This window comes from Homo sapiens, chromosome 20 (genome assembly GCF_000001405.40).
Source record: "Homo sapiens chromosome 20, GRCh38.p14 Primary Assembly".
NCBI lineage: Eukaryota > Metazoa > Chordata > Mammalia > Primates > Hominidae > Homo > Homo sapiens.
This window is the reverse complement of record NC_000020.11, coordinates 45819940-46060431: the sequence shown is the minus strand read 5'-3', so window position 1 is coordinate 46060431 and position 240492 is coordinate 45819940. Positions and strand designations below refer to the sequence as shown.

Below are 240492 nucleotides of genomic sequence, written 5' to 3'. Positions count from 1 at the left end.
GGGGGTATCAGTGCAGCCTGACACCTACACTTAGAAAGTGCTCACTACCTCCTAGAAGATGCCAGTGCAGCCTGACACCTAGTAAGTGCCTGCCAGTCTCTTAGGAGATGATAGTGCTGCTCTCCAGGCCAGGGCCCTGGAGCTATCGGTGGATAAATTAGATCACCAGACCTGGGCCATTAGCCCATCTCTTCTGTCGGTGGTCAGTGTTTCTGATTTAAGAGTGTGGGGTCCTCCTGGAGGGCCCCCTGGAGTGTCCAAACAGCACATCTCAGGCCATGAAGGGTATAATAAAATTATTTTTATTGCATTTTGTGCAGACGGGAGTCTAAAAAAGTAACACAGTAAAAGCCATAAAGCATTAAATGGGAGCATTCAACAATAAAGGAAAGAACCAACCCTCTCCTTTTCATATTGGCACAAAGAACACAAGATCAATACTGAGGCAGGATGCGGCATACTGAACACTTACACTGAAAATTAAAGGCAGGCCTAATAATAATAGCAGTAATAGTAATAAATACTCTTGATTTGGTTTGCAACCTCTCCTATTTACAAGGGTTTTCAACTTCATTGCATTGCCCTGCACATAGATCATCTAAAACAAAAGCAACACTAGTTATCACTACAAGGCTATTGAAATATTGCACTCAGAATAAAAGTCACTTGAATGGACATGAAACATCTAACTACAGTGATTATAAAGATAACTTGATGAATGACTTGTGATAACATTCATAACAAATATTGCACATGTAGCACAGAAAACTTGGGTTTTTGTTGTGGGATGTCTGTTTCATCAACGGAAACTTTGCTCTTGCCAACCAGACAATCTGGGCCCAGATAGTGCAACTTTGGTTCCCTAATTGATGTTGATACAGCCCCCTTCTGCACAGCCCATCACATCAGCTCTGGAATATTCAGGCCCCCAGAAGGCAGGACCTGGCTGTGGTGTTCAGAGGGAGGTCTACTGAAGGATGCAGGGGGCTGGTGTCTAACACCTCCAGCTTCCTGATTGAGTACCTGAAAGAATCTATCCAGTCCCCTGATCGAATCTCAGAGGGGACTTGGTGTAACTGGCAGACCTCCAAACCTACCCCAGCCACACCTGACGCTGTCTGGGTGGCGCCAGCTCCAGCTCTGCCTTGGGCTCAAAGGAAAAGAGGTGGTGAGGTCCGGATTACTCAGTGGCGCCAGCTCTGGGAGGTGCGTGAGATGTCAAGCTAGGTGCGCAGGTCAGGGCCCTGGGGCTGGAGGTACTGTACCCAGTCCCAGATGGTGCTGGAACGAGCATGCAGTGCCTGACCCCCTTAGTAATGTGCCCTAGGGGAAGGGAACCCGGCCACCGCGCCTTCTCTAAGGACAGAGCACGCCTCAGACCAGGCTGGTGGAGCGGAAGGGCCAAGGATGAGCTGGGGAAGCCAAAGGCCCTGGGTCCTAGTTAGAGGAGAGCAGACAGGCGCTAAGGACAAAGCGCGTGCGACTCCAGCCCTCCCTCAGGCCCAGGTCCCCGGGAGACGGAGCTAGAGGCCGCTGCTAAGCAGCGAGGCCCGGCCCCAGAGCACGGAGAAGGCGGCTGGGTCCCTCAGGCGAGACAGGAGCTGCCAGATGGGGACGGGGGAGGAACATCACGGGCGGCTCTGGGGCCTCTCAGTGGGTCCGGCCCCTAAACCAGAATCGGCCCCCTCCTCCCTCACTTGTCCCAGGGAGGAAACTCCGGGGAGGGGGCGCCCTCCAGCTCCACAATTTCAGTCTTTGGCGAGGAGCCATGGGATACGGGGAGCAGGCGACAAGCCGACTGAGGAGAGACGCCTGCTCCCCAGCGAAGGCACCGGGGCGGGGCTTCCTCGGTGGGGCGCGGGCCTCTCGGTTTCTTCCTCTTGAGGAGCACCCCTCCCCTATCCTGGCCCCAACTTGCATAAGAGCCGATGAGAAGAGGTTGCTCGCGTCTCTGCAGCCGCAGTGGAAGCTCACGTCCGCTGGGAGGCGAATCCAGGAAAAGTTGGACCCTTGTCTCACCTCATCTCGGAAAAGGACTGGAGAGGAGGGTGGGAAGCCAAGGGCGCGCGGAAAGGGCGAAGAGGCGAGAGCAGGACGGAGGTGTCGAGGGAACGAGGCCACGACCCCCGCCTGGGCCTAAAGCACTTTCGCTCTCAAACTCTTGGACGTCAAGGAAAATTCAGCTTCCCGAGGCCTCGCCTCCCCGCAGTGCCCCCAGCGGGAGAGCTCGACTATGGCGAGAAGTCTGTTGCGCTTCTAGTCACATAAATATGGGGACGTTAAAAATACACGCGATGTCTCCTGTACACTATGTATAGGCTCGGCCGCCCGCGCCCCACGGCTCGGCGAGAAGGGGCGGCGGAGACGGCAAGCGCGGCCTTCCCACCCCGCGGGCCTCCGGGCCGCCGGGAGCCAGGGAGCAGCGCCGGAGGAGCGCAGAGCGAGGACCGCGGCGGGAGTGGGAAGGGGAGGAATGGGCCGCATGGACTACCTGGGGGTCCCCAAGGCCCCAGCTCCTCTCCTTTCCGCGCCTTCTCCCAACCTTTATTGCAGCGTCTCCTCCGGCGAGACGAGGCCGGGCTTAGAAAAAGGGCAGCGAAGACCCAGGGGCCAAACTGGCACTGAGGAGCTCTGGTCTCTGCGCGGCGGGGCGCCCTCTCCGAATCAGCCCCAACAGGCGTGGCCTCCGGGCTTCAGGCAGCGGGGTAAGGGGCCAGGACACGGGCACAGGGTCTGTATGTAAACGGTGACAGCGGCGGGGGGCGCGGCGAGGGCTCCGGAGCCGCGGGCCGGGCGCGCTCGGGCCCGGGTGGCAGGTCCTGGTTCTCAGGAGTAGATGGTGATGACCTCGCGGCCGCCGCCGCGGACCAGCATCACCCGGTCCAGGTGCTCTGTGAGGACCTCGAGAAACTCCATGTCTGAGAGCCGGTCAAGGAGAAAGACCCGGTCTCCTTCCCTCCCGACGAAATTGGGGTCGCGCTCGGCTGCCAGGGGACCTCTCGCGCCCGTGTCCCTGTCCGAGGTGCTGATCCGGAGGCAGGAACAGCTCAGCTCTTCCATCCCAGGGACAGGACCCAGATTCCCTGACGTCCACCTCCCTCTTTCCCCCAATTTTAATTCCAGGATACAGTTTTCATCACCATTGCGGTTGCGGGGAGGCCCAGGCATGTTGAGCAAAACAAGCTTGGCGTCCCGGGATTTCTTCACGATGACCTCGTTCAGCCGCACGGCCGTGTGCATGCGCCGCACGTTGGACTGGTTCCTGCGGCAGGAAGGAGGAGTGGAGACCGCGTGAGCCGGGGGGGTAGAGAAGATTGGAGCCAGTCGCCCTTCCAGCCCGAACTGGGCTGCTGGGGACTGGTTCTTGCAAGCCTAGGACCACCAATCCTAAACATCTCCAGGCTAGGCTATTCAGAGATCCCAGAGGTCGTGGCACCAATTAGGGGTTCACAACAGAGTGAGGAGGGTAGGGACCCTGGCCATCCTAGGAGAGAGAATGAAAAAATGCTGAAGCACTTACAAGTTCTCCCACTCCCTTCAGGAAACACAAGAGATGCAAAGAGAGAAAGAAAAAGAGCAGAGTCAGAAAAAGAGGAAGACACTGGGGGCTTGGGCCATGGTCATCTGCCCTGAGTCCTGCTCTGCCAGCCCCCACACCCTTCACCTTTCCGCTGCCTGCAACTGGGAATTCTGAGACTTAGCAATGGGGCCCAACCCCCTAAGTCCTCAGATGGAGAAACCAAGACAATGTCTGAGCTGGGTCTGCAGGCTGACAGACCAGGATGCCTTCTGCTCTCTTGCTCTGCCATGGGGAGCAAGACCCTTTAGCTCACCCCAGCCCCCAGCCCTTAGCCCCCAGGCCCGTACGGCTTCATGCTGAAGAAGTCCTTGATGCCCTCAGAGGAGACAGGACTGGGGCCCTTATTCTTCTCTGCCACCGACTTGTCCTTGGTCCAGGTGAGATGCACCTTCTCCGGATCTGTCTCCCCTTCCCCCTCAGGCTCCTCCCCTGGGGACGGGGAGCTGCTGGGGCAGCTGGGAGCACTCTGATCGTGGATCAGCTGCACCTGAGGGATGAATGAAGCGATGGCAGTTGAGTCCTTTGGAGGCCAAGGGCTCTGCTCCCACTGGTTGGGGCCAAACCACCCAAGCTGCACACCTCCTCCTCTGGCTTCTCTTCACTGTCACCAGCCGTCTCTTCTGGGACGTTCAGGCGGAGCCGCGTGTTGGCTGGATTCTTTCTCCGGATTGAGCCTCGTGACTCATCTGTGATACTCTGGATCTAGGGAGTGACATAGGTTGGTGCCAGCTCTGCTGGGAGTCACCACCCATGCCCTGCAAAGAGCTATCACCAGAGATGATGTTCAGCCAGGATGCACTTTCTGGAACTGTACCAGTTGTTAAAATATTGCTATGATTTGAGACCAAATAGCTACTGCACCACTGATCTGCCTGCCCCACCTCCTCTCCAGAACCCCAGACCTCATCTGGCAACAAAAGGGTTAACCTTGGCACAGCAAGGCTCTGCCTAGCACTATGGTCCAATGTCAGTCCTCAGTCCACTGGTCAGTGACCATGCCATGTTTTACCATTTTTACTACCTCCCTTGGATAACACTCCCAGCCTTGGAGGATCCATCCTTCCCATCTCAAAGTGGTACCCATCACTCATCCCCCTGAGAATCCATCAACCACATTCTGATAAATACATTACCCACCCCTGGGAGACTCAAAACCCATGGTTCTATTACCCTCATGTGTAGGATTGCCACCCATTCCCTGGGCAACTTATCACCCACCTCCAGGAGCCCTTCTGTCCCCAGCTGGGGTAACACCACTCATTTTCCCAAGGACTCCACTCCCTTGGGTGGGTCTTTCATCCATACTCTGGTGGTTCTACATCACCCACACCTAGAAGATCTTACACCCACACCCTATGGGGGGGCTTATCACCATTACCCCTGAGATCCCATCAATCACACCCTAGGGGATTTTCCCCTAACTCCCACACATCAGTTATATCTCTAAACACCCATCTGTTACCCACTCTCTAAGGGTTTCTACATGAGCCCTTATCCCTCACACTGGCAGCCCACACCCCTAAGGACTCATCATCCATACGTATTTAGCATCCACTCTTCTCTCTCAGGCTCCAGAAGTCACATACAGAGGAGAAGATCTGTCACCCATACCAAAGTCCCTCTGCCTCCTGGCTGGGAGGTTGGCAGTGAAGCTGCAGTGTATACTCCTGCTGTCTGGGAGATCAGTTTCAGGAGGTGTGGTTGGGGGAATCAGGGAGATGAGGGTGAAGTTGAAATGCCAGGAGTGTCAGCCCTGAGGCATCCTAAACCTGCCACCCAGAACTGGCAGCAGTTTGAGGCTCTCAGGGGCCAGCCAGGGCAACCTCACCTCCCGCTCCCGCTCATTCTTGGTTAAATGCATCTGTTTGAGGATCTGGGAACGCTGCTCCATCACCAACGTCTTCTCATAGGTGTAAGCTGAGATGTCGCTCTCATGCTGTGGGCAGACAGAGGTTGGGGTTGGGGGGTGGGGAGAGGAACACGGAGGAAAGCATGAGGTCTGAGCCCAGGTGAAAGGCCAAGGGAAGGAAGGAAGGCCCCCGTCCTTCTGGCAGCCTAGGGCTTCCCTACCCAATCATTAATTTTGTCAAGGGTTGTAGGAGGCAAGGACGTAGCAGAGAGGGCAATGCTCTTGCAAGGCAGGCAGCTCATTCCCTCCTCAGCCCAGCACAGGACCAGGCATATGAATGGATGAACTAATGAATGAGTGGATTAATTAATCACCTGGGTGAATGGAGAAGGGAAAGAAGAAAAAGAACAAAGCGATGAATGAATACATGCAAGAATGAATGGGAGAGTGAGTGAATGAATACTTCAATGAATACATGGGTAGATTAATGAAAACACAGAGGGATGGGTGGATGGACACATGAATTGAGAGGATGGTTGGACAAGATGCTCTACAGGATAATCACCAGGGGCACACGCTCTAGAGCCAGCCTGCCTGGGTTTGAATCCTGCCTCCACCAGGTACTCTGTGTTATTGGGCAAATTACAGTCATATGCCAAATAACACCATTGTATGTGCGTCAATGGCAGACTGCACATAAAATGGTGTTCCCTTAAGATTACTGTATTTTTGCTGTATTTTTTCTATGTTTAGATATGTTTAGACACACAAATACTTCCCACTGTGTTGCCATTGCCTACAGTACTCAGTAGAGTAACATGCTGTATAAGTCTGTAGCATAAGAGCAATAAGCCTTTGTGTGTAGTAGGCTGTACCAGCTAGGTGTGCATAAATACACTCTATGATGTTCACACAACAAAATCACCTCACAACACATTTCTCAGAACATATCCCTGTTGTTAAGCAATGAATACGTGACTGTACTTCTCTGCACTTCATATTCCTAATCTGTAACATGGAAATGCTGATAATTGTATCTATCTCATTGGTCGTTGTTGGAATTTATGTACATATAAAGTGCATAGAACAGTGCCTGGCATATAATAAGCACTAGACATGGCTACTTTTATAGAGAAGGGAGGGATGGCTGAATATGTGAGAGGCTAAGAGATGGATGAGGGGGAAAGGATCCAGCATCATAAGCTGATGGGTGTTAGAGTTGCCCTACTTGGTGCTGGGGCCAAGAGGAAAGAGGGCCAGGTGGAACCCCAGCGGTGTCTCCTGGGGACTCACCATCTCCACCACCTCGACCTCCGCAGTGATGCGTAAATGATACAGAAATGTGGTCAGATCCTTCTTCATCTGGATGCTATTGTCATCCATCTGGGCCACAGTGAAGATACGCATCTTGCACTTCCGCCAGACCTGCAGGCGATGAAGGGGATTCAGAAAGGTCCAGCCCAGATGTGATGAGGAGATCCAGGGCCAGGCCCTGTCCGCTCACCCTTCCCCTCTTCCCACCCACTCCTCACACATACATGCAGACCCCAAATCCTCTGTCTTTGGGGCCACTCTCTACAAAACCTTCCCTGCTTAGGTCTGAGGGTCCCCCATTAAAGAAAGCATCACTGGCTTGGGCTAAGCATTGCTCTCCTTACAGCAGTGCACCTGCAAGAGGAGAAACCATCAGTTCCTAACATCTCAGAATGAAGTAGGTCAGCAGATCCCTTTCCCAGGAGTTTACAGGGGAGGAAGGACACGGAAGCTGACCCTGGCCAGAGCCCCTGAGTCTGACCTGCAGTTGTGCACATATGCACACAAATGCATACATGCATACACACACTCACACGTGCATACACTCACGCACACAACTCACCTTGTGGTGCCGCAGCAGGAAGGGCAGCAGCATGAGCATGCCTCCATCGTGCACAATCCACCAAACGTCGATGCTGCCCTCAGAGAAGCGCTCAGGGTTCCCAGGAAACATGGAAACGTTCTTGGTGACCAGCAGGGCTAAGTGGCCAGCTGTGGTTTCCCGGACCAGCTCTGAGGGAGGCCAAGGAGAGGGCCAGAGGGGGAAACAGTGACTCTGGTTCTCCCAACACCCAGCAGCAGCCACAAGGGCTCCTGGCAGCCAGCACTCCACCCCACTCCAACTGGCCTTGGCCATGGGCTGAGTGGTCAGAAAACCAGCATCTACTTGGGCCCCATCATATATTTATTGTTTAGATCTAGGAACGTCTATCAACCTCTCTAGGCCTCAGTTTCCCCACCTGTCAAATGGCAATAACACCACCTGCCCTTTCTGATTACTAAGAGCCCATCATGTATGACCACACTGAATCCTCCCAACACCTTGTAACCATGATCTACCTATAAAGGAGACAGAATAGCTTGGAGCTAACAGTGTAGCCTCCGGGCTGGTTCAAAACCTGGCTCCCCACTTTGTGACTTGGAGCAAACTTCTTTTTCATTTACTCTGTAGTTTGCCAGGTTGCCCAGCTCAAACTCCTGAGCGCAAGCGATCCACCTGCCTTGGCTTCCCAAAGTGCTGGGATTACAGGCGTGAGCCACCGAACCCAGCTGGAGCAAACTTCTTAATCTCTCTGTGCCTCAGTTTCACATCAAAAAAGATGGAGATAACAATGCGTAGCCCTCCTAGGACTGATGAGAGAATCAGAGAAAGCCTTAACTTGCTGGCACACAGAACTCATTCTAGAAACGTTAGTTATTATATATACTATTACCTACGATTACCAAGAAATCTGATCTCAGAGGGAGTGAGTCACGTGTGCACAGTCACACAGCTAGGAAGGACCAGAGCTGAGATGTGGGCCTAGCCTCTGTGACTTCAGAGCTGTAGCTCTTCCCACTGCCCTGCACTGTGTTCCTCCCAGGGCCTGTGAGCGCTGCAGGAGCCAAGACTGTCTCGTTCACAGCGGAGTCCCCAGCGCCCAGCACAGTGGCTGGCACGTGGCCAGCCTTGACTGCTGTCACCTGCATATGCTGAATCCACACTTGGCACGCAGTGCTTGGGAAACCCCTCAGGCCCAAAGGAGCGGAAATCCAGTTCCACCCCTCTACAGCCCCCAGCCCCACCCCTCTTCTGTCCCCAGCCCCCAATAGCGTTACCAATGAAGTTCCTCCACGTCTGATGATCTTCCTTCTGGCGCCAGTTGCGGGGCCAGCCAACAAGCACAGTGTTGTGCTGCAGCCCCCCGAGGCCCCCGGACTGGATCAGATGGGACACGCCATCACGCAAGTTGGAGGAGATCACCACCTGGCAGAAGCCCTTCACCTTCTCTGCCTCCATCAGGCGCCTGATAGACTAGGGGAGGGGGAAAAGACAAGGACCAGCCTCAGGCCTCCCTGGCCCTGGCTGGGCCCATTGTAGCCTCCTTCCCTCCCATCTCTCCCCTCCTTTCATCCCAATCTTCCTGAAGCTCAGCTCTGATCACGTCAGTCTCTGGCTCCAGAATGGCACATGGCTCCCCATCATCTCTGTGCCCCATTCCTTCTTGATCAATCAAGGCTCTTCATGATCTGACCACACTTTCTGCCACCCTCCCACTGCTCATACAGCCCCCCTGCCCGACATGCTCTCCACCATCACCCTGACACAAGCCCCTGCCAAGTTGTACATGACACCCTGTCTGGCCCAGCTCAAATGTCGCCGTCTTCAGATACCACCCCCACCCAGACCAGAATTAAACTGGGCTTCTCTGCACAGCCAGACAATTTGTTTCAACAATCTTTCTAAGTAGCATAATAAGTATTTTAAGGGCTCCCATTTAAACTGTACTATGAGGGAAATAGTCTTATTACTCCCATTTTATAGATGGGGAAACTGAGGCTTGGAGAAAGGAAGACTTGTTTAAGGACACACAGCTAATGTTACTGTGAGGATTCAAGTCAGGGAAGTCTGACTCCAACCCCCACACTCTTAACCACCACCCCTAAGTCAAACAGATAGAAGTTCAACTCCTATCTCTGCCACCTCCTGGCTGTGTGACCTTGGGTGAGTCACCTAACCACCCAAGGGGTCAGGACAAGCTACCTTGTTTAGGAATAGGGAGAACCACATGTCATCATGCACATAGGGCTTAGTTAGTATCCTGCCTGAGGAATTGAAAACACTCAACACATTGTACGACCCTGATGTTATTAACTCTAACAGCATTTATCGACATCCGGTGGGTCTGAGAGCCTTCTGTGTATGCTCTGCCTTCCCCACCAGCCTGTGAGCACCTCGAGGGCTGGGACTTGGTCTTGAACATCTCCATCTCCCCTGTGCCTCGCCCAGTGCCTGGTGCACTGCACATTCTCAGCCACCGCGTGTTGAATGGAACTGACCAGTCAAGGCCTCCAGCTCTGGGCCCTGACAGATCAGTGTGAACAGCCCAGTGAGGCAGAAGCAGCGACTGTCGCAAGCCATCGGGGTGCCCCTCCCCATCTCACCTCTGCTCCTTCGGGCCTCTTTTTCTCTCTCCACTGCTAGCCACAGCCCTGATGGGAGAAAGGCCTGACCCTCAGACAGAACCTACTTCCTCTACTACCCTTGGGATCCAATCACCTCTTTGTGTGCTTAAGGCAGACACTGGCCACCACAGCCCACATTGGTTCTGTAGGCTGCCCTGTAAGCATGGACTAGTGGGTGGAACCAAGAGCAGGTGACACAGAGCAGGGGCCTGAGTTCAAATCCTGATGTTGCTTCCCACCAGCTTTCTGACTTTCAGCAAGCAGCTTTCCGACTTTCAGCAAGCAGCTTTCCCTCTCTGGGTCTCAGTTTCTTCCTGTATCAAATGTGGATACTCACCTTGTCAACCCCAGACTGTAGGGATCAAGAGTCCACAGCTGGGAAATCACCTTGAAAGATTTATACTTTGGCAGGAAGGAGTCTAGAGTAGGAGTTCAAGGAGTCCTAATTTGAATCTTCATTTTCTGTCCTTAGACATATGACCTGACTTGTCTAAGCCTCAGTTTCCTTATCCATAAAATGGGCCCTTCTGCCTCTGATGGTCTTTCATGCTGTGAGTTGAATTCTAAAGAACTCACTGTCTAGGCTCTTAGGCTCTTCCTCTAAGGAAAAGAAAAGAAATGCCTGCACTTCCTTTGATCCTGAAGGTGATGAGGAAGGAAAGTACAAAAGGATAGAGACTGTCTTCCTAAGTGTCCTGACCTTTTCCCAAGCCCAACCAGGGCCTCTGCTCACCTCTTCTGCCCGCTGGGCCTGTGGATGATTTTCCAGAAAGGTGCCCTCAAGGACAGAGCCCACGATGGTCAGGCCCTTCCCCGCCTTCAGCTGGGAGGTCAGTGAGAGCAGCTGGGGGTGCACCACATTCTGGTCTTGGTCCACACGCACCAGCACCAGCAGCTGTGGCCTGAAGAGTGTGCAGAGTCACATAATCCATATACCATGTAACCAACCATCCACACACCATACACCCACCACCAGGTCATCTAGCCATCTCTCCTCTATAACCATCTGTCCCATCCACCTATACCCCTCACCACCCATCCATTCATCTACCCATCAACCCATTTCTCCATTCACCTCACTCACCTATCTACCCATTCAACCACCCACCCACCTATTTTATCCTTCAGTCATCCACTCATATGCATATTTCTTTACTGATACATGCATTATTCATTCAATTATCCACACATCTACCTACCTATCATCCATTCCTACATCCATCGATTCATGCTTTTGCCCGCCCACGTGTACATAAACTTATCCATCTACCCATCTATTTATGCATCCCTTTCCTTAGTCATTTAGCCGTCTTAGTCCTCCAACCACCTATCAACTTCGTAGCATTCTCTAAGCACCTACTCTGGGCTAGACCATGTGCTGAGCATTTGGGAATTCACAGATAAATAATATAGAGCCCCAGGTTCTGGGAGCCCAGTTTAGTCAACTGGGCTCAGCCAAGACAAGTCAACAATGCCCTAACCTAAGTCAGGGTTTCAGGCTCTACTCTTGGCAAGGTGAAACACAGGGAGATGAGTGAGGGGTTGGGCATGCAGCACCCAGGGCTAAGAGGTGGGGTGTGAGGATTCCATCTCCAGGTCTGCCTTCTGTGACCTGTGAGATCCTCTCTGACCTCCAATTTCCCCCTTTTTTTTTTTGAGACAGGGTCTCACTCTGTCACCCAGGCTGGAGTGCAGTGGTACAATCTCGGCTCACTATAACCTCTGCCTCCTGGGTTCAAGCTATTCTGCCTCAGTATCCTGAGTAGCTGGGACTACAGGTGCACGCCACCATGCCTGGCTAATTTTTGTATTTTTAGCACAGATGGGGTCTCGCCATGTTGTCCAGGCTTGTCTCAAACCCCTGGCCTCAAGTGATCCACCTGCCTCAGCCTCCCAAACTGTTGGGTTACAGGCATGAGCCACCGCGCTCGGCATCCCTGATTTTCACGTGAATAAAATGGATGAATTGTCATTAATCTAGAGATGCCTAAGAGCCCCTATAACTCTCAAAGGGAACGATTCCACCTGTCTCAGAGCAAATGCTACATGATCTGATGTTTGTCTGTCCCCATGTGTGTCTTCTCCACAAAACTGTGAGCTTCCTACATCCCCAGAGACTAGAAGGGGACTTGCCATACATCAGGCATTCATGTTTTATGAAAAAATGATGGAAATGATGAAATGAATGAATGGATGACTGCTCAGGAGGCTAGCATGGTGGGGTATGTGGACATTTACATACCCACATAAATGTCTGGAACTCAGCTCAGCCTCAGTGTTTCAGGTGGGAAGGAATCAGACAAGGCTGGGCTTTTAGGGCACGACTCAGCAAAACAAAGCAAGCAGGATAAGTCAGGCCCTGCTCCCTTCCCCCTGTCTCCTGAGCCTTGCACTCATGCACACACACTCTTATGCACACCCGTGCCCTCACCACTAACCTCCAGTTCTTGGTGTGTGGGGGCCCTTCCTCCAGGCGTAAGAGGGCATAGCGAGCCGCACTGAGAGACAGACCTCGTATCCCATCGCCCCACTCCTTCTCTGCCCTGGGAGCCGGGAAGTGGATCACATGAGAGCAGAAAGCCAGGAGGGGGCAGGGAGAACCATCTACACTGCACCAGCTACCCCAGGGCAGAGCCATCTCTCAGGCTCAGAAAGGACATGTGTATCACTCCTGCCAACAGACTCAACCAAGCCTTGGCTAAGTTTCCTTGGAAAATCACTTCTAAATCCATTCTCTCACCATTCCTGTCCATTTCTCAAAGCCTCTGCTCCCACCCCCCATCTTCCAATGTCATCCCATATCACCCTCTCCCTCTACTCCAGCCCCATCCTCTCCCACTCCCTGCTTCATCTCACCCCCACCACCCCAATCCCTCATGACCCCTTCCCTCTCCTTCCCACCACCCTTCAGCCTTCCCCAGCCACCCCAACCTCCACTCCCCACACTCACCCACGGTACTCAATGTACTTGTAGATGAGTCCAGCAATGAGCATGGCTACCAGTGCATAATACCAGGAGCAGATGAACATGAGGGCCAGGCAGAGGCTCATGCCCAGGAAGGAGAGGGTCCTAGACAAGGTGGGGAGACCCAGCCTCTGAGCCCCAGCAGGGCTGTTGCTGAAGCTGGGACTTAGAAAGCAAGAGGGAGATGGGGCAGGGCATGGGCAAGACCTGGGAGGTGACAGCCCGGTCTAGGGGAACTCACACCATCATCCCCATGAGGACTACGGGGATATGGGATCTTCTGGGTGAAAGAGAAGCCACAGACAGGGCACTACCCAATGCCCTGCCCAACTCCTGACACCCCACACCACCCTGTCCCTGTTCCTCAGACCCTGCCAGACAGGCCTGGCCAGGTGCATTCTGAGGCCAGGGTCTCAGGGGAGTGGAAACGGGTCCTCCCAGGAGAAGGCCACCAGCAAAGCCGGAGCATCCAGACAGGAGTGGGCAGCCCTGGTTCTAGCCCAGTTGTGTCACAGTCTTGCTGGGGGACCTTGGGCCGGTCCCTTGCCCTCTTTGGGCCTCAGTTTCCTTTTGTAGGACAAGCATGATCATTTCTGCTCTGTCTGCCCCCGAGGGCCTATTGTGAGGATGAAGAGCCATAGAGGAAAATGATGAGAGAACTACAGCCTCTGTGCAATGAGCATCTGCCATGTACTGTAGTCCTCACAAGAACCCACAGGCAGGTGCAGCTATCATGCCCATTTCACAGCTGAGGAAACTGAGGTTCTGAGAAGCTACATCATCAGCCCAAGATCTCACAGCTAGGAAGTGCAGAGTCATGATTTGAACTCTGGCCAGCTGACTTCCAGCCTCCCTGCTACATTGTGAGCTATTGGGCATCACGGACAGGAGAGAGATTCCAGCTGAGACCGCTTATGATGCTGCTATGTTATTATTTATGATTGTTAGGAGACCCTCTCGGGGACCTTCCTCATGTGAGTTGGTCAACAAAAGCTGGAGAAAAAAGGATGTCCTCTTCAGGTTTGGGGTCCTTAGACCCAGAGGGGATGGACTGGAGTAAGATGAGGATTGGCGTGGAGGTGAGCAAGTGGCTCAGTGGAAGTGTGGGGACAGAGCACCCACCAGTGGTAATATCGAAAGCGTGGCCTCCAGTTGGGTGTCCTCAGCAGCGTCTGCACTGCACAGGCCAGATTCACAAACATGTAGCACATCAGGAAGAACCTGGAACACAGGAAGGCCCCAGGGGAGACAGAGATGCAAAGGGAGGCAGAAACAGAAACAACAGCATGGGCAGAGAAAGGGGGAAAGGGGACAGGAAGTCAGGAGGTGGCCAGATCATGCTGTGGTGCTTAGGAAGGGGTTTCAAGCCAAATACCCTCACAACACACCCTAATAACACGTGTGGATGAATCTCTCTATAACAAACGATGGGCTTCTATGACCAATGGGGAACTTCCTGGGGTTGCTAAAGTGTCTGGGTGGGTTGTCACAGGTAACGGCTGCAGGATTCAGATAGAGAAACACCCTGAACCAGGGGGGAGGGCAAGAAGTCAGGCACGCACATAGAGAGGATGGGGGCCACCTCGTCGAGGGATGCAATGAGGATGCCAATCTCGCAGATGCAGGCAGTCAGGAGCAGGGCCCAGGTCGGCTCTCCATTGGCCTTGCCATGGCCAAAGACCTGGGGAAAGAGCAATCATCATGGGACTGAGACCTCAAGGATTTCTCAGCCCTCTCCCCTAGCCTCGGGAACCAGTGGAGTAGAGGCAGGAATCCTATCACCAAAGAGGAGGAAGGGAGAGGATGCATTTCTCTTCCTCCAGGAGAATGCAAATGGATAACAGGCTTTCGCTGCATCTTGCCCACCCTGAGATCGGCACCCCAGTGCCATGAAGTTCAAATGATCCCTAGAGGGGGAAAGCAGCTGCAGAGGACCAGATGGGAGAGGAGCTGTCAGGAAGCCAGCAAGCCACCACGACCCTGTGCTCCATCCGTCTTTTTTTTTTAGCACCATGGTAAAAGCTACCCTTTTCTTGCCCTTTGACTGCCTCCCCAGGTCTCCGACCAACCACAGTGCCAAAACAGGGCCATTTATTTTTTCCCCAAGAGCAGACAGTGCTCCAAGGGATGCACTGACCATGGGCCAAATCCCAAGTAAGACACACTTATCCTTCCATCTGGGTGAAGGAGAAGCCACAGACAGGGCACCACCCAATGCCCTGCCCAACTCCTGACACCCCACACCACCCTGTCCCTGTGCCTCAGACCCTGCCAGATAGGCCTGGCCAGTGCAGTACAGAGCAGAAGTGGCCCAGGAGGTAGTCTAAGGCTGGTTATGGCCCTGGGTCACTGTGTGGTCTCTCTGGGCAGGGGCCTGGCTGGTCTACTGAGGGTGGGCTGTTCTTCTCCCACACTGACCTGCAGGAAGGGCACAATGCCATCCCTCGAGATGGCCTGCAGCAGGCGTGGGGCCCCCGTGAGGCTCTGCAGCCCAGCCCCACAGGTGGAGAAGAAGGATCCGATGACAATTACCCATGGAGATGGCCAGGCCAGAGTGCCCACCACGAGGTTGCCATTCACAGCTTCGCCAAACCTGGAATGATGTGGACAGGAGATGCCAGGTGAGCAGTGCTGCCTGGATTTCCAGGGCAGGTCTCCATACCAACTACAGAACCAACTGTGTGCCTGCCACAGGACTAAGTTCTGTAAGGGTGACAGGGGAGGCAGAGCCCCAAATGTTCCATTGTTTTTTCCTTGATAAAATAATTCTCTAATTTCCTGATACTGAAAACCAGGCCTCTAGGCCTGTCTCCAGCATAGGTCCCAGCCCCACGTCCCCCACTGCATTCCCTTACAGAAGCCTGGTGGTACCAGTGGAAAGTGATTCTGAGAGGACCTCCTACACCACCCGGCCAGTTGTGTGTGCTCATGCCCTTCAGACATGAGTGCTCCAGGACAGTGAGCACTCACAGCTGCAGGCATGCGCACACATTTCTCCCCTCCACCCTGGCTCCCCATTGCCTGGAATGCCCTTCCTCCAAGCTGCCTAATCTCTGCTCAGCCTTAAAAGCAGGAAGGATAAGTGAGATAAAGTGTATAAGACACTTCTAGCCTCCCCTCCTCTGAGAAGACTTCCCTGGGAAGATCCCTAAGGACTGGACTGAAGCCCCTGGGCTTTCCTGTATGGCCACCCCTACCGACTGCACTTAAAGTCTGTTGGCCAGTATAGACCCACCAAGAAGAGCTCCTTCAGTACAAAAACCATGTGTTATTTATCTGTGCTGCCTCCAGAATCTCGGAGGGAACACAGATAAATACCACTCCTGTCTGTGTGACCAACACATGGACATTCAGTAAATGTTAGACACACTATTGAATTAATCCATTTTAAAGAAAAGGAAAGTATCATTATCCTAAAGGAAATGAGACACCATCCAAGCTTCTCAAACTGGAGTGACAGAAGGAAGATGAAATATAAGAAGATGACTTTGCAAGCAATCCCCGTGGCCTCCCTCCCACAGGCCCCTCACACAGGTCCCAGCACCTCCTGATGGGTCTGTTTCCCAGAACTCAGCCTTCTATACCCACCCCTCCCCCAGAATAGGATCAACCCCAATTATCTTACTTGTCCCGCAGGACGACCCCCTCAATGCAGGCCCCAAACAGAACAACGGAGCTGATGTCTGCAGCAGAGGATAAAGGAGAATCCCCACGGTTCAGTCCTCCCCCTCCCCACCCTTCCTGCACCAGCAGGTAAGGCAGCAAGTTCAGCTGCCCTCCCTCTTGCCCTCCCCCGAGGGTGGTCCCAGCACAGCTGTGCAGGATACAGACAGCAGAGGTGGTGGCGATGGCCAGGATGGTGCCAGTGGGGATTGACTTCTGGGCATCCCTCAGGTCCCCAGAGCGGTTAGAACCAGCCATGATCCCTGCAAAACAGAAGTGCAGCTAGGACTCAAGCCAGGGCCACAGGAGACCAGACAGATGAGAAAAAAGGGCACCACCCTCAGGGTCAGTGAGTCTGGGATCTAGTCCTAACATACTGGCTTGTGTGAGACCTTGGACATGTTACTTAGCTTCTCCTGGCCTTAATTCCCTCATCTCTCCAATGGGAAGTGAAATGTTACGGTTGCTTTCATGATGGGGTTTTTGGACTAAGAAATTCCCAACATCATCATCGACTCTCTCTTCCCCATCCACTCACAGGCAGAGTCTTCCCTCTCTGAGCTCCCCTTCACCTGTGACTGAGGGGAAGTAGATGCCAACCAGCAGGGTGAAGTAGGAGGTCATATCACTGAAGACATAAGGGTGGTCCATGTCGATAGGAGTGCCATCGGCCAGGCCCACCGAGGTCATCCCACTCCTCTCCACAATCACGCCCTTGGTCAGGTAGGAGCTCCAGAGGTTCTCTGTGGGGAGACAGAATGCTCAGGGGGAGGCCAGCCATAAGGGGACCAGAGCTCTGGGACCAGGAGGTGGGAGGGGGCAAAAAGTCAGGGTCAAGATCAACCCCATCTCACTCTCCCCGGCCTTATCTCTATTTCATTTCCACTGACATTTCCTAAGCTCCTGATTTGGGCCAGGCTATGTACAGACCTTTCACAGACTAATCAGACCCAGTCACTACCATCAAACAGTCCAATCTAGTGGAGTAAATGAGCAAATAAAGACCCATCTCAGATTGAGTCGATGTGTCCCAAATTGATCTCACCCTCCACCCACCCCAAACCAGCTCCTTTCCTGCATCCCATATTTCAGTAAATGGCACCATCATCAATTCTGACACCCTGCCCTACACTGCTCCCTCTCCCCTTCCCCAACTTCAATACCACCTCCAACTTCTGTCCTTTAACCCCTCCTTAATATTTCTTAAATATGCCCCTTCTCTCCATTCCAAGGTCTCTCCACTGTGGCACTAGTGACACTCCCGGCCAGATAATTCTTTGCTGTGGAGGACTGTCCTATAGCATTGTAGGATGTTTAGCAGCATCGTGGCCTCTACCTACTAGATGCCAGGTACACCCCTCCAGTTTTGACAACCAAAAACGTCTGCAGACACAGCCAAATGTTTACTGGGTGGCAAAACAGCCCTGGTTGAGAAGCACTGCAGTAATTCCCACAGACATCATTCCATCACTCTCACTCAGAAAACCACCATCTCTCTCTCCTGGACTCATAGCCTCAGCCCCTTCCTGGGCCCCCTGCCTCTCTCCTCTCACCCCTTTAACCCATCCACATTAGCAGCCAGAATGAACCTTCAAAAAATGGAGATCTGACCACGTCCCTCCCTTTCCCAAAACCCCTTGGTGGCTCCTCATTGCCTTCAGAATGTGGTCCCAACTCTCCAAAATGGCTTCCAAGGCCTGCCATGATCTGGCTCATGCCAGCCTCTCCTACATCGCTTCTTTCTCCACCTTATTTTGCTCTTTATGCCCCAGTCATACCAAATTACTTGTGATTGGAAAGACACAATAAACTCTTCTGCCTCTGCCTGCTTTTAGGCAAGCTGTTCTTCTGGTTGCAATTTCCTTACTCCTCTCATAGAATTGAAGATCTTTCATTTGTCCTTCAAAACCCTCCTCAGTTGAGTCCAGGAAGCCTATTGCCATCTTATACACATGAACTCTCCCCCCCCGGGCATTCTCTGTGCATTGAATGCACATCTACATATGGCATAATGTATTTGCTATTACATCTATTTCTGCCATTAGTCTCCTTGAGGCCAGGAACTGTGGCTTATTTATTTTGTGTTCCTAGCACTCAGCACAATGCTGGGCACTCTGTAGGTGCTCAGTGACCACCTGTTACGTTGATGACTTCTTTTCCTACTAGCGGTGAGATACTTGTCTCCTTTTCACCTTACTCCTCCCTGATGCCAAGGACAGAATGTAACTCAGAGTAGGTGCTCAATTAAAGCTGATTGAATTTAGCTGAATCCCAAGGAGGGCCCCTTAATCCTGACCGCTTAACCTACAATCCCTGCAGCGTTCCCTGGATGCCAGCCCTTGTCCCTCCGCAGACCTTTGATGAGGCCACTGGCAGCACCAGGGATGCCCTGGATCTCTGTGACATTGTTTCGGGTGAAGTATTCATCACAGGTGGCGTTGAGGAAGCGAGAGGAGCAGAAAAGGCCCCATAGCCGTGTGGTCACCGTCTCATTTCCTTCCCAAGCCAGCTTGGCACAGACATCAAAGCCATGGCGAGACAGCGTGCGGTTACCCAGGAGGCAGATCCTAGGGAGAGAAACAAGGGAGGAAGGTGGGGAGCCACATAACCTTGCCCTCGCTGCACAATACAGCCACCGGGAGACCTTTTAAACACACGGACGCCAGGTCCCCATATCCAGAGTTCCTCGTTTAATTTAAATGAAGCCTGGCCATTGGCTTTTTTTTTTTTTTCTTAAGCTCCCCAAGTGATTCTAATAAGCAGCCAAGGTGGAGAAGCACCGCATTAGTGCAATGCTGTGTTTCAGCACCGTGGACAGCGGTCTCGGGGGCCGCCCTCCACCTCTGAGCAGTGGATGGAGTGGACTTGGATCTGAGTCCCTGGACCCTGTAGACTTCTGTGTCTTTTCCCATCCTGGAGGAGTTGTCCAACACTAGGAGATTGTCCCATTCCAGGAGGTTGTCCCCACCCAGGAAAGGTTTCCCTACCACAGACAGCATTCATTGCTTTGGAACTCATTCCCACTTAATTCTTCCTAAGTCCACCCTACCAGCAAGAAGTTGACTCTTACAAGGTAAATTGTTCCCTCCTCCAGAAAAGTTACCTCACTCTGAAGAGATTGCCCCCAAACTAAGAGAGATTTTCCCTCCCAAGGGAAGCTACTCCCAACCCACACCACTCTGAGATTCTGAGGGGCAGGGAGGGGGAGTTTGGCAGAGACTCTGAAACAGGGCCAGGGAGGTAGGAGGACGATTCCTTGGGCTCAGAGCAGCAGCACTCACGGGAAGTTGGGTGGGTCGAAGGCAGACTTGATGACCCCAGCATAGATGGCCAGGATGGAGAGGATGACACAACCCAGGAAGACAAGGGCAAACTTGTTGACATACTTGACACCCACAAACACCACAGTGGCCATGCAGGTGAGCACACAGGTGCCGTAAACACGCATGTTGTTCAGCATGGCTGCTGCCTCCCCACTGGCATCTTCTGCCTTGAAGATGGCCATGGCTGGGAAGAGGTAAGCCTGTGGGAAAGGGGCAGGAAGAACAGATACCTAAGTCAGCAGCCCTTTGCACTACATGCAGCGCTTTAGGAAAAAAGATGCTCATCACAGCACAGTCACAGTGGTACCAGACTGGAAAAGACATCCAGTAATAGGAGAATCGCTAAAGAAGGCATGGCCTGTCCTGCAAGGACTATGATGCAGCCATTTAAAAATGACATTATAAGGCCAGGCATGGTGGCTCACACCTGTGATCCCAGTGTTTTGAGAGGCCAAGGTGGGAGGATCACTTGAAGCCAGGATTTCAATACCAGCCTAGGCAACATAATGTGACCCCATCTCAAAAACAAATAAAAATACATTTTTTAAAAAATGACATTGCAAGGATGCTGGAAGCAATTACTTCTGTTATTTTTGTTAATTATAATTCTTAATAATTATTTATCATTTTAATAATTTCTAATAGAAAGGTGGAAATAAATGTTCATCACTCGAGGTTGGGTGAATAAATCATGATATCCCCACAGACTATGGAGCTATTAAAAAAGATGATGTAGTTGGTTTTTTATTGTTGTTGTTGGTTTTTTATTGTGGTGGTGGTTTTTTTGTTTTTTTTTTGAAATAAAGTTTTGTTCTTGTTGCCCAGGCTGGAGTGCAGTGGCACGATCTTGGCTCACTGCAACCTCCACCTCCTGGGTTCAAGTGATTCTCCTGCCTCAGCCTCCCGAGTAGCTGGGATTAGAGGTGCCCACCACCACCCCTGGCTAATTTTTGTATTTTTAGTAGAGACGGGGTTTCACCGTATCAGTCAGGCTGGTCTCGAACTCCTGACCTCAGGTGATCCAACTGCCTCGGCCTCCCAAAGTTCTGGGATTACAGGCATGAGCCACTGTGCCCGGCCAGATGACATAGATTTATATGGACTGACTTTAAAAGCTATCCATGGTACATTAGGTGAACACAATCAGGTTTTTGAAAAAGAATATGTCTCATTATCTCATTTTTATAAATGTGTATGTGAAGATATATACGTATATTAGTATACGTCTGTATGTGTTTTCATAAGTACATCAAAATGTTGTCAGTAGTTTTCCCTGAATCGTAAAAAATGTGGATAATCTATTCTTTATGCACATCTGTATTTTCTAAAATTCCCATGCTAAATATTAACGTTTACATTCTTCCAAGAGTTATTTTCACTGCAAATAATATATACAAAGAGAATATGAGTTGCTTAGGTATAGGGTTATATTTTACATAGACAGAATACAATACCACATAGAAAAACAAAAACTAGAAGGCAATACACCAAAATGTTAATGGTTATTTTCTTTGGGTGACTTATTTCCTTCTTTACATTTTTTCATGACTTGGATATTCCCCCAATTTTCTGCAATGGGCAGAATTGCATTTACAACAATTTTCAAATATTTTAATTTTTAGAAGTCATGGAGGTCTATTCTCCCTCATCATTTGCCTCCTCAGGCCTTTCATGCCCCATCCATCCTCCCTGTCCTACCCTCTTCCATCCTGCCGTGACACTAATTGCTGTGACACCTTCTAGTTCTAGGTTTCCAAGGCAGTGTGGTATAGAGGACACGTAAATGTATCAAGAAGTAGGCGTTTGGTGAATATTTGATTTTTTAGAGAGAATGGGAAGAATTCAGTTACAATGCTGTTTGTGACATGTAATCTCATTTTTTGTGAGTCTGGACCTACCATATGTTAACTATTGTAAGATTATAGGTGAATTTTATTTTCTTCTCTACCCTTATCATTTTCATCAATGAAGCTGCATCACTTGTGTAAGGCTCTGGAAGTCAGAAAGACCAAGGTTCATATTCCTTCCATTCGTTCCTTAAACTCTGAGCCTTGCTTTCCTCATCTGTAAAATGGCCACCTTTTAGCCAGGTGCAGTGGCTCACGCCTGTCATCCCAACACTTTGGGAGGCTGAGGTGGGAGGATCATTTTAAACTCAGGAGTTTGAGACCAGCCTGAGCAACATAGTGAGACCCCTATCTACAAAAAAATACAAAAATTAGCTGGGCATGGTGGTGCTTACCAGCTACTTGGGAGGCTGAACTGGTGGGGGGGATCATTTGAACCTGGGAAGTCGAGGCTGTCAGTGACTGCACCACTGCCCTCCAGCCTGGGCAACAGAGTGAGACTCTGTCTCAAAAGAAATAAAAAATAAAATAAAATAAAATGGCCACCTTTAACTCATGAGAGAGTCATGACGATAAAATAAAATGATATACTTCAAGCCTTGGGGCCTGCACAGAGTAGGGGCTTGGGACATGTCAGCTCTACTTCCTATCCACCAGGGACACCTCTTCAGCACCCATGCCCTACAGGAAGGGGATGAAGGATGGAGACCTAAGTCACCAGTCCTGACTTCAAGCACTGCCCAGCAACCTGGTTTCTCTCCATCAGTCACTATTCCCAACAGATGTCTTTATACGGATCCCTCCCCTGGTTCTTCTCTTTTGCAATCCAATAGCCACCAGCCATCTACCATTAACATCATAGAGTACCTAGCACAGTCCATGCCCCTTGGGAGGCAATCACACAATGGTAGCTGCTGCATAACATTACTGTTTTTATTTCTACCATATTTTAACTCATCAACCCACCTCTGCCGCCTATCTGAGAGCTGAGTGACCTTGAGGAAGTTATCTCACCTCTCTGAGCTTCTCATTTGTAAAATGGGCATCATAATACTTAAACCTCGTAAGGATACAAGAGAATGGCTGGAAAGCACTTGGAAGGATGCTGAGAGCTCAGTGGGGGCCTGATAAACGACAGCTGTGTATGTTACATAATTATTGTATCTTGTCTCCCCAACTAGACTGTGAACTCTTTAGAAACAGAACCACATCTGACTTTGGCCTTACTGAACCACATTTTTGGCCTCACTGAATGGCCTGGCCTATAGGAGGTGTCCAGGGAGCACTGATTAACTGACTGACAACCTGGGGTTCCACACCTCCTCCTCAGCCTCTCTTACCAGCAGGATTTCGATGGTGCCCAGGATGTACATGGCTCCTGCAAAGGTAGTGCCCAGGTAGAAGCAGAGGCCCACGGCACCCCCAAACTCTGGGCCCAGAGACCTGGAAATCATGTAGTAGGAGCCACCAGCTGCAGGGAGAATCTGGTATCAGCGAGAGGGTCGGGGGCACTGGGCTGCCGTAAGGGGTGAGGGGTGTTCAGTGACAGAGGCAGAAGGGGGTTGCTCCAGGCCTCACAGGCTTATGGGCTGCAGCCCTAGAAAGGGGACTGGTGAGAGACCCAAGCAACCACTCTGCATGGATTTTGCAGCACTAATTACCATGTTGCTAATTACCCCTTTAAGGAGGTCATGGCTCAGAAAATTGGATGGTGGAGAGGAGGGTCTCAGGATGAGTTGGGGGAGGGCTGCCCTATTCAACACCGAGAGCTGCCTCCTCCTCTGCCCCCAATAGGGCTGAAAACAGATACAGCCCAGCCCCCTAGTCTAGAATATTATCTCTCTTGGGCCTTGATGTCCCCCAAAGCCCAGGGCACTATCCCTCCTTCCACCCAGCCATCCTCCCTCCCCACAAAGCCCCAGTCACCTACCAGGCACAACACCATTCGTTGCAATTGCACTCATGGAGATGGCCGTGAGCATCGTCTGTGAGGAAAGAGATCATCAGAGCGGTGGCTGGGGTAGGGGCCGCAGTGGCCTGGGTGGGGGCCAAGCCTTATACCCCATAAACACCAGCCAAACCCACAGGTTCTCTTCTGCTGAGCTGCTCCCTGGACCTGTTCCAACTTCTACTCCTGCCAAGTCCTTCTTCTCAAGAAAACCTTATTCACCATGCGAACGGAAGGAGCCCAAGCAAGCCACAGCATCAGAGAGCTCTGGAAATCCCAGCCTGGTCTCAGACCAGCTGCCTGACCTGAGACAACTCACTTCACTTCTCCAAGCCTCAGTTTCTCCATCTATAGAATAGGAGTAACAGCTCCGACACTGCGTACCTCACATGCAGAGCTGTCTCAAGGTTATGTACGAGGACATGTAAATATATCAAGAAGTAGGTGTTTGGCGAATATTTGATTTTTTTAGAGAGAATGGGAAGAATTTGGTTACAATGCTGTTTGTGACATGTAATCTCATTTTTGTGAGTCTGGACCTGCCAAAATGTTAACTATTGTAAGATTATAGGTGAATTTTATTTTCTTCCCTACCCTTATCATTTCCATCAATGAGCTGCATCACTTGTGTAATTACACACAGAGAGATCCAGGTGAAACCTGGTTAACAGCCATCAAGGACAAGCCTGTGAGATGCAGGAAGGACCAGTCAGGCCTAATTTACTCTCAAAGATCATAAGCAGTGGTTCCTATAAAAAGCTCAGGTCTCATGCTTCCATCCTCCCACCTCCCACCCCCAGGCCTCTGCCAAGCCCCAGCTGTCAGGGGGTGGTGAGGGGAGGGGTGTCACTCACACAGGAGCAGCAGATGAACACCATGCAGAAGGACTCCATGATGCCTGCAATGCCCACCACCCAGGTGAGCCGCAGGAAGAGGATGACGCCAAAGATGTTCTGCAGGCACGGCAGGTACACGCCCATGAAGGTGCCCATGCGTGGGGCCTGCCAGGGAGGCCAGCATCAGTCTCTGCAGTCCTCATCATTACGAACACCCCAGGTGTGCTCCTCCTCCATGTTTCTCTGCCCCCACCTTCCTCTTCTCTCTATTCTCAACCCTTCATCCCTCTTCTTTCTGATTTGTATCCCCTTTCCCTCCCTCCATTCAAATCCATTTTCCTCCCCCATCCTCCCCCACCCCCCATCCGTCCCTTTTCTTCCATTTCTCATCCCCCGAGGTCCTCACCTGCACCGGCTTCTTTTTTCCACCCTCATTGTTTTCTGCCTCTTCATGCTCCCTACTTCCCTGGGGCAGGTTGGTGTAGTTGGCCAGGCCACTGAGCAAGGAGGACACCATAGGGCTGGTGTCCATCTCCTCCTATGGAGGGAGGGTGTCAGTGCTAGGAGGCTGGGGGAGCAAGTGGAGTGAGCTGGGTGGCGAAGGGCAGAGGAAGAGATGGGGACAAGGAGCACGAAACTATTCAGGTTGGGATGAGATGGGAAAGGAGGAGGAACAGGTGAGGAGAACAGGGGTAAGAATGGTAGGATGAGGAGAGGGCAGGGAGCAGAGGGAGTAAATCCCAGGAGGGAGAAGGAGGGATGGGGAGGCTCAAGGAAGAAGGTAGACTCAAGGGAGGGGTGGAGACGAGGGTATTGCTCCCTAGGGAGGGAGGGAGAGAGCAGCTGATGAATCAGGATAATGAATTGTAGGTGGGGGCCCAACAGCCCTAGCAGCCCACCTCAAACAAGGCCATGTTCTTGCCATCATACTCCTTTCCCTTCTCTGTGTCGGTGCTGTTGATGAAGGGACTGCTTTCCTTGGGGTTGCCATCACCTGAGAAGGGAGAGGGGTCAGGGATCTGGAACCAATCAGTTGTTGTCCAACCACCTGGGCATACAGTGGTGTAGCCACAGTAGCCCTCTGAATCTCAGTTCGCGCATTGGGAAAATGGGGCTAATACCACCTTCCTTGCAGGGTTGCAGTTGACAGCATGTATACAGAGCCTAATGCACTAGCTGGTATGCACTGCGTATTAACAGATGTGTGAGTGCTTCCTTGCTCTTGGGGGTCCTATTCCATTTACCAGGACACCCCAAGACTCTCCAGAGTTTCCTTCTTAACTATAGCTGGGCTCATACCGGTGTTTGGGGTGGAGGCATGTTCTTTCCCAGTGGAGAAGGTCTGCCTTCCAGGAGCACTACAGATCAAGGCCCCAAGGATGTGCCACTTCTTGAAGAAGTGACCCCCTCTGACATCTCCTATGCCCTTTATTCATCTTCATTCACAATGTGTTTACCAAGTGTCTACCGTGTGCCAATACAGGCATGGGGGAAGCAGGGTAAGACACAGAAGACATCATCCTTGTTCTCAGGAAAGCAACCCAAGTGCAGGGAGACAAACCAGTAGCCAGGAATTTCCAATCTGGCATGGTCAATTCTAGGATAGAAGATCAAGGGACTGGGACACAGGAGAGGCATCCAGCCCAGATTGGGAGGTCATGGGAGTCTTCCCAGAGGAAGTGACGTGTCCGCTGAGAGCTGAAGAATGAGTAAGAGCTAGCCTGGGAGGGAGGAAGGGAGGGTGTTCCAGGCAGACAGAATAGCAGAACAGCATGTTCAATGGCCCAGAGGTGACAGTGAATAGAGTGGGTTAGAGGAATGAAGTATGATCTGGCTGGAGTCTGTGGAAGGGGCAGTGAAAAGTGAAAAGGTGAGCCTGGGAAGGGAAGCGCAGGCTGGTCCCTTAAATGATTAGCAGGTCGTGTTCAAGAATGTGGACCTCATCCAGAGGGCAATGGGGAGTCATTGAAGAGTTTCAGGCAAAAAAAAAATACCATGAATAAACCCATGTTTTAGAGCCATCACTCTGGCTTTTAGGTGAAGAAAACAGAGTACCGTAGTTAGAGACTTTCAGTAACCCAGGTAAGGGCTGATGATGTGCCTGACCAGAGCAATGTAGAGCAACAGACAGAATTATTGGCATATTTCCATGCCAGATGTTTGGGGAGGGGGAGAGGAAGAACCTAGGATAATGTCTGCGGTTTCTAGCATGGGTGAATGGTTGGATGATGGTGCTATTTGATAAATGGGAAGACTAGAAGAGAAGGAGTTTGGAGGTGGGGAAGATGCTGAATTTAGCTGAGGGTGAGGCACTGTAGGGCACTCAAGTGGATACATGCAGAAGCCACCTGGATATACGAATCAGGATACATGCAGCAAAGAGGCTAGGCAGGAGAAAGAGATGGGGGTAAGCTATGTAAACATGTGTAGTATGCGTGTGAAGCCATGTGCCTAGATGAGATCACTCGAGGAGAAAGTATCTTGGGCACCAGGGGGGAAGGTCCCTTCAGAAAGATATAAGAGGCCCCATAGGTACATTTCCTTGGCTTCAGCCATGACCCTTCCTCAATTCCGGGGCTGAATTCCAGCAGTTGACATCTCTCTGGACACTGGAGAAACTCCCCGCTGATCAAATTCCAAGTGAAATTGAGGCCCTAGGCACCTAGATTCTCCTGTCCCCTCGATGGCTGACATCCCTTTCTCCCCATCTCCATCCGTCTGCGTCTTCCCCATCCTCCTCTCTACCTCCGGGAAACCTTCCTCAGTCACCCAGCCAGAGCATGGCCTGTCTCTGTTATAAAACCAATCTCTTCCTGACTAAAAATTGGGCCAGGAGGAGTGATGCCTCGCCTGCTCCAAAGAAACCCACCACCCAGTCTTCTGCCACCACCTCCACCTCATCCATCAAGGCAGAAACTCCCGGTTGTCAAATAGGGTGCAATCGTCAGCTCTTTCTTCTCACATATGTGAGTTCCTGGGAATAAGAGACCCACCTCCCAGCACATAATAGGTGCTCAGGAAAAGTCTTTGGAGCTAAGTTCTCCAGGGCTCCCTTCTGGACCCCAGGGTCTCAGAAGAGCTCTCTGGGGCCAGAGAACAGGAGAAACAAGGAAGAGGTCCTTTTAAAATGCTGATAGTATGCCTCCTGTTCTCAGCACATCATGGTGTGGACTAGAGACTGAGGGGACCTGAGGTGAAAGGATGTTTCCTAACGGTTAAAAAAGGGGGCTGGAGTTATGGAAACTGACATTCCAGTCCCAGCTTCACTGGCTGTGTCGTCACTTTCAGCAAGTCACAAATTCTCTACGCCTCAGTTTCCTCCTTTGCAAAGGGATACTAACCAAGCTTAACTCATAGGGCTGTTGCTAGGATTAAATTAAATCATGCATATTAGGTGTGCCCGCCACGAGTGTGGCTATTGCTATCATTACAATTGCGATTATTATTAACATACTTGGTGCCCACCCAGCCGGGGCTCCCCATCCCACATCTCCAGCCGCATATCCAGCCGCAAGATTTTGGGGTCCTGTCTCCTATGGAGCTGGGTCCATTTCCCCGCAGCATCCCCTCTTAGGGCCAGGACAACCAGACAGGAGAACCCCTCCCCTCTGCCTTTCACACCCCCTCCCAAGCGCCTCCTCCTTCGCGGGGGCGGGTGGCGCTCAGGGGACAGGAATAGGGGCTTCCTGGCCCGAGACCCTGCAACTAGGTGGCCCCGCGCCGGTCTCCATGGCGACCGCGCAGGCCGAGAGCGCAGCGCCGAGCCTAGCCGGCCGCGCGCCCGCAGCCGCTTATGTAACGCGGCGCGCAGCGCGGAGCCAGACTCCAGGCCGGATCCGGGCCAGGAGATGAGGGCAGGGGAGAGGGCGGCTAGGTAGGCTAGTTCTGGGTCCCGCCTTTCCAGTAGCTGCCTGGGCGGGACGCCAGGCTCCCGGGACTTGTCAGCCAGGGCTGATTTCGTCCCCTCCCTGAACGCCAGGCGCACTGGTTGAGGGGGATGGGGAATGAGCTTCCGAGTTCTCAAAGGACCAGAACAGCTAAGGGGAAACTCGCCCTGATTCCCCGGAGCCAAGGAGTAAGGGTGATGGCGGGAGCGCCGAGCGGCGCGCGCGCGAGAGGCAGGGCCAGACTGAGGCTGAGCCCTCCCCGCCCCCGCCCCCTGGGAGCTCTCAACCCGAATCGGCTTTCAATTAAGCTGCGGCGGCCAGAGCTCCCGGGGAGGAAACAGGCGAGCGGCGCAGGCTAAGAAGCCTCCCCGGGGCCTGGGGCTGGGCCTGGGGGAATCCCTAGGCCAGGTCCGAGAGGGAGACGGGGCGTCAGACCCCAAGGAGAAAGAAGACCGGGACACATCCCTGGGCTCTTCTTTAGTCCAGAAGTGCCCTCTTGCTCGGGTCATCCCCACCTGCCCGAGGTCAGCAACCAGTTCCTTCCCGTACATCCCCAAGAATCTAGAATCAGAGATGTCAGGGGCTCTTGGCCTGATGGTCCTCTCTCAAGCCCAGAAGGTCCTTAGCACCTCCTACTACCATCTCCAAGCACCGCTTGGAGGAGGGGGGACTTCTCTCTCTGGGACCCACAGCACATGACCCAGGTTCTGGCCATTTGAGTTCCAGGTCCTGGACCCTATGTATAGAAAGAAGGTCTCCAGATGGGTCCGCTGCACTCAGTGTCTAGAAACTAACGGAGAGGGGATAGAACTGAAGCGAGTTCCTAGTTCAACTCTTGCCTCACACACACTGATGCCTCTTTTCTAGGCCTCCTGAGCCCCTGTGGAAACCCCAAGGCCTGGTGAAACCTTGGCAGAGAAAGCGGGTGCTGGGAAATGGGACCATACCTGGTGTCTGAGGGAACAGAGAGATGCTCTCCATCTGAGTCCCCCTCTCAGAGTGGAGGCATCTGAAGGGGATCCCGGATGGAAAGATCCGCGTCGGGATGCCTGGCGCTGCCGCAGACTCAACTTTGCCAAACCCCCTCCCCCTCCGGCCAGAAGCCCGCGGGGGAGGGGGCGGATGCTGGATGAGGTGATCCCAGGGTCACTGGGGAGGTGGATGAGAGGGCCAGCTAGGAGTTCTGGCACCTGTATACCACTCAGCCCCCAGGAGGAATGAGGAGTTGCGGGAAGCGGCGGGGGGTGGGGGGGAGTCAGACAAAGGATCAGGGACCCTGGTGTCCCCAGCCTTTCCAAGCGGCCACTTGGCCCTGAGATCCAGGATCCGGAGGACCTCAGAGTCAAGGTTGCCAATCCCTAGAAGACCCTGCTCTTTCAGCCCTAGGCGCCATCCGCCAGAGGGATCTGCGGGAGTCTAGGCTCATAGGGTCAAGCAGTGCCCAGGGGAACGTTTGAAGGCGCTGAGCGCAGACAGCAGGCGCGGGAGGCGCGCTAGTGCGCAGGGGACGCAGCGCCGCTGGAGAGTGGGGGGTGGGGGTGGCTGACAGCCGTGATGGATGGCTGAGACCGCTCGGGGGCGGCGGGGGGCCTGGGAGCCTGAGGGGGTGGCTGGCCCCAAGACCTCGGAGCAAGGAAGCCGCGGAGGAGGGCGGGGGAGAGCGGGAGCAGCGAAAGGACTTGTCCCAAGCCCCTCGGCTCCTTGCGAGTCTCCGCACCCACCGCAGCGCGTCCGCAGTGTCCGCGTCGCGGCGCTGAGGAATCAGCCACTGGGACCCCATTTCTGAGGCCTCACTGGGGAAGCTAGCAGAGCTAACTAAAAAGACTCCCCCCCGCCCCGCCCTGGACCGCCCCAGGGAACTGAGAGGAGGGGGAAAGAGGGAAGAAAGGAGGGTGATCTTGCTTCCCGTCCTGAATAGGAACCCACGGGAAAGCGAGAGAGAGATTCTGCAAAGTAGAGCTGAAAATCTATGGAGGAAGTACGCTTCAGTCTGAGGTCGGACCTTGGGAAGCCTTGGGGGAGGGGTCCCAGATTGCACCAAGGGGACAATCTGGGTGTCTTAAGGAGACACCACAGCCCGGACGGGGGGCTGTCATATGGCTCCAAACCCCCTACACACACACACACACACACACACGCACACACACACATACGCACGCGCGCGCACACACACACACACACACACACACACACACAGCCACCTCTTCCCCCATCTTCCAGATGGAAGTCTTAGAACGAGGGACTGCAGCAGACTGCGCCCCCCGGCTCCACGGGTGCCTGCTCTGCGCCAGGACGCCGGGGTCCCCTGTCGGGGAAAGGAGCCCTCCTCCCGCCGTCGAGCTCCACATCAGCCCATTCTAGGTCTTCTATCCCCTTCCCACCGCCTCCTCGGTTTAGCTAACCCAAGTCAGCCCGAAGCCGTGGGCAGCGATAATCCCCCGGCCCGCAGCTCTGCCCCCGGGCGCGGCGCATTCCAGCACCTTGGACAGCGCCCGGAGCATTCCAATGGAGCTGAGCTCCAGGCTGCAACTGGCGCCCACCGCCCGGGTCAGTCCCAGCCTCCTCTCTGAAGGAGGTGGCCCCCGCTCCGCCTCTAACCCCAGAGCTGCCTCCTCTCCTCGCTGCCCCCTCCCCCGCCGCCCCCGGACCACAGCTTACCCGGGTTGGCTCCCCCATCGCCGTCCTCGCAGTCCGTCAGGTTGTTTAGCATGGTGGCGGCGCGGCCCCTGGTCCGGGGATGGCTGCGCCGCCTCGCCCGCGCCCCTCTACCCGCCTTCGCCGCTCTCTCGTTCGCTGTAGCTCTGTCTCGCTCTCCGCTCCACGGAGGAAGAAGCTGCAGTGCCCGCCCGCCCGGCGCACACACACTCGCACACGGACACACGCTCACACCCGCGCGCGCCCCCTCTCAGCAGCGGCGCTGCTCACCTCATCCCGTATGCAGGAGGCGTGAGCCACTGGCGGGGTTTTGGGGGGAGAGCGGGAGGGAGAGAGAAGAGAAGATGAGGGGCGGGCAGAGCCCGACTAGTGGCCCCCTTGCACAAAAACTGGGGGATTGCGTGGGTGGGATGAAGGGGGTGCTTCGGGGGACAGGGCCTCGCCTCCCTTGAGCAGACGCAGCTCCCCCCACCCACTCTCCGGGCGGGGCCCGGCACGTGGGCAGGTGCCATCCCGCGCCCTAAAAATAACGGCAGGGAACTAGGTCGCGGCCGCGGGGAGGCGGCCCCGCAGCGGCTGCTTGACTGGGGGTCTGGGGTAACCCCCAGGGGGAAGATAAAGGGCACTGAAGTGGCCGTGGAGGTGCGCCATGGAACATGGGGCCCTTGGGAAGCCTCTCTGCAAGACTGGAGAGGCCAGCCCTGAAGTGGGGGAGGAGAACCAGACCCTCTTTCATACCACTGCTCAAGAGATTGGAGCTGGAGGCATGTAGAGCCCAGGGCCCATAATTAAGCAATGTGCTACCCCCAGGGGCGTTCAGGTCACTGGGCTGACTGACCCAATCTGTCTTAAAATGGGTGGGGTAGCGCCTGAGAAGTTCCAAGGAACTCTCTCATTGTGCTTAGACTGACAAGAGTCCCAGCGTCCCACCCCCAAGACAAGTCCCTGGAGCCCACAGCCAGGGACCTTCTGACTGCGGACTGATCTAGAGATAAGACCTGGTGAGGAGGAGCAGAAGAGGCAGCAGTGAGTTTCCAGGGAGCACTGACTTTCCATCAGGGATGGTGCAGCCTCTAGGGAGGACAGGCCGGTCCTGAGGCTGGCCAGGGACAGAGTGGGGGAGGGCGGAATGAGGCCGCCTGTCGGTTTGAGACCAGATTTTCTCCTGGGGCAGAAGTGTCTAATCCCCTAATCCAGGATTGCTTTCTGAGGCTTCCAGAGCCGACATGCTCTCTGTCCTCCTCCCCTCTTCCCTTAGGCCAATCCCCCAGAAGCTTGATCATCCTGGGACCCCTCAGAGCCCCTAGAGTCCAGGTTTGAGCCAGTGGTGCAGACATCTCAGGAAGTGGCATCAGAGGTTTGAAAGCTTTGAGTCTCTAGAAGATCTAAACATCTGAGGGTGGGAGCAGATCGGGGTAAACAATCTTCACACTGGTACTAGCTCTCTCCCTGGCTCTCTAAGTTCCAGAAAAGTTCTTCGGTTGGGAAAAGATCAGTCATTGTATCTTACACACAGCTTTCATTTCACAGATGAAAAAACTAAGGCCCATAGAGGGAAAATGACTGCCTGTGGACATAATGCCAGTGGATGGCAGAATTTGGTCTAGCATCCAGTTTGCTTTACTCCAGTTTAGGACTCTCTTCATTGATAGAACTTATAAAAGTCGTCTTGCCTCCATAGAAGAGACAAGGATGCAGTCATATCCATGCCCCTCAGCAGCCTCTGATTATTAGCTCCTGAAAAACAAACAAACAAACAAACAAACAAACAGGCACTACATCTGAGATGTGCTTTATTCCTTTTCTTGTGCTCAGGCTTCAGAGGTGCAGGGCTAGAATGGACTCTTGGCTTGCAACTGAAGGGGAAGCCTCCAGAAAACCTGCAAAAATCCTAAAGAGCCATTCATATCCCTGGAGACCGGGGTATAGGACAGGACTTTTTTCAGGACCATGGACAGGATCCAGGGCTCAGCTTTACTTGTATTAATACAATTTGTCAGTGGCTTCAGATTGGGTCAACCGTGGAGTTTTCAGCAGCTGACTCAAAAGTGCCTCTGAGGGACCTACCAATCAAGTATCGCTGCCACTTGGTTTTTTGGATACCCAAAGGACCTTTCAGGGTGGAGAGTTAGCTATTCAGACAAGTTGTGGGCACTGGTATTCTTGGCTCTCCCAGAGAAAAAAACCACCAAAAGGGTGAGATGAGTTTGAATTGGTGACAGAGGTTAAAAGAAGCCAGTGTTCAAAAATTTTTAAGCATGCCACTCCACTCTACACACACACAGCACTAGCAGCAGCAGCAGCACTGTGTTCTACTACTCTGCAGAGATGCATAACAGTAAAACACGTGTAGCATGTTTGTCAGAGAAGTGCTGTAGAATGAAGGAGATGCTAAGGTTTTTCAGTAATCCTAGGTCTGGCATGTTCCCCTGGGGTTATTTTCCTTCATTTGTGGTCCAGCTTTGGCCACTCAGAGACTAAGCCCATGCATGGGGAAACCTAGATTCTAGGGAGTACGGGTGAAGGCAGGAGTGATTCCTCTTTCCCTGGGGAACCCATCTGTCCACCTTCACTAGAGTTCCCATCTCAAGAGCCATCTGAGATTCAGGAGATAGTGGTTCTGTCATATCCTCTGCCCCCAAATTCTCTGTGTATCTCTGGGCAAAATCAGGTTCCTCTCTGTGGGCCTCAGTATCCCGTCTGTAAAAATGAGTTAGGTCGTATAATCCATGGCACTTCTTCCTGCTCTGAAAACTCTTAGTGCTCTATTAATCTCAGACCAAAGCCACATATCCCTTCCTAAGGAGCCCCGACCAAGTGAGCAGACAGTCCCAAGGGGGGACCCCAGCCCCTCCACTGACACCCCTCACCTCTCAGGAAGACTGTGCCCTATTCTGGCCTCCAGCCAACTCTCTGTGGTGAGGTTCAGAGAAAACACATGGCAGGCACCCACCACACTGCCAGCCTGGCACTGGCCAGTAAAAAGTGACCCACAGCTCAGAGCCCCAGGAACCTGGCTGCCAGTACAGCATCCCCTCCCCACCAAGAACCCTGGGGAGATCTGGGGCCAGAGAAACCCTCTCACTAAAGCAGCACAAGATGCAGGGCTAGGGAGGGTCCTATTTCTAAACTCTGAGTCTCTCAAACTCATACCCCCTCCCACCATATGTCTCAGAGAGAAAAAAGCTCAGAGAAGCTGCCTCCTGAGTGTCAGGATTTGGGAACTGGAAGAGATATTATAAATTATTTTCCACTCTCCACTTATTGTGAAATTGGAGTCTGAAAATGGAAAGGTTCATATTTTCTTCATGGGGTGAACTTGTAACAGACTAGGGACTAGAACCCAGCCCCTTGACCTCCTGTCCGGGACTCCATCCACTGAACCAGGACAAGGGGCTGGTTGGAGGAAGCTAGAGCCACCGGACTGGGTCCTCTTTTCACAGGAGGCAGGCATAGCATTCCTCCTTATGGCTCAATCCCTCTCCCTCCGCATCTCCACTGCATTACCCCCACAACCTAACCCACCCACCGCTGGCTGTGGCCTTATGGGCCCAGGGTCCTGAATGCCCTCCTTCACTCTTCTTCTTCCCCACCCGCATGCCCCATCCTCGGACCCAAAACTGTAGCAGTGAATTGATGAGTCCAGCGCAAAGCACGCCCCACACACACAGGGCTCACTGCGGAGCACGTCAACCACCACTGTCTCCGTGGCAACCGGGGGTTTAATTAACAGGCTGCAGCCCCATCACCATAGCAACAGCACCCCAACAGCCCCTCATTCCTCTGCAGACTCAGTCCATCTTCCCTCTTTCCCAATCCGGACCCCTTTCTCACTGCACTCACCCCCCGATCCCCACCCCACCTGGAGAACTGAGGCCTAAAGATCGCTCTGGTTCATTGAGAAAAGGGGAGGGGAGAGGAGGGGGATGAGAGAGAAAGAGAGAGCAGCCTGTCACCATGGCAACTGCAGCCCCGTTCATAACCAGTTTGTTGCCATGGAGATTCCTAGGGCTCACCTTGGGCTGAGGTACCGGGCAGTGAGGTTCTGAGTTCTGGCTTGGGGATGAGATGACTGGAGATCTCCTTAGACAGACTGGAAATCTCCAGATCCAACATATATACCAATAACAGCATTATTCTTCCCAATTTACAGATGGAGAGACTGAAACATGAGGTTTGTGTCTAGAGAAGGCAGACAGCTTCATCCTTCCAAATCATCACAAAATCTTAGCATTTTTATGGTTAGAAGGACCCTTAGATAGCTTCCTGTTCAACTCCTTTATACTACAGATGGGTATATTAAGGCCCAGAGAGGGGAAGAAGTGTGCCCAAGGTCACACCACAGAGCCTGAGCTAGAACACAGATGGGCTACATTGTGGTCTTGCTCCATCCTCCCAGCATAAGTTAGCTCCCTCTCCCTCCATGGGGACACATCCCAACTCCTGTTAGTCCTACCAGGCCCAGGGCTCTTTTCAGGGCCCTGACTCCCCCCTGAGAAATGGAGGCATAGTAGAGGATCAGATAAAGGAATAGGGGAGCATCTCAGAGTTGTAACAACTGTCACCAGGTCTACTTCTGTTCATCCAAGTCACCATCAATCTCCCATGACACAGGTGAAGCAAGTGAGGTGTGTGGCCCGCAATCCAGGGTTAGTGGCAGATTTGAGGCTTGGCCTTGCCTTGCTTCTTTAACTCCCTGTAAGTCATGTTCTCACCTATGGCTCATCCTCTGGCAGCAGAAAGCCCCCCAAGTGGCAAACCCCACTCATTTGGCCCAGAGTAAAAGATAATACACACCCACACCATCTCCCCCAACCTTTCCCAGTCTTAGACATGCTGCTATCCCTCCCTTTGGGTGAAGACAAGAGGTGGAAAGAGAATCTATCAGGGGCTAGAGGGCTGACACAAGAACAGCTATGGGAAAGATACCAGCAGATGCTGGGTTCCCCTAAGTAGCCCTTGTCTACTTCCCCATACAGTGATCTGCCAGAGAGGAGGTGCTTGAGACTGCTTCAGGCTTAAAAGGTTAAAAGTCACCCAAATCATTGTCCAGATGGAACTTCCAATACACTCCTGCACACAGGTACCCACCCCTCAGATAGACACAGAAATGTACACATCAGCACACCCTTCAACGTGCTGGCAATATAGTGACACACAGAAGCACTGAGTGAGTCACTGACCACCCCACAGGTCATCAAAACTAATGGGGGATGCTCCTCCCACAAGACACACACACACACACACACACACACACAGCCTCTGCCACAGCACACAGCATTCCAGGCTCATACACACCTGCACACCCAAAGCTTGGGGGCTGTGTTTCACTTCGACCCCAGCGAAGTAGTGTGAGTACCGGCATCTGAGAGTGTGAATGGGAAAACAGCAATCACCTTGGGACATGAGAGAGGGCCGTCTTATTCCTAAGCCAGGGGATGAGGAGCGAGAGAAGAGAAGGCAAGGGTAGAGAAGCAGGATCCCACAGCCACCCTCCTCTCATCTTATGAGCATTACACACCTACTAAGTGCCAGGCTCTGGGTCTGGAACTCAGAACACAAAGATAAAGGAGATGGTCCCTGTCCTTGAGATGTTCCAATGGAGGATACCCATAAGTAAAGAAAACGACTGCCATCCACCGGGACATGTGCACTAAGGGTGCAGTGGGTGGGCCGAAGAGGAAACTGAAAAGGTTTTTGGAAAAGGTTAAATGAGCTATAACTTACAGAACGAATAGGAGTTTTCCTGGCTGATGGAGGTGGGAGAATGAATGTGGACAAGAACACCAGAAGCAAATGAGGAAAGAGAATGACAGACTTAAGGCTTTGGCCTTTATTTTGCAAGTGATGGGGGGCTTCTGTGGAGGAGGGCTAGGGAAGGACTGGAGGCAGGGAGGCCAGTGGAGAGGATGTGGTCGTGGCCATGTGAGGCTTGGAGCAGGGCGATGATGACAGAGGGGGGACCGATGCTGCCAGATTCAGGATAAGTTTCAGAGGTGAATGGCCAAGACGTGGGGATCAGTTGGATTTGCTGGAAAGAAAAAAGGAAGGGTTGAGAATGGCTCCAGAATTTCTTACTTTCAAATCTGGGAGGCTGGTAAGGTCATTCATGAAAATGAGAAAAGAGATTATGAGAAAGATGAAGAGTGGAAGGAGCCCAAGAAATCCAAGTGGCCACAACCAGGAGGCGTTCGGTTCCCGGGACTGGGGCCATTCGGAATTCCAGGCCTCAATTTGGTCATCTGTACAATGAGGAGGTCCGCCAGATAACCCCCTAAGGGTTACTCTAGGGGTTTCGGCGCTTGGGTTTGCTTCGGGGCGAGCTCACCTGCGGCTCGGCAGCGACCCCTGGCGGTCTGGGGAGGCTTCTCCTCCTCCTTCTCCTCCTCCTCCTCTTCCTCCTCCTCTTCCTCCTCCTCCTCTTCCTCCTCCTCCTCCTCCTCCTCCTCCTCCTCCCCTCGCTGGGGCCACTACAAGCCGATTCGCCTTGTTCCTTCCAGACCCGAGGGCCTCAGAGCCAGGGAGAGGACCCCTGATGAGTGCCCCCTGAGGGGAGACTGTGCACGCGCCCAGGATGCTACTTCTCCACCGAAGGCCAGAAGGATCTTTCCCCTCCCCTATACTCTGTGCCCTGCGTGTAACTTCCATTACAAGACCCTGCACAGGGCCCGCGAGGAAGACGCCCCCAACCCCGCCTGAGCTGGCTCCTCCCAACCCTTACGGAGCTCGAGCAGACAAGGAGCTAAGTGGGTCCCCAAGAGTCGGGATCAGCGACCCTACGGCATCCTCCCTGAATCTCGCTGCCCAGGATCCATACTAACTTCCCTGCCTCCCGTCTCCTTCCCGGGATCCCCAGTCGCTGTCCGCTAAGCCTCCAGGGAGCTAGAGGATTGGAGGATCCGCCAGGCACCGAGGACCCGCTGACCTGGCACCTGCCTCGGCAACCCTGACTCAGTTTTCCTCCCGCCCTCGACCCCACCCCCCTCCCAGGCCCCACTCCCATCCTCCTGGCCCAACTCATTCCCTACTAGTCCCGCCCTTTCCTGACCCCAAACCAACCTAGTCCCGCCGCCTCCCCTTTAGGGGCTCCTGACCATCCCCCTTCAACACACAGCCCCCTTTTTCCCTAGTTCCACCTCCTCACTCTGGTCCCGCTCCCTACTCGAGATGTCCCCGCCCCTTTAGTGCCCTACGGCCTACTCTCCACCTTGACCCCGGCCTTTCCATCACCAGACCCGCCCCCTTCGCCTCCGTCCAAACCCCTTCCCTGGCCCCACCCCTTTCCCTCGTGGCCACGCCCACCTCGCGTTTGGCCCCTCCCCCTCCACACTTTGCGTTCCGCGGCCCCGGCCCCTTGGTTTCCTAGTCCTGGCTCCATTCCCCTCTCAGGCCTAGGGCTGGGACCCCTCCCCGCCCCCGGTCTTGGCCCTGCCCCCTTCAACAGACGGTCCGCCCCGGCCCCTCCCCCTCGTCCCGCCCGGCCCTGGCAGGCCCCGCCCCCTGCGGCCTCTACCTTTGACGTCTTCCCCCGGGAGGTGGCGGGGGTCTGCGACCGAATGCCGGCGGGACTCTGGGTCAGGGCTTCTGGCGGGCCCTGCGGGGGGCAGCGAGGTGACCGTGAACCTGCGGCTCATGGCGCGGAAAGGAGCCAGGCGGCCGCGGCAAGGTCCGGGATCGCACAAGTGGCTGCAACCAGGCTCTAGGAGGGAGAAAGAGCGGATCCCCCAACCCCCTCCGCCCGCCCGCCCCCCGCGAGACGCGGCGCCGCGCAGGGTCCTAGTGCCCGCTGTGCGAAGGGTTCCTGAATCTGGCCACTTCGCTGGGAGGCCCTGGGCTCCCCAGTGCCACCCGAAGGGCCTGAGGAGGCCATCTGCAGGTGAGAGTCGTCCCTACAACGGGGGCACCTCTGTTAGGGTCTCCTAAACACCTGGGGCTCATTCATTCATTCATTCATTCATTCGGCACATGTCGATAGCGCTCCTGTGTTTCGGTCAATGGTGCGAGGGATACGTCGGTGGATGAGATCCACTGGCTTCTTGCCCTCAAGTGGCTTAAATTCTAATAAGGAGAAAAAGATTATAAGTGAGCAAATGCATAGATGAGATCATTTGAGATTGGATGTATGTTTAAAACTAGGGCCATGGGATAATGGGTAAGAGGGAGGACTACTTTAGGGGTGGCCTGAGAAGGCCTCCTAGAAGATGTGGTATTTGAGCTGAGACCTCACTGATGAGAAGGGCCAGCTATGCAAAGATCTAGGGGGAAGAGTTCTCTAGAAGAAGAAACAGCAAATGCAGAGCCTTGGAGTGAGAAGGAGTCCCGACTGTCCAAGAAACAGCAAGGCCATTGTGTCTGGAAGAGAGTGAGTGGAGAAGAGAGTGACTGGAGATGAGGGAGGAGAGAAGGGCAGATCATGTGGTCTTCTGAAGGCTTTGGGGAGGATCCTGGATTTTTTGAGCAGGGGAATGATGTGATCCAATTTATAATTTAACAGGATCATTCTGGCTGCTGGGCGAAGGTTCAACTAAAGAATGGCAAGAGTAGAAGCTGGAAATCTAATTAGGAGGCTCCTGCAGACCCCAAGCTGGGGGGTGATGACAGCCAGACTAGAGTGGTGGCAGTTGTCTGATTCCAGTTAGGTTTTGAAAGTGAAACCATCAGGACCCACTGATGGATCGGATGTGACACGTGACCATAAGAGTGAAGTCAAGGAGAAATCCTGGCAATTCACACACTGCTGGTGGGAGTGTAGTTAGGCAAAAACTACTTTGGGAAACTATTTGGAAACATCTACTGAAGGTGAACGTACACATATCCTTCAACCCAGCAGTTTTTCTCCTAGGTATATACCCGAAAGAAATGACTACTTGTGATCACCAAAAGACATTTACCATGAATGTTCATAGGGGCATTGTTCATAATAGCCCCAAATTGGAATCTACCAAATGCTTGTCAACAGTAAAATAGAGAAATAAGTCGTAGTACCTTCACACAATGGAATACCATCTACAATTCTCAGAACAATATGGATGAATCTCACAAATAGAACCTTGATAAAAAAGAGTCCAGACACAAAAGAATACATACCCTATAACACTATTTAAATACAGTAAAAAATAGTCAAAGTCTATCTAAGCTGTTAGAAGTAATGATAGTGGCACTGGGCGCGGTGGCTCACACCTGTAATCCCAGCACTTTGGGAGGCCAAGGCTGGTGGATCATGAGGTCACGAGTTCAAGACCAGCCTGGCCAAGATGGTGAAACCCCATCTCTACTAAAAATACAAAAATTAACCATGTGTAGTGGTGGGTGCCTGTAATCCTAGGTATTTGGGAGACTGAGGCAGAGAATTGCTTGAACCTGGGAGGCGGAGGTTGCAGTGAGCAGAGATCATGCGACTGCACTCCAGCCTGGGTGACAGAAAAAAAAAAAAGTAATGATAGTGGTACCCCTTGGGGAGAAGAGGTAGTGATTGCAAGCAGGCTTCTAGGGTGCTGATAATGTTTTGTTTCTTTCTTTTTTTTTTTTTTTTTTTTTGTCTCTTGAGACAGAATCTCACTCTGTCGCCCAGGCCAGAGTACAGTGTCATGATCTTGGCTCACTGCAACCTCCACCTCCCAGTTCAAGAAATTCTCCTACCTCAGCCTCCCAAGTAGCTGGGATTACAAGGTACCCACGACCGTGCCCAGCTAATTTTTGTATTTTTAGTGGAGAGAGTTATTCACCATGTTGGCCAGGCTGGTTTTGAACTCCTGATCTCAGATGATCCACCTGCCTTGGCCTTCCAAAGTGCTGGGATTATAGGCATGAGCCACCATGCCCAGCCTCTTGTTTCTTGACCTGGTGCTGGTTACACACTTGTGTTCCATTTGTGAAAATGTCTTCAAATGTACACTTATGATAGATACATTTGTATATTTATTATATTATGGCAATGGTTCTCAACTGGGAGCAATGTTGACCACCAGGGAATGTTTGGCAATATTCAGAGACATTTTTGGTTATCACAACTGGAGCAGGGGCTAGTACCAGCATCTAGGGGCTAAAGGCCTCTTGGGCCCTCTAGGTTTGTACCAGGGCTGCCTGGCCATGAGTCACAGTTCAACATTACCCTGCTGCACCCCATCCCCACACTGGGGCCTTCCTTAGCAGAGAGGGCTGACCCTGAATGGGCCTGGCATCTGGCCGTGGATCCTGTCACCTCCTAGAGGAAGACACCAAACATGCTAGAAGGTACAGTGTAGATGTACAGTGTAAGACAATCCCCCACAACAAAGTATCCAGCCCAAAATGTCAATAGTGTAGAGGCTGAGAAACCCAGTACTAGAAAAGAAGTTTAAATAACTGATTCCTAGATTTTAGGACTGATTAGGTGTTCAGTTTGATTGAGGGTGGATGATGCTGTCTCTTATTAAAGTGGTAACAACAGAGGAGCACGTTTGGAAGGTGAAACCCAGGAGTCAGTTTGGACCCGTTAGGTTGAGAGGTCTGTTTGCCAGCTAAGGAGCCATGTAGAGTAGGCAGTTGAACATGAGTCTGGAGCTCGGGGCAGGGGAGAGGAGGTTATGGTAGGAAACATAAATTTCACGGTCTTTAGCAGAGAGATGCTATTTAAGGCTGTGGGCTACCAGACATCACAGGGAATGAGTATACACAGAGCAGAGGATTCCCACGATTGAGCACAAGGGTGCCTCTGTCACCAGAAGAGGAAAATCCACCCAGTGAGGTAGGAGGAGACCCAGAAGTAAGGTTCCAGAGGCCGAGAGTTTCAGGAAGAAGGGCAGGATCCACTGTGTCAATGTGGGGAGAGTTGGTGTGGGATGAGCAGAGAGGAGCTCCTGTCACATCTGGCTACAAGAAGGTCATAAATGGCTTTGAAGAGGGTGACTTTGGTGGTGTAGTGGGGTGGGAGCCAGGCTGGAAATGGCTGAGGAGAGAATGGGAATTGAGGAAGTGGAGACAGTGAGTAGAGACCATGCTTTTGGGAAGTTTTATTGTGAATAGGGATAGGAAGGTAGAGAAATAGACTAGTATCTAGTGGGAGGCAGGGGTTAAGACAGATTGTAAACAAGCCATGGCGGGGAATGTTTGTACGCCAAGTGGGAGTGGGTCATTTGAGCAAGAAACAGATGAAAGAGGAAGCTCAGGAGGGCAGTTTTCTGGACTCCTACTTAAATTCCCACGTGGGCCCTGATCAAACCCATCATCTCCACTCACGGGCCCCAATCTTTCAGTCAAGTCCCTTTGCTAACCTGTAAGGTCAAATTCATATTCAGCTTGGCATTCAGGACTTCTCTCATCTAGCCCAAACTAGCACTGCTATCTTAACCATTCTGGAATCCTCTCCATTCCCTCTTAGCCACCTGCTACTACCCCATGCTGGAGTTCTGAGCCATTTGAAGTTCTCCAGACACCCACTGCTTTTTCTCTTCTTTTTCTCTTCGTGCACTTGCACCAAGAACCCACATTCAAATCCCACTCTTATCACTCACTAGCTATGAGACTTTGGGTGAGTTGTATAACTCTCTGTGCCTTAGTTTCCTTATCTGTAAAACAAGGGATTGGTGATGGCAGTAATAATAGTACATACAAAGTAATAGGAGTACCTATCTCCTCTGGTTGTTTTGTCACACAAAATGCACATAGAACAGTGCCTGGCACATAGTGCTGTACCGTGGATAGCTACTAACGTCAGGTATATGATCCATATTTTATTTATCCACTGACTTACTCCTGGGCAGCTAGGTTATTGCCAGTTTTTCACTAACAAACAATGCTGCAATCAACATCCTTCTATGTGTTGTCTTGTGCACACATGTGAGGGTCAGAAAGTAGTTACATTTTTAGGTTTAGTGGTTCTTGGTAAATTACCCTGTAAGAAGATTGTCCCTTGCACAGGAAGAAGCTCGTTCATCCTTTCTGATTCAGTTCCGGTTCAGATGTCATCTTGACTGAGAAACGTTCCTGGACCTCAACCACAACACAGACACACACACATGTGCACACACACACACCATTATTGTAGAATAAAAGATCATGCACTGCACACTCCCCAAGTGTGATCCCACCGCCACCAGCCATAGAATCACCCTTGTAAATAGGTCAGACTCTCTGGAGGTGGAGCCTGGAGTTGCATTTTAAGCAAGTTCCAAGGGGAATCTTATGCATTCTAAAGTCTAACTCATTTCTCTATCCCCATTGCCCAGTACAGGGCCTGGCTCCATGTAGGGGCTCAATAAATGTTTGATGAATGAATAAACAGGTTGATCATTTCCTTGACTGTAAAATAGAAATAATCACATCATACTTTCCTAACAGGAATGATTGAATATGTTAACATTTACAAAGTGCCTAGAACACTATTTTTTTTTTTTTTGAGACGGAGTCTTGCTCAGTCACCCAGGCTGGAGTGCAGTGGCGTGATCTCGGCTCACTGCAAGCTCCACCTCCCAGGCTGGAGTGCAGTGGCGTGATCTCGGCTCACTGCAAGCTCCACCTCCCAGGTTCAAGCCATTCTCCTGCCTCAGCCTCCCAAGTAGCTGGGACTACAGGCGCCCGCCACCACGCCCGGCTAATTTTTTCTATTTTTTTTTTAGTAGAGACAGGGTTTCATCGTGTTAGCCAGGGTGGTCTCAATCTCCTGACCTCGTGATCCGCCTGCCTCGGCCTCCCAAAGTGCTAGGAGTGAGCTACCGTGCCCGGCCTAGAACACTTTCTGGCACGTAGAAAGCACTCTATCAGTTATTTGTTTTTCCTTTTTTTTTTTTTTTTTGCACTCTATCAGTTAAATACATACATGCATACATACGTGCATACATATATAAATAAAGTCTGCTTCTAAAGGTTAGAGAATCCAAGTTTATTAGAAACACTCCAACAAAAAACAAAGGTGAGAAGAGAGGGCCCAGCCCACCTCCACTCCTCCCTTTCCTCCAGAACAGAATACCAGTTTGTATCCGGCAAACTGGCTCCTTCCCCAGGGTTGGTCCCAGTGGGGATTTACATGGCACTGCCAAAGCAGGACGGGAGCCCTAGTCCTCAGGGCACTGCAGGATGTCATAGGTCACGTAGCCCACTTGGTCCACCTGGTTCAACTCACTCCGGGAACTCACGCGCCAGTAGAAGCGGTCCTGGCAGAAATAGGCTTTCTCTGCAGGAGACAGGCAGGCATAAGAGGAGTGATTCTAATTCTCCCACATATACAGAAATAGGAACAAGATCTTGACAACCATCTCTTCTGCCATTTCTAGAACTTTCTAAGGTTTTCACATATCACCTCCATCCCCCCAACCTGTGAGATGCTGTGAGGTTCTGTGAGATGCTGGAGGGCACAGACCTCAGTGCCCAAAGCACTGCCACAGAGCCTAGCACACAGTAGGTACACCATACACATTTTGTGAATGAATTAACAAATGAATAGACCAACTATCTTAATGCTCAGAACAATTCATTCAACGCTCATTCATTGAACAAATCTGTTCATTCATCATTTACTGAGCATCTACTATGTGCTTTGTTCAAGATACTGGGGATAAGCAGAAAAAATGCAGGCATGATCTCAATTATCTTGGTGCTTACACTCTAGTGAGGCAAGAGACAATTAAGCAAACACATAAATAAATGAGATTGGTTTTGAAAATATAGAAAGCGGCTGGGTGCGGTGGCTCATGCCTGTAATCCCAGCACTTTGGGAGGCTGAGGCGGGTGGATCACGAGGTCAGGAGTTCAAGACCAGCCTGGCCAAGATGGTGAAACCCCGTCTCTACTAAAAAATACAAAAAATTAGCCAAGCGTGGTGGCAGGCACCTGTAATCCCAGCTACTTGGGAGGCTGAGGCAGGAGAATCGCTTGAACCCGGGAGGCGGAGGTTGCAGTGAGCTGAGATCGTGCCACTGCACTCCAGCCTGGGCGACAGAGCAAGACTCCATCTCAAAAAAAAAAAAAAAGAAAAAAGAAAAAAAAAGAAAATATAGAAAGCTATGGAGAAAATAAAAACAAGTAAATAGATAATAAGCATCAAAGAAGGCCTCATTGAAGCAATGGCCTTAGCACTGAAACCTGAAGGAAGACAGTGGGATGGCCCAGTGACAATCTGGAGGGGAAGCTTTCCAGACAGAGGGAACAACTGGCACAAAGGCTGTAAGCTAGGAATGACCTTGATCTGTTCAAAGAGCAGCCAGTGTGGGTGGAGCAGAGTAAATAACAGGAGGAGTGGGAAGAGATGAGAACACGGGGGTGGAGTGTCAGATCCTCTTAATTTCTTTGACCTTGGAATTCATCTGGGGTCACTCCCAAGACCATTGCCCTTCACTCCTACCCCCTCTCTAATCTCATGGAATTTGTTAAAGGTCCTGGACAGCCAGTATGGTTTGGGCTGGGGTGTTTATAAAGAAGATGGCAAAAAAAATGACAGACTCGAAAAAGATTTTGGTGGCAGGAAATCTTGTTCACCTTGTCAACTGTTTGGATGTGACTGGTAAGAAAGGGAAGTCAAGTGTAATTCCAGCTATAGTCCCCATATTACAGATGGGGAAACTGAGGCTCGAAGAGTAGAGAAGCAGTGACTTGCCCAAAGTCACAGAGCTGTGAATTGTCTTATCTCTCCCTGTAGCACAGTGCCTGGCACATTATCGGCACTTGATGACTGTTGTCTAATAACTGAGCTTCCATACAAACCACCTGCCGTCCTGTACTGAAGGAGAAAGAGCTTCCAGCCGGGGAGGCAGGAAATCTGGGTCCTGGTCTTGGTTGCATCCCTGACTTCCTAAATGACCTGGAGAAGGCCTCTGCCTCTGCTGGGATCTTGTCTGTGCTGGGGCATTTGTTTCCATTTCCAAGGGCTTTTTCTTCCTCGCTCAGAATTTGACCACTCACTAAGAGGAGCTTAGTGTGGTGTCTCACGAAGGGATCCTCCTCAGCCCTCACCTCGGTACTGGAAGACGTCGTGCGTGTCCAAAGGCACCCCGGGGAACATCCGGTCCACCTCGCTGGCGCTCCGGGGATCCACCATCTGCGCCTTCACGTCGAACCTGCGGGCAGGCGCGGAGGAGACAGGTGCTGAGCCGGCTAGCGGACGGACCGACGGCGCCCGGGCTCCCCCTGCCGGCGGCCGCGGCGGCGCTCACCTCCAGAGGCGCCGCCCGCTGAACAGCAGCATCTTCCCCCTGCCACTCCGGAGGGCCCCGGTCACCTGGGCCACGTCGGCTCCCAGGCCCAGCTTGTCCAGACGCCTCGGGCCCAGCACCGACGCGCCTGTGTACACCCACACCTGGCGCCCTGCAGGGGAGGAGGGTCACGTCGGTTTGGGGGCGCAGAGGGAGCACGTACTCCTAGAACGCGAGGAGGGAGATTCCGGCGAGGCCTTTCCTAGCCCGCGTGCCCGCAGTCCCTGCAACCCAGGGGCAGAGGCGCTGGGTAGAGCGACGCGAGGGCGTGGAGAGGAGGGGGCAGAAACTCAGCCGCCCCTACGTTTGCTAAACTGCGTCCGCCAGGGGGCGTATTTTTCTAAAACGCACAAGACGTTTCGTGGGTTATCGATGGTCTCTTGAGCCTCCTTGACTGATGGGGATTGACCGGGCGGGGGAGGGAAAGTAGGTAACTAACCAGAGAAGAAGAAAAGCTTCTTGGAGAGCCGCTCCTCAAAGACCGAGTCCAGCTTGCGGGGCAGCGCGGGCCACTTGTCGGCGATAAGGAAGGGGCCCTGCGGCCGGCTCCCCCTGCCCTCAGAGAATCGCCAGTACTTCCTGAGAAAGCGAGGAGGGAAAGGACGGGCTCTAAGCCTTGGACACAGGGCCAGTGGGCGGGAAGGGACGGGCAGCCCCTCCGCAAAGCCCCCTCCCGCATCCACACAACCCCGCCTCCTCACCCATCCTTGAACAAATACAGCTGGTTCCCAATCTCCGCGATGGCGTCGAAGATGTTCACGTTGCAGGCATCGTCCACCGGACTCAAAGGCACAGTAGTGGCCGTAGAAGGGCCAGCAGTGGGGGGACCTGTGGGGCCAGCTGAGGGGGGACCTGTGGGGCCAGCTGTGGGGCGCTCTGAGGGGTGGACAGTGGGGGGTCCGGTGGGGCAGACCGTCGGGGGAGCCGTGGGCTGCGGTGTGGTGGTGGTTGGAGGCCGTGGCTCAGGTTCAGGGCGAGGACCTAAAAAGAGACACGGGGTGAGACTCTTCCTATTCCTGCATACCTCTGTACCCCTAGAACATCTGCTCCCCTAAGCTTCTCAGTGAAGCCTCCTCTGGCACACAGGCCCCTCCTCACTCAGCCTCCCTTCCCAAACCACAGGACTTTCTTCTTCTTCTTTTTCGTTTTAAGCGACATCCTCTATGGCCCAGGATGGAATGCAGTGGTGCAATCATAGCTCACTACAGCCTCGAACTCCTGGGCTCAAGAGATCCTCCCACCTCAGCCTCCAGAGTAGCTAGGACTACAGACATGTGCCTTCACGCCTTGCTCATTTATTTTTTGTAGAGATGGGAGTCTGGCTATGTTGCCGAGGCTGGTCTGGAACTCCTGGGCTTAAGCAATCCTCCCGCCTTGGGTCTCCCAAAGCCCTGGGATTAGAGGCGTGAGCCACCATGCCCAGAGTAGACTGGCTTTTGAAGTCACACCTATCTCTCTCTAGAGTCTCTTTATCACCACCTCTAAGCACTGACATGGCAGCGACTGGGCCCAGGCTCTGCTTCCAGACAGACGTTGAGGTCCCACCTCTCCTGCACGCCCCGTTCCTCCCCCGATCCCCAACCCCCAATTCTTTGGTACTGTGGCACAGCCACGCCCTTTCCCCTCCTCCTCCCATCCCTGCCCCTGCCTCACCATAGAGGTGCCGGATGCCATTCACGTCGTCCTTATGCAAGGGGGGCCCCTCAGTGAAGCGGTACATAGGGTACATGAGCGCCTCCGGCACTGAGGAATGATCTAAGCCCAGCGCGTGGCCGAACTCATGCGCCGCCACGAGGAACAAACTGTATCCTGGAGGGAGAGGGAGCCTGAGACGTGAGCGCCGGGCCGAGCCCCCAGCCCTGGCCACCCCACCACCACCACTGCCGGGAACCCCAGCCCCGGAGCCGCGGGACCACGCCTACCTTGGTCCGGGCAGAAGCCCCACTTCTTGTCGCTGTCAAAGTTCGAGGTGGTAGCGCACCAGAGGCGCCCATCTCCGCGGCCCTCGCTGGTACAGGTCGAGTACTCCTTACCCAGGAAAGTGAAGGGGAAGACGCACAGCTCCCCCGCCGAGTTGCCCCCCATCACCGTCGAGTCAGCTGGAGAGACCCAAGGCCTTGGATGAGCCAGATGGATGAGTCCAATAAGGAGTCAGGGGCCGACCCGACAGGGAGCTAAACAATCTTGGTGGCCTAGGGGGCGCTGTAGAGCACTCCTGAGAAGAGGCTAGACCCGTGGGCGGTGCCTGGGACACCAGACCAAGGAAGAGGCGGCCAGCTGGGCAGAAAAGGCCGAACCTTAGTGGCTGGGGCGGGGCCATTGGAAGTCAGGGATAGTGGTGGAAATGTGGTGTAGGTGGGCGGAGTCACGGTCGTCCTGAGGACCAATGAGAGTGGAAAGACAAACTGATGGGAGGGAAGAGCCGCGTTTTGGGGGCCAATACATGATGAGAGGGCGGGGCTGAACCTGGTAGACAGGGTGGAGGTACCTCGGGTCGGGCAGAAGCCGAAGAGCTTGTCCCGGTCGTAGTTGGCGGTGGTGGCGCACCAGCGGTAGCCGTCGGAGCGACCGTCCGTGGTGCAGGCGGAGTAGGATTGGCCTTGGAAGATGAATGGAAACTGGCAGGGTTTCCCATCAGCATTGCCGTCCTGGGTGTAGAGTCCTGGGGCGAGGAGGATGTGGGAAAGGGGGAGAAGGCGGAGACAGCACATTATAACCCCCAAGTGTGTCCTGTTCTTTGACCCATGGATGGTCTGCAGTTCATCCCATCTCTCATCATTTCTCAGATGAGAAAATTGGGCCCAGAGTGCGGGAGGGTGAATTGCAGGCCACACAGCACTAGTGGCAGAGCTGGAATTAGAACCCAGGACCATCAAGGGTGGTGGGCGCCCCCAGCCCTCGGCGAGCCCCCTCACTCACTCTCGCTGGGGCAGAAGCCAAACCGGTCGTCGGTGTCGTAGTTGGCCGTGGTACTGCACCAGGGCAAGCCGTCGGAGCGACCGTCGGTGGTGCAGGCAGAGTAGGAGCGGCCCTCGAAGATGAAGGGGAAGTGGCAGGCCGCGCCATCTGCGTTTCCAAACCGAGTTGGAACCACTGCAGGAGGAGGGGGGACCGGAGTTAGGGCGGCGGGTGATGAGTGGGAGAGAATGAAGGGAATCAGGGGCCAGGAGGACTCAGAATCTCACCGACGCCCTTGCCCAGGGACCACAACTCGTCATCGTCGAAATGGGCGTCTCCCTGAATGCCGGGGCCAGGAGGAAAGGCGTGTGCCAGGAGCCCGTCCTTCCCGTCGAAGGGATACCCGTCTCCGTGCTCTGAAGAAACAGGTCGAGAGGAAGAGGGTTAGCCGAGTACTGCTGCGCAGATTGTGCGCTGCCCAAGGCAAGGGCTCCGAAATAAGTGCGGGCTGAAATCCCGCCTGCGCGAAGCTCTCCCAGCCTGGCGCCCTGGCCCTGTGCACTGTCTGGCAGGAGGGGCCGTATAAGCCAGGGCAGCGCGGGCAGGCAAGAGGAAGCCGGGGCCACTGCTGCCTCCACGCTCTCCGTGGTCCTCCCTTCCCTGACCCCGCCCAGGTCTCTTGGATTTTCCCTCCTCACGTTCTCACCCGCGACACCAAACTGGATGACGATGTCTGCGTCCCGGCTGTACACGCGAGTGAAGGTGAGCGGCGTCACCGCGCTCCACAGTGCGAAGGCGCGGGCAAAGGCGTCGTCAATCACCGCCCGCGGCAAGTCTTCCGAGTAGTTTTGGATCCTGTAGCGTAAGAGCCAGAGGAAGGAGGTCAGAAGTGAAAGGCTGGAGCGGGGCAGCAGGGACACCCCATATCGCAGAGACTTCAACATACACAATGCTCTCTGCCGTCCACGCTCTCATCTATAAATTGCTTCCAGACTGTTTTTTTTTTTTTTTTTTTTGTCTACTTAGACCCTCACAATGGCCCTGGCAGGAGGACTTGGATTGCAAGAGCCATTTCCCTGAAGGAGAAACAGAGGCTCAGAGGTGGGGACACTCCCCAGGGGCCACACATTAAATAGTGAAACCCAGGGACGCGTCCAAGACAGGACATGTTCACCGCTGGCCCAAGAGCCAGACCTGGCCTCCCCGCCCCACCCCGCTGCCCCCACGGCCCCGGCTCACCAATAGGTGATGTTGTGGTGGTGCCACTTGAGGTCGCCCTCAAAGGTTTGGAATCTGCCCAGGTCTGGGACCCCGCACCGTGGGGTTCGCATGGCCTTCAGCGTGGCGCTATCCAGCTCACCGGTCTCGGGCAGGGACAGTTGCTTCTGGAGAAGCAGCAGCGCAGGCCCCAGAGATTTCGACTCTCCACGCATCTCTGCCACCCGAGTGTAACCATAGCGGTACAGGTATTCCTGTGGATGAAGGGACACACACATGCCAGATCTCTGACCCCTTTCTCTGCCCAGCTGGGGCCAAAGGACTCCCTCCAGACACTCATGGAGGGAGTCTTTTTTCTTTTTCTTTTTCGGAGAGACGGTATCAGCCCACTGCAGCCTGGACCTCCTGGACTCAAGCGATCCTCCCATCTCAGCCTTCTGCATAGCTGGAACTACAGGTGCACATCACTGTGCCTGGCTATTTCTTTAATTTTTTTGTAGAGACAGGATCTTACTATGTTGCCTAGGCTGGGCTCAAACTCCTGAGCTTCAGCGATCCTACCACCTCAGCCTCCCAAAGTGCTGGGATTACAAGTGTGAGCCGTCATGCCCAGCAGGGACTAACATTTAATAAAGCATTAAATGCTTTCCAGACACCAGTGCTTTCTGACCACCCAGGGATCTCCCCTCCTTAGACATCCTCAGCTCCTTCTCACCCCTGGATGCCTCTAGCCCATTTCTACCCCACAGCTGCATAAGGTTTGCCCCTGTTCACTCCCAGCCTATGCTTACCCCAGAACCCTCCAATGCCTCCCCCACCCCAAACCATTTCCCATTTCCCACCTAGGAAAGCCCCATTGCCCATTTCTGGCCATCACTGCTCAAAGCCTCCACAAGACCCCCCACTGCCTAACCCTGGACACCTCTGTTCTTCAGATACGCCCATCACCACCAACACACCCCTAAAGCATCTCCTCTGAGGCCCTGCATCCTCTCTGGGACACTCAACACCCTCACGGACAGCCCTCCCCAACTCTAGACTAGGTGTTTGCCCACCTCTGCCAGCTGCCTGTCGGTGAGATTGGTTCTCAGGTCTCCAGGGAAGAGCACAAGGGTGGACTGGCGCTGTCTGGGGGCAGCAAAGCAGCAGCCCAGCACCAGGAGCACCAGGACCAGGGGCTGCCAGAGGCTCATGGTGAGGGCAGAGGTGTCTGACTGCAGCTGCTGTTGTGGGGGCTTTAAGGAGGCGCTCCTGTGACCCCACCCCTCCTTGACAGGCAAGTGCTGACTCAGGGGTCAGGGTGTGTGTGTGTGTGTGTGTGTGTGTGTGTGTGTGTGTGTGTGTGTGGCAGCACCAGCATGAGAAAGGGCTTACACCACCTCCTCCTCTCTCCACTGCCCGCAGTCTCCACTGCCAAGTCAGGCAAGACCCCAGACCCGCAGGAAACCGCAGGCCCTCAGGGGAGGGGTAGGGTTTTGCAAACTGCAGAGCTTGTGGGAACTGTATGAAAGGGAGGGAGGGGGATGAAGCTGGAGGGATCCCCCATCCCTTGGTCTGAAAGCCTCCAGTGGTCAGCCAAGGGAAAGTGATGGAAGACTCCCTGAGACTTCTTTCTGAAACTAATGATCCCCCTGGCCCATCCTTGGCCTTTTGCAACACCCCCTCCCAGGTCAGATATCCTCCCCAAACCCCTCCCCACACTCCAGGCTCTGTCCTCTTTTTCCCTCCCTGACAGCCTTCTTTGACTCAGCTTCCTCTCCCTGCTTCATCTGGGGGCGGAAGGAATGGGCTCTGCTAGGCAAGGCTGGGGAATTCCACTGGGGCAACCCCCTGTCTTCCGCAGGCTGAATCTTCAGGGCAGTAAAGGGGACAGTAGCAGCCTCTAGAAAACAGCAGACATGGCTTTACTCTCTTCCTTCAGGACCTCGGGCAAATGTCTTACCACTTTGAAGTGTTTCCTCAGCTGTAAAAAAAAAAACGGGGGGTGGGGGGCTCTTTGTCCCTAAATTGATGTGAGGATTAAATGAGATCAAACATATAAAATGTTTAGAACACTGTAGGTTGTAAGTCCGCAACGGATGGTGGTGATTGGTTTTAATTACTAAGGCCAAGACCCAAGATTCAGGGCCAGGTATGGTGGCTCATTCCTGTAATCTTAGCACTTTGGGAGGCCGAGGTGGGAGGATTGCTTGAGCCCAGAAAGAAGGTCAAGGATACAGTGAGCCATGATTATGTCACTGCACTCCAGCCTGGGCAACAGAGCGAGACCCTGCCAAAAGACCATGATTCTAACTTGGAATCACCAAACCAGGTTATTGGGCTCTAAGCTGCAGTGTAACCTGGAGTAAATGCCTTCCCCTTTGTCAGCTTAGGATTCTTCAACTGCAAATTGGGGCAGGATATGGGGGAAAATAATCTATAGGAGCCCTTTCAGTTCTCCAGCCCTGCTCCATGCAGCCAAATCTCCAGCCCCAATTATCACACTTATGCCAAGCCTCCCTCCCAAGCCTCCCACACCAGCAGCCTCCCTCACTCCTTTCTTCCTAGCCAGCCGGCATCGGGCAGGGTCTATATTCACCTTCTTCAAAGCCCTATTTGGGAAAAACCTGCTAACAACTCAAAAAGTTGTATTTATTTATTTTATTTTATTTTTGGGGGGTGTAGTATCACTCTGTCACCCAGGCTGGAGTGCAGTGGCGTGATCTCGGCTCACTGCAACATCTGCCTCCCGGGTTCAAGCAATTCTCCTGCCTCAGCCTCCCGAGTAGCTGGTATTATAGGCGTGCGCCACCACGCCTGGCTAAATTTTTTGTATTTTTAGTAGAGATGGGGTTTCACTACGTTGACCAGGCTGGTTTCGAACTTCTGACTCAAGTGATCTGCCCACCTGGCCTCCCAAAGTGCTAGGATTACGGGCATGAGCCATGGCGCCCGGCCCAATAAGCTGTATTTAAAGGGCCTACTATGTGCCAGGCATTTTATATGCTTATCTAATAAATGAGACTGTGAGATGGAGATAATTAACTTCCTTTACAGAAAAGTTGAAGTTCTAAAGTTCACTAACCAATGAACATCTGCTTTGCAGTCACGAAGTCCTGGATTTCCATCCCGGCTCTGCCATTTTCCAGCTATGTGACCTTGGGCAAGTCACTTTACCTCTGAACCATAATAATAATAATGCATTTTTTGAGATTTACTGTGTCAAGCACCGTAATAAGTTCTCTATAAGCCTCTCGTTTCATCCTCACCACCTGTAAGGTAAGTTTAATGAGTATCCCTCCTGTTTTCAGAGGGGGAAACTAAGGCTCAGAGAGTTAAGGAATTTGCCTGTGATCACAGAGCGAGTTAATCCACAGAACTAGTGTTCAAGCCCAGAACTGCCTGGCTCTGAAGCTTTTCATCTTTATTACCATTTACAGGGAACTGTGATGACCCAGGTATAGAAGTGGGTAGGTGGATGCGGTGACAGGGGCAGCACATAAAACCTGGATGCTTCTCCTCTGGTCCCCTGCTACCCACTGAAGGTAAGAGAGGAGGCCCAGGCATTTAGGGAATCAGAGGCTAGGACAGGGGACCCAGGAGGAACTAGATTCTAGACTCGGGAATGTGAGGTCATAGAGTAATATGAGTTTAGAGGAACAGATCTTCCAATCTGGAGGATCTTCATCTGGGTGGCAGACACGGGCTTTTAGGAAAATCCGTTAACTACCCCCCACTTGCCATCAATGGTACCAAACATGACATACAATACATATCTATGTATGTATGTCACATAGCTCAAACTTAGCACTATTGGCACTTGGGGCTGTCGTGTGCATTGTAGGATGTTTAGCAGCGTCCCTGACCCCTACCCACTGGATGCCAGTAGCACCTCCCCCTGCCAGTTGTGACAACCAGAAATGTTACCAAACATTGCCAAATGTACCCTGGGTGAGTGGGAGGGGCAGACTCACCCCCAGCTACTGGTATATGTTGATTTTTCTATGTAAAGGGTCTAAAACTTTTATCAGATACTCAAACCATTGTTGATGATCTTCAGACCTTTTAAAGACCATTTACTCAACACATTCTAGTTGAGTTTTTCTAGGCCAATCATTATGCTAAGAATTGGGAATACAAGTAGTGACCAAGATAGCCTTTGTCTCATTGTTCATGGATCTGAGAGTTCAGCATGGGGAGAAATTGAATGAATAATTAATTACCAGAGAATCAGGCATCAAGAAAGGAAAGTGGATTTATGTATTCCAATTACCCTCATCATGCAATGAGGAAACTGAGGCTCAGAGTGGTCACAGAGCAAGAGCCTGCACTCTGGAGCCAGGCTGCCTAAGTTCAAATCTCAGCTCTGCCACTGACTTGCTGTGTGACAAGGGCAACTGACACAACATTTCAGTGCCTCAGTTTCCCCATCTGTAAAATTGGAGTAATAATAGTGCTTCCTTCATGGGGTGGTTGTAAGGCTCAAAGTGTTAGCAAATATAAAGTGCCTGGCACATGATAATAAGTGTTCACTGCTATGCTAATTAGGACCACCTTCAGGACAGCCGCTGTTTTTTACCAAATGGGAGCAGGGAGAGAGCAGCCAGGAAACCCAGATCTTGATTCCTGGAGTCAATCCAAATAAGAATCCTCCTTTTTTTAACATCCCCCCCAACTCCCATCAACTTCCTCCTTTACCTCCTGGCTCCCCAACCCCCATCAAGGGGAACTTGGACAGAGCTTGGCTTTCAACACTGCAGTGGCAGGAAGTGGTTCTGGTTACCACATCCCCTTCCCCACTTCCCCCAGCCTCTCTTTTTAATACCACAATAGAGTTTAGCCAAGACCCTGGGAGTGCAGGCAGAGAACAGCATATACCCTCACGTAGAGTCATAGCTTAGACTCTAAGCCCCTCACTGAGGTAGCTCCATCAGGATGGGGAGGGTGCTGACCCTGGAGTCCTGAATCACTAGCTGGATGACACAGCCCTGCAGGCCATTATTAATAACAGGCCCCCAGATCAGGGTCAGCCTCACGAGATGAGGAATCTGTCCCGCTATCTAGGATGGGGGAACTCCAAGCCTCTTTCTCCCAAACCTGCCAGAGAGGGGAGGGGCAGCCAGGCCAGAGAGGCTCTGGCAGGATGTGGAGGAGACACTGAAATCTGAGATGAAGTAGAAAGGTGTGTATCCTGCAAGACATTGCCTCAGGGGAGAGCATCACTCAAGTACCCCACCCCCAACCCACAAACACACCTGCCATCCCTAGCTTCAGGGGAATGGCAATTCCCACACTGACTCTTAGAGTCCCTATTAACACCAAGTCACACCTCCCACTTATCTGTACTGAGCACCGTCAGTAAGGAAGCCATAGGGCATAAATTTTGGAATCAGACCTCCTGGGTTCATATTCTACTACCTATCATTTATGGGCTGTGGGACTTTAGGCAAATCACTTTACCTCTCTGTGCCTCCCTTTTCTCATTTGTAAAGTGGGGAAAGAAGCAGACCTCATTTGGAGGTGTTGTAGTGGGGATTAAATGTGATTATACATGGCAAATTCTCAGCACAGTGCCTGGCTCTTAGCAGGTACACACACACACACACACACAGTTTAGCTATTATGATTCTATTACTCTAATGCTCTCATCTCAACTTTGCAAATTAACGTTCATACCCATGGCTCAGAGAAGTGCTTTAAGTTGCTCACGGTCACACAGCTGGTGAGTGACCAGCTGCCTAGGCCTTCTGACTCCCAATCCCGTGCTAAGATCAGGTCACTGGCTCTCGCAAAAAGGAAGTCCATGGGGGCAGCAGTCTAGGGGCAGGGAGGGGTGATTGCCCAGAAGCCAGGCTGGAGGAGTTATGTTTAGGAACCAACAGAGGGAACAGATGTGAGTTATTTGGCTGAAATCTGTAGGAAAGAAAAGTTGGAGATAAAAAAGGAAAATAAGAGTGAGGTAGCTGGTAGGGCAGAGAACAGTCAAGTGGAGGTTTTTTTGTTTTTTGGGGTTTTTTTTTTGAGTCAGGGTCTCACTCTGTCACCCAGGCTGGAGTGCAATGATGTGATCTAGGCTCACTGCAGCCTCCGCCTCTGGGTTCAAGCCATCCTTCGACCTCAGCCTTCTGAGTATCTGGGACTACAGGTGTGCTCCATCAAGCTCAGCTAATTTTTGTTTTTTTGTAGAGACAGGGTTTCGCCACGTTGCCCAGGCTAGTCTTAAACTCCTGGCCTCAAGCAGTCCACCCGCCTCGGCCTCCCGAAGTGCTGAGATTACATGCGTAAGCCACCGTGCCCAGCCTCAAGTGGAGTTTTATTTAAGGTGAGAAGTTCTTGTCTACAAGAAGGGATGGTGCTGTGCAGGGAGAGATGTGAAAATGGAGGTGAAAGAGAATGGGCCTGGGACCGGTTCCTTTGACACTGGGTTGCCCACTGGCAGGTAAGAATATGCTTGGGGTCCCAGCAAAGCAGGCGCAGTCCCAAAATACACATTTAAAATATTGATTTTGACCGGGTGCGGTGGCTCACACCTGTAATCCCAGCACTTTAGGAGGCAGAGGCAGTTGGATCACCTATGATCGGGAGTTGAAGACCAGCCTGGCCAACATGGTGAAACCCCGTCTCTACTAAAAACACAAAAATAAGCTGGGCATGGTGGTGCATGCCTGTAATCCCAGCTACTCAGGAGACTGAGGCAGGAGAATCACTTGAACCCAGGAGGCAGAGGTTGCGGTGAGCTGAGATCGCGCTACTGCACTCCAACCTGGGCGACAGAGCGAGACTCCGGAGACTGTGTCTCAAAATAAATAAATAAAATAAAATATTGTTTTTGATATTTGGAAAAAATCCTCAAAGTAGCCAGCTTGGGAAAAAAAAATCAGTTCTCTATTGTTCTTTTTATGAAGTCATTTCAGGGTTTAGTGTTGTTTTACTTTGGACAACAGATGGGAGGGGCACCGTATTTTCAGTAATCACAGCCACTAAAGGTGTAAATCTGGTCCTGCTCACAATGGGGAAGAGGTGGGAAGAGGACTTAATCTTTGAGAAATCCAAGGTTAAGCATTCAGCGGGGGCTCAGTCCCTGCTGGACAAATGGATGGAGAGAGCCCTGGGGAATGGCTCAGGAGGGAGAAGTCCATGTGGCGCACAGGGAAACCGGCACATATTTTGACCCTTTTCCAAGCCTGGGTTGAGCCTCTACTCTCGGCCCAGCCCACTTTCTCATACATCTTCCAGTTCAATGGTTCTCAAACTGTAGTCCCAGGACCAGAAGCCCCTGCAGCACCTGAGAACTTAGAAACACAAATCCTCCCCGCCCCAGAATGATTGAATCAGCAACTCCGGGGTGGGGCCCAGAAATCTTTGACCTAACAAGCCAAAGTTTTTGTTTGTTTGTTTGTTTGTTTTTGACACAGAGTCTCACTCTGTCTCCCAGGCTGGAGTGCAGTGGCACGATCTCGACTCACTGCAACCTCCACCTCCCGGGTTCAAGCGATTCTTCTGCCTCAGCCTCTTGAGTAGCTGGGACTACAGGGGCCCGCCACCATGCCCGGCTAATTTTTGTATTTTTTAGTAGAGACGGGGTTTCACCATATTGGCCAGGCTGGTCTTGAACTCCTGACCTCGTGATCTGCCCGCCTCAGCCTCCCAAAGTGTTGGGATTACAGGCGTGAGCCACCACACCTGGCCCTTTTTTTTTTTTTTTTTTTTTTGAGACAGAGTCTTGTTCTGTCACCCGGGCTGGAGGGCAGTGGCATGATCTCAGCTCACTGCAACCTCCACCTCCCAGGTTCAAGCAATTCTCCTGCTTCAGCCTTTTGAGCAACTGGGACTACAGGTGCTTGTGGCCATGTCTGGCTAATTTTTGTATTTTCAGTAGAGACAGGGTCTCACTATGTTGGCCAGTCTGGTCTCGAACTCCTGACCTCAGGTGATACACTGGCCTTGGCCTCCCAAAGTGCTGGAATTACAAGCATGAGCTACTGTGCCCAGCCCAGCCAAGTGATTCTGATGCATGCTCAGTTTGCCACCTCTGCTGTAGTGCAGCTTCATCCCTACGCTGATAGGGAGGGCATTTGACCCCATTTCCAGATGAGGAAACTGACCTTCAGAGAGATGAAGCCACTTGTCCAAAAGCCACACAACTCATACCAAAATCAAGTGGGAATCTAGGCCTTTCTGACTATATAAAGTGGGTGCTTCTCACTACAACATTATAGCGGGGGGTGATGTTCAAGTATTTAACAACCAGGTCCTCAGGAGCCCTAACTAATCAGAACTGATTATGTCCAGGGTCTGGGGAGATGGGGAGGGTGATGCTTTGAACTTAGAAAGTTCAAAGCAGCCCCAGTTACAAGTGGATGGGGAAATATGTCAGTATTTTATTTTTGAGACAGGGTCTTGCTCTGTTGCCCAAGCTGGAGTGCAGTGGCACAATCACGGCTCACTGCAACCTGTGCCTCCCAGGCTCAGGCGATCCTCCCAAGTAGTTGGGACCACAGGCACGCTCCACCACGCCTGGCTAGTTTTTGCAATTTTTATAGAGATGGGTTTACCATGTTGCCCAGGCTGGTCTCAAAATCTTGAGCTCAAGGGATCCATCTGCCTCGGCTTCCCAAAGTACTGGGATTACAGGCATGAGCCACCGCACCCAGCCATATTTCAGTATTTTTACAACCAATGCTGCTATACCAGTGCATACTGGCTGCACACCAATCCTCCAGTCCCCTTCCTAGAAGGAGGGTCTCCTGAAGCTGGCACCGGGTGGTGGGCCTGCAGCTAACAATAGCCCCAAAGCAAGCACAGGTATAACAAGTGTCTCGTGGGAATCCTGTTCAGCAATGCTTCTCAAATTTGATTGCACATTGGAATCACTCAGGATTTTCTCTTGAATACTGATGCCTGACTTTCACCTCCCCTCCTGTAGATTCTGACTTAATTGGTCTAGGGTACAGCCTGAGCGTTGGGAAATTTTTTAAGCCTCGGTGATTCTAATATGCAGGAAGGGTTAATAACATTGCTATACCGGGCCCCGGAACCTGTAAGAGTCTCCAGATTAAGAACGCCTGGTTAGTGTCAGTATTTCCTAAAGCCAGGGACTTTTAAAAAACAAAGGTTCTCAAGAGATTCTGGTTTAGTAATCAGTGTGATCTGGAAGTAGATGTTAGCAAGCTCCTTCGGTTTAGAAATCACTGATAGGGACAGCCGCTGCTGGCTGTGTTCACTGAGAGGTTCAGAGATTCTACCCCCTCTCTCCCACCCACCCCCAACATAGTTGAAGCAATTGAGAACACTTTGCCAGGAAGTATCCAGAACCAATTTCCGCAGCTCTTCCTTCCCCTGTGCTGCGGAGACATTGCTTCAAAGAACACGCTCTGTAAAAGAGCCCAAGACACCCTCCCCGGAGAGTCATTTCTGACTGTGCTGCTGCAGAGCCCCAGGGCTGCAGGCTGGGCTGGGCCTGCTCTGATTGCCTGTTCTTCCCATTAAACCTGGGACACCCTCATTTAGATGCGATCTGCATACATTTGCATATTAAATTCCAGTGCCCCCTCCCATTCCTCCCACCCCTGTGGCATGTTAGGGGAAAACAAAAACTAATGTATTCACAAAGCCTGCTGAGATGTGTTCAAACCTGAACTTCACGCAGCGCTGGGACTTTGATACACCTGAAGCCGGGGGTGCTGGGATGCAGGGAAGATGGCACAGTCTCTGCATGGATGCAAGGAAGGCCAGCGGAAGGGAAGCACTCGAAGCTTCCCAGGGTCTGGAAGTAGCAGTTCCAGCCCAGCTCCTGATGAGAGGCGATGCGGGATTTCTCCAATGGGAAAACACGGGGAGCACATGGAGAGGGGGCGGGTGAGATTCATGGGGGGCCTGGTTTGGAGACCATCCATAAGGCTCTCTCAGCTCCAACCATGGGCTCCATAAAGAGGCCAACTAGGTGACAGCTGGTACAGTGGAAGGGGCTGGATGCTGGAATCTGGCATACCTGGATTTGAATTTGCACTGTGTGACCTTGGGTAAATGACTTTCCCTCCCTGAACCTCAGTTTCTTCATCTTTGTAATGGGAGTTAAAATTAAGCTGATTATATGGTCATGGGAGTCATGTCTTTAACCAATCATGGAATTATCTTTCCCAAGTCCCTTCTGAGATTGGGAAGGAATCTGCTAATGAGTGAGTCTTGGAGGGTGGAGGGGCTCCAGAAATCTACACCTGCATGACAAACGGCCTCGAAATTTAAAGGCTCTGAAACAATTTATTGTGACTGTATCTCACTATTCTGTGGGTCAGAAATTTGGACAGAACACAGCAGGGCTGCTCCTTCTGCTCTATGATGCCTGAGGCCTCAGCTGAGGGAGTCAGCTGGTGGCTCAGTGTGGACTGGAAAGTCCAAGGTGTTTTACTCCCATTCCTGGATGGATTCATCATGTTTTTATTTTTTATTTTTTGAGTCAGAGTCTCACTTTTTCTCCCAGGCTGGAGTGCAGTGGCACGAACATAGCTCATGGCAGCCCCTAACTCCTGGGCTTAAGTGATCCTCCCGCCCCAGCCTCCTGAGTAGCTGCTACTACAGGCATGCGCCACCACACCCAGCAAATTTTTTGTTTGTTTTTGGCAGAGATGGAGTCTCACTGTGTTGCTCAGGTTTGTGTCAAACTCCTGGGCTCAAGTGATACTCCTGCCTCAGCCTCCAAAAGTGCTGGGATTGCAGGTGTGAGCCACCACGCCTGGCCTATTAATCGTGTTTTTTCTTTTCTGTATTTTATGATGCTTTGACATCCAGGGGCCTTATGGACCCGAAAAGGGACTGCCCCTCCTAGGGATAGCTAATTCCTAGAGATGGCAATCTTGCCTGGGAGCACCTCTTAATGTGCAAACCAACCAATCTTGATTCCATAACCCCCATCCACCTCCTACCTCCTTTTATCAGCTCCTGCAGTTCAGGATGCTATCCCCCATTCTAGATCATCCTGCTTAGGTACTAGACAACTAGGGACCACCCCTATAGCCCAGAACCCAAGGGAATTGTTCAAGCTAGCCAGTCCTAAACCCATCCAGCTTGTCTACCCTGCCTTGCCTATTCCTTCCCACCAAAATCACAATGAAGACTCTGGCCCACACTTCCCCCTTCCTCCTTCTGCCTCCTGACTGATGCTGGTACTTCCCCATGTGGCCCTGTGTGACATGGCATGCCCCCTCCTCTTGAGAACTGTGGTTAACCAACTGTCTTTCAATGACAATCATCTCCTGATCTGTTGGCCTCGCCATACCTGAATAAAAACAAAATCCCAGGTACAATTTAAAACATGGGGGTCAGCCGGTGCGGTGACTCATGCCTGTGATCCCAGCACTTTGGGAGGGCGAGGTGGGAGGATTGTTTGAGCCCAGGAGTTTGAGACCAGCCTGGGCAACATAGCAAGACCACCATCTCTAAAATAAAAAAGAAAAATATGTATATAAAACACTGGGGTCTTGGCAGAGCTAGCTGGAAGGCTGGGCTGTAGTGTGCCCTTCTCCCTTCCCCACGTAATCTCCATGTGGTCTCTCCAGTCAGTCTTCTTACGGAGTGAGTGACTCAGGGCTCCCAGAGACCAAGGCAGAAGCTGCCACTTCCCTTAAAGTCTGGGCCTGAAGCTGGCATAGTGTCACATCCACTGTATTCTATTGGCCAAAGCAGTCACAGGCCAGGAGAGGAAGATAGAGCCCAATTCTCTATCTCCTGTGATATGAAAGGAGTATCACAGAGCATGCAGCCATCTTTAATCTTCCAGGGATGGAGAGGTATCCTCCCACTGGAAACCTCCCCCGGGCATCAGGGATGCAGACATGTGACTGGGTTTGGGCCATAGGATGCTCCCCCCAGATCTCTGAATCTTAGGAGACTGCTGGATTGATGTATGAGCAGAGCCCAGCAGTCCTGAGGGTCCTCCAGGGTCAGTCCAGGCTGACCCTGCTACGCGTTCCTGATCGTGCCCACTGTGGGCCAGTCTCCCTCGACACCAGCTCACCTTCCAAGCTTGGCCTTGAGCCTTCACATCGCTGCTGTGAGCCTCCAGAAATCTGTTTAGTACATTCCTTTTTGCTTAAGTTAGCCTGAGCCAGTTTTGCTTATTTAAAACCCAGGGCCCCCACTAATACAGGACCATTCTCTTCCTTCTCCTCACTCCCTGAGTGCCTGGCTTTAACGGAAAGCACCACTGGCCTCATTTCCTAAAGCCCCCTGGGTAGCACCTGCCGAGGTCCCAGTGGCACCTCCAATGTAACCTGGTCCAAATCCAGTCCTCCCCAGCCCTGCTCCTCCCTCTGGGCCCCTCCTCCAGCTTCCTATTCATTCCCAGGCCTTCCCAATTTCCAAATCACCTGTATGGCATCCGATAGCCCCCCACAATGACATTCAAGTAACTGACAACCTGGACAGTCCTCTTTAATCCAGCCCCTCTGTATTTATTTGCTTGCATGGGCTGCCATAACAAAGTCCCATAGATGGGTGGCTTAAACAACAGAAATGTATTTTCTCATAGTTCTGGAGGCAGAAGTCCTAGATCAAGGTGCTGGCAGGGCTGGTTTCTTCTGAGCCCCCCTTCCTGGGTCTGTAGATGGCCGTCTACTTTCCTTGTCTTCGCATGGTCTCCCCTCTGTGCATGTCTGTGTCCTAATTTCCTCTTCTTAAGGACGCCAGTCATATTGGATTAAGGCCCATTCCCATGACCTCATTTTAACTTAATTACCTCTTTAAATACCCTATCTCCAAATACAGTCACCTTCTGAAGTGCTAGGGGTTAAGGTTTCAACACTGAATTTTTTGAGGGGAACACAGTTCAGCCCAGGACACCACCATCCTCTGCATTCCCACTGCCTCTGCCTGAGCTTCAGCCTTGCCACCTCTCTCTCCTGTTTTTGCAATAGCTCAGCCCCTCTAGCACCCAGCATCCAGCTCCTTATTGCCTCCAGAATAAATGCTGAACTCCTTAGCCTGGCATCCAAGGCCCTGCTGAGCCTGACTCCAACCTGCTTTTAAAGTCGTCATTGCAGTGAGGGCCAGGAAAGATGTGAATGTTGTCTAACGGCTTGCTACTCAAAGTGTAATCCACGGACCGGCAGCATTGGCATCACCTGGGAGCCAGTCAGAAATGCAGAATCTCGGGCCAGACCACAGACATACTGAATCAGAATCTGCCTCACCTGCATAAGATCCCCAGGTGACCTGATACAAGGCAAAGTTTGAAAGTTTACAGATGACCAGGCATGATGGCTCATGCCTGTAATCCCAGCACTTTGGGAGGCCAAGGTGAGAGGCCTGCTTGAGTCCAGGAGTTTAAGACTAGCCTGGGCAAGATAATGAGACTCCCCTCTCCCTCCTCCTTTCTCCACAACAGTAAAAAAAATTAGCCACATGTGGTGGCATGCACCTGTGGTCCTAGCTACTCAGGAGGCTGAGGTGGGAGGATAACTTGAGCCTAGGAGGTCGAGGCTGCAGCGAACCGTGATCACACGACTGCACTCCAGCCTGGGCGACAGAGCGAGCCCTTGTCTCAAAAAAAAAAGAAAGTTTGGCCAGGTGCGGTGGCTCATGCCTGTAATCCTAGCACTTTGGGAGGCCGAGGCAGGCTGACCATCTGAGGTCGAGACCAGCCTGGCCAACATGGTGAAACCCCATCTCTACTAAAAATACACACACACACACAAATTAGCTGGGCGTGGTGGCGGGCGCTTGTAATACCAGCTACTGGGGAGGCTGAGGCAGGAGAATCACTTGAACCTGGGAGGCAGAGGTTGCAGTGAGCCTAGATGGCGCCACTGCTCTCCAGCCTGGGCGACAGAGCAAGACTTCATCTCAAAAAAAAAAAAAAAAAAAAAAAAAATTGCTGGGCGCGGTGGCTCACACCTGTAATCCCAGCACTTTGGGAGGCCGAGGTGGGTGGATCACCTGAGGTCAAGAGTTCAAAACCAGCCTGGCCAACATGGTGAAACCCCGTCTCTAATAAAAACACAAAAATTAGGCAGGCATGGTAGTGTGCACCTGTAATCCCAACTACTCGGGAGGCTGAGACAGGAGAATCGCTTGAACCCAGGAGGTGGAGGTTGCAGTGAGCCAAGATCGCGCCATTGCACTCCAGTCTGGGTGACAGAGTGAGACTGTCTCAAAAAGAAAGAAAGAAAGAAAGGAAGGAAGGAAGGAGGGAAGGAAGGAAGGAAGGAAGGAAGGAAGGAAGGAAGGAAGGAAGGAAAGAAAGAAAGAAAGAAAGTTTACAGATGGTAAGAAAGAAAGTTTACAGAATGGCATCCAGAGAGGGACTCAAAGGATCAGGTTTCACCTTGTTGGGCCAGAAACTTGACTTTGCCCGGACAGAACCACCTCATTCAGAGGAGTCTGAGACGCACAGCAGATGACAATTCTGAACAAACAAATAAACTTGGCTATTAAGAATAGCCCAAGGCTAACAAGAATTCCAAATTCACAGGTTAAGCAAATGAAAAGGTTGCCCAAGATGGCTCCCTGATGGGTTCTCAAATTTCTCATTTCCATTCAGCAAACATTTATTGAATCCCTGCTGAGTGCTGAGCTGGGTGCTGGGCGCAGGGAATTCAAGGAGATGTGAGCTTTGTCCTGCAGGAGCTCACACACTAGGAAGGAAGACAGATCACAAAGAGACACAGTGAATAACTGGTGTATATGCCAAGGGCACCCACCCACCCACGCTCCGGGATCCACGCTCCATCCTGAGCTTCGGTTCTTGAAATACATCAAGAACTCTGGCTTCTGAGCCTTTGCACTATCCATCCCTCCTGCCTCAAACCCTTCCCACGCTTCCCCTCTCTGCCCTCCCTCTTTGCCTGGCTAAATCTTATTCATCTTTTATATTTCAGCTGAGTTGTCATTTATTCCAGGAAAATGCTGCTGACCACCCCAACCTGGGAAGGGGGCTTTTTCTGTGCTCCCATGACTCCCCTCAGCCCACCACTTCCCTTACTGAGACATTTTTCATCATTCAGAGTGAATTTCCTGTTTATTTGTCTATCTGTCCACACAGGCTGAGAACATATCATGGGTGCAGGAAACTTATGTGCTGTGTTCACTATATTCTCAGGTATTTCTTCTCTTTCTTTGACAGACAGGATCCTGCTCTATTGCCCAGGCTGGAGTGCAGTGGCACGATCATGTCTCATTGTAACCTTAAACTCCTAGGCTGAAGCAATCCTCCTGCCTCAGCCTCTGGAGTAGCTGAGACTTCAGGCATGAGCCACCACGCTCAGCCTTAGGTATTTCTTAAATACAAACATAAGAGTGGCCGGACGCAGTGGCTTACACCTGTAATCCCAATATTTTGGGAGGCCAAGGTGAGAGGATCACTTGAGGCCAGGAATTCAAGACCAGCCTGGCCAACATGGTGAAACCCCCATCTCTACTAAAAATACAAAATACCCCATCTCAGCTGGGCGCGGTGGCTCACGCCTGTAATCCTAGCACTTTGGGAGGCCGAGGCGGGCGGATCACCTGAGGTCAGGAGTCCGAGACCAGCCTGACCAACATGGAGAAACCCCATCTCTACTAAAAATACAAAATTAGCCGGGCGTGGAGGCACATGCCTGTAATCCCAGTTACTCGGGAGGCTGAGGCAGGAGAATCGCTTGAACTCAGGAGGCGGAGGTTGCGGTGAGCCAAGATTGCGCCATTGCACTCCAGCCTGGGTGAAAAGAGCGAAAACTCCATCTAAAAAAAAAAAAAAAAATACCCCGTCTCTACTAAAAATACAAAAAAAAAAAACCTAAAAAAAAAAAAAATTAGTGGGGTGTGGTGGCACTCGCCTGTAATCCTAGTTACCCAGGAGGCTGAGGCACGAGAACTGCTTGAACCTGGGACGCAGAGGTTACAGTGAGCCAAGATCAAGCCACTGTACTCCAGCCTGGGCAACAGAGCAAGACTCTGTCTAAATAATAATAATAATAAGAGTAATACTAGTCAGCTCTTTTTGAGCTCATATTGTGTGCCAAGCACTGTCCTAAGTATTTATGTATAATAACTCATTTAACCCCCACAACTACCCAGTGAAATGGGTGCTATAATTTTTCCCATTCCGCAGATGTAGAAGTACAGAGAAGTTAAGTAACTTGACCAAGATTACACAGCTAGTAAGTGGCAGAGAAGGGATTCACACCCAGGCAGTCTGGCTCCAGAGTGCATATTGGAAGACAACATTATTCACTCCATGGGGGAGGGGTCAGAGGTCAGGAAAGGGTTCAGCAGGAGCACTACCTGGGCCGGGTTTTGGAGTGTGAATAGGAGTCTGCCATGTGGAAATGGAGGAGTAGGGCTTTGCAGATTTGACAACCTCCAATCTGGGCCCCGCCTGTCAGTGCAAAAGCATTTCCCTGAAGGGCAAATGTAAAGCAATTGACAGCACTCCAGACACTAACCAACTAGGCTTAGACAGGGTGAATGCTGGGTCTGGTTTCAGCCTGAGTCACCCACTGGCAGGGCAGGTTACACACACCCTGCAATGGCTGAGAAGTACATTGTCCTTCCCTCTTGCCCCAAGGTTCAGGCTCACGCCAGAACCACCACACCTCCCTTGCAGGGATTGCCTCACTCGCTCAGCAAGGAACACCCCAGCGGGCATGCCTTCGGGCAGATGTGGGCTCAGAGCAGACCTGGAGCCTGCGAAGAGAGCAGGCGAGGTTCCTCTCTTCCCTGCAAAGCACCCCAAAACCCCACTCAGGCTGACCTTAGAGACTAGAGTAGCTTCCCCTGACTCAGGGGTCCTCTAATTTCCTCCTCTCCTCTCCCCTCCCCTCCCCTCCCCTCGCCTCTCCTCTCCTCCCCTCTCCTCTCCTCTCCTCTCCTTTCTTTTTCCTTCCTTCCTTCCTTCTTCCTTTTTTTTTTAAATAGAAAGACAGGAGGTCTCACTTTGTTGCCCAGGCTGTACTCGAACGTCTCCGTTCAAGTGATCCTCCCACCTCAGCCTCCCAATTATCTGGGATTATAGGCACGAGCCACCGTGCCCAGCTAGTCCTCCAACTTCTAAAGCCCCAGAACCTATTTAAGAAACTGGATCTCAGCCAGGAGCGGTGGCTCACACCTGTAATCCCAACACTTTGGGAGGCCGAGGCAGGCAGATCACCTGAGGTCAGGAGTTCAAGACCAGCTGACCAACACAGCGAAACTCTGTCTCTACTAGAAATACAAAAATGAGCCGGGCATGGTGGCGTGTGCCTGTAGTCTCAGCTACTCGAGAGGTTGAAGGAGGAGAATCATTTGAACCTGGGAGGTGGAGGTTGCAGTGAGCCAAGATGACACCACTGCACTCCAGCCTGGGCAACAGGGTGAGACTGTCAAATAAATAAATAAATAAATCAGTCAAATAATGACCACAAGAAAGAGAACATGAACACTAAAAGTAATGTGAATTTCTTGATTGGACCCTGGGTTTTTAATGTTTTAAATTGCCCACATTAAGGGATGTCTGTGGGACAACTGGAGACATTTGTGGGGTTTTTTTATTTTTTGGTTTGTTCGTTTGTTTTTTGAGACAGAGTCTCACTCTGTTGCCCAGGCTGGAATGCAGTGGCGCGATCTTGGCAACCTCCACCTCCCAGATTCAAGCAGTCTCCTGCCTCAGCATCCTAAGTAGCTGGGACTACAAGCATGCACCACCACGCTCCGCTAATTTTTGTATTTTTAGTAGAGATGGGGTTTCACCACGTTGACCAGGCTGATCTCAACCTCCTGACCTCAGGTGATCCGCCTACCTCCGCCTCCCAAAGTGCTGGGGTCACAGGCGTCAGCCACCATGCCCGGCTGAGAAATTTGAATGTAGATTATATGTTGGATAATTGTACTGTGGTTATGTAAGAAACTGCCCTTATTCTTTGGAGGTTTAAGGGTGAAATGTGAAGATGTGTGCAACTAACTCCCTTGTGGTTCAGAAAAAAAAAGTATTACATGTATAAATATAAATAAATAGAGAGAGAGAAGAGGAAGTATTATAAATATAGAAATATATTAACAACTGGTGAGTCTAGATGAAGGTTATGAGTGAAGGTCATTGTACTACTCCTGCAACTTCTGTGAAGGTTTGAGAATTTTTCAAAATAAAAAGTTGGGCCAGGTGCAGTGGCCCATACCTGTAATCCCAGCACTTTGGGAAGCCACAGCGGGAAGATTGTTTGAGTCCAGGGGTTCAAGACCAGCCTGGGTGACATAATGAGACCTCGTCTCCACAGTCAAAAAATTCACTGGGCTTGGTCGTGTGTGTCTGTGTAGTCTCAGCTACTCAGGAGACTGAGATGGGAGGATCACTTGAGCCCAGCTTGAGGTTACAGTGAACTGTGATTGCACCACTGCACTCCAGACTGGGCTAGGCTGAGTCCCTGCCTCAAAAAAAAAAAAAAAAAAAAAAAAAAACAGAAGAAGAAGAAAATTAAGATAAGATAGTGGTCACTCCACTGCCAGGCAAAGTATGGAGGAGTCTTCTGGCATTGTATGATATCCTATTTATTTTCCTTTCTTTTCTTTTTTTTTTTTTTTTTTGAGACAGGGTCTCACTGTCTCCCAGGTTGGAGTGTAATGGCTTGATCAGAGCTCCCTGCAACCTCATACTCCTGGGTTCAAGCGATCCTCCTGCCTCAGCCTCCCAAAGTGCTGGGATTACAGACATGAGCCACCGCGCCTGGCCCATCCTACTTCTTGATATGGGATTGTTGGTGGCATGGGTGATGTCATGGGTTGAATTGTGCTCCCCATCAGTAATAAGATATATTAGCCTAGAACCCCTGAATGTGACCTTATTTGGAAAAAAGGGTCTTTGCAGATGGAATTAAAGATCTTGAGATGAGATCATTCTGGATTAGTGTGGGCCATAAATCCAATGACTGGCTGTCCTTATAAGATAAAAGCTGGCCAGGCAAGATGGCTCGTGCCTGTAATCCCAGCACTTTGGAAGGCCAAGGCAGGTGGACCACCTGAGGTCAGGAGTTCGAGACCAGCCTGGCCAGCATGGTGAAACCCCGTTTCTACCAAAAATACAAAAATTAGCCGGGTGTGGTGGTGCAGGCCTGTAATCGCAGCTACTCGGGAAGCTGAGGCAAGAGAATCGCTTAAACCCAGGAGGCAGAGGTTGCAGTGAGTGGAGATCGTGCCACTGCACTCCAGCCTTGGCAACAGAGCAAGACTCAGTCTCAACAACAAAAAAAAAAAAAAAAAAAAAAGAGAGAGAGAGAGAGAAAGGCTGAAGGAGATTTGAAACAGAGATGAAGAGAAGAAGGCCATGGAGGCAGAGAGGCTGGTGTGATGCTGCCACAAGCCAAGGAACTCCTGGAGCTACTAGAAGCTGGAAGAGTCAAGGAAGGATTCTCCTCTAGAGCTGCCAACACCTTGATTTTGGACTTTTGGCCTCCAAACTGTAGGATAATACATTTCTGCTCTTTTAAGCCACGAGGTTTGTGTTAATCTATGATAGCAGCCGTATGATACTAATACAGGTGTGTACAATTAGTGAGAATTCATCAAGCTGTACACTTACAGTTTGTGCACATTTCTCTATGTTCTCTATGTTATACTCCTTTAAAAATGTACTTAGAAGGCCGGGTGCAGTGGCTCACGCCTACAAGACTCACCTATTTTAAGTATACAATTCTATCACGACTGTAATCCCAGCATTTTAGGAGACAGAGGCAGGCAGATCACCTGAGGTCAGGAGTTCGAGACCAGCCTGACCAACATGGAGAAACCCTGTCTCTACTAAAAATACAAAATGAGCTGTGTGTGGTGGCATGTGCATGTAATCCCAGCTATTCGGGAGGCTGAGGCAGGAGAATCACTTGAATCCGGGAGGCGGAGGTTGCGGTGAGCTGAGATCATGCCATTGCACTCCAGACTGGGCAACAAGAGCAAAACTCTGTCTCAAAAAAAAAAAAAAAAAAAGTACTTGGAAATAAATAAGCCAGAATGACCATCTACTAATCTACTATCAATGTTAATTTATTTAAAAATCTTAAAATCAAAAGTATAGTAAGTACATAATCACAAAATAAAAGAAGGACCCTCAGAAAGAAATTTAAGTTTGTGATACTCTTTTTTCCTTCATTGCTAAGAATCCACAAAAATATCTCATCATAGATAAGCACCATCTGCAGACTGGCTGCATCAGAATCACCTGGGGAGCTTCAAAAAAATATAGAATCCCAGACAGAGCCATCACCAGGACAGGATAGGGAGTCCAGAAATAGACCCAAATACATGTGGGAATTGAGTATATGCTAAAGGTGGCATTTCAAATCAGTAGGGGGAAGATAGATTATTCAATATGGTGTTGGTTCAACTGGCTAGCCACTTGGAAAAAAAGCTGTATCTCTACCTCATTCTCATCACTAAAATAAACCCCAGATGGATAAAAAACATAATTTAAAAAAACACACCCTAAAAGGACTAGAAGAGAATATGAGATGTTTTCCTTTTATAATCTGGAGGTAGAAACTGCCTTTAACCACCATTTACTGCATACTTACTCACTATCCAACTTTGTTCTGGGGGCTATAGATGGGGACAAATGGGAGGTCCCTACACTTCCAGGAACTCCTATTCTAGGGAGGGTGATCTACAACAGTGGTTCCCAGGTTTTAAAATTTCACTGACCATTAATAATAATTTGCAAATCCATTGCTTTTTTTTGAGACAGAGTCTCACTCTGTTGCCCAGGCTGGAGTGCAGTGGCATGATCTCAGCTCACTGCAAACTCCGTCTCCTGGGATCAAATGATTCTCCTGCTTCAGCCTCTCGAGTAACTGGGATAACAGGCGTGTGCCACCATGCCTGGCTATTTTGTATTTTTAGTAGAGATGAGATTTCACCATGTGGTCAGGCTGGTCTCGAACTCCTGACCTCAAGTGATCCACCCACTTCAGCCTCCCAAAGTGCTGAGATTACAGGCATGAGCCACCATGCCTGGCCTCCTTTGCCTTTTAATAATCAAGTGAGAAAAGCATTCCCATGCACGGCACAAAATCTTCGGGCCATTATGAAAAAGATCAATAAACTGGTTGTGGTGGTGTGCACCTGTAGTCCTAGCTACTCAGGAGGCTGAGGCAGGAGGATAGCATGAGCCCAGGAGTTCGAGGCTGCAGTGAGCTATGATCACAACACTGCACTCCAGCCTGAGTGACAGAGCAAGATCTCTGTCTCAAAAAAAAAAAAAAAATCAATAAATTTAGCTCCATAAAAACAAATGGTTGGCCGGGCACGGTGGCTCACGTCTGTAATCCCAGAACTTTGGGAGGCTGAGGCAGGCAGATCACCTGAGGTCAGGAGATCAAGATCAGCCTGGCAAACATCATGAAACCCTGTCTGTACTCAAAATACAAAAATTTGCCAGGTTTGATGGTGGGTGCCTATAATCCCAGCTACTCGGGAGGCTGAGGTGAGAGAAGCGCTTAAATCTGGGAGGTGTAGGTTGCAGTGAGCTGAGATGGCATCATGGCATTCCAGCCTAGGTGACAGAGTGAGACACCATCTCAAAAAAAAAAAAAAAGGCCAACAAAACAAAATAAATGACCCTGGTGTGAGGGGAAATAAAGATAGATTGCTTAATTGATACAAGGTTTTCTTTTGTGGTGATCAAAATGTTTTCAAAGTAGTGGTAATCAAAATTAGTTGTGTGTATTCCTAAAACATTTCTAGGCCAGGTGTGGTGGCTCACCCCTGTAATCCCAGCACTTTGGGAGGCTGAGAAGGGTGGTTCATTTGAGGCTAGGATTTTGAGACCAGCTTGGGCAACACAGTGAAACCCCATCACTTCTAAAAAATACAAAAATTAACCGGGCGTGGTGGCACATGCCTGTAATCCCAGCTACTAGGGAGGCTGAGGCACGAGAATCCCTCGAACCCAGGAGGCAGAGGCTGCAGTGAGCCGAGACTGCACCACTGCACTCCAGCCTGGGTGACAGAATAAGACTCTGTCTCAAAAAACAAACAAAAAACATTTCTGGAGGGTACACAAGGAACAGATAATCATGTTAGCCAGGCTGGTCTCGAACTCCTGACCTCAAGTGATCTGCCCTCCTCGGCCTCCCAAAGTGCTGGGATTACAGTCGTGAGCCACGTGTGCCCAGCCCATATACATATATATATATGTATTTTTTTGTTTTTGAGGCATTGTCTCATTTTGTCACCTGGCTGGATCGTGCAATGGCACGATCACAGCTCACTGCAGCCTCGACCTCCTAGGCTCAAGCAATCCTCCCACCTCAGCCTCCGGAGTAGTTGGGACTACAGGCACGCGTCACCATACTCGGCAATTTTTTTTAACTTTTTTTTAGAGACGGGGGGGGGGGGGTCTCCCTGTGTTGCCCAGGCTGGTCTCGAACTCCTGGCCTCCCAAAGTGTTGGGATTAGAGGCCTGAGCCATGGCGCCTGGCCACCCAGAAGGTTCTGCTGGGAGGAGGGGCCAGATGAGGCTGAAGCATCTGCATCTTTTGGAAGGTCTGTTTGAGGCAGCTCCGCAGCCCGCTTGGGGAGATAAACCTCTCTTGGCATGCCCCTGGCTTTGCACGGGCTAACACCGCCACTCTCTGCAGCCCCTGCGCGTGGTCCCCAAGGTCCGCCTGGATGGGCCACTGGACAGGTCTCCAGCCCGGCCTCCTGGTTCAGGTCTGGGAGACCTGGTGGAGGCAGCGGGTGCCCCCTGCTGGCAGCAAACGGGAGCTGAACAGAGTGGTCCCTCCATCCTTTCACCCCACCCTCCTCGCCCAGCCTTTAGGGCTCCTTGAAGGCATTCTCCACTTACATCTCTTCTGGTTCCAAAACACGTTCATACATAACGTAGACGTCCTAATTGCACCATTTGTGAAGACTTCATTAGGGATGAATAAATAACAGAGTCTGCCAGAGCTCAAATCCTGGTCTGGGACCTGACTGCTGTGTGACCTCTGGCAAGTCATTGGACATCAGAATAACTCAGCTCCTCATGGATAAAATGGGGACAGTCATATTACCTAGCTCATAGGACTGCTTTGAGGATTACAGTCAAAGCGTAAAGTGTCCAAAGTGGTGCCCATCAAGCAGCAAGCATTAGTTACTATTAGGTGCTAGACCCAGGGCTCATGATTTCAGTGACAGAGAGCTCACCTGTGCCAGACGCCATTCTGCGTTCTTCCTGGTGAGGAGATCATTTAATATCACATCTCCATGAAGTAAGTGTGCTTATCTTCACCCTCCACTTTCCAGGGGAGGAAACCAAGGTACAGAAAAACCTAGCAATTCCTAGACAGGAAGGGGCTTAAAAAAAAAGAACTGCCGGGATTGATGGCTCACACCTATAATCCCAGCACTTTGAGAGGCCGAGGTGGGAGGATCAATTGAGGTCAGGAGTTCGAGACCAGCCCGGCCAACATGGCGAAAACCCATCTCTACAAAAAAAAAAAAAATACAAAAAATCAGCTGAGCGCAGTGGCGAGAGCCTGTAATCCCAGCTACATGGGAGGCTGAGGCAGGAGAATCACCTTTGAACCCAGGAGGTGGAGGTTGCAATGAGCTGAAATTGCGCCACTGCACTCCTGCCTGGGAGACAGAGGGAGACTCTGTCTGAAAAAAAGAAAGAAAGAGAGAGAGGGGAAAGAAAGAAAGAGAGAAGGAGGGAGGGAGGAAGGAAGGAAGGAAGAAGGAAGGAAGGAAGGAAAGAAAGAAAGAAAGAAAGAAAGAAAAGAAAGAAAAAGAAAAGAAGAAAGAAAGAAAGAAAGAAAGAAAGAAAGAAAGAAAGAAAGAAAGAAAGAAAGAAAGAGAAAGAAAGAAAAGAACCAAGCAACTTAAGGTGGTGGAACATGATTTGAACCCAGGGAAACCTACTCCAGAGCCCATACTTTAATCACTACATCTTCACAGCAAACTGGTGTGACAGGAGCTGTGCCCATTTGCTAGGTAGGGAGACTGAGGCTTAGAGAGGTGAAGTGACTTGCCTCAGATCATAGATTAATTGGTAATTGAGTCCTCACCTGGACTTGACCCAGTTCTGTCTCCTTGCATTGTCTCATGTCATCCCTTGGCAACTCAGCATGTGTGGTGACTCTGTGTGACAAGTGAGGACGCCCAACTGAGATGATTGAGTGACTTGCTAAGGTCACAGAGCAAGTAAGTAGGGAGCTTGTTCTGTTGGGTTCGGGGCTCAAGGACATTCTGTTCGGGGCCCAGCACCTCCTCAGCGCCCTGCTGAAGCCCCTGGCTATCTCTTGTCTTGACAATCACAGCTCGTCTTCCCCAGCCACTTGCTTTCAGGCCAACCTCGGCACAGCTGTCAAAGTCATGGTCTCAAGCTGTCATTCTGCCTGAGCCTGGCCTCAGCATTGGCTCTCATGGCTTCCCGTATGGCTTGAGGCTCAGCTTCCATTCCCCTGCCTCCTCCTGCCTTCCATTCCCCTACCTCCTCCTTCCTCTGGGAGGCAGCTTGGGTACAGTGAAAAGAACAGGGAGGACCAGGCATAGTGGTTCATATCTGCAATCCTAGCACTTTGGGAGGCCTAGGCAGGTGGACCACTTGAGGTCAGGAGTTCGAGACCAGCCTGGCTAAAGCGGTGTCTCTACTAAAAATACAAAAATAAGCTGGATGTGCTTGCTTGAACCCAGGAGGTGGAGGTTACAGTGAGCCAAGATCTTGCCACTGTACAGCCAAGATCTTGCCTGGGAGACAGAGCGAGACTCTGTCTCAAAAGAAAAAAAAAAGAAAGAAAAAAGAACAGGGGGTTGAGTCAGACAGTCTGGAGTTCAAATCCAACTGTGCTCCTTCATTTCTGTATGACCTTCGGTGAGTGTCTTCACCCCTGGAACTCACATTTCATCACCTCTGAAGTGGGCATAACAATCTGTGCTTTGCAGGCTGCTGTAAGGATGAAATGCAATAAAGTGTGTACAGCACTTGGCACACAGTAGATGCTCAATAAGTGTTAGATTCCTTTGCTAGTCCTTTGCTCTAGACCCTTGTCTGCTTCCATGCATGCCCCCTCCTCCCAGGCTCCAAAGTCCCCACCTTTAATCCCAGGGTGGTCCCTTGACCTGTTGGAGAGGCCTCAGTGCCAGGGTTGGGCTGGTGGTGTAGGCCGAATATCCTCTGTGGTGCCTGGGACAGAGGGGAAGGTCACAGAACTAGACACTGGACTCACAGGCAGACTGATGTTATCAAATGAAACTCAGCCATTGTTCTATGGCCCAGAAAAGATTGATTGAAGCCAGGGGTGGTGGCACACATATGTAATCCCAGCACTTGGGGGGATTGAGGCAGGCAGATCGCTTGAGTCCATAAGTTAGGGACCAGCCTAGGCAACATGGTGAGACCTCGTCACTACAAAATAAAAATTAAAAAAAGGCCAGGCGCGGTGGCTCACGCCTGTAATCCCAGCACTTTGGGAGGCCGAGGCGGGCGGATCACGAGGTCAGGAGATCGAGACCATCCTGGCTAACACGGTGAAACCCCGTCTCTACTAAAAATACAAAAAATTAGCCGGGCGTGGTGGCGGGCGCCTGTAGTCCCAGCTACTCGGGAGGCTGAGGCAGGTGAATGGCGTGAACCCGGGAGGCAGAGCTTGCAGTGAGCCGAGATCGCGCCACTGCACTCCAGCCTGGGCGACAGAGCGAGACTCCGTCTCAAAAAAAAAAAAAAATTAAAAAAAAAAATTCGTGTGGTGCAGGCCTGTGGTCTCAGCTACTTGGGAGCAGGGGAGGCTGAGGTGGGAGGATCGCTTGAGCTCAGGACGTCAAGGCTACACTGAGCCATGTTTGTACCACTGTACCCTAGCCAGGGTGACAGACCAAGACCCTGTCCTAAAAAACAACCCCAAAGATTGACTAAGCACCTACTACGTTTCAGTGACTATGCTTGGTAATGGGGCTACAGTGGTCAACAAGAAAGACAAGATCCTGGCCAGGTGCGGTGGCTCACACCTGTAATCCCAACACATTGAGAGGCCAAGGCTGGAGGACTGCTTGAGGCCAGGAGTTCAAGACCAGCTTGGGTAACATAGTGAAACCCCCATCTCTATTTTTTTTTAATTAAAAATTAAAGGCCGGGCACGGTGGCTCACGCCTGTATTCGCACCATTGCACTCCAACCTGGGTGACAAGAGCAAGACTCCATCTCAAAAAAAGAAAGAAAGAAAGAAAGTTCCCTGTTTGATATATATCCTCTTACCTATGCAACGTTCAGGCATGTGACTAGGCACCACACATAATAATACTAGGTACATTTATTAAGCACTTGCACTGTTTTCCACACAGTTTAATTTAATCCTCACAGATACCATATGAAATATTAATATCATCCCTAGTTTATAAGAGAGAAACAGAGGAGTAGAAAGTTAAGTAACTCCAAGCGGAGCTGGGGGTTGACTGCAGATGTTCTGATTCCAGAGCCTATGAGCTTAACTGCACTGCCACGCATTCTCTCTTTTACTCCTCAAAGTTCCCGTTTTACAGATGAGGAGACTGAGACTTGTGGACCCTCAGTTTGGTCTGACTCTAGAGTTCCTTGCCCCATGTTATCCTTCCAACAGCTGACTCATTCAACAATCATTTTCTGCTCAGCAGAGAAACAAACCAGACTCAGGACTGGCTTTGGGAGGCTCCGTCCATCGAGGAGCCTGGCAGGTAACTGGCAGCATCTCACGGTGGTGTGTGTTCTGTGACAGAGGTAGGCAGAGCATGCTAGGGGAACGCGCTGAAGGGAAATACCAGCTCTGCTGGGAAGAAGGCTTCCTGGAAGAGGTGATACTTAAGGCAGACATAGAAAGATAAAGAGACTAAAAAGGTCACATGGACTTGGGGGAGGGGCACTGCCTGACAATGCATACACAATGCAATCCTTCCTAGGTATGGGATAATTTGGGCCAGGTAATTTTTCTGTTTGTCTCAAATCCATTCTCTGCCCTTCTGCTCTGCTCCGTGCAGCAGAGGCTAATCCCTGCAAACCATGTTTCCTGGACTCCCTTGCCAACTGGCTTTTGGCTAGGATTGGCCAATGGGAAGTCCTGGTGAGAGACTGGAGAGAAAGAAGGGAGAAGCCAGGGTCTTTCTCCTCCATTTCTCTCGTCTTCGGGAAGGATGGGGTGGGGGGATCTTTAGCAGTTGCAATGACTCCTTCATGGTTCAGCTCCTGCTAGACAGACCTGCTGTGATTCCAGCTTCTCTCAGGGTGGCCCCAGTTGCTGGTCTCCAGTAATGCTACCTCCTCCCTTGATATGAATACTTCCAGCCCTGGGTGAGGTAGCAGCTTCATGAAGTTGCTAATCTCAGGTTTGCCTCAACTTCCCCTGGTTGCTATTTCTACCCATAAAACAACTTTGTAGCTAATTCTCCACATTAAGTTCCCTCTGTGTGTTGTGTTGTGTCTTGTGTGTATGTGTTTAGAGGCAGAGACAGGGTCTTGCTCTGTTGCTCAGGCTGGAGTGCAATGGCGCAGTCATAGCTCACTGCAGACTCAAACTCCTGGGCTCAAGCTATCCTCCCACCACAACCTCCCCAATAGCTAGGACTACAGGCACATGCCACCATGCCCAGCTAATTAAAAAAAAAACAATGTTTTTGTACAGACAAGGGTCTCACTATGTTGCCTAGGCTGGTCTCAAACCCCTGACCTCAAGTGATCCTCTCACCCTGGTCTCCCAAAGCGCTGAGATTACAGGCGTGAACCACTTCATCTGGCCTAAATTCCCTCTTTGGAATCATCTAGTAGTGGTAGAAGTCTTGTTTTCCTGGCTAGACCCCTGATATTCTGGGTCTTTGTTTCCTTGTCTATAAAATGAGGGTTCATTGGTTCATTCATAGAACAAATAGCTATCTAGTATCTACCTGTATCTCCAAAATGTGCTCAATGGTGAGGATACCACAGGAAACAAGACAGATTAAAGGAGACAAAAATCCAGGCCCTGCCTACCCTTTATGTCTTTGTAATGATCAGATGAGATGTTTCCATACATGTCGCCTGCTGCCTGGTGTCAGGAATTACCATCACATACAAACAGTCAAATACTATTTGGACTTCAGCCTATTTTCTTTTTCTTTTATTTTATTTATTTATTTATTTTGAGACAGAGTCTTGCTCTGTGGCCCAGGCTGGAGTGCAGTGGCACAATCTTGGCTCACTGCAACCTCTGTCTCCCCAGTTCAAGCAATTCTCCTGCCTCAGCCTCCCGAGTAGCTGGGATTACAGGCGTCCGCCATTATGCCCAGCTAATTTTTGTATTTTTAGTAGAGACGAGGTTTCGCCAGGTTGGCCAGGCTGGTCTTAAACTCTGACCTCAGGTGATCCACCCACCTTGGCCTCCCAAAGTGCTGGGGTTACAGGCATGAGCCACCGCACCCAGCCCATTCAGCCTATTTTCTAAATCCAAGTGTTGTGGCCCTAGGGCATTTCCCCACTACCCCATCCCCCTCCAATACTGAAAGAGAAAGATTTAGGACAAATAGAAGGAAATCTTAATTTACACCGTGGGAAGTCAACTTAAGGGACTCATTATCCCAAGTGGTGGTACAGTCTTAAGCTATAAATAGGTTTTTAAAAACAGGGTTAGCTAAACCCATAGACAGCAGTGACATGAAGAAAGCAGGTAGAGATGAACCCTCGGACCCACCTGCTGGCTGCCTACTCTCAACCCCGCTGCCCTTCCGGGGCATCTGGTGCAACATGAGGAGCACTGGACTGGGAGTCAGTAAGCCAGGGTTTGAATCCTACCTCTGCTGACGATCAAGCACATGACCTCAGACAGTCACTGCTCTGGGGCCTCAGGTTCCTCATCCGTAACATGGGAATGCAGAGAGCATCTAATATCTCTGGCTGTTGTGACTGTAGTTTAAAAATGCACATAGGGCCGGGCAAGGTAGCTCACATCTGTAATCCCAGCACTTTGGGAGGCTGAGGTGGGTGGATCACCTGAGGTCAGGAGACTAGCATGGCCAACACCGCAAAATCCCGTCTCTACTAAAAATACAAATTAGCCGGGCATGGTGGTGCGTGCCTGTAATCCCAGCTACTCGAAGGCTGAGGCAGGAGAATCGCCTGAGCCTGAGAGGCGGAGGCTGCAGTGAGCCGAGACTGCACCACTGCACTCCAGCCTGGGCGACAGAACGAGACTCCATCTTAAAAAAGAAAAAGACCAGCCTGGGCAACATGGTGAAACCCCACCTCTACCAAAAAAATATACAAAACTTTGCCAGGTGTGGTGGTGTGCACCTGTAGTCCCAGCTGCTCAGGAGGCTGAAGTAGGAGGATCACTTGAGCTTGGGAGGACTGGTTGCAGTGAGCCAGGGTCTGCCACTGCACCCCAGCCTGGGCAACAGAGCCAGATCCTGTCTCAAAATAAAAATAAAAATGCATACAAAACACTGAATGCATCCCCTGATACTTGGTAAGTACCCAGTAAACATTCACCCAGCCGGGGTAATATGGGGAAAACCCATCTCTACAAAAAATACAAAACAATTTAGCTGGGTGTAATGGCGCGTACCTGTAGTCCCAGCTGCCTGGGAGGCTGTGGTGGGAGGACTGTTTAAGCCTGGTAGGCAGTGGTTGCAGCGACCCATGTTTGCACCACTGCATTCCAGCCTGGGTAACAGAGTGAGACCCTGTCTCAAAGAAAAAACAAAAAAGCCAAAAACAAACAAACAAACAAACAAACAATCTGCTAGTGGCCGGGCGCAGTGGCTCGCTCCTGTAATCCTAGCACTTTGGGAGGCCGAGGTGGGCGGATCACGAGGTCAGGAGTTCGAGACCAGCCTGACCAACATGGTGAAACCCCGTCTCTACTAAAAATTCAAAAAAATTAGCTGGGCGTGGTGGCGCGTGCCTGTAATCCCAGCTACTTGGGAGGCTGAGGCAGGAGAATCACTTAAACCCGGGAGGCGGAGGTTGCAGTGAGCCGAGTTTACGCCACTGCACTCCAACCTGGGCGACAGAGCGATGCTCTGTCTCAAAAAAATAAATAAATTAATTAAAAACTGCTAGTGTGATTATTATCTACTGCAGGAGATCTGGCCTGGGCTCACAGCCCCTTCCATTACACCAGAAAATTTCTGTGATCTTGAGCAAGTCAAATCCCCTCTCTGGGCTTCAATTTCCTCATCTGTAAAATGGGAAAATAGTAACCACCAGGCCTGACTCAGGAGAAGACAAAATATCACCTAAGAGTCAAGCATTATGATGAGAAATGGTACAGCAATCTAAAAGTATGGAGTCTAGAGCCAGATTGCTTAGTTTTCTTTTTTTTAAATAAATGAAAAAATTTTTATTGAGTATTACTTTATACATGTAAATTAAAAGTGAATCTATATTAAGTTGACTATTCTACAATAAAAACCTATGCAATGGGAATAATCAAAGCTGTCTACACAATACTAATGTGGTCAATAAATTACCCAGATGTTTTTCCACAAATATTTGGATTACCTGAATTAGCTGATTTTTCCACAAAAGTTAAATTTGAGCTTTAATATGGTAGCAGCAGGATGCTGCTTAAGTTTAGAAGAAAAACATAAGAATAAAAACCCTGAATAGCATAACCAAATCTTCCAAGAAATAAGTTCACCAAAAAAGTAGCATACACCTATTTGGTATCCAGAGGAGGAAACAAAACAAAACACAGGCACTTAATCAACATCCACCAAGTGATCATCACTAACATTCTATTATTACCAGAGCAACTGTCAATACGTGAACCGTAGATTAGGACAGACTTACATATCTAAAAACAAACCAGTAATCAATAATATATACAGAAATACTAACTTGCAGTCACATTTAAATACCATCAACAGTTTGGTGTATCTGATATAGACTGAATTCATTTCATCACTGCTATAAATTCCTTAAAAGTGTTCTTTTCCTAATGTAACATTATCTTTAAAAAATGGTAAGATATTTCCCAATATGCATCAGTTCTTTCACTCACCCATTCAATAAATGTTGCAGCAAATTAAATAGAACCTATTAACTAGATCTAAAAACAATGGCTGAATAATTAACACAAAGAAGTACTTTTGAGTAAACTATTCAGATTAGACAGGCTAATGCTAACTAAGACTGCATTTTGTGCTACTGACATGCACTATATAGATCGTACACTACTAGATGGAAGGTTGGTCCACGTCCATTTATTTAAAGATTCTGTAACACCTATAATAGTATTTAATACAGCTCCCACACATAATATTCCTCTCACATAGACATAGTTATTTTTAGTGGGGATAAGGTATGACTTTAACATGCTATGAGATTCTAGCTAAGTAAAATAAAAACAATATGGGCTCAGGTTTTCTTAGGTAATATTAGTTCAAGTTTTTAAACTGGGAAACAACCAACTTCCATATATCCAGGAGAAACTTAGCATGGGGGGAGGTGCCTTAGTTGATGTGCCTGATAAGCAAACTGTTAGTCGTCTATTAGTATTATGTTTTCAGCTTAATGTAACAACAAAAGAAAGGTGTCACACTACTTCTCAGATAATATGGGAATTACAATTACAGATAATATGGGATTACAATTACAATCCCATGGGATATCCTTTATTTATGAAAGCATAGTTCCAATGCAAAAGTCAAGCTTTATGGTTACATATTAGGATAGGTTCAGACCCAATATGACCATGTTTAGCACTAACTTTAACATGTTAAAGTTCTGATTCCTGAATGTTTTTCTCACTTAATATATTATCTCCAATGACAAGCTGGTGTGTCTGGCTTCTTATGCTGAAAATATATGCCTGAATCCTGTAACAAGTTATTAACAAAATCATGAATAGTTATTAAATAAGTGCCAGCACTACATGGAACTTACTGGTCACCAACTCAGAACGATAAAACTACACACATATGCACACAAAAAAACCCCAAAGAAACATACCTATCACTGTACATATGAATACTGTCCAGGATATCAGATCAATTATCAAATCCAAGGTCTCTGCTGTTTTGTCTTACAGTGTTGAATATATGAATGCTTCTCTATTACACTGACTTGTATTATTTTCAAGAAATTATTAAGTGGATTCAAAATCTTACATTTTTATTTCTAATTATAAAATCCAGATTAATCCAGAAAACACAAACCACATGTAACTGAGGTAGGTTTTTCACCTTAAGGATACATTGCTTCTACCACAATTTAAAATTTTTAAAATTGAAGAAAAAAAAAAGACTACATTGCTCCCTATACCTGCCTCTGATACTTAATTTTCTACGTTTGAAACTACTTGAACAAGTGTGACAGTGCTCTACTATATTTAGTAAATCCCTTAGTACCTACAAATACACACCCAAAATCCCTTCCCCCCTTCTCTAATGGTCACTGTTGTATAAAAAAATTGCCAACAACTCTAGAAAGATGAAATAAAGATTACTATAGCAATCTTCAGTTAATTCATTTCAGAAATCAAGGAAGCAAGTTACGTTCATTTTAAAGATGACAAACTTACTATTTTGAAAATGAGCTCATAAACACATTAGAACTTTGAATGTGCTTTAGTATGCCACAAATTCCCAGGAGATTTAAGAAATAGTATTTCTGAACAGAAATAATAATTTCACAAATACTTTATTGACAATAGACAAGTCTTTTAGGGTAGTGCACCTGTATTAAAAACTGCCTTCTAACAATCTCAACACTTTTTATAAATTTTCAGGGGAAACTGTAGCAGATCCTACTTTATTTTTCAATAGTTAGTGTAAAAGTCTGTATGTAAAATAAATACATATTTTAAGGAGATAGAAGAAGGACTGCACATGAAATGCTTTGACTAAGTTGTAAGGCTCCTGTCTTTACACTATCATTATGTTAAAAAGGCCAAAAAAAGTCACTGCTAGAAACATTCCCCCAAAAATTCTTAAACAGCTCAGTCTTTAAAAGTATTAATAATTTTTTTTTTGAGACAGAGTTTCATTCTTGTTGCCCAGGCTGGGGTGCAATGGTGCGATCTCAGCTTACCGCAACCTCCGCCTCCTGGGTTTTCAAGCAATTCTCCTGCCTCAGCCTCCCGAGTAGCCAGGACTATAGGCATGCGCCACCACGCCTGGCTAATTTTGTATTTTTAGCAGAGACGGGGTTTCTCCATGTTGGTCAAGCTGGTCTCCAACTCCCGACCTCTGGTGATCCACCTGCCTCGGTCTCGCAAAGTGCTGGGATTACAGGCATGAGCCACAGCACCCAGCCTAACAGATTGCTTAGTTTTCAATCCTAGCTCCATCCTTTACTTAGGTAGATTCTTTTATTGTTCTGTGCCTCAGTTTCCTCATATGTAAAATGGAGATAATAATGACAACCACTTCGTAGGTTCATAGGGTGGTTGTGAGGATAAATAAATGAATGTAAATAAACCACTTAGAATGGTGACCGGCACAGAGTAATTTAAGGTATTTCTTTTTTTGCTTTTGTTTTTGTTTTTGTATTTTTGAGATGGAGTCTCTATCGCCCAGGCGAGAGTGCAGTGGCACTATCTCAACTCCCTGCAACCTCCACCTCCCAGGTTAAAGCGATTCTCCTGCCTCAGCCTCCCAAGTAGTTGGGATTACAGGCAATGTGCCACCATGCCTGGCTAATTTTTGTATTTTGTGGTAGACACCAGGTTGGTCAGACTGGTCTTGAACTCCTGACCTCAAGTGATCCTCCCGCCTTGGCCTCCCAAAGTGTTGGGATTACAGACGTGAGCTACCGCACCCGGCCTAAGTGTATGATTACTATGGAATGAGGCAGACCTGGTTCCATATACCAGCTCCATCCTCCTGGCTGCATGACCTTGGAAAAGTCTCTTCCCCTCTCTGAGCCTCAGCCGCCTCCTCTCTACAGTGGAAGATGATTTAACAACTCCTGTTTCCTTAAGATACCATGACTCCTCAGCAGAGTCACATTGGGCAGTCCCACGGATCTGTGTCTTGCTTCAACAGTGTTTGGACGGAAGAGATCCTGGGACTTCCTCTCTTCCAGCCTCTCACCATCAATCTCCTCTCCACTTGCAACCTCAGGGACCATCTTTTTAGCCACCTTCTGCTTCTGGGTCCAGCCAACACCATTGTTTGTGGTTAGCTCCTTCTTACCAGCCCATGAGCTCCCAGATTCGTCAGAATTATTCCACTGAGGTGGAGGCAGCCGTGAACCACCTGCTCAATTTGCACCTGCAGGCCTCCTCATCTGCCTCTCTCTGGGCTTCTACTTACACTGTGACGATGTGGCTTGGGAGGGCGTGGGTCACTTCTTCCACGAATTGGCCGAGGAGAAGCGCAAGGGTGCCTTAAAGATGCAAAACCAGTATGGCGGCTGCATTCTCTTCCAGGACATCCAGAAACTGGCCCAAATTGAGTTAGATAAGACCCTGGACACGGCTGGACGTGGTGGCTCATGCTTGTAATCCCAGCACTTTGGGAAGCCAAGGCAGGTGGGTCAGTTGAGGTCAGGAGTTCAAGACCAGTCTGGCCAACGTGGTGAAATTGTATCTCTACTAAAAATACAAAAAAAATTAGCCAGGTGTGGTGGCACACGCCTGTAGTCCCAGCTACTAAGGAGGCTGAGGTGGATCGCTTGAACCTGGGAGGCAGATGTTGCAGTGAGCTGAGATCACACCACTGCACTCCAGCCTGGGTGACAAAAAAAAAATAATAATAAATAAATAAATTTTAAAAACCCTGAATGCCACGGAAGCCGCCATGGCCCTGGAGAAAAATCTGAACCAGGCCGCTTTTGGATCTTCAAGCCCTGAGTCCTGCCCGCACAGACCTCCATCTCTGTGACTTCCTAGAGAGTCACTTCTTAGATGAGGAAGTGAAACTCATCAAGATGGGCGACCACTTGACCAACCTTCCCAGGGTGGCTGGCCCCCAGGCTGGCCTGGGTGGGGTTCTCTTGGAAAGGCTCACCCACCCTCAAGCACGACTGGGAGCCTTAAGGGCCCCTCCCAAAGTATCAGGGCTTCTGCCTAAGCCTCTCCCTCCAGCCACTAGGCAGCTTTTTAATTACCCTGGAGCCTTCTTCCAAGCCTTGATCCAAATGGAAATAAAGCTCTGTGGAAGCAAATTAAAAAAAAAAACAAAACATGACTCAGAAAGCACACACACTGCCTGGCATCTTCCCTCCTCTTTCCCTCTTGGCTCTTCTACATTTTTCTCAATGGTCCACTTTAATGTCCTCTGACCCAGAGCCCCTTCACTGCTTCCATAAGTCTCTCTAAGCTGGGGCCATGGAGTTCGAGACCAGCCTGGGCAAAATAGCTAGTCCCCATCTTTATAAACAATTTTTTAAAAGATAAAACAAATTTTAAAGAGAAAACAAAAAAATAAAGCTGAGACCAGAACTAGACTGCACTCTCTGGAGGAACAAACCCTGGATTCACAGGCAGAATACAAGGATTTGCCTGCTTGTCTTTGTGATGGAAGGGTTCTGGTATGTTGTTTCCAAGGAGCCGAGACCTTGGGCTGTTAGCTTTCCCCCTCTGGGCCTTGGGCTCCTCTTCGGTTTCATGATGAGTCTGTTTCATCTGTACCATGACATTCTGCAATCTTGTGATGCTGTGGCAAAGGCCAGGATTAAGGTTGAGTCTTTTTTTTTTCTTTTTAATAGACAGGGTCTCACTCTCTCACCAAAGCCAGAGTGCAGTGGCGCACTCATAGTTCACTGCAGACTCTACCTCCTAGGAGGCTTCAGTCTTAGTGGGGAAGGGAATGAGGGTACTGTGGGGCTACTTCGGAGTACCCCAAACTTGGGAGAGGTGACTTGGTCAGATGTAGGATGCACCCTACTACCCTACTGGCATGAGGGGGCAGATGCTTCTGTAGGGCTGAGGAATGGGGTCCACACGGGAAAACTGCCTGGAGATAGTAAAACCAACATGTCATCATGCCAGTGCTGACCTAGCTCTTCAGAGCTGCTCTGGGGCCTGGTCCTGCTGGTTGCAAGGGATAGGGGATGAGGGTCCTAACCTATCCAGAGGCCTCCTGTTCCATTCCCTCAACCCAAAAGGGAAACCTAGGAAAGAAAACTTTACCTAAGAAAAGGACCAGATGAATCCCCTCATACACAAGTGCACACAAATAACAGCTCAAAGCACCCTTTGTCCTTTTTATTTTTATTTATTTATTTATTTTTTGAAGCGGAGTTTCTCTCTTGTCGCAATGGCACAATCTCGGCAACCTCCGCCTCTGGGCTTCAAGCGATTCTCCTGCCTCAGCCTCTCGAGTAGCTGGGACTACAGGCGCGCGCCACCACACCCAGTGAAATTTTGTATTTTTAGTAGAGACAGTTTCACCATGTTGGCCAGGCTGGTCTCGAACTCCTGACCTCAAGTGATCCACCGGCCTCAGCCTCCCAAAGTGCTGGTTATTACAGGTGTGACCCACCGAGCCCGGACCTTTTCTCCTTATTAATAGGTCTTCTCCTTAGGACTTTTTGTTTGTTTGTTTGAGACAAGAGTTTCCGCTGTTGTTCCCCAGGCTGGAAGGCAATGGCGTGATCTCGGCTCACCGCAACCTCTGCCTCCCGGGTTCAAGCTATTGTCCTGGCTCAGCCTCCTGAATAGCTGGGATTACGGCATGCGCCACCACGCCCAGCTGCTTTTGTATTTTTCGTACAGATGGGGTTTCTCCATGTTGATCAGGCTGGTCTCAAACTCCCAACCTCAGGTGATCCGCCCGACTCAGCTTCCCAAAGTGCTGAGATTACAGGCGTGAGCCACCGCGCCCAGCCTGCTTAGGAGTTTTTTTGAGATTTTTTTCCCCCAAAATTTGTATCTTTCAATTAAGGAAAATAGCCTATGGAACTACAGAGACTTAGGGACAAAAACCAGAGCGCCTTACTCCCTCTTGTGCTCTTCCACTGCAAACTGCTAAAAGTCTTAAAACAGAAGGTGACATTTCCGGAGGAAGGACATACCTTAAGGGCAGCTGACTTTTAATTAAAATTTTTTTTCTTTCTCCACTTTTAAAGGATAGGTAGTTGACTTGTATTTATTTATTTTTTGAAAGAGGGTCTCGCTCTGTCGCCCAGGCTGAAGTGCAGTGGTGTGATCACGGTTCGCTGCAGCCTCAACCTCCCAGACTCAAGCGATCCTCCCACCTCAGCCTCCCGAGCAACTGGGATTATAGGCACGCGCCACCATGCCTGGCTAATTTTTCTTTTTTTTCTTTTTTTTGTAGAGATGGGGTCTCGCTCTTTTGCCCAGGCTGGTTTGGAACTCCTGGGATCAAGCGATTCTCCTGCCTTGGCGTCCCAAAGTGTTGGAATTACAGGCGTGACTCACAGCGCCCGGCCTCAGCTCTATTAATGTTAACAAATATGTATACAAACCTAAGGGACAAGCATTAACTTCTTTCCATTTCCCCGACTCCTGCCATCCGTACTTAGCTCCTGAGTCCCTTTATTGGATGTGATTTTGGACCAGCCCTTCCCATACCCAGACCTCAGTTTCCCTATCTGTACAATAATTATACATTCCCTTCCCAACAAAACACATCAAACCTAACGGGCAGAGCTCGATTGGGTTGCAGCAGCGCGCTAAGTAATAAGTAATGAGTCAGGTAAAATGACTGACAACATGAATTCCTCTTTGGCCAAGCCAAAGTCGCCCGCGGCCACACGCTCTTCCGGGCTGTTGTAGGAGGGGCGCGGCCAAGCCACCGGGAGCCACGCCCCCCACTGGGAGCCACGCCCCAAGAGAGCGGGGCGCGCATTCGCCGCGCCCAACCCTGCGGCCTAGGGAAGGGACCAGAATGACGTCACAACCACTTCCTACGTAACACTCCGCCGAGATAAAGTAGTCCCCAAACCATAGTGGGCTCAGTGCCAAACACCGGGCGACGTATAAAGTCCCAGAGTCTGTTGAGACCCGATTATGGTTTTGAGGCCTCGGAGCGACCTTCCGGAACACTGAAAATGTGTCTTTCCCGGGGCCAGCGGGGGAAGTAGTTCCGGCCTACAATAGGCCGATGGGTTCCTCCGCAGCGGAGGAAAGAGGATGGCGACCTCGTCGATGCCGGAGTCAGAGAGGAACGTGGCTACGAAAGCCTCGGGTGAGCTTCGGGTAGAGTTAGGCGGCCCCACCGTACCCTGCCGTGGAGTGAGGTCACACTGCGGGGATACCCGGAGGCGAGGTCCCAGGCCGGCGGGGCTGTCCGAACAGGGCCCCGGGGTCCCAGGCCCTTTAGTCGCTCTCGCACTTGCCTGAGCGGAAACCCGGCGCCACCACAAGATGGCGTCGGGCCTGGAGCACAGGCAGCGCCGGGGACAGCCCCAAATCGCCAGGCCCCGAGACCGTCGCTGTCAGCCGCCTCCGCAGGGGAACCGGGGGGGAGCGAACCACTGACCCAGGGGGCCAGCGGGCTGTACCACCGGCCCTGCAACCCGGGGGGACGCGGGGGCCGAAGGGCTGAACCACTGGGCCCGGATGGGGCTCACAGAGCGGAACGCTCCACGAGAATCGTGGGGGCGAGGGAAAGGGTCAAGATTACCAGCCATTGACCACCCTCCCGGGAAGGGCCTTAGCCTGGGAAGCACAGCTTCTCCGTCAAGTTTTTCCCGAGCTCCCCTCGCAATACACCAGGAAGCTCCGCCCCGTCGGAGACTCAATCTTCGCATCTGCAAAATGGGCGCAGGGGTGCAAATGGGTGGCCGTGGTTGCCGGGGCTGGGGAGATGGCCCACTTGTTCCAGCCACGGTCACCTCTCTTCTCAGAGTGAAGTTCCCAGACCCTACGCCCCGCTGTCAGGCAGCCCGCCGATCAGATGGAGGAGAACGAGGTGGAGAGCAGCAGCGACGCGGCCCCTGGGCCTGGCCGGCCCGAGGAGCCCTCTGAGAGCGGCCTGGGTGTGGGCACCTCAGAAGCCGTGTCCGCCGACAGCAGCGACGCCGCGGCCGCCCCGGGGCAGGCAGAGGCCGATGACTCTGGCGTGGGGCAAAGCTCGGACCGCGGCAGCCGTTCTCAGGTATGGACCCGGCTGGACGGCGTGGGTGGAGGCAAGGACCGCGAGCAGCAGTGCCTGACAGCCAAGAGGAAACAAGGCTTGTTTGTAGCTAATACTTGGTGTTTCTGGTTTACTGTGAGCCAGGCACCAAGCCAAACCCCTAAAATGGATTTTCTCATTTGAGCTTCATACCTTCTAAGACACATACCATTTTTTCCCACATCTTATAGAAAAGGATGCCGAGGTACAGAGTGCAGACAGAGCCAGGATTCAAATCTAGGCTGTGGTCTTAGCTACTATACTACCCACAGTCCTCACACTTTGAGAGGCAGATGTCTAGGCCAGGAGTGGTAGCTCATCGCCTGTAATCCCAGCACTTTGGAAGGCTGAGGTGGGAGGATCACTTGAGCCCAGGAGTTGGAGACCAGCTTGGGCAAATAGCGAGACCTCATCTCTACAAAAAAAAAAAAAAAAACGCAAGTGCCCTGGGTTAAGACTGGGTCCTGCCTCCAGTTTACTGGGAGACCTCTTTGAGCCTCAGTATCCCGGCTAAAGTAAAGCAGAAATACTTGCTTTCAAGGGTGCTTGATTGTGAGCTCCCACCAGACATCCTCTTGCAAACATTTTGTAAACCATCTCCTCCTGGCTGTGCCACTTCCTAGCCGTGTGATCTTGAGCAAGCTACCCAACATCTAGCTCTGTTTCCTCGTCTGTAAAGTGGGAATGGTAAATATACCTGCCTCATAGAGTTTTTGTGAGGATGAAATGAATTAACATATGCAAAGCTAATAATTAAAACAGTGCTCAGCACATTGTAAGCACTCAGTAAGTATTAGCCATTCTTATATGCAAGATAATGGTCATATTCAGTATATCACGTGATAGAAGTACACAGCAGTGGTCATCACTTTGGGGTCCTGGGGTTTCATTAGTTCAGCAGAGATGGGGGCCTACCATGTGCTCAGCGTGTGCTGGGCCCTGGAAATACAGCAGAGGAAAAGACAAGTTTGGTCCAGGCCCTTGTGGAGGGCACAGTCTGGCATGGAGGCTGTTAAAAGGCACAATGAACCCCACAGTGGTGTGGTGCTGGGGACACAGGCAGCTGCAGCACTGAGGATGAAGAAGTCCTGACTTGGCCTCAAAGCCAGCATTGACTTCCTAGAAGAGGTACCAGCTAAATGGTGGTGAGAAGGCTGGGTAAGATTTAGCCATAGGGTGATGCTGGGAAGAGTTTCAGGCAGAGGGAACGATTTATGCAAAAGCCCAAAGAAAATAGCTCCCCCTGGCTGTGGCTTAGGAGTCCCTTCTCTTATTTTTGTGTATTCCCTGATGAGATCCAGGGACCCTGTGACTTTTTCCTGGGGGACTCTGTGACTGGAGGGCCTCTCTCACTGGTCCTCCGTGGGGCTGAGGGCATGAGTGGCTCCACTGACCATGTCCTTGGGCCTGAGAGCTCTGTCTAGCAAGTGGGAGCTGGCAGGCTGCCCTGCCCCATACCCAGCTGCTAAACTTTTTCCCTCCCTGTTTCATGCCCCTCAGGAGGAGGTATCTGAGAGCAGCTCGAGCGCAGACCCCCTGCCTAATAGCTACCTCCCTGATTCATCGTCTGTGTCTCATGGGCCAGTGGCAGGGGTGACAGGCGGTCCCCCAGCACTTGTGCACTCTAGTGCACTCCCAGACCCCAACATGCTGGTGTCCGACTGCACAGCTTCCTCCTCGGACCTGGGCTCGGCCATCGACAAGATCATCGAGTCCACCATCGGGCCCGACCTCATCCAGAGTGAGTCAGGCAGAGGAGCCCCACAGGGGTTTTCCTGCAGTGTCCGGCAGCCAGCTGTGCCCACCCTAGCTGTGTGAACTCAGGCAGATTACTTTCCCATGTGGAATGTGCAGAGTGGGAACAGTCACCCCTGTCTCATGGTGGTAAATGAGGATTTAATGAGACAACACTGTAAAGTTCTCAGCCTAGCGCCTGGCATGACAGACTCTCAATAAATAATATAAACTGTTATTGCTTACCTTGTGCCCAGGACTGTTCTAAACTTTACATACAGTAGCTCATTTAATCCTCCCAATAACCCCAAAAGGTAGAGGATGTTAATGTTCACAGTCCAGATGAAAAATATGAGGCACCAAGGACATACATAACTTACCCACTGTCACCAGCAAGCAGTGTGGGGTGTCGGGCCATGAGCTCAGACAGTCTGACTCCAGAGCTGTGTCACCCAGGCTGGAGTGCAGTGGTGCAATCATAGTGCACTGTAACCTCAGACTCTTGGGCTCAAGGGATTCTCTGCCTCAGCCTCCAGGGTAGCTGGGATTACAGGTGCACACCACCTTTTTGCTGGGTTGACCAGGCTATTCTTGAACTCATGAGTTCAAGCAGTTCTCCTGCCTCATCCTCCCAAAGTATTGGGATTACAGGCATGAGCCGTGACACATGGTGCTGTACCCACTTTTTGTTAATGATATTTATAGAGGCTATAGCACCTCAAAAAGCCCTGGGATAGTCTGGGAAGCCAACCCTAAGAAAGTGGTGCAGGAGCTGGTCCTTTACTTTGAGAAGTTTGGAGAGGAAGGAGGACTTCCCAGGTTTGGTGGTCAAAGCCTGGGCAGCTGGTGTAGCTGTGGCATCTTGTGTAAGTGTGGGCCGGCTGCTGAGTCAGCATGTCACACTAGACCTCCAGACAGCCCTGCCAGGGGAGTCAACTGAGGCTCAGGGGTGACACAGCTGGTTTGCAGTCGCACATGGGAGCCAGAATGAGTGTGGACCAGCCCTGCTCACAGGCCAAAGTGGGGCCCATGGGGGTGGGCCTGTTGCTGGGACCCCCTCCCCAGGAGGTGTGACCCTTCCCCATCTCTGCCCAGACTGCATCACTGTGACCAGTGCTGAGGATGGCGGGGCCGAGACCACACGGTACCTGATCCTACAGGGCCCAGATGATGGTAAGACCCCAGGTGCCAGAATCGGGGAGGCCTGCAGTGGGCAGGGGGATAGGTGAGGACAGGTTCTGCCGCGGATTCCGTCTGTGGCCCTGGCTGGGTATCCACTGCTCTGGGTCTCAGTTTTCCTACTGACGGGTTGGCCTCTGGTGGGGAATTTGGTTCTGCACTCCCTGGGCCTGCCTGGGAGGGGTAGCTATAGCTCATGGCCAGTGCTGCCCTCCATTTAACCACCCTCCAATTGCCTCACCCATCCCCAGGAGCCCCCATGACATCACCAATGTCCAGTTCCACCTTGGCCCACAGCCTAGCAGCCATTGAGGCCCTGGCAGATGGCCCCACATCCACATCCACATGCCTGGAGGCACAGGGTGGGCCCAGCTCCCCGGTGCAGCTGCCCCCAGCCTCCGGTGCCGAAGAGCCGGACCTGCAGAGCCTGGAGGCCATGATGGAGGTGGTGGTGGTGCAGCAGTTCAAATGCAAGATGTGCCAGTACCGGAGCAGCACCAAGGCCACACTGCTGCGCCACATGCGGGAACGCCACTTCCGTCCAGGTGCGTCAGTAGCAGCCTACCTGCTTGGACTGCATGGGTAGGGGTGGGGTGCTGGGAGCCAGACATGGCAAGCTTGTCTTACCCTCCCTCCACTTCCAGTAGCAGCAGCCGCAGCAGCAGCTGGTAAAAAAGGACGTCTACGGAAGTGGAGCACCTCCACCAAGAGCCAAGAGGAAGAGGGACCAGAGGAGGAGGACGATGATGACATTGTAGACGCTGGAGCCATTGATGACCTGGAGGGTAGGCCACCATGGTTTCTAGGCCTGCCATCCCTATGCCCATCTAGACATACTCACTGAGCTTTCACTTGGAGGGCCAGTAAAGAGGAATTGGCACAGACACATCCACAGGTCCCTCCAGTATAAGACAGAGGAGGTTGTGCTCTGGGACCAGGACTTCTGTGTGCAGTTGTGCAGGGTGCACACTGGAAAAGAGCACAGGGGGCCCTGTTCACATTTGCCCCACAGAAATAGAATACAAGTAAAGGTGCGAGAGGAGGTCCTCGCCCTGTTGCTCAGACTGGAGTGTAGCATCATGATCGTTGCTCACTGTTACCTTGAATTCCTGAGTTCAAGCCATCTTCCCATCTCAGCCTCCCGAGTAGCTAGGGCTACAGGTGCCTGCCAGCATGCCTGGCTAATTTTTTAATTTTTGTAGAAACGGGTTCTCCCAGCCTGGACAACATGGCAAAACCCCATCTCTATGAAAAATACAAAAATTAGCCTGTTGTGGTATGTGTCTGTAATCTCAACTACTTGGGAGGATCACTTGAGCCCAGAAGGTCAAGGCTGCAGTGAACTGTAATTGTGCCACTGCACTCCAGCCTGGGCAACAGAGCGAGACCCTGTCTCAAAAAAAAGAAAAAAAAAAAAAAAGAGAAATGCCGGGCATGGTGGCTCACTCCTGTAATCCCAGCACTTTGGGAGGCTGAGGCGGGCAGATTACTTGAGGTCAGGAGGTTGAGACCAGCCTAGCCAACATGGTGAAACCCCGTCTCTACTAAAAATACAAAAAATTAGCTGGGTGTGGTGGCGGGCACCTGCAATCCCAGCTACTTGGGAAGCCGAGGCAGGAGAATTCGCTTGAACCCGGGAGGTAGAGGTTGCAGTGAGTTGAGATCATGCCACTGTACTCCAGCCTGGGCGACAGAGCAAGACTCTGTCTCAGAAAAAAAAAAAAAAAGAAAGAAAAAGAAACAGAGTCTTGCTGAGTTGCCCAGGCTGGTCTCAAACTCCTGTCCTCAAACAATCCTCCCACCTCAGCCTTCCAAAGCACTGGGATTACAGGTGTGAGCGGCTGTGCCTGGCCCTAAAATATTTCAGTATGCAGTCATCATAACAATTACTGGTGAGTTTTGGCCGGGCACAGTGGCTCACGCCTGTAATCTCAGCACTTTGGGAGGCTGAGGCAGATGGATCACAAGGTCAGGAGATCGAGACCATCCTGGCTAACACGGTGAAATCCTGTCTCTACTAAAATACCAAAAAAAAAAAAAATTATTGGTGAGTTTTTTAATACCAATTTTTTGAAATTCATTATTTTACACTTAATTATATCTCAGTTTGGACTAGGCATATTTCAAGGGCTCAATAGCTACATATGGCTGGTGGCAGCTGTTTTGGATAGGGCAGCCGTAGAGTTTGTGGACTTCAATGTTTATTTAAACTTTTTTCTAACTGGCTGTACAGTGTCTGGAGGAAGGGTTGCCTTTTCCCTATTCACATGAAGGTGCTTTATGAGCTAGTGGTAGGTGCCAGGAAGGGTAGAGAAAGAACTTCAGGGGCTCAGGGCAGGAACGCCAAGTCAGCCAGAGGAGATCAGGAGGGCTTTCTGGAGGAGGCATCGCTGTGGGCTTGGAGGAGGAGTATGCAGGGGTAGGGAAGTGAGCTGGGCAAGGGGTCAGGGCTGAAAGGGCAGGTCCCGCCACTCACTGTTCACCAACTTTACTGTCCCCCACAGAGGATAGCGACTATAATCCAGCTGAGGATGAGCCCCGAGGCCGGCAGCTTCGGCTCCAGCGCCCCACCCCCAGTACCCCAAGGCCCCGAAGGAGACCTGGCCGGCCCCGGAAGCTGCCCCGCCTGGAGATCTCAGACCTCCCAGATGGTGAGGCTTGGTCTTGGGAGGGGCTCGTGTGGGTGGGTCAGGAGTGGCCTCTCTCCCTGCTTGTCTCTGTGGAGTTCTGGGGACTGAGTGTGCCCTGCAGGGCAGCTGTCTCAAACCGGGTCACCTGCAGGCCTCCAGGGAAAGGGGAAAGCCCTCAAAGACTCAAGCTCAAGAAACCCTGACTCAGGAAACTCTCTCAGCTTTATGGAAATGCCTTTCACCACAATTTGTCATAGCAAAAGAGAAATTTGGGACTTTATCACTGAATGCGTAAGATAAGTTTTAAATATTACTGAAATGAGAAGAGAGGAATAAGTCTGAGGCCTGGGACTATCAGAGGAGCCCTGGTTCGGAGCATTACTGGCTGGGGACAGAAAGGACCCAGCCGTGGTGTGAGCACCAGCTCTGCCGCCTGCAGTCTGTGTGACTTGGAGCTTAAATCTCCAGTCCCTTTATTTATGCATGGAGGTTATAGCAGCATGCCTTTTAGGATTGCTTAAGGGTTAAATACACACAAAAGAGTACAGTGGCAGCTGTTTATGGTTGGAGAGTTGTTGTATTATTATTATTATTATTATTATTATTATTATTATTATTTTGAGACAGAGTTTCACTCTTGCCCGGGCTGGAGTGCAGCGTCATGATCTCGGCTCACTGCAACCCCTGTCTCCCAGGTTCGAGCAATTCTCGTGCCTCAGCCTTCTGAGTAACTGGGATCACAGGCGCCCACCACCACACCGACTTAATTTTTTTAGTAGAGACAGGGTTTCACCATATTGGCCAGGCTGGTCTCAAACTCCTGACCTCAGGTGATCTGCCCACCTCAGCCTCCCAAAGTGCTGGGATTACAGGCGTGAGCCACCGCACTTGGCCTATTGTATTCTTTAGTCTCTATTTCAAAAAGGCCTTTTTACCGAGGCACATATGTATGGAAAGTTACACATATTCTGCCCAGGTCAATGAGTTTTCACAAGGTGCACACACCTGTGTAACCAAGCACCTGTATAACCCAGTCAAGAAGCAGAACATTACCTGCATTGTCTGTATTGTTAATTTGTCTAGTACATATTTAATATTTAAATACTGTCAATGTTTTTGAAGAGGTAACAGATTTAGATTGTCCAAATGGTTTGCAAGCATGGAAGTCACATCTCCCTCCTTCCCTCCCATCAGCCCTCCAGCTGCCTGACCTCCCTGGGGAATGCCAGTGTTAAAGCACTCCTATTGCTTCCCGAGCCTTAGATTGTTCTGTGAAGTCACCAAAGCCGCCATTCTGGCCTCCCTTGGATAAATGGGGCAAATGAGACTCCGGGAGAGGAATGGCTTTGTCTGTAGGTGCACAGCATGTCAGTGACAGAGCCGTGCCTGGAACCCAGGTCTCCTGACTGGGAGGTCCCAGCTCTCGCCGTTGCTCTAATCCAGGCCAGGTCCTACTGTGCTGACAGAATGTCGGCTGTTGGGCGGTAGTATCCATGCTGCCCTCTAACCACAGGCTGTCTGTGTCATGTGACTCAATGCACCCATCAGTGGTCTGTGATGAGTGGGTGGGAGGATATTTTGGCTGGCCTCTGGCCCACTTGTCCACGTCTGTCCTGGTGTGTCAGTGGCTGGCTTGTGACCTGGCATGTCCGTGGCAGGTGTGGAAGGAGAGCCTCTAGTGAGTTCCCAGAGTGGACAGAGCCCTCCAGAGCCACAGGATCCCGAGGCTCCCAGCTCCTCAGGCCCAGGACACCTGGTGGCCATGGGCAAGGTGAGCAGGACCCCTGTGGAAGCTGGTGTGAGCCAGTCAGATGCAGAGAACGCAGCCCCCTCCTGCCCGGATGAGCATGACACTCTGCCCCGGCGCCGAGGTCGACCTTCCAGGCGCTTCCTAGGCAAGAAATACCGCAAGTATGTGGAGCAGAGGTGAGGGTGGGGCATGCATGTGGTTAAGCCACCAACCCCACCAGACCTTTCCGCCACACTCTCATCCTGCAGGTACTATTACAAGTCGCCCAAACCACTTTTGAGGCCCTTCCTGTGCCGCATCTGTGGTTCTCGCTTTCTGTCCCACGAGGACCTGCGCTTCCACGTCAACTCCCATGAGGCTGGCGATCCCCAGCTCTTCAAGTGCCTGCAGTGCAGCTATCGTTCCCGCCGCTGGTCCTCGCTCAAGGTGCGGGAGCCAAAGAGGCTTGGGGCTCATGGGAGGGTGAAGAAGGCAAGCAGAGGCCAGCTGGTGCCACTGAGGGAGAATGGAGTCACAGAGCATTCTGGGTCACGCTCTCCTGCTGCTCTTCAGAACGCGTGTCTGGCTCACTGGCGTACCGAAGAACGCTCAGCTCCTCAGAGCTTGCGGGAATGTGGGGAGGGGCTGGGAAGGGCTGCCACAGGCGGTTTTGCAGGCGGCACAGTGCACAGTGGCAGCATATCTTCACCACCACAGACGCCATAAAACTGTTTTCATCTGATTCCATGTGTTAGAAAGATTTCCAGCAGATGGCAGTCATGTGTCTCAAGAAAAGGGTTCCTTTTAGGCCAGGTGCAGTGGCTTGCTCCTGTAATCCCAGCACTTTGCGAGGCTGAGGCAGGTGGATCACCTGAGGTCAGGAGTTTGAGACCAGCTTGGCCAACATGGAGAAACCCCATCTCTACTAAAAATACAAAATTAGCTGGGCATGGTGGTGCATGCCTGTAATCCCAACTACTTGGGATGCTGAGGCAGGAGAATCGCTTGAACCCGGGAGGCAGAGGTTGCAGTGAGCCAAGATCACACCATTGCACTCCAGCCTGGGCAACAAGAGCGAAACTCTGTCTCAAAAAAACAAACAAACAAAAAAAAAAAAACGGTTCCTTTTTCTCCTTAACACAAGCTACCATGTGGCCTGCAGCAGCCCTGAGCCTTTTATGCAGTAACTGGATAATTAAATCCTTATTGCAGCCCAATGAGGTCGTAGGTGTCCATAGTCCCATTCTACTGACCCCCAGGAAACTGTGGCTCGGCCTGGCCAATGTGCAAGTTGGCAGCTGTGGGAGAGGGTACTTCCGGGCACGGTGGTCAGAGCGAGCCCCTGTGCTCTGTGCACGCTGTGCTGTGGGCTGTTATGTGGGTTCTGCAGAGAAGATGTCTCGTGACGCAGTGGGAGAGGTGGAGGCTGCGGCGCCATGCTGCCTGGCTTCAGCTCCAAGCTCTGCCATCGCAAGGTCCCTCCACCCTGAGACTCAGGTTCCTTCTTTGTCAAGTTGTGAGCCAGCACAGAGCCTGGCACAGAGTGGGTGCTCTCGCTGGGGACAGTCCCCGGGCCTTCCTAGGTTTTGACCCTTGCGTCGGGGTGTGTTGTCCACATGCCTGTGTTCTGTGAGCTGCTCCCGCAGCAACCCTAAGACTGTGGCCACAGGCATGGTGGGGACGGGGATGGGAGAGGAGGCCAAGCCCCAGCCCACCATCCTTTTGTCTGTCTCCCAGGAGCACATGTTCAACCACGTGGGCAGCAAGCCCTACAAGTGTGACGAGTGCAGCTACACCAGTGTCTACCGGAAGGACGTCATTCGGCACGCCGCTGTGCACAGCCGGGACCGGTCAGTGTGGGGGTGGGAGGGACCTGGGCAAGAGAGGCCAGGTTGGGTGGGGAAGTGGAGGCCCGGGATAACCATGGTTCCCACTTACCGTGCTCCTGCTCTGAGCCAGCCCCATTTGCTGCACACTACAGGCATGAGCAGAAAGGCAGTTCACCCCAGTTCATTTGGCTTAGAACAGGACAGTACCAGGCCTTGAGGTCCCCAGCTCAGCCTCTTACCTCTTGTGAGCTTTAGTTTCTCATCAAACGGGGACAGTTGTTGAAGGGATTGAAGGAAATTGTGTACCTAAAGGAGTTCAGTAAATGATCCAAGATCTTCTGGACTCCAGATCCTACTCATCTCTCACAGGGCTGAGAGTGCACCTGAGACAGAGAAACACAAGTTCTTATGCACCTAATGATTGCTCACAGGATTATAATTCGATCCCGAGCTTCAGGAAGGAGTTCGCTTCATGAGAGGTGGTGTGTGAGCAGAGGTTGGAGACAGATCCCCTGGGACAGTAGCTCCAGCTGTGTGTGTGGAAAAGCCAGCCCAAGATACTTTAAGGTTTCTTTTTTTTAAATGAAAAAAAAAAAAAAAAAAGGTTCTGTGGCTAAGTAAGATTAGTGTAGGTTCACCAGCTTGCAGAGCTGTTCAACACCTCTTTCCTGCAGGATTTCTTAGAGCTTTTATTGACTGATTGACAGGGTCTCACTCTGTCACCCAGTCTGGAATAGAGTGGCACAATTACAGCTCACTGCAGCCTCAACCTCCCAGGCTTAAGCGATCTTTCTGCTTCAGCCTTCCGAGTAGCTGGGACTACAGGTGCTAACCAGCACACCCGGCTAACTTTTTATTATTTACTAATTTTTTTTTGTAGAGACGATGTCTTGTTATGTTGCCCAGGCTGGTCTCAAACTCCGGGCCTTAACTGATCCTTAGAGCTTTTAATATGCAAGTAACATTTTGTGATTGACAGACAGAAAGAATGTACCATTTCACAAATATATTTGAGTGCAGAATATGTTATTTACAGCGTGCCCCTTAGCGTTTTCCCCAGTGAACTCCAGCTGGGGAAGCACTATTCTAAGAGAAAGGGGCCTTGGCAGGGAGTAGGCTCATAGCTGAGGCTGGGTCTGTTCAGTGTGAGAGGGTCTAGAGTGGGCTTGGGGAAGCTCTGGTCTAATTCCTCGGCCTTTTCCCCACAGGAAGAAGAGGCCAGATCCGGTGAGTCTGGCGTGCTGGCCTGGGAAGGGAACCTGCCCGGGGGTTGTTTATGGGGGTGAGGACAAGAGGGGAGGTTTTATCCTCCCTCCTCCACTTCTTTCTCCATCTGGCCCCTTCTTATGCCTTCCTAGACTCCAAAGCTGAGCTCTTTCCCCTGCCCTGTGTGTGGCCGTGTGTACCCCATGCAGAAAAGACTCACGCAGCACATGAAGACGCACAGCACTGAGAAGCCCCACATGTGTGACAAGGTGGGTGGGAGCCAGGGCTGGGGCTGAGAGGAGGGCCTCCCCTGGGTGATGGAGGGTGATCGCCATCTCACTGCTCTCCACCCCTCACAGTGTGGAAAGTCCTTTAAGAAGCGCTACACCTTCAAAATGCACCTGCTCACGCACATCCAGGCTGTTGCCAACCGCAGGTACATCCCCTTGGAGGCCCCTGGGGACGGGAGCAGTCCCCAGCTCATTACTGAGCTTCCCTCCCTCTAACCGCCTCCAGGTTCAAGTGTGAGTTCTGTGAGTTTGTTTGTGAAGACAAGAAGGCACTGCTGAACCACCAGTTGTCCCACGTCAGTGACAAGCCCTTCAAATGCAGCTTTTGTCCCTACCGCACCTTCCGAGAGGACTTCTTGCTGTCCCATGTGGCTGTCAAGCACACAGGTCAGGCTGGACACACCCCAGCCCCACTCACCAGCCCTCAGTGCCCTGTACCCCTGATCAGAGGCTTAGCTCCCATCCTCTTCCTTCCCCCTCGGTAGCCCCAGCCACAGAACAGCCCAAGTCCTTCAAGTGTAAAGAGAATTTCCCATAGGCGTATTCACCCTAACCTGAGCCTGGGTTCCTGCTTGGCTGGTTGTTCTCTGGATGGCTCTGGGCCGGTCGCTTGCCCTCTCCGAGCCTTCCATATTTATGAAATGGGGGAATCAGAGTGCCTGCCATATGGCTATGATGAAAGTAAGTTCCATTTGTTCCTTGAGCCTTGTGTGTGCTGGCACTGGGGCTGGAGAGGAGGCTCTTCCAGACCCTGCCTTGGCAGATGAAGCTGCAGAAGCAACGCCATTGGCTTGGCCCACAGAAGCTGCACTGCAAACATTGTTTCTTTGGTGCCTAGCTCCCTGGTCAGCACACTAGGGGCGATTACAGAAAAGGAGCCAGGGGTTCCCTTAGCCAGAGTCCTGTGATGACCCACAGGAGCTTGTAGTCACATGACTTTGCAAATAGGTAGGCACAGGAAGGCTCTTGAGTGCAGAGGGCGGCCCTGATTCATTTCTGTCCTGGGCCACCAGAATGGACAGTGGCATGTGTTTGCCTACATACGGGAATGAATCGCTGGAAGTCAGTCAGTTGGAGAGATCCTTAGGGTCAAGAAAGGATTCCTGGAGGGGGTAGGCTAGGGACGGGCAGACTTAAGCATGCCCCAACATGTGCCTCCAGGGGCCAAGCCCTTCGCCTGTGAGTACTGCCACTTCAGCACACGGCACAAGAAGAACCTGCGCCTGCACGTACGGTGCCGACACGCAAGCAGCTTCGAGGAATGGGGGAGGCGCCACCCTGAGGAGCCCCCCTCCCGCCGTCGCCCCTTCTTCTCTCTGCAGCAGATTGAGGAGCTGAAGCAGCAGCACAGTGCGGCCCCTGGACCACCTCCCAGTTCCCCAGGACCTCCTGAGGTAAGGTCGGGGCATGGGTCAGGATGACAGAGTGAGGCCGCTTCTCCCAGCCCCAGCATCATTTGCACATTGAGATGCAACAAAATAATCCCTGCCTCTTGAGACTGTGGTAAAAACTCACTGAGTCACACATATGCCAGCCCTAAGCTTAGAGTAAGGGTGGCTTTCTAGTGCTGGTAATAGAGAATGGAAACACCAGTAACTTAACTGTGATCATAGTTTTTATTCTCTCTTATACAAGAATTCCACAGGTCGGCAGTCTAGGGCTGGTGCGGTGATTATACAGTCGTAAGGGAATAAGTTCTCAGTATCTTTGCCCAGTCATCCCAGGCATATGACTTTCATCTTTGTAGTTGCCTCATGGTCCAGTATAGCTGCAGGAGCACCAGCCTTCCCAGCCACATCCCAGGCAGGAAGCAGGAGGAAGGGATGGGGGAGAGGCAAAAAGGATACCTACCATCTATCCATCATTCCTCATGAACTTCACCTGAAGATCGTTGCTTAGTCATGTGGCCACACTTTACCTAGCTGCAAGGGAGGCTGAGAAATGTCTTGGAGCTGGGTACATTGCCACCCTGGTGAAAATCAGAGTTCTGTTAGCAAGAGGGAAGAGGAGGATGGCCTCAGGATAGGTAGCTAGCAGTCTCTGCCACGTGAGCTGACACACTATCCCTGGAAAGATGGACCACATGACTTGCTGGTAGATCACAGGCCCTGGAATCACACAGTCATGGGTTCAAGCCCTCACCCTACTATGTATTAGGAGTGGGATTCTTGGCCAGCCACTTCACCTCTCTGAGCCTTAGTGGGTTCATCTGTAGCACTGAGCTCGTATATTTTGAAAACTGGTTATGGGCTGGGCATGGTGGCCCATGCCTGTAATCCCAGCACTTTGGGAGGCCGAGGTGGGTGGATCACTTGAAGTCAGGAGTTTGAAACCAGCCGACCAACATGGAGAAACCCCATCTCTACTAAAAATATAAAAATTAGCTGGGTGTGGTGGCGGCCACTTGTAATCCCAGCTATTCAGGAGGCTGAGACACAAGAATCACTTGAACCCAGGGGCAGAGGTTGTAGTGAGCCTAGATTGAGCCATTGTACTCCAGCCTGCATGACAGAGAGACTCCATCTCAAAAAAAAAAAAAGAAAAGTGGTTATGAAGATGAAACAAGCCAACAGATGTAAAACATCTGGCAGATCAGAGGTGCTTGGCAAATGGCACTTGAATCTGGGCTGGCCCCTCTCAGGCGTGGCCATATCTCCACCCCATAGATACCCCCAGAGGCGACAACTTTCCAGTCATCTGAGGCTCCCTCATTGCTCTGTTCTGACACCCTGGGCGGCGCCACCATCATCTACCAGCAAGGTGAGCTCTGTAGGAGGATAGGAGCTCATGGAGGGTAGGACCTCTGAGTTGGGCAGGGGCAGGTCGTGCTGGTGGGGGCTGGAAGATGGGGAGGGGGTGGTATTGGGTGCCAGTTTTCTAGCACTTTGTCAGGCTTAGGTCCCACCCCACCCAGGAGCTGAGGAGTCGACAGCGATGGCCACGCAGACAGCCTTGGATCTTCTGCTGAACATGAGTGCTCAGCGGGAACTGGGGGGCACAGCCCTGCAGGTGAGCTGCCTGGGAACCTGCTCCCCTTCCCAGCTACCGCAGGTACCCAGCCCTGCACTGGACACTGGGACTAGAGGAAAACAGTGTATCAGAGCTTCTCCGCCCTTGGGAGCTCCCAGGCAGTGGAGGAGACAGATCTGCTGAAGTCTGGTGGGCAAACAGAGAGGAACAGGCTTTGCCACGGAGGCCGCAGGGTATCCCGTCCATTCTCCAGAATCACTGGTGACCTCTGCCAGGTGGAGCAGTACACACTGCCCCTGCGGCATCTGGGGCCCTGTTCTTGTTTTGTCTTCCTCCCACCTCTGCAACCACCATGTGCCTGTGGGTGCCCCCACAGCTTGAACTAGCTTTTCCATCCACAAGAGCGCCCTCATTCCGGGACACCTCCTACAGCCTGCAGACCCCAGGGCTTCCTCTAGATCAGACCACTCTCTCGCGTTCCAGGGGTCTTGGTTCATGCACCTCCCCAAAGTTCAACACCTTTGCCCCTCCCTGCCCTCCCCGTTCACATCTGGCCTGGTCTCCAAGGCAGAGGGAAGTTTATTAGCCCCTCCTGTTTCCCAGCCTCATGAGAAGATGGAGAGTGTGTTTTTAAGATGATGAATTCCAGAAATCATAATAATTTAGTTCATGGCAGTTAGGGGTGTATAGAAGTTTTACATTTTTAGATAGGAAAATTTATCAGTCTTTTATAGTTTTCCCTTTGGTATCATCCCTAGAAAGACTCCCCCAACTTGTATCCCAAGGTTATAAAACATTCATTTATATTTTTTTCTTAGGGTTTTATTTTTTACACTTAAATCTTACTCCACCTGGAATTTATTTCTGGTGTATGCAGAAAGGTAGGGATCGATTTTTTTTTTTCCAGAAGTCATCCGACGTGGTATCTTCACCTGTGGTTTGAAGTGTCCTCCTCATATACTAGATTCCCAAATATGTAGGAGTCTGTTTCTAGACTTGAGTTCTGTTCTATTGATTTGTCTCCTGTTCCCATGCCAATCTCATGTGGTAGAGTTTTTCTGCTTACAAAAGCACATGCTTGTAAAAGAAACAAAATGGGCCTGGCGTGGTGGCTTATGCCTGTAATCCCAGCACTTTGGGACGCCAAGGTGGCTGGATCACCTGAGGTCAGGAGTTCGAGACCAGCCTGACCAACATGGAGAAACCCCATTGCTACTAAAAATACAAAATTAGCTGGGCGTGGTGGCACACGTCTGTAATCCCAGCCACTCGGGAGGCCGAGGCAGGAGAATCGCTTGAACCCAGGAGGCGGAGGTTACGGTGAGCCGAGATTGCGCCATTGCACTCCAGCCTGGCCAACGAGCAAAACTCCATCTAAAAAAAAAAAAAGAAAAAAAGAAAAAAATGAACATTAGGAAATGTTTCAGTAGAAGGTGAAAGTCCTTGGCATTTCTCCCCTCCCATCAGATACCCAGTAAATGGGTTCAGAAGAATTTCTTCAGGGATTTGTTCATGTTCATACCAACACCTAGACCTTTGTTCCTTAAAAAATGGGATCACATTATTGGCTGCTCCTCAGCGTCATCTTTTACCTAACAGCATGTGATGCACGGCCTGGCCAGCACCTGCAGTTACCCTTATTCTCCTAAGATCTCCATCTTGCATCTCTGTATCATTTGATCACATGGATGTTCTCAGCTATAGTTAGGCAGTCCTTTATTGGCTGGGTTCTTTCGTTTTATATTAATTCAAGCAGTGCTTCACTGTACATATATTTTCAGTGCTCATAAATTTTTTTTTTTTTTGAGATGGAGTCTCATTTTGTCACCCAGGCTGGAGTGCAGTGGCGTGATGTTGGCTCCCTGCAACCTCCGCCTCCTGGGTTCAAATGATTGTCCTACCTCGGCCTCCTGAGTTGCTGGGATTACAGGTGCACGTCACCACACCTGGCTACTTTTTTGTATTTTTAGTAGGGATAGGGTTTCACCATATTGGCCAGGCTAGTTTCGAACTCCTGACCTCAAGTGATCTGCCTGCCTTGGCCTCCCAAAGTGCCAGGATTACAGGTGTGAGCCACCGTACCCAGCCAACATCTTTGTAGTGTTTTTAAAAAGCCTCCTACAAGAAGAATTAGTGGGTCAGAGGGTATGGTGAGAAGCCTTGTAAAAAGATACGCCAGTATACGTGGCCACCAGTAGGGTATATTTCCCTGCATTCATGCCAATACACTGGGTATTATCAGTCTTTATAAATCTTTTTTTTTTTTTTTTTTTTGAGACAGAGTCTTGCTCTGTTGCCCAAGCTGGAGTGCAGTGGTGCGATCTCGGCTCACTGCAACCTCCGCCTCCCGGGTTCACACCATTCTGCCTCAGCCTCCCAAGTAGCTGGGACTACAGACACCCACCACCACGACTGGCTTCTTTTATTTTTTTATTTTTAGTAGAGATGGGGTTTCACCATGTTAAGCAGGATGGTCTCGATTTCCTGACCTCATGATCTGCCCGCCTCGGCCTTCCAGAGTGCTGGAATTACAGGCGTGAGCCACCACGCCCGGCCTCAGTCGTTATAAATCTTTACCAATCTCACACTTGTAATCCCAGCACTTTGGGAGGCCAAGGCAGGAGAATTGCTTGAGTCCAGGAGTTTGAGACCAGCCTGGACAACATGGTGAAACCCTGTCTCTTAAAAAATTAGCCGGGTGTGGCAATGCATGCCTGTAGTACCAGCTACTTGAGAGGCTGAGGTGGGAGGATCGCTTGAGCCCAGGAGGTTGAGGCTGCAGTGAGCTGTAATCGTACCACTGCACTCCAGCCTGAGCAATACCCAGTCTCAAAAAAAAAAAAAAAAAAAAAAAGTAATTGTATGACCGTAAATGAGGTTGAACTCCTCTCTGTATGTTCAGAGACCATTTTATTCCTTTCTAAAGTACCTGTTTGTGTCCTGTATTTGTTTTTCTATTGTTAGCTTTTAGTTATTGCTTTGCAGGAGCTCCATATATGAGGGAAGTCCACTTTTTATGAGTTGTGAAATATCCCCCAACCCCAATTTCTTTGTTTTTTGGCTTCATTTTATGGTTAATTTTGCTCTAGGTTTTATCTTTCTCTGTCATGATTAGAAAAATCTCCCTGTCCCAATTCTAAAATACTTACCTACGTTTTATTTTAATATATTTAGAGTTTTATTACATTTTAATCTTTAAACCATTTGAAGCCAACTGGAATAAGATGTACACTGGAGCTTTTTTCTAAGTGATTTGTCAGTTGTCCCCAGTATTTCTTGTCTGCAGCGCTGTTAGCATGTTGAGGCAGATACTATTGTGTGGTGGGGCGGTCCTGTGCATTATGGGGTGTTCAGCGGCATCCCTGGCCTCTCCCGACTATATGCCAGTACCATCCCCCTCCTGCTGTGATAAGAAATGTCTCCAGACGTTGCCAAATCTTTGTGGGGGGCACAACTGCTCTGCCCTATTCCTGTTGGTCTATTTCCAGTTGCTGAGTGGGATTTGGAAAGCCAGAGTATATTTTAGAAAGAACTTGGGCTATTCAAATGAGTGGTGGCAGCACTGGTCTGACTAGAGTGTGTGGGTGCATCTGGGACACTGAGATGGGGGAGGCGTCTTGCATACCCGCTCCTCTGCCACCAGTGCCTCCCATCCCGCCCCCTGGTGCCGTTGCAGGTGGCTGTGGTGAAGTCGGAAGATGTGGAAGCAGGGTTAGCATCCCCTGGTGGGCAGCCCTCCCCTGAAGGTGCCACTCCACAGGTGGTCACCCTCCACGTGGCAGAGCCAGGGGGCGGTGCAGCAGCCGAGAGCCAGCTAGGCCCTCCTGACCTACCGCAGATCACCCTGGCACCTGGTCCATTTGGTGGGACTGGCTACAGTGTCATCACAGCACCCCCTATGGAGGAGGGAACATCAGCTCCTGGCACACCTTACAGGTGAGACCTGCTGCCTGCAAGGCCCCTTTCAGCTTTTTGTAGGTGTGGTCGGTCGGTCCGATTTGGGCCCCACCCAAGCCTAGTTGGCAGGAGGCAAAAATCCCAATACACATCAAGTGATTAGTGGTGGAGTCTACCCTTCTCAGGAGGTCAAGAGCTACCATTTTTTAGCCACTTAGATATTCCAAGCACTTGGCACTCATGATGGGACCTAAGCCATTCCCATGAGACCCAGATTTCCCTTGTTTTACAAATGAGGAAATGGGCCAGGGAGGTTAAGTGACCAGCCTGAAACCACACATGCAGTAGGTGAGATTTGAACCCTGGTCCCTTTGGTTCCCATGCCCAAGTGCTCTTCTTGGGTGATCCCAGGTGTTCTTCAGTTCTGACACTCCGAGCAAGCTCAGGCCTCTTTACCAGCATTGAGGCCTGGCACCTGTACTTGGCTTCCCTACAGTGAATGAGCTTGGGCAGGCATGTTTATGTTCACCAAACTCTTAGGCCATCTGAGGAAGCCCTGAATCCAAGTGCCAAATTGTTGAGCTGAGCAGGGAGTCAGGATCCCCAGGCCCATGCCCTTGGCCAGCACCTGGGCGGCCAGTCTCAGCATTTGCTGTCTGCTCTTAGGCAGCAGGTCCTCGTTAGCCCTGCCTCCTCCACTAGCTCCTGGTGGTGGATTCACCGTTTGCTACTGGTTGGGTTAGACCCCTCTGCCTCACTGTGTGCCCCCCACCTCGCCATGTTTGCCGAGGACAAGAATTACCAGCTTTTGAGAAGGACCCATGCTTGAGTTGTAATCATTTACAAGAGACATGGTAGAGGGTCATTTGGTAACAGGGCAGAGCCACAGTTGAACCCTGGGCCCTTCTGACTTGAGTCCATCTGTGGTGACAGTCACTCCTCAGTTGATGCCTGTTGCTTGGGGAAGGGGGCTCCTGTGGCCCTCCATCTTCTCCTAGAACCTTCTCCATGCCCACAGCGAGGAGCCCGCAGGAGAGGCAGCCCAGGCTGTGGTTGTGAGTGACACCCTAAAAGAAGCTGGCACCCACTACATCATGGCTACTGATGGTACCCAGTTGCACCACATTGAGGTGAGGCTTGGGGATGCCAACCACTCCCCCACCTCCCTCCCCTTCTCAGTACCTCATGCTCCCTGTCTCTCTACAGCTCACCGCAGATGGCTCCATCTCCTTCCCAAGTCCAGATGCTCTGGCCTCTGGTGCCAAATGGCCCCTGCTGCAGTGTGGGGGACTGCCCAGAGACGGCCCTGAGCCCCCATCTCCAGCCAAGACCCACTGCGTAGGGGACTCCCAGAGCTCTGCCTCCTCACCTCCTGCAACCAGCAAAGCCCTGGGCCTGGCAGTGCCCCCGTCACCGCCATCTGCAGCCACTGCTGCATCAAAGAAGTTTTCCTGCAAGATCTGTGCCGAGGCCTTCCCTGGCCGAGCTGAGATGGAGAGTCACAAGCGGGCCCACGCTGGGCCTGGTGCCTTCAAGTGCCCCGACTGCCCCTTCAGTGCCCGCCAGTGGCCCGAGGTCCGGGTAGGTGCTGGTTGCTCCTGTGTCTCTGCTGTCATTCATTGGGCTACTCGTTTGTATAACAAACCTTTAATGAGTGCCCTTTCAAGCCAGATCCTCTGCTCTCCTCTGAGTGGATGAGATGGGTCAGAGATGACTCCGCAAGGTCCCAGCTCTCAGGGAGTTGGTCTGGTGGGGAGGCAAACCACACACAACGTGACTAATGCCAGACACAGTGTCCCGAGTGTGAACCAAGGGTGCAGGACACAGAGCAGGTCATTTGAACTTGTGTGTGCTGGGGAAAATGCCACAGAAGGGATGGCCAAGCTGGGCCTCTAGGAGCAAAGGCACAGAAGTGTGTGACAGAGGCATGGCTAGGGAGACTCGAACGTCTAGAACAGGGGTGCCCAACCCCTGGGCCATAGACTGGTAGTCATCCATGGCCTGTTAGGAACCAGGCCACACAGCAGGTGAGCGGCAGGTGGGCAAGCACTACTGCCTGAGCTCCACTTCCTGTCACAGCAGCTGCATTAGTCTCAGGAGCACAGCCCCATTGTGAACTGTGCATACGAGTAATCTAGGTCACACACTCCTTCTAAGAATCTAACTAATATCTGATGAACTGAGGTGCAACAACTTCATCCCAAAACTATCACCCTGCACATGCCGTGAAACAGTTATCTCCCATAAAACCAGTCCCTGGTGCCAAAAAGGGTGGGGACCACTGGTCTAGAATACTGAGGGCACAGAGGTTCGAGGTGGTTGGGGAGCCACCATGGAGAAGGTGAGTGGGCCAGTTCTGGGGCAGGTTCACAGCCCAGCTTGGGGCCTCCCTGTTTGCCTGAGGATTTTGTTTTCAGATCCAGTCATGCACTGCATCCTCTCCAGAGGTTGGAGAGGGAAGCAGGGCCTAGAGCCCCACCCTACAGTGCAGAGGTGAACGCCCTATCAGGCCTCAGCCCTAGAAAATCAGGGCCAGGGCCGGGCACGGTGGCTCACACCTCTTATCCCAGCACTTTGGGAGGCCGAGGCAGGCGGATCACCTGAGGTCGGGAGTTTGAGACCAGCCTGACCAACATGGAGAAAACCCATCTCTACTAAAAATACAAAATTAGCCAGGTGTGGTGGCGCATGCCAGTAATCCCTGCAACTTGGGAGGCTGAGGCGGGAGAATCGCTTGAACCCAGGAGGTGGAGGTTGCAGTGAGCCGAGATCACGCCATTGCACTCCAGCCTCTGGGCAACAAGAGCAAAACTGTCTCAAAAAAAAAAAATTCAGGGCCCGATGGGACCTGCACAGGTCCCCTCATCTAACACCTGTGTTACATATGGGTAAAGTGAGATTTTCCAATTTACCTAATAATGATGGAATCTATGGCCTTTCATTCTTAGGACACAGCAGCACCAGATACGGATCCGGCTTGGCCTTTCTACCCAGCTTCTTGTTAGTGCACAGGATTTTGGTTTTCCCAGGTCCACTTTGTCTGGTTCCCTGACCAGCTGTCAGCAGGGATCCGGGGATTTGTTGCCATCTGTCCTGACCCAGCCAATGCCCCCAACTCTGCCCTCTCTGCAGGCGCACATGGCACAGCACTCAAGCCTACGGCCCCACCAGTGTAGCCAGTGCAGCTTTGCCTCCAAGAACAAGAAGGACCTGCGTCGGCACATGCTGACTCACACAAAGGAGAAGCCTTTTGCATGCCACCTCTGCGGGCAGCGGTGAGGCCAGATACTGGTGGGTGGGGACTGCTGGGCATGTATGGTGGAGCTAACCTGAGCCACCTTTCATCCCCCTCAGTTTCAACCGTAACGGGCACCTCAAGTTCCACATCCAGCGGCTGCACAGTCCTGATGGGAGGAAGTCAGGAACCCCTACAGCCCGGGCCCCTACCCAGACCCCAACCCAGACCATCATCCTGAACAGTGATGACGAAACACTGGCCACCCTGCACAGTGAGCTGCCCCTGGGGCCACAGGGTGGGCAACAGGGTAGATCCAGAGACTTGGGCCACTGCCCCAAAAGGCACCACTGGGTACAGTAGCAGCTGGGGCATTGCAGGTTTTCCTGGACCCCAGGTGAGCATCCTCTCCTCTCTGCCCAGCTGCACTCCAGTCCAGTCACGGGGTCCTGGGCCCAGAGCGGCTACAGCAGGCACTGAGCCAGGAACACATCATCGTTGCCCAGGAACAGACAGTGACCAATCAGGTAAGAGTCAGGACTGGGGGCCCTCTGGCCAGCGACAGGCAGGGGTTGGGGTAGAGAAATGAGGCTAGAGCTGTCTTGGTCCTGGCAGGAGGAAGCCGCCTACATCCAAGAGATCACCACGGCAGATGGCCAGACCGTACAGCACCTGGTGACCTCCGACAACCAGGTGAGCTACTAGCTACTGTTAATCCCCTCAGCTGTGACCTCCTACCCTCCCAAAGACCTACCTTGGGGAGGAATGATACTTTCCAAACCACCCCTCCTGGGGTCCATGCTTGCCAACAACTGCATTGTTGCTGGTGGCTGTTCCTAGTCTTCCACTCTGCCTTCTTAGCTAAGCTCCTGGCGAGTGGGGCCTCAGCACCTGCCTCGCCATGCCCGCCCCCCCCACCAACAGGTGCAGTATATCATCTCCCAGGATGGTGTCCAGCACCTGCTCCCCCAGGAATATGTTGTGGTCCCTGAAGGCCATCACATCCAGGTAGGCCAGACCTGGGATGAGGGTGCTGTGTGGTGAAGGGCTGCATGACCTCTCCCTAGGATCACAGCTTGGCTTCCTCTCTGCAGGTACAGGAGGGCCAGATCACACACATCCAGTATGAACAAGGAGCCCCGTTCCTTCAGGAGTCCCAGGTAGGGCCGTGGGGGGACAGGGAGACCTGGGGCACAGGCAGGTTTCTCCAGGCCAGCATCTTATCAGCTTCTCCCCTCCAGATCCAGTATGTGCCTGTGTCCCCAGGCCAGCAGCTTGTCACACAGGCTCAACTTGAGGCTGCAGCACACTCAGCTGTCACAGGTATGGAGCTGGATCCTGAGGAGCATGGGGCTGGGTATGGACCCAGCTCTTGAGCCTCCAGCTCACCATACTTTCCCCTCCCCTGGCAGCAGTGGCTGATGCTGCCATGGCCCAAGCCCAGGGCCTGTTTGGTACAGACGAGACAGTGCCCGAACACATTCAACAGCTGCAGCACCAGGGCATCGAGTACGACGTCATCACCCTGGCCGATGACTGAGCCCCGAGGGCCCAACACAGATCATGGATTTGCGGCCAGCTCTCCTGGGGGTAGGGGGCCACCAGGACTCACCTCCCTCTTCATTTAGGATCTCCAGATACTGGATAGCCAGCATCCTCTCATTCCCAGGGAGCCAGACCTGTGCTGTTGGGGTTAGGGGCAGCCATGGGCCCCAGCCAGGACATGCTGGGTGCCCCAGCCTGCAGGCAGGCTTTGGGAGAGAAATTTATTTTTGTTTGGGTGGACCCACTGGCCTGTCAGTCTCAATAAAGGGACCGGAGTCCAGTCCTGAACAGCTTACTTTGTCTGCTTGCTGCTGTAGCCTGTACCAGGCCAGGTCTTGTGAGGTGGAGGCTGCCTGGCTCCACAGCGTGCCCTGTCCTGCCCTGCCCCTGTTAAGTCCGGTGATCCACCAGCAGGGCAGACCCTTGCTGCAGAGGCCTGGCAATGAGAGAGGTGGCTGGTTCAGAGACGGCTGAACCAGCGAGAGCCCCAGCAAGCACCTTCAGACCTGCTTCCTCCCTGGGCCCTAGGGAGCACACGCTCTGTGCCTACAGATCCTCTGAAGCTGCTCTCCTGAGCCTTGACTGTGAGGCACACCCAGCTCTTCGCTCACTGTGGGGATCCAGGGCCAGCAAGAGTCTGGCTTTTGGGTTGGGGACAGGCACAGCTCCCAGTCCTCTGATCCCCAGGGGTATCCATACAGGCCCTGCTGGGGGAGTTTGGAGATAGGGGATGCAGGGCCTTGGACTCTTCGGACCTCCTGAGCCCAGGCAGAGGCCACCAGGGACCCAGCTGTGTGGGACCCCAGATGGGAGAGTGAAGGCCCAGGGGCCATGAGAAGGAGCTGCTGGAGGGAGGGAGGGGAGTGTGGTCCCAGAAGTAGCTCCAGCTGCCTCAGCCTTCTCTGCCCTCAAGACCCTCACACATTCTTGGGGGGGTTTCTGTATTTCCTTTTACAAATGAAACAAGGTGGCAACAGGGTGAGGGGCGGGGTTGGGAAGGCATCAGGACCTATATACATGGGACTTGGAGGGAGTTTGAGGTGAGGACTTGGGGACAGGCAGGGAGGGGAGCCCTGGCAGAACCATAATCTTCATATGTCAGTGGCAGCCGGGGTCCCTCTGAGGCCCCAGGGGCCCGAGTCCCAGCAGTCCAGACTAGCACCCCTGGGGCTCCTCCTCCCCGCAGGATATGTTAAGTGGGGTGAGGCTCGCGGCTAGGACCCTGCTCACGGCCCGAGTCCCGGTCCTTGGCCTCCGAGGAGGACGATGAGGAAGAACCAGAGCTGTGGCTGCGGCCTGACTGCCGGTAGGCAGCACTCAGCTCCTGCAGCCGTTCAGGCGTCGGCGCCCACTTGGCAAAGCCAGGGTCGTTCTGTAGGAAGAGCACAGCCGTGTTGTGGACGGCCTTGTAGTGCATTTCCTCCCTGCGGGCAAAGGCAATGGCTCAGGGTGGGGCTGGGCCTGGCCTGGCCAGCCCAGCCTCCTTCCCCTGCCCTCCCTGGCACCCACTTCTTGCAGATGTGCTGGGAGCCACTGCGGTACTCATGCTCAAAGGCAGGCAGGATCAACTGGTGGCGTTTGAAGCGGCTCTGCTCCATGCGGGTGAGCGCTGGTGTTGGGGGTTCCCGCCACTCAGGGATGAACACGATGAAGGACAGGGGCTCCGGTGAGCTCTCAAGCAGTCTCTGTGGAAGGGGACACAGGGTGGATGTCAGGGACTACCTCCCAGGTGGCTGGCAATCCTGCCTGTTGCCCACCTCTCACCCTGGCAGTGCACCCACCTCAAAGTGAGAGACCATGGCATCCATGAGCTCCTCGCAGAAGGGAGGGTTGGCCTCAAATGAACCACTCAGTGGAGCAAAGTCTAGGCAGGGCCTGGGGACAGGAGTGAGCATTCTAAGTCCCATCAGGACCCAGTCCCTCAACCAGAAACAGGTGCCACCCCCCAACCCTAGGCAGCCACACTGAAGAGATGGCCTGTCCAGAAGCCAGCATTCACCCTAATTCATTGGGGCACAAGGCATGACCGTCTCCACTGAATGAATGAGGACAGTGAGTGAGGCTCAGGCTGGGATGCCCATGTTCACCAAGCTGGAATTCAAATCCAGTTCTGAGCCCACCACCACCACAGCAGAAGCTACACCCAGGATCCCCAGCTGCTGAGCTCTGGACCTCTGGAGGTCCTGACCATTCTTCCTTCTGGAGACAGCATTACCTTCTCTCATCTGTGGTCACCTCAACCCCTAGTTTGTAAGGCCTCTGAGGTCTGTGGCCCCACTTCTCACTCCTCTCAGGGCCTGGGACCACGTGTTCCTATTCCACCCTGAACTGACTCACTGAGAAACCCACAGGCCAGCTTAGGGGTGTCACGTGCCTGCCCACAGAACCAGAAAAGCTCAGGCTCCCAGAAGTTAAGCAACATGTCCAAGGTCACATAGCCGGTAAGAGGTGGAGGCAGGGACTCCACCCAAGCCTGCCTGACACTACAGCCAGCAGAGGCGGGCCCTGTGCTCTGGAGGACCTCTTCCCTGGCCTGGGTAGAGGGGCAGCCCTTGGCCCTCACCCGCGGGAGCCAAAGTAGCCGTCTGTGTCGGGGAAGGCAGAACAGTACTGGCGGAAGTAGCAGTTGAGGGGTGAGGCGAAGCACTCGAAGCTGACGCCAAAGAGTCGGTGGAGGGCCTCAAAGACATGCACAGGCAGCGATCCCTGCAGGCCAGTCCCCTCGTAGAGGCCCACGCCGAACATCATCTGCGGAGTGGCCACCGTCAGCACCTGGGGCTCACCCTCCCTGTTCCCTCCTGGGGAGCCCTCCCTGCTGCCCCAGGCCTGTACCTGGTACCGTCGGAGAAGACACCAGACCCGGGGCAGGAACCTCTCAAAGGCAGAGTCATCAATGCAGCTGTAGCGGTAAAGGAGCCACTGTGGAGCGGGACAGAGAGGAGGAGCCTTCAGCAGTGCTCCCTCATGTCCTCATCACTGGCCTCCTGCTGGGGACTCTGCTCAGGAAAGATCCTAGGCCCTGACTCATGCCATCAGCTAGGGCCTTCCTCCCCGCAGCTCTTACCAGCTTGCTGAAGTAGTTGCGGCTGACCTTGACCATCTCTCCCTTATACCGGATGCAGACCACGTTGTTCTCCATGTGCATCTCCACGCTGGGCATGGGCGGTGCAGACACAGCCAGCCGGACTGGGTAGCAGTACACTAGGCGGGGCTCCACCTCAGGGGCCTCCACCTCCTCTGTGGGCAGGGAGAGCAGTGAGGGACCACACTCCTCATTCTCACGCTGCAGCCACTGTGGGCCACATGCTTTGTACCGAGAGAGGGAAGTCCCATTCCACAGATCAGTATACTCTGGCCCAGTTCAGTAGAAAGGGAATGAAAAGCCATAAAAAGAAACCAGCCAGGCAACTGGCCGGGGCAGAAACTGGTGGCCTGTGTCAACACACTCAGTACCGAAGCAGGGCCCCGTATGCCGTGCCTTGGGCTGTCAGGCAAGAAGGCTCAGGCCCGTGGGTTGTGCTGCCAGGCAGAAGAACGAGAACTGCATCGCCGTCATCGTAATAGCGACGATCCTTTATTTGGGGATCTTTTGGGGCCACATGGTTTACTTGAGTTACCTATGAGTACTCACACAATCCTACCACCAGGTGCTACACTTCAGTCTGGGGAAAGTAAGGCTTGCAGAGAATGGATGTAAATTCAGGTACACCTAACTACGACTCCCAGCTTATCTTCACCACCACCATCTGGCTCTCCCTTTATCACTTCTCCGTTTCCCAGAGAAGTACAGCCAAAGGACACAGGCAGGTTCTGCCCCAAACCAGTCCCTGGCCTTGAGGCTCAGTCTCACTTGTCCCTTCCATCAGGGTATAGAGCTGACGGCATCACAGCTGGCTCCTCCTTCACCTTTCCCCTACCTGAGATGTTGTTTTCCTTGAGGATGGCAAGGTGCTTCTCTCGGATCCGTTTGACGTACTCCAGGGAGATGTGGTAGATCTTACTGCAGATGCCTTCCACGGAGTCCTTGGCTGCGGCCGAGACGTGGGGGCCACACTGCCTCCGCAGATGCTCCAGGCGATCCTAGAGGACACATTCTGGATCAGGGCGCTAGTGGAGGCCAGAGGGGCTCAGCTGGGCTGGCAGGTAACCGCAGGGCTGTTGGAGTCCAGCAGTCCTTGTTTTGAAACCAGCTCTGCTGCTGACTAGCTGTGTCACTTGGACAAATCCCCTGGCTTCTCTCAATCTTATTCCTCAAGTGTCAAGGGGACACGAGATACCTAACAGGGCAGTTTGAATATTAAATGTGATCATTTCCCTTAAGGGCTTGCCAAATGCCTGGCATACAGTAAGTGTACAATAAATGCCAGTAGCTTTTGTTGGGGTTACACTGCTAGATCCCATGATAATTACCGGAGAAACAGACAAACCAGCACAGTCCCAGCTTATGGTGTTTGCAGTCTATTGGGGAAAGACACAATTACAAAACAGGGTGCTTGGTTGCTGCAGACTTGAGATTTGAGCTTTTAGCTACTTGCAAAGATGACTGTCGGGATTTGTAATTTTGCTGAATCACACGTGTAAAACTGAAGAGTGAGAATGAGTCACTCTGGCTAGTGAGTACACCTACCTTTGTCACTCTCTACGTGTCAAGTACACAGTTACTATCGTGAAGTGCGAAACCTTGTCTCTTGTGAAATATGGTCCTGAAAAGAAAGCCCATTGCTAGTGCTGGTGGAGAGGTTTAAGAAGTGATAGGTTTTGGCCAGAAAACAGAACTGTTTTGGACACATTAAGAGTAGGGAATTGAATCTGATGGTAGCTCTTAACCATGATATGAACACACACACCCAAAAAAAGCAGGCTGTCAATCTGTTTCCAAAAATCTACAAGGGAGATGCTGAACATTCATTAGGCTGAAAGGCAGCTATCTGTGGTGTGTGGCCAAGCATAAGACTCCATTAAGATTGTTAATGGAAATGTTCTGTGGGAGAAAGCCAGGAGCCCAGAGAAACATCTCCACAGTCATGAGTTTGGGGACTGACGAATGTCGAACGTCTGCCATACTGCACAAGAATAGGCCGCTGGGGGAGGCCTTGCCCAGCCTGGACAGGCAGAGTAGGCTTCCTGGAGGAAGTGGCCACAGAGCCCTAAAACTGGCCTTCTCACCCGGGGACCCACTCACCATGTAGTCCTCCTTGGAGGCTGAGTGGTCCTTCCGAAGCCAGCTAAAGGTGTCTTCCACATTCCATTTGACCACCTTCCTACTGTCAGGGGATGCACTCCTGCCAGTCAAGGGGAGGGCAGAAGAAAGGAATGGCTTGGCTCCACCCTCCTCATCCCAATTCCATGGGCTCGCTGGGTATCAACCCCTAGCTTCCATCACAGCCCTTGTTCTGCCTTTGGGAGCTGGCCCCACTTCTGCCACCGAGAGCAATGACAGCCCTGCATGAGACTGGGCAAGATGGCCTATGACCTGCCACTTTAATCACAGACCCATCTCGCCTGGGGCAGAAGACAGGCAAACCTGGACTCGATGAGCCGCCTGGCGGCCTCCGCATATTTAAAGAGCAGGCGCTTGGCTTCCTCCCGGAACTTGATTCGGGATAACCTGCGTTTCAGAGTGGGCAGAGTTAGAGGCCTTCTATACATGACTGGGCACAGAAACCAAATGGCCCAGGGTCATCCCCAGCTGTGGAGCTGTACCTGATAGGAATGTCGTTCATGATTTCACGAAACATGGAAGGTGACACGACTGGTTCACAGTTGCTGGGCAACAGGGGGTCAGATCCTTTGTCTACCACCTTGCGCTCCAGCATCCAGCGGTTGAAAGACTCCCGTGGAGGCTCAATGCCTGCAGGACAGGAGAGCTGCTGAAGGCCTGGATTTAATCAAGCAGTCCCACTTGGAGCTTGGCACGTATAGGAAGCATCGCATTCAGCAGTAAGCAAGACACAGTCCCACTTCAGAAGCTTCTAGGCTGCATTTCCCAAAATATATTCTAAGAATCACTAGTTTTATAGTGTTGATAAGTATCTAGCCAGGCGTAGTGGCTCACATCTGTAATCTCAGCACTTTGGAAGGCTAAGGTGGAAGGACAGCTTGAGCCCATGAGTTCAAGACCGGCCTGGGCAACACAGTAACAGCCTGTCTCTACAAAAAAAAAAAAAAAAAAAAAAAAAAAGAAATTAGCTGGGTGTCCCAGCTCCTCGGGAGGCTGAGGCGGGAGGATCGCTTGAACCCGGGTGGCTGAAGCTGCTGTGAGCTGTGGTCGTGCCACTGCACCCCAACCTGGGTGACAGAGCGAGACCTTGTTTCAAAAGAAAAGAATAAAAAGGCTGGGCGCAGTGGCTCACGCCTGTAATCCCAGCACTTCAGGAGGCCGAGATGGGTGGATCACCTGAGGTCAGGAGTTAGAGACCAGCCTTGCCAACATGGAAAAAACCCATCTCTACTAAAAATACAAAAATTAGCTGGGTGTGGTGGCATGTGCCCATATTCCCAGCTACTAAGGAGGCTGAGGCAGGAGAATCGCTTGAACCTGGGAGGCAGAGGTTGCAGTGAGCCGAGACCGTGCCATTGCACTCCAGCCAGGGCAACAAGAACAAAACTCCATCTTAGAAAAAGAAAAAAAAAAAAAAGTATTACATAATGTAAAAAAAAAAAAAAAAAGGGTGGGCCGGGTGCGGTAGCTCACGCCTGTAATCCCAGCACTTTGGGAGGCCAAGGCGGGTGGATCACAAGGTCAAGAGATCGAGACCATCCTGGCCAACATGGTGAAACCCCATCTCTATTAAAAGTATAAAAATTAGCTGGGCGTGGTGGCAGGCACCTGTAGTCCCAGCTACTCAGGAGGCTGAGGCAGAAGAATCGCTTGAACCCGGGAGGTGGAGGTTGCAGTGAGCCGAGATCACGCCATTGCACTCCAGCCTGGGCGACAGAGCGAGACGCCGTCTCAAGAAAAAAAAAAATTAAAAAAAAAAAAAAAAAGGTGAAAGGCCAGAGGATTCTATATTTGAGCAAGGTTAAATAGGTTTATTACTAATCATAAAAATTAAAAACTAGGCCAGGCATGGTGGCTCACATCTGTAATCCCAGCACTGTGGGAGGCCAAGGCAAGCAGAAGGCTTGAGCCCAGGAGTACAAGACCAGCCTGGGCAACATAGCCAGATCCTGTCTCTTAAAAAAAAATTAGCCAGGTGTGGTGGCTCATGCCTGTAATCCCAGCACTGTGGGAGGCTGAGGCGGGCGCATCACAAGGTCAGGAGTTCAGGACCAGCCTGGCCAACATCGTGACACCCCCATCTCTATTAAAAATACAAAAATGAGCTGGGCATGGTGGTGTACACCTGTAATCCCGCTACTCGGGAGGCTGAGGCAGGAGAATTGCCTGAACCGGGACCCAGGAGGAGGATGATGCAGTGAGCGGAGATGGTGCCACTGCACTCCAGCAGGGGCTACAGAACAAGACTCCATCTCAAAAAAAATAAATAAATAAAATTAAAAACTACAGTTCATTTAATACTTATTCATTTTACTTAATGGTTATCATAGAATCCTAAGGTATAGATACTCTTGTTTTTTTGAAAGAGGGTCTTGCTCTGTCACTCAGGCTGGAGTGCACTGGTGTGATCATGGCTCACCACTGGGCCCCACTCCGCCATCCCCAAACTGGCCTGGCCAAACCTGGCTCATGCTAAAGGTGGGTGGAAATAAAGGAGGCTGCAGCCCAGAGGCAGGTACCCTCTCGCTGCTGGCACAGCTCCCGATAGTGCTGCCGAAGCTTCAGGATGAGCTGAGAGCGGAGCAGTTCCACTTCGGGATGCGGGGGCAGCACCTCTGAAGGCCCCCGGTGCTTGATGACAGCATTGGTCTGGATGTCCAGGTCCCAGTAGACCCTTGGGGCACAGAGAGGAGTGATGAGGATGTCCTGCCCACCCACACCACCCCACAGTCCCAGACAGGCTGACATTAGCAATGGGTGCCCCCAAGCCAATCAGCAGGGACTCACTCAGTGGGTCGTAGGAGAGCTGCCTGCTGTTTATCTTCAGGGGACGTACCCCACATCTTCAGCGTTGGGGTTCCTGGGATACTGGGGGAGCTGGGCACCGACTGGCCTGTGGGTGTCACTGGGATTTCAATCTGTAGTGAAAGTCACAAAGGTGTCAAGTCAGGAGATTCACCAGAGAGGCTCCATCCAATACAGTGCACACCTGGTGAACTGTGTCCCAGGCCCCCCTCCTGGCTGGCCTGCCAATGCCCAGCCCCTGCAGGGAGCCTGCAGGCGGCCCGTCTGAGCCGGCCGCTCGGCAGCCGGCTCCTGGCCACAGACACTCACCTTGGGCTTCTTCACACCATTGCCGCTTGGCTGCTCTTCCGAGAGCTGCCGCTTTCTGGGCTTGTTCTCAGCCGGGGGAGTTTCCACCAAGCTTGAGTCTTGGGGCAGTGGGGTCGCATTCAGCCCCAAAGGGTCCGACTGGTGGAGGGAGACCAGCAGAGTTGCAACCAGGGCCAGCGGCTTAGGAGCCACAGGACTTTGAATCCTCACGCCCTCCCACCCCTGCTCCTACTCCTTAGGGAAGAGCAGAGGAGCTGGGATACAGGCAGAGAACACTGGGCTCCAGTCCTGCCTGCAACTTGCAACTGTGCGACAGGGTGTGTTACTTCCCTTCCAGTTCTCTCACCTTCAGAATGGCCATGCTAATCCCTACATCACCACTGAGATTATTAAATGAGTCAGTGAATATGACCTGCTTAACATGGCATCTGGCATGAGATCAGTACTCATTACACATTATTTTCCTCAAGAACAGAATGAATGTGAGGAATAAATGAAAAGCTCAAAAACTGCTTATTGTTGTAAAAAGCAAGGCCCTGCAGATGGGACTCTTGGTAACACTGAGAGAATGCATGGTGGTGAGTAGTGTGGCCCTGAACTCACATCAGGTGTGCGTCCTGCTCTGCCTATTACTGTGAGGTCTCGTGCCAGTCGTTCCCCATCTTTGAACCTCAGTGTCTTCACATGCAAAATGAAGATGCCAACTGTCTCAACTGTGCCCAGTAAAGAAATGCTGCCCCAGCTGAGAAGGACCCAAAAGCCCATGTTCCCACCAGACAGCCCATGCCTGTACTTCCCGTCGTACTGACATGTCAGATCCTAGAATGTTCTTTTCCTCCCCACACTCACTCACTCTCTCACCTTAAACACTCATTCTCAGAGCTTTTCCCATCTCCTTGCCTTCCCCAGAGTATGTCAGGATCTAGATGTATTCTAACACTATTCCTCATACACGGACCACAAGTGTAATCCTGCTGTCACCTGGCAGCCCATGGGTGCTCTGCGACCGTAGGGAGCAAGTCTGCCTTGTTCATTCCTGCCTCGCGGCACAGCACCCACCGTGCAGCAGCCATGCAATCATCTGTTTACTTGTCAGTCTACCCCATTTGAGTGTAGGTTCCATGAGGGCAGGGGCTGTGTCTGTCTTGCTTGTCATTGTATCTGCAGGTGCCAGCACAGGGCTGGGCACTGAACGGCTGCTCAGGGTACATTTGGGGAAGGCCCAGGTGCCAGAGGCCACTCTGAGACCCCCCCACCCTAGGCTGGCACTCACAATCACATCGTGCTGCCCCAGCACGGGCATCTCCCACAGGGACTGGTTGGTGAATCGGTTGAAGTAGTAGGGACGATTCTCCCTCCGGCTCCAGCACTTCTCCCAGCCTGCATGCACCAGCTCCTCTGCAAACAGGCACGGAGCCCAGCCAGGGTCAGGACTGCTCCCAGGGTGCCCTTCCTACCCCACCACCCCACTACTGCTCCCCCTCAGTACCTGGGAGGTCCTGAACCAGGCGGATTGGCTTTGGAGAACAGGGCTGGCTCTGATTGGAGGTACCTGGGGAGTGACTCAGCAGGGACGCTTCCTCCCGGGGGCTGCCGTGATTCTCATTGGCCATCTCCACACCCACACAGGACCTGCCACACAGAGGACCAAAGAGTGTCAGCTCCACCCCCTCACCCGCCAATTACAATCCACCCAGGGCCCCAGTGACCACCCACCGATGTGGAGAAATCCAATCAGGTCCTATCCTGGAGGGCCAGCATGGTGCCACACAGCAGCCCTGGGATCTAAGCTGCAATTCCAGCTGTTCAATGGGTGCACTCCTGCTGCTTCCTCTGCCTGAAATGCCCCTCCCCCTCTTCTCTGCCTGGCTTGCTACTGGGTTCACATCCTCCAGGAAGCCTTCCTTGACTCTCCCCTCCCCAGGCCAGGTGGTCAGAGCTCCTCCTCAGGGCCGTGAACACCTCTGTCGTAGCACTCAGATGGTCTCATCTATCAGCTGGGTTTGTCTCCCCACTAAACTGTCAGAACTTCCAGAAATAGGAACTGCGTCCAATTCAGCTCTCTCCTGTGCTCAGGCCTAGGACCTGGACCCAACAGGAGCACTACTGATTCTGCAAATATTTACAAAGCACCAAGAGCAGCAAAAAAGACAGAACAGGGTCTGCCCTTGAGAAGCGATTCCTACAAGAAGGAATAGTAACAACTCCCAGAAGGAGATGGGATTTTACTGCTCTCATCCAGTAAAATCTAAAAGGAACAAAGCACACTAGGGAAGGGCATGGAATCTAATTGGTCACCTTATTTTACACTACATGGCAGGAAGCAGCTATTGCTAAAATAACCAATGCAACCAAGAAGGACTATCTAATTGACTCCTTCATAATCCCCAGGTGAATATTTACTGTAAGTACCAGCAAGGAGGCCAGTTCCTTCAGATCTGTATTCCCTACTCCCCCACCCAAAGCACACCCAGCAACAGCCTCAGGAGCCAAAGTGCTTCTGGCCTGGGGCTGTCAGACAACTGGGAGCTAACTGAGATAGAACTGGTGATGCTAAAGTTGTTTTCAGTAGGTCACACCACCCAAAAGAAATCAAACTTTTGCCCACAACAAGACCACAAAGGCAGGCTTAAACATCAGTTATCTTTTCATGCTGAAATTTTATCAACTCATTGTGGTCACACTGATTATCTCATGCTGATCAGAAGCTCTGATTGGTTGTTGATGACATCATACGAATCATTGGGACACTGATTTTATTGTACACTCCATCATAGACGTCTTCCTTAATTTAGGAAGGGAAAAGTCAATGGTTACTCCATCAGTACAGTTTGGCAGATAAAAATGCAGGGGGCAACAGGACATATGTACAACAAAAAGTGCCTTGATAACAAAAAGGTTGAGAACCACTGACCAAGGTACGAAAAAAATGAAGCTGCCTTGATTCTCTGGGCAGGAAGAATTCCTGATGCCTTGGGGGCTGAGCACACAGGTTTCAAGACTGAATGAAGTCCCCCTTTCTCTCACCCTCTGGGGTCTGCAACGTTAGCATGAGAGGCTTTTCTTCTCCAGCCGGATGGACCCCCACAGGGTCCCACAGAGGCAAGGAAAGGCCTGCAGGAAGACTCAGCACAGGCGAATGGGCTGGTCAGCAGTGGAGTGGACGGGAGCCCAGGGGATTCCTTGCATCAGCAGCTGGAAAGCAAATAGGAAAACAGTCACAGACCTGTGGGATGCTGCAGGGCAGGGACAAGAGGGACAAAAACAAAGAGCAAGTTGGGGGCCTCCAGGGCAGGACACACCGGGAGAGGGGATGAGGGAATACAGGGGATGAAAATGATACCTCTTAAGCTTTCTCACCAATAGGTTTGCTTTCATGGGCATGTGACCTGCACGGCTGCACAGGGATCCACATTCAGGAAAGCCCTGAGCTTGGTGTAAGGCTCTGCCGTCACTGTCTTAAAATTTTTAATAACTTTTTAACAAGGAGCTCACATTTACATTTTGCACACTGGGCCCCACAAACTCTGTAGCCAGTCCTGCCAACTGAAGTACCCTTAGGCTGGGCACGTGGCTTTGGCAACTTGGGAGCTGGGCTAGGAGTTCAAAACCAGCCTCGGCAACATAGTGAGCCCCCAGCTCTACAACAAATAAAGCTTTTTGTTTGGTTGGTTTTGGTTTCCTTTGAGACGGAGTGAGACTCCATCACCCAGGCTGGAGTGCATTGCACGATCTCGACTCACTGCAACCTCCAACTCCTGGGTTCAAGCGATTCTCCTGTGTCAGCCTCTCAGTAGCTGGGATTACAGGCATGAGTCACAGCTGGCTAATTTTCTGTACTTTTAGTAGAGACGGGATTTCACCATGTTGGCCAGGCTGGTCTCGAACTTCTGACCTCAAGAGATCCACCCACCTGGGCCTCCTAAAGTGCTGGGATTACAGGTGTGAGCCACTGCGCCGGGCCCAAATAAAAAAAAATTGCACCTGCAGTCCCAGCTACTCAGGAGGCTGAGGTGGAAGGGTCACTTGAGCCCAGGAGTTCGAGGCTGCAGTGAAGTATGATCATGCCACTGTGCTCCAGCCTGGGTGACAGGGCAAGACCTCATCTCTTAAAAAATAAAAGAGGCCGGGCGCGGTGGCTCACGCCTGTAATCCCAGCACTTTGGGAGGCCCAGATGGGCGGATCACGAGGTCAGGAGATCGGGACCATCCTAGCTAACACAGTGAAACCCCGTCTCTACTAAAAATACAAAAAAAAAAAAAAAAAAAAATTAGCCCGGCGTGGTGGCGGGAGCCTGTAGTCCCAGCTACTCGGGAGGCTGAGGCAGAAGAATGGCATGAACCCAGGGGGCGGAGGTTGCAGTGAGCTGAGATCGCGCCACTGCACTCCAGCCCAGGCGACAGAGCAAGACTCCGTCTCAAAATAAATAAATAAAAATAAAAAATAAAATAAAGTACCCTTAGACCAGAGAAAAATCAACAAACATACCTATCACTGATCTGTGGGGGCACAATCCCAAGCCTCCCACAGCAAGTCAAAGACACGCTCTGAATAATGTCTTGCAAAAACAAAAACATGCAAACACATTATGTGACACATCTTGTTCGCCTTTATTGAAAAATATTTTCCCCAAGAAACATCCTGTGATATTGATGCACCGGGTAGATGAACTTTGCAGAATACGCACAAGCGGCACAGCTTAGTGTGAGGCTAAATGGGGACACTGCAGTATTTCCAAAGCCAGCTGTGCATCAGAATCATCTTGGAGTTTGTAAAAAAAAAAAAAAAATCAGACTCCTGTGCCTCACTGCGCATCTCAGAAGCCAGAAATAAATACGGAGGTGAGGCACACAAGAATTTGTATTTTTAAAACGCACCGTAAGAGTGACTGGGAGACAGGATGACTCATTTTTTCACACTATTTGAAAAAATGTACCCATTTTTTGCAATTAAAACCATTTTTAATTTCCTATGTGACTTGAGCGCAGCAGGTCTGTGGCCGAAGTACCAGCCCCTGGGTTGGACAGACCCGGATTCCGGGCCCTTCTGCTTTCCGGCTTATAAACCGGAATCACTCGACCGTTATATGTAGAGTCCAGCATTGTACGCTCCCAGTAAGACATAACTGCTCTTAAGTTAACGTCTTTATTTATCCTGTGGCTTCCCGACCCCCACGCATACCGCAGTTTGAGAATTACCGCTGCTCAAGGATAAACAACTCTATCTGCGCAACCAGAAAAACCCACCAGAAGCCAGAGTCCGAGTCCGGGATTGGAGGCACGTGGGGCGGGACCATCTCCGCAATGTACCAATCAGAATTCTCCGGCCCAGTAGGGAGGAGTCAAAGGGCGAACAAAGTACGCAGGCGCGACGGCGCACGAAGGCGAGAGGCGAGCTCCAGCGCGCGCGCGCGCGCGCACCTTCCCCTCCCCCTACCCCAGCGAGGGTGGGCTGTTTGGCGCGCGCGCGCGCGCCGGCCCATCTCTCGGGCTCCGCCCCCCGCCCCGCCGCGCGCTCCCGCCCCCGGGCTGAGGCGACTCAGAGTCGGAGCCCGACACAAAGGCGGTGGCGGCGGCAGCAGCGGAGGGGCCCTAGAGCCCGCTCCGCTGGGGCTCTCCGGGCCCACCTCCCTCACTTCGGCCACCGGCGCGGCCGCCCACCCGCGGGTCTAAGATGGCGGCGGCAACAGAGACAGGGCAAGCGGCAGTCCCGAGCAGAAAGCGCCGGAGGGGCCGCCGCCCCCCAGCTTCGGATCCCCAGACCCTGGCGCGGCTCGCTGCGGGACCATGGCTTCCTGGGACTCTTACCTGCCCGGAGCGGACTGGAGGGGACGCGGCTACACGTTCTGCTCGACCGCCCGTTTTGCCGCCTCCGCCTCGCCCTCCCCAGCGCCGCTGCCGCCATCTTGTGTCCCGGGCCGGGACTCCGCGCTGCGCATGCGCTGGTACCGCCTCTGAGGGACCTCGCCGCGGCCGCGCCGCCATCTTGAGTGTGGCAGGGTCGGCTGGCTCCTCGCACCCAGCTTGCTTTCGGCCCCCTCCCCTTCTTCCCATCCGTCCCTGCTGTTCCTTGTGGCGCTGAGGAAGGGGAGACAGCTTTGTAGGCCTGCGGGTGGACTGAGGAAGGAATGAATTCACTGGCACGTCCCCGCCTCAGTTTCCCCCTCGAGCACACACGCAGGAGCCGGATGTTCGCGGTGGGCGGTGCGCGGCGGGGTTGGACTGAGCGTGCGCACTGGGGGGCGTGGGGGCTGTCTTAGAACCTGCGGGGGTCTCGGGTTCTGCCGCCGGCCCAGGGGAGGCATCGTGGTGACGTAGGCTCCGGACGTAGCAAGGACCTGGGTCCTGGCACCCGCGCGGCTCTGCCTCTTCCAGCCAGTCTCTTTCCCTCTCTGGGCCTTTGTGCTGCGTGGTGTCCAAATGTTAAGAAGCCCTGCCCCATGCCCGGGCTACATATACATCGAACCCAAGCTGTAAATGCTCTTGAGTAGAAGCAACTTAAACTAGCCTTCGGGGGCAAGTAATAGAGATGGCTTTCGGCAGAGTTGGGAAATCAACTAAATGCATTGTAGGGCCTTTCCAACATTGACATCTGTGGCCATTAGTTGCAGTTCAAAGCCTCACTGAGCCCTCAAACCAGCTACAGCGGGTAGCCTGGCAGGGAACTGGCAGCTGTGAGGTGCTCCTCATCCGGCTCCCTGCAGGATTCTTTTTGGTAGGAGCCTGCAGGCGTCCGAGTGGTAGCTCCACCCATCTCCGGTCTCCCCAGCAAGCATCCCTTCCAGTGCTAGCTTGAGAAGAGGAAAAGCTTGCCACCTGCTGTCAGACCGGCGCTTGTGTGGAGCCAGGGGCTGTAGGTACCCCGGCTGAGTAGCCTCTCAGATGTCCATGGTCCTGGCTGCACGCCAGCGTGGGGGCAGGCAGGCGGACGCTCAAGAAAAACGGAGGCACCGATATGAGTAGTAATTGAGAACGAGGGTTCATGATCCTCATCTGATTTCAATCCCTGCTCCTCCACCCAAAATGTGTGGCCTTGAAGGAGTTAACCAATTTAAATTTTAGTTTCCTCAGTGGAAGATAATAAATCCGCCTACCTCATAAAGGTTTGGTGAGAATTAACTCAGGTGATGCATGTGAAGTCCTCAGCGCAATACCTGGCGCTTCCTAAGTGCTGAATCGGTTAGCCGTGATCATCTCACAGTGGCATGAGCATTGCTCCAAGTAGATTTGAGCCCTCCAGAAATAAGCCAGCTCTATATAGGCACAGCAGTTCTGCCCTCGCAGAGCTTCTCGTTCAGATAAGAGGCCTGATGGGAAACCAGACTCCTGGGTCCTGTCTCAGTTCTGGAAGGGTGGGGGGCCAGCTTTGATTTATGCCTGCTGCCCTGGCATAATTACTAATATTGCCTCCTTTTTCAGAAGTGCCCTGCTTTGGGCCGGGCGTGGTGGCTCACCCCGGTAATCCCAGCACTTTGGGAGGCCGACGCAGGTGGACCACCTGAGGTCAGGAATTCAAGACCAGCCTGGCCAACACGGCGAAACCCCGTCTCTACTAAAATTACAAACATGAGCCAGGCCTGGTGGCGCGCGCCTGTAATCCCAGCTACTCGGGAGGCTGAGGCAGGAGAATCACATGATCCCGGGAGGCAGAGGTTGCAGTGAGTCGAGATCGCGCCACTGCACTCCAGCCTGGGCGACAGAGTGAGACTCCTGTCTCAAAAAAAAGTACTGCTTTGGGCAGTAAACTACGTGGTCGCTCTTGACCTACGGGATAACCAGTTTTCCATGCTCATGCCCCCCAGCTAGCCCGCGCTTTCACTAAAGTTTAAAAACCATGTAGTGATTATTACCCTTTTTTTTTTTTGAGACGAAATCTCGCACTGTCGCCCGGGCTGGATTGCAGTGGCGCGATCTCGGCTCACTACAACCTCTGCCTCCCGGGTTCAAGCAATTCTCCTGCCTCAGCCTCCCAAGTAGCTGGGATTATAGGCACCCGCCACCACTCCCACCTAATTTTATTTGTATTTTTAGTAGAGACGGTGTTTCACGATGTTGGCCAGGCTGGTCTCAAACTCCTGACCTCATGATCCGCCCGCCTCGGCCCCCCAAAGTGCTGGGATTACAGGCGTGAGCCACCGCGCCCGGCCTTTTATCTATTCTTTTATGTTTTCAAAGTATTTTCTCATTCATTGTTCAGATTCTCTTAATTGATAACCAAGATACCAAACATCCCAAGTGCCTAGTCTTCTGTTTTATCATGGAATTCTGTGAATTATTACCTAAATCTGCACATGAGCAAACAGGTTGGAGCGAGGGGCAGGGGCGAAGTCATTGTCCAGGTTCACACAGCCATCAACAAGTAACAAAACTGGGATTTTAAGCCCGGAGTTCTCAACACCAAAATGCAGGGCTGGTTCCATTAAACCACTCTGGCCTCCCTGTTTTGTGAAGAAGGGATCTAGATTCAGGCGATGTGACTGGTCTGAGTGGACACAGTGGCCCTGGATAGTTCAATCTTTTTTTTTTTTTTTTTTTTTGAGACGGAGTTTCGCTCTTGTTGCCCAGGCTGGAGTGCAGTGGTGCAATATCGGCTCACTGCAACCTCCGCCTCTAGGGTTCAGGCGATTCTCCTGCCTCAGCCTCCTGAGTAGCTGGTGTTACAGGCATGCGCCACCACGCCCGGCTAATTTTGTATTTTTAGTAGAGACGGGGTTTCTCCCTGTTGGTCAGGCTGGTCTCGAACTTCCCACCTCAGGTGATCCGCCCACCTCGGCTTCCCAAAGTGCTGGGATTACAGACGTGAGCCACCGCCTCCGGCCTGGATAGTTAAGTATCTTAAAGGTTTCTCTATCTCACAGTGTTCAGCACTGCTTTTCACCTGATACATGCCTCATCTTCTCCGTTTGCTCACTTTCCGCATGTCAAAACCAGCCTCTTCTCAGCTGGGTGCGGTGGCTCACGCCTGTAATCCCAGCACTTTGGGAGGCCAAAGCGGGTGGATCACCTGAGGTCAGCAGTTTGAGACCAGCCTGGCCAACAGGGTGAAAGCCCATCTGTACTAAAAATACAAAAATTAGCTGGGCATGGTGGCAAGCGCCTGTAATTCCAGCTACTCAGGAGGCTGAGGCAGGAGAATCGCTTGAACCCGGGAGGAAGAGGTTGCAATGAGCCGAAATCACACCATTGCACTCTAGCCTAGGTGACAGGAGCAAAACTCCGTCTCAAACAAAACAAAACCCAACCTCTTCTCACCATTCTAATGACTACCTTAAGAGCTGGCGTTTCCCACCCCTACCCCCCTTTTTTTTAGAAGCAGAGTCTCAGTCTATCTCCCAGACTGATGTGCACTCATAGCTCATTGTAACCTTGAACTCCTTGCCTTAAGCAATCCTCCTGCTTCAGCCTTCCAAAGTGCTGGGATTACAGGCATGAGCCACCACACACAGCCCAATTTTGTTTTGTTTTTTGAAAAGGAGTCTTGCTCTGTCGCCCAGGCTAGCGTGCAGTGGCGCGATCTCGGTTCACTGCAACCTCTGCCTCCCAGGTTCAAGTGATTCTTCTGCCTCAGCCTCCCGAGTAGCTGAGATTACAGGTGCCCGCCACCATGCCCGACTAGTTTTTTTTTTTTTTTTTTTTTTTTTTTTTGTATTTTTAGTATAGACGGGATTTCACCACGTTGGCCAGGCTGGTCTCGAACTCCTGACCTCAGGTGATCCACCCACCTCAGCCTCCCAAAGACAAATTTTTAAAACCTTTTTATTGTTAAGAATAGCATATGGGGCTGGGTGTGGTGGCTCACACCTGTAATCCCAGCACTTTATCCCAGGAGGCCTAAGCGGGCAGATCATGAGGTCAGGAGATCGAGTCCATCCTGACCAACATGGTGAAACCCCATCTCTACTAAAATACAAAAAATTAGCCGGGCACGGTGGCACGCGCCTGTAGTTCCAGCTACTCCGGAGGCTGAGGCAGGGACACCACTTGAACCTGGGAGGCAGAAGCTGCAGTGAGCCAAGATCGCACCACTGCACTCTAGCCTGGTGACAGAGCAAGACTCCGTCTCAAAAAAAAAAAAAAAATAGTGTATGATAGACTGGCACAGTAGCTCATGCCTGTAATCACCAACACTTTGGGAGGCCAAAGTGGGAGGATACCTTGAGGTCAGGAGTTAAGAGACCAGCCTGGGCAATGTAGCAAGACCCTGTCTCTGAAAAATGTTTTAAATAAAATTAGCCGGGCATGGTGGCATGGGCCTGTAATTCCAGCCACTTGGGAGTCTGAGGTGGGAGGATCACTTGAGCCCTGGACGTCGAAGCTGCAGTTAGCTGCACTCCAGCCTGGGCGACAGAGACCGTGTCTTAAACATAGCTGGGCGCAGTGGCTCATGCCTGTAATTCTAGCACTTTGGGAGGTGGAGGTGGGTGGATTGCTTGAGTCCAGGAGTTTAAGACCAGCCTGGGCAACATGGTGAAACCTGCGTCTCTACAAAAAACACAAAAATTAGCCAGGTGCGGAAGCACACACCTGTAGTCCCAGCTACTTAGGGGGCTGAGGTGGGAGGATCACTTGAGCCCAGGCGGTCAAAACTGCAGAGAGCTATGATCATGCCACTGCACTCCAGCCTGGGCAACAGAGCAAGACCCTGTCTCAAAAAAATGTATACAAAATAGACTGGGCATGGTGGCTCACGCCCGTAATCCCAGTACTTTGGGAGGCCGAGGCGGGTAGATCACAAGGTCAGGAGTTTGAGACCAGCCTGGCCAACATAGTGAAACATCGTCTCTACTAAAAATACAAAAAAATTAGCTGGGTGTGGTGGTGCATGCCTATAGTCCCAGCTACTCAGAAGGCTGAGGCAGGAGAATCGCTTGAACCTGGGAGGCAGAGGTTCGATGAGCCGAGATCAGACCACTGCACTCCAGCCTGGGCAACAGAGCGAGACTCCGTCTCAAGAAAAAAAAAAAAAAAAAGAATAGCACACATGGAAAAGTGCACAAAACATAAATGTAAAACCTAATGATTTATCAAAAAGTGAGCCTGGGTTAGCATCACCCATGCCATGGTACTGAACAGTCAAGCAGAAGACCTCTGCAGGGTAATTGGTGTTCCAACTACTTTTGTGATAATCGCTTCCTTGCTTTTGGAGTTGTACCACCTGAGAATGTGTCCCTAAACACTGTAGTTTCGTTTTGTCTGTTCCTTGAACTTTATGTAAATTGAATTATACAGTATTATTTTGTGTCTGCCTTCTTTTGCACAAGAATACACTTGCAAAACTCCTTTATGTTGTTTCATATAGCTGTGGTGAGTTCATTTTCATTGCTGTTTTTTTGTTTTCCACTGTATGTTTATCTACTCTATTGTTAAGGGATATAAGTGAAGCCTCCCACCTGCCATACCTCTCAATTTCTTTTCTAAAAATTATTTTTATTTTTATTTATTTTTTTAGACAGAGTCTCGCTCTGTCGCCCAGGCTGGAGTGCAGTAGCGCGATCTCAGCTTGCTGCAACCTCTGCCTCCTGGGTTCAAGTGATTCTTCTGCCTCAGCCTCCCAAGTAGCTGGGATTACAGGCACCCGCCACAACACCTGGCTAATTTTTGTATTTTCAGTAGAGACAGGGTTTCTGCATGTTGGCCAGGCTGGTCTCGAACTCCTGACCTCAAGTGATCTGCCCGCCTCGGCCTCCCAAAGTGCTGGGATTACAGGCATCAGCCACCGTGCCTGGCTTTATTTATTTGTTTATTGAGTCTGGCTCTGTCACATGGGCTGGAGTGCCATGGCACAATATCAGCTCACTGCAGCCTCCGCCTCCCAAGTTCCAGCAATTCTCCTGCCTCAGCCTCCCAGGTAGCTGGGATTACAGGCACACGCCACCACGCCTGGCTAATTTTTGTATTTTTAGTAGAGACAGGGTTTCACCGTGTTGGCCAGGATGATCTTGAACTCCTGACCTCAGGCGATCCACCTGCCTCTGCCTCCCAAAGTGCTAAGATTATAGGTGTGAGCCACCATGCCCAGTCTCTCTCTCTCTCTCTTTTTTTTTTTAACTAGAGATGGGGTCAGTATGTTGCCAAGACTATCTCTAACTTCTGGGCTGAAGCAATTCTCCCACCTCAGCTTCCTAAAGTGCTAGGATTACAGGTGTGAGCCACTGTGCTTGGCCATACCTGTTAATTTTCAAAGTGGCCTTCTGATCCTCCAGCCTTGCTTCTCTTCTAGTTCATAATCCACCAAGGAGCCACGGGGATCTGGCCATATAGCAAATCTCATCAAGTCACTCTGGGCTTAAAGCTCTTGAATGTCTCCCCATTGACTACGGGACAAAATCCCAAACCCTTAATTTGGCCTACAAAACCAGAATTATAATGAGCTACCATGGCAGAATATTTACTATGCACAACGTCAAGCACTTTACACACATTCATTTTATTCATGATCTGGACCTTCAAACCATCTCTTCTTGATCCAGTCCCAGCTACCATGAACTACTTCATAATTTCCCTAAATGTGCCAGGTTCTTTCATGACCCTGATCCTTTGTGTTTTTGTTTATTTCTTTCTTTGTTTTGTTCGTTTTTGAGCCAGAGTCTCCATTTGTATCCAGGCTCACTGTAGCCTTGACCTCCTAGGCTCAAGTGATCCTCTTACCTCAGCCCCCTAAGTAGCTGGGACTGCAGGAGCACACCACCACCACACCTGGCTCATTAAATTTTTTTTTTTTTTGTAGAGACAAGATCTCACTATGTTGCCCAGGCTGGTCTCAAACTCCTAGCCTCAAGGAATATTCCTGCTTCAGCCTCCCAAAGTGTTGGGATTTCAGGCATGAGCCACCGTGTCCAGCTCCTGAGTCTCTGCATATGCTGTTTGCCCTTACTCTTCTTCCCCTCTTGACCTAATTCAGCCTTCGAGTCTTAGCCTAGATGTCGCCTCCACCAGGCAGCCTTCCCTGAACTTCCTTCTACCCCGGCTAGGACAGGTTCCCTCTCTTGTACTACCACAATGGTCTAAGCTCATAATGTTTGTCAATTTTCCTCATCCACTAGGCTGTGCGCTGCTTAAGGGTGGGGCCTGGGGCTTATTCACCCTTGTAACCCCATGCTCAGTACTGTGCCTGACCCTCTGTAAATATTTGATGACCATGAACAGACCACTCTGGGTTGAAGTCTAGGTGGCTTTTTCAGGTAGCCCGTTTATTTATTTATTTTTTGAGACAGGATCTCCCTCTGTCGCACAGGCTGGAATGCAGTGGTGTGATCTTGGCTCACTGTAACCTCTGCCTCCAGGATTCAAGCGATTCTCCTGCCTCAGCCTCCGGAGTAGCTGTGACTAAAGGCACACATCACCAGGCCCAGCTAATTTTTGTGTTTTTAGTAGAGATGGGGGTTTCACCGTGTTGACCAGGCTGGCCTCGAACTCCTGACCTCAAGCAATCTGCCTGCCTCGGCCTCCCAAAGTGGTGGGATTACAGGCGTGAGGCACTGTGCCTGGCCAGGTATCCCCGTTTCTATTCCAGGCTCTGGTTTCTGTGGTGGGAACACCAAGGCAGCACCCTGTGGGCTGCCTGCTGTGGCCGAGTCTCTGTCAGTAGCCTGGAGTCTTTTATTCCCAATATAGGGATGAGCAGTTGAGCAAAGATCCTAAGGCTTTCCATTTCTCCAGCTACTTTTCTGAACTAAGAAGCCTGGGTAGACAATAGGTCTGGGCTGAGAGAGGTGGTTGGAATAAGCTGGGCTCCTCTCCCTGGCACCAGGGCCGGCTGCATAGATTTAGAAAGGCCCATGCTTACTGGGTGTGGAGGCTCATGCCTGTAATCCCAGCACTTTGGGATGCCAAAGTGGGAGGATTGCTTGTGGCCAAAAGTTCAAGACCAGCATGTGCAACATAGAACCCCATCTCTACATAAAATAATAATAGTAATAATTAGCTGGGCATAGTAGGTGCTCCTGCAGTCCTAGCTACTTGGGAGGCTGACGCAGGGGGTGATTGCTTGAGTCCAGGAGTTCGAGGCTGTAGTGAGCCATGATTGCACCACTGCACTCTAGACCCTGTCTCAAAAAATAAAAACAAGATGAAAATAAAAATAATAATAAAAAAGAAAAGTCTGTGTTTGGTTTAATGTTCTACTGTCACCATCTTAAAAATCTTAATAATTTTGGAACAAAAGTCCCACGTTTTCATTTTGCCCTGAGCCCTGAATATTGTTTTTTGAGACAGCGTCTTGCTCTGTCACCCAGGCTGGAGTGCAGTGGTGCAATCTCGGCTCGCTGCAACCTCCCCCTCCCAGGTTCAAGCAATTCTCTTGCCTCAGCCTCCCCAGTAGCTGGGACTACAGGCACGTGCCACTGGGTCCAGGTAATTTTTAGATTTTTAGTAGAGATGGGGTTTCACCATGTTGGCAAGTCTGGTCTCACACTCCCAACCTCAGGTGATCCACCCACCTTGGCACCCCAAAGTGATGGGATTACAGGCGTGACCCATCATGTCCGGCCCTAGCCCTGAAAATTATGTCACCACTCCTGGCTGGTCACTAGCTGCCAGGGCCTCTGAGGACCCCTGCCTCAACTCCGGACAAAGCCAAGCCTCCACACTAAAGCAGAAACATAAACAACCAGCTCAGGTTGCCACATAGCTTAACCCCCTTGTTCTCTGCCACTGCAGCAAGAAGCTGCTGAGAGGGAACTTTCATCCCCTGAGGTCCTGGCAGCTGGGGAAGGGAGACTCTAGCTGGATCCCACTCCAGGTTGCCCCCGCCTAGGCTGGGCTTGAGCTGGCCATGGACCCTACACTGCAGTTTAAATTATGCAAAGGGAGTTTCCAAGGCAAGTGGGTCTGGCCCCCGGAAAGCTGTGGAAAGGAGGCTTCCACCCCAAACTGTGGTTCCCACAGGGAGTGGCTCTTGGGCCATTCTGGGACCAGATGAGAGAAGCCATTTAGGCCAAGAATAGATGAGAGGAATGGGGGCGTCTCCCTTGGTCTTCCTGGCCTTGGAAGCGTCTGATGTGGTGTACTATTCCCTCCATTTCTTCCCTTGGCCTGTCCTAGAGTCTTGAGAATAAGCGATAAGTAAGACGGACAGACGGTTTGTCTTAGGGAGCCCACAGAGCAGTGTGGGAGGCAGACATATACATGAACCCTCTGCCACAGGGAGATGAGGGCTCTGGAGGGATGGCAGGGGCTGGGGGTGGTGGGCACACAAAGGAGAAAGCTTCAGAGGAGATGACAATGAACAGATTCTTATTGGAAAAATAGATTTTCCAGGTAGGCAAGGAAAAGGGGAGGGCACAGCGTGTGCCAAGGCCTGGAGGTATAGAAAGGGAGGGTGTGTTTGGAGAGCTGGTCAACCTGAGCACAGCCAGGGAGCAAGGGAGGTGCAGGTCCTACCAGGACCCTGGAGTCCAAATTCAGTCCTTGCTCTGGGTTAGTGCTCAGCATCCCAGGCGGCGTTTGGTCATATCAAGATAGGGGTGGGCCACCTGTGGTGGTCCCCTCCACTCTCCCACCCATTCCCTGTGATGCGCTTTTTTTTTTTAAGACAGTCTTGCTCTATCGCCAGGCTGGAGTTCAGTGGCGCGATCTCGGCTCACTACAACCTCCAACTCCCTGGTTCAAGCGATTCTCCTACCTCAGCCTCCTGAGTAGCTGGAATTACAGGCACATGCCACCATGCCCAGCTAATTTTTGTATGTTTAGTAGAGATGGGGTTTCATCATGTTGGCAAGGACAGTATCAATGTCCAGACATCATGATCCGCCTGCCTCGGCCTTCTAAAGTGCTGAGATTACAGGCGTGAGCCACCGTGCCCGGCCGTGATGCTCATTTTTGCACTTCAGTCAGAGTGGCCAAGAGCCAGGATGTTTACTCCCATATGAGCTGAGTCTGCAGAATTCCAGACTTCTTCAAAAAAGAAACAAGAGCGACAGCTGGTAGCTTCCTGAAAGTCTGAGATCACAGAAAACTGACTTAGAAAGGAGAGAAAGGAGGACACCCCACCCAGCCTGGGTCCCAGCTGGGTTCCCAGGACACATCTAACCCAGAGATCTCAACCCGAGCTAGGAAAATGTTTTTAACAGCTTTATTAGGGTATAATTTACAGACTACAAGACTCACTTGTTTTCAGTATACAATTCTATCACGCCTGTGATCCCAGCACTTTGGGAAGCCACGGCAGGCGGATCGCCTGAGGTCAGGAGTTCAAGACCAGCCTGACCAACATGGCGAAATGCCATCTCTACTAAAAATACAAAATTAGCCAGGCTCAGTGGTGTATGCCTGTAATCCCAGCTACTTGGGAGGCTGAGGCAGGAGAATCCCTTGAACCTGAGAGGCGGAGGTTGCAGTGAGCTGAGGTCACGCATTGCACTCTAGCCTGGGCAACAACGGCAAAACTCAGTCTCAAAAAAAAAAAAATACAAAAATTAGCTCGGCGTGGTGGTGGGCGCCTGTAATCCCAGATACTTGGGAGGCTGAGGCAGGAGAATCGTTGAACCAGGGAGGTGGAGGTTGCAGTGAGCTGAGATCATGCCACTGCACTCCAACCTGGGAGAGATTCCGTCTCAAAAATAAATAAATAAATAAATACATATACAATTCTGGCCGGGCACAGTGGCTTACACCTATAATCTCAGCACTTTGGGAGGCTGAGGCAGGAGGACTGCTTGAGCCCAGGAGCTAGAGACCAACCCAGACAAGACCTTGTCTCTACTAAAAATAATAATAATAAGTAAATGAATAGGCCGGGCACGGTAGCTCACGCCTGTAATCCCAGCACTTTGGGAGGCTGAGGAGGGTGGAGGTGAGGAGTTCGAGACCAGCCTGGCCAACGTGGTGAAACCCTGTCTCTACTAAAAATACAAAAATTAGCCAGGTGTGGTGGTAGGCACCTGTAATCCCAGCTACTGGGGAGGCTGAGACAGGAGAATCGCTTGAACTCAGGAGGCGGAGGTTGCAGTGAGCCGAGATTGCACCATTGCACTTCAGCCTGGGGGAAGGAGAGAGACTCTGTCTCAAAAATGAATGAATAAATAAATAAATAAATAAAATTTGTTTTAAGTAAATGTATAGAGTTATACAATTGTCAACACAGTTCTGTTTTAGAACATTTCCATTACCCTAAAAGATTTCTTGGGCTTGTTTGCAGTCAGTTCCTGTTCCCACCATCAGCCCCCAGCAACCACTGGCCTGCTTTCTGTCCCTATAGAGCTGCCTTTTCTGAACATTTCATATAAATAGAATCACACAGATGTAGTCTTTTGCAGCTTGCATCTTTCACTTTGCATTATGTTTTTGAGCTTCATCCATTTTGAAGCATATATCAGTAGTTGATTCTTTTTTTATTGCTGAATAGTGTTGCATTATACAGATATACCATATTTTATTTGTTTACCAATTGATAGTTGAATTGTTTCCACCTTTTGGCTATTACGAATAACACTACTATCAACATTCATGTACAAATGCATTCATTTTCCTTTTCTGTGGGTAGACCCTTAGGAGCGAAATTGCTGTATGGTAAATTTGTGTTCAACTTTTTTTTTTTTTTGAGATGGAGTCCTGCTCTGTCGCCCAGGCTGGAGTGCAGTGGTGCGATCTTGGCTCACTGCAACCTCTGTCTCCTGGGTTCAAGCAATTCTCCTGCCTCAGCCTCCTGAGTAGCTGGAATTACAGGTGCCCACGACCATACCCAGCTAATGTTTTTATTTTTGGTAGAGTTGGGGTTTCACCATGTTGGCCAGGCTAGTCTCGAACTCCTCCTGACCTCAGGTGATTCGCCCACCATGGCCTCCCAAAGTGTTGGGATTACAGGCGTGAGCCTGCTGGAAGGTGAGGTAGAAGGGGCCTGGGGGTGGGTTAGGTCAAGGAGTCCCGATTTCTGCTCAGCCCACTGAGATCCTGTGGGGGCACCTCCCATGACCTTAGGCGTCTCTCAGGCCTCTGGGGAGATTAGGAAAGTATGACATTCTTGGCTGCAGACCAGCTCCAGATAACCCCGGCTAAATGCAAGGAAATGGGTGGTACCAGCAGAAAGCATAGAGCTTAGAGGCTCAGCCGGGGATTAGATCAGGGCTACAGAGTGCACCATAAAAGCTGCTCCTTCTGAAGGGTCTAGGGATGATAATAACACCCCATCTTGAATTCAACAAACATCTTTTTTTTTTTTTTCCTGAGATGGAGTTTCGCTCTCTTGCCCAGGCGGGAGTGCAGTGGTGTGATCTCAGCTCACTGCAACCTCTGCCTCCCAGGTTCAAGTGATTCTTCTGCCTCAGCCTTCCAAGTAGCTGGGACTACAGGTGTGTGCCACCACGCCCGGCTAATTTTTGTATTTTTAGTAGAGACGGAGTTTCACCATTTTGGCCAGGCTGGTCTCGAACTCCTGACCTCGTGATCTGTCTGCCTCGACCTCCCAAAGTGCTGAGATTACAGGCATGAGCCACCGTGCCCGGCCATCTTGAATTCAACAAACATCTATTGAGCATTTTCTGTGTGCCAGACCCTGTGCTGGGCACTGGACATATGGCCATGAATAAGAGTGGCAGGCTCCTGTCCCCGCCCTGGGGAGCTTGCAGTCTACTGGAAGAAACAGGCAATAAAGAATTAAACAAACAGAATGACAGGTAATGACACAGAGGGGGCCTCTTCTGTGGGGGTGACATTTGAGTAGGGATCTGAGTAACTCTGCATGGGTATGTGTGTGGGATGATGTGTCTGGTGGAGAAAAGAATTAAGGAAAGTCTGAGGCTGAAGGCACTTGGTGTGTTCCCAACAGTGGTAGAAGATGGGCTTGGAGAGGAAGGTAGGCAGGAGCTAGTTCACCTGCAGTGTTTCCAGAGGTCGTGGCCAGAGTCTGGGTTTTATTTTGTGTGTGATGGGGAGGATGTTGAGCAGGATAGAAAAATTCTATGATTCCCATTTTTAAAAATATCACTTAGATTGATGTAGAGAGGCTAGACCTACAGGAGAAATGGTGAGACAGGGAGATAAGGCAGGTTGTCCCGGTAACCAATGAAAATGGCTTGAAGTGGTGTTGGTGCTGATAGAGAGAATTGTATAGATGTGGGGCATCTTTTTTTTTTTTCGAGGCAGAGTCTCGCTCTGTTGCCCAGGCGGGAATGCAGTGGCGCAATCACAGCTCACTGCAGCCTTGACCTCCTGGACTCAAGCGATCTTCCCACCTCAGCCTCCCAAGTAGTTGGGACTATTGGCGCATGCTACCACACCTGGCTAATTATTTTTTGTAGAGACAAAGTCTCACTATGTTGCTCAGGCTGGTCTTGAACCCCTGGGCTCAAGTGATCCTCCCACCTCAGCCTCCCAAAGTGCTTTGATTACAGGCATAAGGTGAGGCGTCTTTTGGAGTTAGAGACACCGGGATTTGCTGATGTGGGGTATAACAAAAAAAGGAAGTCAAGGATGACTCCTATATTTTTGACTTGAGCACTGCATAAAGCTGGTGCCATGACCTGTGATGGGGAAGCTTGGAAAAGGAGCAGGATTTGGTACTTGCTAGGGTTGGGGGGGAGCTAAAATATGGATCTAGCTGGGTGGAAGAGAGGAAGAAGGCCAGAGGGCGGTGACATCCTCATGATTCCTGGCTAGGGGTTGGCAATCTTGTTAGACCAAAGCCTGGGTTATGCGGGGGACTCCTGCAGTATTAGGACACCTGGAAAAATTCGAGTTGCATTATGTTGACCACTTCTTGCAACATTTCAGCAAGCCCTGCAGAAAAGGGACAAGCTTAGGCTGAAGATGGTGGCCTATCCTTATTATCAAAGGAAAAAATCCCTTCCTTTGGGGCCCCCTCCCTTCACTTACTTTGAAATGTTGTGACTGGCTTATGAAATCCAAACATCTAGACAGAGCTGCTATGGATCCTCCACCTCTTCCTCAAAACAAGTAGAGGCTGGAAAGCCCACGTGGAGTATAAGGAAAGCACAGACGGTTAGGAGGCTTAGAGGACCACAGAAAGAGGTCCCCATGAGTCAGAGTCAGCTAGCAGACTGACAGAGGCATAGAAACTGGGAAGAAGGGTGGGATATGAAGAAGAAAAGAAAAGGGAAGTCAGAGAGAGAGTGAGCTGCCCAAGGCTGACATCCGAGCCCTGATGGAGAGGCACCAGGTGTGGGGATACAATGCCCTAGGACCGAGGACCCAGGGAAAGCAACACCTCATAAGGAACCTTAGAATCCTTGAGTTTCTAATCTGGAGGTGACTTCAGACACCAAGTGGCCTGTTCTTCACACAGAAAATGGACTGGCCTTCAAGGAGGAAATGGGAAAGAAAGAAGAAAACAACAGATCTCCCAGCTTTAGAAATCACGGAAAGTCAGTCCACAGCTTTGGCCTGGCTGAACTCAGCAAGCCCCAGCCCTTTTAGATTCCTTTTACCCATTTGGTAAATGTCCAGCCCTCACGCGGACTGTTTTGTCCAGTTGCATTCTGGAAACAGATGATCATTTCGCCTGTCTGGAGAGATGTAATCGGGGTCTTCCTGGCCTGAGATTTGTCCTCCTCAGATAATCCTCCTCTCATTCCAGCTGGGTCCCCTGTCACATGTCCCCAGGTGCACCCATGCTGACCAACACAGGCGCATGAGCTGCAGTGCTCATATGCTCAGGCAGAGTGAGGAGAAGGGGGTCACTCCCTGAGGGGTAGCTGGGGTGGGCGTTGGGGGTGGGGACTGGGCAGGAGAGGAGATGGGCTGACGCAGCTTCTCCAAGCCATGCAGAGATCCAAAGAAAACACAGCTGGAGGCACAGCGAGGGAGGAGGGGGCCAGAGCAGTGCATGTTGACATGTTGGGCAGCAATCCAGCTTGGCCTCCTGTGGTCAGTGGAGCCCGTGTTTACTTCCTTGGACCAGTTATTTCCTCGTACTGAACCTCAGTTTCCAAATCTGCAAAACAGGGCCAATAATAGCTATCTCAAGGCACTGCTGTGAGAGTTACATGGGATAATGAAAAAGAGAGAGACAGAGAGAGAAACCTAGTTACAAGCATAGGCTCTGGGGCCAGACTGACTTGAGCTTATAACTGCTGGGCCTCAGTTTCCTTATCTGTAAACTGGGGGTGAGGATACCTATCTTGTAGGATGTTATGAAGTGTAAGTGAGTTAATATGTGGAAGCACTTTCTGGCCAAGTGTGGTGGTTCACGCGTGTAATCCCAACACTTAGGGAGGCCGAGGCAGGCAGATCGCTTGAGGCCAGGAGTTTGAGATCAGCTTGGTCTACACAGTGAGATTCTATCTCTACAAAAAAATTTTAAAAGTTAGCTGAGCATGGTGGTACATGCCTATAGTTCCAGCTACTCGGGAGGCTGAGATGGGAGGATTACCTGAGCCCAGGGAGGATGAGGCTGCAGTGAGCCATGATCGTGCCACTGCCTTCCAGCCTGGGTAACAGAGTGAGACCCTGTCTCAAAAAAGCACTTTCTGTTTGTTAAGCAACTATGACAACTATTAATACTAATAATCAGGCCAGGCACAGTGACTCATGCCTGTAATCCCAGAACTTTGAAAGGCCAAGGCGAGAGGATCGCTCGAGCCCAGGAATTCTAGACCAGCCTGGGCAACAAAGTGAGAGCGCCCCACCCCGCCACCAAGTACTAGGTTCCACACTTTGTATACTTTATCACTTTAAATCCTCACTGCCACCCAGGGAGGTAGGTAAGTACTAGATCATCCCATTTTACAGATGTGGAAACTGAGGTTCAAAAAGTGTTTTTTTTTTTTAGAGACAGGATCTTGCTGTGTCACCCAGACTGGAGTTCAGTGGCACAATCATAGCTCACTACAGCCTCGAGCTCCTGGGCTTAAGCAATCCTCCTGCCTCAGCCTCCCAAAGTACTGAGATTATAGGCATGAGCCACCATGCCTAGCCCAGAAAGAGATTTTTCATTTCCTCTGGAACAGGGGTTGGTAAACTATGGCCTGTGTGCTAACTCCAGCTCCCAGCCTGTTCGTTAGATATTGTTTATGGCTGCTTTCATGCTAAAGTGTAGGGCTGAGCAGCTGCGATAGAGACCACAGGGTGTGGAAAGCCTAAAATATGTACACTTTGGCCTTTTCAGGAACAGCTTGCTGACATTTGTTCTAGAAAAAGGCAGAAGCAGGACTTTGCTATCCTGATTCCTTTACAGGAACAGCTTGCTGACATCTGTTCTAGAAAAAGGCAGAAGCAGGACTTTGCTATCTTGATTTCTTACCAGTATTGCTGTGCTGGGTACACAACTGAGGCTGGAAAGGCACTTCCTTCCTGTCCCTCTGAGTGCTGGGAAGCCTCTCCTTCTCTCTTCAAAGCCAGGGATGAGGCCGGGCGCAGTGGCTCATGCCTGTAATCCCAGCACTTTCAGAGGCCGAGGTGGGAGGATTCCTTGAGGCCAGGAGATGGAGACCAGCCTGAGTAACACAGTGAGACCTCATCTCTACAAAAAAAAAAAATTACAAACATTAATCAGCCGTGGTGGTGCATGCCTATAGTCCCAGCTACTCAGGAGGCTGAGGTGGGAGGATTGCTTGAGCCCAGGAGGTCAAGACTGCAGTGAGCCAAGATTGTGCCTCCGCACTCCAGCTTAATAGGCAGAGCCAGACTCTGCCTCAAAAGACAAACAACAACAAAACCAGGAGTGAAAGTGGGAAGGGATTTGGGGATTTGGCTCTCTCCATGTCTCAAGCCCGGTGATGAGCACTCGAGGAGGCTGCCAGAGCCCATCCCACGCTGCACATCTGCTGACATCACTCTTAACGTTTGAGGGTTGTGTGCACCATATGTTTTAGAGGAAAAGGGAAATCAATGTATTAAAGAGGGACAGGCTGAGTGGGGAAGGCCCTGGATTCAGGGCCAGTGACTGCACCTTCTCCTCCACCAGCCCAGGTCAAGGCTGTATTTATTTATTTATTTAGAGACAGAGTTTCACTCTTGTTGCCCAGGCTGGAGTGCAATGGTGCGATCTCAGCTCACTGCAACCTCCACCTCCTGGGTTCAAGCGATTCTCCTGCCTCAGCCTCCCAAGTAGCTGGGATTATAGGCACCTGCTTCCACACCCGGCTAATTTTGTAATTTTAGTAGAGATGGGGTTTCACTGTTTTGGTCAAGCTGGTCTGGAACTCCTGAACTCAGGTGATCCACCTGCCTCAGCCTCCCAAAGTGCTGGGATTACAGGCATGAACCACTGTACCCGGCCGGTCAGAGCTGTGTTTAGGGTCAATTGAACTGAGGCTAACATGGTACAGGAGGAGATAAAGGATCTGGGTTGGCATAGGGATCGCCTGCTGCCCAGGGACATTCAAGGACTCCAAACCAGTTCAATCACTCAGTAAATATTTAGTCAGTACCTACTGTGTGCCAGGCATGGTTCTAGGCACTAAGGACACAGTGTTGAACAAAATTCCAGCTCTCACGGGGACAGACAACAAACAAGAAAGAAAATATTCAATAGTAATAAAATCTATAAAGAAAATAAACCAGGCTGATATGATTGAGAGCGATTAATAGATAGGCAGGCAGGGAAGGCCTCTCTGAAAAAACGCCATTTAAACTGAGACAAAATGCTGGGCGTGGTGGCTCGAGCCTGTAATCCCAGCACTTTGGGAGGCTGAGGCGGACAGATCACTTGAGGTCAGGAGTTCGAGACCAGCCTGGCCAACATGTGAAACCCCATCACTACTAAAAATACAAAATTAGCTGGGCGTGGTGGTGCACGCCTGTAATCCCAGCTACTCAGAAGACTGAAGTAGGAGAATTGCTTGTACTCTGGAGGTAGAGTTTACAGTGAGCCGAGATCATACCACTGCACTCCAGCCTGGGTGACAGAGCGAAGCTCCGTCTCAAAAAATAAATAAATAAAATAAGCTGAGACAAAATGACAAGGAAGATCAGGTGGAAAAGCATTCCAGGTAGAGGGAACAGCAAATGCAAAGGCTCTGAGCAAGAAGAACTTGCACATTCAAGGAACAGAAAAACCAGTTTGGCTGGAGCCGAATGCAAAGGGCAAGAGAGGTGAGAGGTGAGACAGAGAGAGTAGGCCCTATCACATGCCAGGGAATCAGGGTACTGAGGCAGGAGTCTATTCCAGTATGGTGAAAAGCCACTGATGGCTGATCATGCTAATGATTGTAGGTAACATTTTTTGAGCCCTTAGGAAATGCCAAGTACTTATTAAACCCTTTCAATGCATTAACTCATTTAATCCTCACAAGCAATCCTAAGAGGGAGGTACCTGGATCATCCTCATCTTACAGATGAGGAAACTGAGATCCAGAGGGGTTAGGCCACTGGCCAGTGAATTGCATGGGACAAGACCATTTAAGAGATAAAAATGATACAAAGATGAAGCCTGGATTCATCTGGGTACACAACTGAGGCTAGAAAAGCATTTCTTTCCCATCCCTTTGATTGCTGGGAAGCCTCTCCTTCAGTCTTCAAAGCCAGGAAGAGTGAGGCCAGGCACAGTGGCTTACGCCTGTAATACCAGTATTTTGGGAAGCCAAGATCGGAGGATCTTTTGAGGCCAAGAGATTGAGACCAGCAAGGGCAATATAGCGAGAAATATTTCACCTAAGAAAATGAGAGCAAGGCTGGGCACACTGGCTCACGCCTGTAATCCCAGCACTTTGGTAGCTCAGGAGTTCGAGACCAGCCTGGCCAACGTGGTGAAACCCCATCTCTACTAAAAATACAAAATTAGTCAGCTGTGGTGGTGTGTGCCTGTAATCCTAGCTACTCTGGAGGCTGAGGCGGGAGAATCGCTTAGAACCCGGGAGGTGGAGGTTGCAGTGAGCCGAGACAGCACCACTGCACTCCAGCCTGGGTGACAGAGTAAGACTCTGTCTCAAAAAAAAAAAAAAAAAAGAAAAAAAGAAAAAGAAAACGAGAGGAAAGGCCAGATGTGGTGTAACACCAGCACTTCGGGAGGCTGAGGTGGGTAGATCTCTTGAGCTCAGGAGTTCAAGACCAGCCTGGGCAACATGGTGAAACCTCATCTCTGTGAAAAATACAAAAATTAGCTGGGTATGGTGGCACATACCTGTAGTCTCAGCTACTCAGGAGGCTGAGGTGGGAGGATCACCTGAGCCTGGGGAGGTTGAGGCTGCAGTGAGCCGTAACTGCACCACTGCACAGCAGTCTGGGCAACAGAATGAGACCCTCTCTCAAAAAAGAGGGAAAAAAAGAAAGAAAAGAAGAGAAAACAGCCAGGTATGGTGGTGCACACCTGTAGTCCCAGCTACTTGGGGGGCTGAGGTGGGAGGATTGCTTGAGCCCGAGAGTTGGAGATCAGCCTGAGCACATGGTGAGACCCTATCTTAAATAAATAAAATGTATTTTGTTGTTGTTGTTAAAAAAAAATAAAAAAGGGCCAGGTGCACTGGCTCATGCCTGTAATCCCAGCACTTCGGGAGGCCAAGGCGGGCGGATCACCTGAGGTCAGAAGTTCGAGACCAACCTGGCCAACACGGTGAAACCCTGTCTCTAAAAATACAAAAATTAGCTGGGCATGGTGGCAGGCGCCTCTAGTCCCAGCTACTCGGGAGGCTGAGGCAAGAGAATCACTTGAACCTGGGAGGTGGAGGTTGCAGTGAGCCGAGATCGTGCCACTGCACTCCAGCCTGGGTGACAGAGCGAGACTCCACCCCACAAAAAAAAAAAAAGAAAAGAAAGGAAATAAGAGGAAAGAAAACTAACATCCACCAGGTTTTCTGCTTGAGCCAGGCTCTAGGAAGGTTACTAGAGTTCAAAGGAACACAGATACTTCCTCCTCTGGATACTCTTAACACTTTCTCTGTTCTCCCTCTACACCTTTTCTGCTTTGTTTGCTCGTGGTATGTGCCCCTAATTAAGATAGCTAGCATTTATTTGGCACTAATGATGTGTCATGTACCAGGCCCATTTATTCTTGCAATAACCTTAAATTATTGTTTCCATTTTAGGATGAGGAAATTGAAGATCTGAGTGCTTAAGCAAGGGATCAATGTCATACACCTAAGAACTGACAACCTGGGGTGTAAACTCTTGTCTGTCAGACACAAGAGTCTAAGTACATAACTACCGGGCTATAAAGCCCACCTTCCACTCTTCCATGAACAGTCTACGGATTCCCTAATAGCAGCCACAGAATTGCTTCAACCTCTACTTCCTGTTAAAGAGGGTTCATAATAGTGCCAGTCTGACAGGTTGTTAAGGTTAAATAAATTACCTAGAATTCGGATGACCAGTTGTAAGGTTTCCCAGGGACTGAGTGGGTTCCCAGGAATGGTTTCAAAATGGGGATGGCTGGATGTGTGGCTCACGCCTGTAATCCCAGCACTTTGGGAGCCCAAGGCAAGAGGATCACTTGGGTCCAGGAGTTCAAGATCAGCCTGGGCAACATGGTGAGACCTGTCTCTACAAAAAATACAAAACTTAGCTGGACATGACATGGTACCACCTGCCTGTAGTCCTAGCTACTCAGGAGGCTGAGGTGGGAAGATCGCTTGAGCCCAAGAGGTGGAGGCTTCAGTGAGCCGTGATTGTACCACTGCACTCCAGCCTGGGCAACAGAGCAAGACCCTGTCTCTAAAAATATAAATAGGCGGCCGGGCGCGGTGGCTCACGCCTGTAATCCCAGCACTTTGGGAGGCCAAGGCAGGTGGATTGCCTGAGGTCAGGCGTTCGAAACCAGCCTGGCCAACATAGCGAAACCATATCTCTACTAAAAATACAAAAAATTAGCTGAGCGTAGTGGTGGGTGCCTGTAATCCCAGCTACTTGGGAGGCTGAGGTAGGAGAATTGCTTGAACCTGGTAGGCGGAGGTTGCAGTGAGCCGAGATTGCGCCATTGCACTCCAGCCTGGGCAACAAGAGAGAAACTCCATCTTAAATAAATAAATAAAAATAAATAAATAGGCTGGGCATGGTGGGTCACACCTGTAATCCCAGCACTTTGGGAGGCTAAGGCAGGCGGATCACTTGAGGGCAGGAGTTCAAGACCAGCCTGGCCAAAATGGCAAAACCCTGTCTCCACTAAAAATACAAAAATTAGCCAGGTGTGGTGGCACATGGCTGTAGTCCCAGCTACTTGGGAGGCTGAGGCAGGAGAATCACTTGAACCCAGGAGGCAGAGGTTGCAGTGAGCCAAGATCACACCACCGCACTGCAGCCTGGTGACAGAGCACGACTGTGTCTCAAAAAAATTAATTAATTAATTAAATAAAAAAGGAAATGGAACTATTTTTGTGAATCTGTGGATTATATCAGAAAAAAAAGACACAATGGGGAAAGTCCTAGGCAAATCAGGATGAGTTAGTCATCCTTCCTAGATGAGTGTTTGGTGCTAAATACATGCTCAGCAGACATGATTATTGCTTCCCCTTTCTTTCGTCCATTTGGCAACAAAAAGGTGGCAAGCACCCACTCTGTGCCCTGTCCTAGGGTCCGGGAACCCTGTAAGCAGTAGATGGAGGTGGGGGTGGGGGTGGGGGCGGGGATGCTGTTCAGAGCACCTTGCTCCAAGGGTTCATTAAAAAATCCACCAGTGGACCGGGCGCGGTGGCTCATGCCTTTAATCCCAGCACTTTGGGAGGCCGAGGCGGGCGGATCACAAGGTCAGGAGATCGAGACCATCCTGGCTAACACGGTGAAACCCCGTCTCTACTAAAAATACAAAAAAAATTAGCCGGGCGTGGCAGCGTGCGCCTGTAGCCCCAGCTGCTGGGGAGGCTGAGGCAGGAGAATGGCGTGAACCCGGGAGGCGGGGCTTGCAGGGAGCCGAGATCGCGCCACTGCACTCCAGCCTGGGGGACAGAGCGAGACTCCGTCTCAAAAAATAAAAATAAAAAAAATAGAAAAAACAATCCACCAGCCACGATAAATGGCAGACCTCCTTCTGATTTCAGCCGGTGTGGTATGTTCCTGGGCTGACAGCACTTGTCTAGTCTTGCTTTCCCAAGTGGGAAAGGTCTCTGGGACCTTAAGGTCCCCAGGTGGTGACACAGAGACAGGTAGGGGGGCCCATAGCAAAGCCAGGCAAGGAGGTCCCGAGATGATTGTGGGTGGCAGGGAAAGAAAAAATATTCCTTGACTTTGTGCCTGGACCTGGTTGTAATAAAGGCCCAAGAGGTAGTTCCTATCATCGTGCACATTTCGCTGAAGGAAGAAACTGAGGGTCAGTGACCCAAGTGAAGTGACTTGCCCAAGATCATGCAGGAAGACATGGATAATTGTAATTTGAACCAAGGTCCCAGCAAAGTGGGATTGTTGGGGCTGAGTGGGCCGGCTCCTGCATTTCCTTCCCTCTCCCTGGGCTTGGGTCTCCCACTTGTCCAGACAGCGGCCGGGCTTGTCACGGGGCTCTGTGCAGCCTTTTCCACTCTCCCGGCTGCCAGCGTCCCGCCCCGTCCCCTCCCAGCCCCCAAGGGAGGAGGGGAGAGCTGCAGAGAGGAGGAGGGGTCGGGGAGGCCGGCTTTATAAAGGCGGCTGGAACAACCCTGCCCGCCAGACCCCGTCGCCCGGATCCCCTGAGCTGCCCGCCATCCCACGTGACCGCGCCGCCCCCCAGCTCCACCGCTGAGTGAGTTGGGGCGCGTCCCTATCCCGTTCCCAGTCCCTCGCCGAGCCGCGTGGTGCACTGAAGCCGGCGTGGGGAGGAGAGCCGATGAAGGAGAACGCTAACATGGGGGCTCCAGGCAGAATCTCTAATGGGAGAGATTTAGGACCTGAGGGAGCCGGGAGACCCGGGAGCCCACGGTCTGGTCGGCCACCTCCTCTCCTCCCCGGGCGCGAGGCCTAGGAGACCGCAAGCCACCCTCCAAGAATGCGCGTGCAGTCGTTGCCGTGGCAACGTGCAAGCCTGCATGGGCCCACCGCTAAAGGAAAGGGGAGGTTGTTGGGGGTGTGGGGGCTGGTCCCCTGGAGGTCCAAACTCATCACGCGGCGGTAGCACGAGGGAACTGGGAACGTCCCCTCCCCCGTGTCCCAAATCCTCTGGGAGCCAGAACGCAAGTCGCATCGCCTCTCTGAGCCTCAGTTTCCACATCTGCCATATGGAGGCAAGATTATTGGTTCCAAGTTCCCCGAAGAGTTATCTGGAGGGTAACGATCCAGGCTAGTTCCCACTTATGGTTGGACGTCCAAGGAATGGGTTTAAGCGGCTCAGATAACTCCTGCGACCCCACCCCACCCCCAGGCCCGCTCGCCATGGCCCTCTTCGGGGCCCTCTTCCTAGCGCTGCTGGCAGGCGCACATGCAGAGTTCCCAGGCTGCAAGATCCGCGTCACCTCCAAGGCGCTGGAGCTGGGTAAGGCGCAGGGGCAGACAGGGACGGACGGGAGCGGACGGGGTTGGGGTCGCCCCAACAGTGGGCACGGGAGCTAAGTAAGGGTTTCTCTGCTGCTTCAGTGAAGCAGGAGGGGCTGCGCTTTCTGGAGCAAGAGCTGGAGACTATCACCATTCCGGACCTGCGGGGCAAAGAAGGCCACTTCTACTACAACATCTCTGAGTAAGTGGGGGGCGGGGCCTCGCGATCCGGGGCGGGGCCTCGGCGGTGGAGGCGGGGCCCGAGAAATCTCAGGGTCTCGGGAGACTGGAGGCTGAGTGGGATGGGGCGTGGCCAAATCGATGAGGCAAGACTTAAGAAACCGGATGGGGCCGAAAAGATAAAGGCCAAGCCAGTCATCATAGGCGGGACCAGGCAGATGGGCGTGGCCTTGAAAATGTAGAGGGGGCCAAGAAGGAAGCAGGACCAGTGGATGTGAGGCGTGGTCGAAGAACAACAGAAAGGTGGAGTCAAGGAACTTCCCAATAGATGAGAGTGGAGTCTCGGGCACGGGGTGGAGTTAATCGGAGGGGTGGAGAAACTGAAGGCTCTAAGTATGGTTTAGGATGAGGGAGGGGGAATAAGGAATTGAGATGTGAGACGGAGCTTAGGTGATGGAGGCAAAGTGAACGGACTCTATTAAAAGACCGGGTGTAGCAACCCCAGGGTGTGGGAGGGGAGGGGGTGCAAGCAAACAAGACTTTTTTTTTTTTTTTTTCTGAGAGGGAGTCTTGTTCTGTTGCCCAGGCTAGAGTGCAGTGGCGCGATCTTGGCTCACTGCAACCTCCGCATCCCGAGTTCAAGCGATTTTCCTGCCTCAGCCTCCCGAGTAGCTAGGACTACAGGCGCGTGCCACCACGGTCTGCTAAGTTTTGTATTTTTGGTAGAGACGGGTTTCACTATGTTGGCCAGACTGGTCTCGAACTCCTGACCTCAAGTGATCCGCCCTCCTCGGCCTCCTAAAGTGCTGGGATTACAGGCATGAGCCACCACCGCACCTGGCAAACAAACAAACAAGACTTTTAAGCGATGGGGTGAAGCTCATTTTTAACACCTGGATCAGGAAGACCTCCTCTCTCAGCCACCCAAGTTCAACTTTGAGCCACCCAAGTCTAAGTTGGGCACTTGAGGGACAATGGAAGAATTCATTCCACCCACTCCCGCTTCCCCAGGCCTGGACTTGAAAGGGGAGCAGACAAATTTCCTGTCGTTGGGGGAAGTTCCCTCTTCTTGGCCCTGGATCTGACCCTGAGGCCTCCTGTAGGGTGAAGGTCACAGAGCTGCAACTGACATCTTCCGAGCTCGATTTCCAGCCACAGCAGGAGCTGATGCTTCAAATCACCAATGCCTCCTTGGGGCTGCGCTTCCGGAGACAGCTGCTCTACTGGTTCTTGTAAGGACCCAGCACCCTCAGGGGAGTGGAGAGTGGGTCAGGAGGGCTGGAGGTGCTGTGGGGCTGTGGGCAGCCCCCTTAGCCTTCCTGAGTTTCCGTTTCTTCATCTGTGTAACAGAAACAGGCATATGCATTTCATACGAGTTGATAGGAAGGTTTGGTAGGATGTGTGGAAAGAGGTGAAACCTTATTAAGAGGTATGGTGATGCATGGGGGCACTGAAGACTCAATTGAGCTCCTACCTGGAGTGAATATTAACCCCCCTGGCAGCTATGATGGGGGCTACATCAACGCCTCAGCTGAGGGTGTGTCCATCCGCACTGGTCTGGAGCTCTCCCGGGATCCCGCTGGACGGATGAAAGTGTCCAATGTCTCCTGCCAGGCCTCTGTCTCCAGAATGCACGCGGCCTTCGGGGGAACCTTCAAGTAAGCCCCAGCCCCAACCCCAGCTCACCCTTTTCGAGCCCCACAGCTCATCTGCCTAGCGCAATGCAAAGTGCATAGGCCTGGGAATCAGACCAACTGGGTCCAAAGCTCAGCTCTGTCACTTCCTGGCTGTGTGAACGTGGCCAAGTCACTGAAGCTTGGTGCCTCAATATCCTCATTTTATAAGATCCTATTTTATAAGATCGTTGTCAGGATTATTTGTGTTGGTATATGTAAAAAATATTTAGAACAAGGCTGGCTGTGGTGGCTCATGCCTGAAATCCCAGCAATTTGGGAGGTCTGGGCGGGCGGATCACAAGGTTAACAGATCGAGATCATCCTGGCCAACATGGTGAAACCCCATCTCTACTAAAAATACAAAAATTAGCTGGGCGTGGTGGCACGTGCCTGTAGTCCCAGCTACGTGGGAGGCTGAGGCAGGAGAATCGCTTGAACCCGGGAGGCGGAGGTTGCAGTGAGCTGAGATCGTGCCACTGCACTCCAGCCTGGTGACAGAGCAAGATTCCATCTCAAAAAAAAAAAAAAAAAAAAATTTAGAACAGCACCTGGCATATGATAAATGTATATTTAAGTGCTGGCCACTTAGATAAGAGTAACTGTGAGGACTATCTGATATGCACATTTGGCCATGTACTGGATTCTCAATAATTGGTATCTCTAAATAATAATAACAAAAATAATAATTTTTTTTTTGAGAGGGAGTCTCACTGTGTCACCCAGCCTGGAGTGCAGTGGCGCCATCTCGGTTTACTGCAACCTCCACCTCCTGGGTTCAAACGATTCTCCTGCCTCAGCCTCCCAAGTAGCTGGGACTACAGGCATGCACCACCATGCCCAACTACTTTTTTTGTATTTTTAGTAGAGACAGGGTTTCGCCATATTGGCCACGCTGGTCTCAAACTCCTGATCTCAGGTGGTCTGTCCGCCTCGGCCTACCAAAGTGCTGGGATTACAGGCCTGAGCAACTGTGCCCGGCCTATTTTTTTATTTTTGCTGCTGAGAAGGGGATATTGTTCTTGTTCTGGAAGAGGATGGGGGAGAGAAGATGATGGATTATAACCTGGTGTTGGTACACTGTCAGTATTATTTATTCATCAAACAAAGTGTATGCCAGTCCCTGAGGATGCAGGAAGGAGCTCAGAGCCTATCTGGAGCAAAAAACATTTGATATCAGGGCCTGGAGAGAAGGACTAAGAAAATGCTTTGGGGATTCAGAGGAGGGGAATCTGGGAAGACTGCCTGGAAGAGGAAGCATCTGAGCTCAGATGGGAAAATACAGAGTAGGAATGCAGAGGGCGGAAGGGAGGGCATCAGTAAGCCGATGGATGTGGGGATGCTCAGAGTGGGTTTGAGGCAATGTGGGTGGATTCATTTGACTGATGGGACCAGAGAGTAGGTCAGGAGGTCTTGAGAATTAGACTGGAGAGGGAATTTGGGCCTGGTTCTTGGAAAACCTACGTGGAGGAGCTGTTATTCAGGCTGAAGCTGAGGACTCCTACTGCCACTATTTCCCTAGTCACTGATTTCTCCTGGACCTGGACTGGGGTGGAGGCAGGTTCTGGGCTCATCCGGCCTCTCCTCTCCTCACAGGAAGGTGTATGATTTTCTCTCCACGTTCATCACCTCAGGGATGCGCTTCCTCCTCAACCAGCAGGTGTGGGCAGCGACAGGTCGCAGGGTGGCAAGGGTGGGCATGCTCTCACTTTGAGAAGGCCCTGACTCTGGCTCCCACCTCGCAGATCTGCCCTGTCCTCTACCACGCAGGGACGGTCCTGCTCAACTCCCTCCTGGACACCGTGCCTGGTGAGTTGGTGGCGGGTGAGTCTGGGTGTGCAGCTGTCATGCAGCACCTCAGAGCAGGCCCCTTCCGAGCCCTGCTGTTGAACAGTCCTGGGTTCAAATGTGGCCCCTGGAGCTGACTTGTTGTGCGATTTTGGGTGAAGTGCTCATTTCTGTCTGGGCAAAGTGCTTGTTTCCTCACTTGGCTGGCAGTGCCTCCTCCTGGGGTTGCTGTGAGGATTATCTGAGAGAATAGTTGTCAAGGTCCTCAATATGTGCATGCTGATCACTGGCATCCCATTTGTCTTCATCACCTAGCATCTAATAGGTGCTCAATTAACATGAATTCCCTTTTTCTTTTTCTTTCTTTTTTTTTTTTTTTTGCACGGAGTCTTACAGTCTCACTCTGTTGCCAGGCTGGAGTCCAGTGGCGCGATCTCAGCTCACTGCAATCTCCACCTCCCGGGTTCAAGCAATTCTCCTGCCTCAGCATCTCGAGTAGCTGGGACTACAGGCGTGCACCACCATGCCCAACTAGTTTTTTGTGTTTTAGTAGAGACGGGGTTTCACCATGTTGGCCGGGATGGTCTCGATCTCCTGACCTCCTGATCTGCCCACCTTGGCCTCCCAAAGTGCTGGGATTATAGGCATGAGCCACTGTGCCTGGCCATGAATTCCCTTTTTCTAAGCCATGACCTCTGTCTACTGTGGGGCAAAGGTATTTTCCCATCACACCTAACACACAGGCATGGGAAGCGAAGGAGGAGGTAGGAGAAACCAAGGGAAAGGAACCTCATGCCATCTTTTTTTTTTTTTTTTTTTTTTGAGATGGAGTCTCGCTCTGTCACCCAGGCTGGAGTGCAGTGGTGCAATCCTGGCTCCCTGCAACCTCCACCTCCCAGGATCAAGCGATTCTCCTGCCTCAGCCTCCTGAGTAGCTGGGATTACAGGCGCCCACCACCATGCCCAACTAATTTTTGTATTTTTAGTAGAGACGGGGTTTCACCGTGGTGGACCAGGCTGGTCTCGAACACCTGACCTCAGGTGATCCGCCCGCCTTGACCTCCCTAAGTGCTGGGATTACAGGTGTGAGCCACCATGCGCGGCCCCCCCATGCCATCTTGTTTAGTTATTTTTTTGAAACCTCTATAGTGGTAGTAATAATAATAACTAACATTAATGAGCACCTAACTACACACCAGGCCCTAAGTGCTTTCCACATAAAACTAATTTGACCCTCATGACAACCCTGTGAAGGATGTATCCTCATTTTATGGGTGGGCCTCTGAGCCTGGAGAGGTTAAGCACCTTATCCCACATCACACAGCCGTGAGTGACTTGAGCCCCTTCCTGCAGTGCGCAGTTCTGTGGACGAGCTTGTTGGCATTGACTATTCCCTCATGAAGGATCCTGTGGCTTCCACCAGCAACCTGGACATGGACTTCCGGGTGAGCTGCTTGGGCTGGTGTATGACCTCTGACTTCCTAACAAGACCTCTTTCTCTGCTAAGTTGCAAGATTTTACTTCTTAAAGCACAGCTCTGATGAGGCCACTCCCATTACTGAGAATGCTATGGCTCCCTGTTACTACAGAATTAGGTTCAGCCTCCTGGGTCTGGCATTTGAGCCCCTGTTAATCTTACCTGGCCCCACCTTTTATATCTCATCCTGTTTCTTTGCAGCTGCTCTTTCCCAAATTGGACCCTGGCTTCCCACCTCAGGGCCTTTGCTCATGCACGGCCTTTCCCCAACTCCCCCGAAGGAGCTGGACATAAATTTCTATACAAATAATCTCATTTCATTCTCTCACAACCCTGTGAGTCAGGTACTAACATCATCCTAATTTTAGGAATGTGGAGACTTACTCATAGAGGTGACGTCACTTGCCCAAGGCCACATAGCCAGTGTGTAGCCACTACCTTTGGTCTCCCAGAGGAGTATAGCAGTTTCAGAGTGCAGACTCGGGAGCTAGAATCAGTCGGGTGCAGTGGCTCATGCCTGTAATCCCAATACTTTGGGAGGCCCAGGCGAGAGGATCGCTTGAGCCCAGGAGTTTGAGACCAGCTTGGGCATCATAGTGAGACCTCCTTCTCTACAAAGAGAAAAAGAATGCCTGAAGTTCAAATCCTAGCTCTGCCACTGACTAGCTGCACGGCCCTAAGCATAAGTTTTCAGTTGGCCAGTTTCCTAACATGTAAATGGAAATAATCTAGTAAGAAAACACACGTTGTTATGCAGATTAAAGAAGTCGATCTATGTGAAGAGCTTAGAGTACTTGGCAAAGAAGCATGAGTATGCACAATATATGTAAACAGTAGCTGTTGTTACTGCCTCTAGCTTTCAAGGCCCACTCAGATGTCACCTCTTCCCTGAAACCTTTCCTGACCCTCCCTCCTCCAGTCTGACGGGCTCGCCCCCTGGTAGCAGGTGTCCTCCTTCCAATGCCTTTTAAGAGATGTGCTTGTGAATCCTCCAAGAACAGCAGCTGGGTTCCCACCATCCCCCCACAGTGCCTAGCACGGGGCTGGGAGACACCTGCTGTCAGTCCAGGTGCCAGGCCAGTCTGCCTTGACCCTGACTGTGAATGCCCCACCCCAGGGGGCCTTCTTCCCCCTGACTGAGAGGAACTGGAGCCTCCCCAACCGGGCAGTGGAGCCCCAGCTGCAGGAGGAAGAGCGGATGGTGTATGTGGCCTTCTCTGAGTTCTTCTTCGACTCTGCCATGGAGAGCTACTTCCGGGCGGGGGCCCTGCAGCTGTTGCTGGTGGGGGACAAGGTATGTCATGGCCTGTTTGTGGGATGGGCAAGAGAAGGTCTGTGACAGAGCTCACTCCCTCACTCCTGATTCCCCTGTTCAGGTGCCCCACGACCTGGACATGCTGCTGAGGGCCACCTACTTTGGGAGCATTGTCCTGCTGGTGAGTGCTGGCGGGGGCAGGGATAGGGCCACCTGCACACCAGTGAGACCAAGGAGGGGTGCAGGTGGGGCCCCCAGTGGCAGCCACGCAGACAGGGCCCTGGCCTCTTGTCTGTGGCCAATCCCCCTCGCCTTGTCATGGCTGTTCCTGTCTGTGAAGCGGTCTGCTCCTTCCTGCTCCTTCCTGCCCCATCTCCTTCGCAGAGCTGCTGTGAGGATTAGTGAGAACCCAAGCTTTGCAAGTGTGAGGGCTTTAATAATAATTCACATATACTTTTGTTTATTTGTGTATTGGGGAGGAGAGTAAGAGTTACACATTTTATTTATTTTTTTTTTTGAGACAAGAGTCTCACTTTGTCACCCAAGTTGGAATGCAGTGGCACAATCTAGGCTCACTGCAACCTCTGCCTCCCAGGGCTCAAGCCATCCTCCTGCTTCAGCCTCTTGAGTAGCTGGAATTACAGGCTTGTGCCACCACACCCCGCTAATTTTTATATTTTGTTGAGACAGAGTTTCATTATGTTGCTCAGGCTGTCCTTGAACTCCTGGGCTCAAGTGATCACCCATTTTTGGCCTCCCAAAGTGCTAGGATTACAGGTGTGAGCCACCGCACCTAGCAGAATTACAAATTTTAAAAGAAATAATTCAGTCATTATCATCATCCAATTTATGGCAGGGCAGGGTCTCTATTGTCAGACTGCCTGGGCTTCAAGCCTAGTTCTGAAACTGAGTAACTACATAACCTCTACAAGTTACTTAACCTATCTGTGCCTCAATTTCCCCATCTCAAAAATGGGGATATGGCTGGGCATGATGGCTCACGCCTATACTCTGAGAACTTTGAGAGGTCAAGGTAGGAAAATTGCTTGAGCCCAGGAGTTTGAGACCAGCCTGGGCAACACAGTGAGACACTGTCTCTATTGAAAAATAAATTTTTAGTCAGATCTTTTTTTTTCGGTGGGGGGACAAAGTCTCACTCTGTCACCCAGGCTGGAGTGCAGTGGCGCAATCTTGGCTCACTGCAATTGAACCTCCCGGGTTCAAGCAATTCTCTGCCATGACGACTCAGCCTGAAAAATAAATTTGTAAAAAATAACAACAACAAAATTGGCAGTAATAATATCGGCCTCACATGGTTATTATGAGGTTTAAAGGAACCAACACATATACAGTGTTTAGAATCATGTTTGGTGAAGATTAGGCAGTTGCATCTTATAGTATTCCTTCACTGCCTATAGAAGAAGGCATAGCAGTTTAGAGAAAGAAGATATGGCCAGGCACGGTGGCTCACGCCTGTAATCCCAACACTGTGGGAGGCTGAAGCCGGCAGATCACTTGAGCCCAGGAGTTTGAGACCAGCATGGGCAACATGGCCAAACCCCGTCTCTACGAAAACACAAAAGCAAAAACCAAAACAAAAAACAAATACAAAAATAAGCCAGGCGTGATGGCATGAACCTGTGGTCTCAGCTGTTCAGGAGGCTGATGTGGCAGGATAATTTGAGCTGAGGAGGTTGAGGCTGCAGTGAGCCGTGATCATGCCACTGCACTCCAGCCTGGGCAACAGAGACCCTGTCTCAAAAAAAAAGGAGAGAGAGAGCAAAAAGATATGGCAAGGGGTTTGGGTGTGGTGGCTCATGCCTGTAATCCCAGCACTTTGGGAGGCCGAGGTGGGCGAATCACTAGCCTGGCCAATATGGCGAAACCCCGTTTCTATTAAAAATACAAAACTTAGCCGGGCATGGCGGCAGGTGCCTGTAATCTCAGCTACTTGGGAGGCTGAGGCGGGAGAATCGCCTGAACCTGGGAGACAGAGTTGCAGTGAGCCGAGATTGTGCCACTGCACTCCAGCCTGGGCAACAAAGTGAGACTCCATATCAAAAACAGAAGACATGGCAAGGGCTGAGATACTAATGCAAAAAGGACATCCACAAAGAGTCTGGATTGGAGATAGACCTGAATATTGAGATGTATTTAGGAAGCAGAAAGAGAAGAACACATTCCTGTTTCTTTGTGTGGCAAAGGCATGAAGGCTAGATGCAGATGTGAGAGTTTTGGAAGCCAGAGCTCCCTCTGTATTTGCAATATGAGAGTCCCCAGAGGACAGAAGCTGCACCTGCCTTCCTTCCCCTTCTTCCCTGGGGGCTCCAAAGGAAATGGCAGGGACTTGACCCGCCCCTGCTGCTCATCCCCCAGAGCCCAGCAGTGATTGACTCCCCATTGAAGCTGGAGCTGCGGGTCCTGGCCCCACCGCGCTGCACCATCAAGCCCTCTGGCACCACCATCTCTGTCACTGCTAGCGTCACCATTGCCCTGGTCCCACCAGACCAGCCTGAGGTCCAGCTGTCCAGCATGACTATGGTACGGGTCCCAGAGTGGGGGCTGCTGGCTGGGGGTCAGGGAAAAATGGGCTGTGGGTTACTGACCTTCTGGGTCAGTAACATCCTCCTCCCCATGTTCCTGCAGGACGCCCGTCTCAGCGCCAAGATGGCTCTCCGGGGGAAGGCCCTGCGCACGCAGCTGGACCTGCGCAGGTAGGCAGGCGCACTTCCCTGCACCTCAGTGATTGGAGGACAATCACACCTGTCCACAGGGATGTTGCGCTTAAAGTACAGTGATACCTGTAAGCCACTGAGAGCTGGGGTCTGTCTTTGTTAATGCATGCCAAAGTGCTTTGGTAAAGTCTGACTCCTCTGCATTCTCACATGTCCCAGAGGCAGGCAGGGCAGGTATTATGAGAGATGAACAAATGGGTCCAGCAATGTTAAATAACATGCCCACAGTCACACAGCAAAGATCAGAACATGGGTTTTGACAAAAACCTCAGCACAACACAGCTTTGTGACCTTGAGGCCATTTTATCTTTTTTAAAAATGTTATTATTCTTTTTTTTTTTTTTTTGAGAAGGAGTTTCGCTCTTGTTGCCCAGGCTGGAGTGCAATAGCGTGGTCTTGACTCACTGCCACCTCTGCCTCCCGGGTTTAGGCAATTCTGCCTCAGCTTCCTGAGTAGCTGGGATTACAGGTGTGCGCCACCACGCCCGGCTAATTTTTGCATTTTTAGTAGAGACAGGGTTTCACCATATTGGTCAGGCTGGTCTCAAACTCCTGACCTCAGGTGATTCACCTGCCCCGGCCTCCCAAAGTGCTGGGATTATAGGTATGAGCCACTGTGCTTGGCCTTATTTTATTGTATTTATTTATTTTTGAGACAGAGTCTCACTCTGTTGCCCAAGCTGGAGTGCAGTGGTGCAATCATAGCTCACTGCAGCCTTGACCTCCTGGGCTCAAGTGATCGTCCAGCCTCAGCCTCCCGAGTAACTGGGACTGCATGCATGCACTACCATGCCTGACTATTTTATTTTTTGTAGAGATGGGGTCTCACTTTGTTGTCCAGGCTGGTCTCCAATTCTCGGGCTCAAGTGATCGTCCCACCTTAGCCTCCCAAAGTGCTAGGATTACAGGCGTGAGCCACCGCACCCAGCCCATTTTGTCTTTCTAGGCCTCATTTTCTCCATGTGTTTAATACAGGCAAAAGTAGCATCTGCCTTCTAGGGCTGTGCTATCCAATATGGTAGATACTAGCCACATGTGACTATTTACATTTAAATTAATTATAATTAAATAGTTTTTCAGTTGCACTAAGCCACATTTCATTAGCCACATGTGGCTAGTGACTACCATAGTAGACGGTGCAGATACAAAACGTTTCACAGAAAATCTGACTGGACAGTGCTGTTCTAAGGTTAAAGGAGATAATGTAGGTTAGGACCCTAGGTTCTAGAGGCAGCTTCTGACACTTTCCAGCTGTGTGACTTCAGGCAAATTACTTAACCTTGCAGGGCCTCATTTTCCTCATCTATAAATTAGTGCAAATCCTAATAGTGCCCACTCCTTGGGCTTGTTTTGAGGACTAAACCAGTTGGTACTGTATTTTAAAACAGTTTACTAATATTAACTTTTTAAACACGTTGGCTGGGTGCAGTGGCTCACACCTGTAATCTCAACACTTTGGGAGACCAAGGCGGGTAGATCGCTTGAGGCCAGGAGTTCGATACCAGCCTGAGCTACAAAGTGAGATCCTGTCTCTACAAAAAAATTTAAAAGTTAGTTGGTCATAGTGATGCACGCCTGTGGTCCCAGCTACTTGGAAGCCTGAGGTGGGAGGCTGACTTGAGCCCTGGAGGTCAAAGCCACAGTGAGTAAAATTACACCACTGCCCTCCAGCCTGGGCAACACAGTGAGACGCTGTCTCAAAAATAAATAAAAATAAAAAAAGAAAATAAATATGCTTAGTGTCTGACAGGAACTAAGCAATGTGAAGTTTTGTTACATAAAATAAATAACACCTGCAAAGCTACCAGCAGAAGTCTGGCACATTAGAAGTGCTCAATAAAGGCCGGGCGTGGTGGCTCACGCCTGTAATCCCAGCACTTTGGGAGGCCGAGACGGGCGGATCACAAGGTCAGGAAATCCGAGACCATCCTGGCTAACACGGTGAAACCCCGTCTCTACTAAAAACACAAAAAATTAGCTGGGCTTGGTGGCGGGCACCTATAGTCCCAGTTACTCGGGAGGCTGAGCCAGGAGAATGGCGTGAACCCGGGAGACGGAGCAGTGAGCCGAGATCGCGCCACTGCACTCCAGCGTGGGCGACACAGCGAGACTCTGTCTCAAAAAAAAAAAAAAAAAAAAAAAAAAAAGAGGTGCTCAATAAATAAAAAGTAGCAGTCTTGGAGAAAAGGAGACCCAAGTGGCAGCAATGACTGCCCCGAGGATACCTGGAAAGTTGTAGCACTTGGAAAGGTGCCTAGGTGGGCATCTGAGCCTGCAACTCAGACACCTCTGGCAGGTAGGCCTGGGTGGCCTGAGGAAGGGGAGCTTCCAGGCTTCCTGCCCACAGGGCTCCTTTCTTTCCCGCAGGTTCCGAATCTATTCCAACCATTCTGCACTGGAGTCGCTGGCTGTGAGTGGGGAAGGGTGGGTGGGCTGGGCTGGGTTCGTGAGATCCTGACCCTCACCATCCCCCCCTCCTCATATAACTGCTCACCTGCGGGCAGCTAAAGGCAAACCCAACCCTGACTCACTGCCCTGTTTCCGCCCTCGCCCCTCCCAGCTGATCCCATTACAGGCCCCTCTGAAGACCATGCTGCAGATTGGGGTGATGCCCATGCTCAATGGTAAGGCTGGGGTGTGAGGATGGAGGAAGAAAGGAGGGGTGAACTGGGCGGGCCCAGACTGAGCGGGGTGCTCCCACCCACAGAGCGGACCTGGCGTGGGGTGCAGATCCCACTACCTGAGGGCATCAACTTTGTGCATGAGGTGGTGACGAACCATGCGGTGAGTGGGGGCAGGATGGGGAAGGAGGGAGGGCCTTCCCCTCTCTCTATAGCTCCCCAGTGCCCTCCATTACCTGACCCCAGCTCCCCCATTACCAGTCGCCCCTCCCATTTTAATCTTAGACTCCTAAAAGCCGTTGCACACACTGTGACTTCTTGGAGCACTCTTCTCCCATCCCAATACCTACTAATTGTTCAGGTCTTAGCTCAGAGGTCACCTCCTCCAAGAAGCCCTCCTTGACACCCATAGTCTACACTCCTACAGCCTCATTTTAACACCTTGACATGGAATTATCCATTAGATTGAGTTCCTGAAAGACAAACACTCTGTCTCTTGATCTCTAAACTCTGGCCTCAATAACTGAATGAATAAATGAGGCTCCCCTCTCCCCAACACAGGGATTCCTCACCATCGGGGCTGATCTCCACTTTGCCAAAGGGCTGCGAGAGGTGATTGAGAAGAACCGGCCTGCTGATGTCAGGGCGTCCACTGCCCCCACACCGTCCACAGCAGCTGTCTGAGCCCTCAATCCCCAAGCTGGCAGCTGTCATTCAGGACCCCAACCCCTCTCAGCCCCTCTTTTCCCACATTCATAGCCTGTAGTGCCCCCTCTAACCCCCAGTGCCACAGAGAAGACGGGATTTGAAGCTGTACCCAATTTAATTCCATAATCAATCTATCAATTACAGTCCGTCCACCACCTCCCTGTGGGCTGTCCTGAGCTCTGTTGGGTTCCTGGGATGGAATCAGTGCATCATAAAGGGCATTCTTTAAGCAGAGAAGGGGCCAGGCCACCCCATTCAGGAACTGCTGCGGGAATAAAGTGCTAACTTGCCCCCAGGCTGTCTATGGGAGACCCTGGGCCCAGTCTGGGATGTACAGGGCTCTGGGAAGGGGGCAGTCCTGGCGGCAGAACCCGGCCTGCAGGGGCACTTTGCTTAGAAGAGGACTCTCCTAGCGGGAGAGGCTGGGAGGGGCTGCATCAGGCCGTGGAGCTGGTTGCTGTGGTCATCAGTATGGCTGCTTGTTCAGGAAGCGGGAGAACATGGTGAAGGCAGCGAGGGGCTTGTCGGTGGGAACCATGTGGCCGGCGCCCTGAGGAGCAATGTTCGTGAGCTCCTGACCCCACCATTCCCTCCTCCCCATATAACTGCTCACTCGGGGGCAATTCCTTCATCCCAAACCCTTTATTCTTCCCAGAACCCTCCCCACCCCTCTCCAAAAAAACTTGCCCATACAGGGGCCAGATGGTGACCCATGACCCAGCCTAAAAGGCAGCCAGAGGGAAAGGACGGGTGGGTCCTGCTCCTTTGCCTCCGGCCCAGTTATCTCTCAGCAGGCCCAGTCCCTACCTTGATCGTGAGAAAGGCGATGTGGGAGAACTCCTTCACGAAGCCGGCAATCTGCTCCCCGCTGTCCCCGTACTTCACTAACCAGGGCCGGCGCTGCACCTCCATCTGCCCCACCAGGAAAGACATCAGCCTACAGCAGCTGCATCCTTGCTCACAGCTACCAGCAAGACCTTAGGGCTGGGAATTCCTCCACACTTGCCCTCTGTGGGCCAGAGCCAGGCAGCCAGCTGGCCACTCCCAGGCATACCCGCTCCCAATCCTCCACAGCAGCCCCTATCCCAGGGCCAGGAATCTCTACCTTACCTTCTGGTTGAGGGAATCCACAAACCACTCATCCCCCATGAAATTGCAGGCCATGTCTACATCTCCATTATATAATAGGATCTGGTATTTCTAAAGCAGGATGGGGTAAAAATGAGGGGTGTGGAACAAGCCCAGTCCCCAGCCCTTCCCTAGTTCAAGGCCTACCCCTCAGGAAATTCAAGGGGCCAAGCTAGATAACACGAACCAGGGAATTTTCATGTTTTCTAACGACTTACTGCATGTCCAGTATTCTACTAAATGTTTTATCTGTGAAGGTAGATATCATTATTATCCCCATTTTACAGATGGAGAACCTGAGGCTCATATTTAAGAAATTTGCCCAAGATTATGTGGCTAGTACAGGGACTTGCACCCAGGCCATGTGACTCCAGAGCCCATGCTATTAACCACTGTGCTGGACAGAACCTAGTCCTAACTTGGCCCTGCCAGTGCTTCCTATATCACCTTGTGCAAGGTCTCCTCCCACCCTGGACCTCTGCTGGCCCATTTTTGGCATGAATGAAGCTCTTCTCACCCTTAAGACTCCGTGGCTGATGCAGACCCCTAGGCCTCCTATAGCAGGACAGCATGGGTGGGGACAAACCCAGGTTCAAATTCTGACCCCACCAATCACAGGACCCTGGGCTTCGCCTTTCGGAGTTTCAGCTTCCCTTGTCCTGACAGGAAGTCTCAAGGGCCCCCAGCTTGCTGTGCTACTCTGGGGTCCTAAGGCTGCTGGTGATCCAGCTGTGCTCTCCCCACTCACCTGTGAGCTAAGCAGCTTCAGATACTGGGAGTTCATGCTTCGGTAGAGACGGCGGTACTGTAAGTTTACCAGAAAGCTGCCGGGAACATACGAGCAGGCCCCAGGAAGACCAGGTCGGGGCGAAAAGTAGTCAACAGATCAGACCTTCTCTCCTATCTCCAAGCTCCAACCCAGAAGGCAGACAGCTGGGTTCCACTCCCCTTTTTGGGGGGGGGCCACCTCTCTAGGACTGACTTGGATGTTGGGCTGGATGGGCTGGGATTCAGACAGCCTCAACTCACCACCATTTAGAAAGGTACAGGGATGCTGGGCGTGGTGGCTCACGCCTGTAATCCTAGCACTTTGGGAGACCGAGGTGAGTGGATCACGAGGTCAGGAGTTCGAGACCAGCCTGACCAACATGGTGAAACCCCGTCTCTACTAAAAAAAAAAATACAAAAATTAGCCAGGCGTGGTGGTGCGTGCCTGTAGTCCCAGCTACTCAGAAGGCTGAGGCAGGAGAATCACTTGAACCCGGGAGGCGGAGGTTGCAGTGAGCCAAGATCGCAGCACTGCACTCCAGCCTGAGTGACAGCAAGACTCCATCTCAAAAAAAAAAAGAAAAAGAAATGTACAAGGGACGCATTTTGGTTGTTACGAGGACTGGGATGCATCTGGCATTTAGTGTCTAGGGGCCAGCAGGTGTGGGAGTCACAACATACAACAGGGTAGAGTGTGAGCACTGACCAATCAAAATGGACCTGAGCAGCCCTGCTGGGCCCAGTGTTACCCTTTTACTTGGGGTTGTGGGGGGGGGTGGCCACAGGAGACTGGACATGGAAGTTAACAGTTTGTTATTGTTGTTTGAGATGGAGTTTCACTTTTGTTGCCCAGGCTGGAGTGCAGTAGCATGATCTCAGCTCACTGCAACCTCTGCCTCCTGGGTTCAAGCGATTCTCCTCCCTCAGCCTCCTGAATAGCTGGGATTACAGGTGCCCAACAGCACACCTGGCTAATTGTTGTATTTTTAGTAGAGATGGGGTTTCTTCATGTTGGCCAGGCTGGTCTCGAACTCCTGACCTCAGGTGATTCCCCCACCTCAGCCTCCAAAAGTGCTAGGATTACAGGCGTGAACCACTGCGCCCAGTCGGAAGTAATAGTTATTAACCAATGTGATGGCCGGGTGTGGGGACCCTCGCCTGTAATCCCAGCACTTTGGGAGGCCAAGGAGGGAGGATTGCTTGAGACCAAGAGTTTGAGACCAACCTGGACAACATAGTGAGACCCTGTCTCTACAAAAAAATTTTTTAAAAATTAGCCAGGAATGGTGGCATGTGCCTGTAGACCCAGCTACTCAGTAGACTAAGGTGGGAGGATCGCTTGAGCCTAGGAGGTTGAGGCTGTAGTGAACTGTGAAACAACAACCAATGTGGCTACGTAATGAAATGGGGCTGGGCGGGGTGGCTCATGCCTGTAATCCCAGTACTTTGGGAGGCTGAAATGGGCAGATCACTTGAGCCCCAGAGTTCAAAACCAGCCTGAGCAATGTGGTAAAACACCATCTGTACAAAAAATACAAAAACTTGTTGGGGGTGGTGGTGCGTCTGTAGTCCCAGCTACTGGGGAGGTGGGAGGATTGCTTGAGCCCATGAGTTTGAGGCTGCAGTGAGCTATGATCACACCACTGCACTCCAGCCTAGGTGACAGAGTGAGACCTTGTCTCAAACAAAAAAATTTTAAATTTAAAAAAGATAAAAGAATGAATTGGCTGACTCTCAATCCACTGAGGGGTCAGGGATGGATGTTAAACATCCTCTACAGCTCATCTCATTGAGAAACTCTACACAGAAGATCCCTGAGAAACCTGCCGATGCCCACAAGCCCCAGCAACCCACCACCCCAAGTCACAGGTGGCCACGGAACCTCACTTGCACATGTCCCATTGTGGCAGCTGCTCCGGGATGTTGAGGGCCTTCCGCACGTACGGGTTGTTGAGGTAGGTGGAAGCAGCTGTTGTGTTGGTGCAGGGGGGGTCCATGCGCACTTTATCCCCTGAGCGCAGCAGTGCCTGGAAGGCACAGACAGTGGGTCAGGGCCTCTGCTTCCCTGCCCCTCCCCCTGCCCCCACCTCACCAGGAGGAAGCCCACGCCCTCGCACACCTGATGCCACATCCGCTTGAGTGGCAGGCGAGTGAAGATGTTGCCCAAATCCTGGACCACAACAGTGTCCTTCTCATACCTGCAATGTGAGGTGGGGGAATGGGTGTGGAGCCTCCAGATGGGGCTGGGGTTGGCTCCAGGGGCACCCAGCAGCACCTACCTAAAATGGCTGGGCACCCCTCCAGCACACGGGGCATAGAGATTGTAGATGTTGAGGCCAGAGTTGCCCACGATGCGGGCCACTTCCTGAAGCTGCAATGATACACCAAGCCACCATGCTTTACAGATCCCCAGCCTCTCCACGACCCCACCAAGTTGTCCCAAGATTTACTGCTCTTGGATTTCACCTCTTCACCCACTTTTTTTCACAGGTAGGGAAACTGAGGCTCAGTGGCAGGAATCTTCCCAGACCTGGGTCCAAATCCTAGCATCACTGCCTCCCAACACTGTGACTTCAGACAGTGATTTCAAAATTCATAGCCCTCAGTTTCCTTATCTGGAAAATGTGGGTAGTATGATCTCATTTGAGGGGGAATCTTGAAGCTTAAATAATCTACATAGACACAGTTCAGCACAGTGCCTGCCACGTTGCAGGTGTTTGATAAATGTGAAGAAGTCCTTTCTCCTCACGGAGGTTATGGGATTTGCCACCATAGGAGGTGGTGGTGGGAATACACACTTAGACACATGTCCCAGAGAACACTAAATTGCTTAAAGGTGCAAGAAAGCAATGAGGGACGGAGAACAAGGAGTCCCCAAGGAGGGAATGTGGTCCTGTTCTCAGGATTAGGGATGGGAGAGCTCATGCAAAGTGATGGCAGAACCTCACATTGGTCACGCATTCCAGGTCTTTGTTGTCATAGAAGTTACACTTGTTTTGAGAGCAGCAGTGGGTCTGGAGAGAAGACCAAAGCCTGTAGGAGATGAGAGTGAAAAGCGCATCAGCTGCTGGTGGGAAGAGGAAGGCAGAGGAGGCGAGCATACCCCCCACCTCCCACCAACCTCCCTGACCCTAGGAGACTGGGAAAGATATCACAGGGTGTGGTCTGTATGTCATCTAAGCTAGCTCCCAAAGAGGTGCCCCAGGGTCATACAGACAGGCCTCCTTAGTTCCTTTAAAATCTGATTTCTGGCTGGGCGCTGTAGCTCATGCCTGTAATCCCAGCACTTTGGGAAGATCATTTGAGGCCAGGAGTTCAAGTCCAGCCTGGCCAACACAGCAAAACCCCATCTCTACTAAAAATACAAAAAATTAGGCAGGTGTGGTGGTACGCGCCTGTAGTCCCAGCTGCCTGGGAGTCTGAGGCATGAGAATTGCTTGAACCTGGGAGGTGGAGGTTGCAGTGAGCTAAGATCGTGCCACTGCACTCCAGCCTGGGTGACAAAGTAAGAATCTGTCTCAAAAAAAAAAAAAAGAAAGAAAGAAAAACTGATCTCTATTCTTTGGCCTTTCAGCACTAGGTTCTTTCTGCAACCCACCTGCTGCTCATAAACCTGGGCTGGGCCTGTCATATCATGTGCCTGGAGGACAGACCTGAGATCATGTGACCTGCCTCACCCCAGAGATTGCCCAACTGCCCTATCCCATACCTGTTCCCCAGAAGGCCATGGTAGTAGGCAAAGTAGACCAGGGAGTTGTCATTCTGCTCATAGGAGGAGAGTCCATTGCCCACAGCCAGCCCCTGTGAAACACCCAGGGTGCTCAGCTCATGTGGAGGGCAAAAAGGAAGAGCCTCCCTCACCCTACCACCCAGACCTTCAGCAATCCGGAAGCTGAAACCCAGGGTGGTTTATGTAGGCCGGTGGGTATGAGAGGCCACTCAATGCAAAACACAGAGCTGGCAGCCTGACAGGTGAGTTTCCTGTGTGGGAGGCACACAGACAGACCTAGGGCAGCCGGTGGTGGGGAGGTTATGCAGGAAGCTGGGTTGGATGGGGACATTGACCAGTCAGTCTGACCTTGCTAACTGTAAGGCCACAGCCTCAAGCTACCTCCCTTCCCTCCTGCAGCTACCCTGCACCTGAAGGTTCATGCTGGGATCCTGCATGACCAGCACGGCCAGGGTGGGGATGTAGATGCCAGCATAGCTCTCCCCGGTCAGGAAAAGTTTGTTGTTCTTGTACTCCGGAAAGAGGCGGAAGAAATCTTGAAGGGCCTCAAAATTGCTCTGGGCGACCTGGGGATGGCAGAGCAAGACAGAGGGAATCAGGAAGCTTTGGTATTTGAACTGGAAAGAACTTCAGAGATAATGACATTAACCCACCCTATTTGTGCAAGAGGAAGTGACTGGCCACCATACCACAATAGCATATGACAGAGCGAAAAGTAGACTCCAAGGCCATGCTCTCTCTCCCAGCATCATGCCATGGATGGAGGACCGGGGAGCCTGGGGCAGATGGGCAGGCACCAGACTCACCTCAGTGTCATTAGTTGCATAAAACTTGTCATCGGAGTAGGAGAAGCCCACCCCAGCTGGGGACTCCAGGTATAACACATTGGCAATCTAGAGGGGAGGGAAAAATTAGCTAAATGCCACCCCATCCAAGTGCCCAGACACACCCACAGCTCCAGCTATACCAGATTCCAAGAATAGGGGTTGTACTCCAGGGTGACACCATCTGGCTGGACCTGAGGAGGAAAGAGATGGCTGAGTAAGTCCCAAGGGCCAGCTGGGTGGAGGGAAAGGGCCACCATGAGAGGCACTTTACATGTGGGTAAAACCTCTGAGAGGTACAGGCAGCAAAGCCAATGGCATAGAGGAAAATCCCGAGGCTTAGAAGGAAGGAAACTTTTTGGAAAATCACAAAGCCCCTCTCTCGCTTTCCCCAGCCTTTTACTTTGGGAACTGTGCTTTCCCCCTGCTGTCCACTCACCAGGAAGGGGCCATGCTCTGTGAGGAGCCCATCTAGTGAGCTGCAGCCGGGACCCCCATTGAGCCAAAGCACCACAGGGCTGTTCTCGGGATCCTTCTGGGACTCCACAAACCTGGGAGGGGGGTCAGGGCAGGGTTGGCGCAGTTGGAGGGGCCCTTTCCAGCCCTCCCGGCTCCCAGGCATCCTCAGGGGTCTGCAGAACTACCCCCCATCCCTCATCCGTCATCTCTTCTCCCAATCCCGCCCAGAAGGCAGGGCGGCAGACCAGTAGTGGAGGTGCTTGGAGCCGGAGCCTTTGAGGTAGCCGGAGTACTGGCGGAAAGACGGCTGCTTGGCCAGCCCGGGGAGGCGCTGGATCTCGTCCTGGTCGGGGGCTGCCTCGCCTCGGGACGCCCAGGACACTAGCAGCAGCAGCAGCAGCAGCAGCAGGAACAGCGGCGGCGGCGCGGCTCGGATCATCTACGGGAGGCAGCAGAGGGGCTGTTGACTCGCTCCTCAGCGCTTCCGTGCAGCAGCCCCCGGGGAGTTGCTGGCGGCGCCTCCGCGAGGGAAGCCCCGGCCCCAGCGCCAGCTCCCACCCGCGAGCCTCCTCTGCCGCGCACCGATCCCGGGCTCGGGGATCCCCTCCAGCCTCCGGTGCCAGCTCACCTCTGCTCCCCCGCGTCCTTGCTCTCCAGGAGGCGCCCGGGGACTGGAAGTCATGTGTACGAGTCACGTGAACTCCGGCGCCACGTGACAGTCTTCCTCCCGCCCCTTCTTTGGTCCCTACGGACCTGGGGGGCGGTGGCGGTCAATGCCGGGTCAAGGTCCGCGGGCCTCGCAGATCGTAGCCCGGGCGCACGCGATCAGATGATCCTGTTGTGGACGGCTAAGTTGTAGGCGGGATGGCTGAGAAAGCGGCGCTAGGACCCCCGGGCAGAGGCTCGGGGAAGGGAGTCAGGGGGGAAATGCCTTACAAGGTCGCCTTGCGGTCACCATCATTGCCCGCCGCCCAAAATAGCCCCCGGCGCCAGCTGGCCTGCCCTATGGCCGAGAGATGGCTGCTGCCTCCGAGCCCGTGGATTCGGGTGCACTCTGGGGACTCGAGCGCCCGGAGCCCCCTCCCACCCGCTTCCATCGGGTGCACGGTGCCAACATCCGCGTGGACCCCTCTGGGACGCGGGCCACACGCGTGGAGAGCTTCGCCCACGGCGTGTGCTTCAGCCGCGAGCCGCTGGCCCCGGGCCAGGTCTTCCTGGTCGAGATCGAGGAGAAAGAGCTGGGCTGGTGCGGACATCTGCGTCTCGGTCTGACCGCGCTGGACCCCGCCAGTCTGGCCCCCGTTCCCGAGTTTTCTCTGCCCGATCTGGTCAACCTGGGCCACACCTGGGTCTTCGCCATCACGCGCCACCACAACCGCGTGCCCCGGGAGGGCCGCCCGGAGGCGGAGGCAGCGGCCCCCAGCCGACCTCCAACCCTCCTCGTGGAACCATATCTGCGCATTGAGCAGTTTCGCATTCCCCGGGACCGCCTGGTGGGCCGCAGCCGGCCAGGGCTCTACAGCCATCTCTTGGACCAGCTCTATGAGCTGAACGTGCTGCCTCCGACCGCGCGCCGTAGCCGCCTGGGTGTCCTCTTTTGCCCGCGCCCCGATGGCACGGCCGACATGCACATCATCATCAACGGCGAGGACATGGGCCCGAGCGCCCGGGGACTGCCAGCTGCGCAGCCCCTCTACGCGGTGGTGGACGTGTTTGCTTCCACAAAGAGCGTGCGCCTTGTCCAGCTCGAGTATGGCTGTAGGTATCCCTGGGCAGCGACCCCTCCTGGCTCAGTGTGGGGACTGGAATCTACTAGGGCTCCGTAGCCCATGTGCTAGGCCTTCGTCTGTCCGGCACTAGTTTAAGAGTGGGAGAATCTAGCTTCAAATTGCACCTCTGCTTGTGATCTTGCACAAGCCTCTACATGGTTTTGGGCCTTGGTACCTATCTTGGTTGATTGATTAAGATGCCCTACAAGTTCCCTTTTAGTTTTGATAGTGTTTCCTGTATTCACCTAGGGCAGGGATTCTAAACCAATTTTAGATATTAGGGGCCTCTTTGAGAATTGTTTGCCCTTTTCTTAGAAACATGCTTGGCCGGGCACAGTGGCTCACACCTGTAATCCCAGCACTTTGGGAGGGGGAGGCAGGCAGATCACTTGAGGCCAGGAGTTCGAGACCAGCCTGGCCAACATGGTGAAAGCCTGTCTCTACTAAAAATACAAAAAGTAGCTGGGTGTGGTGGCATGTGCCAATAATCCCAGCTATTCAGAAGGCTGAGGCAGGAGAGTCACTTGAACCCGAGAGGTGGAGGTTGCAATGAGCCGAGATCTCACCAGTGCACTCCAGCCTAGGCAACAGAGCAAGACTCTGAAAAAAAAAAGAAAGAGAGAGAGAGAGGAAGAGAGAGAAAGCAAGCAAGCAAGCAAGCTAGCTAGCTCAAGCCTGGGCAACAAAGTGAGACCCCATCTGTACAAAAAATTAAATAATTATCTGGGCATGGTGGTGCATGCCTGTAGTCCCAGCTATTTGGGAGGCTAAGGCAGGAGGATCGCTTGAGCCCAAGAATTGAAGGCTGCAGTTCACTGAGCACTGCACTTCAGCCTGGGTGACAGAGCAAGACCCTCTCTCTTTAAATAAAAAAAAAAAAAGAAAGAAAAGAAAGAAACATGCTCATAGACTTGGGCATATTGGCTATTGGCTTCGAGGCATAACAAACCCCAGACTGAGAGCTTCTTAATGCTGAGTATGATTCATTATAGCCCTGGTAAGCATTGCAGTTATACCTCTCATCACATTTCATGAACTCAATGCACCAGAACCCTCTTTGTGCCAGGCCTGTGCTGGAGGCTTCAGTTGCACAGGCAAATCAGACACTACCCCTGCCCCCAGAAGCTGCTAAGTGAATGGGGAAGGGATTGTGCTAAGTGTTATGATATAAACAGGGCTGCAGCTTTGTGGCAGCTCTCAGGAAGAGGTGCTTCTCTCAGCCCCATGAAGCAGGCTGGGCCCAGAGAGCAGTAAGGACTTGCCCACATTTAATGACAAAGTGGGGACCATGACCTAGACCTTCTGGATCTTGGCCTCAGACCCACCCTCCAGTTCAGTTTGCCTTTCACAGTCTTCTTCCCACAGTGCCATCCCTGCAGACTCTGTGCCGCCTAGTGATACAAAGGAGCATGGTGCACCGGCTGGCCATTGATGGGCTCCACCTGCCCAAAGAACTTAAGGATTTCTGCAAGTATGAGTGAAGACCCACAGTGCACCAGAGCACAGCTGCATCCTGGAGCCCCAGACCTGTGGCTGGCTGGTCCGAAGTTGGCCACATTGCTGCCAGCCAAGACCAGAAATAAACAGCCGATGCTGACATCTTGATCACTGGAAGGTCTCCTTGCCCCTACAGCCTATGAGAGTCACTTCGTTTAGAATCACTGCAGGTCAGCAGGTCGGAGCAAAAGAGCAGGGGTCCCTAGGCTGGCTGCTTGTTAGAGTCATCTTAGGATATGTAAAGAGTGCTGGTGTCCCACATCCCATCCCTAGGGATTCGTATTTGATTTGTTGGGAAATTAGGCCTAGACATTGTGTTTTGTAAAAGCTTCTCAAGAGATTCTCATGTACAGCCAGGGTTGAGAAGTATGTCCCTAGAAAAAAGGTTCCAACTTTGTCATATATTATAATCACTTGAGGAATTTTGAAAAATACCAATACCTGGCCTGTAATCCCAGCACTTTGGGAGGCCGAGGTGGGCAGATCACTTGAGGTCAGGAGTTTGAGACCAGCCTGGCCAACATGGTGAAACCCTGTCTCTACTAAAAATACAAAAGTTAGCCAGGTGTGGTGGCAGGTTCCTGTAGTCCCAGCTACTCGGGAGGCTGAGGCAGGAGAATTGCATGAACCCAGGAGGCAGAGGTTGCAGTGAGCTGAGGTCTTGCTCCTGCACTCCAGCCTTCCAGTCATGGCGACAAAGTGAGACTCTGTCTCAAAAAAAGAAAAAGAAAAATACCAATACTGGGTCTGACCCGAAGTCTTACTCTACAAGGCACGAAGCACTTGGCTCCTGTGTTTCCATCTCTGGTCATCTGCTTCCATACAAATGATCTCATTTCATCCTCAAAACTCCTAATGAGGTAGTGGGCAGTCATCAGACACACTTTACAGATAAGGATATCAAGGAACAAAACTATCTGGGTGACTCGTTCAAGGTTAGGGCAAGAACCTAGAACACCCAGCTCCTGGTCTGGTGCTCTTTTAACCTCATCCTATTGTCATGTCCAGGTTCTAGAATGAATAGGTCAACGCTGTAAAGTGGATTCCAAGTGTGAAGGGGAGGGTCTATGAGGTGACATTCTAGAAGGGTGAAGAAGGGAGGACAGGCGGCAGATCACTATTCCCTCACAAACCGGGGCTTTGGGGAAGCCATGTCCTACTTCAGGACTCCACAAACTCATCCAGGTCCTCTGCCTTCCGGCCAAGGTGAGCGGGGGGCACCTGCAATTGGAGGGAGTGCGGCAGCTTCCCCTGAGAAGTTGCTTTCTGGCTCTGGGGAGGTGGCGGTTCTGCTGGGCATTTGGGGGCTGGCCCTAGAATCAATTCTTTTAGAAGAAAAGCCATTCCAAACATCCTTGCCAATCAATAACTACCCGCTTGCTCACTATTCATTAATTCAACAAACGCTTCTCCATCACCTACTCCGTGTTGGGGACTGGGAGTGTGGATATGAGTAACACCTAGTTCCCAACCTCTAGACAGTCCGCTGGGGCTGGTCTTAGTTACGCCCCCAAGCTCTGCTCCCATGCCCTGCCCCTCAGGGCCCCCTCCTCAAAGAACTGAGAATAACGTTCCATTTCATTCCTGTCTCTGCAGGTGGGGCTGCTTCTCCAGGCTTGTCCCTTGGCCTCTGTAGTCCTGTAGAGCCAGTGGTGGTGGCCTCTGGTGGAACAGGCCCACTGAGCCAGAAAGCTGAGCAGGTGGCACCTGCTGCCCAGGCCTGGGGCCCAGCCCTGGCAATGCCACAAGCCAGGGGCTGCCCTGGGGGGACTAGCTGGGAGACACTACGGAAGGAATACAGCCGAAACTGCCACAAATTCCCGCATGTGAGGCAGCTGGAGAGCTTGGGCTGGGACAATGGCTACTCCAGAAGCAGAGCCCCTGACCTGGGTGGCCCCAGCAGGCCTAGGCCCCTGATGCTGTGTGGGCTGTCACCACGGGTTCTACCGGTACCCTCTGAGGCAGTGGGGAAGGAGGCCAGCTCCCAGCCTGATATCTGCATCCTCACCCTCGCCATGATGATCGCTGGCATCCCCACCGTGCCCGTCCCAGGAGTTCGGGAAGAGGACCTGATCTGGGCCGCTCAAGCTTTCATGATGGCCCATCCGGAGCCAGAGGGTGCTGTGGAGGGGGCGCGGTGGGAGCAGGCACATGCCCACACAGCCTCTGGGAAGATGCCCCTAGTGAGATCTAAAAGGGGCCAGCCTCCTGGCTCCTGCTTGTAGATGGATGAAATAGCACCAGATATGTAGGGTGGTTTCTCCGTATGGTTCTTGGGCAGACAGGGTTGGGAGGAGGGCCTATGGCAGGGATGGGGATAGAGCTGGTGGTTGAGCCATTCTGACAAATTCCAGTCCTTCATCAGGGACTTCCAGACCCTAAAGTTTCTCCAGATACCACTAAGACAGGAGATAGGTTTTGTCAGGTAGATACAATGGAAATTATCTGAGGTAGGGGCCCCTGCTTGGAGAGTTAAGGCTGCTTTTATGTTGTTTTGAAGACTTGATCAGAATTTTTTTTTTTTTTGAGATAGGGTCTCACTGTGTCACCAATGCTGGAGTGCAGTGGCACAATCACAGCTCACTGCAGCCTCAACCTCCTGGGCTCAAGTGATCTTCCTACCTCAGCCTTCCTGAGTAGCTGGGACTACAGGCACGTGCTACATCCAGCTAATTTTTGTATTTTTTGTACAGAAGGGGTTTTGCCATGTTGCCCAGGCTGCTCCAATCTGCCTGTTTTGGCCTCCCAAGGTGTTGGGATTAGAGGCGTGAGACGCCGTACCTGGCCTACCCAGAATTTTTTTTTTTTAATTTTTATCTTTTAGACAGAGTCTTGCTCTGTCACCTAGGCTGGAGTGCAATGGCATGATCTTGGCTCACTGCAACCTCCGTCTCCCAGGTTCAAGTGATTCTCCTGCCTCAGCTTCCCGAATAGCTGGGATTACAGGTGCCTGCCACTACGCCCGGCTAATTTTTGTATTTTTAGTAGAGACACGGTTTCACCATGTTGGTCAGGCTGGTCTCAAACTCCCGACCTCAGGTGATCCGCCTGCCTCGGCCTCCCAAAGTGCTGGGATTACAGGTGTGAGCCACCATGCCTGGCCAGAATTTCTTATATTAAGTCCTAGGTATTTGAATTCTCCTCTTGCCTTAAATTTCCCAGCATGTTGAAGGCAGGTCATAGGACCATAGGCAAGGAAGGAAAATTAATACTTAATTGAGCACCCACTAGGTATGCCTGCTCTGTGAACATACCCTGTGGAGATCCCCATTTTTACAGATAATCAGGTTGAGGTTTAGAGGGGTAACTTATCCTAATAAGTCTCATAGCTAGTAAAAGGCAGAACCAGGCACAAAAATCAAGCAGGGAAGGAACCAACCAGGATTCACATGTTGTATAACACTCTAAAGTCTATTCTCTCCATGATATACCCTAAACTGCCTTCTATGGAACAAAAAAAAAACTAGACAAGTGCTAGAATATGCAACATTCAGTTTTATTGACCCCAGGATGGGACAAGGAAAAAAGTTCAGGGAGCCTGGCTGAGTCAGCTCCCCAGAGGGGCCTCTTCCCCTGTAGGAAGCCTCCCAGCCCAGCTCACTTAAAGGAGACGGGTTAAGTGAGTCATCTCATGACTGGGGCAACTGCTACCAAGCCCCAAACCTCAACCTCACCACCTGATGTTTTATCTCTTATCTTAGACCAGGGGTTGCCATTTATTTTATTTTTTTTAGATGGAGTCTCACCCTCCCAGGCTGGAGTGCAGTGGCAGCAGGATCTTGGCCTACTGCAACCTCTGCCTCCCAGGTTCAAGCGATTCTCCTGCCTCAGCCTCCCGAGTAGCTGGGATTACAGGGCCCCCGCCACCACACCTGGCTAATTTGTGTATTTTTAGTAGAGACAGGGTTTCACTATGTTGGCCAGGCTGGTCTTGAACTCCTGACCTCAAGTCATCTGTCCACCTCAGCCTCCCAAAATGCTGGGATTACAGGCGTGAGCCACCATGCCCAGCTGGATTGCCTGCTTTTTTAAAGACCTTTGAGCTAAGAAAGGTTTTTACCTTATGAAAATGTTAAAACAGGCCGGGTGCGATGGCTCACGCCTGTAATCCCAGCACTTTGGGAGGCCGAGGCGGGCAGATCACGAAGTCAGGAGATCGAGACCATCCTGGCTAACACGGTGAAACCCCGTCTCTACTAAAAATACAAAAAATTAGCCCGGCATTGTGGCGGGCGCCTGTAGTCCCAGATACTCGGGAGGCTGAGGCAGGAGAATGGTGTGAACCCAGGAGGTGGAGCTTGCAGTGAGCAGAGATTGCGCCACTGCACTCCAGCCTGGGTGACGGAGACAGACTCCTTCTCAAAAAAAAAAAAAAAAAAAAAAAGAAAAAAAATATTAAAACAAAACCAAGAATATACAACAGAGACTGTATGTGGCCACCTGAGTAAACTAAACAGATTAAGATTTGCTGACTCCTGTCTCATTGAGCTAGACACATGCTAGGTAGCAGGCCATGGTAGATGAGAAGACCCTTCAACCTTGTCCTTGTTGTCCTTGTTCTGGAAGGAGGGCCCACGGAAGTACAACAGTGTAAGGGAGTGTGTGTGTGTGTGTGTGTGTGTGTGTGTGTGTGTGTATGGGTGGATGTGAGTGTGCACAGGTGCATGAGCATCTCTGGGCATCGAGAATAATCAGAGTTGGACCTGCTCATAAGGCCCAATCCAGCTGTCGGCCAGTTCCCGCAGGGTGCTATACCTCCGCTCAAACTCCTCCTTGGTGCAGTGCTGCAACAGCTGACCCACCTCCTCGGTGAGGTGAGTCACTGCCAGGTGCTTATCCAGGGTCTCACTCCACTTGCTGCCCAGGATGCTGTCTAGACTGGTAGCACAGCCTGCCGTCCACTGAGCCGGCAGCATGTCGGGCTGGAGCACCTGGCGGCGGGCACTGAGCATGGCTAGGATGTGGCGGCAGGGCAGGTGGAAGGCCTGGTTAAAGTAGCAGCTGCAGCTGGCAGGGGGCTGGGGCTGCACCTTATGGGTATCTTCCAGGATCTGTATGTTCATCTTTTCTGAGCCAGAGCCAATGAGGTGTGTGGATTTCTGGACCACAGCAAGCTCGCCCAGGCACAGTTGGGCTGCTGGCCCTGTGCAGATGGCATTGAGGGAGTGCTGGATGTGGGATTCTACCAGCTGCTCCAGTTTGGGGCTTTCGGGGATGGTGTCTGAGGGAGCATGATTGTTCTGGGCACACAGGCCCTGGTTGAAGTTTGCCTTGTCTGCAGAGTTCTGCTGCATGTAACGGAACAGAGAAGCCATACCTTGTTTCTCAGATGGGGTGGTACCAAAGAACTGGCTGAGGATGTGGGTGGTGACCTCGAGGCTCTGGAAGTAGTGGCTGCTCTCAGCTCGGCTTCTCCAGCGGTGAGCCAGCCAGATGCGGTCGTTGAGCAGCCAGTGTGAGTGAAGCTCGGGCAGCTTGGCTGGAGGGATGCAGTTGCTCAGGAGTGTATACAACTTTCTCAGGTTGCCTGCTGTGGCTGAGCACATTGTGCTCTGCAGGGAGGTCAGGAGCAGCCTTTCCACGGGCCGTTCAAGGGACAGCTGATAGAACTTGGCCTGGAGGAACTTACAAATGTGGAAGGCTGAGAGAAGGACCTCAGCTGTGGGGAACTCCATAGCTAGGATAGGCAGTGGAAGGAAATGAGGATCCACCAGGATGGTACAGACTCTCTCCCATGCTGGATTAAACTTCTTGAATACTTGGAACATCTGGGCCAGGCCTTCAGTGTCCTCCTTGGCAGGGATGGCAAAGTAGACTGCTCGGGCAAGATGACCCTCCAGCTGCACCCGAGGTCCATCCACCAGGAAGGTATATAAGACCTTACCCCTTGGGTTATAGGTCCGGTGGATAAATAAGATCTCAGGGAAATGGTCAAAGACACTTTGCATAAAGCAGCTCTGGTAGTTGAAGGTATCTAACTGGGCAGTCTTGTTAACCTGGTGCAGCAGCATAGGTGGGCTTGAGTCCTTAATCAGGAGCCCATTCAGCATTGTCAGGGCCATGGGAGAGATGGGAGCTGTCCAAATGCCAAGGTCAAAATACTTTCTTTGCAGGGCAGCTGACCACGGGGCTTTGAGTCTCTCAAGCATCAAGTAAGTTGAGGCTGGAGGCTAGACAATCATTCCCAGATCTTTTTTCCAAAGATGGGCCTATGGAGAGTAACAGAGGTTTAAGGAGACAGCAGGGACCTGGCTCTTCAATTATTCATCCACACAATATTTGTTGAACACTTACTATATGTCAGCACTGTTCTAGGGGAAGATACACAATAAACATGTAAACAAATAAGCAAATATATATCCAATAATGAAGCTTACAAAGACCATAAACCTGAGTAACATGTCAGAGAGTAAGCTGGGGAAGGGAGGGATACTTTAGTTAAAGTGGTAATGGAAGGCCTCTCAGGGGAGAAGGATGACATTGGAGCTGAAATCTAAATGATAAGAAGTTAGCTATGGAAAGATATGGTTCCAGGGGATTTAAATAGGTATGGCCAGAGCTGCATATGGCCTTTTAAAAAAATAGCATTCTAGCCAGGTGCAGTGGCTCACACCTGTAATCCCAGTACTTTGGGAGGCCAAGGTGGGCAGATAACTTGAGGTTGGGAGTTCGAGACCAGCCTGGCCAACATGGTGAAAACCCGTCTCTACTAAAAATACAAAAAGAATTAGCCGGGTATGGTGGCCCATGCCTGTAGTCTCAGCTACTCGGGAGGCTGAGGCAGGAGACCTGCTTGAACCCAGGAGGCTGAGGTTGCAGTGAGCCGAGATTGCGCCACTGCACTCCAGCTCTGGGTGACAGAGTGAAACTCTGTCTCAAAAAATAAAATAAAATAAAAATACGATTTTATATTTATAAATGACTGATTGGCATCCATTCTTTCCTTTGGTCCTGGTATGTATAAGAGAACTGCAATTGCTCCAAACTTGCTGTGTTATCTTGGGCAAGTCAATGACCCTCTCTGAGCCTCAATCCCTTCCACCATAAAATATGGCTAACAAATGTGCATAGCTTCTCCTGCCTCTACTATATCCCTCTTTTAGCAGCAATACTCTATTCCATTGTTTCCTCTATTTGGCCCCAGACCGAGTTACTGTCCTCATTTTACAGATGATAAACTAAGGCTCAAAGAAGCTAAGTGACTTGCCCACCATTACTCTGTAAGTAGCTGAAAGTTGAGTCTTTGGTTCGGGATCCTGACTGCTGTCCACAGTACCTGGGGTCCAAAAACCAACAGAGGGAATACGGCCTTTGACCTCTCACCTCTAACCTGGGTGGGAGATGTGGATGTCTGACATTCCCAGAGTCCAGCTGGAGCCGGATGAGAAGAAAACCTCCCTCCCATCCCTTTGGGAGCTGTGTGACGGCTAACTGCGGTGATCCGCTGTCTCACACTTTCACCCCTTCAGGAAGCACTCACCCACAGCCAGGCTCCGTCGCCATTTCTCCCTATTTGACCCTGCCTCCGACTCTGACTGACATCCAAACTCACCAACCACAGCGTCAGCATCGCAGTGACTCGGACCAATGTCTGAGGAATTCGCTTTCAGGCTTTAGCACCACGGACCAATCGTAGCGTGACGATTCGCGGGCGGGCCGTGTTGCCAGGGTTACAAGGAGCTGGCTGGAGGTAAAGATACTTGCATCTGGGAGAGCTGAGCCTTGAAGCTGGAGCTCCGGGGCTTCCCTTCAGGCTAGGCGACTGGAAGGACACGTTACTATGGAAACTCCCTCAAAAGCAGAAAATGAAAAGGAAAATAAATAGCAGTTATATATATATTTTTTCTTTTTCTTTTTTTGAGATGGAGTCTCGCACTGTCGCCTGGGATGGAGTGCAGTGGCAAGATCTCGACTCACAGCAACCTCCGCCTCCCAGGTTCAAGCGATGATTCTCCTGCCTCAGCCTCCTGAGTAGCTGGGATTACAGGCACCCGCCACCACGCCCAGTTAATTTTTTGTATTTTTAGTAGAGACGGGGTTTCACCCTGTTGGCCAGGCTGGTCTCGAACTCCTGGCCTCGTGATTCGCCCACCTCAGCCTCCCAAAGTGCTGGGATTACAGGCGTGAGCCACCGCGGGTTTTGTTTTGTTGTGTGTGTGTGTGTGAAACTCTAAAGCCCCTGGAATTTAGGAAACAGTGCATATATAGTCATAACGCATATTCTACCTTATGGGGAAACTGAGTTCCAGGTCTCAAATTCTACTCCTCCTTCGGGGATCAGGAGCCCAACTTTTAGAGCTGAGGAAATCCAGATCCCCTTAAACAAGCCAAAACTTGGCATTCTCTAGCCCAACCCCCTCCAGTATTCTACAGAATGATGCCATGACTTATTTAGGGTCCTACTACAGTAGTGCAAGGGCCTACTAACTGGTCTCTTGTCCTCAGTTCCCTTGAAGATGGCAGACTTAGAAAACTGGGTGTTTACCAGGCCTTGGAGGATTAAGATTACCAACTAGCAACATCAAATCAGTGTTGGTACTTACGCATCGAAAATGTTATTGGGCTGGGTGCAGTAGGTCATCCCTTTAATCCCAGCACTTTGAGAGGCTGAGGCAGGTGGATTGCCTGAGATCGGGAGTTCAAGACCAGCCCGACCAACATGGTGAAACCCCATCTCTAAATACAAAAAATTAGGCAGGCGTGGTGGCACATGCTTATAATCCCAGCTACTCAAGAGGCTGAGGCAGAATCGCTTGAACCCAGTAGGCAGAGGTTGCAGTGAGCCGAGATTCTGCCATTGCACTCTAGCCTGGGCAACAAGCAACAAGAGCGAAACTCCATCTCAAAACAAAAAACAAAAAGGTGCTTATGTAAACCTAGAGGGGAAATCTGGGATTAGAACAGGCCAACATGCTAATTTTTACAGAGGAAACTGAGGTCAAAGAAATTGCCCACAGTTCCCCAGCAAGTTGCTGGCAGTCAAGTCTAAGATTCAGGTTTTTCCCCCACACCCTCCAGTCTATTTGGCCTCTTCCCGCTAGAATATAAGGAAACCTGAAATCAACCTTGAAGGCTTAGTTGTAGGAAGGAGGCAAATTAAGACGCAGATTGCCAAATCCTTGAATGTGAGGCATCAGGTTCTATTTGGCTCCACAACCCCATTAGGTTGCTAATACTTAATTTTCTTTTCTTTTTTTTTTGTTGTTGTTTTTTGCTTGAGATAGAGTCTCACTCTGTCACCCAGGCTGGAGTGCGGTGGCACGATCTAGGCTCACTGCAACCTCCGCCTCCTGGGTTCAAGCGATTCTCCTGCCTCAGCCTCCCAAGAAGCTGGGATTACAGGTGCGCCACCACGCCTGGCTAATGTTTGTATTTTTAGTAGAACAGGGTTTCGCCATGTTGGCCAGGCTGGTCTCGAACTCCTGACCTCAGATGATCCATCCACCCGCCTCGACATCCCAAAGTGCTGGGATTATGAGTGTGAGCCACTGCGCCTGGCCTCAATTTTCTTTAAAATTAATAAATCCACCTAGAGCAGCCACTTCCTAACTGTAAAGTCGAGTCCTATTGCTATGCAATTCCTCTTCCTTCCCTGATCAAGCAGAACACATTTCCCTTGTTTAATTTTATTAAAAACAACTTTAATATGAATAAAAAGTTACAAATAAGATTCTTCATAAAGAGCAGCAACAGCCAAAGATCATCCTCATTCCCTTTGTCCCTGAAAACAGGCCCTTTTACCAGACCGATTTTGTCTCACCCTAACCTGAGGCAGGGATTCATCTTTGCAGAGCAAATAAGATCTGATCTCAGGGGCTGGGGGAGGAAGAGGGTGACCTTGCAGCACGGAGATAACTTTGGCCTTGAACAACAACTGAGGCTCCCAAGGAATGCCAAAAGTAGGGCTGAAAAGGGGCAGATTGAAAGGACTGTCACACAGTGGAGTTCCCTTCCTCTCTACTGTAACAATATTCCTAGCCCCACCTAGGAAGACATTGGCTAAAATGCTAAACCCTAGTATGTCCTGCCCACTTTAAACTCTCACACTTCCAAGGAGAAGTGTTTGTGGTCCAATGCTTCAGCTAAAGTGCTTCAATAATGCATCACAGCTGTAGCAGGAGGGAATCCCTCCCCTTCTTCTTGCTTTCCCCAGAGGAAAGGGAGGCGGCCCACGTCCTTAAAGTCTCCTGGCTGCTGAAAGAGCTCAGATGGCTGGGAGGGGCCAGCCCAGATATCCACAATCTTGCGCAGGGTGGAGTAGCGTTCCTCCAGCTCTGGCCCCTCGGTCTGCATGAGCAGGTTTGCTAACTCCCTGCTTAGGTCCTGAATCATGTCGTTCCGTCCTTGCTTCTCAGGCTGGCCTGTGTTTGGGACCATACCACGATCCTGGAGCTCCCCATTGGGCCCAAGGAGGTACTGGTACTTCTTCTGCCACCGGCGGCACACCATGGCTTCACCAACCGGCTGCTGGCTGGTGTGCAGCAGAGCCAAAATGTGTCGGCATGGCAGGTGGTACCATTGTTGAAAGGAACAGCTGCAGCTACAGCCATCTTTGCTAACCTGGTGAGAGTCCTCTAGCAGCTGAACGTCCACTGAAGAGCCAGCCATGTCCACCAGGTGGGTGGAGTTCTGTACCACCTCCCACTCATTGTGGCACAGCTTGTAGGCTAGTTCAGAGCCACTCTGGTGCAAGGTGTCCAGCATGCCAACCTGCGAGGGCGGCACTTGTGACTGCTGCTGTACCTGTACCTGCTGTGCGTCTGGCTTGGTCTCTTCTGCAGGGAGGCTGGTAAGGCTCTCTCCACAGATTCCAAAAGCCTTCTTGGACTTCAGTGGCATGCTTGCCGGCCGAGCTCTCTTTAATTTGGGAGGAGGTGTGGGCAAGTTCTTCAAGCCTTTGGTATTAAAGAAGTCTATGTAATCCACAAAGCAGAGGATGCAGTCCAGCAGCGACTGCTGTTCCCGAAAGAGGCTTGACACCTTGCTGGTGACAATGTCTAGGCTGTCCATGTAGGTGTTACACGCAAGCAGGCCCTTCCTAACATGCATGTACCACAGCAGTTCACAGGTGAACCAGTGGGCCTGCAGGAAGTTGAAGAGATCCTCATCCAGTACGGCCTGGGACATCTGGCAGAGATTTTTCAGGCTGGCTTCAGAAGTGACAAACACGGCCTCCCGCAGGGCTTCCTTCATGAGCCTTTTAAAGGATGGATTTGCTGAACTACGATGCAACTTCTTCTCCAAGAGTCGGGTTGTGTGGTAGATGGAAAGGAGGATGCGGGCAGCAGGAAAGATCTCCTGCAGGATAGCCCGGTAATGGAATGAAGGGTCCACAAAGACCACCTTGACCTTGGGCCAATCGGAGTTGAACTCTGTGAAGATGCTCAGCATCTTGGCCACAGAGGTGACTGTCTCCGCCTTGAGCACAGCAAAGTGCACCACTCGACTTTCTCGTTCCTTGTTCTCCACCAAGAAAGCATAGAGGATGTGGCCCTGGGTGTTCTCCACCCGGTGTAGCAAGAGATTCTCTGGGAAGCGGATGAACAGGTCGGTCATCTTACTGCTCTGGAAGCTGAGCCGGTCCAGGTGCTGGCTGTCACCCACACTGAAGGAAGCCATGGAACCCTCATCTACCTTAAGAAAGTTCTTCATCACTTTTGCTATCTTGGCCAGGTCAGAAGGAGTGATGCCTTCCTGCTCTGGCTTTGAGGACACTTGTACCTTATCTAGGCAAAACGATGGCTCAACCAGGGACTTCTCGGCAGTGTCAAGGTCTTTTTTGGTTGTGGGCTGCACAGGCTGGAGTCTCTGCAGGCACATTGTCTTTTGAGATTTGCCAGTGGTGTCTCCTCCAGGACTAGCCACTTTAGAGTCACCATGTATGTGCTGTGTGTTTAGTTCACTGATAAATAGTCTATCTAGTCTCTCGTTGTACCTTAGGAGCAAGTACGCTGGGCACATGTCTGCCTCCCGCGTTCTCTTCCTGTTTGATTGGGTCCGAATGCAGACAAATTTCACCTGCACATACCTAGGGAAGGTAGAGGTAACAATGAGAAAGGTGCTGACCACCCCCCACCCCTTATAAAGATAAGACCCTGAAGGGGGCTGGGTACAGTGGCTCATGCCTATAACCCCAGCACTTTGGGAGGCTGAGGTGGGAGGATCACTTGAGCCCAGGAGTCTGAGACCAGCCTGGGCAACATGGAGAGACCCTGGCTCTACAAAAAATTTAAAAATCAGCCAGGTGTGGTGGTGTATTCCTGTGGTCCCAGCTATTCAGGAGGCAGAGAAGGGAGGATCGCTTGAGCCTGGGAAGTTAAGGCTGCAGTAAGCCATGTTCATGCCACTGCACTCCAGCCTGGGCAACAGAGTGAGACCCTATCTCAAAAAAACAAACAGCTGGGCGCGGTGGCTCACACCTGTAATCCCAGCACTTTGGGAGACCGAGATGGGCGGATCACCAGAGGTCAGGAGTTGAAGACCAGCCTGACTACCAACATGGAGAAACCCCGACTCTACTAAAAATACAAAATTAGCCGGGCATGGTAGTGCATGCCTGTAGTCCCAGCTACTCGGGAGGCTGAGGCAGGAGAATCGCTTGAACCCGGGAGGCGGAGGCTGCAGTGAGCTGAGATCGCGCCATTGCACTCCAGCCTGGGCAACGAGAGCAAACTTCCGTCTCAAAACAAAAAAACAAAAAAACAAAAAAACAAAAAACAAACAAACAGGAAAAACCCGTAGTAGGGCCAAGTGTAGTGGTTCCCAACTGTGGTCCCAACTACTCGGGAGGCTGAGGCTGGAGGATTGCTTGAACTCAGGAGTTTGAGGCTGCAGTTAGCTCTGATTTGTGCCACTGCACTCCAGCCTAAGCAACAGATCAAGAGTCTATCTCTTTTTTTTAAAAAAAAGAAAAGGATTCATATATTAATAGAATTAAGGAAGGCTGGGCATGGTGGCTCATGCCTGTAATCCCCGCACTTTGGGAGGCCAAGGAGGGCAGATCACAAGGTCAGGAGTTTGAGACTAGCCTGGCCAACATAGTGAAACCCTGTCTCTGTTAAAAATACAAAAAATTAGCCAGGCATGGTGGCAGGCACCTGTAATCCCAGCTACTCGGGAGGCTGAGGCAGGAGAATCCCTTGAACCTGGGAGGCAGAGGTTGCAGGGAGCCGAGATCACGCTATTGTACTCCAGCCCAGGCAACAGTGCAAGACCCCATCTCAAAAGCAAACAAATAAACAAACAAACAAAAAAAAAAATAGAATTAAGGAAAGAAGGAAGGCTGGGTGCTATAGCTTACGCCTGTAATCCCAGCACTTTGGGAGGCCAAGGTGGGAGGACTGCTTGAGATCAGCCTGGGCAACACAGCAAGAGACTGTCTCTAATTAAAAAAAAATTTTGGCCAGGTACAGTGGCTCACGCCTGTAATCCCACCACTTTGGGAGGCCGAGGCGGGTGAATCACGAGATCAGGAGATCGAGACCATTCTGGCTAACATAGTGAAACCCCGTCTCTACTAAAAATACAAAAAATTAGCTGGGTGTGGTGGCAGGCGCCTGTAGTCCCAGCTACTTGGGAGGCTGAGGCAGGAGAATGGCGTGAACCCGGGAGGCGGAGCTTGCTTGCAGTGAGCCAAGATGGCGCCACCGCACTCCAGCCTGGGTGACAGAGTGAGACTCTGTCAAAAAAAAAAAAAAAAAAAAAAAGTTAAAATTAAAACCCCCCCCAAATCAGGGCACGTGTTCTCAGGATCTCCTGAGAGTTGTGTCATGGGGAAAAAAACAATAACAACAAAATCCCCATGAACCAAGAAGAGATTTACATTAACTCTCCAGTCCCAATATAGTCAGCTCTTTCTTTAAGAGCCTCTCCAACTCCAGCCCCCTTCATATTCCTCTACCGCACTTCTAAGCCCCAACTCCATTCTCTCTTGGTTGCCATTTGTAGCTGCCAACAATTCACCCTGAGGCAGGACAAGAGGGCAAATAGACAAGCAGCAGCAGCAGAGTGCTTAGCTGGTTACTCCCGTTTAAAATGTCCCCATTGTTTGTGTCTTTTGGGAACTACCGCTGTCTCTTCCTTCTCCAGATAGCAAAGATAAAAGCGAGGATCCCAGGACATTGGACTAGATCAGTGGTTCTCAACTGAACTTTTCAGGGAATGTTTTGGGGCTAGGGAATGTTTGGTCCTCCTTTTTAAGAGACAAGATTACTGCTCATCTTTCTTTTTGAAATTAAAGTCTCACTCTGTCACCCAGGCTGGAGTGTAGTGGTGTAATCTCAGCTCACTGCAACCTCCACCTCTGGGGTTCAAGCGATTCTCCTGCCTCAGCCTCTCGAGTAGCTGGGATGACAGGCATGCAGCACTGCACCTGACTAATTTTTGTATTTTCAGTAGAGTCAGGGTTTCACCATGTCGGCCAGGCTGGTCTCGAACCCCTGACCTCAAGTGATCCACCCGCGTCAGCCTCCCAAAGTGCTGAGATTACAGGCGTGAGCCACCGCCCTCGGCCTCTTTCTTTCTTTTTTGAGACAAGGTCTCACCGTTGCCCAGGTTGGTGTCCAACTTCTGGGCTTGAGCAATCCTCTCACCTTAGCCTCCCAAGTAGTTGGGATTACAGGCATGAGCCACTGCATCTGGCTTCTACTCATGTTTCATTTAAAGAAAAATGTCCACATCCTAAGAAAATTTGATAACCACTGGGCTAGATGATATTTAGGGTCTTTTCCAGCTTTGTCATTCTAGGCTTAAAGTGATGATTCAAAACACAACGGCAGTTAAATTGATTATCTGTTCTTTTCTTATCTCTATTCAACCAGTTTCAAGGCCCAAATCAGGTGTCACCACCTTAGAAAGTCTTTGTGGATGCCCCCAAGCCACAGTAATTGCTCCTGCCTCTGAATTCATAGCATTTATCTATAAGGCTTAGCAGATTCTCTGGGTAGCACTATATCTAATGACTAAAGAGAGGGGACACTGGAGGCTGACTGGATTTGAATACTGGCTCTACTACTCATAAGCTGTTCAACCTTAGGCAAGTCAATCACCTCTCTGTATACAGTTTCCTCATCATAAAATGAGATAATCTTATGGTTGTTATTAAGATTAAATGAGCCACAGGCAAAATATTTAGTCCAAAGCCTGATTCAGCCTTTTGTTTACCCTAAATACAAGTTAGCTATTATTATTACAGCTTTTATGCCTTGTGACATTTTCTTAGATGTTTATCCAGTGCCTTTCCAATTGGATGGGGATGTCCTCAAGTGTCAGGACTATTATTCCTCAGGGTAGTCCAAGCCTCTAACACAATACTGTGCCTTCAGCAGATGCTTTTTTTTTTGAGATGGCGTTTCACTCTTGTTGCCCAGGCTGGAGTGCGATGGCTCGATCTCGACTCACTGCAACCTCTGCCTCCTGAGTTCAAGCGATTCTCCTGTGTCAGCCTCCCGAGTAGCTGGGATTACAGGCATGCGCCACCATGCCCGGCAAATTTTGTATTTTTAGTAGAGACGGGGTTTCACCATGTTGGCCAGGCTGGTCTTGAACTCCTGACCTCAGATGATCCGCCCACCTCGGCCTCCCAAAGTGCTGGGATTACAGGCGTGAGCAACTGCGCCCGGCTCAGCAGATGCTTATGGATGATGTACTGGATGAATGGATCATGGACCACCAATGGGTGGGATGGGTCACACCCCTCCCTCCTCAGGGAGTGCCCCAGCCCAAAGACCAGGGGAAGGGAAAAAAATCTCACCCCCTGGCCTGACGTGGCATAGCCTAGAAACTCCACCTGCACTTTTCCAAATACTCTAATCCAGCTGGTCCAGTTTGCTCACCCTGTGGGGCAAGCTTGGGAAAACAGGATGTGTGAGTCTCACAGTAACAGGCTGGAGGGGTTTGGGGCTGAGAGTGTCTGTACCTATTGTGTGCACAGTGCGGGGGTGGTGCCATCTCTAGCTCTGGGCCAGGAAGGGCTGGAGCAGTCCAGTAGTACAGCGAGGCCAGTGAGGGGTGACCACTTGTGGTCTCCGCTTGTCTCTCCAGCCTTGTTTTCATCACCTTGTTTTTTGTGTCCTAGAAAGACAAAATGCCTACAACTTTGTGTGTTCACCATGCTCTGTCTCACCTTTGTGCATGTTTGTCCCTTTGTCTGGAATGCCCTTCCTACCTTCCCTCCTCGCAAGCCTTGCTCATCCTTCAGGACTACGTGCACCCATTATCTTTTCTAGGAAGCCTTCCTCAAGCCCTTAGTTGGGTACTACTCTTCTGCTAACTCAACATCTTAGCCTAACTCTAGCTCATCAAGTTATATTGACTTTATGTGTACTTAGTGAACATTTGTTGAGCTATTCCAAAGAAAGGTACTAGTGAGTGCCCACCACAAAGCTCCTTGTACCATTCCTGGCTCCATTTATGTCTGCCCCTCCCAGGGCGGGAACCTGGATATTCTTTTTGATTCTTCTTTCTCACCTACATCCAATATGTTAACAAGTCTTTTAGTTCTCCCCTACCACTGCTACATGTATTGAGGATTTATTATATATCTGGCTACATGAAGCCCCCAATGTGCATCATTTTACAGTAGGAAAAGGATTCTATTATCATCTACATTTTACAGATGGGAAAACAAGCTTAAAGAGGTTCTCAAGGATGAGAATCTGGGATTTAATCCTCCAGCTAAGACCTGGGAACATGGGATTTGTACTGCTTGTTTGTCTGCAGTCTGACTAGTTAACCATTATGCTGCCTTCCTTCAAAATATTTATCCTTTCTCTGAATTCCTACTTTTACCCTCCTCATCTTGACTCCCAACATATTGGATAGGTTCAAAACTTCCTTAAGGATCTCTAAACATACTTTTTTTTTCTTTTTTTTTTTTTCTTTGAGACAGATATTCGTTCTGTTGCCCAGGCTGGAGTGCAGTAGTGTGATCTTGACTCACTGCAACCTCTGCCTCCTGGGTTCAAGCAATTCTTCTGCCTCAGCCTCCCAAGAGCTGGGATTACAGGTGCCTGCCACCATGCCTGGCTATTTTTTTCTTTCTTTTTTTTTTTTTTAGTAGAGATGGGGTTTCACTCCTGTGTAATCTCTCCCCTGACTAGACTTTGAGAGTAGAGACTCTGTAGCCTTTTGAACAACTTGTACAGTATTTGGTACACAGAATTCAGTAAATGTTTGAAATTAAACAAATGACTTGTCCAAAGTTATAGTCAGTAAGAGTAATAGTGCTAGGACTAGGAGCCACGTCTTCTAAGAAAATTCTATCCCAGTGATCTTCCTATTATACTACTTATGTCATAGGAAGAACTTTTTATGCCTCAGTCATTCATTTGACATTCATAGAGCACCTATTATGTGCCAGACACTGGAAACACCATTGGCTCCTTTACCTCTATAGTTACAGTAGAAAAACACAAACATCTACAGAGTAGATTGGAAGGAAGCAAGACTGGTTGACCCCCTCCAGATCCTGGTTAAGTGCTGTTAGATATAAGCACTAAAGGAGATTCAGGAAAGTATAAAACCATGTCCCCATCTTGAAGGGAGTTTATGCCTTTACCAGGGAGACAGTAAGTACAGATGAATATAACTATAGTGCTCAATGAATTCTTGCAAAAGATGTCTGTGCTTCAATACATGTTATATCTCAATAGAAGATTAAGGGAAACAGAAAAAAAATAACTTCAACCTAGCACTCATTAAGTTTGGAATTCATGATTCAAACAACAGCTTGCATCATGACTTCCAGTAGCTGGGCGCCGTGGCTCACACCTGTAATCCTAGCATTTTGGGAGGCCAAGGTAGGTGGATCACTTGAGGCCAAGAGTTCATGACCAGCCTGGCCAACATGGAGAAACTCCATCTCTACTAAAAATACAAAAAATTAGCCGGGCATGCTGGTGCACACCTGTAATCTCAGCTACTCGGGTGGCTGAGGCAGAAGAATCACTTGAACCCAGGAGGCAGAGGTTGCAGTGAGTCAAGATCACGCCACTGCACTCCAGCCTGGGCGACAGAGTGAGACTTTGTCTCAGAAAAGTAAAAAAAAAAAAAATAAATTCCACTTAGCTATGTGACCTTGGACAAGTCACTTCACTTCCTCTAAGCCTCCAATTTCTTCTCTCTCTATACATGGAAATAACAATATGAATAATCAGTACCACTTAAAGTGAATTAATTTAAAAAGCTATAACAGGAATTGTTGGTTGCCAACTCAACAACCTTTGTCCCTTCTTTTCTATTTTCTTCAGTTGTCATTCCTCCCCCACATCACTACATGCTTCAGGGCTAATCTAAGTCAATTAAGGTAATTGTATTAGGAATGGGCATGGATATTGGCCCAATTCGGGACAAAGAAACATGACAGGAAATTGGCAGGAAACCAAGGAAGGCTTTTTTTTTTTTGAGACGGAGTCTCCCTCTGTCACCCAGGTTGGAATGCACTGGCACGGTCTTGGCTCACTGCAACCTCCGCCTCCCGGGTTCAAGCGATTCTCCTGCCTCAGCCTCCCGAGTAGCTGGGACTACAGGCATGCTACCGTGCCCGGCTAATTTTTGTATTTTTAGTAGAGACAGGGTTTTACCATGTTGGTCAGGCTGGTCTCAAACTCCTGACCTCGTGATCTGCCTGCCTTAGCCTCCCAAAGTGCTAGGATTACAGCCACCACGCTTGGCCTTTTCTTTTTTTTTTTTTTTTTCTTGAGACGGAGTTTTGCCCTGTTGCCCAGTCTGGAGTGCAGTGGCAAGATCTCGACTCACTGTAACCTCCGCCTCCTGGGTTCCAGCGATTCTCCTGGCTTAGCCTCCCGAGTAGCTGGGATTACAGGTGCCCGCCACCACGCCTGGTTAATTTTTGTAGTTTTAGTAGAGATGGGGGTTTCATCATGTTGGCCAGGCTGGTCTTGAACTCCTGACCTCGTGATCCACCCACCTCAGCCTCCCAAAGCACTGGGATTACAGGTGTGAGCCACCACGCCCGGCAAGAAAGGCTTCTTCTTCTGGATGTGACTCCTGCATTTGTGCCACATGGGGAGCCTTCCTAAGGACAAAGCTGAGACCTGAACATGGCAGAGTGGAAAAATGCAGAGTCCAGGCCACTGAGACAATGACCTTTGGAGGCCCACCTCTGGGCTTCTAAGTATCTGCAATAAGCCATTTTGAGTCAGGGTTTTCAGCTAATTGCAGCCAAAAACATACCCAGACACATTTCTTTTTTTTTTCTTTTGAGACGGAGTTTTGCTCTTATTGCCCAGTCTGGAGTGCCGTGGCATGATCTCGCCTCACTGCAACCCCTGCCTCCCAGATTCAAGTGATTCTCCTGCCTCAGCCTCCCGAGTAGCTGGGATTACAGGCGCCCACCATCATGCCTGGCTAATTTTTTGTATTTTTAGTAGTGACAGGGTTTCACCATGTGGCCAGGCTGGTTTTGAACTCCGGGCCTCAAGCAATCCACCTGTCTTGGCCTCCCAAATTGCTAGGATTATAGGCATGAGCCACTGCGCCCGGCCACCCAGAAACATTTCATAGGGAATAGTGATAAACAAGATCTGGGTGGAACTTTATCACTACCACCCAGATAGTGATAAACAAGATCTGGGTGGAAAATGAGACTAAAATTATAAAGTTAATATTATATTTAGCAGGGCCGGGCACAGTGGCTGACGCCTGTAATCCCAGCACTTTGGGAGGCCGAGGCGGGTGGATCACCTGAGGTCAGGAGTTCAAGACCAGCCTGACCAACATGGTGAAACCCTGTCTCTACTAAAAATACAAAAATTAGCTGGGCATGATGGCTTGTGCCTGTAATCCTAGCTACTCAAGAGGCTGAGGCAGGAGAATTGCTTGCACCCGGAGGTGGAGGTTGCAGTGAGCCGAGATTGCGCCACTTCACTCCAGCCGGGGTGACAAAACAAGACCCTGTCTCAAAAAATAAAAATAATGATTATTATTATTATATTTAGCAAAAGTAGGTTATAATGGCAGCTATATGCCAATTCTCAGAATAATCAAAGAATGACTTAAAGCAACTATTCTTTTCCTAGTATAGTTTTCCCAAACACTAGGCCAGGTGCAGTGGTTCATGCCTGTAATCCCAACACTTTGGGAGACCGAGGCGAGTGGATCACCTGAGGTCAGGAGTTCAAGACCAGCCTGGCCAACATGGTGAAACCCTGTCTCTACTAAAAATACAAAAATTAGCCGGGTGTGGTGGCGCATGCCTGTAATCCCAGCTACTCAGGAGGCTGAGGCTGCAGTGAGCCAAGGTCGCACCACTGCACTCCGGCCTGGACAGGAGAGCAAGACTCTATCTCAAAAAAAAAAAATTCCCAAACACTATACTTCATTTCCTGTCTCACTTTTGCAACATACAAAAGATGGTTTTGCCAAAATATTCCTTAGCTTTACTAAGTTTCCGAAGGGCTTAATTTTTCCTAGGCAAATCCTCTACTTTTCAAGTTTTTACCATCTCATCATCTTTGTTGATTTCCCTTCTTCCTTTGTTAACTGGTATAAGGCTGAAGGTTTTCTATCATCACTTGCAGGGATTTCGCCTAGTCCTACAAGTTTTGGGAGATGTGCCATTTCAGTCTACAGTCAGTTTTATTTACATTTGCATTACCTTGATGCTTAATGTATCTCTTCATCAGCCAGAAATTGACTACCAAACATGTTAATGGGACTGGCAGGGATAAGCAGAGGGATGGTTAAGTAGTGACTAATTTTATAAGTAGTTTGTTAGCAAGATTCTTGTGTGATGACTTTTGCTTTTCTATATAGCCTTGTAACTATGGATACATGGATAATGAAAACTCTGATAACAAGGGTCCTGCCAAAGGTGTGGTAGGATTGAGACAATTCTTGTAAAGTTCCTAGCAGAGAAGGAATGAGCTCCAACAAAGTGTTTACAAATGGTGGCTGTTAACCTGAACAGCAATGGAGAGAGACAGCCAAGTACTTCATAGTTTAAGAAACATCAATCCCTCAAATGGCATAACAAAAAGAAAAACAACCGTCATAAAAATCTGAGAGGGGAAACTGGGCATAAAGTCACATACTCTTCCCAGTTGATAGCAATGTTTCAAGAAAAATGAAAGTGGAGGCCACAGTTTAGATATACTCCAAGGCCAACTGCCCACAGCCACATAGCCGGAATTTAAGATATCCTGATTCCCTGAAATGTAGCTCTAATCAATCATAAACAGAACACAAAGCTTTACATCCTTGTCAGCATAATTCAGTAAAATTAAAGGAATCAACTATAGACAAAACAGTTTGAACAGCTCTACTGGCTGTAAACAGATTGTTAATGTATAACAGCCAATCACAAAAAAGGTCAAAATCCTTCCTTAGGCTTTATTAACACTGCCCTCACTACAGTGACTGGAGCATCTGACTAATCTCCAACTGTTCTTTTGTGTGCATAATAAAATTTTTTCTGGCCAGGTGCGGTGGCTCACACCTGTAATCCCAGAACTTTGGGAGGCTGAGGTGGGTGGATCACTTGAGGTCAGGAGTTCGAGACCAGCCTGCCCAACATGGTGAAACCCTGTCTCTACTAAAACTACAAAAATTAGCTGGGCGTGGTGACGGGCACCTGTAATCCCAGCTACTCAGGAGGCTGAGGCACGAGAATTGCTTGAACTCGGAAGGCGGAGGTTGCAGTGAGCAGAGATAGCGTCACTGCACTCCAGCCTGGGTGACAAGAGTGAGATTCTGTCTCAAAAAAAAAAAAAAAAAAAAATTTCTAACTTGATCTGATTTTATTTTTTTGACGTGAACTTTTGGTCATTTAGTGGTAATTCCCAGAGCACGTATCTTTGACTCTCTTTCAAATAACTACCACTTTCTACTACATACTATAGTTACAGCTTCAGCAAACATTTACTGAGCACTGTTTTAGGTGCTACGAGCATTTTCCTTTCCTTTTCTTCTTTCTCTCTTTTTTTGAGACAGGGTCTCTGTTGCTCAGGTAGGAGTGCAGTGGTGCAAGCATGGCTCACTGTAGCTTCAAACTCCTGGGCTCAAGTGATCCTCCGGCTTCAGCCTCCTGAGTAGCTGGGACCACAAGAACATGTCACCACGACCAGTTAATTTATTTTTTGTAGAAATGGGGTCTCGCTATGTTGCCCAGGCCGGTCTTGAACTTCTGGGCTCAAGCAATCCTCCCACCTTGGTCTCCCAAGTGCTGGGATTACAGGCATGAGCCACTGCCCCTAGCCTGAATTTCCTTAATCATCCCCACACCCTTCTCATTTTGTAAAGGATGAAACTGTGTCAAGAGGTTAAGTTTTGCCCAAGGTCAAGGGCAAGGGGGGGTCTTTTTTACTCCAGAGCTCTTCCTTTTAACCGTTAGGCCAGTTTTGTAGAAAAAGAATTCCCAATGACCTTTACATCTGCCATAGCCACCCATATAATATTTGCACTATTATTTTCAATTTTATTTTTTGAGATGGAGTCTCGCTCTGTCACCAAGACTGGAGTGCAGTGGTGAGATCTCAGCTCACTGCAACCTCTGCCGGGTTCAAATGATCCTCCTGCCTCAGCCCCCTGAGTAGCTGGGATTATAGGTGCCCACCACCACACCCGACTAATTTGTGTATTTTTAGTAGAGACGGTTTCACCATGTTGGCCAGGCTGGTCTTGAACTCCTGGGCTCAAGCAATCCTCCCACTTTGGCCTCCCAAGTGCTGGGATAACAGGCATGCCCCCTAGCCTGAATTTTTTTTTTCTTTTTCTTTTTTTTTTTTTTTTGAGACAGAGTCTCACTCTGTCATCCAGGCTGAAGTGCAATGGCGTGATCTCGGCTCACTGCAACCTCTGCCTCCCAGGTTCCAGCAATTCTCCTGCCTCACCCTCCGGAGTAGCTGGGATTACAGGCGCCTGCCACCACGCCCAGCTAATTGTATTTTTAGTAGAGATGGGGTTTCACCGTGTTAGCTAGGATGGTCTCAATCTCCTGACCTCGTGATCTGCCCGCCTCGGCCTCTCAAAGTGCTGGGATTACAAGCATGAGCCACCACGCCCAGCCCTGAATTTTTCTTAATCATTGCCACACCCTTCTCATTTTGTAAAGGATGAAACTATGTGAAGAGGTTAAGTTTTACCCAAGGTCAAGGGCAAAGGCAGTCTCTTTCACTCCAGAGCTCTTCCTTTTAACCCTTGGGCCAGCTTTTCCAGAAAAAGAATTGCCAATCACCTTTACATCTGCCATAGCCACCCATATAATATTTGCACTATTCTTTTCTTTTTATTTTTTGAAATGGAGTCTCACTCTGTCACCCAGGCTGGAGTACAGTGGCACGATCTTGGCTCACTGCAAGCTCCGCCTCCCGGGTTCACGCCATTCTCCTGCCTCAGCCTTCTGAGTAGCTGGGACTACAGGCGCCCGCCACCAGGCCTGGATAATTTTTTTTTTTTTTTTTTTGAGACAGAGTTTTGCTCTTGTTGCCTAGGCTGGAGTGCAATGACATGATCTTGGCTCACTGCAACCTCTGCCTCCCAGGTTCAAGCGATTCTCCTGCCTCAGCCTCCCAAGTAGCTGGGATTGCAGGTGTGCGCCACCACACCCAGCTATTCTTTGTATTTTTAGTAGAGATGGGGTTTCGCCATGTTGGCCAGGCTGGTCTTGAACTCCTGACCTCAAGTGATCCGCCCGCCTCGGCCTCCCAAATTGCTGGGATTACAGGTGTGAGCCACTGCGCCCCGGCTACATGCCTGGATAAATTTTTTGTATTTTTAGTAGAGACAGGGTTTCTCCGTGTTAGCCAGGATGGTCTTGATCTCCTGACCTCATGATCCACCCACCTGGGCCTCCCAAAGTGCTGGGATTACAGGCGTGAGCCACCACGCCCGGCCCTGCACCATTATTTTCAAAAATTTTTTTGAGATGGAGTCTCACTCTGTCACCCAGGCTGGAGTGCAGTGGCGTGATCTCAGCTCACTGCAGCCTCCGCCTCTCGGGTTCAAGGGATCCTCCTGCCTCAGCCCCCTGAGTAGCTGGGATTATAGATGCCCATCACCGTGCCTGGCTAATTTATGTATTTTTAGTAGAGTTGGTTTCACCATGTCGGGCAGGCTGGTCTCAAACTCCCGACTTTAAGTGATCCGCCCGCCTCGACCTCCCAAAGTGTTGGGATTATAGGCGTGAGCAACATCCAGCTGTAAATGGTTTTCTTTAAATTAGTTCACTTGCTTTACTTTGCTTATCAAGGAACTTTATGTCTACATTTTCACATAAGTATTAATATCATCTCACCTGACCACCCAGTAATATGTGTATTTGGCTGCAGAAACATGTACTAAATTACCTCCTAAAAACATTTCCCCCACCAACCCTCCAGTCCCCCAAGACACCCACGTATCACTCAAAAAGCCCAAGACAGTGAGCTCTGCACAGAGCCAGTTTGCAATAAATGATCCAAGAATGTCCTTTATAACATCACAACCAGCAGTCAACTTGTTTCTGCTAAAGACCTGTGCTGCTCATGAATTCACCGCCTCCTAAGCTATCTCAGTCCGCTATTGTCCTCAGGGGTGGAGCCTACAATTTCCTCATCTTTGTACTCCAGCTCATCTTTGTACTCCTGGCCCATGGTAAACACTTAGCCTCTTACCACAAGTTTGTTGAGGGAAAAATGGACAAGTGACATTAGAAAACTATTAGAGCCCAGTGGCTAAGTACAACAATTAAGAGCTCTGTCAGTAAATAGGCTGGGTCTAATTTTCAGTTATTTATGCTGTTGTTTTGAGACAGAGTCTCGCTCTGCTGCTCAGGCTGGAGTGCAGTGGTGCCATCTCAGCTCACTGCAGCCTCCTCTTCCTGGGTTAAAGTGATTCTCCTGCCTCAGCCTCCTGAGTAGCTGGGATTACAGGCACGTACCACCATGCCTGGCTAATTTTTTTATTTTTAGTAGAGAAAGGGTTTCACCATGTTGGCCTGGCTGGTCTCGAACTCCTGACCTCAGGTGATCTGTCTGCCCTGGTCTCCCAAAGTGCTGGGATTACAGGCATGAGCCACTGCGCCTGGCCCTAAACTATTTGTCTCTTAATGTTTGACTTCTCCTGGCTCTGTCTCCCCATCTGTAAAACAATACAATATTTGTGGACTATTTTCCATCTACAAGGCACTGCTGTAAGCACTTTACATGTATTAACTAATTTAGTGGGAACAGCAAAATTTGCCTCTGACAAGGTTATTCAGAGAACCAGGTCAGGTAATAAAGGTGAATGTGCTTTGTAAAGTATCTGCAAAATCTCAGGGCTGACAGTTTTTTCTGAGCAAGAGCCTGCATTGGTTTAGGGTGTCAACCAGCACCCCCACCCTGTTCCTGACAATCAGAATAAGTGTCACCATCACCCCTCCACAGGGCACCCTGGGTTTTTCCTTTGGAGCTCTACTACCACTTTAAGGAAATTATTATTTCTGTGATTATAGATTAGTATTTGTCTCCACAAGAGCAGAGATTCAATTTATATTTTTCAACAACGTATCTCCAGACACCAGCATGGAGTAACTTTTTAGTTAACAACTGCAAAAAACAAACAAAAAAACAAACAAACAAACAAAAAAAAAAACAAGGAAATCAATGAAAGTCAAATCAAATTGCCCATACGGTGGCATAATTTCCAAGATATATTGGTAAGTGAGAAGAGCCAGGTACAGCAGGTACAGAAGGCTATGTCTAAATAGCATGCTGCCACTTGTGTTAAAACAACAAAAAGATGCAAATGCATATACAAGACATGTTTGTTCAGCCTCAGTATCTCTCAGGAAGGTAACGCTGATTGCCTCTATATAATAATGCAGTGGGCCAGGCACAGTGGCTCATGCCTGTAATCCTAGCACTTTCCAAGGCCGAGGAGGGAGGATCACTTGAGCCTAGGAGTTCAATATCAGTTTGGGCAACATAGTGAGACCTCACCTCTACAAAAATAAAAATAAATAAATACATAGGCTGGGCGTGGCACCTCACAGCTGTAATCGCAGCCCTTTGGAAGGCTGAGATGGGTGTATAACTTGAGGTCAGGAGTTCAACACCAGCCTAGCCAACATGGCAAAACCCTGTCTCTACTAAAAATACAACAATTAGCCAGGCGTGGTGGTGCATGCCTGTAGTCTCAGCTCCTTGGGAGGCTGAGACAGGAGAATCACTTGAACCCGGGAGGCAGAGGTTGCAGTGAGCCAAGATTGCACCACTGCACTCCAGCCTGGGTGACAGAGCAAGACTCCATCTCAAAATAAGTAAGTAAGTAAGTAAATAAATAAAAATGAAATAAATAAATAGATAAAAAAGATAATGCAGACTGGGCACGGTGGCTCACATCTGTAATCCCAGCAGGGGAGGCTGAGGCGGGTGGATCACCGGGTCAGGAGATTGAGACCTTCCTCGCAAACATGGTGAAACCCTGTCTCTACTAAAAATACAAAAATTAGCTGGGTGGGGTGGTGCGTGCCTGTAATCTCAGCTACTTGGGAGGCTGAGGCAGGAGAATCGCTTGAACCAGGGAGTCAAAGGTTGCGGGGAGCCAAGATCGCGCCACTGCACTCCAGCCTGGCGACAGAGCGAAACTCCATCTCTCAAAAAAAAAAAAAACCAAAAAAAACCAAAAGCTAATGCAGTGGAGGTGACCCTTTTAGTCCCTTCTGTACTTTTTGAAAATATTTTTAATTATGTTAACCACTCAAACACAAAAACACTTTTTATTTATTTATTTTGAGACAGAGTCTCGCTGTGTCGCCCAGGCTGGAGTGTAGTGGCATGATCTTGACTCACTGCAACCTCCGCCTCCTGGGTTCAAGTGATTGAATTGTGCCTGGCCCAAAAACACTTTTAAAATTGTTCACCTTCAAAAACAAAAACAGGTCCAGCATGGTGGTTCATATCTGTAATCCCAACACTTTGGGAGGCTGAGGCAGGAGGACAGCTTGAGCCTAGGAGTTCAAGACCAGCCTGGGCAACATGGCAAGACCCTGTCTCTACACAAAAAATTGAAAAAAAAAAATTAGCCTGGCATGGGGGTGCATACCTGTAGTCCTAGCTACTTAGGAGGCTGAGGTAGTAAGATTACTTGAGGCCAGGATTTCAAGGTTACAGTAAACTATGACCCTCCCACTGTACTCTAGCCTGGGCAATAGAGCGAGACCTTGTCTCCTAAAACAAACAAAACAAATCCCAACCCACCAACCTGCTTATCAACCCTCCAATTTCCTTTCCTGCTGCTCCAGCATAAATCCTTCCTTCTAGCTAAGCAGGTCTCCTCATGGCTTTTGTATGTGCGTGCAAACATACATCACTGCTTGCTTTTTTTTTTTTTTTTAGAGACAGGATCTTACTCTGTTGTTGCCCAGGCTAAAATGTAGTGTGCAGTGGTGCGATCATAGCTCACTGCAACCTCTGACTCCTGGGATCAAGCAATCCTCCTGCCGCAGCCTCCAGAGTAGCTGGTACTACAGGCACACACCACTATGCCTGGCTACTTTTTGTATTTTTTGTACAGATGAGGTTTTGGCATGTTGCCCAGGCTGGTCTAGAATGCCTGGCCTCAAGCCATCTGCCTGCCTCAGCCTACCAAAGTGCTGGAATTATACGTGTGAGCTGCCACAACCTGGCCCCTAATTTTAAATTTTGTTTTGTGGAGACGGGGATCTCATTTTGTTGCCCAGGATTATAGTCTGGGCTGGTCTCAAACTCTTCATTTCAAGCAATCTCCCTGTCTTAGCCTCCCAAAGTATTAGGATTACAAGTGTGAGCCACCGTGCCCAGCCCATCACTGTTTTCTAATAGAAGCACGTCATGTTTACGTCTGTACTGACTCACACCATTTTTACCTCCAGGTTATTAATCTTCTTGTGGCAGGCAGAATGGTCCCTTGAAGATGTCCTTGTCCTAATCCTAGACTCTGTGAATACGTTAGGTTACATGGCAAAGGAGAATTAAGGTTGCAGATAGAATTAAGGTGGCTATCAGCTGACTTCAAAATAGGGAAATTATCTGGGATTATCTGGGTGGGCCCAATATAATCACAAGGATCCTTAAAAGTGGAAGAGGGAGGCAGAAGAGGGAGTCAGAGACGTGATGACAGAAGCAAGGTCAGAGTGATGTGATGACTCAACCTGCTACTGCTGGCTTTGAAGATGGAGGAAGGGGGCCATGACCCAAGGTGTGTTGGGCAGCCTCTAGGAGGTGGAAAAGGAAAGGAAAAGGATTCTTTTTTTTTTTTTTTTTTTTTTTTTGAGATGGAGTCTCGCTCTGTTGCCGAGGCTGGAGTGCAATGGCACGATCTTGGCTCACTGCAACCTCCACCTCCCGGCTGCAATTCTGCTGCCTCAGCCTCCTGAGTAGCTGGGATTACGGGCATGTGCCACCTCGCCTAGCTAATTTTTGTATTTTTAGTAGAGACGGGGTTTCACCATGTTGGCCAGGATGGTCTTGAACTGCTGACCTCAAGTGATCTGCCCACCTTGGCCTCCCAAAGTGCTGGGATTACAGGCATCAGCCACTGCACCCGGCGGGAAATGGATTCTTACCCAGGGACTCCAGAAAGAAATACAGCCCTGCAGACATCTTGATTTAGCCTGCTAAGACCTGTGCCTGACTTCTAACCTAAATAACTCTAAGATAATAAATTTGTGTTGCTTTGCACCATTAAACTTGTGGTAATTCACTAGAGTGGCAAACAGAAAACCAATACACCTTCTGACAGCTCTCCATCTTTGGGGGCCCAGCTCAAGCCTCCCTTTCACTCTTACGTCTCTAGCTCGCAGTGATTTTTCTCTTCTGAGTTCCCGCAGCACCTATTTCCCTGAATCACATGGTTAGTACTTGATAACTCACTCATTCAATAATTATTTAATGCCTGCTATGGGCCACACCTTGTGCTAGCCACCTGAGATGGTCTTCCTGAAGGGTGTTTACGGGCAACTGTGGTTTTTTTTTTTTTTTTTTTTTTTTGTATTCCTCTCATTGCTTAGCAAGGTCCTACCCATAAAGGACAAGGTCCAAACACCTCACAATGGTCCCTAAAGACCCTTAGACTGCAAATGACTTCATCTCCTGCCAAACATGGTATCCCTCACTGTTACTCTAACATGCCAACCTTCTTTCATGTATCTTTGTCTTTGCTCCTGTAGGTCCTTCTGCACAGCAACTTCTGGTCAAATGCCTCCATGGTACTCAGTAATTAACCACAGATCTACTCTAGCACTCTACATTCATTCACAGCCCAGGGAAACCATCAATTCCAGTGTGAAGACTTCCCCCACCTCCCAGGCATTTGTCATTCATTTCTTTCTCCGTACATTTCTTTTTTTTTTTTTTTTTCCACATTCCTTTTAAAGCATTTATCACACACCAGTTTGCTTGAGTTCAAGTTTATCCTAGTTCTCTGGGGATAGTTTGAACACTTATTCATCTTTATGTCACCTATACCCAGCATAGCACTGGACTTCAGAACAGTGGAAAGAATATAGCCTGGCTGTCTAATTGAGGAGCTTTGGTTGAGCATCTCAATCCAAGTCTCAAACTCGGATATGCTTTAACTCTGAGTTGGCCCGCATGCTCTGAGTTAAAATTTGAACTGATTCAATTTTTTTAAATGGGAAAATCCACATAAAGTGTGGATTTCTGACAACTCTTGCCCAAAATTCTGGCAACACTAGATCTTTATTTTCATATGGCAGCCATCAGCTGGAGCTGATTAGATGGCATCTACTCTCCATTTGGCCCATTTCACACTTCTGTTGTCCCTAGCACAAAGACCTGGTGTTGGTTGCTATTTCATCATTCTTTTTCTTAAAGTAAAATTCAAAGTTAAAACTTTCTTACATTGGGTTGTTTCACCTAATCCCTGAAGGCATTTGAGTTTTCAACTCCTGTCTTAACCTCTAAGCCTGACTTCTCATCTGTCAAATCTTCTCATCTGTCAAATGCAAAAAAATAACATTTATCTATAATTCTGAAAAAAAAGCCCTGCAGGGTAAAGCATGCATAGAGAACACTGCCTGGCACATGGAAAGTGTTTGAAAACGGTTAATATAAGGAGCTCAAAAACCATTTACAAAATGAATGAATAGACCAGGCATAGTGGCTCATGCCTGTAATCCTAACACTTTGAGACGCCGAAAGATCGCTTAGTCCAGGAGTCTGGGAACAGCCTAGCCAACATAACAAGACCCAGTCTGTACAAAATCAAATAATTAGCCAGGCATGGTGGCGTGCACCTCCAGTTCCAACTACTTGAGAGGCTGAGGTGGGAGGATCGCTTGAGCCCAGCAGTTGAAGGCTCAGTGAGCTGATTGTGCCACTGCACTCCAGCCTGGGGGACAGAGTGAGACCCTGTTTCAACAAATATATAAGAACTAAAAACTGAATGAATGAATGAACGAACATTCCAACGACCATGTGACTGTTTTGTAAAGAGGAGACTGATGAAGGAAATTATCGCCAAGGTGTTTTTATCCGTTTATGAAAGCCATACTTTGTATTTGGGTTGCTGCAGCTGCTCAAAACAATGGGAGAAACTGCAGTTATAAATTCCAGAAAAGCCTGTGAATGGAGTGAAAGTGGAGTGGGTGGTCAAAAACCAATGGCCGTGGAGGCTTAGCTCTCTTCACAAGGCACACAGCAGGTGCTCAATGAGTGCCTGTTGAATGAATGGCCACGCAGCCCAATGCGTGCCTATGCACCCCTCCTCCTCCAGGCAGCCCTCCGGAGGTCCAGCCTCCTCCCCACCCTCTTGGCCCGCCCCGCCCCGCCCGCCCTTACAGGATGTCTTCGCGGATGGAGGTGCCATGGTTGAGGTTGTGGAAGCGGACGGAGACGCAGTCCCTGAGAATGAAGGAGCACCTGTTCTCCCTTTTGTAGGCGCTGAAGCACTCCTTGAAGTCCTCATAGGTCTTGAAGCAGCTGCCCAGCTCCATGGCCGCCCCCACAACCCACACTAGGGGCTGGTCCCAGCCCGGGCCCAAGATCACACCAGGGGTCAAAGGTCACACTATGAGGGTTTATAGGCAGGCGTGGGCCCAGAATGCCTTAAGGGTCCGCCCCAACTGGGTGGCCTATTCTGGAACTCAGGGAGGAACCCTAGGCCTGACCGGGTTACAAGAGGAAGGGGGTGTATTTGCTATCTGACAGGGGAAATGACACTCAGTCCATATTATCCAGTCCCGAGGTTCCGCCTCCTCAGCGACATATCCAGTCACACACAGGATTCGCAGATTGGCATTCATTTTCTCCAATTGCTAGAGAAAGAGGGCCACAGCCACCAGCGGACTGACAGGAGTCCTGACCAATCATAACCTAGATTCCTCCTTCCCGGGGTCTGCAGGAGACTTCCGGTTACTAGGGCAATCTGCCGGAAGAGTCAGGTTCTGTGTATGTCTCCGCGTCTTCCGCGGAGCGGGTGTGCAGGGCCTGCAGCATTGAACTAGATGTCGTCCCCGCAGGCCCCAGAAGATGGGCAGGGCTGTGGCGACCGCGGCGATCCCCCTGGGGACCTCCGTAGCGTCTTGGTCACGACCGTGCTCAACCTCGAGCCGCTGGACGAGGATCTCTTCAGGTAGCCGGCAGCTCCTGCCCAGCATCCCCTCCTTTAGGGCAGAAACTTGATCTTGACTGCCGCCGCCCGGGGCCCCTGGCTCCGGGACTAGTATGGCTCTGCGTGGGATGCACCCTCTGCCACGATTAGGAGAGAACTCGCCCCCAACAGAGCTGTCCTCTCTGCTCTGGCTTCCTCCCTTCCTCTCCGCGCTGCGAGGTCTGCACAGCTGAGCAAATATAGTGGTGACCTGAGAGACCCTGCTCGGCAGCCTGCCCTAAGCCTTCACGGGGGAGCTAGCCCAGAGAGGGCAGTGATTTGCCCAAGGGCACACAGCTGATGGATCAGCCTTAAAACCGACGCCGCAGCTCCTTGTGTCTTCAGTATCCTTTTCTTCTCACAATATCCCGCCCCCAGTACCATTTGGTGGGTCTGGTTTCTCATTACTTATTCTGAGGCCTAAGCATGTTTTTTTCTTTCCCAGCATCGCTGAAGTTCTTGACTGCAGCAAGGGTTTCTTTCTTTCTTTGAGGCGGAGTCTTGCTCTGTTGCCCAGGCTGGAGTGCAGTGGTGCGATCTCGGCTCAGTGCAACCTCCGCCTCCCGGGTTCAAGCATTTCTCCTGCCTCAGCCTCCTGATTAGCTGGGACATACAGGCGCGCCACAGCCCAGCTAATTTTTTAACTTCTTTTAGTAGAGACGGGGTTTCACCGTGTTGGCCAGGCTGGTCTCGAACTCCTGACCTTGTAATCTGCCCACCTCTGCCAAAGTGCTAGGATTACAGGCATGAGCCACCGCGCCCAGCCCCCTGCAGCAAGGCTTCTAACAGCTTTGACCTCCAAGGCTTCTCCTGGCTTTACTGGAAGTTATCTTACTTTGAGCTCCCTTCCTTCCACTTAAGGAATTGTAAATAACTTCTTGGAGGGCTATTTGATTTTTGTTTTTGAAGACAAGATCTGGCCCTGTTGTCCAGGCTGGAGTGCAGTGGCACGAACATGGCTCACTGCAACCTCGACCTCCTGGGCCCAAGTGACCCTTCTGCCTCAGTCTCCCGTTTAGCTGGGACCATAAGCGCTTGCCACCACATCCAGCTAACTTTTTTATTTTTAGTAGACATGAGGCCCCACTTTGGAGCCCAGGCTGGTTTTGAACTCATGGGCTCAGGCGATCCTCCCACCTCGGCTTCCCAAAGTGCTGGGATTGATTACAGGCGAGAGCCACCTGCCAGGTCATGGAGGGCTGTTCATAACTCATTGTTACAGAAAATGCCAAACAGCTGGGACGTGGGAGGCTAGAGACATAATTATTCAGCTTCCAATGGGCCTACATTCTGGGCAAGCATTTTCATCTCTGGGGCCAAGCTGCAGTTTTCTCATCTGTACACTGAAGGAGTTAGACTTGATGTCTGAGGGCTCTTGTTATTTATTCATTTATACATTTATTTAATTTTATTTTTTGAGATGGAGTCTTGCTCTGTCACCCAGGCTGGAGTGCAGTGGTGCGATCTTGGCTCACCTCAACCTCTGCCTCCTGGGTTCAAGTGATTCTCCTGCCTCAGCCTCCTGAGTAGCTGGGATTACAGGTGCATGCCACCACGTCCAGCTAATTTTTGTATTTTTAGTAGAGATGGAGTTTCACCATGTTGGCCAGGCTGCTCTTGAACTCCTGATCTCAAATGATCCACCTGCCTCGGCCTCCCAAAGTGCTGGGATTACAGATGTAAGCCACTGCGCCCGGCCCAGAGGATTTTTATGCATAAGGATATTTGCCTGGGGAAAGGACCTATGGCTTTTACCATATTCTCAAAAGGATCTTAAACCCCAATATGGTGAAGAGATCATGCATTAGAGTCTTAGTGAGGGTAGTAGAATTTGGCCCAGTTCCCAAGTCTTTCCCTCTTTCCCCCTCTCCCTACAGAGGAAGGCATTACTGGGTACCGGCCAAGAGGCTGTTTGGTGGTCAGATCGTGGGCCAGGCCCTGGTGGCTGCAGCCAAGTCTGTGAGTGAAGACGTCCACGTGCACTCCCTGCACTGCTACTTTGTTCGGGCAGGTAAACCCCCCACTTCCTGCCCCAACCCAACCCTGGTGGCCCAGCAGCCATTTCTGGCCTTGGGGGCTGAGGTCAAAAGGGAAGAGAGGGAGACTGGAAGACAAGGGGAGGGGTGGCGGACACTACCACCCTAAGAGGTGTCTAGGGTGGAACGAGGTCTGGGGCTAACAATGAGCCTTGGACCTCACACCTGCTGGGACTCACTGGGTACCTGATGTCTGGCTGATAATGACACAAGACTTTGTTGCTTAACTGCTCCTTGTGGGCTTTTGTTCTTCCATTCTTAACATAGCTCCTGGTGCGGAGCGCTGTGCTAGGTTCTCAGTGTGCTGTGACCTCTGTGCTAGAGGTGTGGAGGTAGGGCAGCTTGGGTTGGAGAAGAGAGCACCAGCCTGAGAGTCAAGGGATCTAAGGCTTCTTTTGTCAACTGAGCATAGGGTCAATAAAAACAAACCAAAGATGTAGGGCCTAGCTTCAGTTTTGTCCATAATTTACCATGCAGCCTTGTGAGGTTACCTCCCCGCCCTACAGTTTGGTTTACTTCAGCTGTAAAATGGAGAAGGGTGGGACCAAGGGTATTTTAGTGGGATGATCTCTACAGCTTCTTACAGCTCTGGGGTCAGATAATGTAACTTAAAACCTATGTGTGAGGCCGGGCGCGGTGGCTCACGCCTGTAATCCCAGCACTTTGGAGGCCAAGGCGGGCGGATCACGAGGTCAGGAGATCGGGACCATCCTAGCTAACACGGTGAAACCCCGTCTCTACTAAAAATATAAAAAAATTAGCCAGGTGTGGTGGTGGGTGCCTGTAGTCCCAGCTACTCGGGAGGCTGAGGCAGGAGAATGGTGTGAACCCGGAAGGCGGAGCTTGCAGTGAGCCAAGATCGTGCCACTGCACTCCAGCCTGGGCGAGCACTCCAGCCTGGGCAACAGAGCGAGACTCTGTCTCAAAAACAAAAAACCTATGTGTGGTGGCTCATGCCTATAATCCCCGCACATTGGGAGGCCAATGCGGAGAATTGTTGGAACCCAGGAATTCAAGACCAGCCAGGGCAATAAATCGAGACCTTGTCTCTACAAAAAAATAAATAAAAGGAAAATAAAAGCAAAACCTATGCTAAAAAACAAACAAAAAAAACCCTCACTGTTTTCTTTCCTTCCCTGTTACCCCCAGAGCAGATGCCCTCATGTGTTCTGCGTAGATCCCCAGCTGAGAAGAGTTTGTGGACCTTTACAGTATGTGATTTGTATTAAGAAAACCATGGGGTTTCCCCCTTCATTTTGTAAATATGAAAGTTATCCCTGTAATGGTAAATACACTTTTTCATACTGTCCCGTGTCTCTTACTCCTCATCCCTGAGGAGTATTGATTGGCCCCCCTCTTCTCGGCCCCCAGTCACTGCTATAAAGTATTTGAATACTTACCTTGGGCTCAGCCAGGTTCTTATCTTTATGCTAGTTGGGAGTAAATATGTGCTTTGTTTCTTTAATTTGTTTGTAAGTACCAGCCTTTTGATATTGTAATCCTTCCAGCCTAGTGAAATACCTGGCTGTTTTCTTTTGTGTGGGTGGGGGCATTACTTGAACTCTGAATCTCTTCATCCTGTGATGGAAGAATTCAATGAGTCTTTGCCAGTAAAGTATCTAGTGCAGGGCTTGGCATAATCTAGTTTTCCATAAATATTATTAGTTTTTGATGATTAACTTATGGGAATAATTAAAATTTGCATGATACAGAGCATAGTTGTGTGCATTATCTTGTTTAGTCTTCATAAGTAAACATGGGTGGCAGGCATTCCTGCCATCATTCTTACCTAAGGAAACTGGGACCTGAAGAGGTTTGGAACCAGCTCCCACAGTGCCCAAGGAGGCAGAGCCAGGATTTGAACCTGGTTTATGTGTCTTTGAGTGCCAAACTCTTTCCTGCTTCTTTGCTTCGCTCTTGGGCAATAATTCTAAACAATGAGAGAGCTGCCAGGGTACCCATCCCAGGTTCTGGGGAAAAGATCCTCTTTCTTGGAAAGTCTTCATCCAGGAGCAGCGTGAAATGAGCTGTGTCCAAGCCACCATTTCAAAATAAATAATTATTTGGCCGGGCGTGGTGGCTCATGCCTGTAATCCTAGCACTTTGGGAAGCCGAGGCGGGCGGATCACCTGAGCTCAGGAGTTCGAGACCAGCCTGGGCAACATGGTGAAACCCAGTCTCTACTAAAATACTAAAAATTAGCCAGGCATGGCGGCATGTGCCTGTAGTCCCAGCTACTCAGGAGGCTGAGGTAGGAGAATTGCTTGAACTCAGGAGGCGGAGGTTGCAGTGAGCTGAGATCATGCTACTGTACTCCAGCCTGGGCGACAGAGCGAGACTCTTGTCTCCATCAAAAATAAATAAATAAATAAAAATAATTATTTGTGCCCTTGCTTGTGTCTTGAAAGGCTGCAAGATAGCTAAAATAATTGGTAGTTATTATGGGAATATTAAAAGTCAAAGGACATTAGGCCAGTAGTAATGGGATTTGGGAGAAGCGATCATGTCAAAAAATTTGGCTAAGCCATATTGTTGCAGTTTCATACAAGGTTTAGTTCTGAGCTTCCTGGCTGCAAGGCAAAAAGGGGAGAGCTCTTATCTGTTTGTGGTGTGACTCTGCCAGCTATATCAGATATTAAAACCAATGCTGTTTTTTGGCTGGGCATGTGGCTTATGCCTGTAATCCCAGGACTTTGGGAGGCCGAGGCGGGCAGATCGGCTGAGGTCAAGAGTTCGAGACCAGCCTGGACAATGTGGCGAAACTCCATCTCTACTAAAAAAAAAAAACACACACAAAAATTAGCCAGGTGTGGTGGTGCACACCTGTAGTCCTAGCTACTCAGGAGGCTGAGTCAGGAGAATCGCTTGAACCCTGGAGGTGGAGGTTGCAGTGAGCTGAGATCGTGCTACTGTACTCCAGCCTGGGTGACAGAGCAAGACTCCATCTAAAAAAAAAAAGGAAAATTAGCTGGGCGTGGTGACCTTAGCCCGTGATCCCAGCTACTCGGGAGGCTGAGGCTGAGGCTGAGGCAAGGAGAATTGCTTGAACCCGGCGGCTGGAGGTCGCAGTGAGCTAAAACTGCGCCACTGCACTCCCACCTGGGCGACAGATCGAGACTCCATCTCAAAAAAACAAAACAAAAAAGAGATGTTTCAATTACATTTTAAAAATAAAAGATGTTATGGGGGAGGGGGAGGGTTGGTCCTTGGCCATTTATCAAATCAGTTCTTTTTCTAAAAGCCCAGGAAAGAATGTGAATTAGTTGGGTTTTTGTTTTGTTTTTAGTTTTTCTCTACAGAGGTAAATTTAGAGCTTGAAGAATTCAGAACAAGGTCAGCAAACATTCTAGAAAGGGCCAGATAGTAAACATTTTAGGTTTTGCCAGTGAAAGCAACTATAGACAATATGTAAACAAATTAGCATGACTTTATTACAAAAAAATTGTATTTTAAGGCAACAGTTTCCTCATCTGTACAATGGGGGTAAGAGTGGCTCTACATAGTTATTGTGAGACCAACATGAGAAAACATACCCTCCTGTCCAATGCTGTCAGGCACCCTGCATCACTCCATAATCATTAACTCCCTTCAATATGCCTCAGGGCCTACCTGCTCTGTTCCAATAACAATTTTCAAGAATAGGGCTGGAACTCATTCACACTGAAAGGTAGACCAGAGTACTGAAGTTTCTGTGATCCTCCTCAGGAATCTGCACTTTAGCTTACCTGCAGACCAAGGATTGGATTAGAGGTTTTTTTTTGTTTTTTCCCCCCAAGTTTGGTGGTAGGGAGGAAGACTTCATTCCCAGTGTCTGAAAGCAGACTGCACAAGTAACTTTGTCTAGTGTCTGGACTCTTGGTAAGCCCTTCTCAAATGCCTTTAACCTTGAGGAGCTCGCACTCTGATAGAAGTGCTGCTGGTGGCAGTGCCTGATAACAGAGAGCTGAGCAAGCCAGTTGACCTCAGACAGTGATGTTTATTGCTGTTGATTGAGCCCTGGTGCCTGGTTGACTCCCCATTTGGATCAGAGTGAAGGAAGCAACACTTCTCTAGACCTGCTTCTTTCATCTGAAGGTTGAAAGTCATCCCCAAGATGTCTCATGGCCCAGATGTCAGGGTTCCTCAAGGTCAGCCTGACTCAGACAAAGTGAGAACTTCAGGGAAACCAGGGAAGTTCTCTTCCTCTCCAAATCTTCCCTCACCTGCTTGTTGTTGGCTGCCTTATCCCTGGCCAGTGCCTTCTACTCTGGTGGTGGTGGTCTTGTTGTTTTTGAGACAAGGTCTTGCTCTGTCACCTAGGCTGGAGCACAGTGACGCAGTCATGGCTCACTGCAGCCTTGATCTCCTGGCCTCAAGTGATCCTTCCGCCTCAGCCTCTTGATTAGCTGGGACTATAGGCACATGCCACCATGTCCAGCTAATTTTTATTTTTTATTTTTTGTAGAAACAGGGTCTCCCTGTGTTGCCTAGGCTCTTCCACTCTGCTTTGGAGCAGAGACACCTGACAGTGAAGGACCAAATGGCTTCCATATACATCAGGGGTGAAGTGACTGACAGTGGCCCTTGCCTGGGAGAGGCTGAATATACAAACAGACAATGGCTAGACCATGTAGAAAAACAGAACTCTGACGCACAATAGCAGCAACCAGCACAGGAAGCCAGCCTACTATCCACAAGTCAGACTTGTAGGAAGTCAGACCACTATCTTTACCAACCAGTCCAGCAAGCCAAATAATGACCACTGTAACAATTGGCCTCCAAAGCCAGGACTTGATTAATAACTGATAGCTGCCCTAATTTTTGCCCCTGCTTCCAACTTAGGACCAACCGGAGAAAGCCAAATATGTACTCCTAACCAATCACATAGGATGTCCCACTCTTTTTTGAGACAGAGTTTCACTCTTGTTCCCCAGGCTGGAGTGCAGTGGTGCAATTTCGGCTCACTGCAGCCTCCACCTCCCAGGTTCAAGCAGTTCTCCTGCCATAGCCTCCACCTCCCAGCTTCAAGCAATTCTCCTGCTGCAGCCTCCCGAGTAGCTAGGATTACAGGTGTGTGCCACCAGGCCTGGCTAATTTTTTGTATTTTTAGTAGAGACAGGGTTTTGCCATGTTGGCCAGGCTGGTCTTGAACTCCTGGTCTCAGAAGATCTGCCCGCCTCAGCCTCCCAAAGTGTTGGGATTACAGGTGTGAGCCACCGTGCCCAGCCAGGTGTCATGCTTCTAGTTAGCCCACCAACAGCTTCCCCATGCCAACAGCCTGCAATGGGAGCATCCCTGAAGCCTTTTTTTCCACTACAGAGCATTCCCATTCCTTTGCCTGCCTCTAAGTCTCTGCCAAAAGCAAGTGATGGTGGTTGACTTCCTGCTACAACAAGCTCTGATTGGCTGGGCGCAGTGGCTCATGCCTGTAATCTCAACACTTTGGGAGGCCAAGGTGGGTGGATCAGTTGAGGTCAGGAGTTTGAGACCAGCCTGGGCAACACAGTGAAACCCCATCTCTACAAAAAATACAAAAATTTGTTGGGTGTAGCGGCGCACGCCTGTAGTCCCAGCTACTTAGGAGGCTGAGGCATGAGCATGGCTTGAACCTGGGAGGCAGAGGTTGCAGTGAGCCCAGATAGCGCCACTGCACTTCAGCCTCGGTGACCCAGCGAAACTGTCTCTCAAAAAAAAAAAAAAAATTAGCTGGGTATGGTCATGCACCCCTGTAGTCCCCCCCCACTCAGGAGGCTGAGTCACAGGAATCGCTTGAACCTGAGAGGTGGAGGTTGCAGTGAGCCGAGATTACACCACTGTACTCCAGCCTGGGTGACAGAGCAAGACTCCATCTCAAACAAACAAAAAAAAGAACAAGCGCTGAATAAATAGCCTTTGTTTGTTCTCAAAAAAGAAAACAACAACAGAATAAACAGTAAACAGGCTGCAGGCTAGATTTACTGCTCCCTGATCTAGAATAATGGTTTTGGACTGATGACAAGATCCCAGGCATAGATGGAGCAAGATAGAAGCAAGGAGTATTAATTTTATTTAACAAACACATATAGAGCCCTCACTATGTGCCAGATATTATTCTAAACACTTTACAACTACGGATTCATTTCATTATCATTAAAATCCTGTAAGCGATGAGCACCATGATGATCCCCAGTTTGCAAATAAGCACACTGCTCAGAGAAGTGAAGGGTCACACGGCTGGTGAGTGGTGGAGCCAGGATTTGAATGCAAGGAATCTGTCAATGTCTCTGCTGTTTGTGCTGTTAGAGAAAAGCTCCACCTGCACAGGGAGAAGCCTGATGACAGGGCCTGGTGGTCTCTGTATCCCTGGGCCTGGACCTTAGCAGACCTCAGTTAGTAGTCACTGAGATGAAATGGAATGGAAGATGAGTAGTAGAGTGCCTGTCAGGCGTTGTGATGATGACAGGGCCTGTGGACCCACTGTGTCCTTGTGCCCACTGCAGGGGACCCGAAGCTGCCAGTACTGTACCAAGTGGAGCGGACACGAACAGGGTCGAGCTTCTCGGTGCGCTCTGTGAAGGCCGTGCAACATGGGAAGCCCATCTTCATCTGCCAGGCCTCCTTCCAGCAGGCCCAGCCCAGCCCCATGCAGCACCAGTTCTCCATGCCCACTGTGCCACCACCAGAAGAGCTGCTTGACTGTGAGACCCTCATTGACCAGTATTTAAGGTGAGAGACCTGGAGGCTCCATGGCAGACTTTTCAAAATGCAGCTGCTATCTGTTTGTGGGTCATAGAATCCTTTAGTGGGTCTTGACCAGCATTTTTAAAATACAGATTAGAAAAGAAGATACTGGAGTGAATAATATGTATGTATTAAGGGCAAGAATCCTTTTGTGAAACTTGAGGTTTAGTCATGTGTGTTTCTGGTGTGTGTCTGTACTGGGTCATGGTATAAAATGAAGGGCTTGGCCGGGTGCAGTGGCGCATACCTATAATCCCAGCACTTTGGGAAGCCAAGGCAGGAGGATTGCTTGAGACCAGGAGTTGGATACTAGCCTCGCCAACATAGCAAGACTCCATCTCTAATTTAAAAATAAGGCTGGGGCTGGGTGTGGGGGCTCATACCTATAATAACACTTTGGGAAGCCCAAGTGGGAGGATCACCTGAGCCCAGGAGTTCAAGACCAGCCTGGGCAACATGGTGAAACCCTGTCTCTATAAAAAATACAAAAATTAGCCGGGTGTCGGGGCATGTGTCTGTAGTCCCAGCTACTTGGGAGGCTGAGGCGGGGGGATCACTTGAGCCTGGGAGGTGGAGGCTGCAGTGAGCCGAGATCGTGTTACTGTGCTCCAGCCTGGGCAACAAGAGCAAGACTCTGTCTGAAAAAAGAAAAAAAGAATATATATTTTGTTGTTGTTTATATATATACATGTTTGTTTGTTTTTGAGATGGAGTCTTGCTCTTGTTGCCCAGGCTGGAGTGCAGTGACACCATCTCGGCTCACTGCAGCCTCTGACTCCCAGACTCAAGTGATCCTCCCGCCTCAGCCTCCCAAGTAGCTGGGATTACAGGCACCTGCTACCATGCCCAGCTAATTTTGTATTTTTAGTAGAGATGGCGTTTCACCATGCTATCCAGGCTGGTCTCAAACTCTTGATCTCAGGTGATCCACCCACCTTGACCTCCTAAAGTGCTGGGATTATAGGCATGAGCCACCATACCTGGGAAAAAAAACCATATATATATTTTATATATATATGTATATAGAAATACTTCCGTAACCACTTGTTAAGTACCACCTCCCCAGCCCCCTAAGTGATTCCCTCTCTCCCCCAGGCCCCTGGTCCAGCAACTTAGGACTTAATGCACACCAGGAGTGAGTGTCCTCTGGAGAGCTGCAGCGCTATGGCCTATGTTTGGTCACTGCCTTTGCATTAGTGCATGTTTTTGTTTGTTTGTTTGTTTTGAGACAGAGTCTCGCCCTGTTGCCTAGGCTGGAGTGCAGTGGCATGATCTCGGCTCACTGCAACCTCTGCCTCCCAGGTTCAAGCAATTCCCGTGCCTCAGCCTCCCAAGCAGCTGTGATTACAGGCACATGCCACCATGCCTGGCTAATTTTTGTATTTTTTTAGTAGAGACCAGGTTTCGCTATGTTGACCAGGCTGGTCTTGAACTCCTGACCTCAAGTGATCGACCTGCCTTGGTCTCTCAAAGTGCTGGGATTACAGGCGTGAGCCACCGTGCCCGGCCACATGTTTTATGTATATAAAACATATGTACAAAAATACAAATATGTATTTTCCCCTAACCATTAGACCACCAGGGAGCATGTTAGATATTTTGAATACCTGGTAAAATATATTTATTTGGATCACACCTAATCAAGTTTGAAAAATGCTGGTACAGGGGAAAGAGCTCTGGGTCCAGACAAAGGATAGACACATGGATTCTGTCCAGGGCTGTGCCTCTGTGAATGCTCACCTGCTGTGGGACAGTGCCCAACTCCCCAGGGCCCTAGTTTCTTCTTCTAAAAAATGGGAATGCTCATTTCTGCCCTGCCTACTTCTTAGCTGTATCATAAGGAGAGAATGTCTCTATCTCGTGTTAGATACTGGGGAGGCAGCAGAGTATGACGGGATGGATGTGGGTTTGGGAACCTGAAAGGCCTGGATTCAATTCTAGATTTTGTCCCTACTAGCTGTGTGAGTTTGGGCAAGTTGCTTTCCCACTCTGAGCCAGTACTCACCATTATAAAATGGTGCTAATCATATTCCTACCTCATAAGGCTGCTGTGAGGATTAAATAAGAGAGAAAAGGCACTTAGCGTGCTAGTACTAACTAGCACAATGGCAGTGAATTGTAGTTATATCACTATTAACAGAAAAAACACAGGGCCTGGTGTGTGGTTGCAGTTCGACAAATGTTTGCTGAAATGAAAGGAAGACATTGTTAAAGGACCTTGAATTTAGATCTGTGCTGTTAATAAGGTAGTCTCTAGCCACTCGTGGCTATATTACATTAATTAAAATTAAATAGGTCCGGGCGCAGTGGTTCATGCCTGTAATCCCAGTACTTTGGGAGGCCAAGGCGGGTGGCTCACCCAAGGTCAGGAGTTTGAGACCAGCCTGGCCAACATGGTGAAACCTCATCTCTATTAAAAATACACACACAAAAAAATTAGCCAGGCGTGGTGGCCCGTGCCTGTAATCCCAGCTACTCAGGAGGCTGAGGCAGGAGAGTCGCTTGGACCCAGGGGGCAGAGGTTGCAGTAAGCAAGATTGAGTCACTGCACTCCTGACTGGGCAACAGAGCGAGATTCCGTCTTAAAAAAAAAAAAACAAAAAAAAACCAAAGTCAGTAGAATGAACAATTCTGTTCCTCAGTTGCATTAGCCACATTTCAGGTGCTCCATAGTCACATGTGGCTAGTGGCTACCATAGTGTGCTGTGCAGATAGGCATTCCATCATCATAGGAGGTTCTGTCCAACAGCACTCCAGAGGATAGGGGTGAAAATGGCAGGACCTGTGCAGAGCACTATGGGTGGTTGTCACTGTATTGAAGGGAGTTCCTTGGAATGGGCTCCTCCCCCTGGGGGGATGCAATGTTCCCTACTGTGTAGGGTTTGGTAACTCAGGCCAAGTCAGGCAGCCTGTTTCTTGAGTGTTTAAAATAATGAAGTGGCTGGGCACAGCAGCTCACTCCTGTAATCCCAGCACTTTGGGAGGCTGAAGTAGGAGGATCACTTAAGGCCAGGATTTTGAGACCAGCCTGGGCAACATAAAGAGACCCCATCTCTACAAAAAAAAGTAAAAATAATCCCAGCATTTTGGGAGGCTGAGGCGGGCGGATCATGAGGTCAGGAATTCGAGACCACCCTGGCCAACACAGTGAAACCCCATCTCTACTAAACATACAAAAATTAGCTGGGCATGGTGGCAGGCGCCTGTAATCCCAGCTACTCGGGAGGCTGAGGCAGGAGAATCACTTGAACCTGGGAGGCGGAGGTTGCAGTCAGCTGAGATTGCACCACCGCACTCAAGCCTGGGTGACAGAGCTAGACTCCGTCTCAAAATAAAGAAATAATAAAAATGTTAGCCAGGCACAGTGGCGTACACCTCTAGTCCCAGCTACTCGGGAGGCCAAGGCAAGAGGATGGCTTGAGCCTGGGAGTTGGAGACTGCAGTGAGCTGATTGCGCCACTGTACTCCAGCCTGGGTGAGAAGACGACCTTGTCTCTAAAAAAATAGAAAATAATCATACTGTGGACCCAGATTGCCTGAGTCCAAATCCTGTCTCTCCAATTTTTAAGCAAGCTACCTGGACTCTGTGCTTATTTCACTGATGAAATGGGGGTGATAATAGTACCTATCTCACAGGGTTGTTGTGAGGAATACTATTGTATGTACAATGCTTAGAACAGTGCATATTACAGGGTATGCCTTATTACTATGATGTGTTGGTTAGATATTCATGATCTTGTCTTCACAGTGTTGGTTATGAGGTAGGTTACTATCATTATCCACATTTTGCAGATGGGAAAATAGACTCAGATTACTAATTAGCACGAGACCACATGGCTCGTAAGTGGCCAAGAAGGGATTCAAACGCTGCACTATCCTGCCTGCCACAGGGGAGGGGAGCTTTGGGGATATCAGGGGTCCCTGTGGAAGAATGAGGGGAGTCAGAAGAGGCAATGCAGATGTGACTCCCTCTCTTCCTGGGTCTCACCCCGACCCTCTTCCCTTTACTTTCAGGGACCCTAACCTCCAAAAGAGGTACCCATTGGCGCTCAACCGAATTGCTGCTCAGGAGGTCCCCATTGAGATCAAGCCAGTAAACCCATCCCCCCTGAGCCAGCTGCAGAGAATGGAGCCCAAACAGATGTTCTGGGTGCGAGCCCGGGGCTATATTGGTAAGAGTACCCCATGGATGGGAGGAAACCACTCTCCAAGGGGTCTACCACTCATTTGCTGTGTGGCCTTGGGCACATGAGTTCCCTTCTCTGGGCCTGTTTCCTTATCTGCATGATGGGGAAGTTGGCTTAGCTTCTCACCTGGGCCCTCTCAGCCCTTTGCATGGGGAGAAGGTGGAGATGACTATAATCCCGACACAAGGCCTTTCTGAGGAAGGCAAAAGGCACCTCGCTGGGGTTGTTGTCCAGCTTTGCTGCTAACTATAAAGTATCTTTGTGCAAATTGGAAGAAGACACCCCTTTTGGGGCCTAGAGTGGGAGACTTGGGTGGTGAAGACTGAATTTCAGTCCCTGCTCACCCCTGCCCTCCCCAAGTCGCCATCTCACTTCTCCCCTATCACACACACACACTGTAGGCCAAGCGCTCTTGTGCAGCAACCAGTCTGCACACCCATGCACGGGAGTCCCTTTTCCCCCTACCTCCGTGCAGGTCCTGAGCTGGAAAGCCCAGGAGCCCAGGGCTGATGGGGACCTGTTGCAGGCGAGGGCGACATGAAGATGCACTGCTGCGTGGCCGCCTATATCTCCGACTATGCCTTCTTGGGCACTGCACTGCTGCCTCACCAGTGGCAGCACAAGGTGCACTTCATGGTCTCACTGGACCATTCCATGTGGTTCCACGCCCCCTTCCGAGCTGACCACTGGATGCTCTATGAATGCGAGAGCCCCTGGGCCGGTGAGTGTGGGGCCGTGTGGGACAAGGGCACTGACCTTGAGTGGCAGGAGCCTGCTTTCTTGGGTGATGCTGATTTCCCGACTTCCTGTGTGGCGCTGCACAGGTCACTTCCTTTCCTTCCCTCCCAGGCTTTGGCATCTTCATCTTCAAAATGAGAGGGTGAGGCCGGGACACCTGCTCTGCTCTAAATTTCTAGAATGTGCTGGAAATGTGATTCACCTTCTCCCAGGGACCCAGTTCTAGTCCCAAAACCAGTTCAGATTCTTTGTATTACAATAGGCAAATCATATCTTCCATCTGAACCTCAGTTTCCTCATCTAAACAAAGAGGGTTACATTACAGCAGTGGTATCCAAACCCGCAGTCCATCAGACTGCCATTTGGGGATGCCTTTTCAAAATAGATTCTGATTCCACCCTCAAGATTCTCACTCAGTAGGTCTTGGATAAGGTCCAGGAAACTGTATTTTTAAGTTCTCTAAGTGATTCTGATTAACCTGATTGGGATCGGGGCATTCAGTGGTCCCTAAGGGCCTGCTTGGACCTTCCTTGCAGGGGAGAGAAACAAGACTCGTTCATCAATGTCTAGCTTCAGAACCCTGACCTCCTTTCCAAGGGAGTACATTTCAAATGAAGAAAAGCTTTGCTTGATAAACCAAGGACAAAACTCAAGGATTCTTTATACTCAGATAAGGGGTATTCTCAAGTACCAATAGCATCACAATCCAAGATTGATAACCTTGAAGTGAGGACATGGGTTCAGATTTGGCTTCATCATGGGGCCAAATTCCTGACCCTCTCTGGATTTCAGTCCTGGTCTGGAAAACTGGACAACACATAACTGCTTCATTTGGCTACTGTGAGAACTGAGTGAGCTCTGCTATGTGTAAGGGAAACCAGCAATCATCCTCATAAACATCAAACTTGGGCCCAAAGCCAGCAAGGGAGAAAGAGTCTCCAGATGGGGAGGGAAGAGGCCAGACCTCATGGCCTCAAGTCCTCTCTTCTGAGTCCTTTCTTCCCCTTGGTGGTGGTAGTGGGGATATTTTTCATGAATTACCACTTGGAGGACCTGGCTTGATTTATTATACAGGGAGCCGATAGTTTTCCTAACACAAGTGGTCAGAGGTACAGCAGTTCTGCTTGGCCGAGCTGTTGAAGGAGACTGTTCTCAGAGCTCCTCCCTCTGTGATCTTTTTGAGGAAGCGAGGAGAGGTGTGAAAGTGCTTTTAAACTGTCAACTGGGGTTCCTGTGGGAGGAGTTACCCCTCAATGACGGTCCATAATAAGCTCATGAAGGGGCATTTGGAGCAGCCACGACACTCAGTGCACCCTTGTGTGGGGCAGCCCTGCCCTGGGCCAGACCCTTTGCAAGAAGTCCACTTGGAGGTTGGGCATGGTGATGTGCGCCTGTAATCCCAGCTGCTCAGGAGGCTGAGGCGGGAGGATCCCTTGAACCCAGGCGCTTGAGACCAGCCTGGCAACTTAGTGAGACTCTGTTTCAGGAAAAAAAAAAAAAGTGTATTTGGCTGTTCTGAAGCAGGCCATCATCACCCTTCACCTCACCCACAGGTGGCTCTCGGGGGCTGGTCCATGGGCGGCTGTGGCGTCAGGATGGAGTCCTAGCTGTGACCTGTGCCCAGGAGGGCGTGATCCGAGTGAAGCCCCAGGTCTCAGAGAGCAAGCTGTAGCCAGAGGTACCAGCTTCGCCTGGGGCTTCAAGAACCTCCCATCTATCCCCATTCCTGAGACAGGAGTTACAGTCCCTTTTGGCCCTCACATCCAATAAAGAGACTGATACCACTGGAGTGGCTGGCTTTTAATTCCCCTGGGCCAGACCTGCAGCCTTGCCTTCATCCCTTAACTCCAGGACTCCAGGGGCAGAGTCCCTGGCCTTCAGCCAAGAGGCCTTGCCAGCTTGGGGGCCCACCAACAAGGGAACATTGCCCCAACCTGTGCCACAGCCCCCCGGCTGTTTATAGGCTGGAGAGGCTGTGTCAGACTTCCCTGTACTACACAAGGGCAACCCCAGCCAAAGCTCACCCTGAGCCTAGCTCAACAGAAGTTTCCTTGATCTGCTTCACATTCTCTTTTGGAACTTCTAGGGGCTCCCAGCACCCTCTGCAGCCTCCCAGCTATTCTGTTCTCATCAGGTCCTTCCCCTGCCTTCTGGGGCAACCCCTCTCCTCACAGTGGCCTTAAATCTAGGCAAGGGTTAGTCCAGCACCTCCTTGATGAGCAATTCTTTGAGACTGGGGGGTGGTGTGGGGGTAAGGCCTGCCTCCTGCAGGGCTTGGAGCCGAGCCTCTGATTGACGTTTGTCCAGGCCCAGGCGCCAGGAGAGCCGGACATGGGCCTCCAGAAAGGGTGCCAGCAAAGGGTGGAGGCTCTTGTCCCCAAGCAGCTGCAGGGCCTTCTCACAGCATGCCCGGGCCTCTCCAGGGTCTTCCAGCTCCTGGTGGCACACGGCCAGCCCAGCCAGGGTCAGCAGGGGGCGGTCTGGGCCAGAGGGGGTGCCCAGCTGGGCTTGCAGCTGCCAGGCATTGGCCCAGAGTGCCAGAGCCTCACGATAGAGGCCAGTACAGGTGAGGCTCTGTGCCCGCCGCAGCTCCGGCAGCACGAAGAAGTCCTGCAGGTCCGGGGCATGGCGCAGCTCAGGCACTGCCTGCAGGTGACCCAAAAACTGCTCAAAGGCCCGGCTACGGCGGGCAATGGTCTCTGCAGTAAAATTCCGGCGCAGCCGCTTACGGGGGAAGGAGATGGCAGCCATTGGGCCCCGGAATTGCCGCTGCAGGTTTCGGTGCAGCCGCTCAAAGTCCGAGTAACGGCGAGAGATCTGGGCTGGCTGGCAATCTGGCGGTCCTGGGCCGATCACGGCGAGGGTGTAGAGCTGCAGGGAGGGTGGGTGTCAGGGCAAATGCAAGTTGTCCACGGGCCCGTTCCCTCCCCATCCTTCCCCATCCCCCACACTCCCAGCTGTACCTCCCCACCTCTTCCTTTCACCCCTGGGACAGCACCCAGGAGGGCGGGAGCTGCTGCGCAGTGGCGGGGAAGCCCAGTCCCATCTTACCTGAGGTTTGTCTGAAATGACCCAGGCCCAAGGCAGCAAGAAGAGAGAAAGACAGAGATGAGCTTCAGTGCCCGGGGCTGCTGCCCCTTTTTTTGTACTCCCTTCCCATAGAGCATTAGTTCTTCTGACAGCCCCCTCTGGAAAACCAGACATAAGCTGAAACCCCAGCCAATCTCTTGGGGCTCCTTTAGGACCAGCTTGGAGCTTGTTCCACTTTGGACACCTGGCCTCCACATCCCTGGTCAGGCTTTTCCAAACTAGACCCAGAGGACAGGTCTGTAGATAGCCACAACTGCCATAACTGTGAAAAGTATACTGGCCTAGGACTCAAGTTCTAACCCCAGGTCAGCTACTCCTTCTCTGTGTGACCCAGGCAAGGGAGTCCCCCTCTGGGTCCACTTCTGTTTCTAGTGAAGGAAGTGCTCGGTCAAGTCAGTGTTTGTCCAAAAATGAGACATGTACAAGTATTGGTACCTGAGGTTTTTAGGTGGTGTGCACTAGAGTAAATATCACTGTATCAGGAGGTTGGTCCCCTTTTAATTATTATTTTTTGAGACAGGGTCTCACTGTTGGCCAGGTTGGAGTACACTGGTACAATCATAGCTTACTGCAGCTTCAACCTCCTGGGCTGAAGCATTCCTCCTGCCTCAGCCTCCCAAGTAGCTAGGACTATAGGCATGCACCACCACACTCAGCTATTTAAAAAAATTTTTTTTTTTTTTTTTGTATGGAGATGAGGGGGGGTCTCACTATGTTGCTAGGGCTGGCCTTGAACTCCTGGCCTTGAACAATCTTCCTAGCTAGGCTTCCCAAAGTGCTAAGATTACAGGCATGAGCACCACACCCAGCCTAATTGTTTTTTAATCTTTCTGACTACAAATTGAGAAGCTCTCAGTTTGGTTTTGTTGGGGTTTTTTTATTTTTTTATTTTTTTTGAGACGGAGTCTCGCTCTGTTGCCCAGGCTGGAGTGCTGGAGTACAGTGGCACGATCTCGGCTCACTGCAAGCTCCGCCTCCTGGGTTCACTCCATTCTCCTGCCTCAGCCTCCCGAGTAGCTGGGACTACAGGCGCCTGCCACTACGCCCGGCTAATTTTTTGTATTTTTTAGTAGAGACGGGGTTTCACTGTGTTAGCCAGGATGGTCTCGATCTCCTGACCTTGTGATCCGCCCGCCTTTGCCTCCCAGAGTGCTGGGATTATAGGTGTGAGCCACCGCGCCTGGCCAGCTCTCAGTTTGGTTTTAAAAAAAGGACTTCTTGGGCAGGTTGCAGTGGCTCACACACACACCTGTAATCTCAGCACTTTGGGAGGCTGAGGCAGGTGGATCACCTGAGGTTGAGAGTTCGAGACCAGGCTGACCAACATGGAGAAACCCTGTCTCTACTAAAAATGCAAAATTAGCCAGGCGTGGTGGCACATGCCTGTAATCCCAGCTACTTGGGAGGCTGAGGCAGGAGAATTGCTTGAACCTGGGAGGTGGAGGTTGTGGTGAGCCGAGATTGCTCATGGCACTCGAGCCTGGGCACCAAGAGTGAAACTCTCTCTCAAAAAAAAAAAAAAAAAGTACTTCTCTAACACTTCTCATCTCCATTTTTAGAAAAGAGTCAGAAAGTGGATCTCAGGTCAGGGCCTCCTTCAGGCAACAACATCTAGGCAAGATTTAATGACGTTTCATTTTCACTACTTACTTATTTACTTTATTTATTTATTTAGTCTCGCCCTGTCGCCCAGGCTGGCATGCAGTGGCACAATCTCCGCTCACTGCAACCTCTGCCTCCTGGGTTCAAGCAATTCTCCTGCCTCAATCTCCCGAGTAGCTGGGATTACAGGCGCCTACCACCACATCCGGCTAATTTTTGTATTTTTAGTAGTGTCGGGGTTTCACCGTGTTGGCCAGGCTGGTCTTGAACTCCTGACCTCAGGTGATCTGCCCACCTCAGCCTCCCAAAGTGCGGGGATTACAGGTGTGAGCCACCGTGCCTCACCTTTTATTTTTATGGCTAGCTTCTCTCGGTGGCAAGTGAGACTTTCCACGTACGGTAGTGCTATGAAGTTGTCTTTTAAAATTACTTAAAGGATGGGCACAGTGGCTCATACCTGTAATCCCAGTACTTTGGGAGGCTGAGGCAGGAGAACAGCTTAAGGCCAGGAGTTCGAGACCAGCCTGGGCAACATGGCAAGACCCTGTCTCTAAAAAAAAGAAAAAGAAAAAGAAAAAGAATTAGTTGGGCACTTGTGGTCCCAGCTACTCAGGAGGCTGAGGCAGAGAATCATGTGAGCCCACGAGTTCAAGGCTGCAGTGAGCTATGATCACGCCACTGCACTCCAGCCTAGGCGACAGAGCAAGACTCCGTCTCGATAAACTTATTTAAGAAAAAAAATAGGTTCGGCTGGGCGTAGTGGCTCACACCTGTAATCCCAACACTTTGGGAGGCTGAGGCGGCAGATCACTTGAGGTCAGGAGTTCAAGACCAGCCTGGCCAACAGTGAAACCCCATCTCTACTGAAAATGCAAAAGTTAGCCAGGCATGGTGGTGGGCACCTGTAATCCTAGCTACTCAGGAGGCTGAGGCGGGAGGATTGCTTGAACCTAGGAGGTGGAGGTTGCAGTGAGCTGAGATTGCACCACTGCACTCCAGCCTGGGCAACAGAGCAAGACTCTGTCTCAAAAAAGAAAAAAAAAAAGATAAAGAAAAAAAAATAGGTTCATTTAAAGAAAAATGTTAAGAAGAAAAGGACACAAGTGGCATTTTTAGATAGGACAAGAATCAGGGAGGTATTGGAATGACTGAGGTTTGGAAAACACTGAACAAGATGATCACGAAGTTCCCCGCCTCCCAGGTCTGAGAACCTGAATATGGATTAACCTATAATGCCAAGCCAACAGGTTTAAAAGGAGAGTTAACCAGTGTTAGATGTTAAAGGCACCCTAACACCAAATCCAGATCTTTCTCTCACATTTGTTCTGTGGAACTGACAATACTCTAGCCACTCCTGGTCAGTTAGGTTTGCTTACTCTGTCCTCTTGAAGATTCACAGTGTATATCACTATTAGGGATTAAATACTTTAACAATAAAGAAACTTATTGTATTCTCATTTAACTCTGCATTCTCAAAACATATTGCCTGCAAAACCTTTATTTAGAAACAGCTATTAACATTCCAGGGAACTAGTTTTCTGCAGGACACACTTTAGGACACCAGTTTTCTTCAGGACACACTGGTCTATATAATAAGCCTTTATGTTCATCTAGTTTACATTTTGTATCCATTATCTCATTGACCTTGTAACATGCAGCCAGATGGGTGATAATGACAGTAGTTCCATTACCCAAGCATTTACCCTGTGCCTCCTGTTGTACCAAGCACTCTTTACATCTGTGATTTCATTTAATCATCACAACAGCACTGCAAGGAAGGTCCTTATCTCTGACAGCTGAGGAAGCAGGCTCAAAGAGGGGGAAAAGGGCTCAAAGACTTGCCGTAAGTCACACAGCTGGAAAACAGCCCAGCTGGGATTTAAACTCAGGTTGATCTGATTCCAAAGCCTGTGCTCTTCACCCCCACAAGTTGAGTGGGGAATTAGGGTCCCCATTGTACACAGGAGGTGCCTTGCTTCTCCAGACACAGGCCGGGGCATACTTGGCCATCCTGCTCTATCTTGTCATCCCTTCCCATCCAGGTACCCACAGTCACCCCCATTCCTCTCAGCCTCTGAACTATTCCTTGGTGTCCCCTTCCAGTGTATGAACCCAGAGTTCTGAGACCTTTGCCACTTCAGACTTCATCATTGGCCACACGTGGTGGTGCACAGCTGTAGTCCTAGCTACTTGGGAGGCTGAGGTGGGAGGATAGCTTGAGCCCAGTTGGAGGTTGTAGTGAGTTATGACTGCACCACTGCACTCCAGCCTGAGTGACAGAACGAGACCCTGTCTCAAAATTTTTTTTTTTTTTTTTTTTTTTTTTTGAGACGGAGTCTCGCTCTGTTGCCCAGGCCGGACTGCAGTGGCTCGATCTCGGCTCACTGCAAACTCTGCCTCCTGGGTTCACGCCATTCTCCTGCCTCAGCCTCCCAAGTAACTGGGACTACAGGCGCCTGCCACCATGCCCGGCTATTTTTTTGTATTTTTAGTAGAGACGGGGTTTCACCGTGTTATCCAGGATGGTCTCGTGACCTCGTGATCCGCCCGCCTCGGCTTCCCAAAGTGCTGGGATTACAGGCGTGAGCCACCACGCCCGGCCTCAAAAATTTTTTTAAAAGACTCAATAATCGGAGTCGGTCCCTGCTGAAATTGGAGTAGTCACCCCATGGGTGTGGCCCTTGCTTACTAACAGCAACAGAAAAGGGTGGAGAGGCCCAGATGTGGGACTGGGCTCCAGGCCCCCTCCTGCTGAGTCAGAGGTGGAGAAGGGTGGTGAAGAGGAGGGGAGTGAGAGATGGAGAGCTGCCACTGACAGGAGTGGCCAGCTCAGCTGGCTTTCAGGCCTGGCCTGAAAAGGGACTGGAGCAGGAGTCGCTGTGGGCATTAAAGGAGCAGACCTCATTCTCCAAGTCAGTCTCTCAACAGCAAGGAAAACAGCAAGGGACTCCAAGGTCCTCCCCAACATTGCTCTTCATCCTAACCTCCACCAACCCTCTAAGTCTAGCCCTTAGGGACAAGGTCGGGTGCTTGAGAACTGATTGACCTGTGCGTTATAAGGACACAGCAGGCCCTAGATGACAAACATTTTCAACCCAAAGTTAAATAATGATGACATAGCTACCATTTCATTGACCACGTCATAATGCCAGGCACACTGCTAAGGGCTTTTTGTCCATTGTCTCATTTAACTCCTGCTGTAATCTTCTGCATTTTCCCCATTGCTATAATGAGGAAACGGAAGATGACCAAGGTTAAACAACTCACCCAGAGTCAAACAACTGGAAATAAGTGGGAGTCAAGATTGGTCTGGATCGAAAGCCTATTTCCTTAACTACCAGCCCATGCAACTTGGATCTCAAGTTTGACCCAGATAACATCTGTCTCTCTGTATCTCACATCTTGCTACAATTTGCAAAAACCTTGTGGGCTGGGTGGGGAAGTGCACACACCAGTTCTCTTAGTCTCAAAACCAGGTTAAGAGGAAGGTCCTTAATCCCCACTTCAGTCAGTCTCAAGGAAACTAAGTCTTGTGTGAGGATTTGCTCAAGTTACATCCCCTTTCTGACCTCAGTTTCCCCATTTGTAAACAAGGTAACCATTTATAACTACATAGACCCCTCAGGAAGTTGGGGTCTTCCCTACTTGCTCCTAGCCATACTTCTGGACTCACAGCCCAGGGGTTCTAGACCCTCACTCACCACGTACTTGGAGGGCGGGTCCTTGACAACGTTAGCGCTGGTCACTTCGAAGAGCAGCCGCTGGGGTGCCAAGGTGTTCCGGGACTTCTTCCAGAAATCCTGCAGCTGCCGCGCCAGGAGCTGACTGCCCCACTGCCCATCAGGTGGGGGGCTCCGTTCTGCAGACACATGACCAGTCATATCAATGGGCCTAGGGCCAGGGTCGACATCAACCACTGACGTGGCCTCACTCATCCTCCCAGTGTGAGGCAGGACTTACCCCCTTTTTACAGAAATGGAAACTGAGGGACAGAGAGGCACCGAGGAGCCAAACACCGTGCCTGGCAGACAGTAGGGGCTAAATTAATAGCTCCACCCTCAAAATATCGTTAATACATCATTTCCATTCGGATCCCAAGCCCTGTACATTTAATGCCTGCAGCAATTCTGAGATGAGAGTGAGTTCTCCCACTTGACACAAGGGAAAACTTGGCTCAGAGGGGGGTTAAGACTCTCTCAAGGTCACACAGCCAAGAGGTGGCCCAGGCGCTTTAAGAAGTGTGGGAGTTTCAGCTGGATCAACTTAGCGCCCTGGATGCTCTGGGAACGCGGCTGGGATGGAGGCCTAATCGAGCCCCAGGGTTCCCGCCTCCGTCCTCCTGCACTCGCCTGCGTCTTCTCCTGACGTCCCATCCCCGAGGGGCAGCTGGTCAGGGCCAGCCTCCTCGTCGTCCTCGTCCTCGTCGTCCTCGTCGTCCTCGGCGCTGGTGAAGCTGAGGGTGCCGCTGAGTCGGGAGGACAGGCCCTCGGCGTCGTCGTCCTCCAGCTCTGAGCTCTCCGGAAACTGCTCGGCCTCTGGACTGGCCGCCGCCTCCCCGGGGCCGTCGCCGGCCAAGGCGTGCCGCAGCCGGTGCAGGAGCCGGGAGGCCATGGCACCCTGGGGGGAGCGCGCGACGCTGTGTACCGGATCCCGGAGGAGGGGTACCCCAGCCCGGCGCAGGAGGAGGAGGGGCGGGGCCCGAACCGGAGAGGGAGGGGCGCGGTGAGGCCCCACCCCCTGGCAGTCCGAGGTCTTGCGAACCAGGGGACCCAGCCAGCATCGCTTTCCCCCCAACCCACTCAGCCTAGGACCGCGTTCCTCCCCGGAGGGGCTCAGGACCCTCCCGATGTCTCTTGCGCCGCCTCGTGCGCCTCTACCTCCTGCGTCCCACGGTGCATTCAGGGGCGCGCCGCGCCCCAGGGGTCCGGGTGCAGCCCCCCGCAGCCCATGGAGGTCGGCCGGGTTCTGCAGGGCTCCGCCGGGCTCAGGCCGCTCAGAGCGCCGCTCGGGCAGCTTCCTGCCGCCGCCCCGCCTCCTGCCCCGCCCGCTCGCCCGAGCCGCCCGAGAATCCCGGGCCCTTGGCTCCAGGAGGGACTTGGGAAGCCTGGGTCGGCCTGAGGGAGTCCCAGGCCTGCCGCAGAGTCATCCCAGTCCGGCCAGGCGCGTACCCTCCTTGAATCCTCCCACCCCACCCACGTCATCTCCAATCTGTCCCACTCATTTCCACCCAACGCTCTTTAACTTCACAAAGTAATTATGCAATAGTAGGGAGGCCATGTCTCCCGAGAGAAAACGAAGGGCCAGGAGAAGATGCGTGATTTGGGTTGGTTGGAATCTGACCTCGCTGAGCCTAGGTTTTCTCATATGTAAAACAGGAACAATACTGCTAAAACTAATTTTGCAGCTCTTGTAAGAACGCTCGTCCCGTGCCTGGCATAGAGCAAAGGCTGACGAAATGATCACTTACATAATGATTATTGTTTCTACAGTGTTCACAGGCTTGCACAATCTGATTTGAACCTCACACATGGGAAGTAGGCAAACAGGGAAACTGAGGACCAGAGAGGGTGAGTTACTTGGCTTAACCACACAGCTTGCCAGAGGTTTCTTTCTTTCTTTCTCTCTCTCTCTTTCTTTCTTTCTCTCTCTCTCTTTCTTTCTTTCTTTCTCTTTTGAGATGGAGTCTCACTCTGTCACCTAGGCTGGAGTGCAGTGGCACCATCTCTGCTTACTGCAACCTCCGCCTCCCTGGGCTCAGGTCATCCCTCCCACCTCAGCCTCCCCAGTAGCTAGGAATAGAGGCGTTCGCCACCACACCCAGCTAATTTTTGTATTTTTTGTAGAGATGGGATTTGGCCATGTTGCCCAGGCTGGTCTCGAATTCCTGGGCTCAAGTGATCCACCTGCCTCTGCCTCCCTCAGAGGTTTCTGAGTATGGGGCCTGGAGCCCAGGTCCCCTGCTGCATACTGCCCTTTTCCTGTGCAGCAGGCCTGATAATCTCAGTGGCTCCCCAGCTTTGTTTTATCTTTTATCCGCAGGGCAGCTGCAGGTCAAGAAAAAGTTATTGTGGCTTCCTGTCACAAAGCCTAGGTATCAGTTGTTAGGGCAGATTTTGATAGTTATACAATACAATAAATAAAATCAAAATCTCTCCAAAGTAGCTCCTACCCTTTCTGAGTGGCACAGGAGAGAAGGGTGGGGGAAAATGCCTTGGGATAAGCAGAAGGTATTTCAGCTCCCTGCCCTCCCATGTGAGCAGAAAGGCTGGGGTTCTTATTTTCTGAGGGTCCACTTTCTACATCCTGCTCTAGGCACTTTACTGTCACATCTCTCCCTCACAGCGTCCTGGGGAAGAGGCTGTAACTGGACATTAATGGTCCATTTTCAAGATGAAGAAACTGAGGCAAAGTGACTTCCCCAAGATCCACATCTGGGAAATAGAGGGGCTGGGATTTTAAGCCTAAGTTTGTGCAATTTTATTTATTTATTTATTTATTTTTAGAGAGGGAGACAGAGTCTTGCTCTGTCGCCCAGGCTGGAGTACAGTGATGCAATCTTGGCTCACTGTAACCTCTGCCTCCCAGGTTCAAGCAATTCTCCTGCCTCAGCCTCCTGAGTGGCTGGGACTACAGGCATGTGCCACCATGCGGCTAATTTTTGTATTTTTAGTAGAGGTGGGGTTTCACCATATTGGCCAGGCTGATCTGGAACACCTGGCCTCAAGTGATCCACCTGCCTCTACCTCCCAAAGTGCTGGGATTACAGGCGTGAGCCACTGTGCCTGGCCAGTTTGCACAATTTCAAACCTCGAATTACTCTTCATTTGGCTTATGGGCAAGATATTGGGACAAAAAAGGCATACTTCATTCATTAATTCAACACTCACTCATTCACCAACCATTGGTTAAAAAATAACTTGTCCTTCGGTATATGCCTTACATGTCTGGGCACAAAGCTGGTCTTCATGAAACCATGGGTTGTTAGAGCAGGAGGGCCCCTCAGAAATCTGGCCTATCACCTCCATTTTACAGATAGGTAGTCTGAGGCTTAGTGAGGGGAAGGGCTTATGCTGGGTCATATAAACAGTCAGAACTAGGAGATCTGAAGGTTGCGCATTCTCCACTATTATTATTTCTTCTTCTTTTTGCTTCCTTCTTCCTCCTCCTGCTTCTTCTTCCTTTTTTATTTATTTTTATTTATTTTATTTTTTTTGAGACAGAGTCTTACTCCATCACCCAGGCTGGAGTCCAATGGCACACTCTTGGCTCACTACAACCTCCATCTCCTGGGTTCAAGCGATTTTCCTGCCTCAAGTAATCCCAAGTAGCTGGAATTACAAGTAATCCCAAGTAGCTGGAATTACAGGCATGTGCCACCACACCCGGCTAATTTTTGTATTTTTAGTAGAGATGGGGTTTCACCATGTTGGCCAGGCTGGTCTCGAACTGCTGACCTCAAATGATCCACCTGCCTCAGCCTCCCAAAGTGCTGGGATTAGAGACATGAGCCACCGTGCCCGGCCTCTTCTTTCAGAGACAGAGTCTCACTCTGTTGTGAGGCTGGAGTGCAGGGGTGCGATCATAGCTCACTGCAGCCTCAAACTCCTGGGCTCAAGTGATTCTCCCACCTCAGCCTCCCAAGTATCTGGGACTACAGATATGTGCCCACCATGCCTGGCTAGTATTTTATTTTTTGTAAAGGTGGGGTTGCATGTTGCCCAGGCTGATCTTGAACTCTTGGCCTGAAGAGATCCTCCTACCTCTGCCTCCCAATGTGCTGGGATTACAAGTATGAGCTACCACCCACCATTCTTTGTTTTATTTTAATTTTTTAATTGGAGACAGCGTCTCGCCATGTTGCCCAGGCTGGTATTGAACTCCTGGGCTCAAGAGATCCACCTGCCTCAGCTTCCCAATGTGCTAGGATTAAAAGTGTGAGCCACTGCCCCCATTCTTAAATTCTGTATGGATATCTCCCTACAGCCTCCCTGAGAAATGGTCATCTAGCTCCTGTTTGGGTATACTCAGTGATACGGAGCTCATTACCTCCTGAGGCCACCTGTTCCCATTATTGTTCAACTATGACTATTAGGAAGTTCCCCCTTATATTGAACTAAATACCATCCAGTTCAGTTATTCTTATGTAGAATATAATATCTGTTGAACACCTGCTACATAGCAAGTGCTGAGCACTGGGAAATGTGATGATCTGTAGAACATAGAATGGGTTGTGAGCATAAGGTATGCTCAGTGCTATGATTGAGGAAACTACTAGAGACCACCTTGGACTCCCTGGTCTGGACACAGTGGGGGAAGGATCCCCGAGGAAGTGATGTTAGAGCTTAGAAAGATGATAGGGAAGTAGACAGATGAAGAGAGGAAAGATGGGAGTTTCTGGCAGAAAAAAACAGCATGTGCAAAGGCTTGAAGGTTCATAGAAGGTGGTGTTTAGAGTAGTCTTTTTTTTTTTTTTTTTTTTTTTGAGATGCAGTCTCCTTTTGTCGCCCAGGCTGGAGAGCAGTGGCATGATCTTGGCTCAGTGCAACCTTCGCCTGCCAGGTTCAAGTGATTCTTCTGCCTCAGCTTCCCAAGTAGCTGGGACTACAGGCGCCCACCACCACACCCAGCAGCAATTTTTTGTATTTTTAGTAGAGACAGGGTTTCACCATGCTGGCCAGGATGGTCTCGAACTCCTGACCTCGTGATCTGCCAGCCTGCACCTCCCAAAATGCTGGGATTACAGGCATGAGCCACCGTGCCCAGCCTAGAGCAGTATTTTAAAGTCTGATCAGAGCAGACAGCAACATGATGTGGAGGGAAGGAGTGAGATTAGAAGGGCCAATGGGACCTTGCTTGGCTACATTAAGCAATTTGGGCCTTACCTAATCCCTTGAATAAACAAAAGAACAAAGGCTGGGCTCAGGGGCTCATGCCTGTAATCCTAGCACTTTAGGAGGCTGAGGCAGGCGGATCACTTGAGGTCAGGAGTTTGAGACCAGCCTGGCCAACATGATGAAACTTTTTTTTTTTTTGAGACGGGGTCTTGCTCTGTTGCCCAGGCTGGAGTGCAGTGGTGTGATCTCGGCTCACTGCAAGCTCTGCCTCCCAGGTTCACACCATTCTCCTGCCTCAGCCTCAGCCTCCCAAGTAGCTGGGACTACAGGCGCCCACCACCATGCCCGGCTAATTTTTTTGTATTTTTAGTAGAGATGGGGTTTCACTGTGTTAGCCAGGATGGTCTCGATCTCCTGACCTCGTGATCCGCCCATCTCAGCCTCCCAAAGTGGTGGGATTACAGGCCTGAGCCACCGTGCCCGGTCGATGAAACCTTGTCTCTACAAAAAGTAAAAAATTTGCCGGGTGTGGTAGCTCACACCTGTAATCCCAGTGCTTTGGGAGGCTGAGGTGGGCGGATCACCTGAGGTTGGGAGTTTGAGACCAGCTTGACCAACATGGAGAAACCCTGTCTCTACTAAAAATACAAAATTAGCCGGGCATGGTGGCTCATGCCTGTAATTCCGGCTACTCGGGAGGCTGAGGCAGGAGAATTGCTTGAACCCAAGAGGCGGAGGTTGTGGTGAGCCGAGATTGCACCATTGTACTCCAGCCTGGGCAACAAGAGCAAAACTCTGTCTCAAAAAAAAAAAAAAAAAAAAACCAAAAACAAAAATTAGCTGGGCGTAGTGGTATGTGCCTGTAATCCTAGCTACTCAGAAGGCTGAGGCATGAGAATCACTTGAACCTAGGAGGCGGAGGGTGCAGTGAGCCGAGATTGTGCCACTGCATTCCAGCCTGGGTGACAGAGTGAGAGTCTGTCTCAAAAACAAAACCCCAAAAAACCAAAAAACAATAAAAACTAAATTGGAATCCCATGGGTCTCCCTCACCCTTTGGCACCCTGCCTGCCTGGGGGAGGCCTTATTTAGCTTGGCCCAGCCCTGCTGAGCTTTCCTTGGGAATGTCTATATATAGGGGAAGGGGGCAGCCCAGTTGCCACTGTCCATCTGCATTCCTTGGTGTCCAGCCCCCCTTTCCTGGCCCCAGAGCCTGCTATCGGTTGTCTTGGTGCTCTTTCTGTCCACGTAGCCACTGTCTACAAGCCTTGCCTACTCCCCAGTGCCCAGCCTGCACCTTGTGGATTCTCAGGTTGGGCTCCCTCTGGACTTGGTCTGCCCACCCCTTTACTCCCCAGATGACCAGATTTCTTCACTGAGCTCTAGGAAGGGGCCAGCTGTCCTTTTACCACTTAAAGAACCTTCCCCTGCCTACTCCTTACTTCAAAAAAAGTGAATCCAAACACCCTTTCCCTGGAGAAGGTAACTTTCAGAGAAGGATCTTTGCTTTCAATGATTATTTCTCCTCCAAATGCACATCCTCCTCTCCTCCATCCCTCCATACATTTTTCCATCTGGACAGGTGCCCCAAGGACTGTCTGTCCCAACTTCCCTCCAGTCAGGATTAATAATAAGAATCATCAACATGGGTGGGCATGGTGCCTCATGACTGTAATTCTAGCACTTTGGGAAACCAAGGTGGAAGGATCCCCTGAGCCTAGGAGTTCGAGACCAGCCTGGGCAACATGGTGAAACCCCATCTCTATAAAAATACAAAAAAAAAAAAAGCCAGGGGTGGTGGTGCACCTCTAGTCCCAGCTACTCGGGAGGCTGAAGTGGGAGGATCACTTGAGCCCAGGAGATAGAGGCTGCAGTGAGCTATAATAGCACCACTGCACATCAGCCTTGGTGACAGAGTGAGTATAGACCTTTATAATTTACAAAGCTCTGCAGTCAAGTGGGGATAATCGTTGCTACCTCATAGGAGGAGCACTAGATGAGATCATGTTAAAATGCTTAGCACAGTGTGTGGCACGTCATGGGGTTCAGTAAACAGTGGCCTACCTGTCACTTTCTCCTCCTATCCCCTGCCCCTTACCATGGTTCAAAGACGGGACATTCCTCTTGCCAAGCACCAACGCTGTGTACCCAGCACAAGCTAGGTGACTTATACCCGGGTTCCCATTTACCATGGTCTCTCTGTGAGGGAGACCCCACAGACAGGTCCAATCCCACAGATGAAGAAATGGCTCAGAGAGGCACTGCTACCGGCCCAAGGTCACACAACTCGCAGAGGCTGGCCTTGGATCTTGGGTTTTGGACTTCAAGGCTTGTACTCTCCCCATTTTACCATGCTGCCTCACCCTTTACTACTCTGATCATCCTTACCATCTTGGAGCCAGTGTGCTTCCTCGGTCGGGGGGACTCCAAGGCAGTGGAACAGGGCAGGCCTTCCTCACAAGAATCTAGGACGTCAAGGCCTGCCACCTGCTTGGAGGCTTAAATTTCTCTGCAAGGGCCCTTGGCTAAATTAGGTAATGGGTTCAGACTGTGGGAGGGGTGGGACTCGCTGACCCCAGGATCTGATTGGGCAGGGTCTCCAGTGCTGGGGAGCAGGGAGGTGGGAGGGGAGGGTGCCCCTACAAATCCCGGGGGCTAGAGCAGGCCAGGTCATCTTTGGGTGGTGGAGTGCAAAGGAGGCGACCTGCAACAGAGGAGTCCCGGTCACCAGCAACCATGGTAAGGACAAGAGGGGACTTTGTGCCTTTACTCACGGGAGCACTCTGGACCCCTTTCAGGCCAGGCCTGGGTGCTCTGTGGGGCAGTAACTTGGATGTTTGAGGTTGGAGCATGGAGGTTCCTGGAACCCAGGTGTCTTGGAGGAAGGCCTTTGACTTTTCTTGAAAGGGGAGGGCTGGGATATTCCAGAGATTGATCCTTAAGGCTTGCTGACTGCCTACTCACTTCTGGAAACTTCCAGCAGTGTCATTCATAGACCTGTGAAGAGCTCTTAGCTTGTTTCCTTCACACAGTGGGGACTCTGAGGGGTCAGAGTGAGTCACCCAGCAGGCCAGTGGCAGGGGTGAGCCAGAAGCCTGGCCAAACCCTCCTATCATCATGGAGAGAAGAAAGCCTCCTCCAGAAGACGGGAGGCCGGCAGGGCGTGGGGCCTGCTCAGATGCAGGGCTCTGGGAGCCCTGAGGATGATGGGAAGGGGCAGAAGATGACAGACCAGAGTTAGAGAGACTCCGCTCTCCTAGAGAGGGCTTCTGATTTGGAGCTGTTGTTTTGGTCTGAGATCCCCCTCCCCACTTCACTTCAAGGAGTAACTAGATCCCAGAGGCCAGCTGCTGTTGCCCATGCCTGACTAAAAATAGCCTGCCCTCCTGGCATAGGGAAAGAGGAGGAGAGGAAGGAGGGGGAGAAGGAGGAGCACTGGTGGCCAGCTGGCTGAAGAGCTCCTTGGAAGCCTCACCCTGTCCTCACTGCCAGCCTCAATCCAAAGCCTCTGACCCAGATGGCCTGGCTTGGATATGACGTGGAAACCCCTGCAGAAATCTCACTTTCATGTCAAGGCCTCCATCACATTCGGCCCCCCATGAGGGGCCTTTTCTCCAATGACTGAATCCTAAGAAGGAAGCTGACAGCCTCCGACTCTGCCAGTTCTCTGAGGGGCGGGATGATGTGTCTTTTATCTCTTCTTTGTGGTTCCAGTGCCTGATCTGTGGCCTGACATGCAGCAAGTACTCAATAACTTTGTGTTGCATTATTATTTATTTGAGAACAAACATTTTATTGAGCAACTATTAAAGTACCGGGCACCATTAGGAGCTGCAGAAAACTGGAAAATAGTGCTGGAATGGTGCTAGCCCTTTACAAAGCCCTTTCACACCCCTGATATCTCATCCCTGAAAAGCTACAGAGAAAAGATGAAGGCACGCTAATTGACGTGCCTAAGGTCACTGGGGGGTGGGGGGGGTTCCCGACTTGGCCTTCAATTGACAAGTGAGAAGGCCTTGGGCTTAACTTGTTGTCTCCTCTCTTTTGCTCAAAACTGGGGTCACAGGCTGCGCGCGGTGGCTCACGCCTGTAATCCCATCACTTTGGGAAGCTGAGGCAGGCAGATCGCCTAAGGTAGGGGGTTCGAGACCAGCCTGACCAACATGGAGAAACCTCATCTCTACTAAAAATACAAAATTAGCCGGGCGTTGTGGTGCATGCCTGTAATCCCAGCTACTCGGGAGGCTGAGGGAGAAGAATCGCTTGAACCCCGGAGGTGGGGGTTGCGGTTGTGGCGAGCTGAGATCGTGCCATTACACTGCAGCCTAGGCAACAAGAGCAAAACTCCGTCTCAAAACAAAACAAAACAAACAAACAAAAAAAACTGGGGTCAGGCCGGGCATGGTGGCTCACGCCTGTAATCCCAGCACTTTGGGAAGCCGAGGTGGGCGGATCACCTGATGTGAGGAGTTCAAGACCAGCCTGGCCAACATGGTAAAACCTCGTCTCTACTAAAAATACAAAAATTAGCTGGGCGTGTTGGCGCATGCCTGTAATCCCAGCTACTCGAGAGGCTGAGGGAGGAGAATCGCTTGAACCCAGGAGGTGGAGGTTGCAGTGAGCCGAGATCACGCCATTGCACTCCAGCCTGGGCGACAGGGCGAGACTGTCACAAAAACAAAAAGCAAAAACAAAAACTGGGGTCAGAAGCTGGGCACAGTGGCTCAAGCCTGTAATCCTAGCACTTTGGGAGGCCGAGGTGGCAGGATCACTTGAACCCAGGAGTTCAAAACCAGCCTGGGTAATATAGTGGGACCCCATCTCTACAAAAAATTTTAAAAATTAGGCGTGGTGTATGCTATAGTCCCAGCTACTCAGGAGGCTGAAGTGGGACGATTGCTTGAGCCCAGGAGGTTGAGGCTGCAGTGAGCTATGATCACACTACTGCACTCCAGCATGTGTGACAGAACGAGACAAAACAAAACTGTGATTGGGTGCTGTGCGGGCACACAATTATGTGACAAGTTTGAAGTTGTTCTTCTGGAGAACCAAGGGCGCTGACAGAGTGGGGGTTGGGAAGAATGGCTTTGAGGTGAGGAACTGCTCTGGGGCTGCCTCTTCAGCTCAGACTTTCTCTGTGTCTCCTGCAGACGGACCAGCAGGCTGAGGCCAGGTCCTACCTCAGCGAAGAGATGATCGCTGGTGAGTGAGGCGCGGCAGGCTGGGGGCTGGGTGGATGTATGCTGGGGACATGTTGGCCTCTAGGCAGGGTGGGGGTTGGGGGGGGGTAGGTGTGAGGCTGACAGTCCAGCAGGCCTCACCTCTGCCCTCTGCCCTCCCTCGCAGAGTTCAAGGCTGCCTTTGACATGTTTGATGCTGATGGTGGTGGGGACATCAGCGTCAAGGAGTTGGGCACGGTGATGAGGATGCTGGGCCAGACACCCACCAAGGAGGAGCTGGACGCCATCATCGAGGAGGTGGATGAGGACGGTGAGCGGGTGTCCCTCGGAGGCAGGGGATGGTGGGGAGAGGCGGCAGCGGCTGGGCTCAGGCTCAGTCTGCCACCTGCTGCCCGCAGGCAGCGGCACCATCGACTTCGAGGAGTTCTTGGTCATGATGGTGCGCCAGATGAAAGAGGACGCGAAAGGGAAGAGCGAGGAGGAGCTGGCCGAGTGCTTCCGCATCTTCGACAGGTGCGCTGGGGGCCCGGGAGCCGAGGGAGGGGCTTAGCAGTCAGAACCCGGCCGGCAGCGCTGGAAGCTTCCCCGTGTTGGGAGTGCGGAAGCGGGGCGTCGAGTGTGGTGGCCAGGGCAGCTCGCCCCGGCCCTGAGCCCTGCCCTGTCCCTCGGACCTGAAGGAATGCAGACGGCTACATCGACCCGGAGGAGCTGGCTGAGATTTTCAGGGCCTCCGGGGAGCACGTGACGGACGAGGAGATCGAATCTCTGATGAAAGACGGCGACAAGAACAACGACGGCCGCATTGACTTCGACGGTGAGGGCCAACGGGAGCTTGGGAAGAGCGGGTGGGAGCCCCAGAGGACGGCGGGCACTGGTGCCTGGCTCCGGTGCAGTGTCCTTGGCCTTGTGGGCTGGGCTGGGCGTAACTTCACCAAGTTCCCCATAGTCTCCTGGGGGCAGGTATAGAAGCGCTCCACGACTCTGTGCAGTTTATCAATTAATGACCAGGCAGGGGGGCGTGGTGGCTCAGGACTGTAAAATCCTAGAACTTTGGGAGGATGAGGTGGGAGGATTGCTTGAGGCCAAGAGTTCGAGACCAGCCTGGGCAACATAGTGAGACCCTGTCTTTACAAAAAATAAAATAAAATAAAAAGGCAGGTGTGGTGGCACACCTGTGGTCCCAGTTGCTCCGGGGGCTGAGGTAAGAGGATCGCTTGAGCCTAGGAGATCAAGGCTGCAATGAGTTATGATTGTGCCACTGCACTCTAGCCTGGGTGACAGACCTTGGCGACCTTGGCAACAGAGTGAGACTCTGTCTCAACAAAAACAAAAACAAAAAGTCATCCCCTCTGTGTGGCTGGAGCCCTGGCCTGGCCTCTGCGTCCCCAGTGGGACCCCTGACCCTCTCCCTCTCCTTTCCCTCAGAGTTCCTGAAGATGATGGAGGGCGTGCAGTAAGGAGTGGACAGTCGCCTCTACCAAGATCGCGTGTCCCTAGGGTGTGGGAGACTCCGCCCTGCCGGGTCCCCACCAGGGAGGCGCGACCCCTTGTGGGTCTTTGTCTGGAAGGAATAAAAGCAAATGTTCCAAAACTCGTGGCCTGAATGAGGGGAGAGCCGAGGACAGCAGGTCGCAAGGGCTGTGGTCCAGGGCGCCATCCCGGCTGGCACCACCCGGAGCACCCTTGGGGATCCCCGGGAGAGGCTGTCTGAGCGGCGGGATGTGGAAGGGAGCTGGGCCCTGGAGCCCGAGGCGGCGGCTGCGAGTGCTCGATGGCGCTGACTCGCTCTGCAGGTTTGCAGCCGGCTCCTGACAGCTGGCGCTGGGCGTGCACAGCTTGGCGGACAGGCAGTGGTGGCTCCAGGAGGCTGCAGGGGCTTGGAGTTGAGTCAGGGTGAGCCGGCGGACTGCGGAGGGGTCCTGAGACGGCAGGTAGGGTGAGGGGGTGGGAGAGGCTAGAACCCTGGGGAGCCGGGAAGCTCCCTCACTTCCCCACCATCCTTTTCTGGAACGTTTGCGTCTTAGATGTTGTCGTAGCTGCCACCTTCTGCAGGCTCCCTAGCTGGGGAGAGGGGAAGTAGGTGCCCATCCATGCCAGGCAGCATTGTTTCTGCTCGACCTTTTACTTCTTCTGTTCTTCCAAGTGCTTACTCCTCAAATTGTACTGGTGGTTGTAGGGGAGGGTGGAGGCACCCACTAAGGAGATTCTGATCTCATCATTTGACCCCAGATCCCTGCCTCCACCTGGTCTCTGCCAGTGCGCTCTACAGAGGGCCATCAGCAGCAGCGAGCTAAAATATCTGACTTGGCCACTGCCCTGTTGAAAGTAGTTCAAGGCTCCTCACTGCTTCTACAATGAGATCCAAATTCCTTCCCTCCCTCCCTCCCTCCCTCTCTTTCTTCCCATAGTCCTCACAGGGCTGCAGCCACACTGGGCAATGTATTCCTGATATGGACCTGGGGTGCATTTTCAAGCCCTTGGTACTTTGCACATGCTGTTTGCCCTCCCTGGAATGCCCTTGTCCTTCTTATAAGCTGGCAGATTCTTCAACCTACAAGACCCAGCTCAACTACCATCTCCTCCCTTGAACCTTGCCCTCACTGGCTATTTGCTGCCATAGCAATTCGTATACAACAGGTATCAGATGGCAGCTAATTAAGTGTAGGGGTAGTTTAGCTTTAGAGACAGAATGCCTGTGTGTGAGTGCTCACTGCCTGTGACAAGCTAAACCACTCTGTGCCACAGTTTCCTCATCTGTAAAATGGGGATAGTGATAGTAAACACGGGGTTGTGAGAAGAAGTTAGTGTGTGCAAAGTGCTTACAGCAGTGCCTGGCACATAGCAAGCATTTTTTTTTTTAACAGAGTTTCGCTCTTGTCATCCAGGCTGGAGTGCAGTGGCGCGATCTCAGCTCACTGCAACCTCCGCCTCCTGGGTTCGAGCAATTCTTCTGCCTCAGCCTCCTGAGTAGCTGGGATTACCGGTGTCCACCACCATGCCTGGCTAATTTTTGTATTTTTAGTAGAGACCAGGTTTCGCCATGTTGGCCAGGCTGGTCTTGAACTCCTGATCTCAGGTGATCCGCCTGCCTCAGCCTCCCAAAGTGCTGGGATTACAGGCATGAGCCACCACATCTGGCCTTCTGTTTTGTTTTTTAAATGAGACAGGGTCTCGCTCTGTTGCCCAGGCTGGAGTGCAGTAGGTGATCACAGCTCACTGTAGCCTTGACCTCCCGGGCTCAAGCAATCCTCCTGTCTCAGCCTCCCGAGTAGCTGGGACTATAAATGGGTGACCCCTCCCCACTAGTTTTTGTTATTTTTAGCAGAGATGGGGTCTCACTATGTTGCCCAGGCTGGTCTCAAACTCTTGAGCTCAAAGAATCCTCTCACCTTGGCCTCCCAAAGTGTTGGGATTATAGGCATGAGCCATCGTGCCCAGCCTCTATTGTCACCTTACTCATTGCTTTAGTTCTTCCTCTCCATCTGTCTTTTTCTCTTCCTCTTTTGTCCTATTCATGTTTTTCTGTTTTTATTTCCAGCCAGGATCAGTGCTGGGGTTTGGTAATCATTACTATTTACTGAGTGCCTACTGTATACTATGTCTTACAGACATTGTCTCATTCACTCACATAACATCCCTAGAGGCAGATGTTGTTATCTCCATTTTACAGTTGGAAAACTAAGGCCTAGGGAGGTGAAGTACACAGGCACCCAGATAATAACCTAGGTAGTATCGCCATGTGCTATGTGGTGTGCACGGGAACAAGGCTCTTAATTCTGATGCCATCTACCTGTTATTGGTTCTACCTGGATGTCTTTTTTTTTTTTTTTTTGAAATATATACATATTTTAAAATAGAGATGGAGGCTGGGTGCTGTGGCTCATGCCTGTAATCCCAGCACTTTGGAAGCCGAGGCAGGCGGATCACTTGAGGCCAGGAGTTTGAGACCAGCCTGGCCAACATGGAAAAACCTCCTCTGTACTAAGAATGTAAAAATTAGCCAGACACATGCCTGTAATCTTAGCTACTTGGGAGGCTGAGGCAGGAGAATCGCTGGAACCCAAGAGGTGGAAGTTGCAGTGAGCCAAGATTGCGCCACTGCACTCCAGCTTGGGTGACAGAGTGAGACTCTGTCTTAAAAAATAACATAAGCCAGGCGTGGTGGCTCATGCCTGTAAACTTAGCACTTTGGGAGGCCAAAGCGGGTGGATCACCTGAGGTCGGGAGTTTGAGACCAGCCTGACCAACATGGAGAAACCCCGTCTCTACCAAAAATACAAAATTAGCCAGGTGTGGTGGCACATGTCTGTAATTCCAGCTACTTGGGAGGCTGAGGCAGGAGAATCGCTTGAATGCGGGAGCCAGAGGTTGCAGTGAGCAGAGATCGTAGCATTGCACTCTAGCCTGGGCAACAAGAGTGAAACTCCGTCTCAAAAAATAAATTTAAAAAAAAAAAATCTGATCACGTCACTGCCCTGCTCAAGGCTTCATTAGCTGGCTGTTGCCTCAAGATAAAGTCCAAGTTTTTTTTTTTTTTTTTTTTAAGGACTGAATCTCCCTATCACACAGGCTGAAGTGCAGTGGCACAATTATAGCTCACTGCAGCCTCGAACTCCTAGGTGCAAGTGATCCTCCCTTCTCAGCCCCTAGTTATTTTATTTTTTGTAGAGATGGAGTCTCACTTTGTTACCAAGGCTAGCCCAAGTACCTTAATATGGCCTTCCAGCCTATCATGACCTGACATCTATGCGACTTCCCCATCCTGTATTATTTTTTTTTTTTGAGACAGAGTTTTGTGCTTGTCAGCCAGGCTGGAGAGCAGTGGCGTGATCTCGGCTCACTGCAACCCCCGCCTCCCGAGTTCA

At 51.0% G+C, this 240492-nt stretch overlaps 13 protein-coding genes, 2 long non-coding RNA genes and 1 pseudogene across 52 annotated transcripts, besides 43 other annotated features; 9 read left to right on the top strand and 7 right to left on the bottom strand.

Annotated features, from left to right (window-relative positions):
• SLC12A5 (solute carrier family 12 member 5) lies at positions 282-38746 on the bottom strand. 2 transcript variants are annotated; one of them, NM_001134771.2, is made up of 26 exons: positions 38546-38746; positions 25390-25484; positions 24897-25028; positions 24509-24655; positions 23637-23691; positions 23047-23177; positions 19818-20059; positions 18892-19103; positions 17109-17279; positions 16701-16799; positions 16499-16556; positions 15292-15466; positions 14436-14554; positions 13996-14094; positions 12859-12978; positions 12347-12451; positions 10642-10810; positions 8562-8757; positions 7306-7475; positions 6723-6854; positions 5409-5516; positions 4160-4282; positions 3868-4067; positions 3521-3535; positions 3129-3262; positions 282-2918 (listed from the first exon to the last, which is right to left on the bottom strand). In NM_001134771.2, exons 1-26 carry the CDS (start codon positions 38664-38666, stop codon positions 2827-2829), a joined length of 3420 nt encoding a protein of 1139 aa, NP_001128243.1. In that variant the 5' UTR covers positions 38667-38746; the 3' UTR covers positions 282-2826. The 2 variants fall into 2 exon arrangements, with proteins under 2 accessions (NP_001128243.1, NP_065759.1); NM_020708.5 differs by lacking the exon at positions 38546-38746 and adding an exon at positions 31036-31217.
• Positions 2808-3102: a silencer, noted in NCBI's record as "tiled region #3425; HepG2 Repressive DNase matched - State 10:DNaseD, and K562 Repressive non-DNase unmatched - State 10:DNaseD". NCBI's record gives its function as "represses a minimal TATA promoter and a strong SV40 promoter by Sharpr-MPRA in HepG2 and K562 cells {active_cell/tissue: HepG2 | K562}" and the evidence as "EXISTENCE:reporter gene assay evidence [ECO:0000049][PMID:27701403]".
• Positions 19228-19522: a silencer, noted in NCBI's record as "tiled region #13245; HepG2 Repressive DNase unmatched - State 10:DNaseD, and K562 Repressive DNase matched - State 10:DNaseD". NCBI's record gives its function as "represses a minimal TATA promoter and a strong SV40 promoter by Sharpr-MPRA in HepG2 and K562 cells {active_cell/tissue: HepG2 | K562}" and the evidence as "EXISTENCE:reporter gene assay evidence [ECO:0000049][PMID:27701403]".
• Positions 19245-19445: a silencer, noted in NCBI's record as "peak4225 fragment used in MPRA reporter construct". NCBI's record gives its function as "represses an SCP1 promoter by STARR-seq MPRAs in K562 erythroleukemia cells {active_cell/tissue: K562}" and the evidence as "EXISTENCE:reporter gene assay evidence [ECO:0000049][PMID:32103011]".
• Positions 38309-38668: a silencer, noted in NCBI's record as "silent region_12971". NCBI's record gives its function as "represses an Ori minimal core promoter by ATAC-STARR-seq in GM12878 lymphoblastoid cells {active_cell/tissue: GM12878}" and the evidence as "EXISTENCE:reporter gene assay evidence [ECO:0000049][PMID:35858748]".
• Positions 38359-46930, top strand: SLC12A5-AS1 (SLC12A5 and MMP9 antisense RNA 1). The gene is made up of 3 exons (NR_147699.1): positions 38359-38908; positions 40584-40701; positions 45644-46930. It is a non-coding gene; the product is annotated as an SLC12A5 and MMP9 antisense RNA 1 (long non-coding RNA).
• Positions 38689-38848: a silencer, noted in NCBI's record as "silent region_12970". NCBI's record gives its function as "represses an Ori minimal core promoter by ATAC-STARR-seq in GM12878 lymphoblastoid cells {active_cell/tissue: GM12878}" and the evidence as "EXISTENCE:reporter gene assay evidence [ECO:0000049][PMID:35858748]".
• Positions 43871-51524, bottom strand: MMP9 (matrix metallopeptidase 9). The gene is made up of 13 exons (NM_004994.3): positions 51368-51524; positions 50334-50566; positions 49801-49949; positions 49382-49510; positions 49116-49289; positions 48685-48858; positions 48119-48295; positions 47850-48005; positions 46898-47177; positions 46636-46775; positions 46158-46308; positions 45958-46061; positions 43871-44182 (listed from the first exon to the last, which is right to left on the bottom strand). The coding sequence occupies exons 1-13, from the start codon at positions 51503-51505 to the stop codon at positions 44064-44066; spliced, it is 2124 nt and encodes a 707-aa protein (NP_004985.2). The 5' UTR covers positions 51506-51524; the 3' UTR covers positions 43871-44063.
• Positions 45992-46211: a silencer, noted in NCBI's record as "silent region_12969". NCBI's record gives its function as "represses an Ori minimal core promoter by ATAC-STARR-seq in GM12878 lymphoblastoid cells {active_cell/tissue: GM12878}" and the evidence as "EXISTENCE:reporter gene assay evidence [ECO:0000049][PMID:35858748]".
• Positions 47578-48088: an enhancer, noted in NCBI's record as "H3K4me1 hESC enhancer chr20:44640983-44641493 (GRCh37/hg19 assembly coordinates)". NCBI's record gives its function as "activates a minimal SCP1, AML or CMV promoter by ChIP-STARR-seq in primed H9 embryonic stem cells {active_cell/tissue: H9 hESC(primed)}" and the evidence as "EXISTENCE:reporter gene assay evidence [ECO:0000049][PMID:30033119]".
• Positions 55117-55768: an enhancer, noted in NCBI's record as "H3K27ac hESC enhancer chr20:44633303-44633954 (GRCh37/hg19 assembly coordinates)". NCBI's record gives its function as "activates a minimal SCP1, AML or CMV promoter by ChIP-STARR-seq in primed H9 embryonic stem cells {active_cell/tissue: H9 hESC(primed)}" and the evidence as "EXISTENCE:reporter gene assay evidence [ECO:0000049][PMID:30033119]".
• Positions 55769-56420: an enhancer, noted in NCBI's record as "H3K27ac-H3K4me1 hESC enhancer chr20:44632651-44633302 (GRCh37/hg19 assembly coordinates)". NCBI's record gives its function as "activates a minimal SCP1, AML or CMV promoter by ChIP-STARR-seq in primed H9 embryonic stem cells {active_cell/tissue: H9 hESC(primed)}" and the evidence as "EXISTENCE:reporter gene assay evidence [ECO:0000049][PMID:30033119]".
• Positions 64509-65016: an enhancer, noted in NCBI's record as "H3K27ac-H3K4me1 hESC enhancer chr20:44624055-44624562 (GRCh37/hg19 assembly coordinates)". NCBI's record gives its function as "activates a minimal SCP1, AML or CMV promoter by ChIP-STARR-seq in primed H9 embryonic stem cells {active_cell/tissue: H9 hESC(primed)}" and the evidence as "EXISTENCE:reporter gene assay evidence [ECO:0000049][PMID:30033119]".
• Positions 84164-85315, top strand: FTLP1 (ferritin light chain pseudogene 1; annotated as a pseudogene).
• Positions 84613-85149: an enhancer, noted in NCBI's record as "H3K27ac-H3K4me1 hESC enhancer chr20:44603922-44604458 (GRCh37/hg19 assembly coordinates)". NCBI's record gives its function as "activates a minimal SCP1, AML or CMV promoter by ChIP-STARR-seq in primed H9 embryonic stem cells {active_cell/tissue: H9 hESC(primed)}" and the evidence as "EXISTENCE:reporter gene assay evidence [ECO:0000049][PMID:30033119]".
• Positions 87608-87827: an enhancer, noted in NCBI's record as "active region_17956". NCBI's record gives its function as "activates an Ori minimal core promoter by ATAC-STARR-seq in GM12878 lymphoblastoid cells {active_cell/tissue: GM12878}" and the evidence as "EXISTENCE:reporter gene assay evidence [ECO:0000049][PMID:35858748]".
• Positions 88229-111772, top strand: ZNF335 (zinc finger protein 335). Of its 7 annotated transcripts, NM_022095.4 has the most exons (28): positions 88229-88310; positions 88972-89222; positions 90741-90981; positions 92070-92147; positions 92405-92698; positions 92798-92938; positions 94658-94804; positions 96442-96694; positions 96782-96959; positions 98250-98362; positions 99550-99568; positions 99700-99816; positions 99907-99983; positions 100064-100224; positions 100999-101231; positions 102504-102597; positions 102752-102846; positions 106484-106743; positions 107723-107834; positions 107911-108285; positions 109837-109979; positions 110059-110213; positions 110363-110466; positions 110555-110632; positions 110864-110947; positions 111034-111099; positions 111181-111262; positions 111352-111772. In NM_022095.4, exons 2-28 carry the CDS (start codon positions 89022-89024, stop codon positions 111477-111479), a joined length of 4029 nt encoding a protein of 1342 aa, NP_071378.1. In that variant the 5' UTR covers positions 88229-88310; positions 88972-89021; the 3' UTR covers positions 111480-111772. The 7 variants fall into 7 exon arrangements, 6 of the variants coding, with proteins under 6 accessions (NP_071378.1, XP_005260561.1, XP_047296319.1 ...); XM_005260504.5 differs by lacking the exon at positions 88229-88310 and having other exon boundaries at positions 88541-89222; positions 92801-92938; XM_047440363.1 differs by lacking the exon at positions 88229-88310 and having other exon boundaries at positions 88541-89222.
• Positions 88598-88717: a silencer, noted in NCBI's record as "silent region_12968". NCBI's record gives its function as "represses an Ori minimal core promoter by ATAC-STARR-seq in GM12878 lymphoblastoid cells {active_cell/tissue: GM12878}" and the evidence as "EXISTENCE:reporter gene assay evidence [ECO:0000049][PMID:35858748]".
• Positions 112412-125749, bottom strand: PCIF1 (phosphorylated CTD interacting factor 1). 6 transcript variants are annotated; one of them, XM_011528980.4, is made up of 17 exons: positions 125628-125749; positions 122734-123014; positions 121309-121451; positions 121093-121217; positions 119820-119957; positions 119493-119623; positions 119225-119379; positions 117188-117335; positions 117009-117092; positions 116667-116766; positions 115402-115564; positions 114549-114721; positions 114317-114403; positions 114048-114232; positions 113266-113359; positions 112994-113169; positions 112412-112908 (listed from the first exon to the last, which is right to left on the bottom strand). In XM_011528980.4, exons 3-17 carry the CDS (start codon positions 121430-121432, stop codon positions 112677-112679), a joined length of 2115 nt encoding a protein of 704 aa, XP_011527282.1. In that variant the 5' UTR covers positions 121433-121451; positions 122734-123014; positions 125628-125749; the 3' UTR covers positions 112412-112676. The 6 variants fall into 6 exon arrangements, 5 of the variants coding, with proteins under 5 accessions (XP_011527282.1, NP_071387.1, XP_016883502.1 ...); NM_022104.4 differs by having other exon boundaries at positions 122847-123014; XM_017028013.3 differs by lacking the exon at positions 125628-125749 and adding an exon at positions 125067-125233.
• Positions 115270-116469: an enhancer, noted in NCBI's record as "MED14-independent group 3 enhancer chr20:44572602-44573801 (GRCh37/hg19 assembly coordinates)". NCBI's record gives its function as "activates an origin of replication core promoter dependent on BRD2, BRD4, P300/CBP and CDK7 cofactors, and independent of MED14, by STARR-seq in HCT116 cells {active_cell/tissue: HCT116}" and the evidence as "EXISTENCE:reporter gene assay evidence [ECO:0000049][PMID:35650434]".
• Positions 120837-121351: an enhancer, noted in NCBI's record as "H3K4me1 hESC enhancer chr20:44567720-44568234 (GRCh37/hg19 assembly coordinates)". NCBI's record gives its function as "activates a minimal SCP1, AML or CMV promoter by ChIP-STARR-seq in naive H9 embryonic stem cells {active_cell/tissue: H9 hESC(naive)}" and the evidence as "EXISTENCE:reporter gene assay evidence [ECO:0000049][PMID:30033119]".
• Positions 121352-121867: an enhancer, noted in NCBI's record as "H3K4me1 hESC enhancer chr20:44567204-44567719 (GRCh37/hg19 assembly coordinates)". NCBI's record gives its function as "activates a minimal SCP1, AML or CMV promoter by ChIP-STARR-seq in naive H9 embryonic stem cells {active_cell/tissue: H9 hESC(naive)}" and the evidence as "EXISTENCE:reporter gene assay evidence [ECO:0000049][PMID:30033119]".
• Positions 125057-125747: an enhancer, noted in NCBI's record as "NANOG-H3K27ac-H3K4me1 hESC enhancer chr20:44563324-44564014 (GRCh37/hg19 assembly coordinates)". NCBI's record gives its function as "activates a minimal SCP1, AML or CMV promoter by ChIP-STARR-seq in naive and primed H9 embryonic stem cells {active_cell/tissue: H9 hESC(naive and primed)}" and the evidence as "EXISTENCE:reporter gene assay evidence [ECO:0000049][PMID:30033119]".
• Positions 125219-125428: a silencer, noted in NCBI's record as "silent region_12967". NCBI's record gives its function as "represses an Ori minimal core promoter by ATAC-STARR-seq in GM12878 lymphoblastoid cells {active_cell/tissue: GM12878}" and the evidence as "EXISTENCE:reporter gene assay evidence [ECO:0000049][PMID:35858748]".
• LOC107985388 (pre-mRNA-splicing factor cwc22-like) lies at positions 125361-126938 on the top strand. Its single transcript, NR_171669.1, has one exon. It is a non-coding gene; the product is annotated as a pre-mRNA-splicing factor cwc22-like (long non-coding RNA).
• Positions 125748-126439: an enhancer, noted in NCBI's record as "NANOG-H3K27ac-H3K4me1 hESC enhancer chr20:44562632-44563323 (GRCh37/hg19 assembly coordinates)". NCBI's record gives its function as "activates a minimal SCP1, AML or CMV promoter by ChIP-STARR-seq in primed H9 embryonic stem cells {active_cell/tissue: H9 hESC(primed)}" and the evidence as "EXISTENCE:reporter gene assay evidence [ECO:0000049][PMID:30033119]".
• Positions 126699-126848: an enhancer, noted in NCBI's record as "active region_17955". NCBI's record gives its function as "activates an Ori minimal core promoter by ATAC-STARR-seq in GM12878 lymphoblastoid cells {active_cell/tissue: GM12878}" and the evidence as "EXISTENCE:reporter gene assay evidence [ECO:0000049][PMID:35858748]".
• Positions 127131-127823: an enhancer, noted in NCBI's record as "H3K4me1 hESC enhancer chr20:44561248-44561940 (GRCh37/hg19 assembly coordinates)". NCBI's record gives its function as "activates a minimal SCP1, AML or CMV promoter by ChIP-STARR-seq in primed H9 embryonic stem cells {active_cell/tissue: H9 hESC(primed)}" and the evidence as "EXISTENCE:reporter gene assay evidence [ECO:0000049][PMID:30033119]".
• Positions 132828-133122: an enhancer, noted in NCBI's record as "tiled region #10402; HepG2 Activating DNase matched - State 5:Enh". NCBI's record gives its function as "activates a minimal TATA promoter and a strong SV40 promoter by Sharpr-MPRA in HepG2 cells {active_cell/tissue: HepG2}" and the evidence as "EXISTENCE:reporter gene assay evidence [ECO:0000049][PMID:27701403]".
• Positions 135568-135862: a silencer, noted in NCBI's record as "tiled region #14031; K562 Repressive non-DNase unmatched - State 23:Low". NCBI's record gives its function as "represses a minimal TATA promoter and a strong SV40 promoter by Sharpr-MPRA in K562 cells {active_cell/tissue: K562}" and the evidence as "EXISTENCE:reporter gene assay evidence [ECO:0000049][PMID:27701403]".
• On the top strand, positions 148277-161812 carry PLTP (phospholipid transfer protein). Of its 4 annotated transcripts, NM_006227.4 has the most exons (16): positions 148277-148353; positions 148969-149079; positions 149181-149280; positions 150362-150490; positions 150761-150916; positions 152528-152591; positions 152677-152740; positions 154073-154164; positions 155314-155490; positions 155573-155632; positions 157828-157992; positions 158098-158165; positions 160554-160596; positions 160747-160810; positions 160894-160970; positions 161369-161810. In NM_006227.4, the coding sequence occupies exons 2-16, from the start codon at positions 148980-148982 to the stop codon at positions 161489-161491; spliced, it is 1482 nt and encodes a 493-aa protein (NP_006218.1). In that variant the 5' UTR covers positions 148277-148353; positions 148969-148979; the 3' UTR covers positions 161492-161810. The 4 variants fall into 4 exon arrangements, with proteins under 4 accessions (NP_006218.1, NP_872617.1, NP_001229849.1 ...); NM_182676.3 differs by lacking the exon at positions 150761-150916; NM_001242920.2 differs by lacking the exons at positions 150362-150490; positions 150761-150916.
• Positions 157705-157900: a silencer, noted in NCBI's record as "fragment chr20:44531171-44531366 (GRCh37/hg19 assembly coordinates)". NCBI's record gives its function as "represses an EF-1alpha promoter that drives an FKBP-Casp9 reporter gene in an ReSE screen in K562 erythroleukemia cells {active_cell/tissue: K562}" and the evidence as "EXISTENCE:reporter gene assay evidence [ECO:0000049][PMID:32094911]".
• On the bottom strand, positions 161612-169097 carry CTSA (cathepsin A). Of its 4 annotated transcripts, none has more exons than NR_133656.2 (15): positions 169053-169097; positions 168670-168863; positions 168405-168516; positions 168109-168159; positions 167948-168034; positions 167545-167707; positions 167121-167212; positions 166360-166444; positions 165691-165782; positions 165531-165609; positions 165299-165438; positions 163392-163467; positions 162626-162715; positions 162323-162427; positions 161612-162065 (listed from the first exon to the last, which is right to left on the bottom strand). NR_133656.2 is itself a non-coding variant. In NM_001127695.3 (15 exons), exons 2-15 carry the CDS (start codon positions 168861-168863, stop codon positions 161982-161984), a joined length of 1443 nt encoding a protein of 480 aa, NP_001121167.1. In that variant the 5' UTR covers positions 169007-169097; the 3' UTR covers positions 161612-161981. The 4 variants fall into 4 exon arrangements, 3 of the variants coding, with proteins under 3 accessions (NP_001121167.1, NP_000299.3, NP_001161066.2); NM_001127695.3 differs by having other exon boundaries at positions 167552-167707; positions 169007-169097; NM_000308.4 differs by having other exon boundaries at positions 167552-167707.
• Positions 168761-168810: an enhancer, noted in NCBI's record as "active region_17954". NCBI's record gives its function as "activates an Ori minimal core promoter by ATAC-STARR-seq in GM12878 lymphoblastoid cells {active_cell/tissue: GM12878}" and the evidence as "EXISTENCE:reporter gene assay evidence [ECO:0000049][PMID:35858748]".
• Positions 168851-169120: a silencer, noted in NCBI's record as "silent region_12966". NCBI's record gives its function as "represses an Ori minimal core promoter by ATAC-STARR-seq in GM12878 lymphoblastoid cells {active_cell/tissue: GM12878}" and the evidence as "EXISTENCE:reporter gene assay evidence [ECO:0000049][PMID:35858748]".
• Positions 168851-169759: a biological region, named in NCBI's record as "H3K27ac-H3K4me1 hESC enhancer GRCh37_chr20:44519312-44520021".
• Positions 169050-169759: an enhancer, noted in NCBI's record as "H3K27ac-H3K4me1 hESC enhancer chr20:44519312-44520021 (GRCh37/hg19 assembly coordinates)". NCBI's record gives its function as "activates a minimal SCP1, AML or CMV promoter by ChIP-STARR-seq in naive H9 embryonic stem cells {active_cell/tissue: H9 hESC(naive)}" and the evidence as "EXISTENCE:reporter gene assay evidence [ECO:0000049][PMID:30033119]".
• Positions 169224-171798, top strand: NEURL2 (neuralized E3 ubiquitin protein ligase 2). 2 transcript variants are annotated; one of them, NM_080749.4, is made up of 2 exons: positions 169224-170182; positions 171559-171798. In NM_080749.4, the coding sequence occupies exons 1-2, from the start codon at positions 169441-169443 to the stop codon at positions 171672-171674; spliced, it is 858 nt and encodes a 285-aa protein (NP_542787.1). In that variant the 5' UTR covers positions 169224-169440; the 3' UTR covers positions 171675-171798. The 2 variants fall into 2 exon arrangements, with proteins under 2 accessions (NP_542787.1, NP_001265464.1); NM_001278535.2 differs by having other exon boundaries at positions 171545-171798.
• On the top strand, positions 169416-173941 carry SPATA25 (spermatogenesis associated 25). 2 transcript variants are annotated; one of them, XM_024451826.2, is made up of 3 exons: positions 169416-171860; positions 172699-172896; positions 173287-173941. In XM_024451826.2, the coding sequence occupies exons 2-3, from the start codon at positions 172842-172844 to the stop codon at positions 173913-173915; spliced, it is 684 nt and encodes a 227-aa protein (XP_024307594.1). In that variant the 5' UTR covers positions 169416-171860; positions 172699-172841; the 3' UTR covers positions 173916-173941. The 2 variants fall into 2 exon arrangements, with proteins under 2 accessions (XP_024307594.1, NP_542175.1); NM_080608.4 differs by lacking the exon at positions 169416-171860 and having other exon boundaries at positions 172810-172896.
• Positions 173098-173598: an enhancer, noted in NCBI's record as "H3K4me1 hESC enhancer chr20:44515473-44515973 (GRCh37/hg19 assembly coordinates)". NCBI's record gives its function as "activates a minimal SCP1, AML or CMV promoter by ChIP-STARR-seq in naive H9 embryonic stem cells {active_cell/tissue: H9 hESC(naive)}" and the evidence as "EXISTENCE:reporter gene assay evidence [ECO:0000049][PMID:30033119]".
• Positions 173599-174099: an enhancer, noted in NCBI's record as "H3K4me1 hESC enhancer chr20:44514972-44515472 (GRCh37/hg19 assembly coordinates)". NCBI's record gives its function as "activates a minimal SCP1, AML or CMV promoter by ChIP-STARR-seq in naive H9 embryonic stem cells {active_cell/tissue: H9 hESC(naive)}" and the evidence as "EXISTENCE:reporter gene assay evidence [ECO:0000049][PMID:30033119]".
• On the bottom strand, positions 175166-179512 carry ZSWIM1 (zinc finger SWIM-type containing 1). 4 transcript variants are annotated; one of them, XM_005260611.5, is made up of 2 exons: positions 179243-179512; positions 175166-177899 (listed from the first exon to the last, which is right to left on the bottom strand). In XM_005260611.5, exon 2 carries the CDS (start codon positions 177837-177839, stop codon positions 176382-176384), a length of 1458 nt encoding a protein of 485 aa, XP_005260668.1. In that variant the 5' UTR covers positions 177840-177899; positions 179243-179512; the 3' UTR covers positions 175166-176381. The 4 variants fall into 4 exon arrangements, with proteins under 4 accessions (XP_005260668.1, XP_005260667.1, XP_011527402.1 ...); XM_005260610.6 differs by lacking the exon at positions 179243-179512 and adding an exon at positions 179014-179205; XM_011529100.3 differs by lacking the exon at positions 179243-179512 and adding an exon at positions 179021-179205.
• Positions 179116-179195: an enhancer, noted in NCBI's record as "active region_17953". NCBI's record gives its function as "activates an Ori minimal core promoter by ATAC-STARR-seq in GM12878 lymphoblastoid cells {active_cell/tissue: GM12878}" and the evidence as "EXISTENCE:reporter gene assay evidence [ECO:0000049][PMID:35858748]".
• Positions 179446-179495: an enhancer, noted in NCBI's record as "active region_17952". NCBI's record gives its function as "activates an Ori minimal core promoter by ATAC-STARR-seq in GM12878 lymphoblastoid cells {active_cell/tissue: GM12878}" and the evidence as "EXISTENCE:reporter gene assay evidence [ECO:0000049][PMID:35858748]".
• On the bottom strand, positions 181310-202818 carry ZSWIM3 (zinc finger SWIM-type containing 3). 2 transcript variants are annotated; one of them, NR_037628.2, is made up of 3 exons: positions 202452-202818; positions 187607-187761; positions 181310-183718 (listed from the first exon to the last, which is right to left on the bottom strand). NR_037628.2 is itself a non-coding variant. In NM_080752.4 (2 exons), exons 1-2 carry the CDS (start codon positions 202604-202606, stop codon positions 181783-181785), a joined length of 2091 nt encoding a protein of 696 aa, NP_542790.2. In that variant the 5' UTR covers positions 202607-202818; the 3' UTR covers positions 181310-181782. The 2 variants fall into 2 exon arrangements, 1 of the variants encoding a protein (NP_542790.2); NM_080752.4 differs by lacking the exon at positions 187607-187761.
• Positions 202819-203039: 221 nt separating this feature from the next.
• Positions 203040-218711, top strand: ACOT8 (acyl-CoA thioesterase 8). 5 transcript variants are annotated; one of them, NM_005469.4, is made up of 6 exons: positions 203040-203244; positions 205140-205273; positions 211757-211982; positions 216012-216169; positions 216711-216905; positions 218476-218711. In NM_005469.4, exons 1-6 carry the CDS (start codon positions 203117-203119, stop codon positions 218592-218594), a joined length of 960 nt encoding a protein of 319 aa, NP_005460.2. In that variant the 5' UTR covers positions 203040-203116; the 3' UTR covers positions 218595-218711. The 5 variants fall into 5 exon arrangements, with proteins under 5 accessions (NP_005460.2, XP_005260296.1, XP_047295765.1 ...); XM_005260239.4 differs by lacking the exon at positions 205140-205273; XM_047439809.1 differs by lacking the exon at positions 218476-218711 and having other exon boundaries at positions 216660-216905.
• Positions 205177-205706: an enhancer, noted in NCBI's record as "NANOG-H3K27ac-H3K4me1 hESC enhancer chr20:44483365-44483894 (GRCh37/hg19 assembly coordinates)". NCBI's record gives its function as "activates a minimal SCP1, AML or CMV promoter by ChIP-STARR-seq in naive H9 embryonic stem cells {active_cell/tissue: H9 hESC(naive)}" and the evidence as "EXISTENCE:reporter gene assay evidence [ECO:0000049][PMID:30033119]".
• Positions 205707-206236: an enhancer, noted in NCBI's record as "NANOG-H3K27ac-H3K4me1 hESC enhancer chr20:44482835-44483364 (GRCh37/hg19 assembly coordinates)". NCBI's record gives its function as "activates a minimal SCP1, AML or CMV promoter by ChIP-STARR-seq in naive H9 embryonic stem cells {active_cell/tissue: H9 hESC(naive)}" and the evidence as "EXISTENCE:reporter gene assay evidence [ECO:0000049][PMID:30033119]".
• Positions 206237-206766: an enhancer, noted in NCBI's record as "OCT4-NANOG-H3K27ac-H3K4me1 hESC enhancer chr20:44482305-44482834 (GRCh37/hg19 assembly coordinates)". NCBI's record gives its function as "activates a minimal SCP1, AML or CMV promoter by ChIP-STARR-seq in naive H9 embryonic stem cells {active_cell/tissue: H9 hESC(naive)}" and the evidence as "EXISTENCE:reporter gene assay evidence [ECO:0000049][PMID:30033119]".
• Positions 210905-211105: a silencer, noted in NCBI's record as "peak4224 fragment used in MPRA reporter construct". NCBI's record gives its function as "represses an SCP1 promoter by STARR-seq MPRAs in K562 erythroleukemia cells {active_cell/tissue: K562}" and the evidence as "EXISTENCE:reporter gene assay evidence [ECO:0000049][PMID:32103011]".
• Positions 217156-226633, bottom strand: SNX21 (sorting nexin family member 21). Of its 9 annotated transcripts, none has more exons than NM_001042633.3 (5): positions 226492-226633; positions 225964-226231; positions 225316-225473; positions 219974-219984; positions 217156-219793 (listed from the first exon to the last, which is right to left on the bottom strand). In NM_001042633.3, the coding sequence occupies exons 1-5, from the start codon at positions 226510-226512 to the stop codon at positions 219775-219777; spliced, it is 477 nt and encodes a 158-aa protein (NP_001036098.1). In that variant the 5' UTR covers positions 226513-226633; the 3' UTR covers positions 217156-219774. The 9 variants fall into 9 exon arrangements, with proteins under 9 accessions (NP_001036098.1, NP_690857.1, NP_219489.1 ...); NM_152897.3 differs by lacking the exon at positions 219974-219984 and having other exon boundaries at positions 217156-218399; positions 219652-219793; NM_033421.4 differs by lacking the exon at positions 219974-219984.
• Positions 218016-218568: an enhancer, noted in NCBI's record as "H3K4me1 hESC enhancer chr20:44470503-44471055 (GRCh37/hg19 assembly coordinates)". NCBI's record gives its function as "activates a minimal SCP1, AML or CMV promoter by ChIP-STARR-seq in naive and primed H9 embryonic stem cells {active_cell/tissue: H9 hESC(naive and primed)}" and the evidence as "EXISTENCE:reporter gene assay evidence [ECO:0000049][PMID:30033119]".
• Positions 219677-220230: an enhancer, noted in NCBI's record as "H3K4me1 hESC enhancer chr20:44468841-44469394 (GRCh37/hg19 assembly coordinates)". NCBI's record gives its function as "activates a minimal SCP1, AML or CMV promoter by ChIP-STARR-seq in primed H9 embryonic stem cells {active_cell/tissue: H9 hESC(primed)}" and the evidence as "EXISTENCE:reporter gene assay evidence [ECO:0000049][PMID:30033119]".
• Positions 220027-220227: a silencer, noted in NCBI's record as "fragment chr20:44468844-44469044 (GRCh37/hg19 assembly coordinates)". NCBI's record gives its function as "represses an EF-1alpha promoter that drives an FKBP-Casp9 reporter gene in an ReSE screen in K562 erythroleukemia cells {active_cell/tissue: K562}" and the evidence as "EXISTENCE:reporter gene assay evidence [ECO:0000049][PMID:32094911]".
• Positions 226050-226099: a silencer, noted in NCBI's record as "silent region_12965". NCBI's record gives its function as "represses an Ori minimal core promoter by ATAC-STARR-seq in GM12878 lymphoblastoid cells {active_cell/tissue: GM12878}" and the evidence as "EXISTENCE:reporter gene assay evidence [ECO:0000049][PMID:35858748]".
• Positions 226140-226259: a silencer, noted in NCBI's record as "silent region_12964". NCBI's record gives its function as "represses an Ori minimal core promoter by ATAC-STARR-seq in GM12878 lymphoblastoid cells {active_cell/tissue: GM12878}" and the evidence as "EXISTENCE:reporter gene assay evidence [ECO:0000049][PMID:35858748]".
• Positions 226280-226589: a silencer, noted in NCBI's record as "silent region_12963". NCBI's record gives its function as "represses an Ori minimal core promoter by ATAC-STARR-seq in GM12878 lymphoblastoid cells {active_cell/tissue: GM12878}" and the evidence as "EXISTENCE:reporter gene assay evidence [ECO:0000049][PMID:35858748]".
• Positions 227126-237218, top strand: TNNC2 (troponin C2, fast skeletal type). Of its 2 annotated transcripts, none has more exons than XM_011529031.3 (6): positions 227126-227181; positions 235598-235649; positions 235794-235937; positions 236026-236140; positions 236305-236441; positions 237053-237218. In XM_011529031.3, exons 2-6 carry the CDS (start codon positions 235640-235642, stop codon positions 237082-237084), a joined length of 438 nt encoding a protein of 145 aa, XP_011527333.1. In that variant the 5' UTR covers positions 227126-227181; positions 235598-235639; the 3' UTR covers positions 237085-237218. The 2 variants fall into 2 exon arrangements, with proteins under 2 accessions (XP_011527333.1, NP_003270.1); NM_003279.3 differs by lacking the exon at positions 227126-227181 and adding an exon at positions 233120-233186.
• Positions 239225-239872: an enhancer, noted in NCBI's record as "H3K27ac hESC enhancer chr20:44449199-44449846 (GRCh37/hg19 assembly coordinates)". NCBI's record gives its function as "activates a minimal SCP1, AML or CMV promoter by ChIP-STARR-seq in primed H9 embryonic stem cells {active_cell/tissue: H9 hESC(primed)}" and the evidence as "EXISTENCE:reporter gene assay evidence [ECO:0000049][PMID:30033119]".

Coding starts and splice junctions, on each gene's coding strand:
- SLC12A5 (NM_001134771.2), bottom strand. CDS start 38,666: ATGAGCCGCAGGTTCACGGTCACCTCGCTGCCCCCCGCAGGGCCCGCC. Junction 19,104..19,817: donor TTCGACCCACCCAACTTCCC/GTGAGTGCTGCT, acceptor TTCTCTCCCTAG/GATCTGCCTCCTGGGTAACC. Junction 8,758..10,641: donor AGGCCCAGCGGGCAGAAGAG/GTGAGCAGAGGC, acceptor CCCCTCCCCTAG/TCTATCAGGCGCCTGATGGA.
- MMP9 (NM_004994.3), bottom strand. CDS start 51,505: ATGAGCCTCTGGCAGCCCCTGGTCCTGGTGCTCCTGGTGCTGGGCTGC. Junction 49,511..49,800: donor CATCCAGTTTGGTGTCGCGG/GTGAGAACGTGA, acceptor CTGTTTCTTCAG/AGCACGGAGACGGGTATCCC. Junction 46,309..46,635: donor GAAGCTTTTCTTCTTCTCTG/GTTAGTTACCTA, acceptor CCTCCCCTGCAG/GGCGCCAGGTGTGGGTGTAC.
- ZNF335 (NM_022095.4), top strand. CDS start 89,022: ATGGAGGAGAACGAGGTGGAGAGCAGCAGCGACGCGGCCCCTGGGCCT. Junction 92,939..94,657: donor AGCCATTGATGACCTGGAGG/GTAGGCCACCAT, acceptor TGTCCCCCACAG/AGGATAGCGACTATAATCCA. Junction 108,286..109,836: donor GCCAGTGGCCCGAGGTCCGG/GTAGGTGCTGGT, acceptor CCCTCTCTGCAG/GCGCACATGGCACAGCACTC.
- PCIF1 (XM_011528980.4), bottom strand. CDS start 121,432: ATGGCCAATGAGAATCACGGCAGCCCCCGGGAGGAAGCGTCCCTGCTG. Junction 116,767..117,008: donor AGGCGGCTCATCGAGTCCAG/GTTTGCCTGTCT, acceptor CTTGACTGGCAG/GAGTGCATCCCCTGACAGTA. Junction 115,565..116,666: donor CCTCCAAGGAGGACTACATG/GTGAGTGGGTCC, acceptor TGTGTCCTCTAG/GATCGCCTGGAGCATCTGCG.
- PLTP (NM_006227.4), top strand. CDS start 148,980: ATGGCCCTCTTCGGGGCCCTCTTCCTAGCGCTGCTGGCAGGCGCACAT. Junction 150,491..150,760: donor CAGCTGCTCTACTGGTTCTT/GTAAGGACCCAG, acceptor CCCCCCTGGCAG/CTATGATGGGGGCTACATCA. Junction 155,491..155,572: donor TGTTGCTGGTGGGGGACAAG/GTATGTCATGGC, acceptor TCCCCTGTTCAG/GTGCCCCACGACCTGGACAT.
- CTSA (NM_001127695.3), bottom strand. CDS start 168,863: ATGATCCGAGCCGCGCCGCCGCCGCTGTTCCTGCTGCTGCTGCTGCTG. Junction 168,517..168,669: donor TCCAAGCACCTCCACTACTG/GTCTGCCGCCCT, acceptor CCCCCCTCCCAG/GTTTGTGGAGTCCCAGAAGG. Junction 167,708..167,947: donor ATGCAACTAATGACACTGAG/GTGAGTCTGGTG, acceptor TGCCATCCCCAG/GTCGCCCAGAGCAATTTTGA.
- NEURL2 (NM_080749.4), top strand. CDS start 169,441: ATGGCTGCTGCCTCCGAGCCCGTGGATTCGGGTGCACTCTGGGGACTC. Junction 170,183..171,558: donor TGTCCAGCTCGAGTATGGCT/GTAGGTATCCCT, acceptor TTCTTCCCACAG/TGCCATCCCTGCAGACTCTG.
- SPATA25 (XM_024451826.2), top strand. CDS start 172,842: ATGTCCTACTTCAGGACTCCACAAACTCATCCAGGTCCTCTGCCTTCC. Junction 172,897..173,286: donor TCCTCTGCCTTCCGGCCAAG/GTGAGCGGGGGG, acceptor CTGTCTCTGCAG/GTGGGGCTGCTTCTCCAGGC.
- ZSWIM1 (XM_005260611.5), bottom strand. CDS start 177,839: ATGCTTGAGAGACTCAAAGCCCCGTGGTCAGCTGCCCTGCAAAGAAAG.
- ZSWIM3 (NM_080752.4), bottom strand. CDS start 202,606: ATGGAGCTGGGCAGCTGCTTCAAGACCTATGAGGACTTCAAGGAGTGC. Junction 183,719..202,451: donor TCCATCCGCGAAGACATCCT/GTAAGGGCGGGC, acceptor TACCTTCCCTAG/GTATGTGCAGGTGAAATTTG.
- ACOT8 (NM_005469.4), top strand. CDS start 203,117: ATGTCGTCCCCGCAGGCCCCAGAAGATGGGCAGGGCTGTGGCGACCGC. Junction 211,983..216,011: donor CTCATTGACCAGTATTTAAG/GTGAGAGACCTG, acceptor CTTTACTTTCAG/GGACCCTAACCTCCAAAAGA. Junction 216,170..216,710: donor GCGAGCCCGGGGCTATATTG/GTAAGAGTACCC, acceptor GACCTGTTGCAG/GCGAGGGCGACATGAAGATG.
- SNX21 (NM_033421.4), bottom strand. CDS start 226,512: ATGCACCGTGGGACGCAGGAG. Junction 226,232..226,491: donor TGCACCGTGGGACGCAGGAG/GTAGAGGCGCAC, acceptor CGCTCCCCCCAG/GGTGCCATGGCCTCCCGGCT. Junction 225,474..225,963: donor GACGTCAGGAGAAGACGCAG/GCGAGTGCAGGA, acceptor ATGTGTCTGCAG/AACGGAGCCCCCCACCTGAT.
- TNNC2 (NM_003279.3), top strand. Junction 236,141..236,304: donor TGCTTCCGCATCTTCGACAG/GTGCGCTGGGGG, acceptor TCGGACCTGAAG/GAATGCAGACGGCTACATCG. Junction 236,442..237,052: donor CGGCCGCATTGACTTCGACG/GTGAGGGCCAAC, acceptor CCTTTCCCTCAG/AGTTCCTGAAGATGATGGAG.